Source organism: Myxocyprinus asiaticus, chromosome 9 (genome assembly GCF_019703515.2).
Source record: "Myxocyprinus asiaticus isolate MX2 ecotype Aquarium Trade chromosome 9, UBuf_Myxa_2, whole genome shotgun sequence".
NCBI lineage: Eukaryota > Metazoa > Chordata > Actinopteri > Cypriniformes > Catostomidae > Myxocyprinus > Myxocyprinus asiaticus.
Genome location: NC_059352.1, coordinates 26,980,859 through 27,269,216, shown reverse-complemented (window position 1 = coordinate 27,269,216; position 288,358 = coordinate 26,980,859). Strand labels below are relative to the sequence as shown.

The following is a 288,358-nucleotide window of genomic DNA, read 5'->3' as shown; positions in this document are numbered from 1 at the left end:
CGTTTATTAGAAACAATAGTATTATCTTAGATTTTTGGGGTGGAATTTATTTCATGAGCTATTTCTTAACAATGTAAAAAAGTGGTTATATGTAGTTAAATGAACAATCTTCATACAAATTGTACAAATGATTTCAATGAAAGCAAAAACACTTGAATTCAGTGAAAGTAGGTTGAAAGTTCTTCAGCTGTAATCAGTATTTGCTCATCAAAATTTAAAAATATTGCCCTCATTGGCCAAAGCTGGAAGTGTTGTTCAGTGTATGGGCACTTGTGAGCTCCATTATCTGGGTGAAATGTCCACATAGTGGCAGCAAAAGTTGACAATGATGTAATACACTCAACAGGAAAGCGTACTTTATTAACCATACACCCTATCCCCAACCCTAAATCTAACCATCGGTATAGTAAAAATATAATCTTTGGGAGGGAAAATGTGACCTTCAAATGCCGAAAAGATAAACACATTTGAATTGATGCAAAAACGGTTGATGGGAGATTGTCAGTAGCTCAGCAGAACAGGGTCTATTTCAGCGTACCAGAACATTCGGGAGCAACATGACGATTTACCATCTGATTACTGTACATATTGGTAAAATGTGCCCGTATTGTTGATATACAAGCACAATTATATTTAAAGTAATATCTTGAAAGGTGTTGTTTTTTGTTGTTGTTTTGTTTTGTTATTGTGGAGGTTACTTACCAAACTCTTTTCTCTCTTTCTAAAGTATTCCACAGATCTGAAGAAGCTGTACTGTCAGATTGCCAAAACCTGTCCCATTCAAATCAAGGTTCTTACCAACCCACCTCAGGGTGCAGTCATACGGGCCATGCCTGTCTATAAGAAAGCCGAGCATGTTACCGAGGTGGTCAAACGATGCCCGAACCATGAACTGAGCAGAGAGTTCAATGACGGTTTGTCAACCTTCTAAATTTGAATTTGATGCAATTGAGCAAGATTTATAGTATTATAATAAATGTGTTTTTAATATTTAGCTTGTTACATTTTGATATTTTGATGATATAATTGACTGACCTTTGTGTTCAATAGGCCAAATAGCCCCACCCAGTCACCTGATTAGGGTTGAGGGGAACAGTCATGCCCAGTACGTGGAGGATTCCATTACTGGGCGGCAAAGCGTGCTGGTGCCTTACGAACCGCCTCAGGTGAGCCTCACATATACACACAAACACACACATTCATGCTGTAACAAAGGAACTCTAGTGAACCTAGCTGGCCCTACATACCCTTCACACCTAAAGTCATCCTCAACAGATGTTACTTGGTCTTCAAAACAACAACACAGCTCTACGGAAACATATGACTTTAAGTAGTGTTTGACACCAGTTGTTTTCTATTTACAGGTGGGCACAGAGTTCACAACCATCCTGTACAATTTCATGTGCAACTCCAGCTGTGTCGGTGGAATGAACAGGCGGCCAATCCTCATCATTGTCACCTTGGAAACCAGAGAGTAAGACAATTATGAGAAAACATATGGGGTTGTATATAAATTATCTACCATTCACAGAAAAGGAAATATGCAGCAGGTGCGTTAACATCTATCTCTCTCCAGTGGTCAGGTTTTGGGCCGACGGTGTTTTGAGGCTCGTATCTGCGCATGCCCGGGACGTGACCGCAAAGCGGACGAGGACAGCATCCGCAAACAACATGTCAGCGATGGCACAAAGAGCAGTGAGGGTACGAAACGCCGTAAGTAATGCTGGGGGCTGGTGACTGGGCTTTCTCTAACACACAAACCCACAAAGACACACATTTGCACTGCATGCTTCTTGTACTTATAGAGTCCTATCACTTAAATACATGCATGATGTTTATATTGTTCTACTGACTTTTATACACACAGAAAGACACTGCATACAACCTTCACCTGAACTTTTCCTCCTGTTCTGTGCTTTAGCTCTGGGTCTTGTGCTTTTCAGATCTTGTCTCTCGGAGGTGTTTCACATGCTTTGTCTCTCTTCCACAGCTTTCCGTCAGTCCTCTCACCTCTCTCAGCTGCCCTGCATCAAGAAGAGAAGATCCACCGACGAGGAAGTGTTCTGTCTGCCTGTAAGTATATCTACTTCGTTTGCAGAATTCTAGCACCAAACAAGTTTAGTTTTTAATTTCAAATAAAATACCTGTTAATTACATAGATTTACTTGATAAGAAAGTATTTGTAAGACTTTTTAGGAAGCCTAAAAATACCTTTAAATTATAATGTTAATATTAAGATGCTATAAATGCATTATAAAGCATTAATAATACCTTTATATTGTATAAAGGTATTATAATGCACATACAGATACAATAATATATTGTGCATTCAATATTAGTGCTGTTAGTCAGTTAAAATTTTTAATTGCAATTAATTGCAGTTAATCGCGATTAATCACAGATTTTGAAAGTGATGAAATTTGACATCATATACTTCTTTTCTTGTCAAAATGTAGTTATTTCCATCTTATAAAAGAAAACAGAACAATATGTAGCAATATAATGCTTTATTAACATTTTGCAAACAAAGCCTTCCACAGTTTTAAAACCAGCTCTTCTGAACTGGGCCAGGAAAGCATAGTTTTTGCTTTTAAACTGTTATTTTTATTTTTTTTTTTTTCTGTATAAATAAAATAAATTCAACTCAAACTCAATATAAAAATGGAAATGCACTAAAATATATCCAACTGAAATAACATTAAACATTTCTCAATGTCAGAATGGGAGTTTTACTAATTGAAAGAACTAGTCTCCACATAGGTTGCATTTTCAATGTAATGGGCATTAAATCTCTGTCTGCTTTCCTACAGCAATTGTGAAGCTGCGTTCATGGTTCACGTCAGAGTGTCAAACTCGCCATGCACCTTACATAGGCTGAAAAATACTTGATTTCTATCACAAGTCCCATATGGGCTTGTTTTGTACATCAAATAATGCTAAGAGCTCCTTTCTCCATCATTTTATCATTGACAGGGAAGCGCTGTCAGAGATTATTTTATTTACTGAGATAACAACCTCCACCACTCTATCATAGGAGAGAGTACAGTGATGCAAATAGAATGTCTATGGGACCACCGCGTTATGCTTTTTATGTTAAAGATTCTGTAAGCGATTTCAGCCGTTCTACTTCCATGAGACTGAGCTGCTGGATTAGCCATGCCTCCTCTTTCCAAAACCCCGAACTCCATAGATAGCAAAATGAGCTTTAAAAACCATAAAAACAACAGCAGCAAAATAGCACCCTCAACTGAAAACTGTTATGGACAACGTGGCATAAAAACGCATTATGTCTCAATAATTCGCTGCAACTACAATACTACGAAAACGCACAAAATAATTGACAGGCAGAAAGCATCATTGTCCGTGGTTCACAGACACATTTTGTTTGCTGTTTACAGAGTCTAGAGCTGTCACAGAGACAGGTGAGATATCTCAACACACTTATTTCATTAATATCTTTCAGGGAGTAGGAAAAATTTTTGCATACCTTTCCATGAAAAAACATTACAGCACCTTTAAGCTCGTAGGTTCCCTTGGCGCTGTAGTGTGCGCAACAGTGTAATGACTCAGAGCGGACACATTACAAAGGTTCCGCCCTTCACACCACTGTTAATGCTGTAGTAACGGTAAATGCATTAATTGCAATTCAGAAAAATTTATGTGTAAAACGTTTTTAATGAATTGCATTCATTAATGCGTTAATTCTGACAGCCCTACTTATACTTTAGGTATTAATAATGCTTTATAATACATGTATAACATCTTAATACTGAAAAACACTGTTTAATCAGTTGTATGCCCTCATAAATTATTGTATTATCATAATAATTATAATGCTTAATTCGTGGTTATACCATGAAATTGTATAATGCATTAAAACACATGAACAACACCAGATTTCATACATTATATCATGTGTTATCAAGTGTTATAATGCACTATACTCTGTAAATGTGAATAACCATGAAATGTCTTCAAAGTGGTTTTAAGACATTATTCATATAACAATCATTATTATACATTATAAGACATAATACATTATTATAAATTATACATTCAAACTATAATTATTCATGAAAGATAAAGCATAAGCAATGTCAATAATGAGGCATTATGAATAAATTAATATTTATTTATTTATATTGCATTTGGTACACTATATATACAGGCTTCATAGAAAGTGTTACAGAAATATTTGATACTTAAAAGAAAAGAAGACTTCAGACAGACATTAGAGTTGGTATTCTAAGTTAAGAACTCAGTTTAACATAATGTAAGACTTACCCCTCCTCTCTCCCTTTCCAGATTAAAGGCCGTGAAATCTATGAGATTTTGGTGAAAATCAAAGAGTCTTTGGAACTCATGCAGTTCCTCCCTCAGCACACTATTGAGTCATACAGACAGCAGCAGCAGAACCTACTGCAGAAACAGTGAGTACCTCACACATGCAGAAAGATTCTCCCATTTAAAAAAAAATGAAAAATAAAAATAAAAAAAAACTTGCAAAAAGGGCTTATACTTCCTAATTTGAGAAGTTTTTCCCAGTTCTTCCTTTCTTTTGCAAGTTTACTATTGTGACTAGCCACTGTTAACCCAGCCAAACTGTAGGTACATACTACACTATGCTAGCAATGTCCACCCACAGCTTGTTATTTGTGCTTCACTGTTTAAAGAACTTGTTTGAATTTTCTTGCTTGTGCTTAACGCTCATGGATTTGGTTGTGATTGCTCATTGACTGATTGTGAGTTGACTTTGTCATTTACATTTTTCAAATTATTTGATCAGGCATGAAATGCAGCCCCACCTTAGGGTAAAAAAACACACATTTTCTCTGGAGTGCAAATACTGGAACGTAGCATGGCGGTTTGAATTGAAATTTCTTTCACGCCGATGATATAATCTTGGCTAAAGCATGAATATGTGTCAGTAGAGTTTGGATTGCATCTTGCATGAGATTTGTGTTGTGGATCATTGATGTGTTTAAGAGATAAAGCCTTAATCAAACATTAGCTGTTCTGGTCAGCATCAATTCACACAATATTAACAATGTTTTGCATTATGCTCTGCTTCTCATAAAAAGGGGTGTACCTTGCTGAGATGGTGCTTTGATTTATCTCATTTTAAATCCATCAGACTTCACAATTTATGCTGCTCAGATTACCACAGAACTACATTTTAGCTAAACACGTTGAAATGCCACAGATAAATAGTTTTTGGTCCTCATGGTACATGCAAAGTTTGTCTGTCTCCAAATCCTTTACTTTAACCTCAGAAACATAGACTCTGTATCTGCTGTGAAGATGCTCAACAGATGGGGTGGGAGAGACCTGTAAATTATATCTTCAAATTAAACAGCCTTGTGGTCCTTTTGGAATAAATGCTTTTGTCAGTTTCTTTCATTAAAGAATCAGTGCTTGGATGGGTATATGCTGTGTGTAACTCTAGTATTTAAATGTTAATGCTTTTTTTCTGTATTTATTTTCTGTATTTACCGTTAACCATCCCCATCCGACATAGTGTTAGAGACTGATAATTTAAGGGTTCCCAGCATGGTTCAGTTTTGAAGTAGTCCACAGTTTATGACCTGGTCTTGGCTAAATGGCTAGGTAGGAAATGACCAGGTAGCCACAATCTTTAAAACTGTCCATTTGTAGGACAAGAGCACACAAGTCTGTGAAATGTGCATCCTATGACTTCCTCTCAAAGGCCATCAATTTAGTTACTCCAGTACACATTAAAGGCATCCTTATCCTTATTCTGATATATTGGTAGATTTTAAAAAGCTTAATATAAAGCCATACTGTAGGTTATTTCTTTCATATTTCCAGTCACAAGTAGAGACTATAGACAATTAATGGTTTGATTATTTTCTGCTTTGTCTGCATGCTGTTACTTCCCTTTTCCTTCAAATATCTGTTTTCTAACTGTTTTCTTTTTTCTCCTTTTAAATAAAGTTCCTACTGTCATACTGTGGGTCAGACCTTTTTTTTTTTTTTTTTTTCAGTTTTTTCTTACTCTTACATTTCTTCGAACTATACACTGATATTCAGCCATTTCCATAGTTGAAATGTATTGCCACCTTGTGGAGAGATTGTGCACTTACATGTACAATAATATACTGTGCATTCAAATTAGTTGAATTTAAAGGAATATTCCGGGTTCAATACAAGTTGCGCTCAATCGACAGCATTTGAGGCATAATGTTGATTACCACAAAAAAAAAATATTTCGTAAAAATAGAGGTTACAGTGAGGAACTGTCAATTGAACAGTCAAACCACTAATGCAGTCGACTGAGCGTGACTTGTACTGAACCCGGAATATTCCTTTAAGGGTATTTCATCATAGCTTGATGACACATGAAAAGGTGATGGGGTTTTTTATGGTTCATTTAACAAACATTGCAACACTCTTAAATATGAAAATAAATTAAGCTTGAAAGATTTGTGGATAGATAATTTCAAAATATGAGAAAAAAGTTTGCTCTTTCATTATTTATACCCAGTTCCTTTTGGGGAAATATGACCACTTACTCTTTAACCGTCTTTTTAGGAAATAATCTACAATTACAGTATTTTTTTTATTTTATTTTTTACTGATTTATTTTTGCACTGTTGTCATTTACTTAAGAAACAAAATGATATAAGAGAACTATTATAATTTTAGTGAAGTTTATGCTTAAAAAAAAAAAAAAAAAAAAAAAAACATTTTGCCAGTGGGGTAAGAAAAATAAACTTGTTTTACCTTTGAACGCAGTACACTTTTAATTTTTTTTTTTTTTTTTTTCTTAAGTTTTAAGTAAATCTTAATGGTATGAAATGAAGTAAAAATCTACTTAACTTAATCTACTTAAAGTGAGTACATTTTAGGAAATTCAGTAACTTTCACTTACAAATATGGTATAACCGGTACTTAAACTTTCTCAAATTGAAATATACATCTTATTAAAACATGTTATATTTTGAATTTTCCTTACAAACATATGTTTAATCATGATCTACATGACATACAGAAGCCTCCCACATGTAAACAATTGGTGCACAAAACACAATGACTTTGACAATCAACAGATAAAGTTTTTGATCATGAATGGGTTATTTTGAGTAGAAAATGAACTTACTTCTGCACAAAATAAGAAGTTACCAAACGTTACAACAAAATTAACAATAAAAAACGGTGCAAATAAACTTGCAAACAGTGAAACCATGCAAGCTCATTAATTATTTAAGCCCAGTGCATGCTGGGAACACCATCTTCAAAAAGTTCAGTCAAATGTACTCATTTTATTTACCAGCAAAATGTACTCAAATTAGCAAATAAATATGACAAGGTTTTCTACTTTAGGACTATATGATGAAACATTGTAAAAATAGCAAACAATCATAAATAATATTTACCTATAAGCTAGCATTAGCATTCATTTTGACATGTTTGAATGTAATATAGCTCTTAATATTTTCAAGTTCATGCTTCAAATAACATATTCAATGTAGAAAGTATTTAATCCTTTCTGCTATTTTTACTTCACCACAAAATAATGTTTTTCAGTGTATATTAGAGTTGTTTTACACATAAATCACACTAACTTTGGTAGACTTAATATCTTATGCCATTTCGTTTCTTAATTAAATGTACTTTATTTGAAGGATGTTTCGATATTTTTACTGGAAAACCAGACAATTCTCTCATTCTCTTATTCAATTTGTAATATGCCTCATATTTCCATTCTTCCTTATTATCTGTCTTTACTCCATATTTATTGTTCCTTCACCTCTGTTTCTTTATCCACTCCTGACATCTGCCTGCATGTTTTGGTCTTTCTTTTTCTCACTCTCTATCTTTGGCTCTCTTCTACAGTCTGTTAAGGGCCCGTTTGCGCTCTGAGCTTCTGGACCCATTAGGTGAGCAGAAGAGGCGCTTCAGTGCTTCCTGAAAGCAGGAATCACATTCCTCCTCCTCCTTCAGAGCATCCCTTGCTCATCTCTCGCCATCCCTTCCTAATCTCATCTTCTACCCCTCAAGGGGCTCCTTATGCTTCTCCCACGTGTCACCTGTGGTAACTCCTTGACTGTACATGCCACAAACAGGTTGAACACAGGATTTTGTTTGGTACCACCTGAACACCTCATTTAACATATATGTGAGCTGTCAAGTGAAGTCATTTTAGATTTTAGGAAAGTTCTTTGCATGATTTATCCCTCCAAAGTGTATTATCTATTCTAGACAATGACTCTCATTTATCCAATTGAAATGATCCATTTGTGTGCTAAATTTGCTTACACTCACCCTGCACTCGGACTAGTTGCATTCGAAGGCTTGTTAAGTAATCTAAATGATGTAGGCCTCTTGTGTGTCAAACGTTTCTTAAAACATTTCAATGTGTCCAGACTTTTTCAGTGTTTGATGTTTCTTAAAGGGCCCTTGTAACTGAGGCGGCTTGTTGTCTCAGCATTTATTTTATGTTCCCTGACTGATCTGCTGGTATTGCACAGAAACACATTGCACAGAAACATAATAGCAACCTCTCAGCTGACCACCTCATTTCTCTCTCTCTCTCTCTCTCTCTCTCTCTCTCTCTCTCTCTCTCTCTCTCTAATCCTGAATGTCTACACTGAACAGGAACCAAGCACACATTTTTTTATGGGACTCATAGTTTTTCTTTAAGAAATAGCTTTTCTCTTCATTTTAATATTGGAGCTGGACTCATTGAGTTGTCTATAAATGTGGGGGGATAGATTATATTGATGACTGAATTTTGATAATGCTGGTCATGTTTTGTACAGTGCACTGCTGGGCAGTTTTGTGTGTGTGTGTGTGTGTGTGTGTGTGTGTGTGTGTGTGTGTGTGTGTTTTGTCTTGATTATATGCGCATTTCTTAAAGAAAGGTGTATTTTCTGTCATGTATATTGGAGTAAGAGTGAACAGGAAATGAATGCTATAGTTTTGACAGATTCTTTTGTTGTTTCATATCAAATGTAATGGTTGTTGTATTCTCAGTGTCTCTTGCACTTTTGTCAGTTACTACTATACAATAAATTACTTCTCTGCTTTTGTGTTCCTACATCCCTACTCTTCCTCTTTATTCTCTTTTCTTCTCTTTTACTTTTCTTTTTTTTTTTCTTGAATTGTCAGGGCCTTTAGTGTTTCAAAAAAAATAAATTAAACTGAAACAGCTGGTATTTTTGGCAACACAACTTTTAAAATTGTATTTGTTAACATTTGTACATGCATAGGGTATTATGATCTAGCAATGAACAACATTCCTTTACAACATTTATTAAAATATTGGTAACACTTTACAATAAGGTCCCATTAGATTACATTAGTTATTGAATTAGGTGTCATGAACAGGGACTAAAAATGAAATGTTTTTCATTTCGGTTCGTTCTGAGCAAAAACCGTATCTTTTCATTCCGGTTCAGAAGTTCTGCAGCCTTCTTTCCAAAAAGGTTACCGGTTAGAACAAAATAAAAGAATGGTTAATAACATTCTTTTTAAAAAAGTACTCTGCACTAAAGGGATGGGTGAAATTCCAGTTGCAGTGTTGTCAGATCTCGCAAGAGAAATAAGCAACATGGTCTGGAAAAACAAGCCCAAAATAAGCCACTTGCCTCACCAAAATAAGCCAAAATAAGCAATTTTAGTTTTTTCCTGTGTGATGGATTTATCAGCACAGAAATCATAACAAGCTGTTAATTAACAGTTAAGTATAATTTTATTTACAGATCTGCTTCTGAGTCAAACCCGACAGCATCAAATCTGTATTAATGCATCATATCTAAGAATAATTCAGTGAAGACTTGGAAACAACTGAGAAATGTACTAATCAAGTTTTCCTTGTACCTGGATTAGCTGTACATGTATATGTAGTGTTTATACATAGTTGTTAAAAAGGTCTTTATTCAGAGAATGCAACATCCACAATCAAAGCACATGTTTCATTTTTTCAGGCAACATGAAATGGTGTAGATCCAAACATTTACTGAGATAAACCCTTTGGCCTTTAGTTTCATGAAAACATTATCAGAACAAAATTAACCGGTACCGGTTACCAACATTTAAAAATACCGTTTCACTTAGGAACAATTGAAAATCATTTTGTTATGGTTTTCGGTTATGTTCTGCTTAAAATTTCATTCGTTTTCGGTTTTCGTTCCTTGAACTGTTTTTAGTCTCTGGTCATGAACAAACAATGAACAATATATTTTATTAATCTTAATTAATGTTAGTTAATAAAAATGCCATTGTTCATTGTTAGTTCATGTTAGTTCATAGTGCATTAACTAATGTTAACAAACAACATTTGATTTTAAAAATGTATTACAATAGTTTGAAATTAACATTAACTAAGATTAATGAATGCTGTAAAAGTATTGTTCATTGTTAGTTCACCTCAACTAATGTTGTTAACTAATGTTAACAAATGGAACCTTATTGTAGTGTTACCAAAATGTTTTTTTTTTTTTTACCTCCTGAGATCCGAGTGTGACTGCTGTGTGCATTTTCCATTCCCCTTTTTTATTTTTAACTAGTAGCCCCTAAGAAACATGCAAATAATAATAATAATAATAATAATAATAATAATAATAATAATTAAGACCAAGTAGTTTTCCTAAAAGTGTATGTCCACATATGTGGACAGCAGAACTAAGTTGTGAAACTGTAAATAATACCAAGCTATAGAGAGTCAGATTTGTTTTTATCAGATTGTTTATCATGTTTCTAGGAGTGTTGGTTATTCATGTTTTTGAGACGTTACAGACATTACATCAGAAATTAGCATCAATAATTCTGATTTAACCTCCTGAGACCCCCGCGTGACTGCTGTGATTTGTAACTAGTAGCTCCTAATAAACAAGCAAAAAAACTAAAACTTTTTAGAGTAAATGGTTTTCCTAAAAATGTATGTCCACATATGTGGATAGTGAGACTACATTGTGAAATTTTAAATAACACTAAGCTATAGAAAGTCAAACTGTTTATGTTTCCAGGAGTGTTGGTTATTCATGTTTTTAAGACGATACAGACATTACAGCTGATTTTCTGTAAAGCTGAATAAATAATTCTTATTCAAAGTATTGTCAAGCATCATCCAATCACTGCCAACCATGTTAAAATAAAATGTTGCATTATAACATTCTGAATCTATGTACTGATTACCACTGTCCCATATCTGGCAAACATTTTGAGTGGTCCAAACATCATCTGCAGCCTGAAACTGAACTTTTGACCGGATGTCAGGAGTGAATGCACTTAGATGCATAGGAAAGTTATAGGATGCTCCCTTGCTCTCTTGCTCCATATTTAGAGAATGACTTAACCTCCAGTGTGCTGTCTGTCTTCACTGATCTCAGAACAGTTTGAAATGCACCTTATTTTCATCCTAACTCCATATAAAGCCTCTGAAAGGAACATTTTTCAGCTTTTGGATGAACCCATTTATTCTCAATGTGATAATGCTCAGTATATATAGGATATTTTGAGGACAGTGAGCCTTAAGTCCACGTATGTGGTCATTGTGTTTAATATCATGCCGTTTTGCTATAAATATATGACATTTTTTTAAATGGCAAATCAGATGAAACTAGACTCTACTCTTTTGACTCAAACAGGTTTTTAATGTAAAAACTTAGAGGTTTCTTACCAGATTAAGTTTTGTTGGTGCTTCCCCCAAAGACAAACATAGCTGAGATCGGCGCCATGCTGTTTTGTCACATGACTCCGTACGTTGAAAGTTTAACCCTAAAATGACAGCCTAGAGTCTCTTGAATTGAGATAAGTCTGTTTAAATTAAGTTAAATTATGCATAGCCTACAGCAAAGCCAATACATAATGTCCACGCATGTGGATGTGGGATCTCAGGAGGTTAAATATACAATTGTTCATTGTTAGTTCATGTTAGTTCATAATGCTTTAATGTTAACATATACAACTTTTAATGTTAAAAAAGAATTAGTGTGTTGAAATCAACATGTCATGTTAATGAGTTAATGAGTAATCAGATAATATGTAAAGGATATACAAAGTATATTGTTACCATATTTTTTATTACACTTGAACAAAGAAAGCGACATATGCAAGTTCAGAAGGCTACACACACACACACACACACACACACACACACACACACACACACAAATGTTATTGTAAATTAATAATAAATCCACTAATTTGTAATTTGTTGATTACCTTATTCCAAAATGTTGTTAGACCTTCCACAAAGTGTCCAAAACATTTACAGTGCTTCTTTGTATAAAATGATCATTACGAAGTAGCTAAGTCCTATGCCAAAAAAAAAAAAAAAAAAAAAAAAAAAAAACATTTGTCCTTTAAGTTTGTCTGAGGTCTTTACCACTATAAGATTGGATATATCCAGCAATCCGTATCATAACCTGTATCTTCATCTCTATTCCTCAGGAGCTCTCTGCCACCCCAGCCTACCTTCGGTTCTAGCTCGCCCACTCTGGGCAAGAACAAGCTGCCATCAGTTAGTCAGCTCATCAACCCTCAACAACGCAACACACTCACCCCATCCAGCATGGCTGGAGGACTGACTGACAGTAAGTCCTCTATTTCATCATTAATAATTCAGTAACACTTTCCAATACGGATCCATTTGTTAACATCAGTTAACAACAATTAGTTAACTTGAACTAATAATGAACAATACTTTTTACAGCATTTATTAATCTTGGTAATGTTAATTTCAGCATATAGTAATACATTTCTAAAAATAAAAGTTGTATGTGTAAACATTAGTTAATGCACTATGAATTAACATGAACTAACAATTGTATTTTTATTAACTAACATCAACAAAGCTTAATAAATGCTGTAAAAAATATAAAAAATATATTGTTCATTGTTTGTTCATGATACCTTATGCAGTTACTAATGTTAACGAATGGAACCTTACTGTAAAGTGTTACCAATAATTCAGTTAATAGATTTTCACCATCTACAAATGCATTGACAATTACAATTAGAATGTGTAAGGATTTGGATTAAATAAAAAATGGTGGCTTATTGGATTGTAAAGCTCATAAAAACCATATAACTGATTAGCAATATGTTGTGATAATTATACATAAAAAAGTGTCTGGTCTCAGAGTCCCTTTCTCCCCACTAAAGGGGAGCCTGTCTGGGCTTGAGAAATTCTCAGTTCTCAATGTCACTCTGACAGACAGCTTCCTTCTAAAATTGAACAAGATATTTGTGAGACAATCTGTCTACCCTTCGGCACACTAGCTCTGTCAAAATGCACTTATACATGACAGATTCTCATTTGGCCTACTGTGTGAAATGTGCCTTAGGTTTCTTGTGTTTTGAAATTACCTAATCCATAGTTATGACGCTAAGGTGTTTATTATGTTTTATTTCAGTCAATGGCATGATGGTAATTTATGATGTGGTATATAATATATGTATGCTGTAATAAGCATGGACAGGTTTGAGATAAAGAAATACTGCATGCTTTTATTTTATTTCCCCCTTTTGAGGTTTATTACACTCCTCAACCCTCTCCCCTTCCTTCAGTGAACCCTCCTATGATGGGTGGCCCTGTTCCTATGAATACAGACATGAGTGCCCTGAGCCCCACCAACCCCCTGCAGCCACAGTTACAAATGGTGCCCTCCTCTCACTGCACACCTCCGCCACCATACCCAATGGACAACAGCATTTCCAGGTACACAATGTCTCTGAAAGGGAGTACTTTATCAAAGTTAAAATATGGTGGAAAACAGCATTATTTTAACAACATCAAATCTATTTAATGCAGCTTCCTATTGAGGCTGGGCTGCTCAGCCTGTTTGGACTATTTCACTGCCCAGGGTCTGACCAATATCTACCAGATTGAGAACTACAACTTGGAGGTGAGGAATTTGCCTTTTTCCTTAGTATCTTTGTATGTTTTCACATACGCATTCTGTAGTGGTGTTTTCATTATGGTTTTTCCAGTTCAGACTACCAAAAACTATTTGGCTAGTTAGTTTTAGTTAGGTAAACACTGTAAAAATTCAGATACTTAAAATTTAGGCATCATTTGTGGTTTTTCAGCTGCCACACCGACAGGAAACTTCTAGAGATCCTCCAGACTCTTTTTAAACCTCAGGGACCCAGCGTAGAACAATTGCAATGTTTGCTTAAAGTAATTAAATAATACTATTCATTAAATATGGGTAAAAACTACATACAACTACCTTCAGAAAGTATTCAGGCCCCTTCATTTTTTTCACATTTTGTTATGTTGCAGACTTTGTTGCTTTAAATGATTATTTTCACATAAATTTACACTCCATACCCCATTATGACAAAGCAAAAACCAGATTTTTAATAACTTTGGAAATTTATTAAAAAGAAAAAACTTAAATATCACATTGACATAAGTATTCAGACCCTTTGCTCTGACACTTGAAATTTAGCTCCGGTGACTTCTCTTGATCATCTTTGTGATGTTTCAACACTTTGGTTGGAGTCCACCTGTGGCAAGTTCAATTGATTGGACATGATTTGGAAAGGCACACACTTGTGTATATAAGGTCTCACAGCTGAAAATTCATATCAGAGCAAAAACCAAGCCATGAGGTCAAAGGAACTGCCTGCAGAGCTCAGAGACCAGATTGTGTCAAGGCACAGATCTGGGAAAGGCTACAAAAACTTTCGGCTGCATTGAAGGTTCCCAAGAGCACAGCGACCTCCATAATTCTTAAATGGAAGAAGTTTGGAACAACGAGGACTCTTCCTAGAGCTGGCCGCCTGGCCAAACTGAGCAATCAGGGGAGAAGGGCCTTGATAAGAGTGGTGACCAAGGACAACCATCACTGCAACACTCCACCGATCTGGGCTTTATGGCAGAGTGGCCAGACAGAAACCTCTCCTCAGTGCAAGACATATGAAAGCCTGCTTGGAATTTGCAAAAAAGCACCTAAAGGACTCACAGACTGTGAGAAACAAGATTCTCTGGTCTGATTAAATGAAGATTGAACTGTTTGGCCTCAATTCCAAGCGTCAAATCTGGAGGAAACCAGGCACTGCTCATCACCTGCGCAATACAATCCCAACGGTGAAGCATGGTGGTGGTAGCATCATGCTGTGGGGGGGTTTTCAGTTGCAGGGACTAGGGGACTGGTCAGGGTTGAAGGAAAGCTGAATGTCACAAAATACAGAGATATCCTTAATGAAAACCTGGTCCAAAGTGCTCAGGACCTCAGACTGGGCCAAAGATTCACCTTCCAACAGGACAATTACCCTAAGCACATAGCCAAGACAATGCAAGAGTGGCTTAGGGACAACTCTGTGAAAGTCCTTGAGTGGCCCAGGCAGAGCACAGAGGTAAACCCAATCAAACATCTCTGGAGAGACCTGAAAATGGCTGTCCACCAATGGTCCCCATCCAACCTGACAGTGCTTGAGAGGATCTGCACAGAAGAATGGCAGAAAATCCCCAAATCCAGGTGTGCAAAGCTTGTCGCATCATACCGAAAAATACTTGAGGCTGTAATCGCTGCTAATCGTTGCCAAACTCAACTAAGTAATGAGTTAAGGGTTTGAATACTTATGTCAATGTGAAATTTCAGTTTTTTCTTTTTAATACATTTGCAAAGTTATCACAAATGGACATTTTTACAAATGGAAATTCTCTCATCATTTACTCACCCTCATGTCATCCCAGATGCACGTCTTTCTTTATTCTGCAGAACACAAACAAAAGACTTTTAGAAGAATATCTCAGCTCTGTAGGTCCATTCAATGAAATTGAATGGTGACCAAAACTTTTAAGCTTCAAAAAACTCATAAAGGCAGCATAAAAGTAATCCATAAGATACCATATCTTCAGAAGCGATCTAATCGATTTTGGATGAGAACAGAGCAGAATGTAACTCATTTTTTACTGTACATCTCTAGGCAGGATCAAAATTTCAAGCTTGATTACACGACGCATGCGCAGAATGCAAGATGGTGCTAGAAACTGTAATCGAGCTTTAAATCATGGTAACCTAGGACACTGCTGATGTCAAGATTTATTGTGGAAAAAAAAGTTAAATTTTGGTCTGTTCTTACCCAAAACCATTTGGATCACTTCAGAAGACATGGATTAAACCACTGGAGTCATATGGATTACTTTTATGCTACCTTTATTTGGTTTTTGAGGCTTCAAAATTTTGGTCACCATTCACTTGCATTGTATGGACCTACAGAGCTGAGATATTCTTCTAAAAATCTTTGTTTGTGTTTAGCAGAAGAAAGCCATACACATCTGGGATGGCATGAGGGTAAATAAATGATGAGAGAACTTTCATTTTTGGGTGAACTATTCCTTTAAGAGATCTTCAGAGTTCTCAAAGAACTGAAAGGTGTCTAGAGGATCTCCAAAGGTTTCCACCGGTGTGGCATCTGAGGAACCCCAAACGGTGCCTCGAGTATCTTAATGTTTACAGTGAAAATTTAAGAGAACTTTACCTTAATTTGATTAATATAAAAACTTACAGTAAATGTTCTGGTGTGTCTGAGGTGATGGAGAGATCAGAGCAGTGGCTGCTGTGTTCATGAGCTCTGTGGTATATCTATCCACAGGACTTGTCCAGGCTGAAGATTCCTACAGAATTCCAGCACATCATCTGGAAAGGAATCATGGAATACCGACAGACCATGGAGTTCTCTCCACCTCCCCACATCTTGCGCTCCTCTAGCGGGACATCCACTGTCAGCGTGGGCTCCACCGAGGCACGAGGCGAGCGCGTGATCGATGCTGTGCGTTTCACTTTGCGCCAGACCATTTCCTTCCCTCCACGAGATGACTGGACTGATTTCTCCTTTGACCTGGCCCCTGATTCACGCCGCAACAAGCAACAGCGCATCAAAGAGGAGGGGGAATGAATGTGATGCATAGCCACAATACAATACAATATATTCATGTAAACAGTGCACATTTACTGTACTCTCACTTTCATGTTAACACATTGGTGTTGGTCCGAATCGTTTCACAGTTTTCCTCTGCAAGTGATAATAAAAGAGAAACTGTGAGCTTCATAGTTCTCTTGGTTCCTTAAAACTAAACAGGCAGATAAAATGCACTTAAAGTCCTTTTTCCTCTGGTGGATTTAGCTCTGGTTGTCATTTCAAGTCCCTTTATTAAATGCAAACAGCTGTGGCTAAGGGGAAATGGTGCTTTGCTAAATTGTTTTGTCATTTTTACTGTTTCTTGAGACAAAGCACTTAAGAAATGCTGAAATGTTTTTACTACGCGCAAAAATTAAACACTGAACTTTGGGGGTTCTTTTAGTTTGCTTTTACATGGCCAAATGTACTGTATACTTTTATATGTTCATCACTATTGTCATTCTTTTTTTTTTTTTGTACAAAACTTTCCCTCCCTGTAGGAGCTTTAGTGTTAATAGTTTGTAATCTTTGTGATCATTCCTTGCAGTTGAACAGTATGCTTTTTTGAAACGCTGACATTTTGTCAGTTTTGATTGTATGCATTTCAAATCGCACATGGTTCTTTTCTTTATTCTAACAAAAAGTGTTATTCATTTTCATTTGTGGTGTAAGACTGATATTATGTAGCCTTTATGTAATACTGTAAACCGTTTATTGTATCTTTTATTTGTGAGTCGTAATCACACTAATACTGTTGAATTGCAGTATGTAAGTATTGAATTGCTCCTAGGGTTTGTGAAAATGCATATGGAGACATGCTCTGTTTACTGCCCAGTCTAAAAGTGATTTACATTGGCCATTCCTTCAGTATTTGTTCCTTTTTCTACCTTTTTTTTTTTTTTTTTTTTTTACAAATTTTCAATTCACTTGATGCTCGTTATAAGCCTCACGTGGCAATATTGTACAGTTTAATTTTACTTTCATTTGACAACTGTGTAAACAATTCTTTATCAAACTATAAAAAAGGAATTATTGTAAATATGTTGCAATGTACTTATTTTGATACAAACCAAAAATAAAAAAAATATCATTTTACATTGTTACATGCTGTTATGTGCAACAACAAATGAACCAAATTTACTCAGTGTTGAGACATAGTGGACCTCATTTTAATTTATTAAAACAGATTTTATCAATAGTATTCTGTAGCTTAGACAATAAATGAAAAGTTTTTGAGCATTGGGGACAAGGTCCTTAGTACTTTTTAATGCAAAGAACGCTTATAAGCTTTTTAATTCATTTTTCGGAACTTGCATAGTGTGACAAACTGGCAGGACTTTTTCCTCACATAGAGGGAACAAAAATGTATGTATAGCTCTCCCCAAGTTTTAAAGGTGCACTCAATAATTTTTTCCTCATTTAAAAATGTTTACTTCTAAAGAAATGAGTAGTTATTTTGAAACATATGTATAATATCATGATCACTCATGTGAGATGAAGAGTTCAGTCATTTTAGTTATAACCTTATAAAAGCTCTTTTATTCTACATGGGAAGGGGCGCCTCATGGGTGCAGCCATGTTGGCATCACATCACCAGCTAAATCCTACTCGCTATATCTCAGTATTTGCCCTTTTATTGGACACTTTCATTCATGGATTAAATTAATCCTGGCTTACTGTGCATAGTGAATTTCTACAATGGCATTGGTAATTGAAAACTTCTGTTTGAATGAAGCATCCAGGCCACTAGGTGTCAGTGTAAGCCATACTTCGACATAGTGCATCTTTATTGTCACCTTAAGTGTTCCTTCCATTCATTTTATCACCGTTAAGATATGTTATAATTGATACTGGTAAACGGCTTATGTATGCCTTTATTTGATTTTGATGAAAACTGGCTTATGAATCCAGTCTTTCTTCAGTGCGTCAGCATCACTACATAATACAACACTTGTATTACTGAATTTTACCCTCAATAGAATCTAGTCCACTTAATGCACTCAATTATTGGCAGCTAAAAACATATTTTTCTCAATACATTCTCTGGTAAACTTGGCCATGATTTACAGAGAGAAGTCTAGTTTTACTCTAAGTGAATAATTACTTTCTCTTGACCTGTTCCCTTTAATCTTTAAGGCTGCAATCACAAAATAATTCAATGGAATCAGAATTTGACAGGTGACTTAACAAAAGGTTATAATTTTTTCTGGTTTGAAAAAGTCATTCTAGTGAATTTGTACAAAGAGCAGCAGAGTTGTGTGGAAGGATGTGTGTATCACATGTGTGCAGCCTCAAGCAACATTATATACTATAGGGAAGCGTTCTTTCCCCAATATGAAAATGAAGCACATATTCACATCGTCAATGCCAGTGATCTGGCTCCAAATATTTTCGCTGTAAAAACACTGCTCTGATAAATATGCATCAAACTATTCTCAGTTATACAAGTGTGCAGCAATATATGATGTTTAAATTTTCAAATGGCTAAAGAACTATTGACCTCATACATTAAAGTAAATAAAGAGCAATGAGTTGTCTTTGATTGAGGTTCCCGTTTTCTCATCCAGAGGGCCTGTTTGAGTCTCTCATACAAAAAGCAATAGCTTGTCATTAAGGCTAGAGACAGATAAAGGAGAGATAATAAATCAAACTTGCCTAATTAAGTCAGTTTCTCAAAACAGAAATGATAACAAAAGCAAAATGAACAAAATAACCATTTCTAACGCAGGCTCATATTCACATCTCCTTGCCTGAAGTTTTAGAATTCCTGTCAATCATGATAGCAACGCGCCCAAAGAGTCATGAAAGTGCTCAAGTTCTTTACGTCAGTGTTGCCCAGGGAGGAGGTGGGGGGACAATGTCGAAGAAACAGAGTGTGGGAATGCTTTGCTCCCTCCTTTCCCTTCAGGCTGACTTCAGGCTGGAGCTGTGGTCGTCCCTGGATGACTAGAGTGAAGCCTCTCTGATGTCTCTGTCACTAAGAGCTCTCTATAGCATCCAGAACTTTCATGATTTGCTGTTTGATGACTTTAGTGGCATCACCCGCATTCGGTATTAAATACCTTGAGAAGGAAGATGAGAAGTGTCGAAGTGTCAAAACACAGACAAACAACAAAATAAGGAAATGAGTGCAAGCGCTAATAAATTTGGTGGTTTTATGCTGTGGTTTTTCCCCTCAGTGCAAGCCAGAATAGATGAGCAAAGCTTTGTTAATGGCTTTGCTTACCAAAAAGAGTAAGTACATGACTTATTTTGTTAAGCCTGAGCAGAATATAGAAGACAACTTGAACTCTGCTAAAAAGGTGGAATACATTTAAATAGGACAGTCTTGTGTCTGGTTACAGTGACAGTACCTCTCCACAGCCACTATCTCCACTCCTGCAGCATTGTTGTTGCCAAACTTAAAAGTGATGAGCTCTGGATGCTTCTTCTTAGAGGTGATCTTCACCACAGAGTTAAGTGCCTGCCTGGACTGGATGTAAGCAAAACCTTTACGGGCAGCGACCTCTCTCAAACAGTACATGTGTGTTGCAGAGATCAGGAGATGGCTGCAGAAATAAATAAATAAATGAAAAACAGAATTATACATCCACAATCCACTGAAGTTAGGTACAGATTCAGTCTGATTGGCTGAAATACACTATATGGACAAAAGTATTGGGCCACACCTCTTAATCATTGAATTCAGGTGTTTCATTCAGTCCCATTGCCACAGATGTATAAAATCAAGCACCTAGCCATGCAGTCTGCCTTTACAAACATTTGTGAAAGAATGGGTCGTTCTAAAGAGCTCACTGAATTTGAGCGTGGTACTGTAATAGGATGCCACCGTTGCAACAAGTCAGTTCGTGAAATTTCTTCCCTCCTAGATATTCCACGATCAACTGTAAGTGGTATTATTGCAAAGTGGAAGCGTTTAGGAACCACAGCAACTCAGCCACGAAGTGGCAGACCACGTAAAGTTACAGAGCGGGGTCGCTGAGTGCTGAGGCGCATAGTACGTAAAAGTCGCCAACGCTCTGCTGACTCAATAACTGCAGAGTTCCAAACCTCCTCTGGCATTAACATCAGCACAAAAACTGTGCACCCGGAGCTTCATGGCATGGGTTTCCATGGTCGAGCAGCTGTATGCAAGCTTTACATCACCAAGCACAATGCCAAGCGTCGGATGGAGTGGTGTAAAGCACGCCGCCACAAGACTCTGGAGCAGTGGAAACGTGTTCTGTGGAGTGACGAATCACGCTTCTCTATCTGACAGTCTGATGGATGAGTCTGGGTTTGGCGAATGCCAAGAGAACATTTCCTGCCTGACTGCATTGTGCCAACTGTAAAGTTTGGTGGAGGAGGGATAATGCTATGGGGTTGTTTTTCTGGGGTTGGCCTAGGCCCCTTAGTTCCACTGAAGGGAAATGTTAATGCCTCAGCTTACCAAGACATTTTGGAAAATTCTATGCTTCCAACTTGTGGAAACAGTTTGGGGAAGGCCCTTTTCTGTTCCAGCATGGCTGTGCCCCAGTGCACAAAGCAAGGTCCATAAAGGCATGGTTGGATGTGTTTGGTGTGGAAGAACTTGACTGGCCCGCACAGAGCCCCTGACCTCAACCCTAACGAACACCTTTGGGATGAACTAGAACAGAGATTGCAAGCCAGGCCCTCTCGTCCAACATCAGTGTCTGACCTCACAAATGCTCTTCTGGAAGAATGGGCAAAACTTCCAACAGACACACTCCAAAATCTTGTAGAAAGCCTTCCCAGAAGAGTGGAAGCTGTTATAGCTGCAAAGGGGGGGACCAACTGGATATTAATGCCTATGGATTTAGAATGGGATATCATAAAAGCTCCTGTAGGTGTAATGTGTAGGTGTCCCAATACTTTTGTCCATATAGTGTATATCATAAACAGGTTTATAATTCTGACAACTTGGGTCACTTGATCAAAACCATAATTCATTAATACAATGGCAGTATACCAATGTTAAAGGAATAGTTCACCCAAAAATGAAAATTCTTTCATCATTTACTCACCCTCATGTCATCCCAGATGTGTATGACTTTGTTCTGCAGAACACAGACAAATATTTTTAGAAGAATATTTCAGCTTTGTAGGTCCTCACAATGTAAGTGAATGGTGGCCAGACCTTTGAAGTTCCAAAAAGCACATAAAGGCAGCATAAAAGTAATCCCTAAGTCTCCAGTGGTTAAATATATATCTTCAGAAGCGATTTGATAGATGTGGGTGAGAAACATATCAATATTTAAGTCATTTTTTATTATAAATTCTCCTCCCTGCCCAGTAGGTGGCGATATGCGCGAAAAATGCCAATCGCCAAAAACAAAAGAAATATGTGAAAGTAAAGGTGAAATTAAGAGATTGATAGTAAAATAAAGAACTTAAATATTGATCTGTTTCTCACCCACATCTATCGTATCGCTTCTGAAAATATGGATTTAACCACTGGAGTGATTTAACTTATGGATTACTTTTATACTGCCTTTGTGCTTTTTGGAGCTTCACATTTTTGCTATTTATTCACTTGTATTGTATAGACCTGCAGAGCTAAATTATTCTTCTAAAAATCTTTGTTTGTGTTCTGGAGAAGACCTGAAGTCTTACACATTAGGGATGGCTTGAAGGCGAGTAAAAAAAATAATAATAATAATTTTTGGGTGAAATATTCCTTTAAGTCTATACCGTGACTTCAACCTTGCAGCACCAGCCTCATGTCTTCAGACAGGTAGCCTCACCTTGGGAACATGTGTCCGGTCTCCTTAACTTCATTGCATGGAATATGGTGCTTCACATCTGGTTTGTTTATCCAAGTCTGAATATTGACAATCTCTTTCCTGTCATCATCTGATATTGATGAACTGTCAATCTCGTCTAAAAGAAGAGAAAAAAATAAGATGTAGACAGAGATTTGAGATCACAAGTATCTCAAATGTTGAACTGAATTGTATATTCTGTCTCTTTTCTAAAGACTGCGCTTTTCTTAATAAAGGGACTTAATGCATTAAAACTGGATGCACTGACCTTTGAAAGGAAATAAATATTTTTATTGGACAGTCCAAGCAATATGAGAAACTATTACAAACTACATGTTAACTACAAAAATGTGAGATTAATCATAATTGCTCATGTTAGGGCTTTCAAATGATTACATTTTTTAATCAGATAAATAACATGATATACCTATTAATTAATAGTGTATATAAATATCTGATATAGTTATTTATATACTTAGAAATATTATATAATATATATTATAAATATAATAATTCAGATTATGAAAATGCATTACATTATTGTGGCAGACGAGTAAAGCTTTATTTAGACAATACAAAAAGTGGCTTTAGAAGGCAATATATTGTTTATATCCATATTATTGAACATAAGCCTATCAATGGCCTACAGTCCACAGAAATCAACTTTGCAACTGAATTCGCCAATCTGTCTGAGATAGAAAATCCCTTATAATAAATCAAAAAGGAAGCGTCAACGTCAATTTGGTTATGTCGCATCATAATCACAGCATTCTTTGTTCTCTGTGTCAAGTTAAACGTGGTTTGAAACTGAGAAAATCAAGTTTCGAGACCCCTGCATTCGAAATTGTGCTCTATCCAGCTGTGATTAAACGCAAGAACGCATTCTCATCTTGTGCTGTTGATAGGTGTCAAGCAAGCCTCAGTGTGGTTTGTTGTCTGTACAGCTGTGTGTTGCCCATACAGCTGGAGTTTCAAAACAGGTGGTACTTCAAGCTTGAATTGCTCCAATGGTAGGCATATTCCTTATTACGGTCTGGGGACATGATTAATTGCGTTCATTTATTTTTTTTACATGTTATTATTTATATAACTAAAATCACACTAAATGAATGCATTAAATAGCATTAATGTACATCTATTGACAGCCCAACTAGAATGGCATTGATTTGATCATTTACAGGTACTCAACCCTGCTTCTGCAGACCCTTCAACCCTGCTCTTACAAACCTGAAATTTACCTGTGTCATACTCTTCCTCATCACCAATGCTGAAGACAGGCTTCACACCCCTGTACGGCTTCCCCACCCGATCACTGCTGCTCACATGCCTGAAAGAGGAAAGGCATCATTTACAAGAACACTGGAGGAATATAGGCTTTTCCTTCACACCACCATTGTCTTCCTTATCCTAATACAGACATACTAAGAGCATGGCAGTGCTATGGGTCCTCTTGGATTAGAAAAAGTGAGTACTGTTAGTTGGAAGAAAGAGGGGGAGGTTAAAATGTTTGCCACTGTGGGATGAGAATCAAAGTGTTGAAGGCCAGGCGCTTGTAAAGTGATAATGAGCAAATGTTTATAATTTAATCACAATTGCCACATCCTTATACAGCAGTGAGTATCATTTCTGTATAATAACAATGAAGGCCTGCAGTCTCCCTCCACACAAGTTAAGGGAATCAACGAGGAGTCAGACAGCAGTAATGAGACTTCAGGCTGAGATGCAGACTGCTGGCATAAACCAAGGAAAGACAGAGTGGCAAGCGCAGTGTTTGTGTCAACATGGAAACAACGGGCAACACCGTAGCAGAGTGACAAAAAGACCTATGAGTTACTGCTTCCACCATTCTGAGTGTTATTTTTGACCTCGGTTGTACTACACATGCGTGTGAAGGTCTGGTGGTGCATTTCAAAATCCCTAATTCTAAAATGTTATAATATTTCTAACCCAATGGAGAATTGAATCAGGAAACCGGAAATTCAAAAGTGAATGCACACTACAGATGCATGTAATGCAGATGCATGTGATGTTAGAGCATACATTAGAGTGCTATTCAATATGGGTTTTAATAACCCCTACAATAAGCTAAAGCTGACAGCGCCACCTTGAAAGGGCACGTTGTGGGTACCGGATGCAAGCTGGTGGAGGCTCAAACAAACATTAATGAAGTCTTACCGCTCCAGTATCCCCTTGTCTGGCCAGGGCAGATTGAAAGATATTCTAGTGTGAAATAACAGGGCATAGGTCGGGAGGATGATTAAAACACAAAGACTTCAGGAAATCAAAACCTTTAAATGAAAGCCTCGAACAAAAATATTTTAAAATATATATATTTTTGGAGACATTAATGTGATTACCTTTCATTATATCCATATCAAGTTTATATACAGTAAGTGGGGGTGGTAGAAAAAAATAATCACACATTTGAAGAGATCTGGTGATCAGATGTCCCTCAAAGGAAATAAATAGAAAGACATAAATACAGAAGAAGATGCTCACCGTTCCACAGGCGTGGAAGTGTTCTCAATGAAGTTGATCACCTTTTCTTTTACATTTACTGACTTTGACTTAAGTGCAAAGGTCATTTTGTTGACAAGTGATTTAACTCCTTTGCCATCGGTGCTCAAGTCCCCCTGTATTAAGAGAGAGACTGAATTAAATTAAATACTGGAGGTATTTTATTAGTTACCACAATAGAATTCAAGGAATACTGATAAGACAACAACTAGGGATGCACCGTTATGAACATTTTTGGCCGATATCGATTTTAACAAAAAAAACAAAAAAAATAGGTCGTTAACGAAACCAATATTTTCAACTTACCTTATTTTGTCATCAGACCACCGTTTTACTTAAGAATGCTTAAACAATTTACAGAAGCTTTTCACTGTTCTAACAATAAATAATTTCCATTGATCACTGTATCATATAATAAAAAAAGCTACATACATAAAGAAAAGTGAAAAACATACAAAAAAAATGACTAAATATGATAACATGATTATTAATATGAAGAAAAGGGTTATTTTGTACTTCTAAAAATAGTTTGTTAAAAGTTCTGCACTTCTTTTTTTCTAAATTAAAAACCAGCCTTTTAAGGTTTAGTAACTGCACAAAGCCATATTGCAATTTCAATCTTAATTCAATCAATCATGCAGCATTAAAATATATCATACCGATATCTCAGAAGTCAAGTATGATGGTCTCAAAGCATTTTGGATGGTTTCGCTCATCATGCAGCCTATCCGTAAGTGACGCTTTCACAACTGTCACGTCCATTTATGCCGTTTTTTTCGTGCATTAACGTGAGAACGAGACAGAATAAAAATTAAATATTAAATTTTTTTAGGAGTGCCAACCCTTCTAGATATTGTGGCTATTATTATTTCTGGATTGTGCATTTGAATTCACAGAGTTTTTACTAAGTGCTTAACTGATTAATTATAAAGCAACCATCGGTATTTCATTTTGCCGTTTTCATGCTTATTACCGATATGCCGATACATCGGCACATCCCTAACAACAACAGTAGCTTTTTTTCTTAAAAGAATATTCCGGGTTCAATACAAGTTAAGCTCAATCAACAGCATTTGTGGCATAATGGTGATTACCACAAAAATGTATTTCAGCTTGTCCCTTCTTTTCTTTAAAAAAATTAATTGTATAAAACTTACAATGGAAGCGAATGGGGCCAATCAATAGTCATTAAAATACTCACTATTTTAAAAGTATAGCAAAAAGACACAAACGATGTGCATGTTAACATGATTTTAGTGTAATAAAATTGCTTCCTAACCTTTTATGTGTGAAGTTATACAATTTTACATCTTCTTTGCCATAACGATATTACTCCCTGTAATCCCGGTAATTTAGCAGTCTGCCAAAAGCAATGATTAAAACAACTTTAAATAAGAGTATTAATCGAAGAATTAATGTAAGTGCTTTTATAACATTATAAGCTTCACATGTCTGCCTTTAAACCCTCCAAAAATTGGCCCCATTCACTTCCATTGTAACTCACTGTAACGCAGAATTGTATTTTATTTTTTTATTTTTTAAGTAATTTTTGTGGTAATCAAAATTATGCCACGCATGATGTCAAATGAGCTTAACTTGTATTGAACCCGGAATATTCCATTTAGTGTAAAAAAAATCCTTGTTTTACTTGCAATGCCCACAAGATGGCAGCAAATGCCATCGAGAAAATGAAAGCATGTGTAAATAAAATGAATGTGTTTACCTCCACTTCATCACATTAATACACAGAAAGTGTATTACACACACACACACACACACAACTCACATCTACTGAGCTGAGGCTGCAGTGGGATCCTGAGGTGCTCACAATCCAGTGAACATAAACATTATCCGGTCCCTCAACATTAATATCTGCCAGGTGCTGCTGCAATGCTGTGAAAAAAATAAATCCATCAGCACAATATCGGTCAACATGATCTGATTTCATTTATTCATTATTAATAATTTTGTTCCAAAGTTAGTCAGAAGGTATAAGACGCAACTATGCATCACATTAAATGTACAGTTAAAAATGTTACTCATTTGGCTGCTGGAAATAGAACTTACCCATGAAGCCGCCTTTTGCTATGCTCACATACTCTTTGTTTTTCTACAAACAAATAAAAAAGTAAAAATGTGTGCTTAGATTTACCACTTCTAAACAGCTGTAAAACACTACCAGTAAAGCATTAGCAATCACGGTTTCATACAGTAAATTCAGTAGGCTGCAGTAGAAGCAGAACTGACCTGTAAAAAGTGGGCGAGCACCATGTTCATGTACATGTCCTCCTCTTCACGTCCACTGCCCATGAAGCACAGATGCTCTCCGCTGGCCACAGAGCCTGACTCCAGAGACTGCTTCTGTGCCTCCAGAAGAGACTTCACTGACAGGGCAAACTCAGAAGGGTTGTGGAGCATCTGTGAACCACAGTAAAACACCACTGCATTACAGACATTTCAAGATACGAGAATGGTCAACATATACAGAGCAGTACAAAGCTGTGTGCAAGTTCCTGTGTAAGGTAGTTAAAACAGTGATAACACTTTTATTCAGTTTGATATTATTTTATTACACTGGCTGTATACAGAGCCTAGGGCTATCAGAGACCTGTGATTTCTCAGGACAACTATTTCCCTGATATTTGTCAGGTTCTAGGGATGTTTTCATGCATGGAATTCCAAACAATAAGGAGTCATTCACACGGCTGGCGCAACGGAATGAACAAAATGCAGGCGTCTCGAGATGCGATTTGAACCTTGTGAGTGGATGTTGTATTTTGGCATTGCTATACGGAACGCATTATTTAAATTAATTAAAACCGACTGAATACTGTTCACAAGACTCTAGACTGTCATTTAAGGGTTAAACTTCTGACGCACCGAGTCACGTGACAACAGCATGGCGCCACTTTCCTTGAAGCGCTTCTACTGGTGCAGAGCCAACAAAAGTGCCTCTGGTAAGAAACCTCTATGTATTTTCATTGAAACCTGTTTAAAGGTAAAGAGTAGTGTCTCTAGTTTCGTTTAATATGCCGCTTTAAATAGTTCATGTATTTTTCATTATGTCCACATTCGTGGATTTTGGGACATTATTCCCTCAAAAGCTGAACAAAATGTTGCTTTCAGAGGCTTTATATGGAGTTAGGAAGAAAATAAGGTGCATTTTGAACTGTTCCGAGACCAGTGCAGACAGACAGTACACTGGACGTTAAGTCATTAAATACGAAGCAAGGGAGCATCCTATAGATCTCCAAGCAGCCAAGTGCATTCAATCCAAACTTCCTATAAAAAATTCAGTTTTAGGCTGCAGATGATGTTTGGACCACTCTACATGTTTGGCAGGCATGGGACAATCGTAATCAGTATGTAGATTCAGAATGTATAATGTATTATTTTAACATGGTTGGCAGTGATTGGAAGATGCTGGTCATTACTTTGAATCAGGATTAATTATGATGTAATATCTGTAACGTCTCAAAAACATGAATAACTAACACCTCCTGGAAACAAATAATTTAATTAAAAAAATCTGACTTTCTATAGCTTAGTATTATTTAAAATGTCAAAACTTAAGTCATGCTGTCCACATACGTGGACATACATTTTTAGGAAAACTATTTGCTCTAGAAAAATTAAATTTTTTTGGGCTTGTTTATTAGGTGCTACTAGTTACAAATCATAAAGGCAAATGGAAAATGCACACAGCAGTCATGCTCTCATCTCAGGTTAAAAGTTGAATTGGTTTTAACTTGAACTATTTTTACTATTTTTAGCTCAAAGAAAATGAAGCAATTCATATTAGGCTTATTATTACACAAATACAATACTATCTATAAATCATGAGCCACAGTAAAAACCCTTCAGCCCAACTCGCCTCATTCTTACCAAGTCAGAGTCCAAGTGAAAGGCAGTGGAGAGGTGACCAGCATTGTACTGCTCTGCAGGACGACAGTCAACAACAAAAAACCTCACACCCTCCTAAACAGCACAAGAGCACAGGAAGGAACACTAAGAATCCATAATACTATGTACATTAATTATGAAACAAAGATGATGCAAAAGATGAAAGTTTTCAATATCAGAGGCAGAACATTTGGAGTTGTGACTCACAGGTTGTAGCTGGTTGGCTTGAAGGATCTCAGGGACAGATACAGGCATACAGAGCGCCTGACTCAGGTCCATGTCCTCTTCCTTTAGAGCCACCAGACTACTGCCAAACAGATTATGGTTCTCCTACAGACACATACAACAAATACTTTTAAGCATGTCTTGCTGCAATCCTTTGCATAGGAAAGGTAAAGTCTTATCAGAACAATGTAACTGCTGCAGTCACCAAGTAAAACTGCTGATCAGGTTTATTTTCTTATACCCAATTACATTTATTCATTATTATTAGAGATGTCCAGATACTTCCTTTTCGGTACAGCCCATACCGATAATGTTTTTTTTTTTTTGCTTTATTTTTCTGAATTCCATATCAAAAGTTTATTTACATTTTTTTCATCAATATGCTGTCTAAACAAAGGAATTCATTAACACTTTAATCAAATGAAAATAGAACAATTAATTTTCAACATTCTATTGTATTATTTTTATTAAATGAAGTGTTTTTATACAGAACTTTACAGCACAATCCAAAATACACAATTTTTGGAGTTGGGAGTTATTTTTGTTAAAAAAAAGTGCTGCATAACAATGCATCACAGATGTGTGATATTGCTTAACTATTATACAATTACTATTGATTTATTATTTTTATTAGTAGTAGTAGTATTACAGTGAATATTACATAACTATACAGTAGTGACATATTTCTGTCATTCTTTTTTCCATTTAAATTGAGATTTATTTTGGCAGAAGCTTTTATTTTGGAGTGTGAAGCCCTTTCCGTTTCTGTGTGTTTTTGACTGGAGTTTCTCACCTCCGGATAAGCAGGTCGCTGCATGACCCAATGCAATTAGTAAACTGCAAAAGGCTGCTTTTTAATTAAATAAATATGCAGTCTGTATGTGTCTCGTGCTACAAAGTGAATTAGCGCTCTGCTCGCTGTCATCTGCTGCAAACAGAGCGTGCAATGCTCATGATGGTGTTTTCCATGTATGAACCAAGGAGCTCTAAATGATATGACCAGCTGGTGTCGGCACAAAACCGGCTCCACACATTCATTTTAAAGCGTGCAGCACATGCAAATAATATATTTATCTCATTAAATCACAGCTTTGGCGGTTTAATAATCATGCTAGGACATAGACTCAGCCTAAGACAGCACGGACCGCCCACAATCCGTGCTCTAACCATCTGATGCACAAAGCACACAAAATTGGAAAAAGCTTTCTCGGACTACTCATTGCAAGTTTGATGGAACTTCAACGAGTAGTAGCACACATGACTTTACATCAGTCCACCTGGAAACAAAGGTTCCACGTTAATACAATGAGCGAGTTTGAGGACAAAATAATCACCAGAGTTTTCAAAGTTTGCCAGGTTAGTGACATCAAATCTTTTAAAAGATATTCAGAATTTAATTTGAGGAACAAAAGAAAAGCGAAAATCCACGAGAATACATGCATATTCTGCTTTGTTTACTTTATGTGAAATACTCTGTGATAAGTTTTTACGTGCTGTACATTTTCAGCTATTTTCCCATGTGATTTCTGCGCAATCGCTCGAGGAGACTGCTGTGCCATTAAATAAATTATTTCTTTCCCCATGCCAGTCTTTTATTATGCTATGATGTATCTCGAATAACCCCGCCCCTAAACGGCATGTAATGACAAAACCGACTGTGATTGATCGCTTTGCATGTCAGTTAGAGGGATTTTCCTGTCTAACTGGGCGGTTCTTGGCCAATTGAAGCTGCTATAGATCCCTGACCTTTGTCGTTTTAGACAAAAGTCTGGATATGCGAGACTTGCTAGGACCTAACTTGATTTTAATTTGTAAGCTAAATGTTCCATGACATCCATACTTCAGATGGTATCAGTTTTTGGTATCTGAGCTTTTTTATCAGCATGAGTACAAGTACATGAGCACGGTATTGGACAGATTCCAACACAATTATCGGTACATCCCTAATTATTATATCTTTATACATTATTATGATATAATAAAGGGATCTGATTTGATTATTATTCATATTATTATTATTACAATCATGGGCCAATTATGATATTGTGATCATGAAACTGTGAGCAAGATCCATCAAATTACAAAGTATTTACTGTGATGTATATCATATTTTGAGGTAGTTGGCAATATCTGGCCCTAAGAACACAGATTTACCATAATGATTACCTTTCTAAGAGAAAGAGGAGTTTTGCTATTGTAATATTGTGCCAAAGAGAACAAGTCTTCAATGTCCTCTGCCTCTAGTAATGACGGCGACTGCTCCAGCATTTCTGAAAACAAAACATTTTACAGCTGTACACTTTTGTGACAGATCAATGCAACTGATATTTGGATTGTATTGTTTAACCAGAAAATGTGTGGGAAAACTTACTGATTATCTCCTCTTTACTGTCTGCTTCTTGAGTGAGAATGTTGTCTCTGGAGATTTAAAAAAAATATATATTTTTTTTTACTTTAACTCCTAAACACAGTGTGAAGCACTGAATACAATTCCACAGTCTGGTCTGTTGTCACATACTTGGCATTGACGAGGATGATGAGCATCAAATAGAAGATGAGAAAAGGGTCGGCCTGTTGGAGGTAAATGTCCCACAAGGCCTGTGTGACCTCAGGGAGACAGTGGCTAGAAAAGAGACTGCCCAGCTACAGGAGGCAAATAATGCAAACAAGAACATTAGTATAGAGTTCTTTAGTATAGATCAAAATAATAAATGGACATTTGGGTCACTGTATGGAATACTGTATAACCCTAACTCTGAGCCTTGATCTGTAGGTTAGAAGAAATAATTGAAGGCTATGCATAAAAAAAAAAGTGTAGACTTTTTAGTGTAGAGAGCCAAACACAATGTAACATTTTCAATAAGGTCAGATAAAAGACTTACCCAGTTGATGGCATAGGAATCAGGAGTGATCTTTTTTGTGTCCAGGAATGAGCAGAGTTCAGGCTCATGGTACTGCAGCAGGAGTCTGAACAGGTGAAATGGCCGTCCTTTTACCACACAGTCTCTGCAAAGGGAAATAACATGACACTAAATCAGGGAAACTTTCAATAAAATAAACCTTAGACATGGTGCATGGATTACAAATTGCTGTCATATTAGAAGGCCATATCAGTAACATAATTCAAACAAAAGGAATACATTTTTTGTTGATGTATATACTTAGTGGGCACTCTGTCAAAATAATTAGCCATCTGAAGTGATATATACATTAGGCAACCATCAGCCAGCAAGAACGTGTATCAGCCATAATTTGTGCCAAGAGCAATCAGAATAATGAATGCATAGCTATACTTGATTGCATTTTTATTATACTTATTGTTAACAATTATTTTCTCTTTATATTATATTTATTTATATTTTTACATGTTTTTGAATACTTTTTCATACTCTAATGTTTTCTTACAAGTTCATACTAGGGCTGGGAAATTAAATGCTTTAATTTTAGCAATTAATAGTTAACTTTTTAATATGTAAAAAAAAAAAAAAAATATTCCTGAAAATTCACTAATGTTTTTCCTCACTTCCTGTGGCTAAAATTGCCATTATAAATTTCCAGGAGGTACAAGCTTGACTCGACTGCACATCCTAGCACAGAAATTGTATTATTGCGTGGAGCAGTGCACGCTTAATCATTACGTGCAACGCATGTCCCGGGCATAATAAACACGGGAGTGGATTTAATGTACGGAGAATGATAAACTCAATGTATATTTAAGTTTAACTTGCCAATATGAATTGAATCTACCTGATCATATTATTAAAAAAGTCCACTGGAAAACGCAATTTTTGCCCAACTTATAATTACCGCATGTCCACTAATTTTATGGCATGTTTAGGCTGCATATACTTGTATTAAAGATTTATACCTGTAAAAATGTCTAATTAACTATCCGCAAAAAAACTGAACATTTTAACATACACATATTTAAATAATTAAAATAAATGATGACTAACCAATTTTAATATTTATGTATACTGTATATTTATAATTGTATATGAATGTTTGTTTTAATGAACAGTGCACCACAATTAATCGCAATTAATCACAGAAAGCTGTGCGATTAATTAGTTGTGGAAAATAAAGTTTCTAAACTGAACTGATACATTTCACAGTGGTGAAGAAATGCAGACAGACACACACAAACACGCCTACCGTGGGATGTATTTATTCATGACTGCGTAGAAGCAGTTGTAGAGGTCTCTGCGGGGCAGCTGTAAGCCCAGGAGTGGTTTGAGAAGGTGTGGCCAGCTAAGATCTGGAGAGAAGGTGACATTTCTGGACTTGCTGTAGAAGGTCATAACTGACTCCACATCTGATACCAGGTCCCGCCCTTCCTCTACTGGTACCCCCAGCTGATCTATATGTAGAAGTTTCAACATTAGCACCATATTATTAAAAATGTAATCCCACATATATTAAAGAATAGAATGAATACAATAGACAATACATAAAATACAATCAAAAAATAAAATCTTCATCTTATATCGAGTGCACATTGATTTTCTGATGAATCGCAATCTTCATCTGAACAATATTGATTCTTTTTTTTTCTCCCCAATTTGGAATGCCTAATTCCAAATGTGCTCTATGTAGTGACTCGCCTCAATCTGGGTGGCGGAGGATGAATCTCAGTTGCCTCCGCATCCGAGACTGTCAATCCGCACGTCTTATCACATGGCTTGTTGAGCGCGTTACCGCGGAGACATAGCGCATGTAGAGGCTTCATGCTATTCTCCGTGGCATCCACGAACAACTCACCACACGCCCCACCGAGAGCAAACCACATTATAGTGACAATGATGAGGTTATCCCATGTGACTCTACCCTCCCTAGCAACCGGGCCAATTTGGTTGCTTAGGAGACCTGGCTGGAGTCACTCAGCACACCCTGGATTCAAACTTGCGACTCCACAGGTGGTAGTCAGCATCAATACTCGCTGAACTACCCAGGCCCCCAACAATATTGATTCTTAAATCCCAAGATCGATCTTTTACTCAATGCAAAACCCTCTACAATGCGAGTAAATTACTTGCAAATATGACCAATTTTAATGCTATGTAGCTAAAATGTCTGTGATTAGCCACTGGCTGGTAAATTATCGATTTCACTCACCAGTGATTGAGTAGTACAGTGGCGGAGAAGTTCAGCACCAAGATCCTTTCACTGTGTGTTTAGAGTAAACGTTTGGTTTGACTCGTTCTGTGTAATGTACACTCACTGAGCACTTTATTAGGAACATCTGTACACCTGCTTATTTATGCGATTATCTAATCAGCCAATCGTGTGGCAGCATTCATAAAATCATGTAGATACCGGCAAAAGACCATGTTGGGAACTTTATTAGGGCCACATTGTTCCACATAAAGTGCTCAGTGAGTGTATATCCAAAGACAAGATCCATGCAATCCATTTGTCTTTGAATAATGTGTCTTTAAATAATATCTTTTAATGTTCTTTACAGTCAGTTGTTGACCAAAAACAACAAAACTAGAAACATTCTAATCATACATAGCAGGGATGCAGTAAAGAAACTGCGCGACTCCACTGTCGTTAACAGCCCCCAACCAAAACACTTCCGCGAGACGGCTTGCTGAAATGCCGGTATTCTTAAAGAGATAGTACCGGGTAACAGCACATGATCAAAAAAACAATGTAAATACTTGCAAACAGTCTAAAGTATGCATGTAAACAATAAACATGTAACAAATAAAGATAGATTGATAGATAGATAGACAGACAGACAGACAGACAGACAGACAGACAGACAGGGTTGGGAGGGTTACTTTTGAAATGTATTCCACTACAGATTACAGAATACATGCTGTAAAATGTCATTTGTAACGTATTCCGTTGATTACTCAAGGTCAGTAACGTATTCTCAATACTTTGGATTACTTCTTCAGCACTGGTAGATTTTGTCACTTGTTTTGATTATAAAAACTCTGCCAGTACAGTAAGACAAAATACACATGTTAAAAATACATTCTCTGAAAAACCAAAATATCTTATGCAGTGTTGTTTCTAAAACAAGGTAAATCAAACTGATCTTGTTTTAAGGATTTTTAGATATTTTTACAGGAAAACAATACAAAAATTATCATCAAGAATATGATTTTTGCCCTAATATCAAAGGTCTTACTAGAAAAACAAAGAAATTATGATCCAACGTGAATTTTCTTGCTAAAAAAATATGATCATGCCTGGTAACATGTGCATGTAATATGGCTAGAAATAGCATTTTTGCATATCGTAAAGCTGACAATTTACACAAGGTTTATTTCTATTTCTTCTGCTCCAAACTTATTTCAAACTTCTCTGTCGCTCGTATGAATGTAACACATCATAAGAAAGTGTTTCACCGCTGTTCAAATGCTCTTTGGATCGCATCATTTATATGTATAAATGTTTTCCATCTGAAAGGACTAAATATTAAATGAAACAAATGACAATAAAATGCAAAGTAATCTCTTCAGTAATCAAAATACTTTTGAATGTAACTGTATTCTAAATACCAATGATTTAAATTGTAACTGTAGTGGAATACAGTTACTAATATTTTGTATTTTAAATACGTATTCCCGTTACATGTATTACGACACTCCCCAACCCTGTATGTATGTGTGTGTGTGTGTGTGTGTGTGTGTGTGTGTGTGTATATATATATATATATATACACACACACACACACACACACATATACATCACACACACACACACAGAGACAATGTATAGTCAGGACATTAATAACGTGAAAAATTACTATTACAATTAAAAAAAAAACAAAATTTCAGTACTTCTTAAACTACTTCAAAGAGTTCTCATCAAAAAATCCTCCACGTGCAGCAATGACAGCTTTGCAGATCCTTGGCATTCTAGCGGTCAGTTTGTCCAGATACTCAGGTGAGATTTCACCCCACACTTCTTGTAGCACTTGCCACAGATGTGGCTGTCTTGTCGGGCACTTCTCACGCACCTTACAGTCTAGCTTATCCCACAAAAGCTCAATGGGGTTAAGATCCATAACACTCTTTTCCAATTATCTGTCCAATGTCTCTGTTTCTTTGCCCACTCTAACCTATTATTTTTGTTTTTCTGTTTCAAAAGTGGCTTTTTCTTTGCAATTCTTCCCATAAGGCCTGCACCCCTGAGTCTTCTCTTTACTGTTGTACATGAAACTGGTGTTGAGCGGGTAGAATTCAATGAAGCTGTCAGCTGAGGACACGTGAGGCATCTATTTCTCAAACTAGAGACTCTGTTGTACTTATCCTCTTGTTTAGTTGTATATCTGGGCCTTCCACATCTCTTTCTGTCCTTGTTAGAGCCAGTTGTCCTTTGTCTTTGAAGACTGTAGTGTACACCTTTGTATGAAATCTTCAGTTTTTTGGCAATTTCAAGCAATGTATAGCCTTGACTGACGAGTTTCTAGAGAAAGCTGTTTTTAATTTTTTGCCATTTTTGACCTAATATTGACCTTAAGACATGCCAGTCTAATGCGTACTGTGGCAACTCAAAAACAAACACAAAGACAATGTAAAGCATCATTTAACGTACCAAATAGCTTTCAACTGTGTTTGATATAATGGCAAGTGATTTTCTAGTATCAAATTAGCAATTTAGCATGATTACTCAAGGATAAGGTGGAGTGATGGCTGCTGGAAATGGGGCCTGTCTAGATTTGATCAAAAATGACTTTTTTCAAATAGTAATGGTGCTGTTTTTTACATCAGTAATGTCCTGACTATACTTTGTGATCAGTTGAATGCCACTTTGGTGAATTAAAGTACCAATTTCCTTCTGAAACAGCAAAATCTGTACATTATTCCAAACTTTTGGCCACCAGTGTATATTTATATACAGGTGCATCTCAATAAATTAGAATGTCGTGGAAAAGTTCATTTATTTCAGTAATTCAACTCAAATTGTGAAACTCGTGTATTAAATAAGTTCAGTGCACACAGACTGAAGTAGTTTAAGTCTTTGGTTCTTTTAATTGTGATGATTTTGGCTCACATTTAACAAAAACCAACCAATTCACTATCTCAAAATTAGAATACATCATAAGACCAATAAAAAAAACATTTTTAGTGAATTGTTGGCCTTCTGGAAAGTATGTTCATTTACTGTATATGTACTCAGTACTTGGTAGGGGCTCCTTTTGCTTTAATTACTGCCTCAATTCAGCATGGCATGGAGGTGATCAGTTTGTGGCACTGCTGAGGTGGTATGGAAGCCCAGGTGTCTTTGACAGTGGCCTTCAGCTCATCTGCATTTTTTGGTCTCTTGTTTCTCATTTTCCTCTTGACAATACCCCATAGATTCTCTATGGGGTTCAGGTCTGGTGAGTTTGCTGGCCAGTCAAGCACACCAACACCATGGTCATTTAACCAACTTTTGGTGCTTTTGGCAGTGTGGGCAGGCGCCAAATCCTGCTGGAAAATGAAATCAGCATCCTTAAAAAGCTGGTCAGCAGAAGGAAGCCTGAAGTGCTCCAAAATTTCTTGGTAAACGGGTGCAGTGACTTTGGTTTTCAAAAAACACAATGGACCAACACCAGCAGATGACACTGCACCCCAAATCATCACAGACTGTGGAAACTTAACACTGGACTTCAAGCAACCTGGGCTATGAGCTTCTCCACCCTTCCTCCAGACGCTAGGACCTTGGTTTCCAAATGAAATACAAAACTTGCTCTCATCTGAAAAGAGGACTTTGGACCACTGGACAACAGTCCAGTTCTTCTTCTCCTTAGCCCAGGTAAGACACCTCTGACGTTGTCTGTGGTTCAGGAGTGGCTTAACAAGAGGAATACGACAACTGTAGCCAAATTCCTTGACATGTCTGTGTGTGGTGGCTCTTGATGCCTTGAACCCAGCCTCAGTCCATTCCTTGTGAAGTTCACCCAAATTCTTGAATCGATTTTGCTTGACAATCATAAGGCTGCGGTTCTCTCGGTTGGTTGTGCATCTTTTTCTTCCACACTTTTTCCTTCCACTCAATTTTCTGTTAACATGCTTGGATACAGCACTCTGTGAACAGCCAGCTTCTTTGGCAATGAATGTTTGTGGCTTACCCTCCTTGTGAAGGGTGTCAATGATTGTCTTCTGGACAACTGTCAGATCAGCAGTCTTCCCCATGATTGTGTAGCCTAGTGAACCAAACTGAGAGACCATTTTGAAGGCTCAGGAAACCTTTGCAGGTGTTTTGAGTTGATTAGCTGATTGGCATGTCACCATATTCTAATTTTTTTAGATTGGTGAATTGGTGGGTTTTTGTTAAATGTGAGCCAAAATCATCACAATTAAAAGAACCAAAGACTTAAACTACTTCAGTCTGTGTGCACTGAATTTAATACACGAGTTTCACAATTTGAGTTGAATTACTGAAATAAATGAACTTTTCCACAACATTCTAATTTATTGAGATGCACCTGTATATGCAGCATAATGCAATTTCAAAACATCCTATTTATTGATGGAATACATGGATTTGTAAAGCTAAAATGTGATAAAAATGTTGAACTAATGATAAAATAAAATTTGTAAAAAGAATATTTTCATAATGTTCCAAGTTAGAAGGTCCCCTGTATAATTAACAATATTAGGCTAGCTGAGAGAGAATTTCTTTCATTGTAAGGAAAATCAGATTGAAATCGAATAGGGAAATCTGAATCAGTACCCAGCCCTAAAAATTACAGCTTACAGCTTGAGCTCTGATTTTGATTTTAAGGGCTGTTCTGAAGCTCACAACCTTACATATTTTGTAAAAAAAATAAAATAAAAAAAAATGCTGGTTTAGTTTCAAGACATTCTTTACAATTATAGTCATCACTGAAGTACAAATCATTTGACAAGTCTATCTTAAAACTGCAGAACACAAACAAACAGAACTTGCGGGCAGACAATTGTTTGTACAATGCATGGTATGTCATACATGGTGTTCTGAACAACCAGCATAATGTAGAGTACCTGACTCCACATTCATAGACCACGTATGCTGTAAAAATGTAGCATGTAACGCTGATGGCACAATGAAAATGCAGCGAGATGTGGAAAGGTTATTCACCAATGATCTGCTGACTGCGACTGTGAATGAGTGTCTGTTCTGGTAGGTCCAGAGCCCCATCCCATGAGGAAAGACTGTCTCCTTTACCAGACACGTTCAAAGCAATCTGTCAACGCACACACATTTAACATCAGAGCCAGAAACACAAACAACAAATAGACAAAAGTATAGGAGAGTGAACAAAGAGAATGATATTAAGGAAAATAAAGGCTATGGGACTGCAGTTCAACATGGCTCCTGCACGTGATATAATCCCATGAGGGGTGTCTGTTTAAAGGGGTTGGCTACAGTTTCCTTAATGGCCTATCTGATCGATATGGAGGCTCTCTAAAGCCCTTTGGGACCCATTGACTCTGCTTGAAAACCCTTTAAAACAAAGCTTTGCATGGATCTTTTATGTATCCTGTCATATGCGCAAACACTTTTTCGGTCTCTCTCTTCTCAACACAGCTTGTATGATCTTTCTAAAGATAGATCAAGGTAGTCAAGCCACTGTGTCTTTAGACACACACACACACACACACACACACACACACACACACTTACCATCCATAGCTTTGCCCGTTGTGGTGGGGGCAGGTTTCGGACCTGGATGGCACCATCCTGGTCAGCGTCCAGATCACAGCCTGCTGAGTCAAGAGCAACAGCCAGATCTTCATCCCTTCAGAACACACACACACACAGATCCCAGTAAGATCATGGATAGATGTGTCACCATGCTAACCAGATCTGGTCAAAACAACTGTGGATGAGGACATGCCAGTCAAGACTTCTGTTATGAAATTTTATTTTTAAAAAAGCCACCTTTACAGCCTTGTTTTCATTCACAAATAAATGAAATACTGCCCGGCATCTACCCCCATTTAGACCTGGTATTAAGATGCATTTCTGGTGATCCGATCACAAGTGGTCTGCGCTAAATACAGGTGTAAACAGTCTTAAAAAAAACGTTTTGTGATCGGATCAGAAGGTACTCAAAAGCACGTGACCACATCGCATTTTAAGTGTGAAATGCTGTCTGTCCAGAATACGCATCCTAGACAGAAGCAAAGCACAATCCTTCACCTGTCAATCAACCACTGTACTAAAACAAGAGTTTAAACTTTGCCGGTTATGAGCGGATTTCAAAGAAAATAACCGCCCCAAATTTGAAAAAGCGAATACATACACAAGCACGAGAACTTTACTGACCTTCTTTAGGGTGTCTGATATCTACATGCAGGGACACAGACGAGAAGCAAACACATCTGAAGCTCATCTAAAACAGGTACTCCACTAAAATAACTGAGAATACTGGTAACCCAATTCTAACAAAAGGTAATAACAGGTTTAAAAGGGACCTAAGTGTCTTTTTGGAGCTTCAAAATTTTGGTCACCATTCCCTTGCATTGTATTGCCTTAAGCTGCACTCTCACTAAACGGTTTTTGCTTGGATTTTGCTGGCGCAGACAGATTACAAAACATCGGATCGCCGCCAAAACAGTGCTCGCTACAGTCGGTGATGCTAGTTAAGTATGAGCAGGTCAGCATGGTGATCTGAGCCAGTCTTGAGCAGTAGCAGACACTGGGATATTTTCACACAATGCTTGATATCATCTCCACATAATCTTGGAGTGTGAGCGGTGCAACGACAAGGGCAAACTGCTCCAGTCAATCACATCTTGTCATGCATCTTTATGCACAAGGATGGAAAGCCACAATTTGATCATAATTAAGTTTTACTGTAATAAATTAACAAGTAAGAATTTTTAACAAATAAATATGATCTACACACTCTACTTGACATTGGGCCGTTTTATTTACCTGCAACTTTTTTTCCCCAAAACAGACACAGACATTGTTGCTGCCATATTATTATTTTTTTCGTCTCTTTTGTTTTTCAGACAAAATCAGTTAGCAGACAATGTTTGGACAGTGAATTGATCGCAACCATTTATTTCTGGTAAAATCTCATGGTCACTCATTTCTTGCGTGATTTGTTTGAGAAAACGTTTTTAATCACTGTTGGTCGGGGATGCCTCTTGGTCACAGATCTTGTAGTTTGTACACCTCGTCTGCATTCTATTGTGAAGTATGAATGCTGCTAAGACAAGACGACGACAGATGACAAGAAAACTTGTCAAGTAATGCGAGCATAACAGCGATTAAGGTAGTCTGACAGTTGTGTAGTGAGAGCGTGGCTTTACAGAGATACATATCTGGGATGTCATGAGGGTGAGTAAATGATGAGAAAAGTCCTGGCATACTTGAAGGGAAGGCAGCTGACATTAAAGTGGTCTAACAACAAGACATGGCAATCATTCCAAACTGAGGTGAGAAAACGCAAGTTCTTTCTTCTATTCATACTTTAACAAGAGCACTGGGGAAAATCGATGTAAAGCTCTGTCTGCGGTTAACATTTAAGTTCACAGTCACAAGCTGACACATGTGCCTCTCTCACCCTCACACACACTTTGTTTGTTTATCTCCCTATGGAGTCCATTTTCTTCCTGGTCATTGTCAGGAAAAACAGGAAGACCCATATTCAGATACAGAGGAAGAGGACATAAAAATCTAGCCTACAGAGGCTTGTTTCTGTGCAACACCCCAGTGTGCGTATTTTCTTTCAGTCTACTGCTATATACAAATAACTTCAAATCTAACAGATTAAAACTATCAAGAAAGCTAACTAATTGTGCCAACTGTCCCATTATAACAAAATTCCTCTATAGGAGCGAAAATATATTTTTCAGAATTCCTTTCAGAATAATCATCTTCGAATTACTGCTCAAAACAATAGACAATTGATAGACAATAAGGCAAAAGAATGTTGATGTCATGAAGCTGTCAGAGTTAACAATACCACACGTGTTTACAAGCAGGGAGGAGTATGTGATGCTCATCAGATTCACAGACACTGCTGGTGTCATCAAAGCACCCAGTCCTGCTCAGAAGGAACTACAACAGAAAGACAATTATTGAGACCAAATTTCTGATGCATACATGGTTACCAAGCCCTCAGATTCACCTCTTTTTAAAACTGCTTTTTTTTTTTTTTTTTTTTTTTGTCATACGAATAGATGTTAATCGTGACCTATGTTATTGTTTTGAACTACACAGAAGACACGAGTCACATAGGCCTGATTATACGTTTCAGTTTAATTAATCCGTAATAGCTTTTTTCCTGAAACATCTTTGGGACCAGAGTTTACAAACCCACCATTTGAGCTGAGAGAGATGTTTTACAGCTGAGCAGAGATAATTCACAGTAGACACTCCCCCACTTTTCAGACTAGCCGAGCAACTTTGGTGACCATTTAAATGGAGAAACTTGAAATGCCAACTAAACAGCGTCCGTGGAGTTGGCCACGGTAACGTCATAACCCTAACCCTTACCATGAAATGGTAAATAAAACTTATTATGATCGCCACACCATCATAAATATCATAGCTCTGTTATTTGCAAAACTACGCAAACACAAAGCAAAAGCTGATCTAACACAACCAAGTCCTGAGAAAACAATGACGAGATTTACTAGCATGACAAAACAATACTGAATCGTTTAGGATAATAGCATAAAAATATGAACAGACTACGACAAACAGCTGGAGTCTCCTCACATACTGCTTTGATTAGCCAGACTAGCTGCTTAGCATCGCTGTCTTCATGTTAGTCAAACGGCTGACGTGTATCATCTGCGGTTTTAATGGCCCTTCTCAACGGGTTTCACGTTTTACAATATTTGACAATATCAAATTCGGATCGGTGAACAGTTCTCTGGTTAAATTAAACATCAGTGTTTTCTTACCAACTGCCTTGAAGCACTTCCCCTAAAGCATCCGCCATTGCTGTGGTGACGGTCCACGTCAAACTGTGTCGTAAATACCACGCGCTCGCACCGGACACCCGTTTATTGCCAATGTACCAAGCGACAAGAAACCATCTACCATCAGATAGATTCGTCGAATTTAACTAAACATCTCTGATGATAATAGCAATAATGTTAAGAAAATATTTTCAGTAATTTCAATAATCGAACTTCATTTTTTCAAACATGAAAATCATCTACACACGCCTACTGTATCATCCCACTACTCTGGTCAGTCAAAGCAAGATTTCAGCTCAGCAGGACTACATGCTCTCCCAGCTATTACTGACATGCCACATACTTGTCACACTTTGTGAATACTTCTCATCGTTGGCCTACTTTAAAGGGACAGTTCACACAAAAATGAATATTCTCTAAGTTACTCTCATTTACCCTCATGCCATCCCAGATGTGTATGAATTTCTTCTGCAAAACACAAAGATTTTCGAAGTATATCACAGCTCTGTGGGTCCATCCAATGCAAGTGAATGGTGATCAGACCTTTGTAGCTCCAAAAAGTACATAAACACAGCATAAGAGTAATCCATAGGACTCCAGTGGTTAAATCCATATCTTCAGAAGCAATAGAATAGGTGTGGGTGAGAAACAGATCAAAATTTAAGTTCCTTTTTTATTATTATTATTACTATTTACTTTAAATCTCCATTTTCTCTTTCACTTTCAGAATCAGATGTGAAAGTGAAACTAAATTTTGACCTGTTTCTCCCCCACATCTATCATACCGCTTCTGAAGATATGGATTTAACCATTGGAGTCATATGGATTACTTTTATGGGATTTTTGGAGCTACAAAGAACTGATCACCATTCACTCCCATTGTATGGACCTACAGAGCTGAAATATTCTTCTAAAAAACTTCCTTTGTTTTCTGCAGAAGAAATTTAAGTCATACACATCTGGGATGGCATGACAGTGAGTAAATGATAAGAGAATTTTCATTTTTGGGTGAAATATTCCTTTAATTTTTGAAAGTTTCCCTTATTAATGTAAAGTCATCCCTTATGAAAATTAAACATGGTTATACTGCATCGCTTGCAGTGTAGACACAGTGACACATGTTGCCACAAGGGTCTCTGGTCATCCAATTTTTTATACCTTGAATAGTAAATAATTTGACGCTTAAATAATGACACAAAATAAAAACCACACATAAAACTGATCAGTATTAAAACATGAAACAAAGTTAGCTTTATGAGTAATTGACAACAATTCTCTTTATTTAAGGTTATAATACATTATCACACAGTAAACATTACCAACGTCACATTACATCTCTCGTTTTTGTTTTTTTAACTCTAAGCATCTTTTTGCACAGTTACTTTCAGTAACAGATCAAGCACAACAAATTCATTTATAACCTCTAGATGATGGTGCCAATTCGCCTGCAGTGTAAAGTTAATTTTAAAACAGTCATTCTAATTAAGGGTTACTAGGCAGATCATAAAACATGCAGCAGTCTGGAATGACTTTTATTTACGTGATAAAATAAACGTATTTAAAGCACGTGAATAATAGATAGAAATGATTTTGTTTTTGTGTTTGGAAGATGTCTGTATGAATAATGTTAGGGAAGAAGTCTTGCTATGATGAGCAAATGGTTTACTTATTTTAAATTTTTTTTTTTTTTTAATTATCAAGAAAAAACACCATTTTTGCAAACTGATTAACCAAACAAAGTGTTTCTTAAATATTAACAGCCAAGTTTTCACAGTAAATTTGGATTCTGTGTGCTATATTTAAGGTCAAGCCACTTCTTTACAACTAGCTCACGTTCTCAAGACAAGGCTTTATAAATGAATGTAGTTTCTGAAAGAAGAAAAAAAAAGTCTAGAAGAGTTGAAGACAGAGTTGCACTTTGTTGTTCGATGTAAAATGTATGATCTATTCTTTCCAAGAATGTAGCCAAAAATATCCCTCCATATCATTTTTATTCCACAGAGCAAATAAGCAAATAAAATCAGATATGCGCAGGTTGAAAAACTAGAGGAATGTAATTTTTGTGAAACAATGCTTTAGGTTAATGGTTCATTATTTTTATTTTTATTTTTATTTTGCACAAACATGCAACATTACGTTGACACAGCTAAGCTTTCCTTTTCATTTTAGTGCCTCAGTATGAAAAGGTAAGGTTCTTTCACTTGGAATAAAAATTATTGTACATGGCTTAAAGTAGGGCTAAATTACTTTGATTATAGTTTCCCTTATGCTAAAAAATAATTAGCAAACTCTGTCACCAAAATTAGAATTTTTCTACATTGAGCAGGCTTAATAACATCTGTGTTATTATTGTATAACTTGTGTTGATTTATTTTTTTTAAAGAAAAATCTCACTGGTGTTGCGCAGAACAAACCCCCACCCGGTAAACTCCATGTAAACTAACACTAAAAGGAATCACTGTGTGGTCCGTTTTCTTAAACTTTAGATTGATATAACTCAATTCTTATAAACAGTGTCGTCAACAGCAGTGAAACATTAAGAACTGAATGATTTATTACACAAACACATGTCAACTAAAATTTTAATCCTGCATTTCCCATACAACAATAACGAAAATAGATTGCTAGCATATGACAGTGAAGGACAAAACTTCTGCACATTACAGCATTAAACCATGAATCCATAATGCAGTCCCTGCTGACGGTGTTCATTGACTTAACTTATGGAATCTGGCATCTTGGAGCAAAATAATAATAATTAAAAAAAATAAAGTAAAATTACTGAATGTAGACTGTCCATTGCTGATAGTAAATTAAATCAAAGATTCACATTTGTCACACCACATGGCAAGGGAGACTGAAAATAAGCAAATGAGTGCTGCTCGTAAGTTGTAAGATAGTCTGGACCATATTTGATAAAGATGTGGACTAATCCACTTACGATTTGACATCCAAAAGAGCAGCCATCATTCTCTTTCACTCACTCACTTTTCTTTCTCTCTCAATCTTTTTTCATTTTGCTGTTCCATACTCCACTCCCCCATGCTTTTCTGTGCCACTTTCCAGTCCTCCAATCAAAACTGGTGTAAACATATGGCAGCAGATCCTGTTTGGCCTTCCTTTTCATTGATAATCAAGTTAAAAAAAACAAAAACTCATGTTTGGGTAATGGGATGTGTACTCTGGCCCGGCAGTAGAATGTAATGGAAGGAACCAAGAGTTATAGTGTGGGAGGCTTGAGCCCATACTTCTTTGCTACCTCAGTCTGGGCATAAGCAGCATCACACAGAGAGTAGAGATGGGCCATCTCCATCTCTGACTTAGCCAAGTTGATGGCCTTGTTGAACATGTCTATAGCTTTGTCCAGGTTGCCTCTGTGGGAGACAATTCAAATAGCAGTTTTGTCAAAAGCGCACTTCCAAAAACATTTTTCCCAAGCAAACACAATCTGGTTTTAAATAACCACCACATGAAACATTTTAACTTAACGCTTTACACAGCAGGAATGAAGCAAACAGTGCAATTATTCAGTACTCAAAAAAAATATTATTTTAGGGAAGTGTGGACATTTTGACTGTCACAAACCTTTGGACTTCAATGGTTCCCATAGTTTCATAAGCAAAGTCGCATTTGTTGTCAATTTCAATGGCTTTGCTAATGAGTTCGAGGCCCATTTCAAGATCCTGTTTCCACTGGAGCTGCAATAGACTTTATAGACAAACAAACAGAACTGATTAAAAATGTATTTTTCTAAATCTACTAATGGATTAAGATACGATTCTATAAATATTCAAAGGACTAACCCTTTGTGGACATATGTTGTGGCGTTATCAGGCTCTAGTTCAATACACTTGTCATACATATCATCCGCCTTACCAAACTGTTGCTGGTCAGTTAGTGCCTACAAAAGATCAAATAAAAAAAATAAAAATAAAAAAGGAAGATATATGATGCAAAGATGATTCAAACATTAAACATTTCATAGACGATTTTCATCTAAATTCCAACAAGGTGAGCAATACCTGTGCATACAAAGCAAAGCCCTCTGCACACTTTGGAAACCTCCTAATGACATCCTCAAAGCCATCCATAGCTTTCTGAACCTGGGATGGGTTGTTTCCAGTGTAGGCCTGTCGGTACTACAAGAAACCAGTGACAACGGAGGTCACATCCATGTTTACAATAAATACAATTCAGAATTGCTCACATTAAGTTGTCAATAAGGTAGACCAAGGAACATCTCTGGAGCAACATGTAAAAAGTTGAACAGTGCCAATGTTAATGTGCACACAGAACCCTCTGTTGTTACTCACCAGTGCAAAGCACTTCTGGGCCTGAGCAAGTGCAGAGTCTGGTCGAAGCTTTATACACTCATCAAAATCTCCCACAGCTTCCTCTACCTGATCCAGCAGAATTTTCAACTGAGGAATGAATATATTCAGTTATCAAGACACTCAAAGTAGGACTTTCTTGTAACTTTCATAGTTGAGGAATGTTGAAGGAAGAACAGGTTTATTTGGTGGTAAGTGTTGCATGACTGTACTGAACTCCATAGAAAGTAATGTTACAATCCAATTAATGGATCAAAGATTGTCCAGAAACATGTAGAATTCTTAGACGTAAAAAGGGTATCATAACACCTCAATATCATGAACATTCTAAAGAGATTTACTTTGACCAATTTCTTTAGGTGAAAATGTGAACGTGTGTGAAGCTTTCATGGTACCTGTCCCCTGTGGTGGTAGACGTCTGCATTACGGAGGTCGATCTCTGCAGCCATATTGAAGTCCTGTGTGGAGAGCTGGGGTTGCTGCTGCTGCATGTACATGCTTCCACGTTTAATGAGAGCATTAGCACGCAGCTGAAACATATCAAGAAAGATGCATATTAGGGCTGAGCGATATGTCGATATATATCATGGTGACTATGTAGTGTCAACTGATAAAGATTTGACCATATCATGTATATCGCGATATGTAAATATACAGTACATGAGTACGGCGTGTGTATTTATCAGTAGGCAGGGCTTCACCTGAAGAATTTGAGACATGGACAGGGTTTTCCTGCCATTAAAAATTTCAATGAAATTCAGCAAATTCAATGACATTCATCTTGCGTTCAATGCTTCATAAGCTTTAAATATGCTTCTCATCTGACAAGCGCATCTGTGTTTCACTGTAGTGTCATGCATGCCATCTCTGGAGCACGCAAGTGCGTGCGAGTCCAGGTTTACCGATATTTATGCTCCAGAGACAGGGCAGCGCAGAGTGGGGTCACAAATTCAAAATTGTGTCGCAGACCACAAAACTTACATTTGAAACTTGATTTTTTTTTTTTTTTTTTGTGTACCTTAAAGTGCTATGGAGGTCAGACATCTCAAACGGCTAGACAGTCCAGCTTTCTAACCAACAGCTACAATGCCAAAATAGAGTTTTTAAACGAAACATCGTTGCCCTTAATAAAATTATGTTTGAATAATGTTGGATGTTAGGAAAGAAACTGTCCATGCTTGCCTTCAGATATTCATATTCATATACTACATACAGTATATATATATATATATATATATATATATATATATATATATATATATATATATATATATATATATATATATACACACACACACACACACACACACACACACACACACACACACACACACACACACACACACACACAGGTGGCCAAAAGTTTGGAATAATTTACAGATTTTGCTGTTTTGAAAGGAAATTGGTACTTTAATTCACCAAAGTGGCATTCAACTGATCACAAAGTATAGCCAGGACATTACTGATGTAAAAAAACAGCACAATCACTATTTGAAAAAAGTCATTTTTGATCAAATCTAGACAGGCCACATTTCCAGCAGCCATCACTCCAACATCTTATCCTTGAGTAATCATGCTTAATTGCTATTTTGGTTCTAGAAAATCACTTGCCATTATATCTAACACAGTTGAAAGCTATTTGGTCAATTAAATGAAGCTTAACATTGTCTTTGTGTTTGTTTTTGAGTTGCCACAGTATGCAATAGACTGGCATGTCTTAAGGTCAACATTAGTTCAAAAATGGCAAAAAAGAAACAGCTTTCTCTAGAAACTTGTCAGTCAATCATTGTTTTGAGGCTATACAATGCTATAAAATGCTTGAGATTGCCAAAAAACTGAAGATTTCAGAAAGAGATGTGGAAGGCCAGATGTACAACTAAACAAGAGAATAAGTACATCAGAGTCTCTAGTTTGAGAAATAGACACCTCACATGTTCTCAGCTGACAGCTTCATTGAATTCTACCCGCTCAACACAAGTTTTGAAGAATTGCAAAGAAAAAGCCACTTTTGAAACAGAAAAACAAAAAGAAAAGGTTAGAGTGGTCAAAGAAACACAGACATTGGACAGATAATTGGAAAAGAGTGTTATGGATCTTAACCCCATTCAGCTTTTGTGGGATCAGCTGGACTGTAAGGTGCGTGAGAAGTGCCCGACAAGACAGCCACATCTATGAAAAGTGCTACAGGAAGCGTGGGGTGAAATGTTACCTGAGTATCTGGACAAACTGACAGCTAGAATGCCAAGAATCTGCAATGAGAACTCTTTGATAGTTTAAGAAATTCTGAACATTTTTTTCAAATTGTAATAGTAATTTTCCACGTTGTTAATGTCCTGACTATACATTGTGATCAGCTGAATGCCACTTTGGTGAATAAAAGTACCAATTTCTTTCCATAAAGAGCAAAATCTGTACATTATTTCAAACATTTGGCCGCCAGTGTGTGTATATAAGGGATGTTAAAAACCGAACCGTATGGTTCACCACCCACGGTTCAGTAAGCATTTGCACCACGGTTCATCTCAAGTTTAATGATGTATCTGGACCATACAGTTTGGCGAACAAAATAAAGCGCCAATTAGACATGCGCAGTTATAACCTTCTCTAATGCACCCGTATCGCTCTGTAGACAAGCTCTGCCTGTTTCACATGGGTCAACTTTCCACATAGAGAAGCTGTACTATTAACTAAGCATGTTAAATCAGTTGATGACATCACAGTTCTGCACGCGTTAGTGTGAAGCTGAAAATGGCAAGATGAGAAAACAAGCCGCAAGATAGAGAAGCCCCTAAGTCATTCAAGTCTCCTGTCTGGGAACTTTTTCTTTTTGCAGTCAATCACAACAGCGATGGTCATAAAACCTTTACAATACAGGCACTGTTTGCAGACACTGCTTGATGCGAGTGCCGTATACTGGTAATACATCGATGTTTGATTATTTATTTACGCTGACATTACCCGAGGATTGATAGCGCGCAGCACACACAGAGCCGCAGTTGAGCCCGAAACTGCACACAGACACACTCCCTTCTGTCTTTAAGGAACTCAGCGCTAGTTCGGACAGACATATAACAATAACTAAAGCACTTGGAGTGTTCATTGCCAAAGTTATGTTGCCCTACTCCGTTGATGAAGATGTGGGAATTCCGCATATGATTAAAACACTCAAGTTGCGTTACGACATCCCTTCTAGCATCCATTTTAACAGCAAGATTATTCCTTCTATAGTGATGTACAACTTCTGAATGTTGAATATATGTTGAGTTGAGTATGAAATGCACTTTATGTTGTTGGATATAGCCAGTAGTGGTTTTAACCACCATGCAAACCACACAATTGTGTAGGGCCCCGGATGTAGCGGGGGGCCCCCACCCCGGTAGGAAAGCTCCGCAAAAAAATGCTTGGGAGATGTCATGTCGTTCTAGGTACATGCGCGAATACACTGTTGTCAGCGCTCTTGGAGCGGTTCACGTTAGAAGCCGCTGGGGTCGGACAGCTGAGTTTTTTTTTTTAAGTAGGGTTCAGGTTTGTAATTTATGAAAAAATATATAGGCCGTCCGAAATTGTTTCGCGCACACGCTCTCACTCACAGATACACACAAACGGATGAGTTAGGGGCCTTTCACACCGAACTTATTTTTGCCTGTCTGCTCTGTTTTGCCATGGTTTTCCTGTGTAAACACACACTGGACGAATAGCCATACCTGCTGCAGCATGTCTCGCTGTTTCTTCAGTGTCTCACGGAGGACTGGCACATTTTCAGACACTGTGTCAAGTTAATAAGAGCTTCAGGTTTCAAAAATGCATGCCAAGACACCTGCGTTCTGTATCAGTCGTTGAACTGTGTCTAGATTGTTGTTTTTTTTAGCACAGGTGTCACAAAGATTTAACGTTCTGAACAAGTTCAGGTTGCAAAGAGGTGACTATTACAATTATTCCAGACTGTTCTGCAACAAGCAAATTTCAGCACTTGATAAACGGCAATGTTTTTTTTTCCTTCTGCTCTAGTGTGCTGAGGGGCCGCCGTGCTTTGTATGTTTATTGTTAGTTACGAATGTTGCCTACAATGCTTACATAAAATACAACCTCAGCATCAGAATATACACTCCAGGTGAATGTAAAGTAAATAAGACAGGAATATATTACTATTGTATACAACAAATCCTCAAAGTAATAAAAATACTGTATCATTTTATAATGGCAATCTGGACAACAATAAATAATTGCTGGGTTATAAAATTAATAAATAACAACTGAATTCCAAAATGTTACTGTGTGAAGTAGGTTTTGCACACCCTGTTCAAAATAATTTGCTGTTTTTATTACTGTATTGTGGAAAACATGCATTAATTATCTTTTACTAGATTTTTATTTCATTAAACATTTTGAATGTACTTTGCTACAATCGTTGATAGGATGAATTTAAAATTATGATATAAAATAAATTTCATGTAATTTTTTAAGCAAAAATTTCAAAATGGGGCCCCAGCTTGGTCGGTTGCTTGGGGCCTCAGAAATCGTAAACCCACCCCTGCATATAGCATAAATGCAGGTATTAAGTTAAATGCTGAGTTAGTAATTAGGGGGGAAAAATTGTTAAGAACATTAACGAAAGTTAACCATGGTTTTATTCAGAAATACTATAGTAGCCATACAGTAACCATGGTTTTACTATAGTAATATTGTAGTAGCCATGAATGAAGTGACAATGACTGCTGTCACCATTGATTTCTTGGCAGACATCATAGTTCTGTTACAATTAACCATTGTTTTACAACAGTAATACTGTAGATTCCATATAGTAACCACGATTTTACTATAGTATTGTAACCATGTTAATTTTGTGGTTACTGTGATTTTACTACAAATACCATGGTTAAACTATGGTTACTGAAGGCAAATCTCTTTAAGTGTGTTACCAAATAGAATATTTTTACTTTGGATTTGGCAGTAATATTTTTTTTTTCCTGAACAAAACAAATAACAAACCGTACCGAAACCATGCCCCTAAAACCGTGATACAAACCGAACCGTGACAAATTTGTTAAACCGTTACACCCTTATATATATATATATATATATATATATATAAATAAATCATTAAGAGCCTATAAGTGTTTATTTTCACTGGATTTTTTTTTATGTATTACTTTGTTGCATTGCTTTAAGATGATGTTGAGTTTCTTGAGGAAAGTTTATGGCCAACAACATAGACTGAAATGTGGCATAATGTGAAATTTAGCATTATGGTAAGGCTTATTTCAAACTAAGTTGTTTTTTGTTTTACTTTATGTTTGTCAAGTTACAAATAAAAAATTAAAAAATATTAAATAGGAAGTCATTTTCATTTAATAAAGTATTTAATTCACTGACTGGATTATCCAAAACCAGACATTACAATATGTTTATTTAGCATAAAAACCCATTTTTATTGATTTTCCAGAAAGTTTTACTATATCCTGATATCATTATCATGTTGTTAAATTATTCATATCATGATATAATGTTCTGGTCATATCGCCCATCCCTAAAATGCATTAACACCAAGGGACATACTATTCAGTACATGACTCTGTTATTTCTGAAATGGCTTAGTCAAAATGTATGAGCCATGACTCGTTCTTAATTCATTCTTGGCACACAGTGAAATATGCTATAGTGATGACTTAAATGAGTGTAATACTGTTTTTTTTGTTGTATTTTTTAACTCTTCATCCCAAATCTGTTACCTTGACACTGGCATCATTCATGTTGATGACATGGTCGAGGTCAGGCTGTGCAGCTGTAGCGTTGCCAATCAGCAGGTAGAAGGTGGCTCTCAGCAGAAGAGCTTCAGCTGTGTACCTGCCTCCAGACTCAATCTCCTTTGTGCACTCGCTGATGATCTTATCGTAGTTCTCCTCCTCCATATACTGCTTAGCCTTAAGGTAGCCTGAGCTGAGGAAACAGTGGTTCAATACTTCAGTTATTGAAAATTAACTTAAATAATTGTACTTGCATGTATTCATTTCGGAACTGCTTTTGATCCAAAGAAATGTATTAATTGAAATTAACACGTTAACGCATGCACATAATTTAAAATGTTTTATGCGATTATTGCATTTACCAATTTTCACATTAGATTCAGACATTTTATTCAGTTCCATGTGAGTTCTGAACAGTGGTTTGAATAGGCCGGAAACTTTGCGATGTGTCCGGGGAAATTACACTGACGTTCACGCCACAAAAACACAAACAAGAGTGATTCCGTGTCAATGATCAAGTGATGTTGAAAGGATTACAGAACAAACCCAGATGGGACTTGTGATAAGCTGCATTCACATGTACCACTGGAGTGAAGCATCAGCATTTTCCTGGCATAACATTGCGCCTTTGTCTTACTGGACAATTCGGATCAAGTATCATTACATGGACAGTGCCAGCGCTAAAAGCAAAACAAGACGTTCTCTACAAGCGCTTTTCAATTTTTTTTTTTAAATTCCGGCTTCACGATTGCTGTAGCAAAGTGGATAGCCACAATTAATATTATGGAGGATGAGTTTAAGAGATTTAATGCACATTGCAATGATTTAGCAAATTATGGGGACTAGTTCTTTCAATTAGTCAAACTCCAATTTAGACTTTGGGAAACATTTAACGTTACTTGCACTGATGCCATTTTAGTACATTCCTGTCTTTAGACTGTGGAATATATATATATATATAGAATCTCCTTTTTCTCCCCAATTTGGAATACCCAATTCCCACTACTCAGTAGGTCCTCGTGGTGGCATGGTTACTCACCTCAATCCAGGTGGCGAAAGACAAGTCCCAGTTGCCTCCATTTCTGAGACAGTCAATCCGCGCAGCTTATCACGTGGCTCGTTGTGCCTGACACCGCGGAGACTCACAGTATGTGGAGGCTCATGCTACCCTCCACGATCCACGCACAACTTGCCACGCACCCCACTGAGAGCGAGAACCACTAATTGTGACCACGAGGAGGTTACCCCATGTGACTCTACCCTCCCAAGCAACCGGGCCAATTTGGTTGCTTAGGAGACCTGGCTGGAGTCACTCAGCACGCCCTGGATTCAAACTCAAGACTCCAGGGGTGGTAGTCAGCGTCAATACTTGCTGAGCTACCCAGGCCCCCAGGACGCCCTGTATAATTGAATAATGATTCGATTAGTTTATTTGGGGAGGTAGGGGTTACTTAAAACACTTTTTTGCATTCAAAAACAGCTAGAGGGAGGACAATGGAATGGAACCGAACAGGTTTCAAGATATATTTTAAAAAGTTGACATAAATGTCACGCTCATGGTGGGACACTCCAAAAACGAATGCATGCACTTTAAAAATAAATAACTTGTACACCTGCTGAGCCATGGTTCTGATAATTGCAGTACTGTTTAAATATGTTGTTGCCTGCCAGTCTATTATTGTGGTTGCATCAGTATCAGATTTACCTGCCTCTAAATGGCATGTAGCCGACTGGGGTGAATCAGAGTAGTCCATTCACATCTGAGGATTTGAGAATGAGGAACTCCAGACTTCATGCTATCAAAAGTCTGGTTTGCAACACTAATCTGCCAATGCCAATAATTTAAAAATAGACAGAGGCTATATGCATTAAGTGCAAATAATGTTAGATGTTATTTACACCCGCTGCAAATAGTGGCTGATACTATTTGCAACCCTAATTAAATACTAGCATACAGTATTGTGGCATCACTTCAGCATACTTATTGGGTTTACTGAGAGTCCCACGGATACCCTACATGAACCCCTACCCCTAACTTTCCCTTACAAAAATTAACCATGGTTTTAATACAGTAACCATAATATCACCATGGTATTATTGTAGTTAAAATCATAGTAACCCAAAATTAAACATGGTTACTATATTAACATCATATTACTTTTGTAACACCATGGTTAATTGCATTGAAACTATGGCTTCTGCCAAAAAACATGGTTACTACAATATTACTATAGTAAATCCATGATTAATTTTACCCGAATCAAAGCTTTCATCTCCCCAACCTTCACCGTGACCAAATCACTGGGGAAATCAACCTTCATATTATTTTTATTAATTATTATAAGTAGAATTAAAAGAAAATATTAAGAGTGGGACAAAAGGCGGATTAGAACCCGGGTCGTCCGCATGAAAAAAGCACATCCAACTACACCACTGCAGCAACACTAGTAGGCACAGTTTGTCTTCAATTTCTGTGTTTCAATACTAGACTTTTGGAGTGCAAATAGCTGCGCTGTGTGGCAGGTGCTTTTTACACCTAGTGCAAATAGTCACTCCGTTATAAATATCTGCAAATGTATCAATATATTTTTTGTCGATATATTGGTTGACCACTATTCACATGGTTAGAACTTGGTTACACTTAACAGGAAACACTACCAACAAAAGCACAAACACATACAAATCTCATTGTGTTTATGGGCAAAATATAATTCCCTCGTCTTTCACCTTTCTGCGACCTCTGCGGCCTCGCCCTCTTTGTCTTTATCCTCATCCTTCTTTTCCCCCTTCTGTAGGGGCTGTGAGACGATGTCATCAGTGAAGGAGCTAAAGTATGACTTGATGAACTGAGGAGATGGCATAAGGGGCTCCCGGTTCTGAGAAAAGCAAGTGAGAGAAAGCATAAAAGAAAGAGGAAGAAAAAAATAAAGATGCAATAAATATTTGACATCGTTTACAATGACATCCGACACTTGCTCTCTCTGTTGAATTCTCACCTTGTATTTCTCTTTGGCCTTCTCTTTTCCCAGCTGTTTCAGCACCTTGTCTGCCAGTAGCATGCTATGCTGGTTCTGGAAAGCCTCCAGAATACATACTGCCGTCACATCTAGAAAAAGCAAAAACATTATTTGAGACTGAAACCCCTGTTACCTCTCCAACAGAGCTTAGCATGTTAATGTCAGAGGAAAGCCTTATTTACATTTATTTTAATTAAACTATTTATGGCAATAAATGACAACTTGAATAAATTGCTGATTTCAGCCATTATAACAGCAGGTTGTTAATAGAAAATCAGAGTCCTTAAAAAAAAATATATAAAGTCTTCTTTGGGCATCAACATATTGTGAACATGTTCAAATTCAAATATGCAAATGATCTGTGAGAGGTCGTAATGCTTCATACATGAATTTGTTAAAAAAAATAAATAAAAAAAAAACATCTTCAACCTAAGTTTAAAATTCAAAATATAAAAATTCAAATACAAAAAAAATTAAGAAAACACTAAAGAATAGCAGCTAGGAACAAGGACAATTCAAATCAAACCAGCTATAACATTCACCTTCAAGGCACTCCTTCCTGTTATCCAGTTTTTCCAGTGCTTTGGCACGTCTAAAAAGGGCTTTCACATAGCGAGGATTCAGTTCCACTGCCTGAGAACAGTCCTGTATCACCTCTGTCCATTTCATCTAAATCACAAAAGAAAACAATAAAAAAAACAATCATTCAGACATGTAATATTGTGTAGGTACGAATTGACACTCTATGAATGATCATGTGACTGAAACAAACCTGTTGCTCAAAGGCTGCAGCTCTGTTCTGATAGAAGGTGGATAGATCCCCCTTCTGTTCTTTGGGGCACAGGCCGATGGCTTCTGTGTAGCACTGGATCGCCTGCTCATATTTGCCAGCCTTGAAGTATTTGTTGCCCTTATTCTTAGCAGACTGTGCTCTGTCAAGGGGACTCTGGATGGACAGACACAGAATTATTTTAAATACAAGTAAGACTGCATGAGATGAACAAAATTCAATGCTTTGGCTGTTTTTCTAGGCTACACTAATACATAATCTAAAACTAAATTTAACATCTCTTATTAAATGCTGCATATTGAAAGGGGTTTACTCTGATCAAACAGAAAAACTGTTAAAAAAAATGCTGCCTTTTAGGAAATCTGGAAATTGCTTACATTGGCAAAACAAGTGCAATGTGAATGCAATCCAATTTGCATAAGACAGGCTATTAAATTCAGGTTGCTCACAAATCAATGCAACGTTCCGCAACTGAATAAAAACGACATATAAACATTGATGCATCTGTGTGTAAGTGTGTGGCAGACAAAAATATACAGATTTACTTTGTCAAGTTCTCTGTCTGCTGCAAGCTCAGTAAATGTTCACCCAACATGAGGCCACTGATTAACACATGGTTACTGTGTCTAATGCATGTATTTTCTAAAACAAGGTTAAGACATTAAGACATACGAAGAAGAGAAAAACCTAATAATGTAATTATGTAAAGCTAAAAGATCAAAATTGACTTTTGTCTGCCACAAAAACCAATTTGGCCTGGCAAGGTGTAAGATTTTGCTACAGATGAAAAGACATTGTTTCTTTATTTCTGTAGATGTTTCTCGTGAGACTTTCACATAAGCAAGCACCAAAATCTAAAATGAAGCTATTCTCTTAAAGTCTAACTTCAAAACTATCCTCCCAATAAAAAAAAAGTACCTTAAAGGGATAGTTCACCAAAATATGATAAAATTCTCTCATCGTTTACTCACCCTCATGTCATCCCAGACTTTCATTTTTAGAAAAATATTTCAGCTCTGTAGGTCCACACAATGAAAGTGAATGGGAACCAACATTTTGAAGCTCCAAACAGCACATAAAGGTAGTGTAAACATTGATCCATAAGACTCCAGTGTTTTAATCCATGTCTTCAGAAGCGATATGATAGGTGTGGGTATTAAACAGACCAATGTTTAAGTACTTTTTTACTATAAATTCAACTCCCTGCCCAGTAGGTGGTGATATGCACGAAGAATGTGAATACCCAAAAACAAAAGAAGAATGTGGAAGTTAAAGTGAAAGTGGAGATTTATAGTAAAAAAAGGACTTAACTATTGATCTGTTTCTTACCCACACCCATCTTATCACTTCTGAAGACATGGTTTTAACGACTGGAGTTCCTTTTATGCTGCATATATGTGCTTTTTCGTAGATTCAAAGTTTTGGCCACCATTTACTTGCATTGTGAGGACCTACAGAACGGAGATATTTTCTAAAAATCTTCATTCGTGTTCAGCAGAAGAAAGAAAGTCATATACATCTGAGATGGCATAAGGGTGAGTAAATGATGAGAGATGATGGGTGAACTATCCCTTTAATACTATCCGTTAAACAATCAAAATCTCTGATTAAGACTCCTCCCCTCCTCTAGCCTTGTAGAAACCCCTCTTACAGTGAGCTGTCCGACTAATCCCCAAAGCTTACAAACTAATAGGTGAGCCGAGTACTGAGAATGAAGTCTCAACTACATTAAATGGTGCAAAAGGAGTATAACTTTCCACATTGCGAAGTATATACTGACAGATGGAAGTACACTAATTCACTGAAGAAGAAGAAAAAAAGAAAAAAAAAATCAGCTATTATTCTGAGAAACATTGTACTAATTTAAATTGAATTCATTAACCATCTCTGAACTTTGGACATGATCCCCACCATAATTTAGATTTTACATTTTTATTTAAATGTTAAATATGGTAATTGTTTTAAAGTGTGTGAAAAGTTGCACATTGTTTACATATACTGAATTTATACCATTCAAGTAATTGTCACAAGTATGTTCTACAGCTTTACCTTCATCAATTGCCAGAATATTTCTTTGGACTATAATGAGGTCCCTTCAAACAGTATACTGTCCCGGATCTTACCATCACATTGGAAACCCCATCGGTATGGACCCAACTAACGCACACATCAGGTGTAAAAGTGGCCAGATGCATCTTACTGTATGCACTTCATGTTTGATTGATTAGCGGCGAACTGAAACAATACTATACACATGCACTATATATGTACATGTACTATATTACGCGCTGCGGTTTGCATATTCACAAATTCACATTCAAAAAACGTTGTTTAGAGACACGCTGCCGTTAAACTAGACGCGACACTGTAGCCAAAGTGAGCACTAAGCATGCTATGAATGTAAGAGATAAAAGGCTAAAGGATAAGCAACACGGAGTAGTATAACATGTGCATTTGCCTCTCGACCTGACTGCAATGACTGACTCCACCCCCGTGTCTACAGAAGATTCGGGAGCATAAGGCAAATAATCAAAATATACACTGCATTAGAACGAGTTATAAAACAGAAATTACTTTAAATTCCTGATAGCCAGAACAGATTTATGATTGCAGATGTGGAATTGCAGCTCATATTTGAAAGCTAACAGGCTAATGCACTTTCGCTAACACCCCAAGGCTAGTTTGACAACTCGTGCCCTTGACTGGGTGTGCTGTCATTTCACGGTGTCAAGGAAACATTTACGTATAAAAATGATAGGTCCAAATTAATAAATGTTAAGGCAATAGAAGGAATGGGTAGTATGGCTTTATAAATTGGATCATTACCATGTTTTCCAGCTCTGGGTTGGTCGCACCAAGCTGGCCCTGAACGGGGCTAGCGCTTCCTTCGGGAGTTTTCCTCTCTCCATTCCGTTTCCCTTGCTTGTCCTTGCCACGGCTTCGGTTCCAGAGGTACACAGCTCCGACGCCGAGGACGATAGGAGTCCCTACGAGAAGTGCCAGCTGCCAGCGGGGTAGCCCACTCCCGGACTGTGGCTCTACGGGCTTCGACGCAGCCATAATCCAGCACCACGCAGCAGCAGCGCCCAGCTCACGCGCAAACTCACACACGAGCGTGCGCACGCAACCAAGAGAGAGGTCACCGCTCTGAAGAGTAATTTTTTTCCCCCACCCGTATTCTGGTAGGTCCCGCCTAATGCGTTCGGATTGGCTACTAAGAGCTACTTTCAAGCGGTCTGCGATCGGGCATCTGAGAAGTCGTTCATATAGCCTTGGTACGTCTCGGTTAGGTACCAAACATCGGTTCTCTGTGAGGAAGGGGACGAGACATTGCGTTTACTAATGCATGTGGGGAGTGTCCTTCCACACGACCTAGTTGAAACCTCTCTAAAATAAGCCAGTATTCTAAAATTGGCTATGGAGTTTGAGTCCCGCCCTTTTAGGCGCGAAGCTGTTCGCTATAAAAGCAGGCGTGCAAACACCATTCCTCAGAATTGTCTGACTGAGGGACAAGGAGCGCATCGCTCGCACCTCAAAATAACTCTGAGTCTTGTAGTACGGCCAGCATTTGCAATGTATCATTCCCTTTGTCTCAGGGAACAGAGGTTACGTATGTAACTGAGACGTCCACTTACGACTCAGTACACTTGACATTGCGTTTGCATGTGGGGAACAGAATCCCATCATGCCGCACTACACGACATAACCTTCCAGAGAGGAAACATGACGCCGCAGTCCCGTGGGACGGCGACCGACATGAGTATGCCGCGAGAGAGTGGCCCTCATGTTGGGCCGGGAGGGGAGCACTCAGAATGCATTTATGAACTATTGTCATGTAGGCTATGTTCAGACTGCAGGCAAATCAGATTTTTTCTCAAATCAAATCTTTTCAGGCAGACTGTCCGCACTATTAATTGCAAGTTATCAAATCAGATTTGCGCATTCAGACATAACCACCTATCTGCATGGGTTGCTTTGGTAACGATGAAAGCGTACCCACGTGACGATGCTTTCAAAACAGATGGGGAAAAATGGAGGTGCATCATCTCGCTCTCCAAATAAGCGCCCTGTCCAGTCGTGGTGCAGAACTCCTCTGTCGCACAAGAAAAACTCAGAGACGGAGGAGACTTTTGTGATGTTCCGTGCTGCAGTCTCCGATTTTTGACGTCATCGTTGTGTGTCGCGTTAAGAGTGACGCAAAAGACCATTTGAAATCCGATTTCAGCGGCCAGAGCATCCGGACTGAGACGCATCTGAAAAAATCTGATTTCAATCGCATTTGAAACCACCTCCCGATGTGGTTTGAATCAGATTCGGAAGAATCAGTTTTTTTTGCTGTCAGACTATCAAAAACTCGTCTGGATACAATCTGGATATGCAAAAAATTTGATTTTTAGTGGCAGTCTGAACAAGGCCATAGTATGAATTAATCCCTTCACGAACCCAGTCGGGAAGGGAGTTTATATATAATAAAAGTGCTTGTGACTTTATGGTAAATGACAATGGCCTGAATGCAGGCGGTTGTGTAAAATGATGGGGAACCCGTACTTAAAGGGAGGGGCATAAGTATATATTTGGCAAATGAAACAGCAAGTGCTCTAAACAGAGAGGACTTGTGAAGAGAGAGACATTACGTCTAGGTTGTAAAACCTTGCAATATGTTTTGAGAATACCATCCTGCTGCAAAACATATGTCTTGTAAAGACACACCTTTCGTCCATGCCCATGAGGTGGCCACGCCTCTAGTTGAGCGTGCTTTAACACCAACTGGGCAAATCTTACCCTGTGACTTGTAAGCCAAGGCAATCACATCAACTATCCAGTGAGAAATTCTTTACTTTCATGAGTCCTCCATAGCACACAAAGAGCTGATCAGACAGTCTGATCTGGCGGGTGCGCTCAACGTACGTGTATAGCGCCCACACAGGGCATAAGAAATGCAAGGATTGTTCCTCATCCGCATTAAATGGAGGAGAAGGTGAACCACTTGCGCTCTGAAAGGCATGGTTAGAACCTTAGGCACATAGCCTTTTCTGGGTTTGACAGTGGCTTTAAGAAGAAGAAGAAGAATGAGCTTTATTGCCAAGTGTGCTTACACATACAAGGAATTTGTCTTGGTGACAGAAGCTTCCAGTACACAACAATACAAAAACAGCAACAAGACTTTTAAAAAAGAATTAAAATTGAATAAAAAAATAGATAAATATTGAAAGAAAAAAGTATATATAGAATACACAATAGACAATATATATATATATATATATATATACGGTATATACATATATACACACACATACATACATACACATACATATATACATATATATACATCAAATCAATCAAATCACTTTTATTGTCACACAGCCATATACACAAGTGCAATGGTGTGTGAAATTCTTGGGTGCAGTTCCGATCAACATAGCAGTCGTGACAGTGATGAGACATATACCAATTTACAATAACATCAAATGAACACAACACAATTTAAAGTCTAATATACACATAATTACACACAACACAATATACAAATAATAACATACACTGTACAGTACAATACACACAATATAGATACACATTATTCAATACAAAAAGTACATATAGTATATATAGAATGTACAGTAGGTTGTGTTGTACTGTATTGACATTCAGGCTGTCGGTTGATAGTAAGTTGTTAAGAGAGAATATAATATAATAATAATATAATTTATGACAGTCCGGTGTGAGATATAAGAGTAAGAGTAATAAAGCGCTGTGCTGATGTATTTTGATCGTGGGAGATCAAGAGTTCAAAAGTCTGACTGCTTGGGGGAAGAAGCTATCATGGAGTCGGCTGGTGCGGGTCCTGATGCTGCGATACCGCCTGCCTGATGGTAGCAGTGAGAACAGCCCATGGCTCGGGTGGCTGGAGTCTCTGATGATCCTCCGAGCTTTTTTCACACACCACCTGGTATATATGTCCTGGAGGGAGGGAAGCTCACCTCCGATGATGTGTCTGGCAGTTCGCACCACCCTTTACAGTGCTTTGTGGTTGTGGGCTGTGTTATGCAGCCAGTCAGGATGCTCTCTACAGTGCAGGTGTAGAACCGTGTGAGGATGTGGCGGTTCATTCTATACTTCCTCAGTCGTCTCAGGAAGAAGAGGCGCTGATGAGCCTTCTTCACAACGATTTCAGTGTGGATGGACCATGTAAGTTCCTCAGTGATGTGGACACCCAGGAACTTGAAGTTGCTGACTCTCTCCACTGGTGCTCCATTGATGGTGATGGGACTGTGTTCTCTGTCTTTTCTTCTGAAGTCCACCAAAAGCTCCTTTGTCTTACTGACGTTGAGGGAGAGGTTGTGCTCCTGACACCAGTGTGTCAGAGTGTGCACCTCTTCTCTGTAGGCTGTTTCATCATTGTCAGTGATCAGACCTACCACCATCGTGTCATCAGCAAACTTAATGATGACATTGGAGCTATGTGTTGCCACACAGTCATGTGTGTACAAGGAATACAAGAGTGGGCTGAGAACACCGCCCTGTGGGGCTCCAGTGTTGAGGGTCAGTGATGAGGAGATGTTGCTGCCTATTCTAACCACCTGGCGTCTGCTTGACAGGAAGTCCAGGATCCAGCTGCGCAGCGAGCTGTTTAAGCCCAGAGCCCGGAGTTTCTAGCTTGGAGGGCACTATGGTGTTGAATGCTGAGCTGTAGTCTACAAACAACATTCTCACATAAGTGTTCTTTTTTTCCAGGTGGGAGAGAGCAGTGTGTATTGTAGATGCAATGGCATCATCAGTGGAGCGGTTGTTGCGGTAAGCAAACTGCAATGGGTCTAGAGAGAGAGGCAGCACAGAGCAGATGTAATCTCTGATTAGTCTCTTAAAGCATTTGCTGATGATGGGGGTCAGAGCAACAGGACGCCAGTCATTTAAGCAAGTGATTTTTGATTGCTTTGGAACAGGCACAATGGTGGATGTTTTAAAGCATGTGGGGACTACAGACAAAGAGAGGGAAAGGTTGAAAATGTCCGTAAAAACACCAGCCAGCTGGTTCACGCACGCTCTGATGACGCGGCCCGTAATGCCATCTGGGCCCGCGGCTTTGCAGATATTCACCCGTCGGAAGGATCGGGTTACATCCGCTACAGAGACGGAGAATGAACTAACCTCTGTATCTTCGGCCGCGAGAGCTCTCTCTGCGAGGGCGTGTTATTTCCCTCAAAACGAGCATAAAAAGTACTTAGTACTTAGCTTTTTATTCCCTTTAAAGTCCGTGATGATGTTAATTCCCTGACACATGCTTCCTGTACTGGCGTTTTGCTGTTCTGATTGGCTTGTTTATGCTCCTCCACATTCCCAGAATTAAAAGCGGAGGTCTGCACATTAAGTGCCGCGCGAACATCGCTATTAATCCATGGCTTCTGGTTCGGATAGATCCGTGTTGTTCTGGTCGGAACGATGTCCTCTACGCACTTTCTGATGAAACACATTACGCTATCAGCGTAAAGCTCGATGTCGTCACCAGAGGCGGACCGGAACATCTCCCAGTCCGTGTGATCAAAACAGTCCTGTAGCGTAGAGTCTGATTGGTCTGACCAGCACTGGATCGTTCTGAGATTGGGTGCTTCCTGTTTCAGTTTCTGCCTGTAAGCGGGCAGAAGAAGAATGGAATAGTGGTCCGATTTGCCAAATGGTGGGTGGGGGAGGGATTTGTAGCCATCCCGGAAGGGAGAGTAGCAATGGTCCAAAACCCGGTCCCCTCGTGTGTTGAAACTAATGTGCTGGTGGTATTTTGGTGCGACTGATTTGAAACTGGCTTTATTAAATCCCCGGTCACAATGAACACAGCCTCAGGGTGTGCGGTTTCCTGCTTGCTTATATTGTCATACAGTTCCTTGAGTGCCCGGTCTGTGTCGGCTTGTGGCAGGATGTACACAGCAGTGATAATGACCGCTGTGAATTCCCTCTGTAGCCAGAATGGTCGACACAGAAGCATGAGAAATTCCAGATCAGGAGAGCAGAAAGACTTGATAGAATGTACGTTCCTCTGATCACACCACGATTTGTTGATAATAAAACATACACCACCACCTCTGCTTTTACCTGAGAGGTCTTTCGCTCTGTCCGCTCGGTGCACGGAGAACCCCGCGGGTTCAGTGGCTGAGTCTGGAATCTCCGCAGATATCCAAGTTTCTGTAAGGCAGATAATGCAGCAATCCCTCGTCTCTCGTTGGAATGAGATCCGCGCTTTCAGTTCGCAGAGCTTGTTATCCAGAGACTGAACATTTGCCAGTAGAATACTGGGTAGCGGGGGTCGATTTGCGCGACGTCTTACTCTGATGAGAACGCCGGCTCCGTTTCCCCTTTTCCTCCTGCGTTTCCGCGGCCATGCAGCACAGACAAAAGGGTCCGCTTGCGTGTTTGTGAACAGCGGGTCGGCATTGAGGAATCTGAAGTCCGGTTTACAGTGTGTAATTGCTGAACCAATGACCAAAAGTGTTTGTCTGCCGTATACAATAAGGCAGACAACATCCAAGACAAAAAACATAAGAACTGTAAACAAAACAAACAAAACACTACCATGTTGTGTCGGAGCTCGCAACGCAGCAGCCATACTCGGCGCCATCTTGAGTCCGACCACTATATATACATATATATATATATATATATATATATATATATATATATATATATATATATACATACATATACACACACATACATACACACACATATATACACACATATACACACACATACATACATACACACACAGACACACACATACATACATATACACATACACATATGTAGTGCAAATCTAAATACAAATCGGGATATACAGTGCAAGGGAATGTAAAGAAGAGGTAGGATGTGTTGGATAATATAAAAAAAAGACTAAGCTGTGTATTGCACATTAATTATTGCTCAAATGGGCAGTTTTAACTGTTCATGAGATGGATAGCCTGAGGGAAAAAACTGTTCCTGTGCCTGACAGTTCTGGTGCTCAGAGCTCTGAAGTGTTAGCCAGAAGGCAACAGTTCAAAAAGGCAGTGGGCAAGGTGAGTGGGGTCCAGAGTGATTTTTCCAGCCTTTTTCCTCACTCTGGAAGTGTATAGTTCTTGAAAGGAGGGCAGGGGGCAACCAGTAATCCTGAATTGTCCTTTGTAGTCTTCTGATATCCGATTTCGCAGCTGAACCAAACCAGACAGTTATAGAAGTGCAGAGGACTGAATGAATTCTGAGTAGAACTGTATCAGCAGCGCCTGTGGCATGTTGAACTTCCTCAACTGGTGAAGGAAGTACAACCTCTCCTGGGTCTTTTTCGCAATGGAGTCAATGTGGGTCTCCCACTTCAGGTCCTGTGAGATGGTAATGACCAGGAACCTGAATGACTCCACTGCTGCCACAGTGCTGTTTAGAATGGTGAGGGGGGACAGTTTTGGGGGGGTTCCTCCTAAAGTCCACAATCATCTCCACTATTTTGAGCATGTTCAGCTCAAGGTTGTTTTGACTGCACCAGACAGCCAGCTGTTTAACCTTCCTTCTGTATGCAGACTCATCATCATCTCGGATGAGGCTGATGACAGTGGTGTGCTCTGCAAACTTCAGGAGCTTGACAGAGGGGTCCTTGGCGATGAAGTCGTTGGTGTAGAGGGAGATGAGTAGTGGGGAGAGCACACATCCCTGGGGGGCACCAGTGCTGATTGTACAGGTGCTGGAAGTGAATTTCCCCATCTCACAAGCTGCTGCCTGTCTGTCAGAAAGCTGGTAATCCACTGAAAGATAGACGTGGGAACAGAGAGTTGGTGTAATTTAGTCCAGAGAATAGCTGGGATGATGGTGTTGAAAGCCGAACTGAAGTACACAAAAAGGATCCTTGCATATGTCCCTGGTCTGTCCAGATGTTGCAGGATATGATGCAATCCCATGTTGACTGCATCATCCACAGACCTGTTTGCTCGATAAGCAAATTGAAGAGGATCTAGAAAGGGTCCAGTGATGTCCTTCAGGTGGGCCAACACCAGTCTCTCATATGACTTCATGACCACAGACGTCAGGGCGACAGGTCTGTAGTCATTAAGTCCTGTGATTTTTGGTTTCTTTGGGATGGGGATGATAGTGGAACGTTTGAAGCAGCATGGGACTTCACACTGCTCCAGTGATCTATTGAAGATCTGTATGAAGATGGGGGCCAGCTGGTTAGTACAGGATCTAAGACATGCAGGTGAAAACTTGTTTTTCAGCTTCTCAGAGTATCTTCTTTTAGCCACTCTGATTTCCTTATTCAGTGTGTTCCTGGCCTGATTGTACAAGACTTTATCCCAACTCTCTTTTGCATCCTCTTTGGCCTGACGAAGCTGCCTGAGTTCTGCTGTAAACCATGGTTTGTCGTTGTTAAATGTTAAAAAAGTCCTAGTAGGAATGCACATATCCTCACAGAAACTGATATATGATGTTACAGTATCTGTGAGCTCGTCCAGATTGGTTTTTGCAGCTTCAAAAACACTCCAATCAGTGCAGTCAAAGCAGGCTTGTAGTTCCAGCTCTGCTTCGTTGGTCCAACTCTTTACAGTCCTTACTACAGGCTTAGCAGATTTTAATTTCTGTCTGTAGGTTGGAAGAAGATGAACCAGACAGTGATCAGATAGTCCCAAAGCGGCTCTAGGGACAGAGCGATATGCATCCTTTATTGTTGTGTAGCAGTGATACAGTATATTTCTGTCTCTGGTTGGGCATGTAATATGCTGTTTGTATTTGGGCAGTTCACGTGTGAGGTTTGCTTTAAAAGACCGGGGCCAAATTTCAGACATGAATTGTCATTTTATAGTGCATGTAAGTCACCGACCGATGTTACTGAGGCCAGAGCCAGCAGTAGTGCGGTCTTAATGGAGAGCATGCACAAATCAACAGAGTGCAAATGCTCAAAGGGGGGCCCTGCGAGCGTTTTTAGGACCAAAGTTAGGTCCCATGTCGGGACTGTAGCCGGCCGAGGTGGATTTAATTGTCTTGCTCCTCTAAGGAACTTTATGATTAAATCATGTTTGCCTGTAGTGGTGCCGGCTTCAGGTGCGTGATACGCAGATATAGTCGCCACATAAACTTTGAGTGTTGACGGAGTGAGTCCTGCGTCTAATCGCTCTTGAAGAAATATGAGAATTTCATGTATGGGGCAGTTTACTGGGACTTTGCCATGTGAAAATCACCTATCAGTGAACACATTAAATTTTAGCGCATAGAGGCGTCTCGTGGATGGCGTTCTGGTCAGTAAAATGGTGTTCATGACTGAATGCGTCAGTTCTGGTGCATTTAGCACTCTCTGTTCAAAGGCCACATGTGTAGGCTTCACAACTCTGGATGGGGATGCCAAACCATGCCTTGTGTTTGAGAAAGAAGATCTTTCATCAGCGGTATTTCCCATGGAGGCCCGTCCAGTATTTCTACCATCCCCAGAAACCAGAACTGAATGGTCCATTTCAGCGCAATTAACAGAACTGTTTCCATGACCACTCAGACTTTGCTGATGACAGAATGAAGGAGGCGCACTGGGGGAAGTGCATACTTGCGTTTTGCCAGCCATACGTGGGCCAGCGTGACATGGTGACATATATACGGCACTACTGTTGAGCTGTCAGAATGAATCAGAATGTGGTAATTCACAATATCGGAATGAAAAGCTCTCCAAGCTAGAAAGACAGCCAGTAGCTCTAGGCAGTTGACACGTCACCTGTCACCTGTTTCCAGGTGTCGAAAGTCGGGGTCCATTACGCACTGCTCCCCAACCTGTGTTGGATGTATTTGTGGTCAGCACTTTCTTTCTGAAACTTGACCCTGCATAACACCCGGTTGGTATAAGGCTGGCGCTGTCCATGGTGCTAGAGCAGCCAGACAGTGGCGAGTTACCACAATGCACATGAAAATTAAATGACTTCGGTGGTAATGTTTTGAGAATGGTCTGTACATGCTCATTAATGAGGTGCGCACACATGAATGCCTAAAAAGGAGATTTACTGGCTGGGGAAAAGTATGCAGTTGAAATTAGACCAGATTTTCCATATGGCAAAGCAGCAAGTCTATGTGTTCTCTCAGTAGTGCCTCTGATTGGCTAGTAATAACCAATCGCTGAGGTAATTCCAAACATACAGACACCGTTCATTTTCAATGGGGCAAGCGCTGCATCAATATATTTCGTGAACGTGCGGGAGCCAGAGACAGACTGAAATGAAGGACTTTAAATTGATACACAGTTCCCTCAAACGCGAATCTAAAAAGCCACCTGTAACTCGGTGCAATTGGTACATGAAGTACATCTGTTTCTGAGTTAGCATTTTGAATGGGCGCATCGCAAGCACGCGATTCAAGTGTCTCAGAACTAGAATGGGCCGAAGCCCACCGTCCTTCTCCAAAATGAGGAAATAACGGCTGTGTGTCACAGTCTGTGCACACAGATTGTGCTCGACCATTGTAAACACCAGCTCTGACATGCCCGTAAGGACTTGACACGCATTCGCATGGCTTATTAAGCAGGCTTATTAATTCATATGAAACAACCTCTATCGTGTTCTTTGCGAGAAGATTGTATATTTCGGCTCGTAACACCGGCACGTCTTCAGACGGAACCGTGGAAGACAGAACACTGTTGAAATGGGGCAGTCGATGTGCAAATTGAATCGTATAATCATGTTCGATAACTTTTTAGCACCCAGTCAGAATGCAAGTAAGAGCTCGCCAGGCATCCACGTAACGGGACAGAGGGCAATTTGGTATGTTCATAACATTATATAATGCGCCGCTCTGGGAAGCGTTTGTGCATAATGTATGGACTTTAGAGTGGGAAAGCCCTTATTGAAAAAGTGTGAATGTCTGGTGTGAGCACTGTACTCTTTTTACAATCTGTATGTTCATACATGATATAATGCGCCACTCACCATTGAAATTGGAGAAATTGGACTCAAGATGGCGCAGAGTATGGCTGCTACGTTGCGAGCTCCGAAACAACATTGTAGTTTTTTGTTTGTTTTGTTTACAATTCTTATGTTTTTTGTCTTGGATGTTGTCTGCCTGTCTATGACAGACAAACACTTTTGGACATTGGTTCTGCAATTACACACCGTAAACTGGACTTCAAATTCCTCAATGCCGACCCGCTGTTTACAAACACGCCAGCGAAGCCCTTTGTCTGGGCTGCCCGGCCACGGAAACGCAGAAGGAAAAGGGGAAACAGAGCCAGCGTTCTCATCAGAGTAAGACGTCGTGCAAATCGACCCCCGCTACCCAGTATTCTACTGGCAAATGTTCAGTCTCTGGACAACAAGCTCTGCAAGCTGAGAGCACGGACCTCTTTCCAATGAGAGACGAGGGACTGCTGCATTATCTGCCTTACAGAAACTTGGATGTCTGTGGAGATTCCAGATTCAGCCATGGAACCTATGGGGTTCTCCGTGCACTGAGCGGACAGAGTGAAAGACCTCTCAGGTAAAAGCAGAGGTGGTGGTGTATGTTTTATGATCAACAAATCGTGGTGTGATCAGAGGTTCTATCAAGTCTTTCTGCTCTCCTGATCAGGAATATCTCATGCTTCTGTGTCGACCATTCTGGCTACCGAGGGAATTCACAGCGGTCATTATCACAGCTGTGTACATCCCGCCACAAGCCGACACAGACCGGGCACTCAAGGAACTGTTTGGGATTATAAGCAATCAGGAAACCGCACACCCTGAGGCCACGTTCATTGTGACCGGGGACTTTAACAAAGCCAATCTCAAATCAATCGCACCAAAATACCACCAGCACATCAGTTTCAACACACGGGGGGAGCGGGTTTTGGACCATTGCTACTCTCCCTTCCGGGATGGCTACAAATCCCTCCCCCGCCCACCATTTGGCAAATCGGACCACTATTCCATTCTTCTTCTGCCCGCTTACAGGCAGAAACTGAAACAGGAAGCACCCACCCTCAGAACGATCCAGTGCTGGTCGGACCAATCAGACTCTATGCTACAAGACTGTTTTGATCACGCGGACTGGGAGATGTAACGGTCCGCCTCTGATGACGACATCGAGGTTTACACTGATAGCATAACATGTTTCATAAGAAAGTACGTAGAGGATGTTGTTCCGTCCAAAACAATATGGATCTATCCAAACCAGAAACCATGGATTAATAGCGGTGTTCGTGCGGCACTTAATGCGCGGACCTCCGCTTTTAATTCCGGGAACGTGGAGGAGCATAAACAAGCCAGTTATGCCCTCCGAAAAACTATCAGAGCAGCAAAACGCCAGTACAGGAACAAGATTGAAGGACAGTTTAACACCACTAACTCTAGAAGCATGTGGCAGGGAATTAATATCATCACAGACTTTAAAGGGAATAAAAACTCTGCTGTGAACACCGCTGCCCCTCTCCCGGATGAGCTAAATACTTTTTATGCACAGTTTGAGGGAAATAAAACCACCCTTGCAGAGAGAGCTCTCGCGGCCAACGCTACAGAGGTTAGTTCACTCTCCGTCTCTGTAGCAGATGTAACCCGATCCTTCTGACGGGTGAATATCCGTAAAGCCGCGGGCCCAGACGGCATTCCGGGCGGCGTCATCAGAGCGTGCGCAAACCAACTGGCTGGTGTTTTTACGGACATTTTGAACCTTTCCCTCTCCTTGTCTGTAGTTCCCACATGCTTTAAAACATCCACCATTGTGCCTGTACCAAAGCAATCCAAAATCACTTGCTTAAATGTCTGGCATCCTGTTGCTCTGACCCCCATCATCAGCAAATGCTTTGAGAGACTAATCAGAGATTACATCTGCTCTGTGCTGCCTCCATCACTGGACCCATTGCAGTTTGCTTACCGCAACAACCGCTCCACTGATGATGCCATTGCAATTACAATACACACTGCTCTCTCCCACCTGGAAAAAAGGAACACTTATGTGAGAATGCTGTTTGTAGACTACAGCTCAGCATTCAAAACCATAGTGCCCTCCAAGCTTGATGAGAAACTCCGGGCTCTGGGCTTAAACAGCTCACTGTGCAGCTGGATCCTGGACTTCCTGTCAAGCAGACGCCAGGTGGTTAGAATGGGCAGTAACATCTCCTCATCACTGACCCTCAACACTGGAGCCCCACAGGGCTGTGTTCTCAGTCCACTTGTGTACTCCCTGTACACACATGACTCTGTGGCAACACACAGCTCCAATGCCATCATTAAGTTTGCTGATGATACGACGGTGGTAGGTCTGATCACTGACAATGATGAAACAGTCTACAGAGAGGAGGTGCTCACTCTGACACGCTGGTGTCAGGAGCACAACCTCTCCCTCAACGTCAGTAAGACAAAGGAGCTTGTGGTGGACTTCAACATTTTGAACAACAATATTCCTTTCCCGACAAACAGCAATGGGAAAGAGGGGAACAGTAATGTATGTCAGGAGTGCTTTGCTGCGCAGAGGGGGGTTTTTCCCGTCAGTGCAGAGCTTGTGCTGAGGCGGCTGCCTTCATTTGGGCCACGGCTTGCGTGGCTTTACCAGCGGCTCGGCAGCGACATTTGACAACACTGAGGCAGCTGGTGTGGGGTTTTTAGCAAGGCGCTGGACCGAGACAGAGCGGGAGTGAGCGGTTGTGATGAAGTACTGCTCTGTTTTGGCATAAAATGTCTCATAGCCTGTGAGTGTTGCTGAGTCGTGACGTAGCACTCAGCAATTCTATTCACAGAGCCTCCGAAAAGGCCGGCTGGAGACACCAGAGCATCAAATAGAGCGGCATAAATGTGCTACATGGAGATTGAGGGGCTCGCGGGACATGTGACGGCATGAGGACCACCTCAAATTCAACCTGCTCGAACTCGCGGCCCCGCCATGCCTCCTCGTTTGATCCCTCGGGTATCACAGAAGAGGCGGGTGGGAGGGCGCGGGAGGTTGAATCGTCCCTCAGAATGTGAGATTCGTGAGCGAAGCATCTTGAGACTCATACCCTCACAATGAGGGCAGTCTGTCTTCATGAGAACTGACTCTGCGTATTTACGGCCCAGACAGTGAATGCAGCTCTCATGCTGATCTGGTGGCAGGATGTGCCTCTCACTCAAGGAACACTTACGGAACGACATCTTTAAAAAGACGCAATCACGTAAGCGACTCTTTTAGATATATATACAGTATATAATATATATATAGCATCAAGCGGCGAGGTGGAGTGATGTTCGCCGGAGCACTGCAGGGGAGCGGAGAGTCTTCCTGTTGCCGTAAAGATCCCACCCTCTGACTCATGTAGTTGATGGCGAAGTAGTAGAGGGCTTTTAGACGAGAGATGAATCGCTGTCTTGAAGGAAGAAAATTCTGAAGAATGGTGTTTGCGCATCTGCTTTTATAGCGAACAGCTTTGCACCTAAAAGGGCGGGACTCAAACACCATAGCCAACATTAGAATATTGTCGTTACTGTAGAGAGGTTTCAACCAGATTGTGTGGAAGGACACTCCCCACATGCATTAGCAAATGCAATGTCAAGTGTACTGAGTCGTAAGGGAACAGAGAGACATCATATCGTATAAGTTGCAGAAAAACAAACAGTTACTAAGTTCGAAGTTCAGTGCAAATTTTAAATGGTTAACATTAGACAAGACAAAACTAACACATGCATTTAAATAAGTTGTTTACAGCTTGGTCGAGTAATATTATAATGGGGGTGATGTAACTTCCAGTGTATGAAGGTATATTTTTACTCTTTTCTGTCCTATACAACTGATAGACCTATTTACTATAAATTATATTCCATACAGCTCAATATATGATATGCAACATAATGTCACTTATTATCATTAATTAATTCAGCAATTTGTTTTTAATAATTTAGAACATTTAACTATAGGTAGTGTTTAAACTTATATTATCAAGATGTCTGGCAAATGATCAAGATGTGTGTTTGTGTAGCAAACTTAATATCAAGACATTAAAAGTCATGTAAATTACATGTTTAAATTAACAATTAGAACAAAGGAATGGTTTACCCAAAAATGAAAACTCTCTCATTTCCTCACCCTCATGCCATCCCAGGTGTATGTCTTCTTCTGCAGCACACAAATGAAGATTACGTAGAAGAACACCTCAGCTCTGTAGGTTCATACAGTGCAAATGAATGGTGACTAAATGGTGACTCAGAAGGTCCAAAAAGCACATAAAGGCAGCATAAAATTAATCCACAAGACTCCAGCGGTTTAATCCATGTCCTCAGAAGTGATATGATAGATGTGGGTGAGAAACAGATCAATGTATAAAGCTACACTATGTAACTTTTTTGTTAAAAAATAACAAAATGTTATTAATGAGAGAGTGCAACAAAAATCCATCTTCCCAAACCATGACTTTACCCAAATACACAAAAACTATAATATATTTTAGAGCTGTCAGGACGGATTTCACGGGAAATTGCATACATGCGTCATTCACCCGTGCGTGTTCACGTCATATCTGTACACAGAGAAAATAAGCTCCGGCTACTGTAGCACATGTATGGTGTGGGAGTAGCTTGAAGCTGAAAGTTGATGGTAGAGTTGACATGTGAGTCTTGAAATTATTTCGACCACTGGTTGGTAACAATGGCAATCTACAAAATAGTTACTACCGTGTTCTATTTGGCCAGAATATCCTGCGGTTATAAAAACGTTACAATGTTTGACCTTATTAGACTAGCAATCATTGTGTCTAATGTTAAAAAACATTGCCTAACTTTTGTAGCATCATTTATTTCAAAACATCAATGTTTCCAATAAGTCAAAACAACAGAATAAGATATGGCACTTACCTGCTCAGATGACATGTTTTCAGATATCCGACTCTTCCTTTCTTTTGTTTTTTATTTGTCCATTCGCTCTGATAAGATGTCCTGTATCCATGTGTACACCGTTGCCTCGAACCACATTCATCCACGCAGAGCAGCAGAGCCGAAGCACAGCTAAAATAACGTTCTTCCGCAAGACACATGCAGTTTTATTTTTTAACTGCTAGAGGGCCAAAAGTTACATAGTGTAGCTTTAAGTCTTTTTTTTCCACTAAAGTGAAAGTGAACGTGTAGATTTACGGTAGAAAAAAGGACATTCTCTTTTTCTAGGAATATAGTAAGAAATAATTGACGTTTTTATATGTCTTAGCTTACAGAAAAGTAAGAAATACACTGTCAACTGTGAATTACAAATGTTATTTTCCAACCTTGCTGTCTTAAAGTTATAATAATGCATCTATCTCCGTATATTATTCAGTCAGTTCAAGTACTACTTTAACTTGAATAAAATGAGCTTGAAATATTTTCACTTCCAAGGGTGGCTATGTGCAGTCATCAATTGACTGTACTTAGCAATATTGCATTCAGGGCTTTGACAAAAACATATCTACATTACTGCTGCCTGTTTTCAAATGTAAGCTTCCTCCCCTAATTTCACCTTTACAAATCCTTTTTTTTTTTTTTTTTTTTCGGATAAATGGGTGATTCTGTAACTTATAGGCACTGATTTTTTGTTTTGTTTTTTTGTTTTGTTTTTTCAGTATAAAATAAACTTTACCATTAAAAAAAAAAAAAAAAAAAAATTATATGTTAAAGGAATATTCCAGGTTCATTACAAGTTAAGCTCAACTGACAGCATTTGTTGCATAATGTTGATTACCACAAAATAAATAAATAAATAAATAAATAAATAAATAAATAAATAATAAAATAAATAAATAAATAATAATAATAAAATAAATAAATAAATAAATAAATAAATAAAATAAAAAAATCGTCTCGTCCATCCTTTTCTTAAAAAACAAAAAAACAAAACAAAAAGCAAAAATCGAGGTAACAGTGAGTCACTTACAATGGGAAATAATGGGGCCAATTTTTGGAGAGTTTCAAGGGAGAAAATGTGAAACTTATAATTTTATAAAAACACTTGCATTAATTATTCTGTTAAAACTTGCGTATGAATTTAGTGGTAACGTTGTTTAAATCGTCGTTTTTACAGTCGTTTTAGAGTTTACGTTGTTAAGTCGTCATGGCAACGAAGGTGTAAAATTGGAAATAACTTTACACAGATATAGTTAGTATTTTAACGTTTAAGGATTGTCCCCATTCACGTTTCATATCATAAGTGCCTTAATGTAAACCACATTTTTGCTTCTTTTTTAAAGAACGAAAAGGCCCCCTGGGGGCTTATAGTGATATTGTGTAAATAAAGGGACAACAGTTATAGTTCCAAATTTGCTGACTAATGCAGATACTTTAGAGACATTATAATGCTTTTTTGAATAAATATTGAGATAATACTTATTCAAAAGAGCCTACTTTGTACATTCTTCATTAAAAATCTATTCGCCCCACTTAAGAAAAAAATGTTTTATGGGGCCTACAGCCCCTGCAACAGAGGGGCGTTTTACCACAAATACTATCCTTTCACTTACTAGACAGTTATTAAAAAACTTTTGATTTAATCACCTTGAACAAAACTGAAAATGACAAATAAGTATTTTGTCTTAAAATAAATGTGATCATTTCAGGAATTCTTATTAGCTACATACATTTGCAACATTTTAAAAACGATTAAATATTAGATCGAATGACCACAAATTGAAACTTTAGACATGACAATGATCTCATGGATCAGGAATATTTTGCAATGTGACAAACAGTTGTTAATGGCAGGTTCCATTGTGACAACATACCCCATGTAGTGTGGACAACAGGCATGTGAAATGAAAAGGTCAAAATGTGTTCGATGAACATTGCTATCTTGTTTAAATAAAGGTGCAAACTTAAAATAGATGTTTTTCTCCCCTCCAAGTTCATCTTTCTAAAATAAAATATCAGACTCTGAAAAACATTCACTGGAGCAAAAAGGTTGCCCTGGTCTCCCCTATATCTTTTTGTACTTCTTTTTACATGTTCTGTTTTTATATACATTAAATGTATAAATTGATGTCCTATTACAAGCGTTTGTATTATATTCTATAAAACTCTTTAGCACATTGAAATGGTATATTGAAACGTTCATTATTATTGTGAAAATAACGACAGTCAACGAACCCTAATAAATTGACGCAATTCTACCACCTAGTGGTATTTAATTGGTATGACAGCTAGTGTTTTTTTCTCCCGCCTGCTCTAACCGTTGGCGTCAGTTGACCGACCTATCTGGTTAAAAAAAAGTTTATACTCTGTAGACTGTGGCATTACAGAATATCAAGTAATCTAGCTGTAAATGGCAAGCGATACGAGCACTTCTTGGAAAACAACTATTATTATCAGCTCTTCACCTCAGGTAGTTGGTTTTCCGTGTTGTAGTTCATGTCGGCTGAATAAAGCTCGCTGTGGAAGTTCATTGATTGGGCTGAAGTTGTTAGTAACCCTGAAAAATATTGATTTATCGTGTTGTAGGTACAACTAACAATTGTCTTCTCAATGATAATCCTGACTGATTGAACAACTGTTTGTATCCACGGCTGTCATGATATATCAGTAAACATTTTTTGTCCGGATCTTCAAAAAACACATTAAAAATGCAATTCACACGAAACAATTTGATCTACTTGATTAACTTGGATACACCTCCTCTACTATGATGAGCATGCTTTTTTTAACCCATTGACCTCGATTGTAAATGCCTCACTGTAACCTCGATTTTTGCTTTATTTCAGAAAAAGATGTCGAAATTATTTTTTGAAGTAATCATAATTATAACTTGACTTGTATTGAACCCAGAATACTTCTTTAATTTGTGTACACTCGCGTGAATTAAAGGTGCAAGGAAATAATTTTAAAACCAAACTTGACACAAAGATTACATTTAGGCCTATATGAACTTCACACCTGTGTTTTAAACTAGATTCTTAAAAGATGAAAAAAATGTATTACAACCTTTTTTGTCAGTGACCCATGTGCTTATTTGCAGTGTGATGAACCCTCACAGATTCTATTAGCACAGCAGCACAAAATTCGCCGCTCGGACAGCATCCTACCCTCTACTTTTGTTTTCCCACTATCAGGTAGATACGTTTGTTATTTGTTCCAACTGAATTCTTGTTTTTCATTGTTTGAACCCTTAATGAATGAAAACCCATAGACATATGCATTCATAACCAGTAATGTTTGACAAGTAGTTTCCCAATAGGATACTTTCGTATCCATTGTATGAATGCCTGATGGTGGCCGATTAGTGTGCTTTGCTTGGAGGTGGATGTACATGGTGAATGTACAGTACTGTGCAAAATCTTAGGCACATAAGATGTTTCACAAAAACATTTGTCTTAAGATGGTTATTTATATCTGCTACTTTAGTGTGTCAATAGGAAATATACATTTTATATTCCCAAACATTCCTTTTGCAAATAGAATAGAATAGAATAGAAGAACAGGGAGCCTTGCAACAGATGGCATGGTCCTCACAGACATCAGGTCAGTCTGGGATTACACAAAGAGAGAGAAGTAATTGAGACAGCCTAAATAAATAAAAGAACTGTGGCAAATTCTCCAAGAAGCTTGGTACATCCTGTCTGCCAACAACCAAGAAAAACGGTGTCCAGGTGTAAGTAGGAGAATTGATGCTGTTTTGAAGGCAAAAGTGTTCACACCAAATATTGATTTAGCTCTTTTTCTGTTTACTGGACTTTATATGACATTAATTGATTAATGAAAACTATTTCTGTCATTATTTTTTTAAGAAATCCTCACTTTGAAAGTTTTTCACAAGTGCCTAAAACTTTTGCACAGTGCTGTAGAAGAGTGCCTCGCCTTCACTTTTCTGTTGCACAGGTACAGCATTCTTGCTTGTCACGCCGGAGGAGTTTCCAGCAAAGCATGAGAATGCCGAACTTTTTGAGAGAATTGAGAAGTTTATGCAGGTCCACAGAAACAGTTTTCTTCTGCTTAAAGCCCCAGTCTATGGAAAAAGGGAGTGGGAGATTTTATCATCGGTGCAGAACAGGTGCATGATTCATCGCAAACCATGAGTTCTGTTTTTGTACATTGGGATGCATTTGAAGATGAAACTCTGTGAATAAATATTTCCAAAATACAACTAATAATTAATAACCAATGAATACACTTTCTGGGAGAGCTTGGTTCTGGTCTCTTTTCAAACTCATACACTCTATAAAGTTGGACCCAATCAAATGTTATGAAATGAAAAGGTAAATAACTAGTTTTTACAACAGATTTTCATTTTTGCTATAGATTTCTTGGCTGCAACCTCAAAGCCTTACCTGTGCATAGTACTGCTAATGTAATAGATGGAATGCTGCTCATCGCTAAAGTAAGTTTTGATGTTGCACTTTAGTTTGATTTCGATTCTTTGTTGATTGAAATTATTTACCAGTAATTTTTTTATTTGAAATTGAATGCTGTCTTTGGGTGAATTATGGACTTTCAATTATAATTTTAATTTTATATTAAGGATTGTGCTTGATATAGCAGCATGTATACTAAATAAAAATGTTGATAAAGTTTATTAGGTGGCACCTGCAAGAGTTTGATTGGTCTTTTTTCCCACAGGCCACAAGTAAACCCCATGTTGAGAAAATGAGAGATCGGATGTCTTTGGCTTGTGCTCACATCATTGATCGTAGCCCAGTTTGGGGGATGCTTCAAGAGATGCGGCTCTAATGAGATTACCCCAAAAATGACAATACTTTCATCTTATTCTAAACCCTTATAATTTCTATCTTCTCTAAAACACAAAAAAGTGGTTAGGCAGGATGTTAGCTTCAGTCACCGTTCTCTTTCGTTGGAAAAAGATGCAATGAAACTGAATGGTGACTGAAGCTAACATTCATGCCTAACCTTACTCCTTTAGTATTCCACCAAAGAAAGAAAGTCAAGTGGGTTTGGAACAACATGAGGGTGAGTAAATGATGACAACATTTTCATTTTTATGTATTTTTTTAAAGGAAATGTTTTATTTTCCGTTGAAGTTTTTTATTGCTTGCTATTCTTGTTTTTAACAGCAGGTGTCAGTGTCATCTCAAAGTAGGTTGTGTTGCTCAGCAGCTCAAAACTGTTAATTGCCCTTCATATTTGTTCATAGCCTTTTAAAACATTCTCTTCCAGTTCATTAACTACAAGAAATAAGTATAAACATTGTCAGCGAAAAAAATGCAACCTTTTAGGATTTGTATCGAATATGTGTATTGATATTATTTCATAGTATTTGTATTACAGCTTTGATGTTACAATTGCAAACTACAGCATAGATAGATCATAAACTAGAGCTTAAATAAATATATGCAGTATTCAGTCCCAGCAGCAGTAATTGTGCCTCCTTGTTTATTTTGGACTCACCTCTATGATCTCCTCTACACGGCCCACAAGGCTCTTGTATTGTATCATATGTAATCAGGGCACACTGCAAGACCTGCAATTGATGTAATATAATGTTACATATGACTTACTGACACAATTCTTTTTTTTATATCTGAATTCTGATGATTAGCAACAATAATCTAACCATATCCTGTGCCTCACATGGCATGCTGCCAAGCATCTCCGTTTTCACAATCATGCTGTGGACTGATCTCTTCCCAGAGGCCTACTTAAATTCTATGGGAAACAAAGATATAATACTAATGTACAAGCAAAGGCAATTTTGACATGAAGGTTAAAAAAGAAAGGGGTCACCAATATTGGATGGATAAGTACCTGTTACCTTTCACCTTGATCTTTTTGTTCTCTCTTAAGTTTTTTAAACTCTGTCTTGTAGTATGATTTTGACATGATTAGACACACTCGTAATAATTCTGTGTAACTGTCGACAGTGTGGAACAAGTCTGTCCATATTCCGTCTGAAAATAACAAGGTGGGGCATATTAATAGAACATGATGAGGATACAAATATAATAATATTATATATGTTATGGTGACAACAATTCAATGCGAAAGTCTTACCGAACTCTTTGTTTCCCGTATTAATAAATACTGCAGAAGATTTAAAGACTGCATGACCTTTAAAAGCAATAAATAAGAAATATTTATATGAAAATGAATCATTTTAAATTGCTTGCTCACAGATTGAGTCCAGATATTTGGCACAGAGAAAGTTATGTACAACAGGTGCACATTGTGGTAAAAGTTGACATGTTTATCATTTGCACATCAGTAAGCTGAAGCAAGGCCTAAGTAATTTATCAGGGACAGATTATCCAAATGAGGTATGTCAGTCACTCAGGTTTAGGATCATTTTAGGAATGACACAAGATCTGCCTCAAAATATTGGACTGCTCACCATCTGCTCTGCATTGTGGGATTGTGGCAGTAAACCTGGACTATACTCATACATAAATGATGGTTAGGGATGGATTGTATCTATTTAGTAGGAGATCTAACATTTAAAATAGAGACAGCTGCCATATGTGGAGTCTGTACTTGGGTTACGACTCATGCCAATGATTTGTTGATACAAAATATAATTAGATCCATCAAGATGCATTATGCCAACTGTGTACTTGTTTTTACAGCAGTACTGCACATTTAGTAGTTCACCCAAAGATGAAAATTCATTTACTCAACCTCATGCTATCCTATATGTGTATGACTTTCTTTCTTCTCCAGAAGACAAATGAAGATTTTTAGAAGAATATTTCAGCTCTATATGTCCATACAATGCAAGTGAATGGTGGCTAGAACTATAAATCTAAAAAAAATAACATAAATCAGCTTAAAAGTAATCCATAAGACTCCAGTGGTTACATTTATGTCTTCAGAAGCGATATGATTGGTGTGGGTGAAATATTTATGTCCTTTTTTAATACAATCTCCACTTTCACTTTTACATTCTTCTTCTGTTTTTTGGCAATTCACATTCTTCGTACATATCGCCACCTACTGGTTGGGGCTGGTCAAAGGTGGAGATTTAAAGAAAAAAAGGACTTAAATATTGATGTTTCTCACCCACACCTATCATAGCACTTCAGATTATATTTATTTAACCACTGGAATTTTATGGATTACTTTTATTCTGCAATTATGTGATTTTGGATGATTAAAAGTTCTGGCTACCATTCACTTGCATTGTATGAACATATAGAGCTAAGATATTCTTCTAAAAATCTTCCTTTGTGTTCTGCAGAAGAAGGAAAGTCATACACATCTGGGATGGGATGAGGTGAGTAAATGATGAGAGAATTTTCATTTTTGGGTGAACTATTCCTTTAAGAGCTCTTTGTAAAATAAAAAGTATTTTTCACGTGTCCATCCCACGTAGCAAGTCAGTTTCATGGTCCTGTGGGAGAATGATAGTGTCTTTCAGCAGTGAGACTAGCCGCATCCTGTCAAACCAGTCGTCCTTGTTACCTGGCTTTAAAAGCAAAGAAACAAGAACTATTTCCTCACATCATTGATTCAGTATTGATTAACATCCTCTTAAATGTCACTTGGGCAAGTAGACAGTTGAGCATGTGGTTTATTTGCAGTAAGGTATCTGAGTATCTTGTGTCTTACCTTTCTGCCCAGTTCCACTTGATTCTTGATGTTTTTGATGATGATACTCTCTACACCTGCATGATGGGAAGTTTTCATGATATGTCTTAAAGCATACAAAATAGAACATATAAGTGATTTTTAGTGACTTTTTTATATTAACACAATTTGGAATGCCCAATTCCCAATACTTAGTAGGTCCTCGTGGTGGCGCGGTTACTCACCTCAATCCGGGTGGCGGAGGACAAGTCTCAGCTGCCTCTGCTTCTGAGACTGTCAATCCACGCATCTTATCACGTGCCTCATTGTGCATGACACCGCGGAGACTCTGCATGTGGAGGCTCATTCTACTCTCCGCGATCCATGCACAACTTGCCACACGCCCCACTGAGAGCAAGAACCACTAATTACGACCACAAGGAGGTTACCCCATGTGACTCTACCCTCCCTAGCAACCTGGCCAATTTGGTTAATAAGAAGAGCTGGCTGGAGTCACTAAGCACACCCTGGATTCAAACTCGGGACTCCAGGGGTGGTAGTCAGCCTCAATACTCACTGAGCTACCCAGACCCCCACATTTAGAACTTTTAATAAAACATGTTACAAACTTCAAAGAAGCATAAACTTTTCAACCTCTTAAATACTGTAAATCAAAATTTTTTTGTCAAGATTTCAGAATACCATACCTGAAAAATGTGTGCTTCACCTCACCATTAAGCTTCCCTGTAAAGAGCTGGAAAACCACAAGTCTCCTTTCTCTCTGGATGGAAGAGTGGAAATGACCACAACTTTTCAAACTGACTTGTATTCACGTGGATCAGTTACTTACCAAATGCTGGATAGGACAGTCAGGCATGATTTTAACTAAGTTCTGTGAACAAATAACAAAAGGTGGCTGTCATTAAAGTGTTAGTTCACCCAAAAATGAAATTTCTCTCATTATTTACTTAACCTCATGCCATCCCAGATGTGTATGACTTCCTTTCTTCTGCTGAACACAAATGAAGACTTTTAGAAGAAAATCTCAGCTCTGTAGTTCCATACAATGCAAGTTAATGGTGACAAGAACTCCAACAGCACCAAAATAGAGATGAAATCAGCATAAAAGTAATCCAGTGGTTTAATCAATGTTTTCAGAAGCGGTCCAGTTGGTTTTGACCAAAATATAGCTCCTTTTTTCACTGTACATCTTGACAGCAGTCTCCTTGGCGCTCATGATTTCAAGCTCGATTACAATTCCATCTAGCACTCTACGCATGTGTCAAGCGCTAGGAAGTGTAATCAAGCCTGAAATTATGATCATGCCTATAGAGATTGCAATGCCAAGATGTACAGTGAAAAAGAGTTATATTTTGGTCTGTTCTCACCCAAAACCAACTGGATCACTTCAGAAGACATTGATTAAACCACTGGAGTCATATGGATTACTTTTATGCTGACTTTATTTCCTTTTTGGAGCTTTTGGAGTTTTGGTCATCATTCATTTGCATTGTATGGACCTACAGTGCTGAGATATTCTTCTAAAAATCTTAATTTGTGTTCAGCAGAAGAAAGAAAGTAATACACATCTAGGATGGCATAAGTGTGAGTAAATGATGAGAGACTTTTTTGGATGAACTGTCCCTTTAACTGAAACTCATTAATATGTGTGTGTGTATATATATATATATATATATATATATATATATATATATATATATCACACACACACACACACACACACACACACACACACACACATACACACACACTACCGGTCAAAAGTTTTGAAACACTTACTCATTTATCATAATTTTTTCTTTTTCACATTTTAGAATAATAGTAAAGTCATCAAAACTATGGAATAACATAAATGGAACTATGGGAATTATGTTGTGACTAAACAAGATCCAAAATAAATCAAAACTGTGTTATATTTTAGCATCTTCAAAGTAATCACCCTTTGCCTAGAATTTGCAGACATGTACTCTTGACATTTTCTCAACCAACTTCTTGCTTTTCTTTATTATTTGGTCCAAGTCATCTATTTCAAAAACTTTTTTTTGTTTAATTACATTTTAGTTTTATAATGAAATAAATTAATATGGTGGCACAATTATATTTTTGTCTACAAACTAATTTCAAACATTTAAGCATATGCCTTCAGATCAAAAGATTTTTAAAATCATGAGAAACATTTCAGTCAAGTGTTTAAAAACTTTTGACCGGTAGTGTATATATATATATATGTATACGTATGTAAACTTCTGACTTCAACTGTATATATATACAGTTGAAGTCAGAAGTTTACATACACTTAGGCTGAAGTCATTAAAACTCATTTTTTAACCACTCCACAGATTTGATATTAGCAAACTTTAGTTTTGGCAAGTCGTTTAGGACATCTACGACTACAATCCAGCCGTTTCTTGTAGTTCTTGAGCAGTGTTGTCTGTGGAAGAGAATAACTCCCTATATGACTTTGTTTCTTTGGTAGGACATGAAAGGAGATGTAAGGTAAAGTGTTAAGGCCCGGGTATACTTCGTTTTTCCGTGTTCCGGATCGGATCACGCCTGGCCGACTGCGTTGCCTTTCAAAATATACTTTTTTGAGTGTGAGAAAATATGAACTCATTCGATGCATGCGCACTACGACTACTTTGTGATACTCTTTTTGTACAGTTACAATTTAGTACAGCTGTGCGCGTGTTGAGAAAATCTGGGCCGAATGATGACAGTCAGATTGTTCTGATGATGAAATTTGCGTCAAGAATACTGTGTGCAGAGCGATCAGCAATGCTAACAACCGAAGTATACTTTGGACTTTATGGACTGACAGCCTCAGTCAGCATTCATTTTCATATAGGTTTGGAACAAGCAAGGCTGTCATACCAGTTTGGAACAACATAAGTGTGAATAAATGACAACAGAATTTTCCTTTTTTGTTGAACCATCCCTTTAAAAGGCACACAGTATAACACTTTCAAAAATACATTTTCTAACTCATAAATAATTATTTTATCTAATACGATACATAGTGTTGCATACCTGTGGAACCTCATGAAACAGTTTCAGTTCAAAGAGCTCCACTGGGAGGTTATTGTCTGTTACTCTCTCCAAACATTTTACATTCAAGTCCTTAGAAAAATGTATTATTCTTTTTTTTTTTTTTTTTTTTTTTTTTTAAATTGCTACTCAATAATGAAATTATTTCTTTACTTTACTTTTCTTTTCTTTTGGTACAATTTCACTTCTTACCAAGCCTTTCAAAATCCATGATTCATCTTTTCTGCAGGAGTAAAAAGCAGGAGGTAAAATAGGAAGCATCTACCTTCGATTAACAACCTCGGAGCTCACGGTAGATCTGCTTTAAAGGTTTAGAAGTTACAGTTTATAATCAATTCCCCTATGAAAATAAATGAATGGGATTTTTATCTCTGCACCCTGACTGTTAAGCTCTTTACCATTTGTCAATAACAGTCTTTGTAAAAGTTAATATCCTCATAAATGTAACTTGTTGGAGGGCTTTAAATCCTTCTTGTACAAAATGTATCTTAAAGTCTTTAAACAAAAATAATATTTTTAACTCTGCAAGTGTTGGGGATTTTAACTGCTTTTAAAGGCCCAAGAGATTTGTGGCCTCAACAGTTCATTCTGTCTTTGAGTCTGGTAAACATGTGGTGAGAAGCTTTTTTTTTTATTTTTTTTTTTTGAAGATTTGAGGTCTAACTGCAACTTACCCTAAACTGCAGGAAACACTTCCATTGCAATAAGCTGGACAAAAAGCAAGTATGCCAGAACAATGGTATCTTCTTTCCCCCTCAAACAATGGTAAAATAAGACTTTAGGCAGGTTCTCTTGGATCACTGCTAGGATTGCCTAGTATTAGAAGCATAGAAGAACTTAGAAACCAGGTCATCAATTTCCCAAAAGTACAATACCTAAGCATAATAATCACAATGAAGTGAGTGGTATTAGTACCATTTTTTCTGTAGCAAAATTCAGGAGGGGTGAATTTTCCATTGTGTTCACCTCTTTGTCCAGTTGAGCTTGGAGAAGAGGTTCCCTTAAGCTCTCCATGCAACTGAGCCATTAGAGAAAGAAAGGGAATTGATCAAGATTACATACTTACTGTATAATCTACAATGGGTTAAATAAGGCATGACAGGAGCCCCGCATACCTGGTCCAAAATAGTATTTATTCATTGACCTTTTAAACATTACATTAAGTATCTTATACTTTGCTTATTACTATTGCATTGGTTGAAACTGGTTTAAATACACACAACTTGAGAAGAGCAGCTCTTAGTTTTATGTGTTGGTTGTTGGACTTCAGTTCTTGATTCTTGACTTTCTGTACAAAGGGTTGTACAAAGGTCAGTATTGCAGTGTAGCATCGGCAGAGCCCATACTCATCTTCCTGTTCCTGTTTGTGTGAGTAAGTACAGGCAGCTTTTAAATCTGTTTCTGTAGGAATCCAGGGCCAAAGCCAATCCAGGGACCTTCGACACTCTCATTCTCAACAGCACTAAATGGGAACAAACAGATAACGAAAAGCTGTTATTACTTGCAGATGCATACTTTGTCCTCGGCTTGTTAACTGGAATTTTAAGTTGACTGGAGTTCATGTTTTTTTATTTTTTTATTAATGGGGTTCTTACCCACATCAGCTGTTAAATTACCTGACTGAATAAGAGGCATGAGAACAATGAGTCTCAATGACATCTGGATCAGTGTACTCCACTTGCAAGAGTAAAATATCGAGGAGTTCTATTACATCGCAGATCAGTAATACAAGTTTATGTTTATGTTCTTTAACAGTAGTATTTAATAACACTATTTAATTAAGCACAATCTATTTTACCTGTACGAGTTGATTGAGGATAGCCTGACAGTGGGCAGGACTCTGGTCCTTTCTCAAAACTACATTCACTAGTGGAGGCTTTAGGCCACTGCCCATAGACTTTACTAAGTGCTGGGAATTTATTAAAGACATTTAATTTTTTTTTTTTTTTACGTGTACATATTTGTAAACAATGTGTGTTGTAATAGCATTAAAGGAATGTTCCGGGTTCAATACAAGTTAAGCTCAGTTGACAGCATTTGTGGTATGTGTTGAATACCACAAAAATCGCAGTCACATTAAGTCACTTTCAATGGAAGTGAATGGGGCCAGTCCATAAACATTAAAATACACACTGTTTCAAAAGTTTAACCACAAAATGCAAACATTATTCATGTTAGCATGATTTTAGTATGATAAAATCAGGGATTTACCACATTACAGCATGCATTGCTACATTTATGAACTGGCCCCATTAACTTCCACTGTAGGTGAATTACTGTAACCACAATTTTTGCTTTTTTTAAATAAATGAGGGACGAGTATAATTATTTTTGTAGTAACCAACTTCATTCCACAAATGCCACTGATTGAGCTTTACTTCTATTGAACACTGATCATTCATTTAATTTAATTAACACCTGTATACAGTATTCTGCAAAAAGCTGAAATGAAGTGATTCACAATCATGATCGTGGCAGCGTTGTGTTTGATGGACACTGATTCCGTATTTTAAAATCGGTCATTTGAAAATAAGGTGTATTGGTGCACTTTTAAGCTCTGCTTTAAAACAACTAAGACCTTCCTTACTGTGTACATGTATGAAAAAGTGGAGCAGTGTAAGAAATGGGTAAATCAACAGCACTTAAAGGAGTGCTCCTACTAAGAGGGCTTCCAGCGGAGCAAGAAATCTGACTGCCTCTCCACTAAACTGCATTCACACACCCAAGGGTCAAGGAGCCAGGCAGCTGGGAAGAATGACAAAATGGCGGTTTAGCAGGCATATAGCAGCCCATCAGGTTCTGCCAATCCCAGTGGAGTCATACCTTAATAATTAGCTAGATATGTAACTATGTTGTGGCACCTTCCCGTCTCTCGGGGACTGGAAATTTAAAAGGCACCCCCTTGTTTTCATTCATTTTGTATGTGTGTATATATATATATATATATATATATACATATATATATATATATATATATATATATATATACGTATATATATGTATATACATATATATGTATATATATGTATATATATATATATATATATATATATATATATATATATATATGTATATATATATATACATATATATACACTATATTGCCAAAAGTATTCACTCATCTGCCTTTAGACGCATATGAACTTAAGTGACATCCCATTCTTAATCCATAGGGTTTAATATGACGTCGGCCCACCCTTTGCAGCTATAACAGCTTCAACTCTTCTGGGAAGGCTTTCCACAAGGTTTAGGAGTGTGTTTATGGGAATTTTTGACCATTCTTCCAGAAGCGCATTTGTGAGGTCAGACACTGATGTTGGACGAGAAGGCCTGGCTCGCAGTCTTCGCTCTAATTCATCCCAAAGGTGCTCTGTCGGGTTGAGGTCAGGACTCTGTGCAGGCCAGTCAAGTTCTTCCACACCAAACTCGCTCATCCATGTCTTTATGTGCCTTGCTTTGTGCACTGGTGCGCAGTCATGTTGGAACAGGAAGTGGCCATCCACAAACTGTTCCCACAAAGTTGGGAGCATGGAATTGTCCAAAATCTCTTGGTATGCTGAAGCATTCAGAGTTCCTTTCACTGGAACTAAGGGGCCAAGCCCAGATCCTGAAAAACAACCCCACACCATAATCCCCCTCCACCAAACTTCACAGCTGGCACAATGCAGTCAGACAAGTACCGTTCTCCTGGCAACCACCAAACCCAGACTCGTCCATCAGATTGCCAGATGGAGAAGCGTGATTCGTCACTCCAGAAAACGCGTCTCCACTGCTCTAGAGTCCAGTGGCGGCGTGCTTTACACCACTGCATCCGACACTTTGCATTGCACTTGGTGATGTATGGCTTGGATGCAGCTGCTCGGCCATGGAAACCCATTCCATGAAGCTCTCTACGCACTGTTCTTGAGCTAATCTGAAGGCCACATGAACTTTGGAGGTCTGTAGCGATTGACTCTGCAGAATGTTGGCGACCTCTGCGCACTATTTTTTTTCAATAATTCAACAGGCTGGAGTCAATTATTCCGCTTATACCACAGTCACCACACATTAAGACATCGTTCAGGGTTTTATCTCAAAACATTTTCTGGTTTTCGTCCCTAAAATGCTCTTATGAAAGGAACTATTTTCTTTCACCACGGATTCAGCGGCTTGCTTTAATACAGTCAGAGCCTTCGTTGCTAGTTCGAAAACGTCACTTTGGAACTAACGACGGAGGATTGCGGGGCTTGCGTTGCTTTACTGGAGCACTTCCTGGCGTTATAAGGTAGTGCATTTGTGCGTGTGTTTGTATTTGAGGGATCGAAAGAGAGAAACTCAGAAACTGAGAGAGATCGCTTCTGGGATGACCTTTTTTCTTGCAGCTCTCGTCAGTAGTAACATCGCTTCAGAATCGGCAAGATGAAAGTTTAAGCACTTCTCAGCAGCAGCGAGTGTCACCATTTTTGTATATAGCTTCTCCAGTGTAAATCTTAACAACTTTTTTCAACCCTACTGTGATGCAGGTGTGTGCTGACATGACGGCTCTGTTTTTCGCTCACAAGTAAATGTGTGTGCGTAATGTATATAATGTATGTGTGTCCACGTGTGTGGGAGTGTGAGAGGGGGAAGGGGCAGGAGGGTTTTTCCTACAGATATTTCAGATAATATAGAAACTGTTGTATTGATCAAGTGTATCTAGCTTTGATACAGCTCAAGCCTTCGTTGCTAGTTCGAAAACGTCACTTTAGAATTTAGAGGATGTGCTGCTTTTCGGCATTGAAGTAAAAAGGTAGTGTGTGTGTGTGTGTGTGTGTGTGTGTGTGTGAGCGAGCGAGAGATCACGTGTGGAATTACCTGTGTTTAAAGTGGCTCTCGTCAGGAATAACATCGCTTCAAATTGCCAAGATGTAAGTTTAAGTTTACTTCTCAGCAGCAGCGAGTGTTGCCATTCTTGTACAGCTTTTCCATTGCTAAACAACTGTTTATAATCCCAGTGAGTCCCAGGGGTGTGCTGACTTTGCTCCAGAGAGTTTGTGGGAGTCTCAATGTCTTATATCAAAATATATAAATAAATATATCAATATATATATATATATATATATATATATATATATATATATATATACACACACACAGAGCTGAGCCAAAATATTATGACCACCTGCCTAATATGCTGTTGGTGTTCCGCGTGCTGTCAAAACAGCGCCAACCCACCGAGGCATGGACTCTACAAGACCCCTGAAGGTGTCTTGTGGGATCTGCCACCAAGACATTAGCAGCAAATCCTTCAAGTCCTGTAAGTTGCGAGGTGAAGCCGTCGTGGATCGGACTTGTTGGTCCAGCACATCCCACAGATGCTCAATCGGATTGTGATCTGGGGAATTTGGAGGCCAAGTCAACACCTTGGACTCTTTGTCATGTTCCTCAAATCATTCCCAAACAATGTGTGCAGTGTGGCAGGGCGCATTATCCTGCTGGTAGAGGGCACTGCCATCAGGGAATACCATTGCAATGAAGGGGTGTACCTGGTCTGCAACGATGTCAAATTGACATCTACATGAATGGCCGGACCCAGGGTTTCCCAGCAGATCATTGCCCAGAGCATCACTCTCCCTCCACCGGCTTGTTGCCTTCCCACAGTGCATCCTGGTGCCATCCCTTTCCCAGGTAAACATATATATATAAACATAAATATGTATATATATATATATATATTTAAACCAAAGGTACCTGTCTTGTTGCCTCGCTGCCCTATCAGTTAATGACTCAACAGACAGCATTTGCGTATGAAGGTACCTCCAGGAACTGGTTTTGGACAGGCTACTGAGGCAGCAAGGTCACATCGTTGCTAGGATACCAGCAACTGATTAACGCCATCTGGTGTCCACTAAAGGTAACGCATCTGCTTCAGTCATCCAAACGAACCGCAATGCTGTAATAACCTAGAAGAAAATCAAGTGAGTTTTGGCGATAACCAAGTGTATATTTAATAACTACAATTCTACCTTCTCGTTAGAAATGGAATTAAAAGTTGGAAAAAGTGAATAAAAACGTACATTTATACACAAATTGGCCATCAACTGCCACTTCAGCTGCAATTTTTTTTCTTCAGCTCAACCGCCATGGATTCGGGAGCACAGGATTGTGGGATTTCATAAGCAGCGAAGGATACATCTATGATGCCTTCAAAAATCGATCAGATGAAGGTATCACAGTAGACAGGATGTGACGCACACATTGGATTTGGACATGCCTTGATCCCTTCTTACCTCCGTATACAACCTCCGGAGGCAGCATTTTCCTGGTTTCGGATGCTGCCTCTATCTCTCTCTCTCTTTCTCTCTATATATATCTACCTATTTCCTGGGGGTCTTACTGTGGAAACGAATGAGGATGGGACTTCCGCCGAAAGATGTTGTACAGCATTCCCTAGCTCTGGCTGCAGTCATTGCAGACCCTGTTTACAGCTGGTAATATGACGGATGATCCGATCGCAAAGTTCAGCACTAAATATAGTTGTAATCAGGGTGCAAAATGTTTTGTGATTGGATCACAAAAAAACATACAGAGGTAGTCAAAAACCACATCACATCTGAGGTTTAAAACATTGTCTCGGACAGCAGCAAAGCACCACCTCTCACCAGTCAATACTGAACAAATGTTTAAACTTACATGCGGATTTAAATGTAAATAACCGTCCGATCGGAAAACTTGAAAAAACGATTACATAGCCAAAGATGAGAACTTCACAGCTCTTCCTCAGTGTGTCTGTCTGATTTGAATATGCAGGGTGACAAGATGACAAGCACACACATCTGAAGCTGAACTACCACAGATATTCCACTAAAACAACCAATAATTTAGCTCGAAATGTTGTGTTTGTGCTTAGATTAAATCTCAGCTGCATCTGGGAGAAACAGCAGGCCGGTTTTGCTCGCGCTTTCTTTGTCTTTATGATTTATTTGCAGTTTATTATCGTTAAGTAACACAGTGATATAGTGATTGATGTATGTCCATACAAAATCATACACGCTCTCCTCAAAATCCCAACACCACAACGAAAGAATGAATGGACGTATGCCACAACAACAGCTGTGTTAACTTGACAACGGAAGTAACGCCAATATTTCTCGCTAAGCCTCACAGGACGTAGGAAAATGGTGGATAATACCCTTAACATTTCAAACCAGAATTTTTTTAAGAATGCTTCCCAATGCAATAAAATCTAAATTGAATTTTGAATTATTTTTTATTTATGTTTACCTGATTATTCTCCTCTTTTATGAAGTCCAATAGTTGAGCACTGTCACCCTGGGCAACGCAGGTACGACCACCATTTAGAAAGAGTTCTCGATTCTCTGGTTTAAAGTCTTTTTCATCAGTTGTTCTCTGAAAACATGGAAAGAGTCATTCACAATTCATATTACTGAATCAAAAACAATAGAACAAATAATCATACTGTAAATCTTAGAAAATATTTGTGGGTTTAAATTAATCAGTAGTTACTTACAACTGCAAACCAATTTGAACATATTTCAAATAGCATGTTACCTTGCTGTTATGCTAACATTGAAATGTTACCATGTGCAAAGGATTACATTATATCATTTTATAAATGTTTTTATGCCAGGTCTAACTTGAATACGTTATTGAAATTCACGTATGGATTTATTCCGGATTCAATACAAGTAAAGCTCAGTCGACAGCATTTGTGGCATAATGTTGATGACTAAAAAATAATCATTTCCACTTGTCCATCCTTTTCTTTAAAAAAAGCAAAAATCTGGGATACAGTGAGGCACTTACAATGGAAGTGAATGGAGGCAATTCGTAAATGTTAAAATAATCACTATTTCAAAAGTATAGCCACAAGATGTAAACAAGCGTGTTAACACAATTTATATGTTATATAAATTCACTAACCTTTTCTGTGAAAAGTTATAGCCAATTCTACAACTTTGTTGCCATGACGATTTAATGTCAACAAACCCTAAAACCCTAAACTGACTGTAAAAATGACGATTTAAACTAATTTACACCTCAAATAATACTTGAGTTTTACAGAAGAAACAGATGAATTCATGTAAGAGCTTTTATAAAATTAAAAGGTTCACATTTCTGCCTTTAAACCCTCCAAAATTTGGCCCCATTCACTTCCATTGTAAGTGTCTCAGTAACCTCGATTTTTGCTCTTTTGTTGTTTGTTTTTTTTAAAGAAAAAATGGACGAATCAAAATAATTTTTGGTGGTAATCAATATTATGCCACAAATACTGTCAACTGAGCTTAACTTGTATTGAATCCGGAATATACCTTTAAACATTTAATTTTCTAATGAGCCAAATAAAAGTTACACGTCAAGTAGTATAAAAGGCAAATACAGTAGTAAAATATTTTGCTACAAAAAAATTACACTTTTTTCATACAATTCTCTGTTTCCTCACCCATCTTTGAATTACGTTCTCTAGTTGATTCACTGCCATTTTCAGCGCAAGACCTTTTAAAAATAATCCATACACCTGACACTTCAAGGTCAGGATTATAACCGAGTCTTTTCTGTTCAAGATCTGAGAGACATCTGCAATAAAATTGGGCACAAAAGAGTCGGGTAGTTGTTTATAATGGAGGTCAGGATGTATGAAAAGAATGAAGCAAGAGGCAATCTGACAGGGGGTAAACCTCTAAGTATGCACTGAGTGTCTGCTAATAAGATTAAGACAGAGCTATCTGTCATAGATGAGGCAAGACAGAAATCTCTCGAATAACCTGGAAAACAACCATGAGAGTACAGTCATTTAATAGTAACACATTCAAATTCTGTTAGTACAATTTGGCTTTTGAGATCCAGTCTTACTTTAATTAAAAGCTCTGCTGTTACTGGAAGAGATTGTGTAGAATCATTCAGAAGGAATGAATGAATTAATGAACGTTACATTTATATAGCGCTTTACTGACACTACACTCAAAGCGCTTTACACAGTGAACAAGGGACTCTCCTCATCCACCACCAGTGTGTACCATCCACCTGGATGATGCAACGGCAGCCATAGTGCGCCAGTACGCTCACCACACACCAGCTATTGGTGGAGAGGAGAGAGATGAGTGTTAGATAAAAAATTAGGATTATTAGGAGGCCATGATTGAGAAGGTCCAATGGGGGAATTTGGCCAAGACCACAATGACTCACAATAATTCTCTCAGACTGCTCTCAAATGACCCCTGACATTATTTAAACTTGTTATGCTATGTTCTCTTAGGAAAGTCGACGTCGAAAGAACATCAACATTCAAAAGAACAACAATGAAGGCTTGAATCTGAGCACTGACATCCCCTGCCAGCCCTTGTCACAGGTGCATGCAGAAACGTACCAAAACACTTCTCTTTACTGCTATATATATATAACAAATATATATAGTATAACAAAGTTTATTGATGTAGTAATATCAATTAATAATCAATACAATGCAGTCAATAAACTTCCGACTTCCAAATGAGTAGATATGGTAACAAATAAGCCTACAATACATGAGAGGAGGGTAGATGTGTGTGTGTGTGTGTGTGTGTGTGTGTGTGTGTGTGTGTGTGTGTGTGTGTGTGTGTGTGTGTGAGTGAATGGGTGTATGCAGGTATTTTTCACTTTGTGGGGACCAAATGTTCCCATAAGGATAGTAAAACCCGAAATGTTTGATGTTGTGGGGACATTTTGTCGGTCCCCATGAGGAAAACAGCTTATAAATCACACTAAACTATGTTTTTTTGAAAATGTACAAATGTAGAAAGTTTTCTGTGAGGGTTAGGTTTAGGGGTAGGGTTAGGGGATAGAATCTATAGTTTGTACAGTATAAAAACAATGATGTCTATGAAAAGTCCCCATAAAACATGGAAACCAGTGTGTGTATGTGTGTGTGTAAGGAGAGAAGGAATGCACAAAATGGTGGGCGTGGCTCTCGTGGAGAGTGCGTAACGTGAGGTTTCCAGCCAGAGAATGTAGCCGTGAATGTGGGCGGAGAGACTGCTTAATGGCGTCTGCCCGTTTAACATGTGTCTCCGCTGGTACGATAACCTAGGGACAAAGCTGGGCTCTATTGCCAAGTTATCTGTTCGCCAAATGTGCGTGCGGGTATGTTTGTGAGGGGTCGTGTGTGTGCGGTTAGTAAGAGAGAGAGAACAGGGTGACAGCACCGAAGACAGATTAGCGATCTTTGGAGAGATGGCAACCATTAGTTTTATCACTCTGAGACGCGGTGAATGACTCGTAATCCATCCACCGTGGTCGTTGGTTCTTTAATGGATAAACTCAGTGTGTCGGTCTTACCCGCGATGGTGGAAATACACAAACAGCCATGGCTGTATGACAACTCAGCAAATCTCATTTGTGGTAACAGTAAGTTACAGTAATACCTTGAGTATTATTAGCAGCAATGAGCGGACTCAGCGGTCCGTAAACACACTATAATAATCTATCTCTGCCCAGACGTAAACTTCTTACTTGAGTTGCGTGAGGACGCAGGTAGAATGTCTGTTCATTCCTCGTTTGACTCCGACTCAGTTCCTCGAAGCTCAGGTGATGACGGGAGGCAGTTTCCACGCTCTGTCAGCAGGCAGTACGGTGGCTGATTCTCGGCGGATTGGCGGAGAAATCAGCGAAGTCGACTCGGTTGAAGAAGGAAGAGAAATCTTCTTTCTTCACTTCTGCAGGCAAAAGGGTGAGACGCGGATTGCTCGCCGGTCTCCTTCGGATCCGTTAGTGTGCTTGGTGGAACACGGAGAATCTCGGCTCATCCAGCGAGATGGAGATCATATGGCCAAAGTTCAGGTACGTACGTTACTTCCTTGGGCAGCAAGGCTACACCTGGGAGCAGCAGGGCTGCAACTAGATGCGGCGAATACTGTTGCTGGAAGCAAGACTTAAGAGGAATCTCTGGGGTTTTATACTCTCGTTGACATCATGGTTGAGGGACGCATTCTGTCGTGCGTTTCATCCAATAGGAGTTGAGAGTTCGATCCTTCAGAATTTCACACCTAGGTGTAAAGTGAGCCAGGCTTGATGGGATCTGTAGTCTGTTTGGACTCCCTTTGTTTGATTTTGGCACTGTTTTTTGTGTTATCAGGCTTTGAGTGTTCTTACAGGCCTCAGTCAGACTTTATGACTGTGTGTAGGCCTGCCTTTGTCTCCTATCTGAGCACATGAGGCCCAACAACATGTAACCTGATATATGCTATGTCTTTGACTTCCTGTATAATAACTACTGTAGACCCTGATTTCAGGTGTATAGAGACAAACCAGGTTTGAGCAATAGGATTTAAACAGCAGCTGTGATGTTTGCTCTGTCTATTACATTGTGGTGAAAGGCTATAACAATTGGCACAATGTAAATATAACAGGAAAAGGCAGGCTGGTTGCATGTCAGCTTCAGATTTGCCTGTGGCTAATTGAAGACTGCTGATTTAGTGTTTTGACAGAGACTATGTATAATGAAAGTCAAGAGATGGAAAATCTCTCACAGTATGTTGACAGACCAACAGGTTTTGTTGTTTTTAAGTGGTCAACCCATGTCTTTTGCACTCAGTGTTTAAAAGGTGTTGCTCTGGAAATTTGTATGAGATAAGTTAACTTGTTTGTTGATTTCCATTTTAATAAAGCAACAGATTCTTATAAATCAACCCCACTGGAACCAACAATAAGTTTTTACTTATTGTGTAATGTGTATTGTTAATGTGTAAATGTCATGAACAAACATACCACAATAAGCCTTCAGAATAGTGAATAAAAGTCTGTGATTAACTACTACTTTTGGCAGGGATTCAGAAGAATATACCTGTAACAAAAAATAATAAATGAAAGATGGTTTTTGCAGCGATGCAAAAGAAGAACCATTTTTGGTTCCCCAAAGAACCTTTCATTCCAAGGATGTTAAATGTTCTTCATGGAACAATGCATGCTGTTATACCACGGTTCTGTTAAATGCTTGATTCTGATTGGTTCATGGACGTTTTAAGGTGTGCAATTATTTTTCAAGGAAATGCACGGCTATGAAGTAGTTCCAGGTCTTGACCGCTTAATGGTACCATATCACTTCACCAAATTATTTAAAATATTTCAAAGAGCCCTACAGGCTACCACAACAAAATAACCAGTTAAAACAAAGACATTGGTTAGAGTAAATTGGTTAAGAATGTCAAACAATGTCTTAAATATCCTAAATTTATTTCAATTTCGGTTAAAAAGAGCCCTCGCGCTCCCTCGTCGTCTCCCCCACACTTACACACACACACACATTGAGACTCGAGTCGCGACCAACAAATAGAGCCGCACCCCCACGACTTGATCAATACAACAATTTCTATTTTCCAAAATAACTTTTAATGTTTCAATGTATTGGGCCTGGGTAGCTCAGTGAGTATTGACGCTGACTACCACCCCTGGAGTCACGAGTTCAAATCCAGGGTGTGCTGAGTGACTCTCAATGGGGCACATGGTAAGTTGCGGAGCCTCCACATGCGGAGTCTTCATGGTGTCATGCACAACGAGCCACGTGATAAGATGCGTGGATTGACATCTCAGAAGCGGAGGCAACTGAGACTTGTCCTCCGCCACCCGAATTGAGGTGTGTAACCATGCCACCACGAGGACCTACTAAGTAGTGGGAATTGGGCATTCCAAATTGGGAGAAAAGGGGATAAAAAAAATTATGTTTCAGTGTGTTTTGCCCTAATCAGCCTCACATAGCTATAGTGCTCCGCTGCGTGTCATAACCGCATTACCACCTCGAGTGTGCATTGTTTTTCAACAATTCAACTGTCTGCCGTCAATTATTCCTTACATAAAGAGCCTTTATTTTTAAGTGTTTTCCAAAATGATCACACAGGAAATTGGCAACAGGAGGTTGAATGTTTTGTCTGCTAAAATCGGCATGTGCTTTTAAAATTTCCGAAATGCCCCCAGTGGCCGAAGCTGGGATTACAGTTGTGCACATGTGCATCTTAATGCGACGCACTACGCAGTTGCATGAACTTACCTCTTTAAATGGATGTGACGTGAAAGGCACAGCACATCACATTTTTAGAAACATTTGAGCGATAATTACATTAATATACTCCTAACCCAAATCCTAAACCCAACCCTAACAGTACTGAGACCAAAATAGCATTTTTTTACACTCTTTCTTCTTTGCAAATGTAGCCATGGTATCACTGTAGCCAGAGATAAAGGAATGTGAAGTCAAAGGCACAGCACAGGCTTTTTTCAGAGCATGAACCTTCACTGCAGGGTGCCACTTGTCCAGAATTTTGCACATTGAGTCCAAAATTGGTTGGAAAGACTGGTTCTGGTGACTTTCTTAGTTTTCAGTCCATATATGCATAGACTATATACTCAAACACATGCCTACATTTGCATTTGTTAAATGAGGTCTCTTATTTAACAGCATTTCTCTGTGTGTTTGTGCCTAATAGGCCCATCCTAGCTCACTACTATCACATATCCATGTATTTTTAATAGGTAGCAGCAACAAGACAACAAAAGTGTAACCTAACTATCTGACTGACACGTCAGCTTTTCAGGCTTAGACTTCTCAGTGGAATTTAGCACAGAGGCGCAAAATATTATCTTTATTAAAAGATATTATCTTTATTAAAAGATATTTGGATGATGGTTTTGCTTAGTGGTCACTAACTGTTGTGCAAGGAAAACATAAAAGGTGAAAAAATTAGGCATTCACACTATGTCTGAATTTAATTCTTCCTCCCACCACAAACACACATACTCTAAAACATGATGGTTCAAATGGTTTAGCTTTTTTGCACTCAGTATTCTGTAAAATGGCATGCTGACAGCACTGTTTACTCTGCCACTCTCTTGCCTATTTCTTGGCAATAGAGTGGCCCTGAAGGCCCCTAGAGGCCATGTCTGGAGCTGATGCTGTCTGCCAAACTCCCTCCTCAAACCCCAGCGAGCATGTCAAGAAAAACTGTCCTGTTTAGAGGTCACTCCCCAGAGTCTATGCCGTAGCTTTCACTGCCTTTCCTGCAGATGGACTTTTGCATTTGATTTCAAATGGTGTGCTTTATATGGCTCAGATTTTTCCTACACCATGATTTGGGAGCAGTAAAGAAGCAGGAACATTACAAAACTAGGGTTTTCATAAAAACCCTAATGCCAGTGTGAACCTCTACCATAGAGGCAGTAGTGCAGAATCTGCTTTTGTTGTGGAAAAGCAACTAGGCTTGATGCACCATATCATAGATAACAGTCTACTGTTTTACCTGTTTTAAGTTAAAGGGATAGTTCACCCTAAAATTAAAATGTTATCATAATTTACTCACCCTCATGTTGTTCCAAACCATATAAATTTCTTTTTCAATGGAACATAAAAGTAGATGTTAGCAGTATGTTAGTCTCAATCACCATTCACTTTTCATTGCATCTATTTGCCATACAATGTAAGTGAATGGTAACCTAACATCTCCATTTTTTGTTTCTCCCACGGAAGAAAGAAAGGCAGTTTGGGACAGCATGAGGGTGAGTGAATGATGACAGAATTTTAATTTTGGGTGAACTATCCCTTTTACTTCCATATTTAACAACAGCACAGGAATAGAGTGCAAAACATGCAGAATATGTATTAATACACATAATGTGTCCAAGTGAAGGAGGCAGCAATGCAAAAATGGCAGATCAGAGCATTGCAAGAGCATTGAGTCTGACTCGAGACTGGGACCATGGGGAGAAGGAAACGATAAATCCATACAACTATACTAGTGCTTCTATTGCTAAAGCCTGCTTGCCCTTTTGTAAATCAGCATTTTGATGGCAATTACTTCTGTTGAGTTGCTCTCAATCAATACATACAGTGTGGGAACCTTAATTGACAAGCATAACACTAGTCCTTTTCCTGACAGGGAGACACCCTGACTGGCTGTGATCAATACCAAAATATGTACAGAGGACTCTGCTTGTGTACTTGGGCTCCCTGTACCTCCATCTCTGTGGGTAACCCCCAATGGTAGAAGAGGCTGGGATGTTACAAGTGAGCAGGCTGTCAAAGCAATTTTGTCAGTCTGCTCATTCTCTGGTGTTTAGAGATGCTGACACACTGTGCAATGGTTCCCATGATTTTATTGAGGTGATGGAAGCTTTTAGGCTGTTTTCTCTCTCCCCTCCCTCTCCCCCTTTATCTGCGAGTACAAGTGTTTTAATGTTTATTCCCCCTGTAAATAATGCCTCTCTGAGGCATCATGGTGGTCAGTCATTTAGGTCAACAGATCATCCATTTTATTATTTTTTAATAAAACTTCACAGTGTAAACCCAGGTGAGTATTTTGTCTTTGACTCTGAGCTATTTATGTTCTGGATTTTGGAAAGCTGTGTAATTACGGTTGCATACTCTGATTTTTTTTTTTTTTTTTTACCAAAATGTGTTGATTACAACAGACCATGAAAGGTTCCATGTTTTTTACAACAAAATGTGAAAAGAAAACAGAAGAAAAATAAGAGAGTGGATGTGATTAATAGGTCCGTAGCTATAAACACCAATGCCTGTTTGGAAAGCAGGTTGGAAAAACGAGTTGATTTGAGCAGATCAGGTACTGGTTGTGATCATTAATGATTTAGCATACACCAGCAGGGAAATGAGCAAGGCTAGTCTCATCTAGCCATGCAACCCAGATCTTTGTCCTTATAATGAAGCTTTCTCAGATCTCTGTAGTGTATTAAGGTGACCAGAGAATCAAAAGCAATCTCTGTTTTGAACCTTAAAGGGATAGTTCACCCAAAAATGAAAATTCTCTCATTTACTCACTTTCATACCATTCCAGATGTGTTTGACTTTCTTTCTTCTGCTGAACACAAACGAAGATTTTTTTGAAGAATATCTCAGCTCTGTAGGTCCTTTCAATGAAAGTGAATGGTGACCAGACCTTTGAAACTCCAAAAATCATATAAAGGCAGCATAAAAGTTACCCATATGACTCCAGTGGTTTAATATATGTCTTCTGAAGCGATGCAATCACTTTGGGTAAGAAACAGATCAATATTTCAATCCTTTTTTACTATAAATCTCCACTTTCACTTTAAGATTGTGGAAAGAATATGAAAGTAAATGTAGAGATTTATAGTAAAAAAATGACTTAAATCTTACCTACACCTATCATATTGCTTCTGAAGACATGGATTTAACCACAGAAGTCATATGGATTACTTTTATGCTGCCTTTAGGGGTGCAAAAATGGGGTATGCAACACATGCAACGCATAGGGGCTCCACACGAGGGTCCAAAATCATACTTTTTAAATCTCATATAATACCTTACAAATTACCAAAAGCACAGTTTTAAACAATAATGAAAGGATGTATTTTATTTACATTTTATTTATTTTTAAGTATTTTTTTATTAACATTTTAAATGGGTTCAAATATGCATTTTTGGTTTTTTTGCTTTTTTATCAAGAAGTACCTTCATAGCTACTGCTCACCCTCTTTCAACCAACGTTTCTCTGACTGTCACATGACAAAAATGGTCAGAGGGGGACTGCGTTCTGGCCTGGGGCACAGAACAGAAAAAGGAAGATGGAAAAATGGAAAAACAGTGCATTAAATTTAAGAAAACAATCCCTGGTTGACAAAGAGATTGGTAGGTGTACCTTACCGCTTTAACACTGAAAGTCTTGAAGAAAGGATTGGAGTTAACCAACATTTAATGCTGCCTATGCACAAAGGTGGCAGCTAATATAAATAAGTATTCTTTTCCAAGTATCTTTTCTGTCACGATTATGCAAAAAGTCGCTGTAAGTTTGGGAATGGGCGTTCAACTGCTTTACATTCAGAGAGAAAAGCTTGTTAAAAAACGTGTTAATTAAACCTCCCTCCGCCATGTCCAACCTATACTTGGGCTCCTCTTACTAACCATAACTAATGTTAGTTGCACTTTCCTACCTTCGACTGTTGTTGTCTCAAACACGATGTGGTGTGAGTAAATTACCTCAGGAATGAATAAACAACACCTGGATTAATTATTGACTAAATAAAAATACATTAATTAATACAAATGGGCATAGAAATGTGTGATGGAGAGACTTGCTTCAGAATCAATCATGTTGAACAATTAAGCCTCTTCATTATTTTCTTTCTTTTTCTGTTTGGATAAAAAATAACGATACAGATAAAATAGAATTAACAATTTGTTTTAAATAACTAAATGGTTTATTTCTGTGTACATGACTGTTCGTATAAAAATTCTAAATATTAAAGTTCGAATGAATTAATTGGCATCACATTAAGTTGTAACTTTTTCATTGAATTCTTTATTTAAAAAATGTTTTATTCATTTATTATTATTATTTTATTTGTTTATTTATTTAGTGTTCGGAGTTGTAATATTTGTTCAATTTTAAAGTAGTTTGAAAAGTGTTGAGTTATAAATGGTTCCATTTTAGGTGTCAAATTTTGTGTCACCTTCATATGACTATTTAATATAAAATTAAAAGGGCTCCAAAGGCCACGTAATTTGCCTATATATGGGTTTTTGGCTTTTTATCTGTGTTGTAGTGTGTGTGTGTGTGTGTGTGTGTGTGTGTGTGTGTGTGTGTGTGTGTGTGTGTGTGTGTGTGTGGACTTGCAGAGCTGAGATATTCTTCTAAAAATCTTTGTTTGTGTTCTGCAGAAGAAAGAAAGTCACACACATCTGGGATAGCATGAGGGTGAGTAAATGATGAGAGAATTTTATTTTGGGATTAACTATCCCTTTAAGATTACATTTTCCCTTGGAAAATATCCAACATAGTCTCATGACAACTCATAATTTCTATAAGAAATTGTAAAATATTCTACGACTTGGCTTGTACAATAAATATATAAAATATATATATATATATAAGAGATACTTCATCCAATAATAAAAATCTGTCTCACTTACCCACCCACATGTTGTTCCAACCCCATATGACTTTCTTTCTTTCGTGAAACACAAGAGGAGAAATTTTGAAGAATGTTGAAGCTGCTCTTTTTCCATGCAGTAAAAGTGAATGGTGACTAAAGCAGTCTGTCCCTTACATTCTGCCTAACATCTCCTTTTGTATTCCATGAAAGAAAGAACGTCACACAGGTTTGCAACAACATGAGGGTGAGTAAATGAATATAGAATTTTCTTTTTTTCTTTTTTGGTAAATTATCCCTTTGATGATTACTAACTATACTAATTCCTTAATAACTATATTAATTCCCAGTGGTCTTGGCAAAAACATTTTAAACACCTTTTTTTTTTTTTTTTTAGTATAATAAGGGTTAGTCATGGGAGTATTATGATTATACGTATTAGATCGAGTAGGATTTATCCACCGAACAGCATGTTTGACAATGAGAGACACTATAACTTTAAATCAAGTGGATGGTACACAATGCATGTTGTGTTAGTTTTGATGAAGTTCACTGTTTTGTTCCTTTTACACTTCACTGCCCATTAGAGAGTCAACAACAAGCACAATCACACATGTTCCCACTACATAAAACAGCCTTTTTTATCTGAAGTACTATAAACAGTTAGGAACAAATCAATGTGTCTGAGAGTTAGTGAACAAATGTGTGTGTTGAGTATCAGAATTTGTCTATGGAGGAGACTGTGTAAGTGTGTGTGTGTGTGTGTGTGTGTGTGTGTGTGTGTGTGTGTGTGTGTGTGTGTGTGTGTGGGTGGGATGGACCTCAGGGACAGTGGAAGTACTTACCAGCTCACTGCAGATGGGTTGATCTGTTGAGAAGCAGTGCAGTGGCTTGATGGTGCTGCAGAGTGACAAACGCCTACACAGACCCCTGAACAGACATTAGCACAGGCTTCAACAAACCTACATCTGAGCCTCAAATCATTCATTAAATCAGAACATCAAAAAGAACTTTACTTGAATGCCTCAGCATGAATTTTTTATTATTACTGAGAATAAATCTTTTGTCATTTTTCTCACCACCACATTCTATTGTCTATTTTTGCGCTGTTCTCTCCCTTCCTCTCTCTCACAGTATATCAGCTTGCCTGTATCCACCTCTCCTTTCTCTTCTTTTTTTCTCCCAATTTGGAATGCCCAATTCCAACTACTTAATAGGTCCTCGTGGTGGCGCGGTTACTCAACTCAATCCGGGTGGCGGAGGACAAGTCTCAGTTGTCTCCGCTTCTGAGACTGCCAATCTGTGCATCTTATCACGTGGCTCGTTGTGCATGACACAGTGGAGACTCACAGCATGTGGAGGCTCATTCTACTCTCCGCGATCCACGCACAACTTACCACGTGCCCCACTGAGAGCGAGAACCACTAATCGCGAACACGAGGAGGTTACCCCATGTGACTCTACCCTCACTAGCAACAGCGGCCAATTTGGTTGCTTAGGAGACCTGGCAGGGGTATTAGTCAGCGTCAATACTCGCTGAGCTACCCAGGCCCCTTCTCCTTTCTCTTCTAGTTTAATACATCCTTATGCCTGGTTTGGTATTTTGTGAAATGGATCTTATGAATTTTTCAGAAAGGATCATTGCTTTAGTCAGGCCTCGTTAAGTGGATGATCGTATCACTTAGCAAGCTTTTTGGTTGCAGCTGCACTCTTTCAGATATATTACCATATATTTAAGCAGACAGATATATAATCATTCCATTGTTGGAGGGCTGTTTATAATAATATTCCAATGTTTTCATCTGAAAATTAAACATTAACATTCCCCTGCAAAACTCACTTTCACTTTATTTTGCTCTTTTTTTTTTTTTTATATTTGAAGAAGTCAGGGGCAAGGGCATCGCTATTAGAGAAAAATGTACTGACTCTTTCATAGAAGATTTTAGAGCTACTGTTACTATGCTGTCTGGGCCCGTCTGTCACATTGTATTTGTTTCTGACCAGAGAGCTTCTTTTTGTTCAACCTTTTACCGACATGAATCCTTATAGTGCTTTTGTCAGGATTAATATGCTATTAGATTACTCTTTAAATGTGCATGAAACAGAGGTATACTGATGCACTCTGGCTAAAGAAATTACTCATGAACAGTATGAATTAGATATCATTTCATGGAAATTTTACTTATTAATTACATTGGGGCTAGATTTAAAGGTCTCTGGTAAATGTCCAATGTCAAATTATTTTCATCCAATTTTTTTGTTTTTAATGATTTTAGCTTATGGTTTCGTTTTCTATTCGTTTTTAATGCAATATCAATAACTTCTCAAAGGAAACACTTTCTATGAAGACCATATTTATAATGCTTTGTAAAGGCATTATAAATGCATTATAAAGCATTCATAATGTCTTATTATACAACTTATAATCAGTTATAACTTATAATAGTTGTCACTAAAATTATAATACATTATAATGCTTAATATACTCATAGTTCTGGGTTCAATACAAGTTAAGCTCATTCAACAGAATTTGTGGCATATATTAATTACCACAAAAAATTATTTTGACTTGTCCCTCCTTTTCTTTAAAAAATGCAAAAATCGAGGTGACAGTAAGGCACTTACAATGGAAGTAAATGGGAGACATTTTTTAAACGTTAAAATACTCACTGTTTCAAAAGTATAGCCAGAAGATACAGTATAAACAATATGCATGTTAACATGATTTTAGTGAGATAAAATTGCTTACTAACCTTTTCTGTGTAATGTATAATGTAAAGTTATAGCCAATTTTACAACTTTGTTGCCATGACGATGTAATGTCATCAAACCCTAAAACCCTAAAATGACTGTTAAATGAGGATTTAAGCAACTTAAATTATTAATGTAATTAATAAAAAATTTATGTAAGTGCTTTTATAAAATTATAAGCTTCATATTTCTGCCTTTAAACTCTCCAAAAAATTGGCCCCATTCACTTCCATTGTAAGTGCCTCACTGTAACCTTGATTTTTGCTTTTTTAAAAGAAATTTTTTTGGTGATTAACATTATGCCACAAATGCTGTCAATTGACTTTAACTTGTTTTGAACACAGAATATTCCTTTAAAGAGTACAATGTATTATTACACAATCAACATCCAATTTTAGCAGAAGGTGTAATGATATAAATATATTAGGTCGAATAAGTGCTATCATGTGAAAGCAGCATAGTGTAAACAGTCATGAGGCTTTATGACGTGATCATAGACTGTACCATTATAAGTGGTCTTGGCCTGCTTTAAGTAAAGTTACAAAAGCAATGTCTTTCTATAAACAGCCATAACATAAACGTAACATAACATAAAGTAAAGCCATAACATAAATTTTCAGACATTTGGAAATTCCCCATGTAATTCTGTCCAACAGGGTGTAACGTAATCAAAACAAAGTCCCTAGGCCTAATGAAAATGTATAATAAAACATAAAATGTATCATAAATCAAGAGGAGTGTTGAGGCTTAACAAGTTTTCCCTGTTTAATTTCCCTCAAAATGTTTCGTCACTTAATGAAAATGATTTCGTACTCTATATGTCTTTGTTAATGTCTTAATTGGACTGTACAATACCATTTTTTTTTTTTTAAATAGTGTATTTAAATGCATTTGTGCATATCAGGACATCAGCAGTTCAGTTTGGCTACATGTGTGGTCAACATGAATACTTTTTTCTCAAATGAGAGCTACTGATTTTTTTAACCCTGTAGCTTTACCTGTGTTTTTCTTAATATCTCATCATTTACATTGAATGCGTGCTTCTTTGTATTCTTTGCATTTGTATATCATTTCCATTATACCAGCTTGACTTGTAATATCTTAGAACCACTTAAACATATTTTATGGATGTTTATATGAAGATTGCTTTTGTCACTTTACTTAAAGTATATATAATAAATATAATACAAATAGGAATAATCCATTAAAACTTCAGCAGATACAAGTTGAGTTTGGTCATATTTTAATGCATTATAATCTAAGGTATATCTGTGAATACGTCGGCATTATAATGTATTATAATTGTGGTTACAAGTATTTATGAAGAGTTATACCTTATTATAAGGACTTTTAATGAGACATTACTATTACATTATAATGCATTTATAATGTCTTTACAATGCATTATAAACATGGGCTTCACAGAAAATGTTACCAATATTTTAATTAATCAGTAATACTTAAGTGAAACTTTCTGATTTGAAAACTGATTTCTTAAATTACACTGTCAAATCAAATGCATTTTAGAAAAAAATTAGCTACATATTATATTTATAAATTATGAACATACTGTGTATATTATGAATATACAGTATGTATACAGAATATATACACATATTTTTAGATGCACAGTGAAAGCTGCAACAAATATAGGACATCCCCTTGCGTCTCTTTTGAGCGACAGCTAGCATCCAAATAGTGGTAGTGATATGTAATGCTAAATGAAGCAGATAAACATGTCTTTAAATGAGCAGCGACCTACTGCACTCACCCTTCAGCAGCTGATGGGGGCTGTCTAGGCTGGCTGCGTGCTGTGCAGGGGTTGGTGGGCCCCTCTGCGAGGTAACTAATGGAAAAGCTTTCAAGCCTTTAACCTGAAGGACAACGTCAGCTCACATTTATTTGCTCACCCAGGTTTAATGTCTCTCAATTGTGGCCATCACCATTGGTCTTACCCATTCTTACAAAGACCCCCTCCCCCAACCCCCCCAAATCCACATATTCCCTCCCCAGTGAGCTCTTCAGTGTGACTGACTTCACAGCATGCCAGGACTCTGGAGACTTAACTTGTTAAACAATCCTGAAAACAACAAGGGCTTCAGAACAAAAGTGTGTGTCGTGTGTCCAGTAAAAGCGTGGTACTCAGGCTCGGCTGGGACGTCCCGGAGCAGACTGGAAAAATTTTCTCTGTTCCCCTGAGTCTGTGCTTAGGTGTCATGTCAAGCTGGGATGGGATGCAAAGGAGCAGACAAACACTGTACACTGACAGCCTGCCAACCTAACCTGTTTCATGAAAAACTCCCAAGGGCCTATCAAAACTGCAAAGGGCCTATCAATAAAACACCAAACAAGTAGATATTTCATTATTTGTGACATAAAATGAAATTTCTTCTAGGTTGGTGTTTTATTGATAGGCCCTTTGCAGTTTATAGATTATTCATGTACATGCAAGTTATTGCTTAGCTTTGCATGGCAATTGTACTGTCCCTGAGCAGTGTTGGGGAGTAACTAACTAAAAGCAGCGATACTGCTAGCTTAACTGCATTTTTCAGTAGCGTGACAGTAGCTAAGCTATTTTCACAATAGTCTAGCTTTTCCAGTAATGAGCTATATTTTCCAACGAAAACTGAACCAAACAAAAATCGAGGTTACAGTAAGGCACTTACAATGGAAGTCAGTGGGGCCAATTTTCTGAGGGTTTAAAGAAAGAAATGTGAAGCTTATAATTTTATAAAAGCATTCAAATTAATTCTAACTCATATATTATTTGAGCTGTAAAGTTATTTATATCATCATTTTTACAGTCAGTTTAGGGTTTTAGGGTTTACAATATAGAAAATGTTAGTTAGCGATATTATCACATTAAAATCATGTTAACATGCATTTTGTTTATTTTGGGTGATGGAGCGGTCATTTAATTTAGGGGATAATCACATTAAAAATTGGGTTCTGACCAGTCTCATGATTGGCAAGCAAGTAATTTTAAGGGGTTGGAAGTCAAGTGGAGCACCCTCTTTTTCGGAGTGGTGTGTGGAAATGGGGAGGGTAGCTGCATTTGAGGAAGTGGTAAGTAGAAGGCTGGGGTTTAGGGACTTATTTGTTAAAAAATGGGGCAAATATTTAGTTTTTTGGGGGGACTCTCGGGGAGGGGATGTGGAGAGTGTAGTTTAGTTTAATCATGTATGCTTATTATTATTTTATTTTATTTTATTTTTTGGGGGGGATTGTGTGTTATGTGGGACCACAGGGATGTTCATTAGGGGTCAGGGTGGGATTGTATTAGTGGGGTTTAAATGTAAAATGTTGATTCTTTATATATGTGTTGAGTTTTTCACTGTTGTGTATATGAATCAATAAAAAGTTTAATTACAAAAAAAAAAAAACATGCAGTTTGTTTATGTCTTTTGGCTGTACTTTTGAGTATTTTAACGTTTAAAAGAATATTCCGGGTTCAATACAAGTTAAGCTCAATCGAAAGCATTTGTGGCATAATATTGATTACCACAAAAATTGATTTAGACTTTCCCCTCCTTTTCTTTAAAAAAAGCAACAATCTGGGTTACAGTGATTCACTTACAATGGAAGCGAATGGGGACCAACCAGTAAACGTTAAAATACTCACTGTTTCAAAAGTATAGCCACAAGATGTAAACAATATGCATATTAGCATGGTTTTAGTTTGATAAAATCGCTTACCAATCTTTTCTGTGTGAAGTTATAGCCACTTTTACAACTAAGTTGCCATGAAGATATAATGTCAACAAAGCCTAAAACCCTAAAATGACTGTAAAAATGATGATTTAAACATAAGTCCATGACTTTAACAGAATAATTAATGTAAGTGCTTTTATAAAATTATAAGCTGCACATTTCTGCCTTTAAACCCTCCAAAAATTGGCCCCATTCACTTCCATTGTAATGTGCCTCACTGTAACCTTGATTTTTGCTTGTTTTAATGAAAAGAACGGATGAGTCAAACAAATTTTCTCTAGTAATCAACACTGTGCCACAAATGCTGTCGATTGAGCTCAACTTGTTTTAAATCTGGAATATTCCTCTGACACGTTTAACGGATTAGCCCCATTCCCTTCTATTATAAGTGCCTCAGTGTATCACAGATTTCTTTTTTTTTCTTTTCTTTTTTTTTTTTTTTTTTTTTAAGAAAAGGAAGGATAAGTCAATATTATTTTTTGGGGTAATCAATATTATGCCACAAATGCTGTACAATGAGCTTGACTTGAATTGAACCGTGAATATTAATTTTATGTTGTCACCCTGTTTAATGTCACCCTAATGAAATATTTAACCATCAGATGTTATTAAAATCTGCAATCAGAGCTTCTGATTAAATAACATCATTTGATTGTTATATATTTACAACATATTCTTCTTCAAATAGCTTCAATTAAGTTTTTATAAGCCTTGACTCTAGTGAAGCTGTAAGTTAAAAGTAGCTTGTACCTCAGGAAACTACAGTTTCAAAGTAGCTTCCTCAACACTGTCATTGAATTTCAGGTCAAATATCTCGATTAAGTAGTCTAATCCATGTAACCCTTTGCAAATGGTTCTTAGACAGATAGTGTGAGCATCTGTCATCTGTGCTAACAAAATTCTCTGTTATATTTTTTTCCTCTTTTATATTCTATCTACCTTTCCAAAATCATAAATAATTTGTATCTCCGCTCTGTTGCCTGATGACAGCTGTGCAGTTGTCTTGCAGTCTATTTTTCAGATCAAGTAAATAATGAATAAAGCGCCACAACAAAAGAACACTCTATCTGAGCCCTTTCTCAGTGAGACCTTCTACTGCTACTCCATCACAGAGGTGCAAACAGCCAGCGTTTCTTTTGTCACCTCTGTTCAGCTGGGTGATTTGGCTGGGAGACTGCTGACTAATTCATCTTTGATAGTTAAAAACACCAGAGTATCTTTCACTTTTTGACGTTGGATTGCTTGTATGATACTTTTGCTTTAGATGTTGAAATGACACACACAACCATGTTATAAAAACCCTTACATCTCTCTCTCTTTTTAATTCAGAGTTTCTGCAGTTTGATATGTGTTTTTACATAGATGCGTAATGTAACATTCAGATCAGCCTATGATGTCATGTTGATTTAGAGGATTCCTAGGATTTATTCCTGTAATTCCAAGCTGTTTTTACATCTGATTTGCTGTGAATTAGCCAAATAAATCAGGGGAGCTATTTATAATATCCTACTCTCTGAAAGTTTTTAATGTATTCTCAATTTTCTATTTTACATTTAACCAGATGGTAGCACAATAGCAAGAGTTATTGTTTAACACTGCAACTGCGTTGGTGCTGTGGATGCTGATTCTTAAATTGTTCTGGTTATTTAGTTTATGAAAATATTAAGATCTGGAATAAGCTTTTGAATGTTGATCAGAAATTACAAACTGGGTCCCTTGTCTTAAATCATCATAATAATAATAATAATAATAATAAAAACATATTCTGGATATCTTTCATATTTTGTTTTGTTAGTGTACATGTGTCTGTGTTTATCTCTGTGTGTTTGTATGAAGCCAAAGAATGAAGTGCTCTGATTACTCACCCACTGAAATTGATTGGGCTCTTTCCTATTCATATTTGATATGCCTGGTGGCTATGGGGCAACGGTTTTAAAACCCTCATCGAAATCTGGCCTGGCCTAATGGTGCTCTTGAAGCTTGTAGTTTCCCTCTGAGTGAACTGCAGAGGATTGAAACATCTGTGGCTATTCTGACCTACGTAAAGGCATTGCAATCCCTGCAGCACTCTGGATTTACACTGTCTTCCCTCAAACACACCTTCTGTGGTGTTCTGTTAATGTGGAGTTCTGTAACATATGATTTATATCTGGCCTATATTATGAACATAGGCCATTGCAAATGACACCTATCAATTAACATAATTTAAGAACTATATATGTAGACATTAATTAAAATACTTAGAGATAATGCCGCAATAGACAAAAAGTTTTATGAAAAAAAATCTTTGAATATAACTAAAATATTTCTGTTAGCTAGTTGGCAGCCATGGCTATTATCAGCAGCTGGCACTAGTGGATAAAAAGAGTATAAAAATACCAGTGGTCAAAAGAGAGGAACAACCTATACTGTCCTGACTCCTCAGGCCTGTATGATTCTCCCCATAGCAGCAGGACACTGGAGCAATAAGTAAACCCCACAGCTGTGTGGTTACCTCTCTTTTCTCTAGAATAAATATGCATTTTCATGTTCCTCTCAGTCAAATCTTCTGGGTTTTAAAATATTCAGCATTTTTGCAGGCCTAAATGCAGTAAGATTTGAGGCATAAATAATTCTTGTGAGTCAGTGATTTCAATCAATGTAGCAAAGGGCGGTGTTCCTTGATTGCATCTTTCCATGGCAAAAACCAGCATTATCACTCACAAAAATAGCTCTTTGGCTGAACTTGATTCAATCGTGGACAGTGGTTCCATGTATTTGAAAAGAGTTTTCTTCATTTAAAATTAGACTGACTAATAATTACACTTGTTTGGCATTATAAAGTATTTACTAAGCCTTAATTGCCTGATTTCTTATTCTTGCTTTATAGCTCCTGCACATTTGCTTTTGTCATAACAATTAATTTATTAGCTAAAAATAAAACATTTATAGGTTCTCAGTATTCTGTGTGAATGTTTGGCTTATAAATATAAATTACATGTAGAATGCATATAGTATTTCAACAAAGCAGGGGAGGTTAGGGTTAGGTTTAGGGTTAGGGGTTGGTGTAGTGTGTCTCTGGGTCTCTAAATAAACACAATAAACATGTTGATGTCCCTATACAGTATGGTAGTATTTAATTAGACGTGCAAATAATATCTAACACTATTTGTACTTAGTGCAAAGAAGATGCTTTTTGTTTCTATTTATTTACACTAAGCAACAAAAGTCTCTGCCTTCTATATTTACAGTATTTTATTCTTATAAGCTGCACATTCACACAGTGTAATAAGAACCTATAAAGGATGTATTTTACCTTACTAGCTATTGGTATCTTATGTTTTTACCTAATAAGTTCAAAAAAGAAATGTAAAGAGGTTATTAGGCAAGGGTTAAAAATCAGAGAACAAAGGCTTAACAAATACCTTATAATTCTAAAGTCCAATTATTAATCATTAATTACTGTCTAATTTCGGATCCCTAAAATAAAGTGTTACCAGTAAAACCATCGAAATTAGACATCTCAAAGTAACTTATTTAAACTTAAAAGGTATTAACTAGTGAAAGTGAACGTTAGTATGCTAAATACATGCTGTTTAAAAGCACAATAGATGGAAGAGTAGTAACTATGTTATTGTTAGTACAGCATTTGTTTAAAACCAAGCAATGGTATTTTGTGTGACAACTACCTATTCTCATAGTTGGCTCAAGCTCCACTCTTCACCATTATGGTAACCCCCAAAACACCAACATAACAGACACTCTTTTAAATCTCAACATAACAAAACATTAAACACTAATAAGTATCCCCCTTTATATTCATCTTACACAAAAACATAAAATAACATTTAATATTAACATTTACTCTCCCAATCGAATCCAATGCAAAGCATGCTGGGTAATGGAAATCCCCTGCCCAGTTTCATCAATACTAAATCACCACAAAAAGTATTCATGTAGTCCCAACTCAAATGGATCAAGTAAACTTTTATAAATTTAAATGGATAGAACGCAATGAAGTCAAGTTGTTATATTCTATATTCTAAAATTGTGTTGCTTTTGTTTATTTTAATTAAGTAAATTGTACAAGCAGCAAAAATCCTTTTTTTTTTTTTAGTACTAATATCCATATAATTCGATCTCGAGGGTTTAAAAAAAAATTGGATAGTTTTGGAGAGAACAAAATGAAGTGAAAACTGATTTTAAATCAGACTTTATTTACCTTTACTGTGTCAGATCGCTAGATAAGTTGACGTTCTGTCCCCGGGCCTTTTTAGACGGCAGGGTTGAAGAATGCACTGACCTGCCTTATTTTTCCGTGGGTAGAGAGCACTTTCTTCTTTATTTACACTCGGTTTTGTTAACGAGGGAGATCCTAGAGTGTTTAGAGTGTAAATAAAAGGAGATAACTGCCTGTTTTCGTTGTCCGAAAAGTTAGGAGCCAACTAGCCGCTGGATTTGACATCATCTGCGTCAGTATCATTTCTAAAAACAATGTGTTGACGCAACGATTTCAATTAAACAATTAGAATTTGGTTATTTTAGGTTTATGTAGGCTACGATAAGTAATAGTTTATATAACGATATTAACTATTAGAAACTAACAGATGAAAACAGTAATGTTTCCTGCAATTAATCCTATCATTTATTAACAAAATCGTACAACGTTGCGTTGCTGTAAACGTGAAATGTGTTTTATAAGGTTGTAGGTCTACAATAAATTGCATCTTAAACCAAATTGACAAATGGTACAGGTTACTCTGGTTCAGATTAAAGGGAATGTTTATGTTGAGTAGATTATGTTTTATACAATGGCCATAAAACCTTTTCTGGCCTTCTCTCAGATGTCCAGTGAAATGGCCAACTTTAGAGATCTATTAAATTCACTAAAAGAACTGCGACTTCATTTGGTTGTCTTTTTGTTTTTGATTGACGTCCTTTTAAATTCGTTTTAAATTTCCTATTAAATTCAGTGAATGAGCATATAGCACTGCGACTTGTTTTTGTCGTCATTAAAGACATAAAGGCCACTTCTTTAATGCTGACGTTTTATGCTTAAGGAAGGCAAAAAATATAAATCTGACATTTTGTTTGGTCTTTTAACGAATGAGAAAAATCAAACTACAATTTTTGCTATTTTTTTCTGCCGTTTTTTTTTTTTTTTTCAATGCAATAATTCAATACTATTAACTATTTTTACGTTCGCTTAAACTTAGCTTGTTCACAAAGAGTTTTACACAATTTATGAGGTTAATTATGCTTTTAGGTGTTCAACCTTAAGATATAGCCTAACAAAATAACGTGAGATAAAATGTCTTGATAGCGAAACATATTTGGAATTTCCTGCTTATTTTGTGTGGGTAGTTTTTCCGAGTAAATATTTTAAGGTAATGGGGGAAAAAATGTGAATAATGAAATAGTTCTGAGATGAAAGTGCAGCATCAAAACAAGTGATGTATATTTGTGATTTAGACTATTCGAGGTGCGCACCACGTGCAGAGATTTTGTCCAGTGTGAGCTTTTGAAAAACTGTACGGAACAATGTGGAAACTTTGAGTAATACACAAAAGAAAGAATTTTACACAAGATGCATATTTTTCATTGATTTTTTTTATTTTAATAAATAGTGTAATATAAAACAAACATTTAACTATTTAAAATATTTGAAAGGATCTCAATGGAGTAGAATGTTTATATATATATATATATATATATATATATATATATATATATATATATATATATATATATATATATATATATATATGTTTCATTATTCTAAAAAAAAAAAATGATAATGAATGGAAAAGGCCTAACAAGTTGCCAAATCAATAAGTCTATAGTACACAAACAATCCTTTAACAGAGCAAATCACGCAGTCTGTTGTAGTGCTTGTTTTGCCACCATTCCCTTTGGAGCATTGAAAACAAAGTGACATTCTTTTGAGATGCGGTGATTTTTCTCTCCTTCAGCTGATATTCTGGGTGATAACCTACAGTGTCCTTTCTCGCGGCGCTTATATTTCTTCCTTGATTATTTTGGTGATAATATTTAGGGTTCAGACACGATGCCTGGCAAGTTTTTGCAGCGGGCTATTGATTTGGGTCGAGATATCCTGTGATAGGCTGTACAACATCGTCATGAAAGCTGCCAGACCTGCTGGCCTGCTGCTGACTCGTAGGCAACTCTCACAAAGCATAAACAGCCCTCTACAACTAATGTAAACTATTAGTCACCTACTTTCAAACACTGATTTAAAGTTTAATGAATAGCATTTGTAGCCTGTTAAAATGAAAAAGCTTATGAATGTTCCAGTGGGTTGTATAATAGTGTTTGGTAAAGTCATGGGTCCATAAAGGCATGTTTCCTCACTTCAGTCCGTGTTGTGTTTCCTTGTGTCTTCTTAAATCGACCTTGCGCTGGAAGCCTTTTTCACAGAGGTCACATCCAAACGGTTTGAATCCAGTGTGTTTTCGACTGTGCGTTATCAGATTGGAACTCTGACTGAAAGCTTTCCCACACACTTGACATTTGTGTGGCTTTTCCCCTGTGAGACAAAATTTATATATCAACTTTTGATCTATATATCAAGACACATCCAACTTAATTTTTTTTTTCTTTCTTTTTTTTTCTTTTTTTTTTTTTTTTGCAGTCCTCCACACATCTGACTACAGAAAACTGAAAATGAAAAAATGGTATGGTGTAACACGTCATCATGCACTCCAATCAATGATTTTGTTTACCTGTGTGGATGAATGTGTGTTTCTTCATATCTGATTTCTGATGAAACCTTTTTCCACAGTACTGGCACGGGTAGGGTCGTGTATCAGAGTGTATAAGAAGATGAGTGGACAGAGTGGATGATCTTTTAAAACTTTTCCCGCAGATTTTACAATCAAAGCTTCTTTCCTATGGAAGAAAGACGTGTTTTTATTATTACTAATCTTTACATTCATCACATTAATTGGGTTTCAATCAGCATATTTACACATAGTGAACGGTTTCCTTAAAAATAACAACTAAATTCAATCACATTATACCTGTGAGTGAACAGCTCTGTGTTGCTCCAGACTGACCACATGGCCGAAAGTTTTCCCACAGATGTCACAAGCAAAAGGTCTTGTTCCACTATGAGACCTCCGGACGTGAACTTCCAAGCCATGTGGTGTAGAAAACACCTGTGGAGCAGACAAGACAAAGTTTAACTAATAAAATCCTAATTAATGTGATTTTGAAAAATCAGAGCAACCTATTTATGATAGTTAGATTACATTACCTTGCTGCATTTTACACATTTGTAGGTGCCATTTAGCAGGAGACTACTACACATCACATTAGAGATGGCCTTCACCTCGGCTCCTTTTCCAAGTAGGCTTCTGTCATCATAAAGTCCAGAGGAAGTTGCATGCTCGAATAGTGTGTCAGTGGAGCCATAACTGCTGTAAATACCCTCTCCAGATCCTCGTTCAGTGAAAAGTGAGGGCTCGACCATGCGGTTATTGTAATAGGTTGGTGGAGAAGGCCGCTCCAGATCCAGAGATTGGTGATGGTTCAGGGTGTGCTGAACCAGCTGTCTGATTTCACATCCCGAGTACCTGCTCCATGCGTAAGGCCTGAGGGGGATGGTAAATGGCTGTGTTTCTTCAACAGAGGGTGAAAAGGATTTTTCAGACTCTCCTGAAGAAATATACAGGAAAAACTTAACATTAATGTTCCCTTTGTTAAGGGTTTACAAATGGGTTCATTAATGGCAAATACATAATATTGAGATGCATTATAAATCATTGATATGCAGTTAACAACTTTCATCCAATATTTGCCAAATAGTAAACATTTTAACATGTTATAAATGCTTAATAAATATACTTATTCATACTTACATTAATTAAAAACATGATTTATGTTTTATGTCACAATGCAGCAAAAATAGACTATTATAGTGAGATTAAAAGGAGGGATTATGTAATTTTGCTACAGTCCATTTTGTGTTTATTTTAATTACTGTAATGTCTTGACTAACTTGTGTTGTCACTTTCCCTGTCACCTTGATGTCAAAAGAATGGTGCTACTCTGAGTGGTCCCAACTTATCTAGTCCTTGTTACCTAAAGGCCTCTGCAAAAACACTTTTCAGGTCTTCATGCTCTTTTACCGCATAGGCCTTCATCATATACCATAATAAAGCCTGATGACCATTAAACCATACTGAAATTTATATAGCCTACATAGGTGTCTAATGCTTGCAACTCCTTAATAAATTCTTCACAAGTGCCCACTTTACATTAAGGTAAATTTTCATAGGTTACTAATGTTGATTAAGTGTTATTAAGCATTTATAACATGTGTGGTAAAATGGCTTACAATTTGGCAAGCATTGCATGAAAGTCTCAATTTTTATTCAAGTTCTTATAACCGCATGTCAATGATTTATAATACATTTGTAAATGACTCATTTGTCTTTAACCCTAAAAAGGTTTTTGTATCCTGGGGGATACAAACATTTAAGAGCAATAAGTGAGTCGTCAAATTTTAGAGAAGAATATTGAAAAGGAGGTCCCTGCAATTACTGAGGACATGCAACTTCGCAAATAAAGTCTGGCATCAATTCACAATCTTTATCTAAAAGTAAAAAAAATTAAATTAAAATAAAAACTCGAGGCAAACGCTCCTATCTTTTCAATGTTATTTTCATGGTTTCTACAAGCTATAACATTGAAAATAAAAGCCATATTTTAGAAAACACATGAAAATGTACTATGTGGGCCCTAATGTGTTGGAAAATAGCAATTCATTAATTTTCAAAGATACGTTTATATGCTTACCCTTTTTTAGGGTTAATGAACCCCTTTATAAACCCTTCACAAAGATAATATTAATGTAAAGTGTTAACGACATACATTCGAGGTCACAAAACAAATAAAAACAGTGGAAAAAATGACTATAAGATAGGCTATGTCTACAATAAATATTACAAATTAAGTACACTCGTACCCAGTGATGCTGATGGTGATGGAGGTCGCCAAAAGTCGTCGTAATCCGAGGAGGTGTCGCACAAGCTTCCTCCGCAGCTGAGAGGAGATTTGGAAGAAAGATCAGCGGGGTCCACCAGGTGAGAATCCGGTGAACAAGCACCAGTCGTGTCGCTTGTCAAGGCATCCGTACAGCACTCCCGCTCATCTGAAGTTTTGCTTTCTGTTATGAGTTCATGTGCGTGAGCAAATTTGTCAAATTCATTTCCCCTCACACAACGCTCGCTATTTGCCTCCACTTCTACTCATAAATAAGTAAATAATGAACTAATTATGTTTTTTATTATTTATTTATTTATTTGTCTATTATTCTGGGCAAAACAACGGGTTTAAAGATAATTTCTTACACTTTAAAAAATGGGTTGTCAGGTAAACGAAAAATCAAAAATCAAATGTGCTTATTGTGTTATCATTTATAAATGAACTGCTGCCCTTTAAGGAAAAGACCGGACAGTTGCACTTTTTAAAGGTAAAATTAAACGTGTAAAAATGAGCAAATATCATTTCTTTTTGAATAAATAATTTCTTAAAGACATATCATTTTTTTAGCAGTTGCAAGGCATTTTGATTTTAGACCTACTATTCACAAAAAATATTGTCATTTTCACATACCTGCACATATATGAGCTAAAATAGTATCAAGTCTGTTGTAGTCATCCTCCAAAGACCGTGGCTGGTGGTAGCTGTGTGCTTTTTTGCTTTTCACCAAGAAAGACCTAGGCATTGTGTCTCAACTGGTTCCTTCTTCCTACGTCCTCAAACATTAGTGATGATCAGGCAATCTGTCAGATCCACGGATGCGGCGGCTGTTTTTATCTCTGAAAAGATTTGAAGAACAGCGCGTCTGTATAGGGGATACGGCAGAGTGGGAGCATGCGTAGAGCACTTCTCTCGTCTGCCAGGTGTTATGAAGCCAGGTGCTTTAAAGGGACAACTAGCCTATTACCCAGCCTTGGGCCTGTGATTGGTCCGCCCCTCTGAGAGTACAGACAGGTCCGGGGGGACCGTGGCTATCAGGATAAGTGATACACTGCTTCATCAAAGTGTTACTCAATCCCTAGCTGCAGGGGGAGAGGAAACGCGGAGACAAGGCAACCGATGCTCAATGGGAAATCCGCGTTTGGGAAATGTGCTTTTTCGCTCAATATAAGGACTGCATATTTAACTGTAACATCTTATTTTTTTTAATAAATCAGTAGGCCTGTGGATATCATATATAGGCTATATAAAGTCTACTAGTAGCCTAAATCAGACAGGAACATACTGCGTCTTAAAATGCAGCTGTGAAGTTCTGAAGTGACTGTATAGGCTCATGAATGGGCATTATCATATTGATATTGTGAGACGTCATGTAGCCTAAATAAAGCTGTAAAATAAACGGAAATAAAATAAAGCTTCGAAACAAAAATGTTCAGTTCATGAAATAAAGCTGTCCACACGCCAGCGGGGTCACGGTGTTCTCGAGTTTCGCGGTCGCTCAGTGAACAGAGCCGCCTTGTTCAGAATGGACGCCGGTGATCTGTCGTGGACACAACAGGGACACGCATCACCTGCCTTTGACTAGTGACAGCCGCCACTTACATTGAACCGTTTTACTCCTCAAAAGACTGTTATAATACAGTATGATAAAAACGTAATGTAAGTTACCGTGTGTAACTGTAAAATAGATAGGCCTATTACTTTAGACCTGTTTAGTCACTGAGACTAGTTTGAATTTATGACACCGGTACAGTACAGGATCCTCAGAAGAATCAGCACTGGTCAACCATGAAGCAATCAAAGCGCAATGTGCTACTCATTGATTAGATGTGCCACCTCAAGACATCCGGGCTTCGTTAGATAGGACACCGATAATGCAAGTACACTCCACAATCTCGGCGGATTTTCGAATAGGCCTGTTATCTCACATTTACTATGTCCTCCATCACGAGAATCATATTGTGCTAGGCTATAGCCTATTCCTTTGTAGAAGAGTGACATATAGCCTACTCGTTACTATATTGTACTGCTTAAGTGTTGACATTTCCGTTTAATTAATAATTATTAATTATCAACACTGTGATACCAGGGGGGAATACTTAACGGAATGGTAGTGGGATACTTCTATGTTGCTCCAGAATCGGGTTAACAAGGTGTAACTCAGAATTCAACTAAATAAATGCAAACGAAAATAGAAGCGACAATAAAAGTCTTGACCTTCGTTTAACTCCCGTTGTCATTTTGAATACACGAATTAGCCGTTGTTTTATTATTATTAGTAGCCAAATAACCATTAGTTATTATTATTATTATTAAACCCCATTAATATTATTATATACAGTTCCGTTATAGAGACTGAGCAACCAAAATGGAAACGTTATGCCAAAACAATGTGCTCTTTACACCTTCTCTAATATTCATTCATATTTATTGGTTTTAAATGTTTAATTACATTTCATCATTGAAATGCCTCCTACGAGTTGGCGGTTTGACATTATATCATTAATATTTTGCATGAATATTTTGAGGCAAACCACTGAGTAGGCTAGATATAATGAAACTTCATGCGTGACTCGAGACGAGCGAACTGTGATTTGCTCGAAGCAAAACTCTGATTTAAGTAAGTCAACATGAATCAATTTCATTGATTTTAAAGTTCATTTGCAGACAGTATTTGCACAGCTTACCTGATCACGCAGTTCTTTGTAATATGATTACAGTCGCGCGGTTTTATTTTGAGCCCAAGAGCGCACAGCCCATCTCAGGGGGTTTTAAGCGTATGAGCAGAAGAAGAAGAAGAACAAAAAAATATGCTTCCTGAAGAACGTTATTTGCGAAACATCTTAATAGTGTGATGCTAGGAGGGCTGTGCCTTCAACAGCTGTTTATTTTAGCATACTGGATCCGTTATTTGATTCATGTAGGAGAGCGTTACACATCTAAACACTTATCTTAAAAATGTGGCTGTAAGAAAACAATGATCGCCCAATGCACATTGAAAAATGAAACAATATATTATAGGCTACTACTTAAATAGTTTATAAATGTTTCATTAGATCATTTCATTTAAAACGTCTTCAAGACCTTTCAATAATTAAGGACAGTAGGGCACTGTAAACCCTAAAGTTGTTATTACTGGAAATGTCAGGTTTTGGGCTCATAACTCAAATATTTAAGTTCATTGAACTTAAACTTTGAACTGGTCAAAGGGAAGTTATGGGGGCATTTAAATCAGGGGCGATTCTAGGATTTTAATCTTAGGGGGGCTCAGCCCCCAACAACAATATTAGATGTGCATATTTAATGTATTCCACTCTTTAGCATAGATAGTGTTTTTTATACTGTTTACATCATTCAAGATAGCCAGCTAATATTCATTCAGAACATTGCCATTTTCCATAATAAACACTTATAAAGTTATAAAAAAAATATATAAATAAAAAAAACTGAAACCGTTTCAAATAATATATATATATATATATATATATATATATATATATATATATATATATATATTCATTTTACATTTATTAACAACAAAAAAGCTGCAGCTGTTTAAAACACTTGCGTGCTGATTGCAAAGTCAAATGTTTTTAGGGGGGCTGAAGCCCTCCTAAAAAGGGTCTAGTAACGTCTATGATTTAAATAGTTGGGATTAAGTATTTATTGAGATTTTAGCTCTTATTACTGATGTTGTTTTGTTGCGAAATGTTTTTTCATGCGATGTCACTAATTCTGTGTATGTGCAATTAAAAATGCACAGATAATTAAAGATCAGTTATGATCTTTATTTGAGCTGTGCTATTGTTTGATCTAAAATTGAACCACTTCAATTAAAATGATTAACAACAGTAGAAACAACAATATTTAAATAGCAAATCCGAGTTAAGTCTACTTGCATCTTGTTAGCTTAACCTAAATAGTAAAGTTCACTCTATATGAACACCAAGTTAACTGAACTTAATTACATACTGTAAGTTTTGTAGACACCAATACTCAGTTCAACTGAGGGAACGAGTTTTCGCAATCAAATTAAGTCAACTTATTAGGGTTTTCAGCGCATGCCTATAAAAGTTTTGATTAATTAAACGACCCAATGTTTTAACAGTGACATTACATGTTCATTTTATTCATTTTGTTGCATGAAGAATGGTGAACAATGCACGTAAATTGTACACATACTGTATAAAATGATATTTTTATTGCGATTTAAATCAACGTCATTTTCAATACACTCATCTCTGCATGGTCAACTGTCTGTAAAGCCTCCTTAATGACAGGAACATCCAGTTTCCACTGGAATTCAATGTAAAACACTCCAGAACCAGTTTCCAAAGATTTGACTGTATATTAAATAATGTTTATTTCTTGTTTACATCACATTAGTGTTTTGTTCTTTGCAAACAGAAGTTTGTTCAATTCACAATGTCTTTATTTTGTAGGTGGACTGGCCTTTTTAAAAGGTGGGCAAATAGTGTACCAACTTTACATTTATCAGGGTAGTTTTTAAGGCTTGAACTGAACATCAATATACAGCAGACTTCTGTGATACTGATATAAAATTCTTCATTCTTTTTCTTTGAAGATGACTTTGCCTTCCAGCCACATCTTCAAACGCAGCATCAGGACACATATCCTAAAACTTACTGGAGGTGATCAACAAACAATAGAAAGTAAAGCTAAATGAAATCTAGCTATTGCCATAAACTGAGGGAAAAGTAGTATTTTTCGTTGCCGTGAAGTCTTATGCATGTCGTCTGTGCAAAAATACAAACCGATTCTGAAGCTATTTAATAAGTTGTTTTCAAATACCAATGTATAAAGAAAAGGAGGGACAGCAATTTGACTTGTATTTTCATTGCATGTAATGGCATAGAGTGCCTAGCTTGAGTAAGGCCACAGAAATAAAAATAACATTGAGATAGCCTCTCTCTCTGTGCCTCCAATTCCACCTGTTTGCAAGAATTCATAAATCATAACATGCTCAAAAATATTATAAATAAAAAAAAATTTCATAGAGCTTTCCAGGCACCAAAAACAACTGTGTGAACACAAAACTCCATCCTCTGAAATGGAAAACCGACAACATCAAACCTACAGTACATAAAAGAATTAATGAAGAGCAGTGTGCCAGGGAATTTTGTTGCCTCCAAACACCTCCCAAAATCAGGAGTACATCCCTCTCAACTAAACTGTACAATACATTACAATTTAGACATGATGATATCAATTGAATACATATTTTCAAGTAATAATGGATATGAAAAAGTCAAAACATGTACATATTTACAAAGATGTTGGATCCTTTACAGACACTGCATAATGTACATTCAAAAACCCAATCGTATAATTCATGCCAGGAGAAAAGGCTATGCAGTTGATGACTTTTGATATGACACTGCTGAATTGATATGGGAAAGTTAAATGTCGATTTAAAGGAATATTCCAGGTTCAATAAAAGCTAAGCTCAATCGACAGCATTTGTGGCATAACGTTGATTAACATAAAAATAATTTATACATAATATATTTTTCTAAAATAAAATTTTAGGTTACAGTGAGGCACTTAAAGTACAATGGAAATGAATGGAGACAATTTTTTGAGGGTTTAAAAGGCAGAAATGTGAAGCCTATAATTTTATAAAAGCACTTACATTAATTATTTTGTTAAAACGTTATTTGCACTGTAAAGTTGTTTAAATCATCGTTTTTACAGTCGTATTAGGGTTTACAGCGTTACATTGTCTTGGCACTGAAGTTGTAAAATTGGATATAACTTCACACAGAAAATATTAATTAGTGATTTTTTTCACACTAAAATCATGTTAACACACATATTGTTTACGTCTTGTGGCTATACGTTTGAACAGACAGTATTCAAACGTTTACGGTATGGATGCCATTCACTTCCATTCTAAATGCCTCACTATAACCCAGTTTTTTTTTTTTTTTATAGAAAGGAAGGGAAATGTCTAAATTACATTTTTGTGGTTATCACAAATGCTGTGCGTTGAGCTTAACTTGTATTGAACCCTGAAAATTCCTTTAAAGATGATAGTGTTCCCTCAAAGTTATGAACACCAGCAAATGCACTCACTGGTTTCTCATGGTGTTAAAAAATGGATGAATAAAAAAATAAAAGCTATGACAATGAAATTGTATCACAATACATAAAAAACTACACTATACAAAGTCGCTTCTCATAATGTGAAAAAATCACGGGGTATCAGAAACACCCTCTCTTAAGGTCTGTGGATCTCCTACCACTTTATGACGATCTTTAAAACTAGGGTCTCAAAGAGTCTAGAGAGGCACATTAAGCCTCTTACTGAGCCTGGTCATCTGACACATTTTGGCAAAAACAAAACAAATGCAGATGTAAACCATGACCTTATGAGATATGACTGCAAAGTCCATTTGTAAAGATGAGCGAAGACTTTTCAAGTTCTCAAGTTCGAATCCCATGCTCAATGCTATGTAGGCAGTTTTAAATGTCCCCTCTCACATGAGGTTTTAAGGATGAGCTTACAGACATACTCTCCCTCTCAGGCTTTAGATGCTGGTCTGTATGACCAATGCAGATGATCACACTGTAGTTGTCTTACAGCTGACATTTGAGGACAAAGTAAGTCGTAGGGCATCTCCTTCATCATCACCCTCACTTTCTGAATCCTCAAGGTTTGGATGTAGTGTGATCCGGCCTCTAACCTGATGACCAGTCAGATGGGGTGACAGCTTCACTCCATCTTCATCAGAGGACTGGTAGGATTCATTATCCCCTCTATAATGATTTACAATATGAATCCCATCAAAATTGGGTTGGTCGGGTATGCCCTTTTGCCCTCTTAAACATCGGACCTATGAGCAGAGCAAAGAGACAAGTCAGAAAAACAACCTTTACCAATAAACCAGCCTAATCTCATCATTATTCAAAGGTATTCGTACGTAACATTTACATGCACATTTGGATAGACACTGAGACATAAAATTCGATATTTAAGGTTAATGCTCTATTGAGTTTTAAATTGCAGAGTTTTAAACTGATGTCCCTAAACCTAACTGATAGTGTCATAAAGCAAATGTGAGGTGAAAAAACGTCATTGCTGAAGTGACCACTTAAATTTGTGGTTCTTTTATGATACTTTTGACTCATGTATGAACTCGCATGCTCAGGACTCATACCCTGGTCCTTTGCATCGCAAATGCAACACTCAGTTGCTACCGTGCAACTTGATTGCATTTGAATAAGCAAACATTAAAATGTAACTGCCTTACAAGTCATGCGCTATAATAAAAATGTTTTGATCGTAAAAATCATTGTTGTAGTGCCTCTAATGTTTATTTAACTAGGAAACTGCCAAGATACATACAACAGCCACGTAAAACGTTTTTTTTTGCTAAAATTTTGAATAGTAATGTGATTCTATGGGACCAGTTTGGATATTTTAGGTCAGTTTACCCTACCCCTAAACCTAACTACTTGATTAAAGAATTAAAGGAATATTCCGGGTTCAAAACAAGTTAAGCTCAATCGACAGCATATGTTGCATAATGCTGATTACCACAAAAATTTATTTTGACTTGTCCTTCCTTTTCTTAAAAAAATAAATAAATAAATATATAATAATAATTTAAAATAAAAAGCCAAAATCTGGGTTACAGTGAGGGACTTGAAATGGAAGTGAATTTCTTCTGTTAAAAGTGAGTTTTAATAGAAGAATTAGTGTAAGTGCTTTTATAAAATTATAAGCTTCACATTTCTGCCTTTAAACCCTCCAAAAATTGGCCCCATTCACTTCCAAGGAGGGGCAAGTCAAAATTAATTTTTGTGGTAATCAGCATTATGCCACAAATGCTGTTGATTGAGCTTAACTTGTATTGAACCCGGAGTTGCCGTAACCACCACAGACATTGAGGGGGACATGTCCCCCCAATATTCATAATAGTGGTCTACTGATATGTTTTTTTCCCATGGTTGATTATTATTACATTTGGTCCCCCCAATCCTGAATATGAGGTTTCATCCTTGTCTAAAGGTGCTTATACGTGAAATGATTGAAGTTTTAGATGCAGTCAATAAGTCAACACTGTTCGTTTCAGAGTATATGCAATCGTAAGTAAATGTGTGCTAGAACCACACATTTGTAGGAGTACCTATAAAATTGTCAAGAGATCACATTAAATTAACCTAATACTAGAAAACTTTCCTCACAATGATGAAAGGAAGGGTAAAATTTGCAAAACACACCAACAGACATTCTTTGAAATGCAATACAAATTTAAACATGCACGTACAGTGGGATAATGGGGCCAGACATCAAAAGATGAAGACGTGCTCATCTCTAAAATGTAATTTTTACACAAACAAAACACAAAACAAAACAAAACTATGAGGAAAACGGTAATCAAGCAATAAGTCAGCAGGTTATTTGGATAAGAGGTCTATCATGTACCAAATACTATAATTTAATTTTCCAAGTACATCAAATTGCAATAAAAGTCCATGCTCAAAACAAAAAAAAAAGTATTTGTGTGAAAACCTGCACTGAAGTATAAAAAACAGTTGATGGAGATGCATACACACTTACCTGAAACATTCTGCCTCAGAAAGACAGACATGTGGGGAGAAACGTATGTATGGGTATTTGAGTGTAACCACAATCAGTATCCATCATGTTTTATTTGAATTACAAAAAAAGCCAACAGTTTTTAAATGAAAACGTAAGTTAAATTGGGATGGAAATGCAGTGCACACATAAGATGGGTGATGTGGGGGTTGTTGAGGCAACAGAAAGAAAAAAGCAAACAAGCCAGAAGCCAGCACCAAAATGGCAATGAGGCCACAAGTCAGTCATGACTGTGATGTTGAGAGATTACCTCGAGCATGGTTTTGCTTGGTGCATATGTGGCTGATTAGAAACCTCTCACAGTTTAGCAACTACGTGATTTAAATAGCAACCAGATATGAGACATCCATCCTTTTGCTTTAAGGTTATGACAAAGCCAACTTTTTGAAACTTAAGCATGGGTGATCTTTGAAGCAAAACTTTAGAATGTTACAACAACTTCATTTAACAAATCTCTAGTAAACATCTTTAGATTCATCATCAGTCCTAAGATAATTCTTAAGGTGACTAGGGACTCACACTGATCAAAAACATTTCAATTACTTAATAAATAATTACATTTAAAATTAAATGTCCTCATAACATTCCATAATTCCACAAAAAAAGAATGTCGGCCCACTCTCTAACTCCACAACCACAAACATCTAAATCAGTCTTGTTCGTAATGGGTTTGTGGCTACAGACAGGATTCATGCTGCTGCATGATTGTGTATGAAGAGGAACCTGGCAGGTTTTAAAAGGTAAAGCTGTCTGGCTGCACTCTGTTGATAGAGATTGAGATGGTCTAGAATGAACGATTTAGTGGAAAGTTGTTTGACCACAAACCACGAGCCTATTGTTGGCAGTATTTGGGAGAAGGTGAGAATCAGACTACATCCCCCCCATCTGTGTAAATCCATTAAATGTTTTAAATCTTTATTTAAATTAAAATCTTTTCTGTTTCATCATTTTCAGATAAGATCTCTATGTATCCAACTAATGAAGGGTAAATGTTTCAGTGACACTTGGCTATCCTTGATTGCTCAAACATCACATATTGGGGATGTTTAAACTGGTTGCTGCAAAACTACATTAAAGGAATAATAGTCATCAGTCAGTACATTTACATGCACTTTTAAAAAGTTTGATTTCAGTTGGACAATATTTTGTTTTTTTAAAATGTCATGTAAACTTCAATCAGACTGAAATCGTACCAATCCGATGTCTGTGAAGTCAGACAATAACAGACCTAGATGATGCAACTGCAGCTAAGCTATCAGGAAGAGAAACCAGGGAGGATAAGAAAGTTATAAATTTATCAATGACACTGTAATCAAAGGAGAAAAACCATTATAAGCATTTTCTCTCCCAGGTCATACTTTTGCACATGACATTATTTTGTAAGCAAGTTTTCAAATGCAAAACTTTACATTTCTTACAACTGCCAATTATGAACTGGGATGCAAAGGTGGCTAATAGAATGCCTAATAAAGACAATTCCATTTCCTTTTTACTGTAATTCTGCTCAATATACTATAAATTTACATCCTTATTTTTGGGATTATTTCTGAATGTGAAACAACTACACTCACTAAGCACTTTATTAGGAACACCTGTACACCTACTTATTCAAGCAATTATCTATTTAGCCAATCGTGTGGCAGCAGTACAATGCATAAAATCACGCATATACGGGTCAGGAGCCTCAGTTAATGTTCACATCAACCATCAGAATGGGCAAAAAATGTGATCTCAGTGATTTCAACCGTGGCATGATTGTTGGTGCCAGACGGGCTGATTTGAGTATTTCTGTAACTGCTGATCTCCTGGGATTTTCACTCACAACAGTCTCTAGAGTTTTCTCAGAATGGTGTCAAAAACAAATAACATCCAGTGAGCGACAGTTCTGTGGACGGAAACACCTTGTTGATGAGAGAGGTCAACGGAGAATGGCCAGACTGGTTCGAGCTGACAGAAAGGCTATGGTAACTCAGATAACCACTCTGTACAATTGTAGTGAGCAGAATAGCATCTCAGAATGCACAACATGTCAAACCTTGAGGCGGATGGGCTACAACAGCAGAAGACCACATCATGCACTTTATTAGGTTCCTACATAGTGTTCATAATAAAGTGCTAAGTGAGTGTACATCTACTTGTTGATTTCAGTCAATTTACTGACACATCAGATTTTCAAGATCACAAGCCATCTACTCAATACTTGCAGCTATTTAACACAATTGCAGGGTTTGAAGTGTGTCACTACTACATAAATAGCAAAAACACAACTTTTAAAGCAATCCCCTAGAAGTGGTCAACAACTCAAACACCACATCAGCCACAAAAACTGCACCACCCACAGACAACGAAGAGTTGAAACAGGAGCCCACAAGAGGTAACACACAACTGAGGGCCAATCCATGCAAATCACTTAAGCCCTGATGGCATCCATGATTGTGAATTAATGACTGGACTTCTTGATTTGGGACCCTGGACATCACTGTCCTGCAGGGCTGTGTTCTCAGAGAAAAGGTGTCACATCTTGAGACCAAGTGAAGGCACTTCAGGGAATCTTGCATGGAACATGTTACACTGCATATCAGTTTACATAGAGATGGCAATATTTAACAGCTTAAAAATCCTCATGGTATCTCATTAGACTTGAACACCTCTTCATTAGTGAAAATGTTTCTGCAATGCTTTCACTCCCTGAAGAGACTTAACATGAGCAACCAAATATTCGCTAGCTTCTACAGTTGTGTTGTTGAGAACGCCCTAATCCGCACCATCACTGTCTGGTACAAAAATTTTTTTGTGTAACAAAGGAAAGCCCTAAAAGTTTAGATGGTGGAAAATCTATTCAGAACATTATTAGATCCCATTTTCAAAAGCACAAGGACAAGTCTCACCCTTCCAAAGGACATCTTTGCCCCAATGGCCTAATAGAGAAGTCTATGGAGACTTCAAGCTAGATCAACCAGATGTAACACCAGTTATTATTATTTTAGATTTTGAATTTTTTAGATTTGTCTGTTCTACTGTTACTATTGTTTGCCATCTCCTTTGACTGTCGAGCTGAGGTAAAATATTGTTATTGCTATACCGAATGGTGACCTGAGCAAATTTGATGAGGCTGATCTTCTGACATAGGTCAAGCTGCCTAACTGAACTTATCGTATGCCTTCAGAAGACTTGGAATATGATGTATGAGTCTCATGGATAACTTCTATAATAAATTTGCATTCTTTAAGTGAGTCACTATCCACTACCATTGTAATGAAAAGAGGGGTTGGGACATTCTACAAAAGTTCTCCTTTTCTGTTCTGATGAAGAAATAAAGTTATATGGGTTTGGAATGACATGATGGCGAGTAAATTATAACAGAACTTATTTTTCAGTGTACTATTCCTTTAAAACATTGGGTCAACAATACAGATTTTTTGGGTGGTTATGACACCACCTGCAAGAGGATTGATATAGTGCTAAAGAGTGTGACGGGGCGTGTGCGGGCAAACAGAAGTGCAGGAAGAGGCTTTGTGCAGGGCGTAGTTAACACGTTAAAAAAGCCTGTGAAATAAACTAACAAATCAGTTAAAAGTGCTCACAAAGCTTGAGAAAAATAAGAAGCTAACCACACAACAAATAGTAAAGAACAAAAACATACATCAGGCAGGAAAAGGAGCACCTCATGGGTTGGTAAAACAAAAGACGCCAAGGTGACTTTGATACAAAGATAAAAAATTCTTTAGAGTGAGTGCAAAATACATATGATGATTGTCAACATGTTAATGTTGTTAAAGGTGCACCAAGTTATTTTTCCACTTCAATAAAGTCTTATACCTAATGAAAAAAATTATGCTTTTGACAAATGTGTATAAAATGAAGCCAGTCATATAAGTGGCCTAGAAAAAGCTGTTTTGTTCAACATAAGATTGGTCCCCCAAATCACATGAAAAGCTGAATACTACTCACTTTATTTCAGTAAAACCCCTGTTATCAGTTATTTTTGGTTGAAGAATAAATTAATCATGGGTGACAAACATGCATCGGTCACAAAAAACAAACAAAAAAAACAACAAAAAAACATTTGCAAGATATTGCATCCATGCCAACAGGTATCAGCTTATAATCCAATACAACTTTCATATTTAGTTAAGAAGAAGAATAAGACCCAGCGATTACATAGTGCAGTGGTTCTCAACCAGGGGTATGGTGCCCACTGGGGGGCCTCAGCAAACTTCCAAGGGGGGCCACGGGATGACTTAAAATTATATACAAATTAGAGCTCTCAGAATTAATGACTTAACGCATGCGATTAATTAAAAAAGATAAATGCATTTAATTTTTATCAGTCGTGCTTAACGCATTTACTGTTAATACAGCATAAACCAGCATAAACACTAGTTTGAAGGGCGGAATCTTTGCGATGTGTCCGCCCGGAGTCATTACACTGATGCACACTTCACAACACAACTGTTGTGTAATACGCTTCCCTGTCAGTAATAAAATAATGAATAAAGTAACTCTTAATGCGATTTGATATACAAAACAAGCTCAGATGGGACTTGTGATATAAATCAAGCATTTTTCAGCCAATGTAAAATGAATTTTAATCACCACAGAAACACATCAAGTCAACTATCACCAAAACGCAGAATGAGACATTTTTGTCTGCAAGCGTTTCTCATGTGGTTTAAATTGGTGCTTGATGCTGGAGGTCTTATGCAAATAATGAACGCGGCTTAACGACTGCTGTAGGAAAGCAGATAGCCACAGTCTACCAGAAGTTTTATATTTAGGAGGATGAGAGTTCAAGAGATTTAATGCCCATCGCAATTAAAATGCAGCCTATGGGGAGACTAGTTCTTTCAATTAGTCCCAATCAGACTTTGGGAAATGTTTAATGTTACTTGAATTGGTGCTATTTTAGTGCATTTCTATCTTTGTACTGTGGAAGGCTTTGTATAGAAAATGTTAATAAATCATTATATTTTTACATATTATTTTGTTTTCTTTCCTAATATGGAAATAAACGCATTTTGTCAGGAAAAGGAGTATATATAGTCAAATTTTTTGCACTTCCAAAATCTGCAATTAATCGCGATTAACTACAAAAAAAAAAATGCAATTAATCACGATTAAAAAAAAAATCATCAACTGATACTAACAGAAATTGGTTAAATAAATAATAAAAAAAACTATTAAAATGCTAAAAACAGCTAAAAATTTAGATGTATAAAATAAGGCCTACAACAAACTGATAGTTGCTGAAACTTTTTTAATCATGACATTAATCATGATTAATTGTTTTAATCTACTGACACTCATAGTCTCTGGGGATGGGGGCCTTCAAATATTGCCTTGGACAATGGGGAGGCCTTGGAGTCAAAAAGGTTGAGAACAACTGACTTAGTGCATCTTTAAACATGCCTTATTAAGGCATTGAGATACTGTAGTAGTACATAAAAAGAATAGAGTTGAATACAATGCTTTGAAGTAATACTGAAAAATTCTGTCCTGCATAAACTCATGGACCTTACCTCATGTTTGAGATCAGCTATCTGGTCTTTCAGGTCTCTAATGTACTGACTGGAGTCTGTGTTGTTTAGCTGGCCTTGGACCTTTCCTTCCTCTTTCTGAGAGAGAAAAAAAAAAAAAAGGAAAATACATTCATGAGATTTTTATCTTATAGATATATTCAATTATTAAGAATATGCAAGCCACCTAAAAGGATTAGCAGTCACTTAAATGTGAGTAGAAAACAGTGGTGTGTTGGAACAGCCATATTGGTTTAGTTGCATGTGAACATGGATATTATGCTACAGATTGTGAGACTATTAATGCTTTTGTGTTTTTGTGTTTTTCACTACTGCTAAATGCCTTGGGGGAGCAGACATGTGGTACTGAACAGACGTTGTGTGCATGGCACGCTTGTTTACCCTCCACATTTACACCTGTTAAAGAGGGAATCAAAAGACATGCACTACAAACATGGGAACATAGCCGTTTCCATTTGTAGTAGTACAGTTATGGCAAGCCACACAGGACAGAGTGATGAGTAAAAAAGGGGAAAAGGTGCAGAGAGGGGTGTGTTATATAAGTATAACAAAGTGAAATCAACAAATGTACACACACCCTACAAACAGTGAAGGGTGTTTTCTATTCCTGTGGTCTGTGTTGGGCTGTGCATGCAGCCTTCTGATAGGCTGAGGATGGGGATGGTGAGGGATCTAAAATGCATTCTTCCAAGAATCTGTGTTTTTCTTGAGGTTTCTCCCCCACCCTTACAGTGGTGCGATAAGGGAAAGGCAGTTAGCTGACTTCCTTACACTCAGCTGCATGAAATCAGCAGGTGGCAGGCTGCAGCTTGGGACGTCAAACATCTGAGTAATAGCTTCCTCACTTCAGTACCCCCAGTAAAACTTAATGGGGTTGTTGATTAGAACACACAAAGAAGGAAAACATGTTTGCCCCAAATTTGTTACAAATTAGACCAGTCTTCTAGTTGTGTCACTATATTGGTGTACATCAAATGTATGCCGTTATCCTCTGATTGGTGAAGAATAGTTTAGCTGCCTTCATGTGATTGTCATTTGATTTGTAAGGGAAATTATTCAAGCAAAAAAAGTATTCAAGCAGCCTCTGCAATGTCAAGTAAGCAAGAGTTTGGGATATTTACTTAAAATATGAACCCTTACAAAAATCGAGAACTCATGGCAAATTTGCCGCAAACTTACCGCAAATTCACCACTGATTACTTTCACATGCAAATGAGCTTTGCAGCAAACTTGCAACAAATTGTCTACTGTTGCCAAAGGTTTGCTGCAGGTTCACCACTACCTGTGAAGAGCTGCAAACTTCTGACAAACATTTGCATAAGAAAATAATGAGAGGCAAATTTCGGTTTGCAAGTTTACGGCTAGTTTGCCAGAACTCTAGAATTTTTGTAAGGGAAGATTTAAGTTTAACATAACCACTGTTTTTTCAGTCCAAAGATTTCAGTTAACAAAATGTTTTTGTTTCACAAAAATTTTTTTCTTCTTCAGGTAAACAGCATAACCGTTTTACACAAAAAGCAGAACAGAACTGAGCCACAATGACTCGATCAAATGTTGATGCTAATGTATTAAGAGTTTAACTGTTGGCCTGATTCTGAGGAAGATTCAGCTTCGTAAAATTGAGCAATTCTTATCTGATCGAACTAACGTTATTGTGACATTACTTCTGTTTATCATTTAAATACAATGTGTAAAATTTAAAAACTATTTTGTGTACTTTACAGCTCAGATACAGACAAGAAAAGCATTCCGACATATTCAAATGGGGTAAAATGTTATGGGCATCTTTGTTCTACATCTGGTTGGCATGGCAACAAACATTGTGGAGTTGCTTGCATTTGTGATTTAAAATGCTTACACTAAATGTCACAGTTCTCCACCACTGCATGGATTACATTAGTACTGAGATTTTACTTCTGCACTTTATTTGTTCCCTTTTATGCATCTAACAAACACATGCAAAACCAAATCTCTCTGTTACAATCGATCATATGAATGCAGCGCAGTTAAGCAAAATGCGAGCTTTGATTACAGCTCAGTGTGTTTCTCAGCCTGATAGGAAGTGGTTTCTCATCTGGTAATGAAGATAGCTAAGCTGCGGTTCCATGGGCCATGCAAGCAGCCGTTTTAACCTTGAGCTCAGCTTGGTGTTAAAACAAAAAACAAAAAAAACCCACTTCACTGCACTCTGTCTTAGTTAGGCAAGAGATCATAACAATAAGGAGCAACACTGAGGCTCTGCATTTCTTTTTAAAGACTGTCTCAAAACTTGATTCAGTCTTACCTGCATGTCAGTCACAAATCTATTAAAAGACTGACACGTTGTGTGGGTGTTTCCGAAAGGTGTGTACATCTCCTGTACACTGGGGACTGGAGTCGGGTTAGTGTGTTGGTGTTTGGTGTCAGACAGACCTTTAGGTTCACTTTATAGTGGATCTTTCCAGTGAAAATAAAACCACGCTCAGGTGACTCATTGAGAGTCCAGAGAAATAAAGTTGTGTTGACATCATAATGTTATATTTTCCAGCGATGGGTTATGTCATGTTATGAGTGTGTGAAAGGTGATCGAATAAATAATAAATGAAGAAGATAGGGGCACAAATTCTACGTGTTGGTGTTTCATAATACATTAAAATATACGTATGTCCCCACTTTATATTATGTGTCTTTAACTACTACATACTTTCATTTAAAGAAAATAAGCAGTTGATAGTGTACTCACTGTGCACATTTTGTACTCATTCAACGAAAGTTGCGAGATTCGCACTTGCTGCAACCAAGGTTGGGGTGCAGCAAAGGTTAGGGGTAGGGACAACAGTGTAATTACAGATGTAATTACAGATGTTAATATATGTAAAGTGTGTCCAACTATATTTTAATAATAAAAAAAACAAGCTTTCTTTAGGTGGATGAAGTATTTGAAGTATTCATAGTCTACAGAAGAAGAGCAGAGAACAATGGTCTGTTTCTCTCTGCTAATCACTCTCTCTTCACTATATTGTGTCTAATAGTGAATTCAAGTTTGGTGAGCCAGACCTGTTGCCCACAGCCCTCAGGGTAAAAACCATGTAGGTAGACAAAACCACAGAACCACAGCTAAGAGCTGCAAATGCCTGGGAGGAGCTTGCACATCTAATCAGTATATAGCAAATTGATGCAATTTCAGTACACAAAGACTCTCAAATTTGCACAAGCTTATATCGAACTACCAAATTCTCTGGTAAAATGTCAGAGGACGCAGCAGGGCACCAGAGAGGACACAGACTGTCCAATGTCATTACATTTCAGAGACATGTAAAAGTTTGCTCTGAAGAGAAAGGCTTGAGACAGAAATGAATATACTCTCATAAAAGGTGAGATTTAGTTTCGAATGCAAAACCCCCAGCTTATTTCTGTCTCAGGAAGGAAAGCCACACATTTTTATGCACTGATATGAAACGCCACTAATGACATACTAAGCTAATTTTTAAAATAATTCTTCCTGCATGGGAAACACAGCATTCATTTTCAGACAGCAGCATTTCCTCCAAACAGATCACACACATATTTCACTTCTCTCTTCCATCCAGTAAATCTTACTAATATAATCATTCCCTCAAATCAGACCAAACACACAGCATTTCAAATCACATCTAACACATTTTTGGCCATATTTACTGTAATGTTTAAGCTGCAGGAATTTCATGTCAATCAGTCGAAACTCACTGTAAATATGATGAAAAAACACACACACACAAAAACACTATTTGTTGAAAAGTTTATAGATAAGAAAGGATTTTTTTAGTGCAGCTGCTTCGTTCTTCTAACCCTTACACCCTGTCTACACCGGACATGAGTGGTGAGTCGCGTCACAAACAATAAAACCCCATTATAATCAATGATGCTGTCTACACTGGAGGCATCCGTTGTGGCGCATCCGTCACTCTGATAGTAAACGGGTGTCTAGTTCCATTGTTAGAATGTCGATGCGTGGCGTCAACAGACGCGCACGGTATAGACAGGGTGTTAAATGGACACCTCGGGTCTTTAGTGACCCGGGACCTAATTTTACCCCTGTACTTCATCCATTTTTTGGAGTTGCACTTTCATAAATTATATTTTTTATGATTATACTATCACAGGATATCTATTTCTTTATTACAAGACAAATGAGTACTATATTTATAAAAAAATTAATAAAAAAAAAATATATATCAAGTTGATTATCTGTGCAACAATGAATTATCAACAATGATGAATTATCAGTATCTCATATGCGTGTACACATGCATATTATACAGTACATGCTATTTCTTACTCAAGGTGGCACTGTTGTTTCAGTGATTGACTTCATTTACCTTTGACATTGCTATTGGAAGTAAAATATAGCAAGTACAACAAATGAAGAGTATGATTTGACTATTGTCATTTGGGTGTTCTACTGAAATGACGTAAGCTGTGCATCTATTTAGACTCAATAAGTGCCTGAGAAAATACATGTGTAACTTATGTGTAGCTTATGTGTTATGTGCAGCTCAATATGTGCTTGACAGCCAGTTGCCTCTCAGTTGCGTCTTATTGAACATAAGCCAATCATTGGCCTACAGTTCACAGCAATCCATTTTGCAATTGAATTTATCAGTCAGTCCGAGATTTATTATGAGGGCTTGTCTAAGGAGCCGCCAATGTACACCTGCGTCAGACGGATGTTTTTGGAGCGTCTCACTTTGGTTGCGTCACGTCATAAACATACCATTTTTAGGTCACTGTGTCAAGTTAAACATAGTTTAATACTTAAAAAAACACGTCTTGAGATCCCCAGTTCGGATTTACACTCCATCAAGCTGTGTTTTGAATGCAAGAATGCGTCCTTGTGTTGTGCTTGTGCTGTTTGCTGAAGGGTTGGTTTGTTCACTAAGTAAGCTGTGCGTTGCCTATAGAGCTGAAGTTTCGCTTACTGCCCACTGGAGGAAACAGGGGGTACTTCAAGCTTGAACTGCTCAGGAATATAATTAAATCGCACTGAATATAATGCGTTAAATTAACAGCCCTAATAAAAATATTGTTTATTCTATATTTTCTAATTGTCTTGAAAATATGTAAAAAACTAAGTCACTATCTATTTTGTAGATCCATTTGTGATAGATATAAGTGCCCGAATATGTAAGAGTGTTTGGTGTAATTCTCATGCATTTAAGGGTTAAACACGCTGCTTGGGTCCATCAACTCCAAAATTATTTGCTGACAACTTTTAAAATAAATTTCTAAGTCCTTGCCACAACTTTAATCACACCATACCAAAGAAAGCTTTTAATTATTAAGTGCATCCTCTGCAGTAAGTGCCTTTTTGCTATCCATCAAGTCAGTTCACTGATAGAATGTAAGATCACATGAGATCACAGCAAAATGTAAACGGCATACATACAATGGATAATCGGGGAGCAGTATAAAAAGATTTGTGTTGGAGTGGCTGCACTGTGCTCTGCTGTATTGGAATGAACATGGACTGTGCTGTGTTGTGCTATAGAGAGAATTTGCTTGGTTGGATTGGAATCTAAATAGATTATGCTGTGTTGTGCTGGGCTGTGGAGAGACTGCTGAGCTGGATTGGACTGATAGGATGTAATGTGTTGTGCTGGGCTTGAGTGTTTTTTGTGCTTATTTGTACCTGAATCTCAAGCTCAGAGATCTGCTGCTGAAGCTCAGCCATGGCAGCTATATTGTCAGCTTCTCTCAGTCTCACTGCCATTACCTCTTCCTTATTCTGTTTGAGAGATAGAAAAAGAGAAGTACTGTGAACAGGAACATATTTGGGGGAAAAAAATGGCCGGCTTTTATTAAATAGCTTCTTTTGAAAGTTTAGCTGACAACTATGAGAGTACAAACACACTCAGCATTAATGTCCCTCTCTTGAAAATAGGAACTTCTGGACACTATTTAAAGGTAAGTAATTAAAAAGAAAATTCAACTAAATCATAGAGAGTTTGAAAAATGTTTTATTACAAAGGTTTTAATTGAGTGATTGATAATGAATATCTAAAAGCATTTTACTATAAATATGCATTTGAAAAATAAATGTTTTTTTTTTTTTGCCCCAGGCTACAGGGTAGACAGTGACTACTTAGTTGATTTTATGGAAATCACCTTCACCTTGCACTCTATTTCAGCCTGTTTCCGTTTCGTCTCCTGCAGCTCAGCATGCAGCGTCTTATTCTGATGGGTCAAAACCTGCAGTCGCTCATGTAGATTCCGTGCCTCCTGTTCTGCACGTCGCAGCTGATTATTATGTATGTGATTCTGTATTTGGGTGAAAGAAATAGTATGCTCAGGACTCAACCTGTATCTTAGTGTTACTAAGAAAGAGCGCAGTCTAAACCCTGAATAGTGAAGGACATGAAGTCACATCATATGGGCCAGGCATTTAACAACTGAAATCTGCAGCCATAAAGCAGTGCTTCAGTACAAACACAGCCCATCATGTGCGAGTACATCAACTTCAGTCACTCTGTCTCCCTCTACTGGCCATAAAACAAGCCCTCGATACAAAAAAATATATAGAAATGAGCGGTGTACCTACTCAGAATAATTTTCTCTCTAAGGTCAGTGGTCGGCAGCACTTATTTTTAAGTTTAAATAATGTCAATTTCAAGGTGCACTCAGTAATATTTGTAGACACCTAGCAATACAAAAACAGAAGTTCTCAGTTACCGATTGCATTACCGAAAATTCTCTTTTCACATTCTGCCATGATTATTTCATGGAAAGCTCCTAATTACAGGGTTTTTTTTTTTAGATAAAATGAGTAATATGCGGATTCTTCTAAAAATCTTCGTTTGTGTTTTTCAGAAGAAAGTCATACACATCTGGGATGGCATGAGGGTGAGTAAATAATGAGAAAATTTTCATTTTTGGGTGAACGATCCCATTAATGTTGATCTTGAATCTGACAAGACTGTTTCTTAAGTTCCCCTCCAATAATCTTGAGTTTTGGGCAAATGATGACTACTGTATATGTACTATAATAACGTTCTCATGAACGTCTGACACTCGTTACCGTTTGTTCCATTTTCTTTTCTGTGCTGCATCTGTGAGTGAGAAGTGAGTGTAAGCATATCTGAGGGACGTGCAAGAGAGAAAAAGTGAACTGTGTGTCAAGACCTGGGTCTCCAGTTCCAGCATCCTCTGTCTGGTCTCTCTGAGCTCGGCCTGAGCCTCTGCCTCCCTGAGCCTCACACTCATCAGCTCATCCTGCAGTTCACTTACTGCATTCTTCCGAGGGCCATCTTTCCAGCGACCCGCCGTGCGTGCCAGATGCCTCTGTACACAACATAAAAATAAAAGTCTTACAGTCAGCATGTAATCAAAATTGACCCTACTTATTTTCTTAATGCATGTTATTGGTCTTATTGTGAACGATTCATCCATGCATATTTGTATTTTTATTAAAACAATTTGTCCTCAATATTTTTAATTAAACTGTAATAACTTGCTGATATGACTTCTCTACTAACATATGCAAGGCTGCACGGCAGTAAAACCAATGGTCAACATTTTTTAGTTATATTAAACCCCTCCCCTTCAACAAACTGTCATGTAGTAGAGCAGACAAACATGGTGTTGACTCGGAGCAAACGCAGAGATGGTAAAGAGGTGTATATTCAGCTGTTTCCCTCCCAAAACCATGTTCTCTACCCAAACTACCTTGGGTTAAAGGCCTGCTGGCTTTAATTTTAACTTGGAAGTTCCAAAAATCACTTTAAGGCCACATACAAGTAATCTATACAACTCTTGTGGTTTAATCATATCTTCAGAAGTGATATGATAGGTGTGGGTAAGAAACAGATACATTTTTAAGTAATTTTTTACCATAACTCTCTACTTTCACATTTTGAAAGTGAAAGTGGAGATTTATGGTAAAAAGGGACTTAAATATTGATCTGTTTCTCAACCACACCTATCATATCGCTTCTGAAGATAACCAATGGAGTCTTATGGATTACTTTTATGTGGCCTTTATTTGGTTTTTGGAGCTTCAAAAGACTGTTCACCATTCACTTGCATTGTAAGGACCAACAGTGCTAAGATATTCTTCTAAAAATCTTTGTTTGTGTTCTGCAGAAAAAAGAAAGTAATACACATCTGGGATGGCATGAGGATAAGTAAATGATGAGAGAATTTTTATTTTTGGGTGAACTTTCCCTTTAATACAAGTTTTTTTAAATGCAAACGGGTTAGGTTTAGGGTTATGGGGAAAAATATTATTATTTATGTTTAAAAACAACAGAACTCGATGAAAAAGTCCCCACCATGGCAGAGAAAACAAATGTGAGTGTGATTTACCTGCCAGTGCTCCTCCAGTGTTCTGACCTGCTGTCTAAGCTCTTTAAAGCCTGTCATAGCCTCTGCCTCCCTCAGTTTTACACCAATTAGCTCCTCTTGTAGACGTACCACATTATTCTCATCTGGCAGGGATGCATTTCTCTGTAATAGAGGCAAACGTACCCAAAAGTCATTATAGACAATGTAAGTAGTGAGCGCTTTAATAAAAGAATAAAAAGAGAAAATCAGATCATGAGGTAGTAAGGATTTTGGTCTAATAAAAACTTCTACGCTTTGTGTATATGTGCGTATGTGGGTCTGAGAACGATAATGAGGTGTCACAACCTTTTCCATGTCAAGGATTTTGTCCTGCATCTCTTTTAGTGCGCACTGGGACTCAGCCTCCAGCAGTCGGGCCTGCACCAGTTCTCTCTCCAACTGCAGGATGAACTCCTCAGAGTAGCGTGGGTTCCTCTCCTAAATTGGGAAAAGTGTGACAATCAAAAAGCTGTTCAAACTGAACCAGTCAGTGGGTGATTTTAATGACATCAACATCTGAACAGCCCTTATGATTAAATTCTACCCATGTGTCTCTTCATGGCTGTACTCTCACTGAGCACTTTATTAGGTACACCTGTACACCTACTTATTCATGTGATTATACGGACACGGGTCAGAAGCTTCAGTTAATGTTCACCTCAACCATGGGGGAAAAAATGCAATCTCAGTGATTTCGACCATGGCATGATTGTTGGAGCCAGAAGGGCAGATTTGAGTATTTCTGTCACTGCTGATCTCCTGGGATTTTCACTCACAACAGTCTCTAGAGTTTACTCAGAGTGGCCCCAAAAACTAAAAACAGCCAGTGAGCGACAGCTCTGCGGATGGAAACACCATGTTGATGAGAGAGGTCAACGGCCAGACTGGTTCGAGCTGATAGGAAGGCTACAGTAACTCAGATAACCACTCTGTACAATTATAGTGAGAAGAATAGCATCTCAGAATGCACAACACGTCGAACCTTGAGGCGGCTGGGCTACAACAGCAAAAGACCACATAGTATTCTTAATAAAGTTTTCAGTGTGTGTAATTACCAATGATTAAAACACACATTTGATTCCAGCCAATCTTCAGATTGTGTCAGATAGAAAAACACAGCTCTCTCCATTCAAATGTTCATAATAATAATAATAATTCCTTACATTTATATAGCGCTTTTCTAGGCACTCAAAATGCTTTACATAGTATAGGGGGACTCTCCTCAACCACCACCATGGTTGTACCAACAGCCACATTAAAGCATAATGAGATCTTAACCCAACATTATGTAAAGCAGCACTTTCCTCAAAGCATATGACACATTATCTGCTTTTTTCTGTGTTGTGCATGTATGCATTTATAATTGATGAGCCATTTTGTGCCCTTCTGTTGAGAGTGTAGATTTTATTAAACAGAGTGGCTACTCTCAAGACTACCTACAAAGAGCAAGTTATACTCATTCCTGACAACTCATGTACATGTTTCCCTTTAGCACAGTTGTGCATGCAAATGACCTCTGCTCTGCTGTTCTGATTTGCAGTCATGCATGTAAAGAGCATCATTACAAGAGCTGCCAATCTCAGCTCTGTAGTCGGTGAGATTTTGTTGCTAAGCAACACCAAGAGAATTATGTACAGCTGCCACTGCAAACTGTTGACATAAGGGACCACAAAAAAATTTCTTTTTCAGTGTTCGAAGAGCACACTCTGAGGAGGCCTGTTGTCCAAAAGGAGGTTCTGTCTATGAACTGCCCTTACCGCATATGGCTGCTGTTGCTGGAGCTGTCGGATGGTGCTTTGTGCCTGCTCCAGCTGTGCACCGGCCTCTTCATTCTGTTGTTTGACCGTGGCCAGCTCCCGCTTGACCAGGTAGTTCTCCTCCGCCTCTTGGGCTCGTGTCACCTGACCCTGACATGACCAATTATGGATGAGGGGTGAGCGCAGAGGAGGAATGGGCAGAAACGGACGCATGGATGGAGGGGAAATTAATGCTGGATCTCAAGCTCTGTTGTGGCAACATGCTGTTAGCACTTTTAGGCTTTTAATTTAACATTTAAGATTTCTTCGCCATGTACTATAAAAAGGGGGGATTATTGCAGTACACCACCAAAAATCAGGATTGCAGCCCAAAGATAATAAGCACAGTGATGCCTCTTCCCTGAAGTCAGAATTTTTCTTGTTTAAATCTTTATTGCGAGTCCCTTAGGTGTGAGATTTTTAAAGTAAATAAGGAAAATGAAGTAAAGCTAAGGACAGAACTTTAAGGGAACTTTAAAAGAAAGGACAGAGCAAAGGGAGAACAAAAGAGTGAAAATTGTACCTGAATCAATCTATCTGCCAAAGAAGCACTTTCCTAAAAACAGAGTAAATCCACAAAGGAAAGCAAACACAAGAGAGAGACCAGAGAATATTACAACATAGAACAAAACAATAAGATTGATTTGACAGAAAACGCTGTTCTTTTTCATACCCCTACATTAAAATATATTGCACAGTTGGTGTTCTAGATGAACATCTACAAATGCAACTTTCCAACAGTCACAGTGGGGTGGGGTAGAAAAAAAAACATTTGGAGCATGGTGGTTTTGATGTGGCAATGGAAACAATGACAGATGTAATAAAGCAAGATTGTGACACCACAAGGTGAAAAGTTTAAAAGGAGGCCAAGCAGAGGACAGATTAAGCACAAGTAGTGTAAGAATTAACGGAATTAATGTAAACAGAATCTACCGTATGTTAAACCCAGTGCGTCCGATGTGTTAGTGTGAAAGGTTTTTATGATAAATGCAGAGCGGCCCAGGGTTATGTATAAGGAACTATTTTAGGTGTTTCAACTAATGCTTCATTTGAGTACAAAAGTTCCATGCTGAGAGGTGATGGAGGTGGTTTACGGCAATGTATTGTGGTTTTTTCTTTCTTTTAATGGACAGAACCAAGGGCTTTCTGTCTTTTTCATGCATGACACAAACATGCTGTAACAAGCAGAGAATAATCCAACATGCACCACTGCAGGTTCTGGTTTTCAGCATGCTGCGTTCGGTCAGCCAACCACTTTGGCCTTAAATTAGTCCATGTAGTGAAGGAGCATTTCAAACCCATGTGCACAGCCGAAAGACTGGGCGATTATTCTTTTTGTACTCTTGGTGTTTACTTACCTTCATAGCACATAATAAGCAAGTAATAAATCTCCAACAACTTTTCCAATGCCATACACAAGAGACAGCCAGATATTATACACCCTATCAGGTGCACACACATTTGTTATTGGTGATACCAAAGCATAGTGATGACGGACAGCAAGGAGATGAGTCATGGACTAGTTCAAGATCAGCAAATATGGGAAAAGATGGTGGAGTATTGATGTGTTTGTTTGGTTTATGATTTGTTAGACAGAACTAGGCTTCACCCCTTATTTAAGCTCCATACTGTGATCACTCACTTTCTCCAGAGTGTCTATTCGCTGCTTCAGGAGTCTGTTCTCTGTGCGTAGTCTCTGTAATAGAATGATGGCATAAACAGTTTCAGGCGGCAAGACATCAACCAATAAGTATGATCAGAATAACTAAAGTAATTAGAATGTACAAGACGGTGAACAACTTGTTAACCATAAAGTACTAGTGCTTAGTTTTGTTTCAGTTAAATTCATGTGAATGTCGAAGCATGTACTATGTCGTTAAAATGTTTGGAGAAAATGATGATTCATTAAAATGATGAAATGATGATTGAAATGAAAAATGAATAAGACAAGAATTTTAAACTTTTATTTAGAGAAGCATCATGCAAGCATGCGAGTTAAAGGCGGGGAAAACTCACCTTAATTTCTACCTGTTCCTCCATCTCCTTGGATTTGATTGTAGTGTATTCCTTCTCCAATCTGAAAATAAAGGGATAAAGCAAACCTCCATGTTTAAAAACATACTAAGAAAGAAAAGATTCATTCATGTTTAACCTTATTGCACACAGACTCACTTTTTCATTTTCTTGGCATTGTACCTAACTTGATATGCAGCCTGAATAACTTTGTCGGGTCCACTGTCCAGCTGGGGAGGGATGGCCTTCTGAAAGTACTGCAGGAGAGAGTGTGAATATCAAAAATGAGAATTATTCTGTTCACCATGTTTTAATAAGTGAAAAAGAGGGACAAAAATGGCTGCATTATTTGCAAACCAATCATTTACTCAGTGAAACTCAATTTACTTTCTTCAAACTTGTATTTTGCTTGTCAAATTACTTTATTGCAAATTTATACACCTAAATAAATATTTAAAAATTATGTAATAGTGGAGAAGCTCTTATATAAACAAGCATAACCTAGCATAAGTAGATAGAATTAAGCAGAAAATAATCAAATAGAACCAAGCAGAGAGGAAAATTTAATTATAGATATCACACCTGCAACATCCCCTCCATGTCCAACTGCATGAGCTCTGCCTGATTCATCTGAAGGATGGCCATCCCCACACGAAACACTATCTCTAAACCCTGTAATGACACCTACTGGTGAGAACTCAAGTCTAAAAATGAATTGCACTAGTACTGTAAATCCAACAGAGGGCAATCACAGACAACTAAAATACACAGGCATGCTACATCTTCGATTAGCTTAGGGTCACATACAAAACGCATTATTACATTGTGTTAAAATAGGCAGAGGCTATTTGCATAGATGTTATCTGTACTAAGAGGAAATGGAAATAGATGCTATTTGCACACCTAACAGTATAGGGGCATCACTGCAGCATGTTTATTGTGTTTATTTAGTGTCCCACAGACACCCTACACCTAACACCTTACCTTAAAAAAAAAAATTACCTTGTTTTTACTATAGTAACCATAGTATCACCATGTTATTTTGTAGTAACTTCATAGTAACCACAAAATTAAACATGGTAACTATATTAACAAAATATTACTGTAGTACCACTATGGTTAATTGCATTAAAACGGTGGCTTCTGCCAAAAAACAGTTACTACAATATTACTACAATAAAACCATGGTTAAATTTACCCGAATCAAACCTTTCTCTCAACTACCATCCTTCACCGTGACCAGATCATTGCAAGGAAATCAACCTTTATATTTTTTTTAATATTTATTATTATAAGTAGTATTAAAGGAAATATTAAGAGTGGAGACAGGAAACAGGATGGGAAAAAGGGGGACAAAGGCGGAATCGAACCCAGGTCGTCCGCACGAGCTAGTCCCATCCACACCATTGTTGGGCAGTGGTAGCTCAGCGGTTAAGGCTCTGGGTTACTGATCAGAAGGTCGGGGGTTCAAGCCCCAGCACCGCCAAGATGCCACTGTTGGGCCCTTGAGCAAGGCCCTTGACCCTATCTGCTCCAGGGGCGCTGTATCATGGCTGACCCTGCACTCTGACCCCAGTCTAGCTGGGATATGTGAAAAAGAAGAATTTCACTGTATATGTGCAAATGTATATGTGTGATAAATAAAGAAAATTATTATTATTAATTATTATTATTATTATTGTTACACCTAACACAGCCTCGCATAGCCAGACCTATGACTGTGGCATAGGTCTGGGGTCTATAGCCACTTTAATTGGTCAAGAATTGCCCATTTAGACAGGTAAAGCCATCTAACAGACATGTAAAGTAACCAATCACAGTCGATTTTGTCATTAAGGGGATTTAGGGGCAGGGATATCAGAGATTTATCCAACCATAAGAAAAGACCCGACATGGAGAAAAAATTATTTATATAATGCCGCGCGAGTCTCCGCGAGCAATTGCATAAAAACCACACGAGAGGATAGCAGAAAATGTACAGCACAGAAAACCTCATTATAGTGAATTTCACAGATTTAAACAAAGCAGAAAATGCATCTCTGCTCGTGGATATTCACTTTTCTTTCTGCTACTTGCCTCAAACGAAACTCTGAATATCTTTTTTTTTCTCTCCCCTTTTCTCCCCAATTTGGAATGCCCAATTCCTACTGCGCTCTAAGTCCTCGTGGTGGCGTAGTGACTCGCCTCAATCCGGGTGGCGGAGGATGAATCTCAGTTGCCTCCACGTCTGAGTCTGTAAATCCTTGCATCTTATCACGTGGCTTGTTGAGCACGTTACCGCGGAGACACAGTGCGTGTGGAGGCTTCACGCTATTCTCCGCGGCATCCACGCACATCTCACCACGCGCCCCACTGAGAGCGAGAACCACTTTATAGCGACCACGAGGAGGTTACCCAATGTGACTCTACCCTCCCTAGCAACCGGGCCAATTTGGTTGCTTAGGAGACCTGGCTGGAGTCACTCAGCACGCCCTGGATTCGAACTCGGGACTCCAGGTGTGGTAGTCAGCATCTTTACTCGCTGAGCTACCCAGTCCCCCTTAACTCTTTGAACTCAAAGATCTGATGTCACTAACCTGGCAAACTTCTGCAAATTATGTGATTATGAGAGAGATGGTTACCTCACACATGAATATGTCAAATATCCTAGTGGCAACAGGAAGGGGAAAGGAGGTGAGGAAGATAGTGAGGAACCAGGAGGAAGCATACATAGAGGTGTGAAAACTCTGGGCCTGGAAGTGCACATGGAGCTCTGGGAGCTGCTCCTAAAGGGAAAGGAGAACCAAAATAGACCATTAACCCCAGAATTATTTGCGATTCATTATATACAGTAATTTTATTCTACAGATTTAAAGACAAGAGATCTGACAGCATAATGTTTCTAAACACATTTATGATGGGCCAACCAAATGTCAAAGTTTGGTGGATAGTCACAGACCTGAATCATACATTCAAACTGATACATGCAGAGGCCCAATTCAGCCATACTGGGTTTAAAGAGTTCTCTCAACCGGTAGTCCTGCATCAGTTTCACAAACACACAGAAAGCCTCCTCTTCTGGCATCTGCGAAAAGACATTTATACATCACAATCACAGAATGGCAATACACTGCTAAATGAATGTAGAACAATTTCACATTACACGTTCTGAAATAAATGATTATTAAAAAAATTTGATTCACAGAATGTCATAAAAAAAAAAAAATAAAAAAAAAAAACGATTACTGCATTTAAAAAATCATAATAAAATTCTGTATAAAAGTATAACCCATTCTGACAGTGTTAATACCTGCATAAGAAGAAGGCCGACAATAAAAGCACTCCCCTGACAGTAGCCCACCTCTCTATCAACCAGAGAGTAAGCCTTTGAACACAAAAGAGAACAGAAAATATTTCACCAATAAAAGAGAACTAAAGATATTTATGCTTACTATAATTTAAAACCTTTAACAACAGTCAAAAAGACAATACTGAAACCTTGGAATATATACATTCTAGAGTTTCCGCTGAGAAATCTTGGCCAACGTGTCTGGGTATGATAAAATTTGCCTGGCAATTTGGAAAAAACCTTGTCATCAAATTTTGGTGTTTACTTTGCGCTGCGATGGACTATGCATAATAATGCAATAGGCTATAATAATGAAACAATCAAGTTAAATGAATGATAAAAGTTTGTTCATTATAGCTGTCATGGTATTAGCGTCTAATTTAAATAAAAACAAAACATTCAACAAGGGGCAAAGCAAAAAAACTAACCTGCACTTTGCCATTTCTTTTCATTTACAAATAAATATTAAAATAACAAATAATTAGGTTATGTCATATAATTTCTCGTCTTGGCTAATTTCCTTGGATCTTTATTTTTATAACTAAATTCCTCCAATTTTTCATGGCACAGAAGCGTTTTGCTGCCAAAGTGAAGTTAAATGTGTCCAGTGTTTCAATACAACTTGACAGCCTGGTGTTCTTCTCCACCAAAAGATGGCAACACAAGGCTGTTTTAATGTAGGCTAATTCTAAAGCGAGAAGCTTCTCACTGCGGGCACGAAGCATGGGAATAACGGCTGCATTTGCATGTGTGGGATACAACGCGCTTTAGTTGCAGATTAGGACTTTGCAAGTTCCAGGAATGTTTAAACATCCATGGCAGCGTAGCGTTCTTATCATCGGAAGTCGGCACACTGTGCACTTGTGGCATCAAGGGGCTGCTGATATATCGTGTTAATATTTTTACCGGATATTGTGTCCAAAAATGTTTGAATTTGTCGGACATTAGGACATTTTAACAGTAAAAATATGGTAATTACTGGCTAACGGAAATCCTGATACACTCACTGAGCACTTTATTAGAAACACCTGTACATGATAATGTGATTATCTAATCAGCCAATCGTGTGCCAGCAGTGCAATACATACAATCATTCAGATACGGGTCAGGAGCTTCAGTTAATTCAGTTGTTGGTGCCAGATGGGCTGGTCTGAGTATTTCTGTCACTGCTGATCTCCTGGGATTTTCACACACAACATTCTGTAAAGTTTACTCAGAATGGTGCCAAAAACAAATATAGCAAGCAATCATCGGGTCCAAGCACGTATGGCCAGGACATGGCCAAAATAAACACAGCTGTTTTTGTATAAAATTTCTTCCAAAATATTTCACAATAATATCACAGTTGCAAAATTAGAATTTTATTAGAATGAAAACAGAATGACGATAGTAGTAGTAGAAGAAGATGAAAAGATTTTGGACTGCTGGACATCAGCACATTACAAGAGCAAAAAGCTAAATCAAAGAGGATTTAAGGATTTTTAGTCTTGGCACTCCATCTAGTGGACAAAATCGGTAATACATTCTTCAGATTAACGTTTTTATTGGTTTCTCCACAAGCATGACACATAACAAAACAAAACATTCATGTACAGAGTCAACCATTATCCCCCTTAAACCCATTATTTCCCTTCCCCCATCCCAATCCCCAACCCCACCCCCAACTATCATCACATGCAAAAAAAGTTATATATATATATATAAAAATAAAAAAAGAACAAATAATAATAATAAACACATTTAAAACTATAAGTCCCTCTCCACTGCCCCTCCCCGAGAGCCCTCCAAAAAGTCCATATAGCTGCCCCACTTTTTATTGAACAACTCCCAGTTGCCTAGCTTTCTATGCGACACCTCCTCAAATGCCGCCACCCTGCCCATCTCTGTGCACCACTCCAGAAATGAGGGCACTCCATCCCCTAAGGATGACCTGTCTGCTGATCATAACACTGGCTAGGACCCAATTTTTTATGTACATATCCCCTATATTAATGACCGCACCATCGGCTAAAATACCCCCTGTCTAGTCTGGGGCAAAATAAAATTTGAGTGCCCAATACGTCACACATAAAACTCTGAACCCTCAACCAAAAATCTTGGATCTTAACACACCACCAAAAAACATGGGTTGTGTCCCCAACTTCTGATTGGCATCGCCAGCAGGTGGGTGTGTCTTTAAGACCAAGCTTATACAATCTAGAGGGGGTCCAACAGAATCAATGTAAAATCTTAAATTGCATCTCTAGATTTAGAATCCTAGCCCACACTCCCTCCTCCAATACCAAGTTTAAATCTTTCTCATATAATCTCTTGAGAGAAGTTGAAGCTTCGTCCCCCAGACTATGAATTAGCAGGGAGTAATACACTGATAACTCATGACCTTTTCCAAAAGCAGTAATCACCACTCCCAGACTATCTGCCGCTTTAGGGAGGCATATGCTACATCCAAAAATAGTACAAAGCAGGTGGCGCAGCTGTAAATGCATAAAGAATTGAGACCTGGGAATCCCAAAATGTTGAACCATATTTTCAAAGGATCTCAACATTCCACTCTCATACAGGTCACCAAGCATATTAACCTCCCTCACAATCCACTCTGTCCAACAGAAAGGGGACTTATTAATACATAAATTTGGGGTCAGCCATATGCTCAAAGCAACATTTAATTAAATGTCCGAATTAAACACTCTGGACACTTGTCCATACCACGTGCAAATGTGAGATAACAGGGTGTAACTTATCCGATTAGCTTGATAGAAAGGCTCTGCAATGGCGAAACAGGGGCAAGAACTTCCTGTTCAATACAAAACCAGGGAGGGGCTCTTTCAGGTGGAAGCGACCAATGAGCCAAATGTCTGAGACCGAATGCATAATAATAAAACAAAACCTTGGGTAGGCCTAGCCCACCTTTGTCAATCGGCCCATGCAATTTAATGAAATGTAATCTGGGACGTTTACCATTCCAAATGAAGGACTTTGCTATGCTATCAAATTGCTTGAAATAAGAGAGGGGGACATCTACAGGGAGAGATTGTAGCAGGTAGTTGAATTTTGGAATACAATTCAATTTTAATAACATTAACCTTCCCAATCACAGATATTGTAATGAAGCCCACCTGCCCACATCGCTCAAAAACCTTTTTATTAAAGGGTCAAAATTAACTTAACTAAATCACACAAATTTGCTGGGAATAAAATACCCAAATACTAAATGCCCTGTTTGGGCCACTGGAAGGCGCCCGGCTGAAAAGCCATTACCGGGCAGTACGCTGTCAGAGCCAAAGCTTCAGATTTAGACCAATTAACTCTGTATCCTGAGAACTTAGAAAAGGAATTAATAATACTGTGGAGGCAAGGCATAGATCTAGTAGGTTCAGAGACAAATAATAAAATATAATCTGCGTAAGGCAAAAGCTTATGCACCACACCTCCCGCCACCACCCCTGGAAAATCATCCTCCTTTCTTATTGCAGCTACTAATGGTTCCAGGGCAAGACAGAACAATAATGGGGAAAGAGGGCAACCCTGCTGGGTGCCCCTATCCAGAGTAAAATAATCTGAAATTAATCCATTTGTTTGTACCGCCACTACCGGGTGTCTATAAAGTAACTTAATCCATCCAATAAAAGTATTCCCGAACCCGTACATTTCCAAAATCTTAAAAAGATAATCCGATTCTACCATATCAAATGCCTTTTAGGCGTCAAGTGAGATGGCAGTGACCGGAGTCTGATCATTCACCACTGACCACATGACACTGATGAAACGCCTAATGTTTTTAGAAAAGCTATGGCCCCGAATAAACCCCACCTTCAGGATTTTGCTAAAGGGATTTATTAAAGCGGCAACTATATGATTTGACAACACCTCTAAACACACCAGGGTGTGATCTGAGACTAAAATGTTTCCAATTGAGCAAATCAACAACAGATGAAATGAGGGATTTGGATATAAAAAAAATATAATATTCTAGAGTAAATCTTATGGACTGATGAAAAATATGTATAGTCCCTACCAGATGGGTTCAAAAGTTTCCAAATATCTGTAAGACCAAGATTTTTACACATCCTGTGAAGCATCAATGTTGCTCTAGGGGGCTTGCACACTTTTGCTTCACTATGATCAAGGACTGAGTCAAACAAAAAAAATGTAAGTCTCCTCCCAATATTATATCATGAGGGGTGCCAGCGGCTTGCAACATCCCTTCAAGATCTATAAAAAAGCCCTGATCATCAACATTAGGTGCATAAATATTAGCCAAAATAAGACTTTGTCCTTGAATTTCAAAACAATAATGGCTTTTCCTAATTTATCTTTACTCTGTTTGAGACATTTGAGTTGTAGATGTTTACTTATCAGCATAATGACTCCCCTGCTCTTCCTCGAGCCAGCACTATAAAAAAAAATGCCCACCCCATATCTTCCCAAATTTTTCAGCTTCCTGTGGAGAAATGTGCATTTCTTGAAGAAACACCATATCATATTTCTTATGCTTAAAACAAATAACCTTCCTTCTTTTTATGGGGTGCCCCAACCCATTTACATTCCACGTGGAGAGAGACAATCCACTCATATTAACATTTGACATTTTGACATATAAGAAAAAATGGATTGTGTGTCAAAAACAAGATTATAAAGACCACATTCTAACATTAGTGCAACCATCAAAACCCGAACATCCCCTGGAACAAAACAAACAGATAAAAGAAAAACATGCGCATTAACCCCGCGCACGACAGCGCAAACTGGCATCCATCCCTCCAAACTCAAACAGTCCATACAAGCCTACGAGAACCCCCGCGACAGCCTTGCCTTCAGACTGGTCAAGTCCGGTGTTTCTATAAAAATTTTGTGACAGAATTACACAGCAAAAGATAATCTATAAAACAAACTCCAGCCAATAGGCAGAATAAACACAAAGAGCATGTAGATTCATCCATAAATCTGTCCTGAAGGTGTTACACTCTACAAAATATACTCCAGCCACTAGGTGGAACCAGCACAAAAAAAAAAACAAAACAAAAAAAAAAGCGTGCAGATTTCTTAAACAGTCAAGTGAATGTTCAGTGAGCTGGTCCACTCGGCTGCAACATGAGTGCAAGCAAATGACTTACTCCAATGACTTTGCAAGAAATACTCCACAAAACAAACTCCAGACAATAGATGGAATAAGCACAAAGAGTGTGTATATATTCATCCATAAAAATAAAACTGTCCTAAAGGTGTGTTGCTCTACAAAATAAACTCCAGCCGCTAGGTAGAACCAGCACAACAGTCAAGCGAATGTTCAGTGAGCCAGTCCACTCGGCTGCAACGTGAGTACAACAAGATGACTTACTCCACTGACTTTATGAAGGACATCACTTGCATGTGAATGTTTTACAGCCATCCTTAGCATCTATTCTCAATTTGGCCAGGAATATCAGTGCAAAAGCGACCTTCCGTTGATGTAAAAGTTTCTTGCATTCCTTGAATCGATAACGTTTCTCTTGTCGAATTTGCAAAGTCTGGGAACAAGAAAATGGTGTGGTTCTTCCAAGAAAGCCTTCCTTTACTCCTCGCATTGCATAACACAAGATCTTTATCGGATGATCTCAGAAATTTGGCCAGAATTGATCGGGGCCTGTCTCCCTCCGTGGATCGTCGAGCAGATTCAGAAAGAGCCCTCTTCACCCTCAGGAATTCCGTTGATTTGGACGTTATTCCGCCGGTTACGGTTCTCCATGTCCTCCAACTTCTCCCAGATACGCTTCAAATTCACCTTGGTCGCTAGCAGATTAGCAGATAATTCCCTCTCCAATGACTCCAGGTAATCGATCCGTTTCTCAACATCCCCCACTCTTGTAACCACATCAGTGAACTTTGCCTCCATGGTAGTGATCAATCGACGCATCACAGCAAGATCCTCCAAGTCAGCAACGACCTTCGTCAGCATTGCCGACATGTTCAGCATCTCTCGCCGCATTTCTCTGACTAAATTGACTCCCAGGCTCGTGGCCTGCTTGGGGGCGTCAGCTTGAGCACGTAAGTGTCTTTTAATGACTACAGAGCACGAGGATTTTGAATACTTTGACATATTGTCCTCCTAGAACAGTTATGGAACAGAGTGTATCGAATCTCACTGGTTTATGTCATTAAAAGTGTTAAAACTAGCAAAGTGCGCAGAGCTCACCATTCTCACGTCCGATCCTCGCATGGCGTCATGTGACTCCGGTAATACATCCTTGATATACTATGCATAAATGAGATTTTGCATTGCTGGACAATTAAATCAGGAAAAACTGAACTTGAGGACAAACTTAAATAGATTTCATAGGGCTCTTAATTTGTTGGATAGCTGTTCCTATTACAAGAGCAATAACTCAAAGTCAGAGGATTTAATGGAATTTTTTAACTTGCTGCTCCATCTAGTGGACAAAACTGGTTGTACATCCTTTATCTGTCAGTTATAGTTGAAATAAATAATACTTAGGGGTTTAAGCCCGAAGGGCTGACACCCTATTGTATTTGTCAGGATTTTTAGGGCCCAAGCACTGAAAGTGTGGAGTTGTCAACCATTAGGGCTGGGCAAAAGTTGTGTGGGGGGGGGGGGCTCTGTAGCACCCCCATTTTCACCTACAGTCACCAACATTGGTACATATATAGTTCTCATCAAGCTGGACAATTTTCATACAGTCATTAGCTCTGCCCAACAGGAAGTCACCATTTTGGATTTTTTTTTTTAATTGCAGGCTCCAAACTTTTAAATACTCCTAGTGGATAAATGTGACTGTCACCAAATTTAGGCAATATTATGCCAAGATATTGAAGATGCTAAATTGCAAACGGATTTTTGATATACTGAATGGTGTTGCCATGCGAGGCAATAAATTAATGGCAAAAAATGGGAAACGGGAAGTGTCTCATTTCTTCTGCATGCAAAATTTAGCTGTATGTTTGGTCTTGGGGGCATATCACATGAATGTGGCTTTTGTGGGTCCTGGTCATAATGCCACTACCTGGCAGCAGATAGTGTGGCACTTAAAAAAAACTTTGAAATAGTCCTCTTAAATTTACCCAAATCGCTTAAAAATGGTTTAGAATAATGTTAGGACACTGCTGATGTAAAATTGTGAAGGGACTCTTGATATTTTAAATCGTGTTGCCATGGCAAAGCATTAAATGTTCTTATTCTTTTCTTTGTATAATCACATGTTTTTGAGGCACTTGTCTTGCTTAACTCTTGACATTTTGCACACACATCCGAGTTTATCAGCCATTAGGCCTGGGCAAAATTTGCAGGGGGGTGGGCTCTGTAGCCAACAGGAAGTCAGCCATTTTGGATTTTTTGAATTGTGTGATTTAGATCAAAACTTAGCTGTATGTTTGGTAATGGGGGCTGATCACATAGATGTGGCTATTGTGGGTCACGGTCATAGTGCCAAAAACTGGCAGCAGGAAGTGTGGTATTTACAACAGACTTCGAATTAGTCCTGTTATTTTTATCTGAAATGCTTCTTGATATCTTACATGATATCATCATAGCCACAAGTCAAATTACAATATTCTTTTTTGGATTGTTCAAGGGTATTTCAACACTTGCCATAATTACACATTTATTACAATGGTTGTTAACCATTATGTCTGAGCAGAAGACATTATGTCTTACTTGTTTACTCGACCGAATGCATGTTTCCATCATGCATTGTTTTCTGAAAGCCACCGGGTGGAAATGGACCCATGGTGCTTGGTCCCGTCATCGCTGCTTGCAGCTATATTTATTATTATTATTATTATTATTATTTGGGCCGTAAGGCCTAGAGACATGAAAATCTGGGGAATGGTAGTCTCACACAATAAATTCATACACATGTTCTCACCCCAATCGGCCTATAGGTGGCACTATAACAAAGGCAAATGTGTTTTAGGCCATACCTCCTGAACTGTAAGGGCTATAATTAAAAAATGTTTCCTCTGATTCCTTGAGTCAAGCCCAACAAAACGTATATATCTCCGATTTCATTTCCATCTATAATTTTTTTCTGACATTTTTAATGTTTTTAAAAACCTACTTTTTCTAACTCTTAGACCGTTAGTCTGATCAGCACAAAATTTGGTATACATCATCTACAGACCCTCCTGACAAAAATATATCAAAAGAATTTTGATACATAAAATCGTTCTAAAGATATTAATGATACAATTCCTTTGGTTTAACACAATTTGAGTAATTGATCAATATCTACTCAAAGCAAACTCCAAACGTAACCAAACCTGGTATACAAAGTCAACAGGACGTTTAGAAGATGTCAGCAAAGTTTCATACAATTCCGCCCCTAGGGGGCGCTACAACTAAAAAACTGTCATAACTTCGCAGCCATTTGAGCGACAAAGTTCAAATTAAAAATGCATCTTCTTTGGTTCAAATGCCAATATATTTTTAAAAAATCAATTCGACAAATTAACAAAAATGTCTGCCAGCGGCCAATCAAATTTCAGCACCTTATGACTCATATTGGGAAATGACTACACACAAGCAGGGTGTCAACTCGAGGCTGCATATCAAATTTTGTGACAATCGGCAACACAGTGGTGCTATAATTAGCTAATTAGCATTTTTGCTAATAACTCCAGAACCACATAGGCTACAATAAAATTACCACCAGTGCCCCCAAATCATATGGTCAAATGAATTTCTATTTCCACAATAAACATTTTCTATGGTTTCGATTTATTAGAAAAACCTACTTTTCCAAACTCGTCCTAGGCCGTTTGCCAGATTCGCACTCAAGTTGGTATACATCATCTACAGACCCTCCTGACAAAAATGCATCAAAAGAATTTTGATATGTCGAATCGTTCGAAGATATAAGCAAATATGTTTTGGGGAGTGGTCTATATTGACTAATTAGCCTGTATATTGTAAGCGCAATTTTCAAACTTAACAAAACTTTGTACACATAGACAAGAGAACACTCTGAGGTAACAGGCCAAGTTTTGTTACATTTTAATGCTAGGCATCTTGCCACAGCCATTTATTGTAAACAAGATGAATAAAATACTACTAATAAAATATTTATTACTGTTTTATATATTCAGAGTGTGCTGATGTTTAAATAATTAGATTTTTACCTCAGAAATATTTCCATGTTCATAACTGAGTAACAGTCTTTTACACACTCAACCAATTTCCCATTTATCATCAAAGGTGTTTCCTTGTCTTCAAGTTTATTATTTGTTAAGATCTGCATACGAAAAGGTTCATTAGTGTTTGACAAAGAAGCGCTTGGTGCAGATGTAACCTGACACCAGTACTTGCTCGCACTGCAAAGCTTACTGCACAGATCCTATCTGATCATATCCAGATTTTTTTGTCCCGACTGTTTTCACTTAAGACATATTTGACTGACTGTGTTTACAGACTTTTTACAGAGTGTGCATTCCCATGCTGGTAACAAAAATGCAGTGTGTTTTATCTACTTACTATAAACCACCCTGTAATAATTAACCTATTAATCGCCTTCTAACTGACACATTGGTAAAAAGCCCGTAAAAGCAGCACCTGTCAGTGATGTTGGTCAACAAAAGACACCAGAAAATGTAGCTTTGTAACATCAGATAAAGCTGACTGTTTTATGCTGCTAAGTTCACTCCACGAACCATGGATAAATACGAACGGATGCTGCTGAGTTCAGCTTTGTGTCATTCAAAACTGTTAGCATCCATCTGACCAAAGTATGTTCATTGTTGTTACTTCTCCCCCGATTACAATTTATTATGTTAATGCTGCTTTTGTATACCCATAAAATGTGTTATTTCTACATAAAACAACTGAATCATGAACAGAACATAGCCAATGACACACGCAAACATATAAAACATTTTAAACTTCTGCAGTGTGTTCCGCAATAGATGCAAAATAGTTCTCTTGAACGAGCATGACTAGCAGAGGTGCCTCTGTATACCGTGTATAACCGCCTTTACACACTACTAAAAGATTGTTTGTCATTCTATGACCCTGCTCTATTTAGACGTGGATCTTTTAGCCTGCACATGATTTTTTATCTATCGGTGCAATAAATATTAACTCTATTTGAGATAATCTGTTACCTTTACTTTTTATTTATTTGACATCCATGACTATTTATTAAAAAAGACACTTTAAAATATTTTTGCTGTGCGACTGTTGAGCACAGAAATGATGCGCTGCTTTTTTCATGCTTTTATTTTGTTATAATACTTTTTGCTTGCGCTTTAAGCAACACATTAATCATGCAGTAACACACTAATGCAATGACTGATGTATAAAGTAAAAAAATCAGAGACCCTCTCCTTTAAATCTAAACACAATTGGTCAAAAGAGACCTTATGTTCATAGTATTGGTGTCTTTTAATAGTCATGCCTATATTTCTGCAAATGCTGTCTTAAGATTCCTTGGGTCATGCTGAGTACACTGATACTCAATTTGCCACTAGTCATACTTCCTGTATGCCATTTTGAATTTCATTGAAAAACTCCTCCTAGTCCGAAAGTCCAATTCGCTCGAAATTTGTCACTGTCATCTAGGGACATTCATAACAAAAAGTTATCAAAAGCTTTTTGATAGACTAAACGGTTCTTGAATAGCACTTCAACTAATTAGATGGTAAGATGCCAAAATGCATCAGAGGCTGTATCTCAGTGATGCTTTGCTGTACTGACATGGAATTTTGTGTGTCTCATTGGCATCAAACCCTGACAGCACCACACAAATTCAGTGACAATGCGAACTATTGGTCAAAAGTTCTCATAAAATGTTTTGTTTCATAACCATTAATATTTAATTAATTTTTTATAGCTTTTCTTAAAATCATAATAAGAAATGTCCAATCATATTTCCTTACATGATGATAGTTTGCTTAGCCCTGTAACTGGTGCTTGTTATTTTTAATCATGCAGACCAAACCATCATAAATATCATAATAAATTAAATTAAAAATAAACTAATAGAATTATATTGATTTAGCTCTATTTTAGATGCTTACAAGCTATCTGAATAATGCTTTAACAACGTGACACATGCATTTAAAAGACCCTATGCTGCTTGAACCCCCATAATTGCTGATTGCAGCTATATTTTTACTTGCTGTTGACAAGGAAATTGGATAAATTTAGCACATGTCCTCAGACTATCCTGGTGTGTATATGTTTTAAGTTTTGTCATGTTTGAACCTTGTGCACACAAATAAAGGCATAGTAGTAGTTACAGTTCAAACCCAAATAATTAATTGGCTTATATCTTCTAAACGATTTGATACATACAAAAAAATCTGATTTTTTTCTTTTGTCAGGACAGTCTCTAGATGATACGCACAACTTTTCAAGCCAATCGGACAAACGGCCTAGGAGGAGTTCGAAAAAGTATTTTTTTCAGAAAATTCTAAATGACGGAACATTTTTCAGGGCAGAAATAAAATCGGATATATACGTTTTGTTCGTCTTGTCTCAAGGAATCAGAGGTAATACGAATTTTGACTAACACTTATAGATAAGTTATTGACAAAAATAGTTTATTATAGTGCCACCTTATGAATGATTTTAACCAAATTTGGTGAAATTTTGGTGACCAGAAAGTGCACCATAAATTTTGTAACGATCGGCCATTCGCAACGCAAGTTATTAGCTGCTGAAATTTGATTGGCTGCTGGCAGCCATTTTTGTTGATTTTATGAATCGTTTTTGTAAGGATATGTTAGCACATGACCCAAAGATGATGCATGCCAATTTTCAAACTTTTACTCAAACGGTTGCGGAGTTTAAAAGGAATTTTTAGCTGTAGCGCCCCCTATTAGCGAAATTGGACAAAACTTTGCATGCATCCTCAAAATGTTCTGATATCAAAGTATTCAAAGTTTTGTAAAGTTTGGACATTGAGTTCAGAAGATATAGGCCATTAAGTAAATTTGGGCCACACCCAAAGAATTAATTAGCTTATACCTTCAAAATTATTATTATTTATTTTTTTGTCAGGATGGTCCCTAGATGATGCATGCAAAATTTTTAGCAAATCGGACAAACGGCATAGGAGTTCGCAAAAGTAGATTTTTCAGAAAATTCAAAATGATGGAAAATGTTTCAGGTGGAAATGAAATTGGAGATAAACTTTTTTTTTGTCTTGACCCAAGGAATCAGAGCAAAAAATAATTTTGATTCTAGCCCTTATGGTTGTGAAGATTTGAGCCAAAATGTAAAGGTGCTTATTATAGCACCACCTAGAGTTGGATGGGTGTGTGTGTATCTGCCTAATTATTGGGGGGGATTTTTTGGTGTTTGGTGTCTCTAGGACTTAAAGTTTTTGCTGCCCATATGCTTTTAGGGCGGAAAAAGAATAATAATAAATATAGCTGCAAGCAGCAATTTTCGGGGTTCAACGATTAAGGTCCTTTAAGTACATATGCAACCAATATTAAGTATTAATTAGACAGGCCATTAGCACATAAAACAATGATAAAGTGCCATAATTTTTCAGAACCATCATGTTAGGTAGCACAGACATATGACATTTTTTACATTCATGACTGTTATAGTATCACCAAGAGGCAGAGGTGCGAAAACATCTTCATGTGTCCTCAGATTGACGTCCTACACTGGGTGATATCTCATTCTGTTCAAAAGTTATAACCATTTAAGTTAGAGGCCACGCCCACTTCGAAGGTTTTGGCATTACGTTGCGAAAATGAATTGAAAGTTCAAACATTTTTTTGATAATTATTGATATTGGGTCTCCAGAGAATCTCTTCACTGGTTTGGTTCTGATCGGGCAAATGGCCTAGGACTATTTTGAAAAAGTAGTTTTTTTAAATAATCTTTAATATTGAACAAATGATTTAAATCACACCAATGCTTCTTGAGGCAAAGTTGTTCAGAATGAGTAAATCTATCATATGGTATGAATAACGTGTGTCTGAGTGAAATACAACAGTATATACAACGATTTACATGCATGAAAAACATGATAACGCCTCCCGGTGGACAACTGTTTTCATATTTTGCACAGACCTCTTGGGCCAAGAGACAAATCGGCCTACTACGTTTCATTCTGACCTGCCTTTTCTAACCCTATTTAATAGCTGCTAAAATTTGATTAGTTGATGGCAGCCGTGTTTTTCAAGGTATGAGACTGTCCTCATAGACCTTGATGGCACCTTGGACAAAGACACTGCATGCAAAATTTCGGAAGTTGATCGGACCAACGGTTCCATAGTTGGAGGAATTTTTTTATTTTTTATTATTATATCACCACTAAGAGGCAGGGGCGCGCAATATTTTGTGTATCCTCAGAATGACCCTATACATGTATACCAAATTTGGTGATATTACCTCATTCCATTCATGAGTTATAACCGTTTTAGTAAAAGTGGCCATGCCCACTAAGTTCGTTTTGGCTTACCGTTTGACGATGAATTGAAAGTTAAAAATTCCTTTGATAATTTTTCATATTGGGACTCTGCTGAATCTTTCTGCACTAGTTTGGTTCCGACTGGGCAAACAGCCTAGGACTAGTTTGTTTTTATGTATTTTTTTAAATAATCCAAAATAGCGGAAAAACGAAAGGGTGGAGCAAAAATGTTATGGTCTTCAAAAAGATTTGCCATGATGCAAGGAATCACAGGAAAACGTTTTGTTCCTAGGCCTTATGGCCCAAGAGTTATGGCCCAAAGTGTTCTTTTGTTTTTTGTTTTTTTTCACTGTAGTGCCCCCTTTTGGCGATTGTGGCGAGTCCATGCGTATGAGCCAGAGTACTACTATTCCACAAAGTTTCAAGTCTCTAGGCCTTATGGTTTGGTCTGCACGATCAGTTTTATGGCAGAATAATAATAATCCTTACAAATACAAGTAAGGTGCTTGGACCCCTAATAATGAGAAAATCAGTACGGATACAATAGGATTCCAGCACCTTCGGTGCTTGGACCCCTAAATATCAGTCCAAATATGATAGGGTTCCAGCACCTTCGGTGCTTGGAGCCCTAAAAAACATCCAGTGAGCGGCAGTACTGTTGACAGAAGACAAGACAGAAACGCCTTGTTGATGAGAGAGGTCAACGGAGCCAGACTGGTTCGAGCTGACAGAAAGGCTACGGTAACTCAGATAACCACTCTGTACAATTATAGTGTACAGAATAGCATTTCAGAATGTGCAACACAACGAACCTTGAAGTAGATGCGCTACAACAGCAGAAGACCACGTTGGGCACTTTATTAGGACCATAGTGTTTCTAATAAAGTGCTCAGTGACTGTATAGCCTAAATAACAAATTCATGAGTACAACTTTACATGTGTTCAAAATACGGTGTGCTGATAAACATTTCAGGTGTGCAATCTTCATTTAAGCTTTAAGGTGATCAGGTTTTCCAGGTTTCACAAAATTCAATAAGCTACAAATAAGAATAAAGCAGATAAGGTGTAAAGACTGGTACGAGGTTTAACTACGAATTAACCTTCAATGACCTAAAACAAATTTTGGAAAGAATTACCAATCATCAGGTGTGTCAGGATGTGTGCAATGTTTTAGAGAAATTACTGCGATACTGCCTCTCTTCCTTACAAAATATTGTCCATTTAACATCATTACTCTAAATGGTCAGCATGGAGGAGACCTACCTTCATAACATTAAAGAGCACCTCCTGCCCCAGACTGTCCTTCTCCTTAAAAAACTCATGTTCGGGGTAGGTCCGGGCAATGTCTCTGCGGATGAGTTTTTCACAGGGCGAGGTCATCTTCAGCAGCTCAGAGTACTGTTCCTTTATGGGCAAATTCTGGGCACTGCACAACAGCTGCCATACTATTGCCCGGAAGTGATGCGGAATGCCCTTCCTAACCAAGTCCTAAAAAAAAAAACAGAACAAATTACTTTATCAACACTGACACAAGTAATTTGAGTAATTTGACCATGGGATTTCACTGTATGCAATACGCCATTCTGACACAGCAGTCATAGAAACCAAGTGACTGAAAAATGCCCCATTGCTCTTCGCAGTCATGGCTGGTTGACAAAAACTCTGATTTATATGGAAAAGACTTTGATCGTTTGCTACTTTATCGCATCACATCTTGCTAGAACCTCAAGAGCAACTACTCAAATTTCCACTGCTAGTAGAGTTTAAACAAAATTGGTTTATTTTAAGGATTACACCTTAAATTACAGAAATGTCCAAGTTTGTCAGCTTTCTGGTGTTTTTCCCCCAAAACCTTAGATAGGGTAACCACTTTTATGCTCCTAAATGTAACCTTGCCAGAGATTTCAACAGCACAGCTTCATTTTTTTTAAGCAAATTATGTTTGATATGATTAAGCTGTTTTATGCTCAGCAGAAGACTGATTTAGGCTGCTGATTTCTACAGCTGGTCATTCCACTGTGTAGCTGAGATGAGAATCCACCTACACGCTATCAGCTCAAAGACTCTTCAAAAGCACTCTAGGGGGTGCTAGAGATAGGCCTTTGTTCAAACACCAGACTTGACAAAAGCCTTATGTTGCTGCTTGGCTAGAACAAGACATCCAATCGCTCTTAAGGGGCCATACAGTATGCACACACTATACACATTACACACACATTTTGCTCACCTATTTGTCTTACTGAACTCGGTATGTTCTGTGGGAAAGTGACATGTCGTGAGGACAGCACTGTGAAATTTGCATAAGTACGTGGTGGTTTTGTGATAATACAACAGAGGTTTTTATTATCTTTTTTCATCGTTTCCTTGGCAATGTTTTAAAAGTTAGAGTGAAATATGCAAAACACACTGCAGAAAAATGAATTTAGAGGAGAAAATGGAGAATACAGTGGCAAGAAAAAGTATGTGAACCCTTTGGAATAAATAAATGTGATCTTATCTTCATCAAAGTCACAAGTACAAACAAACACAATATACTTAAGCTAACAACACACAATTATAACAATTATAATACACAACAATTACAATCTTTCCCGTCTTTATTAAACATCCCATTAAACATTTATAGTGCTGTGGAAAAAGTAAGTTAACCCTTGGATTATATAACTGGTTGATCCTCCTTTGGAAGCAATAATTTCAATCAAGTGTTTACAGCAGCAGTGGATTAGACCTGCACAAGTTCAAAAGGAATTTTGGACCATTTTTCCTTACAGAACTGCTTCAGCTCAGCCATATTCTTAGGATGACTGGTGTGAACGGCTCGAGGTCATTCCACAGCATCTCTTTTGGCACACAGCCACCCTGACATTATCCTGTAGGATATCTTACGGATAAACTTGGGAATTCATTTTTCCCTCTGTGATGGCAAGCGGTCTAGGCCCCTAAGCAACGAAGCAGCCCAAAATCATGATGCTCCTCCATGGTACTTCACCATTGGGATGAGTGCTCTTTATAAGTCAGAGTAGCTCTAACCTTCTCATTTCATTAACTGGATGCCAGGTTGGCCAACTCCTGACTCTAATTAGCTTTTGTTGACGTCATTAGCCTAAGGGTTCACATACTTTTTCCAACCTACACTTTGAATGTTTGAATGATGTATTCAATATGTACAAGAACTTTACAATAATTTGTGTGCTTTTAGATAAAACAGACTGTGTTTGTTCATTACTGTAACTTCGATGAAGTTCAAACCAGATTTTAAGACATATTTATACATGAATGCAGGTAATTACAAAGGGTTCACATACTATTTCTTGCCACTGTATTTGAGAAAGCCTGAGCCTACATGTGAGAGGAGGAATGGTTTGGAAATGGCTAAAGTCAGAGCTGATAATTGTGTTATATTGAGAAATTGAATTTTAAATTAAAATATTTAAATTTTTAACATTTTTAAAATTCTCAAAAAATTAATATAATCAATTATATTTTATCTGCTCATTGTCCTTTCTGAAAGAGGCAGTTCTGAATGTTGACTGCTGGAGTTTCTTGCCTTATTCAAAACACAATGCCGAAGCTGTTGCTATAACTCTTCATCTGTTCAAGAAAAAATAAAAATGTATACAGTTTAATATATATCATTATTCAAATATTGGAGCCCATTTAGTAAATGACTTAGAGCGTTGCTCAAGAAACACTGCTGGTGATCATTTCTGCTGGCTGTTATCATAAAATACTCCCAAATGTCATGTTGCTTCTGGCTGTTACTCCAGTCAGGAGCAATGGCACTGAACATTTACAGTTTTTCTTCTTTATTAATGGACCCAGTTGCATTACCAGTAAATGCACTAATATATGTACATTTTATGTCTTATGACCCTCTTTGTAATGTATTGCACTACTGTTTACCGGCACTAAATCTTTTTAGCTGTGTACTTGTGACTTATTTTTGATGTTGCTGTTGCGCTGCTCTAAAATGTACCCATAAGGATCGATAAAATGTTGATTCGTTCTCTACTGTTCTGATTAAATAAGTAAATGATAGCTGGAGCTCCATTAGTTCAATAATAAATGGCATAAATCTAATTTGCACACAGAGCTTACTGTATCTACAATCTATCTGCTTACCTTCAGTTGTTTTTCCTTCTTCTTCCGCACATCTTCCCACTCGTTGACGATGCGTCCCCACAGGATCCATGAATCCTCCTCCAAGTGTGATAAGTTGGAAGAGGCTGATGAACTGGACACAAGTGAGGAGCCACTGTTCCTCCTAGAGCCATTTACAGACCGTAAAGACTTGCTGTCAGTCTCCAACAACCTGAAAGGAAACATATGAACATATTTGTGTGTGCTTTTAAAGGTGCACTCAGTAATATTTTGCACTGGCATGTAGGGCAGTCGTCATGTACTTAAAAGGTTTTCTCTAGTCTTGTCCAAGCTTAATATTCAAAGTAGGGATACTCCGATCAATCGGCCACTGATCGGTATCGGACGATATTCACGTCCTATGACTCAATTGGAGATGGGTAATTTGGCTGATCGCATAAACCGATTGCTCATGTCGCAAAAGACACGCGGCTCCATTAAGACATCAGCAGCACTGTCATGGCATCACGGAGTGTGTGGAATACTAGCATAGTGTTGTAAGACAACAAACTTGATTCAGCATTTAAAAACGATGCAGTGGGAGAGGTATGGCGAATATGAAAAGTTTGTGTATTGTACAATTAATGTGGCGTTTCACATGCGACAAGGCAAAGAGAAAATAGCGAGAGCTGTGAAACAGTCCTTATTATCATCATTCATGGTGGCAGCTTCTCAGTTTCCGCTGGGCATAGGCATCTCAGAACAATGCAAGTTACAAGATGTGGTGCAATTCCAACATCTACATTAAATATCTTTAAATGGCATTAACAATAGAGCACGTGAGTCCAGAAACATGCGCTTTCTCCGCTTCCTTTCATCTCTTGTCCTCATGAGAGAGCGTGTTCCCCTCATTAAACCTCAAGCAGCAACAAGTGAAAAATGAACTATTAATACAATCATCCAACTAAATGAAAAGGCAGAGAAGGAATTTATAAACGTAATAATTCTTTATACAATATTAAGATACCACAATATAATGTATTAAATATAATGCAAAAATAAAATGTAAATAAAATGAGGAATAATAATAATAATATTAAATAATGGCAATGAATCAATAACCAAAAATGTCACATTAAGTTTAATTGCACCTATGGGTTGTCAGTTTGTCTTCAGTTTGACACTAAGCTTCCCTGTTTTAAAGCTTTTATAATAAGCCATTTAAACTAACTTTTTTGTCAGCAAAAACTAGGCAAAGTGATATTACTGGGAAGAGGAAAATTCGATTAATAGTGACAGTGTGCAGAGAGCTTACATGTAGACAGTTATGACAGAGATCCTGATAAAAAGGTGAAACGATCGATATCGGCCGATCAGGTGACAAGAAGATCGGTGATCATTATCGGCTGTAAAAATCCTGATCGGAGCATCCCTAATTCAAAGACAACAATAAGCAAACCATTTGGTCTATTTCCTCGAAAACTTTGTCTCTGTGGCACTATTTATTTATTATTAATTCCTGTTTGAGCGGCCAGTCTAGTTCGACACAGCAAAATTGGCTCATCCAATGGTGTGTGTTTTGGGTGGGACGGTCTGTTTGGGGAAAACTGTTTGAAAACAATGTTTATTTTTGCAATTCCCTTTGGTGGTGCAAAAATTACATCCTCAGCTTTGAAAGAAGCATAACAGAAATTGAAAAAGTGACGTATGACTTCAAAGTTAATCTCCATCAAGTGAACATTAATACAGTGGCAAAGCAAAAGTTATTCTTTCTGGAAGGAAATCACATGAATGTGAAGCTTGGTGTATAAATAGACTTGTGATACAAGAGACATTCACATCAAGTAACAAAGTAACAGTCACACAACCAGATGTCAGCTTTCAAAAAAATCCATCTGTATCAGTGAACTGAATGACAAACAGGTTTTCTGGCATATAATGAGGGCATGTTGGAAAAAAAAAAAAAAAAGAGATTTCAGTCCTTTCTATGGAGCAACTATGGTGATGTCATTGCTAAATGTCATGCAAAAGATCTGGCAGCCTGCAAAACTTTATCTCCAAAAGCTTTGTGTAACTGTATAATTTATCTCCAAAACGTTCTGTTCCAGATATTAATACAGTCTAAACAACCTACAACAGTTGACCTCAGATCACAGAGAAATACTTCTTGGGTGTTGGTGTTAACTGTACCGTTAGAGTGAAGTTATTTCAGACTTAAAAGTATTTTGAATAAGCAACTGAATATTGTTATGAAAAGGGGCTGCTTGCCAAATGAGTGCTCTAGCTTTGGAACATTGTGGCAGAAAGCTATAAATGGAATAGCCAATTTAAGACTGCCCAGCATTTATAATGCAAAATGCAGAGGTTGAAGAATAGTGAAAACACTTTTATATAACAGTTAAAATGAAGAAACTGTTCCTCTCTGACTGGGAAAAATAGTGGGGAGGCGCTCTCATTGTGAAACTGGCCCAGGATCAGCTGAAATAAAAGCACACAATGCTCTAAAGTAACCTCAACATTTAAGTGCGGACAGCACAGACATAAAGCCATGGAAACCTGATCTCGGAAAAAGAGTGGGGCCTGGGCCTCTAAAGGCAGCACTAGGTGACGTCATGCCCAAGGCTCTGAGGCCGGATCCGGTTACAGCTGCATTTGGGTCACACAAGGGGGGCCACGGTTGTTAGTGGTGAAAAGCAGTAAAAGGGAGCCGTGGGGTTCACATCTGAGGGGTTGTTACTATAATACATGCTGAATGTGGTATGAGAAGTAGGTGGAGGGGGTGCTGTCAGTCTCTGATCTTTTTCTCCTACGGGAACCAAATCCTCCTCCAAAACGTAACTTTTAAACACAAAATTTGCAAGCACATGGCAGCATTCTAAACAAATTAAAGGTTACTTTAAATTCCAGTAATGAGTCGCAATCAGATACATGGGAATGTTATCCAATTGGTTGTGGTCACCTTAGTCACCACTTAACTCTTGAAGTGACCACATGAAATCCCACCACATCAGTCCCAAATCAATCAGCAAAAACATCAAAAAACGTATCAAACGGTGACTTTTTCTTGACCTTAATATTGTAACCCACTGCAGTCCCATTTGCGACCGAGATTTAACTTTATGGCTGATGTCTTGAGATGTTGCTTCAATATATCCACATAATTTTCCTTCCTCATGATGCCATCTATTTTGTGAAGTGCACCAGTCCCTCCTGCAGCAAAGCACCCCCACAACATGATGCTTCCACCCCTTCACGGTTGGGATGGTGCTCATCGGCTTGCAAGCCTCACCCTTTTTCCTCCAAACATAACGATGGTAATTATGGCCAGACAGTTTGATTTTTGTTTCATTAGACCAGAGGACATTTCTCCAAAAAGTAAGATCCCATGTGCACTTGCAAACTGTAATCTGTCTTTTTTATGGCGGTTTTGGAGCAGTGGCTTCTTCCTTGCTAAGCAGCCTTTCAGGTTATGTCGATATAGTTTTACTGTGGATACAGATATTTGTCTACCTGTTTCCTCCATCATCTTCACAAACTACATCTCTAGGAGACAGAATGAGTCTCCTTCCTGAGCGGTATGATGGATGCGTGGTCCCATGTTGTTTATACTTGCGTACTATTGTTTGTACAGATGAACGTGGTACCTTCAGGCATTCGGAAATTGCTCCTAAGGATGAACCAGACTTGTGGAGGTCAACAATTTTTTTTCTGAGGTCTTGGCTGATTTCTTTTGATTTTCCCATGATGTCAAGCAAAGAGGCACTGAGTTTGAAGGTAGGCCTTAAAATACATCCACAGGTACACCTCCAATTCAGTACATCTCCTATCAGAAGCTAATTGGCTAATTGTCTAAAGGCTTGACATCATTTTCTGGAATTTTCCAAGCTGCTTAAAGGCACAGTTAACTTAGTGTATGTAAACTTCTGACCCACTGGAATTGTGATATAGTTAAATAAAAGTGAAACAATCTGTCTGTAAACAATTGTTGGAAAAATTACTCGTGTTATGCACAAAGTAGATGTCCTAAACGAATTGCCAAAACTATAGTTTGCTAATATTAAATATGTGGCGTGGTTACAAAATGAGTTTTAATGACTTCAATCTAAGTGTAAACTTCTGACTTCAACTGTATAATATAGCAAATGTATAATAAGATGCTGACATCATTTACATATAATACAATTTAATGGTATGGCAAGATATGCACAAAATTCCTAATAATAAAATTGATGCTTATTTCACAATATTTTTATCAAAAACTACTTACAAAACAATTGAAACCAGAAATATCTATTATCAAAGCGGTTCTTAGATTTTCGATCTAGCACAAGGGAGAGCTACCACTTCTGTTAATCGGCCACGATGTACAACAAGAGGCCAAGTTATTTTACAATGCTGATAATCTCAAAATGGCCAAACATGGTCTGATTAATCAAATATCAATACATCGAGATACTTTTTCTCATTATATTGTTTCGATACTTGAGATCTATGTATTGATATTTATATGAAACTCTTTGTGTATTTATACTGTATCACAGGACAAAGTTGGCACACTATTACTTTCAAATCAATTTAATGAGCTTAGCAAGAGAAAACAATTTGATGTTTCGAGCTACATTCTCTTCTTTAGACATCAGTATATAACTGAAATATACCCAAATTAATTGGAATTAAAACTGGAATCTGCTTATGCCTTTTTAGAGGAGAAGTACAGTGAAGAAGGGACAGGAAATTATTGGGAGGAGAACAGAGATTTTGAGATTAGGACAGGTCGCTGGCTGGACTTGAACTTAAATCATCGACTGGTGCACCACAGCTCCAATGTCAAGTGTATGTGCTGTGCACTACCACTGCACCACGGCCAAGACGCAAACTTCTGTCATGATAGTATTTAGTCAATTAGAGAAACCAGGAAATCCAAAGTTCAATAATTTTACACTGGGAAAACCCAGCAAAGTTAAAAGCACAATTATATCCATCACTCGCAATCAATTATACGTGTTAAAAAATCCATTAAAGATTAAAGACTCTCAAAAAATAATCTTACATTAAAGGTTAATGTTAAATAAAGTAAGCTTATGTAGGCTTGACCAATTTTATGAGTTCAGTAAGCATTTAAAGCAATATGCATTTGCATTGCAGTTGTTGCTTCCGTGTTAATGATTAACTGCTGGTTAAAGTACCACATGGAATCTTGTATAGGACACAAACACTGCACATTCCTTCCACACAGATAATTTCACATTTTAAAAGCAGGCCAAAAGCAAAATATTTGTTCAACACATTAATTAAAAGCAACCAGAAACTTTTGCGAAAAAGACTGTATTAATAGAAATCTGCGATTGGCTATAGATCTCAGCTCTGCTACATCTGCTGCATTGTGCGATATAAAATGTATCAAAGGTATTACAGCGAAGCTGCTACAGTGCTCACCACAGGAAACTCATTGTGCAGTCCACATGTCTTCCCCTGGATTCCGCCAAGTAATCCTAAATGGCAATGTGTTTGTCTGTGAGAATTGAGACAACCTCCTTCTCTCTCACCCACTCTGACTATATCTCACTTTATTCTCTCTCTTGAACCCGCATACACACACACACAAACACATCTTATCTGTAAAGTACAAAGGCCTTCGACCTGTGCAGCTGCAGAGCAAAATCACAGTCAGTGAAGAGTTCAAATCTGTGTGAGTGGGTATTACATGCAGTGCTGGATCATGTACATTTTTATAAGTGATACTCTGGGCCCTGTTTCTGAAGTGGTAAGACAAGCCCATATGGCAACATAGGGAGAATCACAGCTCCAAACACTCCACAGATCCTCCAAGCGCCTGCCCTACTTTTAATGCTGCAAAGAGAACTCTGTGTGGGTGTTGCAATCGCCTAAGCAAACTCACTCCGATTCCGTTCTAATACTGAAACCAGCCTGTGATACCAAAAACAGTGAGGTGATAGCAAGCAAGGACTCAAGAGTTGTACAGTAAATGGAGCTGCACGCAATAGCTATTCAATAATTCATGAGAAAAGGGGAGGGGCTTTGATCTCCCAACACTAGTCTAATACAAACAAATGCTCACAAAAACGTTAAAATGTCCATATACACTTATACAAAACAGCCAGTTAATCTGTTGCAGATGCTGATATTGTCAGTGTTTCTTCACACCTCCTTAAAATAAAATTAATGTATGTTTCTTCCCAGTTAAATGGCAAATGGCAAAATCTTTTCACAGGAACAAAGATTTATGAGACAAGGAAGTAGGGCTGCACGATATGGAGGAAAGCTGTGATATGCGATAAGCTGTTTGAAAATGCGATACGATAATCTTATGATGACGTCATCAGAGCACGTGGAACATCGGAACCCCCACTGCCCAAATAAACTGTTTAAAGTTTATTGGCATAAAAAAAAACACCATCCATCCCTAAGCTCACAAACATAGTGGTCTTTTTTCAAAACTGCATATGGACTGCATATAATATGTACATTTTTACCATGAGCTATGTAGCAGATATTAAAATTATTCTTCAATTTTATTTTTTTATTTTTGTAAAAAGCATATGAATACAGTTAACTTTACCATATTCTGGGATATCCTAAAATAATCTGTGTTGTAAAATGTTTTATTTTATTTTTACACTAATTCATGTTCAAAATTAGTTAATTCATTGTGGGACTTTTATATTGAAAATTATGTCCAGAAGTGATTGCCTTTGAAATTCGAATTCTGCTTTGGTTTAACGTGCTTGTTGCAGAAACTTAGCAGAGATGGGCCACTTCTACTAAAATGAATGGGAGAAATTGGAACGCCAAACTGTCATAGTATGTGAAAAGAAAGTCCTGCCTTACAGACAAAAAAGCCAATCACCTTTTAGATACAGACAGTGCCTGTCAATCAACTCGAGAAGGCACATCAACATTAGCTATACAAGCCGGGAAAAATGCCTCGTAATCTGAGGTAAAGAAGCACAATTTGCGATTCCAGTGTTGTCAGATTTTACTGCTGATTTGAAATATGTTTTTTGATCATAATCTTGAGCAACTGTTTTGGAGATTTCAGTCTTTCCCCATTCAAGTAGATAGGAGCTGCTCTTGTATGCCACTTGTTTACACAGAAAAATAGCTGTTCGAGAGTGTTCCAAAGATGGCTTCCCCTAGGGGGGAATCCCTGCCGCCATTTTGGAAGTCCGCTACAATTCGTTAAATGAGCGAGGGAAGTTTCTGTTGACAGACCCTCAACCCCTCGATTTTGACCGAGGGAGCGAGCCTATGCTGATGTACACTATCCCACAATGCAACCTGACTGTGACATGACAGCAGATTGCACTTCATAACCTCTTGTTTAGTTGTATATCTGGGCCTTCCACATCTCTTTCTGTCCTTGTTAGAGCCAGTTGTCCTTTGTCTTTGAAGACTGTAGTGTACACATTTGTATGAAATCTTCAGTTTTTTTGGCAATTTCAAGCATTGTATAACCTTCATTCCCCAAAACAATGATTGACTGATGAGTTTCTAGAGAAAGCTGTTTCTTTTTTGCCATTTTTGACCTAATATTGACCTTAAGACATGCCAGTCTATTGCATACTATGGCAACTCAAAAACAAACATAAAGACAATGTTAGGCTTCATTTAACAAACCAAATAGCTTTCAGCAGTGTTTGATATAATGGCAAGTGATTTTCTAGTACCAAATTAGCAATTTAGCATGAATACTCAAGGATAAGGTGTTGGAGTGATGGCTGCTGGAAATGGGGCCTGTCTAGATTTGATCAAAAATAACTTTTCAAATAGTGATGTTTTTACATCAGTAATGTCCTGATCAGTTGAATGTCACTTTGATGAATTAAAGTACCAATTTCCTTCCGAAACAGCAAAATCTGTACATTATTCCAAACTTTTGGCCACCATTGTTCCTTATCACACGGTTATAGCCTGTGTTCATTGTTATGTTAACATTTTCATTTGTGTAAATCTTGATTAATCCTAACAATTCATTCTAATGAAAAAAAAATTAAACATATAATATTTATATATACGCCTCTGAAATCAATCTCCGAAAACATTGTTTTCTCAGGTGCAAAAATCACTAAATAATTCCACAAACTGACATCAGTCTTCAACATGCTCCAAGTGATCAAGGGTTAAGGGTGTTCCAGTTAAAACCACTGCACGTCTTCTGCCAGTAGTGGACACTCGTGCAACGCAAGCAGTGACGTACATCCGAGTCCATGAGATGGAGTGAAGTTTACGAGGGAATGGTATAAAAATTTGAAATGGAACGCAGCCCAAGAAAGACTGCTAGTTGTCAGTCCGCGCTGAACAAAGAAGGACCACGGAAAACTGGTGTAATGACATGCCCTTTAGGAAACTAAATGGCTAAATAAAAAGTGCACTGTGATATTCACAATGTTGCTTATTTGTATGTAACAGACAAAATCATTGCGAATATATTGCCAATATTAGATATCTCGTCCATCCCTAATGGTCTGTTATTTTGTCTATGAAAAACAAAACAACCTGCTACTGTACCAATTTGTTTCTGGCTATTGAGCAGTGACAGCTAATAAGTTAATTTCAGTTTAATGGAAAAAAGGCATACAAAGAAGTCAAGGTTTCAATGTCTTGACTGTCAGACCCCTCTGTTTTACCCTGCCTTACCATCAATATCTAATTTTAGAGTTTATACTACTGTTTATACTACAGTTATGCAAACCAGCAGTGTTTAAAATGCATGAAAACACATACACTCTGACATGTGCCAAGCAGCATTACTTTAATAGCACAGTATTGTGGGAGACATCGGCTGATAGGGCATTGTTATTCGGCTCTAGGACCAGCTGTGGCCTCCAGCTGTCCTGATGAATTGTAGGGTCAGAGATTAGCTGCCATAAGCACCACACCCACTCTGCAATTTATTAATGGTCACAGGTCAAACTGAATCAAAACAGTGACTAAATCTGATCTGAAAAAAGATGGAAAAAAGCACAACTGCACATCCATATAGATTTCATCCTTTTTTCCTTTGGTTTGCAGTGCAAAGCCACAAAAATACAGTGCTTAAAATAAAATAAATGCTTTCCAAGCCCAAACAATAGTCTTGATTTGAAACAATGTGAAATATGCAGAACATCATGACAAATGTTTCAGTAAATACAGTAAATACTTTTGAGTAACTCTGGTTAAAAATAATGTCTGGTTTTAAAAAAGACTGCTATTACCGCAAGTAATGTTAGCGTTTTGATCATTAACATTGACATTTTATTTTACCGCTTTTGTGCTAACCGAAAGGGACAGAAAACTGATATAGCATGACACAATAGCTTGTCTTCTGTGTAACAACATCTGACATGACAGCAGCCTGTACTCAGTCAAGACACTGCAATAGAAGTGATATAAAACAATTTTAAGACACCAAGTATGAGTAGCCTACATGTACTAAGTGTGCAAACTAACATTACTAATGCACCCTAAGCAGCAGAGAGCAGTTATAGTTGACTCTGAACCATTACTAACAATAATTATTAGTAATTTGTACCAACATATACATGACTTTTACTGTACATATTAAATAAAACTGCATTTGTGTTTCATAGTACTTGCAATGTTTTCAAATTCTCCAACTGCCTTTTTTACTTTTGAATGAGTTTTAATTATGTTTTAATACATTGAGGGCTGAATAAAGCTAAAAAAATAAAAAAAAAATATGAAACATCACTCTTCTGATCAACTTAGAAGGATATACAATGTTCATTTGCAATTTTCAATAAAGTTGTAATTAAAAGAAGTAAAATTACATTTTAAATGTCCCCAATCAAATACCTTAAGTAATCATATGAATTATTTGTAGCGTACTCAGTTACCAAAATTATAATTAATTACTGCCCTAGCACTAACAGATTTTACGTTCATGCAGAATTCCTGCAATGTGTGAGCAAGTCTCACAATTGTTAGCATGTCAACATGAAGATATTGTAGATTAGAGAAGAATGGAAGCTAGAGGAAGATAGTGAGAGTGACAAACAGCTCCACAGACCTTTATCTCTCATAGGTTCTATATTTGGAAAGGTACTGTGCTATCACTTGTCTGAGAACACAACACGCCAACCCCAGCGAAGGCCTCACTTTGTTATCATCATGTCAATGCTCTTGTCATAACACTTAATTGTACTGAAAAGCAGTCCAAAATTTGGACTTAACCAGCAGAGAACCTGGACAAGACCCAAGCTCCTCAACACAAGGGTGGACATACTTTAAAAGGAAATTGCAAACTAGCATTGTGCGGCATACCGGTACTAATGAATTTTCACAATATCAAAAAATTTAAAACGGTATGATAAAGTATGCTGCCATTTGCAAAATGTAATGTAATGTGAGAGTTTTGAGATGAAATCAAAGACTATTCGGAAATAATAATAAAAAGTCTCCATATGGCCAAGTGTGATCATTAAACAGCAGAGGGATGTCATTTCATTAAAAAGCACCTATTATGGTTTTTCAAATATTACCTTTCATGTAGTGTGTTATATAGCAGTTTGTGAATGTAAAAAAAGTCTGCAAAGTTTCAAAAATCAAAGTGCACGATAAATGGAGTTATTGACTCCCAAAAGAAAGAACCGATTCTGAACACCTGAAACGAGTCATTAGTAATTCCAGACTTACCTCCTGTTCTAATCTATGTAATTTGGTAACAAAAAACCAGCCTCTGGTCTTCATTGGCTGCTCGTGAACAGCTTTGACCCGCCCTCAAACACTACACTAAGCAGTAGACCAATCACAACACACTGGGACATCTGACCAATCAGAGCAGAGTACGCTCTCTGAAAGGAGGAGTTTAGAATGAATCCTTTAGAACGGATCATTAAATGAGTCGTTTTTGACACTGGGAAAAAAAGGTAATGCTGCAATTTAAATTATGAGCAAATTAAAGTGTTTTTTGACCTTGGATGCTTGTAAATCTATTGTATGAGACCTTTAAAACAAAATTAAGCACGTTTAAAAACCATAATAGGTGCTCTTTAAATAATATAGACAAATGCGCTGCAGGACACAGAATGAATGAGAGGCTCCGCTCTGCTCTGTCATCTCCACACAAACACACACACAACTACTGCTTGATTTTCATGCAGTGTGTCCAATAGTTTCCATCTGCAAAGCTGAGAAACAGTGTGTTTAGTGTATAAACGGCTGTGAACTCTCAAATGACCTTTTTCACCGGAGATTTCAGCTCGCGAGTCGCTGGAAGTTTGATATAACGAACCCTTAAAAAACAGGAAGAACTTCAAATGTCTTTCAAAATAAAAGTCCAGCTGAAATGAGAGCTTTATTTAACTGGATGCATGAAATCGAAACATTATGACAGAAAAATATTACTACTGTATAAAAGTGTAATATTCAAAGTAGTAGCAATAATACTATAACAATAACAATAATATAATATTAAATGGTTATATTATTAGTATTATAATCTGTAAGCAATATCACAGAAGCAAGTGTACTGAATATCAGCATGTTGTGATTCAGCCATGTCAGCCTTTTGCCTCAGGTAAACAGATTTTCTTTTAATGTTTTCATTAATACTGTAAAGCTCTGTTGTGCATCTTTTTTGTTTTTTACAAAAAATAATTCATTATAAATTATTATATTTTCATTTGATTAAACACAATTTGATCATAATATTGAATTAAAACATTTAACATGGAATCCAGAAAAATTAAAACAGAAAATGCATAATTTTTATCTATTGGACTATATGCAGTTCTTTTTGTCAATAATTTTCTGTGTAATTTCATCACAAATCTGAGGATTAGTATCGATACTGTGGTACCAGGGCTGGTATTGTCCCAAAGCCAAAATTTTGGTATCGGAGAAACCCAACTGCAAGCCTGAAGCCAACAACAAAAGCATTTCCTTTATAATAGTCTGCAGACCTTTACAACTTCCTGCTTTTCAAAATTAAAGAATGCTCAAAGATATAAATGCAATAAAGTCCTTTCAGGTAGCAGACATCTCTGCATATGTGAATCTCAGCAAACTTTTCTCCACCAGTGCCAATGTATTCCACAACAAATCATTTGACCAAATGATGCTCCCGAAATGCTTGAAGCTGTTTATCTCAGACGCTTTGGGTACAAATTGGAACCACTAGAGTGAAAATTGTGCAACATAGTTGATGACTGGAATCAAGCTTTATTTAAAGTATCGTTACCTGTTCTGCTCCTCTAGTTTGGCCAATAGCTCCACATCATCTGGGCTGAGCTGGGTCGGGGAGGCTGAAGAGGGCGAGGACAGTGAGGCAGTGGACGAGGCCGCAGTGGTGTGCAGCGAGGAAGGCGTGGCCACCTGACTAGCCATCTGACTCACCGTATGCGACACTGAGTTCTTCACCCATGAAAGAGTCGAACTCAGCTTGCCTGCAACCTTGTCTGTCGCCACCTGGAAAAAAAATGCAAAAGCTCTTTAGGTGAAAAGAAATAGTGAAACTGAACCCAGAAGACAATAAAACAACAACATCATACAAAAAAGTTTTTTTATTTGAAATTTCCTTGGTTAAAATTTTAAGAGAGATTAATAAAGTTTAAGGCTCAATTTAAGTAAACTAATGATGGGAAATAAGTACACTTTTTTTTTTTTTTAAATAGTGCTGGGTAAAATATTGATTTTGCGATGCATCGCAATCTTTATTTAAATGATCTCTATATAGATCTTAAATCCCAATATCGATCTATGTGTCAACCCTGTAAAATGTGACTAAATTTCACGCAATGTGACTAAAAATGTGTGATCTGCCACTGGCTGGTAAATGTTCACATTTCACTCACCAGTGATTGCATAGTATATTGGTAAGAAGTTATAAGATAATTTCACTGTGGTTTGACTCGTTCCATGTAATGTATGTCCAATGACGAGATCCATGCAATGCATTTGTCATTGAATAGTGTCTCTTTTAATATCCTTTTCCGTTCTTTACAGTCAGTTGTGGATAAAAATAAATAATAAAATATTTAATTAGTATTAGAAGTACACATGGCACAGAATCAGCAAAAAAGTATTCAACCAAAACACATCAACACTAGTTACACGATGAACTGCTGCTATGTACCATTTTAGAACTTGTTCTACAAATTAATGAAAATACTTAGAAACAGCACAAATTATACATGTACACCTACATGTTCCTATATAGTAGGGATGCACGACATATCAGCGGCTGATATATTATTGGCCTATAACCGGGAAAATCGAAATATTATCACGCTGATATTGGAATTACCACCGATATATTCAGCGATAATTTGCTACAGATTTTTTGCTTAGGGCTGAGACTCTCTGACTGCCTGCAGCCTCTCTACTTCAAGCAGGAACTCAAGCAGCCTGAGGCTACATTATTACAACTGTTAGAAGTTCATTATTCTCTCTCTGTTAGCAATTCATCAGGATTACCGTAAAAACTTATATAAATAGGCATTCATGTGTATTGCCATTTATTTCTCAGTAAAATCAGCATACGTCTGCAATATAGGCACATTTCTGGTTCATGTTACATCAAAGTCAATGATACATACAAAGTGAAGCTCGATCTGTATCCTCAGCTGACGTCCTTCCTTCAAATATTTAATTACACTGGTTCATGTATACTTAAACAGATAAAGACTGTGACTAGACTATGCAAAAACCTGCTTTAGCTTGATCACAAATGCACATGTAAATGTACTGATGTTACTGTTATGTTACTCTTTGCAACAACAATGCAATACATTCTAACCAAGGACAGTCTGAGATGCTCTAGGCCAGGGGTGTCAAACTCATTTTGGATTGCAGGCCTGACTGGACCAAGCAGCATTGCTTGGAGGCTGAAGTTTATATTTATAAATTATATATACTGTGTGTGTATATATATATTTGTTATATATATGTTATTTAAACAAAGAATATAAGTTATTTAAACAAAGAATATATATATATATATATTCTTTAACTTTGTTTAAATAACTAATTATCTTAATTTTATCATCATATTTTTCCAACTTTGTACACAAACAAATTTCGACATGACTGAGAGCACCTTGCAGAAAATCACATATTCATTCAGCTCCTCAGAGTAATTCAGTAAGTGCATTCACTGAAGGATTCATCAAACTGATTCATAACGAGAACCCGTGAGCTGGTGAATCAATGTTTTAAAAGTACCGGCTCAAAATCGGAGTCATTTAGTCATGAATCAGACAAAACCAGTCACTGTGTTTGTTGTTGAGTACATCCAGCGAGCACAATAGAAAGGCGCACTGTTTTGGTGTTATTTCACGGTGCACGCTTTTTGTATGTCGCCACATTCAATTCAGACTGCAGTCTCATAACTTGGGTAAATTAAAATTTCTTTAGTGATGCTGGTAGTTCAGTGGTGGACCAAAGGAAAATTGGAGCCGGAAAATCGAAAGATGCTGTTTTCATAGCTAACACTGGGGTAATATTATTATTTTTTTGCCACCAGCCACAGTGGCTGTAAATGCCCAATTTCGCCAGCCACTTTGATTTTTTAACCAGTTCCTTTGGTTATTCATAAAGGTATATAAAACACCACTTCTGAAGCTGTAGTGAATTATGATGACACCCGACAATTCATTAATGTCGCTGCATGTCATTTGCTAAGTTTGTATGGTTATTTATTCAGCCACAAATGTTTGGAATTAAGCAATGTCGCATTCACAATACATGTAAATGCGAACTGTTCCGTGAAAATCAAGCAAACTAATCTTAGAGCACCTCCTGAGATGGTCTGAGATCATTTGCAGTGTTGTCATGGACGACACAATTCTTGCAGTTGCAAACTACTGTATTTTCAGATGACTGAAACAGCAGAAACAGTAAGCATTCTGCATGCACGTTCCATGAGAAGTGCTGCGCTTATGGGCTGCAGAGCAATCTGACACTGCAAATAAGATACGCGCATCAATGGCTTTTCTTTCGTCTGTTCTTCAAAATATAATCATGTGTTTCTTCAAACGCACGTCTTTGTTTCTGACAGCATTTCTTGTCACATGTAATTCCAAGACTTTTTATAATTGTCCGCCACAGAAATAACCCACTACTGCGCATTAAATATCCACATTTGGCGGGTTGGTGGGTGCTAATTTTAAATTCTGAACAAAAAGTAAAAACACGGAATTTACTAATTTCATTAACCAGAGGTTACAACACAAATATACACACACAATTGGTTGAAGGGAATCAAGCAATAATATTTACAAAAAAAGAAAGAACTACTCACTCTTTGGTTGGAGCTTTAGCCCCAATAAACCATCTGAAACCAAACATAAATGCCAAGAAACTGAAACCTGCTTAAAATTAGTAATAGTTCAATGGGATGGAAACAATGCAACAGTTATTACATCTAATATTTATCCTTGGACCTGTCCATGTTGTCATTATTTCCGTGAGATAAACTTCACTGTGGGAATGTGCAGCCATGGAACTTGCATCACCCTCACACGTGACGTTCGCTGATACGCGTGACTCTTCAAGCGCTGAATGTCCCGCGTAATTATAAGAAGTTCCACTGATCATGCAAGCTATAACATAGCTACATGCAACACCACAAATTTAAATTTTATCTGTTCTGCTATTGCTAATAATAGTATGAATACATCTTACCCAAGTTACAGGCTAAATCAACGTGAATATTTTGTTTATTGTAAGAGTATCAAACCATGAATCAAACCAAATTGTTACAATCTTAATCATTTAAATTTTCTAATAAATACATTTTAATAAAATACAAATACAATAGCTTTTTATCGGATGATTTGAAGAAATAAAAGATTAACCTTTTGTTAATTGCAGCCCTAAAATCACATATTTAAAGACATTCTCATGTATGAAAAAATTCAGGTCAGTGAAAACAGCCTTGTACTGTCCAAATAATTAGCATGCACACTATAAGGATCTGAATGTGGCAAAATGTACATTACCGCAAACAAACAAACAAACTTGTTTTTATTCTTGGTTTGGAACATTTTCCCTTCAAAGCTTTAATTTATTTTGTTCTGTACTGCAAGTAAAGCAGTTATAATTGCACTGCTAAAATTCTGAAGTACTGATGAACAAGCTTTGTGGTAATACAAGACCTCCTATTCTGTACTTTTAAACAATAACCAGATTACAGCTTTTACGAAATATTCACATGACCATCCTCTCCATTACTTCCCATATAGGTCAGTGAAATCCTGGCCTCAGCACATTTCTGCCATAGGAGTGAATATGGCAAAAGAAGTGCTGGATTAAAAATCACTATTTATCTGTCATAAAACTGAATAATGAAAAATAAAAATGAATGAATCTCTGTAAACATCAGACTATTAAAGACAACCTATACAAACAGACAGAAAAGAAACTGCTCAATGAAATTAGATGCCATTTATGTTTGGCTTCCTCTTTGGAAGTAGGTCTTTAAACTGCTGTGCAAGTGTTTTATGAAACACTTATTCCTACAAGAGCAAAATGGTTTACTAGGTCATGCAAACCTATGAATTGGAAACTGATGCAATATGTCACTCTATATTATCAAAGACAACCTCTCCAAAGCTTGGGCTAGGGGAATGTTTGAAGAAGTTGTGTGCTTTCCAGTGAAAAGATAAGAGCACAATATTGACTCACTCAAACTGAATCACAGAGGAACTCTCAAGGTAAGTAGCATTTGTAGGCACTAATCAGAAACTCATGTCAAAAGAAAAAGCTACTGAGAAAGCTACCGAGAACAATACGGACAAATGGCAACACCAGGACAGAACATAGTAACATTAGAAAGGCATGAATCCTCCCCCAAATACTATGGATCATCCCTGAAATCCCTTTCCTATTTCTAAAAGCTCAACATTCTTTAATTAGTGAAATGGTAAAGATTTTGTTAATATAAAAATGGAAGGATTTCCTTGGAATACTTTGTTCTTACCTGAAGAAAGATGTCACCTTAATAAAGCTCCTCTTTTTCACAAAATCCATAAACAAAGTCAAAGGAAAAATACGTTATATTAGTCATCAAAAACCATCTCAGAAGTCTTTTGAGCAGGTTTGTCGATTCCAAAGTCACACTGCTGGCTTGGTGTCACCTGGGGTCAAAGTGCTCATGCGGAGACATTGATATAGACAGCTGTAAAGCAGTCAGATGCAGTGGTATGAACTACAGTCTTCTCTTTCACAGCTGACGTAACACTAATTCATGCCTTGGAATTCACCAAGAGAAAAAAAAAATCCCTTTACCTGCGAACTGTCGGGTGACGTCTGCATTCACCGTGCTGCGCTTCATGACATTAGTGAGCAGTAATGATAAAACCAGGGGAAGTCTACCGCTGCACATCAAAGCAGGTTTCTCATTTGCATTAGGCACTTCTCTGAATCCTCTGTAAGACAGCTCACGTTTCCTCTTTAGATCTCCATTTCTGACTAATTAAAACCATGCCTGCCTGTGCATGGGCTTTGTGGTGTGTTTTACAAACCACCAAAAAAACAAATGTTATAGTAGTTCACAGCAAAATCCCTAGAAATGTCTAAAAAACCTGTCAGAGTTGGAAACACCCTTTATTAGATAGTGCTACAGACAGAAAGAGGCTAGGCATAGACAGGAACAACAGAGCAAAGTGCAAATATAGTAATGAAGGAACAGCCAAGGATTTATTACAGTTTTAAATATCTGTACACCTACTTATTCACGTGATTATCTAATCAGCCAGTCGTGTGGCAGCAGTGCATAAAATCATTCAGATACGGGTCAGGAGCTTCAGACTTGTTGATGAGAGAGGTCAAAGGAGAATGGCCAGACTGGTTCGAGCTGACAGAAATGCTACGGTATCTCAGATAATCACTCTGTACAACTGTTGTGAGCAGAACAGCATCTCAGAATGCACAACATGTCGAACCTTGAGGTGGATGGGCTACAATAGCAGAATATTTCTTTTTTTGTAAATATTATTGCTTGATTCCCTTCAACCAATTGTGTGTGTATATTTGTGTTGTAACCTCTGGTTAATGAAATTAGTAAATTCCGTGTTTTTACTTTTTGTTCAGAATTTAAAATTAGCACCCACCAACCCGCCAAATGTGGATTGTTCCCAATAAAGTGCTCAGTGAGTGTGTGTGTGTGTGTATATATATTGTCTTCAAGACAAAGGACAACTGGTTCTAACAAGGACAGAAAGAGATGCGGAAGGCCAAATATACAACTAAACAAGAGGATAAGTAAATCAGAGTCTCTAGTTTGAGAAATGGACGTCAAACATGTCCTCAGCTGACAGCTTCATTGAATTCTACCTGCTCAACACCAGTTTCATATACAACAGTAAAGAGAAGACTCAGAGGTGCAGGCCTTATGGGAAGAATTGCAAAGAAAAAGCCACTTTTGAAACAGAAAAAGAGAGAAGGTTAGAGTGGTCAAAGAAACAGAGACATTGTATAACAGATAAGTGGAAAAGAGTGTTGTGGATCTTAACCCCATTGTGGGATCAGCTAGACTGTAAGGTGCATGAGAAGTGCCCGACAAGATAGCCACATCTATGGCAAGTGCTACAGGAAGCGTGGAGTGAAACGTCACCCGAGTATCTGGACAAACTGACAGCTAGAATGCCAAGGACATTATTCCAAACTTTTGGCCGCCAGTGTGTGTGTGTGTGTGTGTGTGTGTGTGTATATATACACATATATATATATATACATATACATATACATATATATATATATATATATATATATATATATATATGTATATGTATATATATATATATATATATATGTGCATATACACACACACACACACACACACACACACACACACAGGGTTGGGGAGTAACGGAATACATGTAACAGGATTACATATTTAAAATATTATTAACTGTATTCCACTACAGTTACAATTTAAATCATTGGTATTTAGAATACAGTTACATTCAAAAAGTATTTTGATTACTGAAGAGATTACTTTGCATTTTATTGTCATTTGTTTCATTTAATATTCAGTGCTTTCAGATGTAAAACATTTATACATATGATGCGATCCAAAGTGCATTTGAACAGCTATGAAACACTTTCTTATGATGTGTTACATTCATACGAGCAGACAGAGTAGTCTGAAGTAAGTTTGGAGCAGAAGAAATAGAAATAAACCTTGTGTAAATTGTCAGCTTTACGATAAGCTAAAATGCTATTTCTAGCCATTTTACATGCACGTTACCAGACACGATCATATTTTTTTTTATCAAGAAAATTCACATTGGATCATAATTTATTTTTTTCTAGTAAGACCTTTGATATTAGGGCAAAAATCATATTTTTGTATTGTTTTCCTGTAAACATATCTAAAAATCCTTAAAACAAGATCAATTTGATTTATCTCGTTTTAGAAACAACACTGCATAAATTATTTAGGGTTTTCGGAGAATGTATTTTTAACGTGTATTTTGTCTTACTGAATTTTTATAGTCAAAACATGTGAAAAAATCTACCAGTGCTGAAGAAGTAATCCAAAGTATTTAGAATACGTTACTGACCTTGAATAATCTAACAGAATACATTACAAATTACATTTTACAGCATGTATTCTATAATCTGTAGTGGAATACATTTCAACAGCACCTTGTGTGTGTGTGTGTATATATATATATATATATATATCAGTGTTTCCTGCATTGCTTTTAAGTGAAAGTGATGAATGAGATAAAACAAAAGAGAGCATGCACTTCAAAATAAAAAAAAATAAAAATAAAAAAACAACACGTCTTTATATTGCAGTGTGTGGCGCTGAACAATCTAAATAAAATCAAAATCAAGAGATGACCTTGTGCGATTATTAAACCGCAAAGGGCTGTGATTTAATCAAGTTTGCATGCGTTGCTTGTGTGCAGCTCTGTTCTGATCACACGAGGCGGTCCTGTGCTCGCTCCACGAATCTGGTTCGGTTTGGTAACATTCGCGGAGCGTGTTATATTCAAAATCACTTTAACAGGCCCCTACAAGTTACTAGGGATTGGCATTTTGGTCATTTTGTCTACTCGTGTACTTGAACTAAGTACTCGTGAGGCAGTGACATGTACATAACTGTATATCTAATAACATGTCTGAGAAACGTCTTTGGCTGCTGCATCGCATCTTTTTGTTCCAGTGTATCATCTATTCATTATTATAGGCAGTTATAAAATAATCTGTTACAAAATGTACAAAAGACTACACAATTAAAATATAATGCATCATATTTTGTCATTATGTGAAGATTCGCTACCCAACCCAATGAAAGAATGTGCACAATGCGTGTCTGTCTGTTGTTCCATCAGGTTACCCTAGGTTCAGGGGTTTAACCAGACCCCATAGAAAATTAAATTATTACAGAAATATTCCTTGTATAACAATATTAATAATAATTGTTATTATAATACATTTTGTAATATATTTTTGTAATTAAAGGGGTCATGTCATGAGGAATAAAATTTTCCTTCATATTTTGACATTTAAGAGGTCTTTCTACTATAAAAACATACTGTAAATTTCAGAACTCAAAAGTTAATCCCCAATGCAATAAAATAATTTGAGACCAAACTGCTAAACGACTCGTTCTCTACATCCGTATATTAGTGATGTCACAAAGTGTATATTAGTGATGACCACCTCTACAGTGACAACATCAACACCTACTTTAAAATCATCGCACCCATGACCCTGCCCACTGGTGCTCACTTCTTAAACAAAGAGACAGAGAGGACAAAAGACCTATTGTGGCCTCACTACTCCTGAACGCCAAATGGGACCCATCTGGACTATTTTGAATATTTTTTGTATATAAGCATGCCCTACACAGACGTCTTTGACTGTTGTCATGTCTCTGGCATGCTTTTAAAAGATGCAAGGTCAAGTTTCAACTATGAAGAGAAGTCGAGGTTTCATCAGCTGCTGCCACTTGATTGTTTTGTTGCTTAAACTGCTCAACAAACTGTTCTTTCTGTCACCATCAGTGCTATTTTTAATTCTTAGATAGATAGACATCTTTGACCATTTTGATTTGTTTCCGGCTATGTGCACCTCAGTGCAGGATGATACTGGAAACTGGATGTGTGCGTCTTGTGAAGCAGTCATAAAACAAGTTAAGCTTTGCCAAGGAATTGTCACTGAAGGATACGGGGCAGTTAAAAACACTATTGGACCCAAACAAAACTTAAGTAAACAGTTCCATTTGTTAATATTTCAACTGTCATGGTTGTTAAATAGTTTATGACGCTGGCGCGCTGTCTACACCAGGCGCGTCCGTTGACGCGGCGCAACAGATCGAGACTGTACACTGGGCACATCGACACGAACTTTCTAAAATGTTTGTTTGTGTTGTTGGCAACAGCAGTAGTAGTGCCAGAGCAAAATGGAACAGGACACCTGTTTACTGTTGCAGTGACTCACAGCAACGTACGCTTTCATGGTAGACAGAATCATTGATTATAATGGGTTCTTCCATTGCTTTTGACGCGACACACCTCTCACATCCGGTGTAGACAGGGTGTGAGTGTTAACAGTTGTGCTAGAGATGGACAGTTTAATATATTCGGATGCAATGTGTTGGATGTGCTATATATGTAAACCATGAAATGTATAATGTTTTGGTGCTTGTTCATTCTCTTCCGATTGACAGTGTGCGAGTTTATAACAACTGTACTTACTAAATAGCATTCACACTTCTCAATTATAAATGGTTTTGACACTTTCTTAGAGTCGAAGCAAAATGACGTCGACCCATGCTCAGAAGCCAATATACTGCATAAAAATAAGCTCTAAACTTATGAGATCTAGTAAAATATTAAGCTAGTAGTGCAAGAAAGACCTGTTCATTCTTTCATGCAAATCTAGGTTTTGCATGTTCTCACATTTGGTCAAATACAACTATATGGCTTAAACTGCTGGCATACATATTTCTTGTTTACAGCAGTGAGATTCTAAAACTGGGGATGGGAATCGAAGAGTTTAACAAGTCCGGTTCCGATTCCTCTTAATGACTCCTTAACAGTTCCATTAAAGATTCATACTTTTTTAAAATAATTATTTGGAAATAAATGTTATTTTTATTGCATTTACTGCCCTCAGCAGTCTGCTGACAAATTATTTCAGATTTCAACAGCACAGATATAACAAATCGGAGATATTTCAATGACTTAAAAGTATTTTAGAAGCAATAATGTAATCCAATAATTGGTCCTACTGAAACTACATACAGTATATAAAATAAAATTCTAGACATAACAAAATATGTGCAAATATATTTCATTCACTTAAAAAAAAAAAATCCACTGATTATGTTTAAGTAGATAAGGTCCAGTCCATTATAACTGAGCTGGACTAATACACAAAGAGCTAGATAAGTTAGGCAATTTTAGTTTCAGTGTGTTTCTGTCTTTCAATTAGTTCCTCATTTACTCGCCAAAACCCTTTACACAGCTGTACCTGGATTCTGCTGTACAACATTCACACAGCTGTTTGTATGCATGAAGAGCTTCACACACACGCAAATTCAAGCTGCCTGGTTTCAAAAATCAAAAACACATTTCAGACCCTTGCCTATAGACCCACCCATGAGCTCAGTCCTTTTAAGATCATGCAGCATTAAAAACAAAAGAACTAAACTCCACCACTGCACCACAGACTGAGAGTCTTACACGATTATGCTTAAGTCAACAATTTTTAAGGTTATGATTTTTGCCCATGCATTACCCAGTGTATGCTCTGTCTGTAAACACCTTTACCGACTTATCCAGTGTGTTGTGCACATGCCTGTTTAAAATTTGACATAAAAAGCTGAGAACAACCAGATGATTTCAAGTCTTATTTAAACACGGTTTTCTTGCATTATGAGATCGTTTTAATAATCGGATTCATTTTTGGTAGTTATCAGCATTTTGGTGTGCATGTAAACATACTCAATGTGTCACTCTATCGGCTGGAGTAAATCACTATCAGGGAGGTAAGTCAATAATGAATAGCAACTAATGAACACATCATTTGGCTAACCCCACCTCAGCCTGTCAGGGGAATCACTTTTTATACACTACGAGAAGTTGAGTGTCTACAAGGAAACAGAACAATATCAATTCCTGTAGCCTGGCCTTATGACCTTATGCATTCGCATTGTGTTTAATGACGAGTGTCTCCCTCTCGAGAGATTTCCCTCTTCATATAGTGGAACTATCCACTGATTAATGACAAATAGAGAAATAGGTAAATGAAAGGCCACCCTGCCATCTATTTTCTGATCAGTGTGCCATTAGTCACAATGAAAATGTGTGTAATTAATGTGTGTAAAATGTCAAACAGTAGTAGACTTGTATGACTTTCTTCTTCTGTGGAACTTAGAGATGTTAGGCATGAAAGGAGCTCTAAGGCAGTCACCATTCACTTTTATTGTATGGAAAAAGATATAAATAATGACACAAATTTCTCTGAAATCTCTTATATACTTTCACCTATCATGTGTAGGTTGATTTTCCCCAAAAAGTGTAAACACTGTGAATGATTAAACATCAGCTCTGACCTTCCCAACACAGCAACATTGGCTCAACCAATGGTGTGAATTTGGGAAGGGACTATTTGTTTGTTAGGGAAAGGTATATTTGGAAAGTGTTCAAGAAATGCATTTGAAAACAAATATGGTTGCAAGACAGTTTGGTGATGATAGTGCTGCAGCAATTACACACTTCAGCTGTAAAAGAAAAAAGCGGTCTCTCTGAAAAGACATTGTGAAAAACAGAACTTGAAACCTGTGCAGCAGCCTTGCACAATCCAGATACTGTAACAACCATTAGAAACAACAATTTCAATACATTATATTAGACATTAAAGAATCATTAACTGAAAGTAACACATTATTTAAAATCAGGGGAAGATTAAAAATGTATACATTTTCTGTACAGTTAGAAATATAAAAAACCCTGTGATAGTGAGAAATATTGGGCCACTATGGGCCCATTTCCACGATGCTTAAAACACGAACAGAATCGTGGAATCCAGTCACAAAAATGGAATTAAAGGAATAGCTCACCCAAAAATGAAAATTCTCTCATTATTCACTTACCCTGATGCCATTCCAGATGTGTATGACTGTCTTTCTTCAGCAGAACACAAATGAAGATTTTTAAAAGAAGAGCTCTGTCCTTATAATAGAAGTACACGGATGCGAGCACTTTGACGATCCAAAAGTCATATTTAGGCAGCAATAAAGTAATCAATTAAATAATTAGACCAGGTGGATGCTGCACACTGGTGGAGGTTGAGGAGAGTCCCCTGTTCGATGTGTAAAGCGCTTTGAGTGTAGTGTCCGAAATAGCGCTATATAAATGCAACATTCATTCAATTTTTGAATGAACTTAATGAGTTAACTTTAAATCGGGGCTTCCATCCAGGGCTCTGATGCAGTTTGAAATGGCCGAACTCTCGTGTGACGTTCGTTCTTCTGTTGTAAATAAGAACCGATTATGAATTCTCATGTGAACTCGCAGACGCACTTACATCATGCTTCGCGTCAGCTGCTGGCAGGAAGCACTTTCTAAAAGTTAATAACGCTTTAATTATTGATTTATTTTTTACACAAATGTATCGATTTGCTTCATAAGACATTCATTGATTGACTGGAGTCATGTGGATTACTTTATTGCTACCTAAATATGACCTTTGGACCGTCAAAGTGCTGGCACCCATGTACTTCTATTATAAGGACCTGACAGAGCTCTATCTTCTGACTGCCTCCTCCTCCACGTGACGCGTGACCTTTCCAACGAGTTTACGTCATCCCTCTCATGAGCGCATGTCACAGAGATGTACGGAAGTGAACATTTGTAGTTAAAACGTATATAGGTATTGTTTTGTTTCTAAAAATAATCAATTGTTTATTTGTCAACTGGAGTCGTGTGGATTATTTTGATGCACCCTAAATAAGCATTTCGAACCGTCAAAAAATGGAGTACATCCACTTGCATTGTTTAAAGGAGGAGGCCTGAAATGAAATGTTTTGATGAAGAAAGAAACTCAGATACATCTTGGATGGCCTGAGGGTGAGTAAATTCAGCAAATTTTCATTTTTGAAAATGGAAGAACTGCAACAGACATATACTACTACTGTATAGTTAAATGTAATATTCAATGTAGTAGTAGTAATAATAATAATAATTACATAAAATTACATTATATTCAAACAATATCTCATAAGCAAGAATGCTGTTGTACTGAATAAAAGTTTTCCTAAACGCCTTAATACTGTGATGCTCTGCTATGCAGCACTGTATTTGACAAAGAAAAAGAAAAATAACTCCAATATTGTGTTTTGGATTGTGCTGTGAGGATCTGTATAAGAAGCACTTCATTTGATTAAAATTATGTATTGGTTTGTTGAAAAATTATTTTGCTTTTCATTTGATTAAAATTCTATACATTTATTTTAATTTGACAATTTTTATAATAAAATTGTATTAAACTTTATTACACGGAATTCAGAAAAATAAAAACAGAAAACACGGAATTTGGGATACAGATTTCATACGGCCCTATTTATTGAACCGAGGCGAGCTACTTCATCAACATGATTCATGGCACTTAAGACTCTGTCATGACCCTAGTTTAATCTCCAGCTGACTTGACATGCCAGATTAATGTCAATAACAGCCAGACCTCGGCTCATCCTGGAAGGAGAAAAAGACAGTACGCTTTTCCTTTTTTTTTTTTTTTTCAATCCGCACTGCTGAATGTTCAGAAAAACCAGACCTTAAAAACGCTGACCATTGAACATGCTGAAGTCAACACAATGTTTTCCAGCAAGTCATTAAATGGCCAGTGAACAGAACCAGTGAGAGAGCAAGTGAAGAGAGTATTCATTAAAGACAGGGAGCCTGCAAATAACAATAGCAGAGTCTGTCATTATGTCAAGTCATTTGCAAACCTGCAGTGCCCCAAACATGCATGCTGGGACAGATCCTGTGTTGCCAAGAAAAACAGGAAACAGAGGCTAGTGATGACCACTGCTTTTGGTGCTACGCCCCCAGGCTGACCCTGCTAATGTAGCACACTGCACAGAGTGATTCTCTCTAGCTCTGCAGAAAACCTTCTGATTGCACAATTCAGCTCTAATGGAAACAATGAGCTGTCTGATAAACCCTAATAACCTAATGGAGAAGGAGAGACTTTGAGTGAGACATGCGGTCTAGACCAACATGCTCAGAGTTAGAAATTACATTTAGTAATTTAGCAGACGCTTTTATGCAAAGCGACTCACAAATGAGGAACATAAGTAATTTGTCATACAAAAGTCAACAATAGCCCCTTTCACACATACAACCTGGTAAATTGCAGTAAAACTGTTCGATTACATTTACTGGTAAACGTACCACATCTACTATTCACAAATGCAACACTTTCTGTATTTTTCCATTTTGCAACCATTCACACATCAGCTACAAAATGACATTAAACTCTAAGATGTAGTTAGTTATTTTATCAGTCGACAAATTTCAGAGGAGCGCTTTTAGGCTGAATTACACTATCACTTCTCAAATGAACAGAATCTAAAAATACTAGGTATCACACACTTACTATGTAAATTGATACAGCAGGGTTTCTGTTAGCCAGTAATTACCATTAAGGACACCAGACTTATATGAATCTCCCACATTTGACTTCAAATTGGAAGCAAAACGCTTCTGTGCTATGAGGTAAATATTCATAAAAACAAAGAGAAAGTGATTATCCATAGTGAGAAATTATATTACATAATATCCTAAAGGTTTTTGTTATTTTAATATTTTCTTTGTAAACAAAAATATTTGTGGCAAATTGCAGCTTAGCTTTTTGCTTTTCCCTGTTTTTTCTTTCAAATATTTTTTTCATTAGATGACAATTCCATGAATGATATAGCATATTATGCAAAGCCCATCACGTTACAGCGCAAAATTAACACAGAAATGAGATGACCAGATTTTTTTCAATTTATCCAGTAAACGTTATAATTCCCAGACACACTGGTCAGCACTAGGGCTGAAACTGAAATTTTTGTCTACAAAAATTGTCAACGAACATTTTCAATGTCGAATAGTCGTTTGATGTAATTTAAGGTAACACGAGATCACATTAAACTCTAATGATGACGTGCGAGAGCAGCACTGCAGCTCGCGCCTGACTGAGGAGAGGAAGAATTACACAGCTCACAGTCCAGATGCACTCTAAACCTTCCAACAGCTTCAGGTGATGTAGATTGCAAAGTATGAGGGAATTATAATGCAAAAAGACAAAATAATAAATACAGAAGCACTCTCGTTGTGGAGTCAGAGCTGCCGCTCCGCTGAAGCAAAACTTGCACGTCGAATGTCTTTAAAAGAAACACCCCGGCGTTACATCTTAAATGCAGTTATATTGAATGCGTTATTGCTTTATTAAAGTTCAAATAATAAGGAAGCAGATCATGTAAATAACTACAAACTCTGAAACTGGCATTTCTCTGTGCGGTCCGCACCTCTTCTATGAGTTGCGCGAATGTCCCGATCTAAGGGGGAAGAGATTGAAACTGCACCCAGCTGAGAAACACTCCGTCACGGGGACGTTCGTTGCTTGCTGCAGCTAAATTATAACATAATGGCTCGCGACTTATTGAATCATAATTTATCATAATTTATGTGTCACTGTGTATTACTTATGAAGAAAATTGGCAATACCCAGCTTTATTAACAAGAGAGAGTTTTTTTTTTTTTTTTGTGAGTTAAAGATGGATTGAAGTGAACAGAATGGCGAGAGAGGGTAGTCTCATGTTATGACCTCTACACTGAAAATTTTAGTTAATTTATTGGTAAAGGCTGTATGTGTGAAAGCGAATAATATCTGCAGTATCTCTTTGTGATGGGACCAACAGGTTGTTGTTGTGTCGAGTTCCACAGACACAACAACAACATAGGGTGAATTTTTCATTTTGGTTGAACGATTTCCTTAAAGCAATAAAAACTTAAATAAACATAAAAAAACATCACAGTGCGAGCCCAAACCTCATACTGTGAGCAAACAGAATGGGGTACAAGGCTGACTCAGTGTTAATTCTTTAAATTAAACGAACAGGCCTGTCTCCAGCAAAAGTGCTGTTGCCCCACTGTTTGTTATGGATTCTGCTTCAGCTGTCCAAATAGTCGACAGGAGAGACAGCCTGCTGCCCTACAACTCACATTTACATAAAGAAAGCTTAAAGACAATAGCTGACAAGTGCTACATGAGGTTGTTTTGGAAAACAGTGATTTATCATTTACAACCACTGGTACAGGTGTTGTACAAGGAAAATAAATATGTTAAGAGATAAGGTAAATGCAGTGGGCAAATTCAATCAATATGCTTGGCTTATGTTACAACAAACTAGCTGGCTGCTAAGAGGTACTCAGGGCTTAGTGCTTTAATTAGCAAGGCCAGAAACATACATTGATTGTGCCTGTTTTTCAGAGAACCTTTTAATCGATTCAACTATAGATTAAACTTTTTCAAGTTCTTATGGGGCATTGTGGGTAAAAGAAATGGAATGAGACATGTCTTTAACTATGCACTGCGAAAGTGTCATGTTGAGATGTTCATCTTAAAAGGGGCAAAAATATGACCTAGTATTTTAAAGCTGAGAACTACAATGTGTTGCAGGATTTGAAGATTAACAGGGAAGTAAGCTGAAAAGGACATGTACCGTGACACTGTCAAGGAAAAGACAGTATAAGATGAGACGGGTCTCTGGTATACTTATGAATGGGAAAACAATCAGAATGCTGAATACGGCAGCTGCAGGAATGGAAGTTTTAGGTGAAGCATGTTACTTTTTTGATGTCAAAATACATTCTACTATCCCAGTTTTTTGTTCATTGACAACTATAAGTAAAGCCATTCGTGGGTTTACCTTCCCCAGAAGTATAAACACTGAGCCTCCCAGGCACCATCAAAGCATTTATGTTTACATTTTGAGTGGCCTGCTCAGCTCTACCCATCCATTTCTAGCTCAACCTATAGTGTGAGTCTGAGGCATGGCTACTTAGCTGTTCAGCTGGGAGAATATGAACTTACAAGGCAGAAGTTTACAGAAGAAAATAAATTTTGCTTCACCAGCAGATGTTAAAACCAAAATTCGAAGACTTGCTAAAAGACACAGAGAACGGATTAAGACCAGAGTGAACATTGGCATCGCATTTACAAGGTGGAGGATACACACACACACCCCCCACCAAAGCTGAGACCGCTCTGGCAAACGGGAGCGCCAATAATGAGAACGCTGCCCAAGTCGCTAATATACCACCGCCTCCCCCCGTCAACAACAGCAATCTCACCTAGAGCGTCAAAATGGTCAGAAACAGCACTGTCATCATGCTTACTAGTTACCAGAAGAACCATCCTACCTCGTGTGCTGGATCCCCCACAGACCCAGCTGCTGTTCAATCTCGCGATGTTATCAGACGACACGATTCCTCTGTCACGCTTTCCAGAATGGTGAGGGGGGGTCAGTGTTGGGGTGTTCCTCCTAAAGTCCACAATCATCTCCACCGTTATGAACGTGTTCAGCTCCAGGATGTTTTGACTGCACCAGACAGCCAGCTGTTCAACCTACCTTCTGTATGCAGACTCATCGTCATCTTGGATGACGCCAATGACAGTGGTATCGTCTGGAAACTTCAGGAGTCCAGGTATTTTTGTTCCGTGTCTGTGATTTGATCAGCCAGCTGTTGCAGCGCGGCTCTCCCGCACGCGTGTGGTGGGATATAAACACTCACCAGAATAAACGAGGAAAACTCCCACAGCGAGTAGAAAGGCTTACAGTTAATAAAGAGTGCTTCCAAATTAGGACAGCACATCTTCTTTAATGCTGTTACATCTGTACACCAACCTTCATTAATGTAAAAGTATGTTCCACCGCCTCTCATTTTCCCTGTTAAATCCACGACGCTATCCGCTCTGAATAGCTGGAAACCCGGCAGATGTAATGCGCTGTCCGGAATGGCTCCACTCAATCAGGTTTCTGTGAAGAACAAGGCAGCAGAGGTTGAAAAGTCCCTGTTTGTACGGGTGAGGAGATGTAGTTCTTCCATTTTGTTAGCTGCTCGAAAGCCGCGCCGATGGAGCATGACCAGTGCACCAGCTCGTCTCCCTCGTCTGCGTCTCTTGAACAGCACTGCTGCACCTCCGACTATAATGTCCAGCAAAGCGTCCGAATAGTCAAAAACCAGGAAAAGATTGTCTGGTATATGCTGCCAAATGTTCAGCAGTTCATCCCTGGTAAAACTGATTGGAAAAAAATTACTAAACACAGGACAAACAAACAAAAACAACAAAAGAATAGGAGCGCTCCACACCAAAGCGGCCATCCGTGGCACCATCTTGATGATATTTTCTAATCTTGATGCTAACTTTCTAAACTCCAAGTAGGACAAATGGACAAACTGAATTTCCTGAGTGATATAACGTTTCTTTGAGCATTTATAGAGACATAAATAGGAAAACAGCCTCATGGAAAGATGCGAGTAGACAAGTCAGTGTACCAGGTGAAAACAGATTAAGGAAACATGCAAAGCTTTTGTTTGGACCATCTACTTTAATTTTCTCTTCTGCAATAGGTATCTGAGACAACTTTAGATAAACAGAAAATACAATAACCCACCTGTGTATTGTGTAAAACCACCTTTATTGTAATGGAATGTTTAAGGTCTACAGAAGCCATACGAACTTTAATAATGTTCTCATAGGAGTCCTGTCTCACAGGTGGTGTCTTTTGCAGCAGTCTACTCTGCAACAGCCTACTCTGCAACAGCCTGCATAAATCAAGGCTGCAGTTCAAGTTTTCCTTATGGTTTGTCGAAGGGGCTGATAGTTACAGGGAGACAACGACTCTTCTGAGTACTGAATGAAGTGAATGAACAAAGGTCTTTGCCAATGGAAGGCATGGCATAACACAACAACAGTGGAATAAGTTTTAGACCAACTAAGGAACATTCTTTGTGCGAGAAAGGCAGGAACACAACCAACAGACCTACCCAATCAGCGATCCAGTACACCTTGGATACTAAGCAGATTTATTTCTGTTGCAATATATCTCTCTTTCACCACTCGGCACTTTGCAATGAGGGAAGCAGCTGTTTTGCTAAATGCCAAGCTTGTGTTTTCAACCAGTGGGGATGCTGCCTGACTCAAATGTTACAGTTTAGAAATTCTCTCCGTCATGCAGTCTGAGATGGCAAGATAGTCTGCTCTGCAATAAGGGAACTACAATAAGACAGTCTGCTTGCAAAGCAAACGCTAGTTCCATTAGGCCAAATGGAGGCAAGATTGTAAGAGCAAATTAGTGGTTGACCAATATATTGCAGAGGCCGATAAATCGGCAACTAGATAAATCGGCAACTGTGACGGCAACTAGAAACACCTAATTGCATGTGAACAATCTGTCTGAGACAAGTAAATGAACAATCAAAGTTTGTTTTGTTGTTACGTGCCATTGCATTACCACAATAATAGACCAGTGTGAGATATCAGAGCCACAACAAACACGTATGATCTCATGATGCTTAAAGTGCTCTGGTGTTTTATGCACTCCCACTCTCTCTCTCCTCAACAGTTCCCTGTAACTGTTAACTGTTTTATCTAATGATATAAAGGCAAATAGCAATAAAGCCTCTATCATAAATCATCAGCAAATATGCTGATATCTAATTTAAACAGATTTATTTCACAAATCTCACAAAACTTGTGCAAATCCGTTTTCTTCATGTGGAGCGCTCATATATATTCCTCTTAAAAGGTGCACGTGCAAGAACCACCCCCTGTTGCTGATTGGCTGGAGCACTGTTGTGTGGATCGGTCCGATCCACTTTGTTTTTTTCCCCATTGCAGAGCCAGGGCTGTGTACAAATACTAGATTTTTTTTCAGGTCACCCACAGAACGGACAGCTAGCAAACTGTGAGGAGATATTTGCAGAATTTGACAAAAAGTGTATTGGATTACAATTACTAAGTGCACCTTTAAGTGCATTTTCTAATAGCTTGGATCAAAACTATGTCCCTCTGATTCAAGAGTGTTGCACGACAGTTAGTCCATGACAATACAAGCAGGTAATCCAGGCCGAGTAAACTGGATGTGGTCAGTAGATTGCAGCTTTCGCTGGATCTGCCATAGAGTAACTTTACAGTAAAAGTGCTTCATGTGAACCATAAATAAATTTCATATTCACTGTGCACTGTATGAACTGCATGTAAATTAGTTTGATTCTGTCTTCTTGTGAGAAAATCGATTGCTAATGCACACTAGGGCTCGGCGATAAGTAAGAAATATGCTCACGATATTTTTAAAAAAAAAATACACAGTCAACCCCCCGGCCGAAGGATCAGTGAATATTCTCGATCTATTGAGTTTGCTTGAAAATGTTAATTTACTGAAACACAAAAAACTTAAACCAAACAAAAGATATTTCTAAACTGCACTTCAAACGAAAAAGCAATTAAAATAAAATGGTCAAAAACATTGTATATAACCACCCTTCCATTTGCCGTCATGCAAGTATCCATCTAAAACAGGTGGAAAATTACTAATGCAAATTAAGATCAAAAGACAATTATAAATGTAAACATAACAATACTAATAATAATGATGATAATAATAATAATAATCATTGAAATATAAATACATTTTAGGTTCAAGGTGAACTTCTTTAGGTTGTATACACATGTACAGTATATGCTATAATGTGAACCTGCAGATTTGCGTTCACAATGCGTGAACTGTTCCATAGAAATAACGTGAACTTAATTCACGTGACCTCCTGAGATGGTCTTAGGACAGAGGTCAGCAACCTTTTTGACATGGAGTGCCATTTTTTATTTTCCTGGTCAATGGCTGTGCCAGAATTGTGTGGAATCTTAAATATTTCTTATATTATGTCATTGTAATCATGTAATCACTAGCACACAAGCAAGCGACAGTGAGAGAGGAGCAGGCTTTTTTATTTATATGATGTTTTTCATACCTGCATTCCAATCTACATCTTGATGTAATCCTTCCTCATGATCACACTGCGTGTTTTCATCAGATGAATGGGAGACTAAACACTATTAAAGTGTGACGAGACTTGCGATGCGCGTGCAAGCCATTCGTGCATCACAAGCCGATCAACTATTTAGCCCTTTTCTGTGAATCGCACCTGCAGAATCCTACAAATATATTTCCAGGGAGTACATTTATTGGTTGGATTAAGTTACTTTATAAACTCCCTGTAGCAGCGGTACAAAGAAATGGATTAATTTCAGATTATTTTACTCTAGATAGGGGCACTCGACAGGGTTGCCCTCTTTCCCCGTTATTGTTCTGTCTTGCCCTGGAACCATTAGCAGCTGCGATAAGAAAGGAGGATGATTTTCCGGGGGTGACAGCGGGAGGTACGGCGCATAAGCTTCTGCTTTACGCAGATGATATTTTATTATTTGTCTCTGAACCTACTAGATCTATGCCTTGCCTCCACAGAATTATTAATTCCTTTTCCAAGTTCTCAGGATACAAAGTCAATTGGTCTAAATCCGAAGCTTTGGCGCTGACAGCGTACTGTCCAGTAACGGCTTTCCAGCCGGGTGCCTTCCAGTGGCCCAAACAGGGCATTAAGTATTTGGGGATTTTATTCCCAGCAAATTTGTCTGATTTAGTTAGAGTTAATTTTGACTCTTTAATAAAATGGTTTTCGAGCGATGTCAGCAGGTGGGCTTCATTCATTTATCGATGATTGGGAAGGTTAATGTTATTAAAATGAATTGTATTCCAAAATTCAACTACCTGCTTCAGTCTCTCCCTGTAGATGTCCCCCTCTCTTATTTCCAGCAATTTGATAGCATAGCGAAGTCCTTTATTTGGAATGGTAAGCGCCCCAGGTTAAATTTCAATAAGTTACATAGGCCAATTGACAGAGGAGGGCTAGGCCCACCCAAGATTTTGTTTTATTATTATGCGTTCGGTCTTAGACATTTGGCTCATTGGTCACTTCCACCTGAGAGGGCCTCTCCCTGGTTTTGTATTGAAAAGGAAGTTCTTGCCCCTATCTCGCCACTGCATAGCCTTTCGATTTAACTAGCCGGAGAGGTTAAGTCGGATCCCGTTATTTTGCATTTGCACTCAATATGGACAAAAGTGTCCAGAGTGTTTAATTCTGATATTTATTTAAATGTTGCCTCGAGCATATGGCAGAACCCTAAACTATGTATTAATAAGTCCCCTTTTTGTTGGTCAGATTGGATTGTGAGGGGGGTTAATGCACTTGGTGACCTATATGAGGGTGGAGTATTGAGATCTTTTGAAAATTTGGTTCAACATTTTGGCAATCCCAGATCTCAGTTTTATAAGTATTTACAGCTTCACCACCTACTCTGCACTATTTTTGGGAGTGGCACGCACCCCTCTAAGGCGGCAGGTGCTTTGGGAGAGGTGATTGCTGCTTTTGGAAAAGGCCATGAAGCATCAGTGTATTACTCCCTACTAATTCAGAGTCTGGGGGATGGAGCCTTGACTTCTCTCAAGAGAGTATGGGAAAAAGATTTGAATTTGGTATTGGAGGATGGAGTGTGGATTAAGATTCTTAAAAATGTCAAGTCTGTATTTAGAGATGCAAGGGTTTGCCTTATGCAATTTAACATTTTACATAGATTTTATTGGACCCCTTCTAGATTATATAGGCTTGGTCTTAAAGACACACCCACTTGCTGGCGATGCCAGTCAGAAGTTGGAGACACTACCCATGACTTTTGGGGGTGTGTTAAGATCCAGGAGTTTTGGTTGAGGGTTCAGAGGTATTTGTGCGACGTTTTGAACACTCAGGTTTTGCTTTGTCCCAGACTCTGTATTTTGGGTGACGGAGCGGTCATGCATTTAGGGGACAATCATATAAAAAACTGGGTTATGACCAGTCTCATGATCAGCAGGCAAGTAATTTTAAGGGGTTGGAAGTCAAATGGAGCACCCTATTATTTCGGAGTGGTGTGTGGAAATGGGATTGGGTAGCTGCATTTGAAGAGGCGGTAAGTAGAAGGCTGGGGTTGAGGGACTTATTTGCTAAAAAATGGGGCAAATATTTAGTTTTTTTGGGGGAATCTCGGGGAGGGGATGTGGAGAGTGTAGTTTAATCATGTATGTTTTATATATATATATATATATATATATTTTATTTTATGTAAGTGTATGTATATGTATCTGTGTATGTATGTATATGTATGTGTGTGTATATATGTGTATATATATATATATTTATTTAATTTTTTTGGATTGTGTGTGTGTTATGTGGGACCACAGGGGTGTTCGTCAGGGGTCAGGGTGGGATTGTATTAGTAGGGTTTAAAGGTAAAATGTTGATTCATTATATATGTGTTGAGTTTTTTTCACTGTCATAGCACATGAATCAATAAAATGTTAATTACAAATATATTTCCAGGTTTAATTTATATTTTGAATAGACTTGAAAAGATTTCTGAACCCTTACGATGTGGGTTTATGTTTTCTCTTTTAATCATTTAATGTAATTTTGAGTGTGACCATGGTTTAAGGAGTGTGTACCTGTATGCTGGGTTGGAAATCTCAAGGATTAATAGTGGTGTTTTCCTTATTACATCACGTGTTGTTCTGAAAGCAAAAAGAAACAAATGAAACAGAATGTAGGCTATCATCGCCGCAGTCTGACCAAAGCAAAGCAGGTGTGTTGACTCGCACGATTAACCGAAAGTGAAGCGCTGCCGGCTCGTGATGCACGAATGGCTTGCACGCGCTGTACGAGTCTGTTGGATATACTGCAGTCTCGTCACATTTTAACTTTTTGTTTAGCCTCCCATTCAGCTCATGAAAACACACTGCGTGATCATGATGAAGGATTACATCAAGATGTAAATTGGAATGCAGGTGCGGAATTTATATAAATAAAATAGCCTACTCCTCTCTCGCCATTGCTGGTGTGCCAGTGATTTGCCCTCCGCGTGCCAGTACTGGCACGCATATTATAGGCTGCCGACGCCTGTCTTAGGACATTTCCAGCATTCTTATAGATGACCCTATTCTTGCAAACAGTTTTCAGATGACTGAAACAGAAAAGAAAGAGTGAGAACTCTTTATATGCGTGTTCCAAATCGCATTATAAAACAAACAGCACATCAGAGACGCGCATTGATGGCTTTTCTTTCGTCAGTTCTTTAAAATATAATAAAGTGTGTTTCTTCAACACCGATACTAAATGTGACGTCAAAACCCTGCAGATCACTGATTGGTCAGAGAGAATCGTCACTACCAGTGTCACTGGATTTGCGACACAGGACATCAACCCACTAGTTTTAAGTTAGCAACAGTGACAGCAGTATCATTTGTTCACACGACTTTCGAATTGTAAAAAGAAATGGCTGTGTGCAAAACCATGCCGAAGAGGCGGTGCAATTATGACGATCAGCCTATAATCCCACCCACGTTGAGGCTGCACTAAACTGCAGTAGAAAAGCAAGCTCAGAAAAGTAAAGCGAGCAGAGTCGAGTTGAGTCGAACCGTAACATGCAGTTGAAAAGTGCCATAAGACATCTGGTCCAAATATCACACCCTTGAGTCTGAGAATAACATGAAAGAACCATAACACTAACATGAACTATAAGCTTCCAAGCATAAAACACACAAGATCTATGTTAGGAATTATGCTTATTAAGATGTCTGCAGCATGACATTCACTTGAAACATTACCAGTTATCAAAAATCTTATCATATGACTGACACACTTACCTCAGGTCACTCTACAGTCCACATCCTGAATGTGCTAAAACAAAACACTGTAGCTTGGTGCAGTAAGAGTGAGAAGGATGTGCTCGCAACTAAAGTACATCAGCAGTGATCAGAGGGGATCAGCTGTAATCACTGGTTCACGTTTCACTCGTGGTTCTAACGACCTTTAGAAGGTAAAAGAATGCAGGTGAATGGTAAGTATCTGAACTGGAGAAATTTGCTTTTCAGGACAGCTAGACTAGTAATCACTTGCCACACTGTGTCAAAGGTATCATGCTAAATAGAGGGGAGAAAAATATCAAAGTAGTTGGTAGTATTCCTAAAGTCACTATCCACTTAGCTGTACCACCTTGCATTAATTTCATTATGTGACATCTAATGTCAAAAAATGGTCTTTGGTGATGATCAACTACATCATAAATGTACACATGCCATCTAAAAGTTCTAAGATATTGAAAAATAAAAATCCAAAATGTCTTAGGCAACCGTATGACACAACTGGTTTTAAAATTGGGATTAGAAGACCTACCTAGAAAAGACCCTTGTAAAGGCTTAAATTAAATATTCAGCAAAATGGCACAGTAATCAGGGAGTTTGGTTTCGCTTCAGGCTCTCTGCTTCCAAATATCTCTGAACATTATGTTTTAGTCCTGCAGTTTATGACACAATCCAGCTGATGTTCTGGCACTCTCATCCGTCTAAACACTGGTTACCTACTCAACATCCCCAAAACCTTCCAAAAAAAGGCAACATATTAAAGTGGATGCATACAATATAAAAAAACACTCATCCTACATTGTAGCACTGTAATTCAGTTAATGAGGATTCGTGATGCTTGATCTGTGAAATACTACAAAACTCAATGGATGCATGTGTTTGTTGCTGTTTGATGCGATCACACTTCTCGTTTCCTCTGATCAATAGTGAGTTACCCCACCCAAGACATCTAAACGTGGCACTGTGATGACAATGTTGTGGTCACATACACGTGCATTAACCTCTGATGACCTGGGACTGTCTTGGATGAGTACACGTGTGACCCCATTTGTAAACACGCAAACAAATAACATTAAAAAGAACAAATCAAGTCATCTGCTGGTGATTAAATACATGCTAAACAATCCACTGAGCAGCTCATGAGATCGGTGGTGCATTATGTATGCACGACTGAGTAAATCGCATTATAAAAAGAAACACTGCAGACATATGGCAGCTTAAATTAGCATGCATAACACAGGCCAATGTTAAACATTGTTTCCTATTGAGATGTCTGAGGCTAAAGGGGTTAGCAGTAGTGGCTAACGGACAGTAGACACCCTAACATGTAATGCTGGAACTGTTTTAAAAGCCCCCAAACTGACAATTGTTACACTGTATTTAAGTATTTAGACGGTATATTTGTGGCTGACAAGAAGTGAGATGAAATGAGAATAAATAACTACACGGGCAACTACAAAAACAACAAGCATTGGACGTTGGTCGGCATTCAGCCCCTACTGCAACAGGCACAGAGATACACACACTAGACAAAAAAAAAAAAACGTGTCGAAGAGTTTACCTTGAAGCCTTTTTCAATCCCAGGTTTTTTTTAGCTAAATATTAACTTTCCATGGAGCGAGGTAAAGTTGCATAACACTGATAGTACACATACACTGAGGGTTCAAACCCGACGTCAGCGGTCAGTTTTGACACTGGGGCAGGATTTCAACAGTCCAGTCCATAGAGGGGCTGAATAAACCGGTGTGTATGCGCAGACAGCAGGGCAGATACTGCAGCTCCTTCAGCAGTAACTCGTGCCACCAGCAGACGAACTATGCGCTGCTATAGCGAAACTGCGCAGTACGCATGCGTGCACCTGCGCTGCCTGCATTGATTACTGACTCTATAGCACCCTCTGTTGTACACAGTTGGTTACACATAAACACAAGCTCTTGGCAGACAGTACTGATAGAATTATAAAAGGCTTTAAAAATAACACAAAAAGGCGACATTTAACTATTTCATTGTCTTTCACACAATTTAATTGTGCATCTTCCTTGAGTCGATGTACATTAGGAAGTCATAAACAGAAAGGTTTGAATTTGAGATATCATAATGTATTATAGTCTAGTCCATGTATGTCATTGTCACTGATAATACAATTAGCCCCATCTATTTTTCTTCACAATACACCAGAATAAGCAAGAGATATGACATCTGAGAAGATTATATACACGTAGTTACAACATAGAACAGAAATCAAAGCTTTTCAACCTTCAGGATAGTTTTCAATTACTGTAAAGTAATAGGTCAAAGTCAGAATTTGACAGTTGTGAGGTTTTGTGAATAATCCCCTAAATGGGTTTTATCAGTTATAATTAGTCTAATATAATTAGACTCTTTCACTATTGCCATTTACATGCTGCATAGAGATTGTCTACCAGTCACCCAATTTCAAATTCTAAATACTGTAGGCTACTACCCTTGTAAAAAAAAAAAAAAAAAAAAAAAAAAGAAGAAACTAGACCTGAAAATGAAATAAACAACTTACCATCAGATGGCTAGTTCATTTGCATAATGTAGATCTCTCTCAGATTTTCAAATTAAGTTACTGACTAGACAGACAGTTGTGTTGGTGGCAGAAGACGTCTCACAGTCAACTAACTTTTCTGGTTTTCCCTGGCTGTGCTGACGTGAATCTAATTTCTTTCTGCTGTAGGACACACCTTTTTTTCTCCAACAATGCATCAATGACGCAGCAATCTGGCCAATAAGAGTCACTTTACGTGGAACATATTTTAAGACACAAAGAAAAATAATTACTTTCTCCAAGTAATGGGATTTAGCTCTTTCCTTTTGAAGGTGTGTCTTTAACCCTTTAGTGCATACCTCGGGTCTTTGGTGAGCTGGGACCTCATTCAACCCCCTGTACCTTATTAATTTTTTGGACTTATGCCCACATCGCTTAGTATTCTTCAATCTTTCTCTTCTGAATAGTGTAAGAAAAAAAAAAAAAAAGATCTTCTCTGATCTCTGTCATTAACAAGCTGTTTTTGCCCACAGAACTGCCGCTTGCTCGATGTTTTTTGTTTATCGCACCATCCTCTTTACATTCTAGTCTAGAGACTGTTGTGTGTGAAAATCCCAGGAGATCAGCAGTTACAGAAATACTCAAACCAGCCCATCTGGCACCAATAATCATGCCACGGTCTAAATCACTGCGATAACATTTTTTCCCCATTCTGATGGTTGATGTGAACATTAGCTGAAGCTCCTGACCAATATCTGCATGATTTTATACATTACTCTGCTGCCATTATTAGGTATTTTCAGAATTTAATATGTGTGTACACATAGATATTATACATGCTATTTCTTACTCAAGGAGGCACTGATGTGTCAGTGATTGACTTGATTTACATTTGACATTGCTATTTGACGAAGAAGCAACGTGGAAGTAAACTATAGCAAGTGAACAAGAACAGTATGGCCAAGTTCGGAATGGTATACTACCATACTACTCTTACAATAGACATGAATGGCAGAAGTAGTAAGAGTAGTATGGGTAGTATGCAATCTCCGAACTCAGCCTTCAGGTGTACTAATGAAATTTTGTAAGTTGTGCTACTATTTAGCCACAAAAAGTGCTTGAGAAAATACAAATCAAAATCACTTTTTATTGTTACACAACCATATACACAAGTGCAATAGTGGGTGAAAGTCTTGGGTGCAGTTCCGAGCAACATAGCAGTCATGACAGTGATGAGGCATATACCAATTTACAATAAACATCAGATTTACACAACACAAATTACATATCTAATATACACATAATTACACATAACACAATATACAAATAATAATATACAATGTACAGTATACAATGAACAAAATATAGAAAATACATACACACAATATAGAATACACATTATACAATAAAAATAGTATATAAAGTATATATCAAATATACAGTAGTTGTATTGTACTGTATTGACATTCAGGCTGTTGGTTGATAGTCAGGTGCCAGTGTGTTGTTGAGAAAGAATATAATTTATAATTAACAGTCCAGTGTGAGATAATAAGATTAATAAAGTGCAGTGCTGATGTATATTGATTGTGAGAGATCAAGAGTTCAAAAGTCTGATTGCTTGGGGGAAGAAGCTGTCATGGAGTCGGCTGGTGCGGGTCCTGATGCTGCGATACCACCTGCCTGATGGTAGCAGTGAGATCAGCTCATGGCTCGGGTGGCTGGAGTCTCTGATGATCCTCTGAGCTTTTTTCACACACTGCCTGGTATATTTGTCCTGGAGGGAGGGAAGCTCAGCTACGATGATGTGTCTGGCAGTTCGCACCACCCTCTGCAGGGCTTTGCGATTGTGGGCGGTGCTATTTCCGTACCAGGCAGTGATGCAGCCAGTCAGAATGCTCTCTACAGTGCAGGTGTAGAACCGTGTGAGGATGTGGCGGTTCATTCCAAACTTCCTCAGCCGTCTCAGGAAGGAAGTGTGGACGGACCATGTGAGTTCCTCAGTGATGTGGACACCAAGGAACTTGAAGCTGCTGACTCTCTCCACTGGTGCTCCATTGATGGTGATGGGACTGTGTTCTCTGTCTTTTCTCCTGAAGTCCACCACAAGCTCCTTTGTCTTGCTGACGTTGAGGGAGAGGTTGTGCTCCTGACACCAGCGTGTCAGAGTGTGCACCTCCTCTCTGTAGGCTGTTTCATCATTGTCAGTGATCAGACCTACCACCGTCGTATCATCAGCAAACTTAATGATGGCATTGGAGCTATGTGTTGCCACACAGTCATGTGTGTACAGGGAATACAGGAGTGGGCTGAGAACACAGCCCTGCGGGGCTCCAGTTTTGAGGGTCAGTGATGAGGAGATGTTGCTGCCCATTCTAACCACCTGGTGTCTGCTTGACAGGAAGTCAAGGATCCAGCTGCACAGCGAGCTGTTTAAGCCCAAAGCCCGGAGTTTCACATCAAGCTTGGAGGGCACTATGGTGTTGAATGCTGAGCTGTAGTCTACAAACAGCATTCTCACATAAGTGTTCCTTTTTTTCCAGGTGGGAGAGAGCAGTGTGTAGTGTAGATGCAATGGCATCATCAGTGGAGCGGTTGTTGCGGTAAGCAAACTGCAATGGGTCCAGTGAGGGAAGCACCACAGAGCAGATGTAATCTCTGATTAGTCTGTCAAAGCATTTGCTGATGATGGGGGTCAGAGCAACAGGACGCCAGAATGCCGTCTGGACCCGTGGCTTTACGGATATTCACCCGTCGGAAGGATCGGGTTACATCCGCTACAGAGATGGAGAGTGAACTAACCTCTGTAGCTTCGGCCGCGAGAGCTCTCTCCGCGAGGGCGGTGTTATTTCCCTCAAAATGAGCATTAAAAGTGTTTAGCTCATCCGGGAGAGAGGCAGTGGTGTTCACGGCGGAGTTTTTAATCCCTTTAAAGTCGGTGATGATATTAATTCCCTGCCACATGCTTCTAGAGTTGGTGGTGTTAAACTTTCCTTCAATCTTGTCCCTGTACTGGCGTTTGGCTGCTCTGATAGTTTTGCGGAGGGCATAACTGGCTTGTTTATGCTCTTCCGCATTCCCGGCATCAAGTGTCTCGCGAACATCGCTATTTATCCATGGCTTCTGGTTGGGGTAGATCTGTATAGTCTTGGTCGGAACAACATCCTCTACGCACTTTCTGATGAAACACGTTATGCTATCAGCGTAAACCTCGATGTCGTCATCAGAGGCGGACCGGAACATCTCCCAGTCCGCGTGATCAAAACAGTCTTGTAGCGTAGAATCTGATTAGTCCGACCAGCAAATGTGTAGCTTATGTGTAATTTATGTGTAGATTATGTGTCATGTATAGCTCAGTATGTGTTTGGCAGCTAGTTGTTTCTCTTGAAATTTCAGTGTGAAAGTAATGAATCCTATTCTATATTTGTTGCAAAATCTCTTTGATATATAAAAATAAAACCTCAAAATATATCACAACATATTAAATTCTATTATTTTCTAATTGTCTTGAAAATATTTTTATATATATATATATATATATATATATATATATATATATATATATATATATATATATATATATAAACACATTGGCAGGTTCTTTTCAGCTTGGCTATCACTGGTCTTGAGATCAGAGAATAAATCTGCTAAACAGTCCTTGCATTTGTTTACATATTTTTAATGAAAAATTTACATCGTGATTTTTATTGCATTTTATAGCATTTTTTTCTTACTGCAGCTATATTGTCCCTTTCACCATTTTACTCGATGACTTTCTTGGCTCAAAGCGTTTTGAGCAGAACCTAGAACATTTCTTGAAATATTTTCAGTCTGTTCATGCACAAGAAATTATTTTCACCAGATCATATTCGTAGTTATACATCCAAAGCAGCAGGAGTCGCCGTGTTTTTCTCCTGACAGTGTTGTTTTGCCCCGCTGTGTATTTACCGCGCATGCGCACGTCGATCTTTCTTTTCCCAGTGCAGCGGAGTAAAAACTCCCCAGTTTGGCTCCAGGCTCCGACTCTGGAGACTAAAAAGTCTACAAAATGGTCAGTACAGCGCCGCAATACTTATTTTATTATGTTCCCTAAAGGTTAATTATCTGTTTAGCGCCCTTACCTTATCATGTTATGGCATATAATAAAAAGATGGCTTAAGATTTTGTCGGAGAGTCCGAGTCCGGTATGAGTTTAAACGTGGCCTTACCGCTGATTTCTAGCCATTCCCACATGAGTGTCAGATAGAGATGCATAATATTGTGAACGTCTGCAACGTTATCGATGGTTTTCGGAAAATGATACGTTCCCAAGAATGCACAAGACATTGTTAAACACTTGATTCGGCACTCACATGACGAGCTAGACATGTTTAATGCTAACCTGCTATGCTTGCAGACCTCAGCATCAGATTGGAGGCCTTTCAACGCTTACAGTCAGTGTTGCAGCAGAAATGTTAATGTTTTCCTTTTGTATAGAGGTGGAAGCTGGAATAAGTTTTTAAACTTCTGTGTTGTCTTTTAGGGATTTGTTAAAGTAGTGAAGAACAAGGCCTACTTCAAGAGGTACCAGGTGAAGTTCAGGAGAAGGAGAGGTAAGTGCAAAACTGTAAAAGTAAATAATTGGTTAAAGCCATTCAAACAGGCCTGACTTTAATTGTCTTTTTTGCATTTTGCTTTCCAGAGGGAAAAACTGATTACTTTGCCCGTAAGCGACTGGTCATCCAAGACAAGAACAAGTACAACACACCCAAGTACAGGATGATTGTCCGCTTCTCCAACAGGGACATCATCTGCCAGGTGGGTGTTAACCTGCTGACCAAAATGCTCATTAAGTGAAATGCCAAAGATCAGTACATATATGTTGCAAAAAACATGTCCCTTATCTAACAAATTGCTACATTTGTGTTTACACACTGATGCTTGTTGAGAGCAGTACATATGTATTTAACAATGCACTATTATTGTATGGCTGTTATGCATGTGCTCATTTTTGTGCATAGTTATGCATCATAACAAAAGTTTGTTAGTGTGTCAGTTCCGAGTCCATGACCTGTTTTCTTCAGTTAATTAGACCAATAGGTTAAAGTCTTAGTTTGCATGTGTACAGTCAAATTTTATTGGGATGTTTTTGTTTTTAAGATCGCCTATGCCAAGATCGAGGGTGACATGATTGTGTGCGCCGCCTATTCCCATGAGCTGCCCAAGTATGGCATCAGTGTGGGTTTGACAAACTATGCAGCAGCCTACTGCACTGGGCTGCTGCTCGCCCGCAGGGTGAGTCTCACTCCCACCACTTATCATTTGACTTGTTTCCTCTTGAAACACATTTATAAAACTTTACCTTGCAGGTCAAGAATTGTCAGTGTTTGTATCTCAAAGAAATAACCTCCTTTCTCTAGTCATTTATCACATTTTCTGTGGTCCACTACACATACTCCAAGCATGATTGTGTGACCAATCAGGGGACTCTTTCTGTTGACAGTGGAATGAGGGTAAAAATATTGGGGCGTAACGTATTGATTGCCAGTTTGTAGTTTTATAGACCTTATTGAACGTGCAAACTGCTGTGAGAGCTACTTCCGTTAAGCAATTTTTGATTTATTGTAGCAAGTTTAGATATTTAAAAATACGTTTCTGTAATTTTGTTTTTTCCCTTTTTGTGCTTTTACCCTCTGTTTGATCTCAGTGTTCCAATTTTTATTTTTTATTTTTTTTGTGGAACACTTACTGCGGGAGGAATTCAGCTGTGCATTTAGAAAGTTGTCCTGCAAGGCATGACACCTGTAACTGGGGTTTGGCTTGTTGGAGGAGTAATTGTATCTAAACACCGTACAAAAGTGCATTTAGCCTTTGTCTTTTTTTTTGTTTTTTTGGGGACTACATTTACTATGTATTTGAGCTGGGTATCTGTATCTACTTCAACATATTATACACATTGTGATACATGTCATAATTCAGTATAGTTAAAAATGCAGCAAATGTCTGCAAGAAACTGGAATTGTGTGGTTTACTTTTGTCTGGTACAGCAAACTCATTGAAGTGCTTTTGACCGCACTGCACTTCAGATGACCTGTGTAATTAAACTGTAGAAAATGTCAAATGCGCATAAATAAACAGGGATGCAAGTTCCTCGGCTTTCGGCAAAATTCGCCATTTTGAAACCAAAATTGGTCACTTTTGCGATACGTTCAGTTGTTTGATTACAGCTACGGCCAGTTGCATGCTTTGCTACAGTGATTCTGCGTCTGACAGAAATGCAGCGTGAAGGGCTCTGAAGAAGCAGCACTCGTTAAACTTCTCATTCATAAACAAACTGAATGACCTGATGCATGTATCGACAGACTGAATGAGAGGGGCAAGTTGTTTGTTCACTTCGGCATCGGCATGCAAGTCTACCTTGTTCATCAAGGAGAAAAATGACGGAAGAGCTATTGTGTAAAAGTGACTGTTTATAAACGTTAAGGGGGTTTCACATGACGCCACTTACACAAGTGTTTCACACTCGCTTTTGAATGTCTCTTAATTTCTTTTAATTAAATATTACCTTACGGTTCAGAGTATGCAGAGACCCTAGTTATTGAACTACAGTAATTACATTCACACAAAAAAATAAAATAACATAAAGGAGGCCTCTTTACTCTCTGTAATCAAAGCAATTGGCACTTTTTTCTCTATTCCAAATACATGATTTCTGTGCACATCTCCTGCTTTCTCGCATGGCATACTTGTAAAATTGCCCCTCCATGATCTTTTCTGCATCGCATTTGGAGGGCAAAGTGGTGCTTGATGCTGGTGTTGAGCGGAGCGTTGTCACCTTGACACATCTCATTTATAATGCCCTGGAAAGACATTATTGAAACATTATTATTAGACTATTGTTCTTTTCTGATAGAAGGCATGCACAGCAGTTTAAATACTGAAGGAAAAATGATAGGTCTACTTTGTTCTTATAATAATTTTATTTTTTTCAACAAAAAAAAATTTGATTCATAGACATAACAGAAAAACACAACATATATACATTGAATCACATTTAACCCCACTGTTACCCCTTTGTTCTTATAATTCTTAAACATTATACTGAAATCAGTAGATTTATAGACATGCAAATTTTAAAAGAAGGTTAGGATGGTTCACTCATTATTAGACTATTGTTGTCTTTTTGTATAAAGTCATGCTCAGCCATTTAAAAACTGAAGGAAAATTATAGATCTCCTTTGTTCTTATAATGCTAAACAGTATAAAGTCTCTTGGTAGATTTCGATTGTGAACAACTCAATGTTTCAGTGACTCACTCATATTACACAAGACACTCATTTGTCGCACCTAGTGGCATCTCCAGAAGGGGTCACTGAACAAATCATTTAATAAAACTGAACAAATTTGTTAGGGCTGCCCACTGATAGTCGACCAAATCTTAGTCGATGAGAAGGATCTTGATCGACCAAGTTTTGATTGCGACCAACCAGAAAAAACCCCACAGGAAACTGACGAACACCGGTATTAGCGCTGGTTGGATGCTAGGTGGTACTATGTGGTAATTTTGTTAAGCCGGGTTAGTGTTAAGCCTACACAATAAAGCAAGACACCTTGATTTCAAACTTTGAACTTTATTTTTTATTTAGCTCAAAATTCAAATGAAACTGGAAAAAAAATAAGTGCAATTAAAATGTGTGTTGTTCAACTTTTTGAAAGATGGTTTTACAACAGTTGTCAACATCTCTCTGGCAAAGAACCTACTTCATTTGTGCATTCTCTACCAGACGGGTATTTCGTTATCTAGGAAAATACATCATGTGTGTGAATACAGTTTTGTTCCCTCCTTCACGAGATATATATATATATATATATATATATATATATATATATATATATATATATATATATATACACTATATTGCCAAAAGTATTCGCTCATCTGCCTTTAGACGCATATGAACTCAGGTGACATCCCATTCTTAATCCATAGGGTTTAATATGACGTCGGCCCACCCTTTGCAGCTATAACAGCTTCAACTCTTCTGGAAGGCTTTCCACAAGGTTTAGGAGTGTGTTTATGGGAATTTTTGACCATTCTTCCAGAAACGCATTTGTGAGGTCAGACACTGATGTTGGACGAGAAGGCCTGGCTCGCAGTCTTCGCTCTAATTCATCCCAAAGGTGCTCTATCGGGTTGAGGTCAGGACTCTGTGCAGGCCAGTCAAGTTCTTCTACACCAAACTTGCTCATCCATGTCTTTATGGACCTTGCTTTGTGCACTGGTGCACAGTCATGTTGGAACAAGAAGGGGCCATCCCTAAACTGTTCCCACAAAGTTGGGAGCATGGAATTGTCCAAAATCTCTTGGTATGCTGAAGCATTCAGAGTTCCTTTCACTGGAACTAAGGGGCCAAGCCCAGCTCCTGAAAAACAACCCCACACCATAATCCCCCCTCCACCAAACTTCACAGTTGGCACAATGCAGTCAGACAAGTACCGTTCTCCTGGCAACCGCCAAACCCAGACTCATCCATCAGATTGCCAGATGGAGAAGCGTGATTCGTCACTCCAGAGAATGCGTCTCCACTGCTCTAGAGTCCAGTGGCGGCGTGCTTTACACCACTGCATCCGACGCTTTGCATTGCACTTGGTGATGTATGGCTTGATGCAGCTGCTCGGCCATGGAAACCCATTCCATGAAGCTCTCTACGCACTGTTCTTGAGCTAATCTGAAGGCCACATGAACTTTGGAGGTCTGTTGTGATTGACTCTGCAGAAAGTTGGCGACCTCTGCGCACTATGCACCTCAGCATCCGCTGACCCCACTCTGTCATTTTACGTGGCCTACCACTTCGTGGCTGAGTTGCTGTCATTCCCAATCGCTTCCACATTGTTATAATACCACTGACAGTTGACTGTGGAATATTTAGTAGCGAGGAAATTTCACGACTGGACTTGTTGCACAGGTGGCATCCTATCACAGTACCATGCTGGAATTCACTGAGCTCCTGAGAGCGGCCCATTTTTTCACAAATGTTTGTAGAAGCAGTCTGCATGCCTAGGTGCTTCATTTTATACACCTGTGGCCATGGAAGTGATTGGAACACCTGAATTCAATTATTTGGATGGGTGAGCGAATACTTTTGGCAATATAGTGTGTGTGTGTGTGTGTGTGTGTGTGTATGTATGTATATATATATATATATATATATATATATATATATATATATATATACACACACACACACACACAGTTGTGCTCAAAAGTTTGCATACCCTGGCAGAAATTGTGAAATTTTGGCATTGATTTTGAAAATATGACTGATCATGCAAAAAAACTGTCTTTTAAGGATAGTGATCATATGTAGCCATTTATTATCACATAATTGTTTGGCTCCTTTTTAAATCATAATGATAACAGAAATCACCCAAATGGCCCTGATCAAAAGTTTACATACCCTTGAATGTTTGGCCTTGTTACAGACACACAAGGTGACACACACAGGTTTAAATGGCAATTAAAGGTTAATTTCCCACACTTGTGGCTTTTAAAACTGCAATTAGTGTCTGTGTATAAATAGTCAATGAGTTTGTTAGCTCTCACGTGGATGCACTGAGCAGGGTAGATACTGAGCCATGGGGAGCATAAAATAACTGTCAAAAGATCTGCGTAACAAGGTAATGGAACTTTATAAAGATGGAAAAGGATATAAAAAGATATCCAAAGTCTTGAAAATGCCAGTCAGTACTGTTCAATCTCTTGTTAAGAAGTGGAAAATTTGGGGGTCTCTTGATACCAAGCCAAGGTCAGGTAGACCAAGAAAGATTTCAGCCACAACTGCCAGAAGAATTGTTCGGGATACAAAGAAAAACCCACAGGTAACCTCAGGAGAAATACAGGCTACTCTGGAAAAAGACAGTGTGGTTGTTTCAAGGAGTACAATATGACGATACTTGAACAAAAATGAGCTGCATGGTCGAGTTGAAAGAAAGAAGCCTTTACTGCCCCAATGCCTCAAAAAAGCCCAGTTATAATATGCCCGAAAACACCTCGACACGCCTTACAGCCTCTGGCACACTGTAATTTGGAGTGATGAGACCAAAATAGAGCTTTATGGTCACAATCATAAGCGCTATGTTTGGAGAGGGGTTAACAAGGCCTATAGTGAAAAGAATATCATCCCCACTGTGAAGCATGGTGGTGGCTCACTGATGTTTTGGGGGTTTGTGTGCTCTAAAAGCACGGGGAATCTTGTGAAAATTGATGGCAAGATGAATGCAGCATGTTATCAGAAAATACTGGCAGACAATTTGCATTCTTCTGCACGAAAGCTGCACATGGGACGCTCTTGGACTTTCCAGCATGACAATGACCCTAAGCACAAGGCCAAGTTGACCCTCCAGTGGTTACAGCTGTAAAAGGTGAAGGTTCTGGAGTGGCCATCACAGTCTCCTGACCTTAATATCATCGAGCCACTCTGGGGAGATCGCAAACATGCGGTTCATGCAAGACGACCAAAGACTTTGCATGACCTGGAGGCATTTTGCCAAGACGAATGGGCAGCTATTCAACCTGCAAGAATTTGGGGCCTCATAGACAACTATTACAAAAGACTGCACACTCTCACTGATGCTAAAGGGGGCAATACACAGTATTAAGAACTAAGGGTATGCAGACTTTTGAACAGGGATCATTTCATTTTTTTCTTTGTTGCCATGTTTTGTTTTTAAGATTGTGCCATTCTTTTATAACCTACAATTGAATATGAATCCCATAAGAAATAAAAGAAATGTGTTTTGCCTGCTCACTCATGTTTTCTTTCAAAATGGTACATATATTACCAATTCTCCAAGGGTATGCAAACTTTTAAGCACAACTGTGTGTAATATATATATATATATATATATTGCAATATCCAATTACATCGGCAACACCTGGGTTGAGGGATCGGTGAATATTCTTACTTTAGTGATTTTGCATTGAAAATTAATTTATTTAAAAAACGAAGAACTTAAATCAAATACATTTCTAAATTAAAATTGCACTCCAAACAAAACGAAAAAGCAATTAAAATAATGAAGTGGTAAAAGAATAATAAATATATACACCTTTCCATTTACTGTCAGGCAAGAATCCGTCTAAACGTGCAGGTGGAAAGTTACTTAAATGAAGACATAAAAACAATTATAAATGTAAAAATAATCATTATAATGATGATAATAATCACTGAAATATAAATCATTGTTTGAGGTGTTTTTGTATTATTTTATGTTTTAATCACAGATATACAGGTTGCAGAGTTGGTCACAATAAACTGCTCTGTGGAAATAAAGCGAACTGAACTCAAAACACCTCCTGAGATGAGATGTCTGAGGTCATGTGCATGTTCCACGAGATGCACGCCTCCGTATCAGCGCGTCATATATGCGCATAGACGGCTGTCATCTGTTCTCAATAATATAATAATATTTCTTCAAGCGCGTGTCTTTGTCTACGGGCAAATTATTTGTAATATTAATTTGATAATAATAATAATAATAATAGCCTAATAATAATTATTTAATACATGGGAAAACGAGCCAAATATCGTCTTGACATGGTCAAAGGCATCAGCTATTGGCGATCACTCTGACCATCGGCCATTCCCGAGATCATCGTCTGTCGGCAGAACCCTAATGTGCATTTCTCTCTATTAATTAACAAAATGTCTCCTTGCTGGTTTTCCGACACATTCAGAATCATTATCGCTTTTGCCGGTGTCGCTGCGGCTCGCTTTGTGCGCGCTTGTAAAATTTATATTTGAAAGGCTCATTATTATGGTTTAGTATTTCTCTGTAATGTTGAACAGTGTTAGCAATGTTACTTATTCTTTCTCAGCCCTGGAACTCTAACCCTTTTCTGATGCCCCGCAAAAAATATATTTAAGTAATTAAATTAATATCATAAACGTGTGACTAGTCAACTAATGGCTTAAATTAACACCTACTAGTCGACTAGGAAAATCTTTGGCCGGGGGGAGCCTTAAAATTTGTGAAACAGAAGCAAGCCACAACAATATACCCTTTATTTTTGCAGCTAATTCTGCACAGTTGTGCAGTTAATTTGCTATACTTGAATCATTAAAATAGTGGGAATTGGTGCTTTTAGCTTATTCTTTTTTTATTTGATTTTTTATAGATTTTCTCCCCTTTTTCTCCCCAATTTGGAATTCCCAATGTGCTCTAAGTCCTTATGGTGGCATAGTAACTCGCCTCAATCTGGGTGACGGAGGACGAATCTCAGTAGCTTCCGCGTCTGAGACTGTCAATCCGCGCTGCTTGAGCGCGTTACCACACAGGGTTTTTCCTGGCTCAAAATGAGGCAGAGGTGGTACCATCCTGATCATGTGCACACATACACTTGTACCATGCCTTCCATTGGCTGAAGCAAACACAAGCAACATATTTTAGGTGTTGTAATAATTGGATGATTGAAGAAAATGACAATTATCAACTTATAGCATATTTAATTAAAAAAGCTAACCTGTTCAACATTAAAATAAATGCAACATAATGGCTAATGTGTTTATTTATAGTTAAACAGCAAACTTGATTAACCTCTTAAACTGATAATAAGATCATCTCTGATCTCAGGTATGTGGGTGGGAATGGTGGGAATGGACGATGTGTAAAGACCAATCGGCCACTGTTTTACAGCTTGGATAGGACAGATCGCTTAGATTGACAGGTCTTGATTTACTATGCGCACAACTGAAACAGTGCTGGATCTTTCCCTTTTTTCTCCCAATTTGGAATGCCCAATTCCCAATGTGCTTTTTTAAGTCCTCGTGGTCGCGTAGTGATTCGCCTCAGTCCAGGTGGCGGAGGACGAATCCCAGTTGCCTCCGTGTCTGAGACCGTCAACCCGCACATCTTATCACGTGGCTTGTTGAGCGTGTTGCCACAGAGACATTGCACATGTGGAAGCTTCACGCCATCCACCACGGCAACCATGCTCAACTCGCCACGTGCCCCACCAAGAGCGAACCACATTATAGCGACCACGAGGAGGTTACCCCATGTGACTCTACCCTCCCTAGCAACCGGGCCAATTTGGTTGCTTAGGAGACCTGGCTGGAGTCACTCAGCACGCCCTGGGATTCGAACTAGTGAACTCCAGGGGTGTAGCCAGCATATGTTACCACTGAGTTACCCAGGCCCCTGGATCTTATTACTTGTTACTTATTCTATGTAATTGTTTCTGGTTTATTGTGGCATTTAAAAATGTCAGATCACTTGTTTGGAGAGTTTTTTTTGACTTTTTATAAAGGCTACCTTGGTTCCAAATGCCATAACTTGCTTTGAGATAATACAAAATTTTGCCCAGATACAGTTGACATGATTGTAGTCATCATGTCAAGGATGAGTAATTAACTAAATGAATGAATAAACTGCATCACTTTCTCAGCAGTGTTGTAACATAAATAATTTAAGTCACTTAAATAAGGCCATGAAACACAATAGATTTTGTAGACTCCAGTTTTCGCTCACAAAATTAACTTATGTGAGACACTTTGTGTTAGGCTGTATCGGATCACTCTCTTCTTCTGAGGTAAATTCACAGCATGTCTTCCAAAAACGATAATGAGCTCAAACAGGAAAGACTGTACATTTTCGTTGGGTTCATACGGATTACACAGAGAATATTTGTATTCGATTTAAATTGGTTCATTTAAAAGTAGACAATTCAAGCTTTCTATAGACATATTTCTCATGTCTGCGAGGCAAGTATACACTGAGTTTCGGTTCATTTTCGTGACGGACTCCAGACAGTTCACAGAGACCGAGACGGCAGAAAGCGCATCCTGTATGATTTCTTTATTTTACAAAACCACAATGTTTTGCTGTTATTGTGAGTGTACACAAATAAAAGTAAACCCTTTGTAGTTTCGAATGATGTCTTACTCTTATCTGTATGACCAAAAATGGAGTATTTCTTTCTGCTTTTATCGGGGAAAAAGTCAGGTGATCGCGCGGCACCTCCGGTGACCACAGAGGATTGACTTAAGTTATCAATAGAAAAAAACAACTTGAACAGGAGCAATTCAAATATTGAATTTTGGGGGCTTTTCCGACCCTGCACAATGCTATTTTGAGCCAATGCCTGATCAGCTTGCTTGTTGTTAAGCTTAATGGAGGGCTATTGCCTAAGTTCTGCTGGCGCTATGGAGATTTTTTTTTATAGTGGTTTAATTTCACAGCAGTGTCAATCAATGTCGGAGTTTAGGACAAACATTATCCTTACCTGGCTGTCACAAATGAAGGCTGGTCAGGTAGACTTCGATGTTGCTCCTCAGGGTGCTCGTTCTGTGTGCGTTAACTGTGGAGGCTGTGACAAAGAATGTCAAAGAGGGGGAGGGGCAGGGGCTCATGTGGTCTCGCAGAATTACAACTTAAATGCAGATGTCGGGCACATGTTTAATTGAGAATTGATGCCAAGGGCCAAATTTAAATAAAAACTAAAATATGCATTAAAAAATAAGAAATGACTTGCAGAAACGGCACTGATCTATTGAAAGAGGGCAGGTGCTTGAGCACCACTTGGGGTCTATCTGTGCACGTGACTGCCTGCCTGAGTTTCGTCGACAGTCGGAGGCGACACGAAATTTAACGGAGGCGGCTGTCTCATAATTCTGTATGCAGGAAAAACCCTGGACATAGCATGTGTGGAGGCTCACGCTATTTTCCGCGGCATCCACGCACAACTCTCCACGCGCCCCACCGAGAGTGAACCACGTTATAGCGACCACAAGGAGGTTACCCCATGTGACTCTACCCTCCCTAGCAACCGGGCCAATTTGGTTGCTTAGGAGACCTGACTGGAGTCACTCAGCATGCCTTGGATTCGAACTTGCGACTCCAGGGGTGGTAGTCAGCGTCAATACTCTCTGAGCTACCCAGGCCCCTTTTAGCTTATTCTTGAAAAAAAATTATCCCCGGAAAACATGTCCGTGGATCAGTGATTGTCTCACCTTTTTCCCCCTTCATGAGTTTGCATCCCTGAAAAAAAGGATCAAAATTATCAGTGCAGTTTTGCGAGAAAAAGTATTGCTATGTCAGTATCATTGTATCAAAAGCCCTATTATGTCAGTGCCTCACTCTGTGTTGATTACACAGTTATAAACATGTTTCGAATTAATGTGTTTGGATGACAATGTTTTGGACATGTTACACCTCTATTTAGTACAATCCCCTTGTGATCCAATCCCCTGAAATGGATGTTAATACTTATAGTACACAGGGCTTTTGGCAATTCTGGAATTCCATGTGATAGCAGTTGTTGTAATTGGACCCCTATTTGCAATCTTCCAGCTGCTGAACAAATTTGGCCTTGACAAGGTATACGAAGGTCAGGTGGAGGTCACCGGGGATGAGTTTAATGTGGAGAGCATTGATGGACAGCCAGGAGCTTTCACCTGCTACCTGGATGCAGGCCTGGCCAGAACCACCACTGGCAACAAGGTGTTCGGAGCCCTAAAGGGAGCTGTGGATGGAGGTCTCTCCATTCCTCACAGGTAAATCTTTCCTCTTACTGATCATCTCTGAATGTGCCTGAAATATTAGATTGATGTTCTGGGGTATGTTGCATGTATTTGCTTGATAATGACACCTAGAGACTGAGTAACTTGTAGTTGGTCTTTCAGTTTCTCAATCGATTATTTTATTAATCGACTAATCAGACAAAGCCACATTTAATTTCCAGGCCTGTTCGTTTCCTGATATCAATCATTAAAACAGAACAACTTTTACACACTTTGCTCTTTACATTATTATAACTCTCCTAAAATTGACCTCATACATTCCCTTCTAAAGGGACTTTGTTCCCTTCTCACTCAAAGCGCTTGTTAAAGAGTGGCGTGCTGTCATAGCAATCATGTTCCGTTTCCGTTTGTCCTACGAAGGCAGTCTCATTTAAACAAGGCTTGTTTAAAGGAGGGCACTCGGTATACTGTAGCCTTCAAAGGACGTGTCCTACCTAGCATGCAGCCTTCCAAACAAGACACAGTTATAGAGAGCATGCATGTTTGATTGACACTGCCAGTGAGCATGTTGAGGGGAGTGAAGCTGAAAGTGCTCATGATCGCTCAAACAGCCTCTGTCACTCAACATGTCTGATTGTCACAACTCTGGTTACATAATGTACACTCAGATTTGAATATGCATGTTTATTTGTTTTTTCATTCTGTTTTATATCTGTTTGCAGTCTCTTTATCCTTTCCGTACTCACAGTGCAGTGAGTCAGAATTACTACCGTAATGACTCACCTGTAATTCTTACACATTTTTTAAAACAAACCTGCATATTCATCTGAATAACAGCATGTGTGAAAGTTTAAATTCATGAATAGTTAGAATTACCAACAATTCACCATCCAGAGGCCACACTAGCTGCATTTACATAGACTCTGGTAATCTGTTTGTGATTGGTCTAGAAGCTCAATCCAAATAAAGTCTCATGTAACCATGTCGGCCGGATTAAATTGGCCACATCCGATTTAAATTTCATTTGGATTGTAAGGGGTGGTGTAAACCTTTTCTAATCTGTTTTTAGAGAATTTTTGCAATGTAAACCCATGATCGGATTGCTTTGTGAAACTGGGATGATCTGTGCATGTTCAGTACTGACGCAGTAATGGCATCTTGACGTTTCACGCACAACGACACTTCATCTCAGTGGGCATATTTGTGACCATCAGCGTAATGAAGCAACAGCTGTGAATGGAGAAACATCTGGGAAATGATGTCAGTAAAAGCATCCAAAAGTTGCTTTTGATCTATGTCAAGTGCCAGGAAAAGTGTGTACATGTCTGAAGTCAGCAGAAATGTTGCCACATTTGTCTTTCACGGACATTTAAATATATTTTATTCATGATTTATCTCCGTATATGAAAGATCTGCTTTTAGCTCAAAGAGAACACCGAAATCAACCGAGGCAAACAAACCTATGCAAATTATTAATTACTATCATGTTTTATGTTGTCATGCATGTTCTCTTTTGTAGCATAGTTAATGTAGATTTCCAGCATTTTCCATATCAACGTGCTGTGTAAAAATGACTATTTTTACATTGTAATCTGGTGGCGTGAATAAATTCTGTGCTTCAAAATCTTATGCGTTTAATGACTAACAATAGTATACTGTATAGCCTACAATTAATATATACTGTATAGTGACGTTATAGTGCTTTTTATACAATGTTAAAATCGTCATGCATCTTACATGGCCGTGGTATTATAAATTGAAGTGTTTAATCGCTGCTCTCGCCCTTCATCACTGGTTGACTTAGATTTTGGCTGTGGTATGTAAACAGAAGTATCACTTAAGATTTATAAACAGAAACAAAAGTTTTGCTGACTTTTGTTGCATCCCACAGTGCAGCATACAGAAGGTACGTGGAGTGTTGGTCATATACTGTACGGTATATGGCAGCGAGGTCATATAATAGCACATGAAATGGGTAAATAGGACTGACCTCATGGCTCAATTCAAAGGCTGTATTTTTCAAAGCTGGATGTTTTTATTGTTGCTGGAAAATGAGTAGATGGTATATTTGAAAAATGTTTAATGTAATATTTTTTATTTATAATGTATTGATTAAAACTACAAGCTGTTGCGCATAACATCATATCCTCATTTCTAGATAAGTCTGAAATATTTTTGTGTGCTCAAAGTCAAGTGTGAACACCCCTTCAAACGGCGAGGGAATGCTGTATAATCATGCCGTGTGCACACGCCACAATAGCAGTTCCGATCTGATGCTTGATGCATATAAACGCTCACATAAATCCGATTACTTTATGTAGCGTTCATGTAAACAGTGTTCGGAATCACCAATCGGAATGATTTCATTCCGATTAAAACAAAGTGTCCATGTAAATGGAGCTACTGTCATGCATCAAGGGCTGAGAACACACTCATTCATTAGAGTAGCAGTGTATGTGTGATTCCCTGCGTGCTGCAAAAAAGATCGGCCCTGATTCAAGGCACAATCAGCAGATCGCAGTTCACAGACTTAATTAGTATTATAGAATTTATGAATAAACACATTTAGAAACTTTACCATGGTTGTAATAAAAATCCAATACATTCCTCCTGAGATATTAATTAATATGAAACTATTAAAAAAAACAAAAACGTTTCTGGAATAGTTTACAGTGATAGATTTTTATAGCCCAAGTGTGGTAATTTATTTTGGTGCACGCAACAGTGTTGTCACTTTTCCTCATCAGTATTGTATAGATGTTTAAATGTCTGACTGCCTCCATAGTGCTTTAAATTAGAAAATTCTCAGACAAATTCATAGGTTGCATAAGTTTTATGGTGCTCCAGAGACAGAACAGTGCAGAGCTGATCACTTGTGCATATGTTTCTGCGGAGAATCGTGCGACATGCACGTGAAACCAGGCTTTAATCGCCACCCATGCATGGATGCGTGTTTCAGATGAGAAACCTATTTAGTGCTTAAAGTGCCGAATGCAAAAAGAATATCATTAATTTGCCGTCAAGACATTTTGCATGGGCGGGCACCGCAAAATTTAAATGCAGGAAAAAAACATCCTTATTAAACTTAACAGTTCAATCAAAATGATTGTTCACCCTTTCTCTGTTGCAATCGGTTTGATTTGCTAGCTAATTGAAGTTTAATGGTGGCTCGCTTGTGGTGAAGACCAACAGTTTTGCGAAATGGAAACACGTACCTGATATTGAATTCATAACATTTATACATTATAAAACATGGAAAATAGCTTTAAAATGTATTTTATGCTCTGAAGAGAAACGACTCAAGTGGATCAAACGGCATGGGCACTGTCAACACACCTGATGCTGCATTGCAACCGGTCCACATTACACTGTGCTTATGATCTTTGAAGTGCTCACAAGGTGCTCCCATGCGCTGGACAACTAGTCATGTTTTTCAACTTGACTCCACCATTTTTCAAACGAGTTTCATCATATAAACGCATTTTTCACTACTGTAAAGTAACATCACTGACGGAGCTTCTGTGCTCGCCGCACATATCCAAATAATCTCTAATGAAATTCGTCGTTGTTGATTATATTCATTATCGATTTTGATTAGTTGGTGCAGCACTGCGTTTCAACACTGGGCTGAGAGCAACTTTAGCTTTTAAAGCAAATGAAATAGTGCATGAACTCTGTTCATCAATAGTGAGTCTTTTAGAACAAATGTGAAGTTGTAAATCTGGTTAATGTTTTGACAAATGTTGCAATGCCTGATTCTCTCTCTGGTCTTGTCAGTGACTATGACCCCGTTCACACCTTGTATTGAAGGGCATTTCGGTTGATCCAATCACAAGTGGTCAGTGCCAAACACAGGTGTAAATGTGGTCATAAATATTTTGTGATCGGTTCACAAAAACCACATATGGAGGTAGTCAAAGAGGCAAGTGACCACATCGCATTTGAGGTGTAAATTCTAATCCATCCATTTTTTTTCTCCAAAACCAGCCATGTTTAAAATGCTTTTAATTTTACATTTAGAATGTCCAGCATAAAGTTTCTGATCTTCAACTTTTAGCACCAAGCGTTTCCCTGGATATGACTCTGAGAGCAAAGAGTTCAACGCAGAGGTCCACCGCAAACACATCCTGGGCATTAACGTCTCGGAATACATGAGCTACTTGATGGAGGAGGACGAGGATGCCTACAAGAAACAATTCTCTCGCTTCATCAAGAACGGCGTTACCCCTGATTCAGTATGTTCTCTTGAGATAATGATACTTTTTTTATAGGTGTACAGATTTATCATCTTGATGCATGATCAATAACTCCATTAGTGTTTCCATCTCCCCAATTACTTGGGGAAAGTTCAGTCTTTTAGTAATATTGGCTATTTCAATAAAAATGGTTGTTATAAACATTAGTATAATGGTCCATAATGTTTATTAATTTTGTGAAGTATTTCATGTATTAATGTGTGTCTCCCTCAGATGGAGGAAATGTACAAAAAGGCCCATGCAGCCATCCGGGAGAACCCAGTGCACGAAAAGAAGGCCAAGCGGGAAGTCAAGAAGAAGAGGTACAGTTGTTTTTGTTCATCATGTGTCTACTTCCTCTGTGTCTTGAGCTCTCTGATTATATTTATCATAGGGATGCGCCGATACTGGTATCAGAATCGAGTCCGATACCGCGCTTATGTTCTTGTACTCGTAAAAATGCTCCGATACCAAATACCGGTACCATCTGACGAATGAATGTCATTACGTAAACATTCAGCGGGCAGATTAAAATCACGTCATGTCCTAGTGAGATTATTTAACAGCAAAAGCTGCGATTTAACAAGATAGATCATTTGCATGTGCAGTGTTTTAAATGTGAGTGCTTGTGAATGTGTGCAGCCGGTGTTGTGCTGACATAGAGACACAAATTGCTCATATCTTTAGAGATCCTTGGCTCAAACATGGATAACACTATTATGAGCATTGCATGTTCTGTTTATACAGATGACAGCAGGCAGAGTGCTCTTTCACTTTTTAGCATGAGTCATATACGGACTTTATATTTTATTTATTTATATAGTAGCCTTTTGCGGTTTAATAATTACTGTGATTCACGTAGCGACCGGCTTTTCCGGATTGGGAATCTGCCGTCAATACGTCAGAGCTCCTTGGTCTAACAACACAAACACTTTAAAGCTCAATTTAAATGAAAAAAGTATGACAGAAATGGATCACTACTGTATAGTTATATAATATTTACTGTTATACTACTACTACTAATGATGATAATAATAAATAGTAACTGTAATATTTAAGCAATATCTCACATTTGTGATTCTCTGTTATGCAGCACTTTATTTGACAAAAATAACTCCAATGTGGTATTTTGGATTATGCTGTGAGGTTCTGTATAAAATCACTTCATTTGATAAAAATAATACAATTTCATGTTGAAAATGTATTGTTATACTTTCATTTGCTTAAAGGTTTAATTTATTTAAACAATTTTGATGATAATATTGAAATAAACTGCTGATATTGAGTTCAGTAAAAAAAGGTTTCGGCGAGTACTAAAAAAAGTATTGGTACTCGCACTCGTTCTCAAAAAAATGGTCTCGGAACATTCCTAATTTATTACCACACTACACAATGCTGTTGTGCTCATGTTTAGGCCTTTTAGACTGTTCAGATATCTATATTTGATATTATGCTGCTTGATGATGATACCCTTTCAGACTGAGCATATTGAAGTTGGTCCTTCATTGCACAGTTGATGCAAGCACATTTCAAGACGGGGCTGAGAGCAGCTTTGGTTAATTATTGGGCATTCAGTGTCTGACTAATTGGAGATTGTTTAAACAAATTCACAAATCATCTTATGCTGGTGTTTTTTTGTTTTTTTTTCTGAACTGGCCTAAATTTGACCTCAGTAAAAGGGCAAAGAATGTTCATGATTTACGCATGGAACCCAGTAAATGTTCTGTAGTTTAGTCTGAACAACTTAAAGCTTAAGTATGTAACTTTTTTCAGTGTTAAAGTGCTCTTCAATCCCAGCTTAATATGCAGAAGACAACATTGAGTAAGCCATTCATAGGTTAATTTCCTCAAACTGTAAAAAAAAATTCCTGTTTGTTTTGAGAGACCCGCTTATACCCACCCAACAACAATACTCAACCAATGGTGTGAGCTGGAGGTGGGACTGTCTGACTGTTTGAACAACAACAGACGAGGGGTGTATTTAAAACACCGTTTTGAAAACATTGTTTATTTTTGCAATTCCATTTGGTGGTAAGTGTCCTGAAATGACAAGCTTAAAACCTCTGCAACTAAATGGTTGGTTGGTTACCTCTATGGACACACTGAAATGGAATTTCAGGGCTGATACTGACTGAGAAAGAACAGTTTGTGTCTGATACAGAATTTTACCATTTGTGTTTTAACCTTCACTTGGCGTGGCTAACAAATTCAATAACTTTTTGACATAATAGTGTAGGTCTAGTTTTAAAGCTTAGAAGTTAAACTTTGCAATGCATATAGGCAATGTGACCAACTTTTAACAACTGCTTATAAATTTGCTGGTAAATTAGCCATTTCATAATTTATGACATCGTAATGGGACTGGGTATTGACATTATACAGATTGGGTAGTAATATCATGTTTGGAGTAGTCTCAACTAGTAGAATAAACGGTGTATACACCTACACAGCACGTAAGAATGTCAAAATGGTGCAAGAAAATATACCATAAAATATTGGTTATGTGCATGTCTACAGCTATAATTCCACTTAGCAATATAATTTACATTTCCCAGTTAGCAGTCCGTAATTTCAACCTCTGCCTGCTTCATTTTAGTCAAATTTCCTCCAAACTTAGTGCTTTTTCCTGGAAGAGACTGTTTGCTTTTTGCACTTGCTGAAATTGACTGACTGGCTCTATTGACAGGTGGAACCGTGCCAAGCTCACACTGGCTCAGAGAAAAGACCGTGTTGCCCAAAAGAAAGCCAGCTTTCTTCGGGCTCAAGCTGCAGAGGAGGACTAGAGCTCAATCCCGCTTTCCTCGTGTTTGTGCAGAAATACTTTGTTCTAATAAATATATCAGAAAAGACTCTTGTCTGTGTCTGTTTTAGTCTTTAAGTGTTCATTGTTTGCAAACATCAAGTATATTTCATTTAACAAGTAGCCCAAGATTTGTGAATATTTCTTTTGAGTAACCTGATTTTTGACTAGGGTAAACCATTAACATTGACAGAATTTGAAGTGCTGAGATAAATGTTTCAGCACTATATGTTTTAGTCAAAACTAATCTGATTGAAACTGAAAGGATGCAGTCCAAGTTTGTTAAAATGTACTTAATTTTGAAAAAGATTTCAGTTGCTCTAAGTCCTGTTTTAAAACAAAACAAAGGTAAAATGTGAAAGCCAAGAGCTTGTGTGACATACTATAATATATAATTGAGCTCTCAGGTCAACAGTGACAAGCATTTTTAGGCCTCTTAAAACAACTATTCAAAATGCACTTTGGCAGTATAACAGTTTCGGTAACACGAAGATATTTAACATTAGTTATTAATCATGGTTAAAAAATTCATTTAGAAGTTGGATATATTAACATTGCATTATGACCTAATTTAAACTAACAATGAAAAATTATATTATAAATTAACATCCAAGATTAATAAATGCTGTTAAAAATAGTTAGTTGTTTGATACCTATTGCATTAACTAATGTTAAAAAATAGAAAAATACTGTAGTGTTACCACAATGTCAAAATTCAGTGTTGGCTGTATTGTTAACGTGTTCATTTTCAAACATGATTAAGCCTGAACATTTTGGTGAATCCAGCAAATCATCTCTATATCCTTTTTATAGTTAAAATTGAAAGAATGGAACTGTCTAAAATTTTAAATATATCTTTCCAACTGCAGACTAGACACAGTTTGATTGTCTGTTTTTTGAACAGGGATCCACAGGATGAATAGCAATTTGGCATTTTCTCTCTGCAGTGGAGGACATGCATTAGCAGAGGCAGTATTTCTCTGCAGCCTTAGCTGTTACAACTTGGGGTCGAGTCAAGACTGAGTAATGCAAGGAACGTGGCGTCATAAAGTCTATATTGGTATATGCTGCAACAACAAAAAATAATTGGGTTCCAGGATTCTTGGTTGTCTAAATTCAATCAGACAGCCCCAGTCTATTGTTTATATAACCTGTGTTCTGTATAGAATTAATATAGAGTAATAACTTAGTTCTGTTTTATTAGGAGTCTTTTGTGTGTGATATCTTCTTCCAAAGCAAAGTTTTGAGGTTATTGAGAATTAATGAGTGCTCCATTTCCATCTGTTCGGTGGCACCCTTGAGAGCGATGCAGGCATACAACTGTTTCTCCAGTTCATCTTTTATGTCTGATGGTGCACCATAGAGAAGATAGTCCTTCATTGTAATACATACTTTGGCCAGATTTGGCTGTGTCGCCTCTGTGGTGCAGCGGTGTTTTGTGAGGTCACAGGAAGTGAGGCAGTCCCTACCATACACGCAGTCACTGTCCTCTTCACACCGCCTTTCTCGCATTACTTCCTGAAAAGCAGCTTCAGGGACGATGTGTCTTGCATCTACCACCTTTATATCATAGCGCTCTGTGTAACCAAACCCTGCAGCATAAACATCACACATAAGGAAACTTCCAAATGTTCCATGGAAGACATCCTCAGCAAGCTCAAACAGACCAATGGCTATCTTTGCTTTGCGTGGCCACGAGGGGGCAAACCACTGGTCAATGCTGCGTCGCAGACTGGCTGGAATCCACAGCTCTACTATCCATGGTAGGTTGACGCCATAGAGTGGTACATAAGGCACCTTCTCCATCACATACAAGTCTCCACAGAAGCCCAGCAGTCTGGGAGTGTGCCCTCGATCCTGCAGCACGATGGATAGCAGAAATTCATTGAGCTGCAGTAAAGCCCAAGCTGAATGTGCTTCTGACAGGGAGATCTGACCATCCTTGTTGCTGTCAGTGACTCCAAACACAAGGGTCACCAAATCCTGTAGGTTGGCTTGGTCTCCTACTTTTACCTGCAATGGATAAAATGTAATTGTAATATGTTGTTCGGAAGAGATGCAGTTATTCTCAGTGTGCAAAAAGATGTTAGGTTTAATTAGGTCTTGCAGGGTATAAATATATATATATTTTTTATTCAACAGACAGCACAGACAAATGCATGCGGATTAACATGCATAATTTACATACATTTTAAAATGGTCAAGGGTGGTTAAAAATATAAAATGTAGTGACAAAATAATGAATTACAACAACTTAGGACCTAAAGCCTTCAGTGTACATATAGTATACATATTAACACACTAACACATTCCTTAAGCATTAATAAAAATTTACTAAGTAAAATGACTACAGGTATAAGTAATATGTACAGTGAAATATTAGATAAAGAATACTTTTGAAAGACTACAAACATAAGGTCAATTTGACGTTTTAGATGTTTCTTTAAAATTAACAGAGCTTTCAATGTACTTGCAAATGAATGAGTGCACATTACAATATGGTATTGGATTTGAGACCTTTAGATGGCTGAAGACCATCTCTTTGAATTTCTCCATAGATGTCCCTTTGGTTGGCCTGTTAAAGAAGACTGACTCTTTATGGGGCTCTAATTCTACACCCAGATCATAATGAGGAACCTCCTGCATGGGACACTTTATGATCCCTTCCATATCTCCCCAACTGCCAGAATATACCTGTAGAAAGATGACAGTGTGAGAACAGTTTGACAGTTATTTAACAAGTGAAAAATCTGAAAGCATCTACTTATTATTTCTATGCATTTAACCTCGTGCAACCCAGCGTACACATGCGTGGACGTTGTATTTTGGCTTCGCTAAACGCAAAGCATAATTTAAATTCATTTAAACTGACTGATCTCATTTAAGGAGACTGAAATAAAGTAAAGGGTTAAACTTTTGACCCATGGAGTCATGTGACCAAACAACATGGCGCCGACCACAGCACAGTTTGTCTTTGGGAGAAATGTCAACAAAATTACATCTGGTAAGAAACCTAATTAAGTTTTTACAATTAAACCTGTTTGAGTAAAAAAAAAAAAATTGAGTCTCTAGTTTCATCCGATATGCCATTTTATTTTAAATTTGAGCAAGTTAGCACAAAGCGCTACGCTGCTAAACACAATGTACACTGTGTACTTTAGCACATTTTCTCTTTAAAAATCCTACATTTACTGTGCATTATTAAATTGAGAATCAATGGGTTCATCCGAAAGCTGAAAAATCTTGCTTTCAGAGGCTTTATATGGAGTTAGAATGAAAATAAGGTGCGTTTCGAACTGTTCTGAGACCAGTGCAAACAGACAGCACACTGGAGGTTAAGTAATTCACTAAGTAGGGAGCAAGGGAGCATCCTATAGCTCTCTATGCAGCTAAGTGCTTTCAATTCAAACCTATCAAAAGTTCAGTTTCAGGCTGCAGATGATGTTTGGACCACTCATGATAACAATGATAATCAGTACATACTGTAGATTCAGAATTCATAATGTATACTTTTATTTTAACATGGTTAGCAGTGATTGGATGATGCTGGCCATTACTTTGAATCAGAATTAATTCTGCTAATTTCTGATGTAATGTCTGTAACGTCTCAAAAACATGAATAACCAACACTCCTGGAAATATGATAAACAATTTGATAACAAATGGTTTTATTTCACATTTCACAACTTAATCCACATATGTTGCCATAATTTTTTTTTAGCATGTTTATTAGGTTACAAATAAAAATGGAAAATGCACACAGTAGTTACACTCGGGTCTGAGGAGGTTAATGCATGAATCAGATTAAATTGCCGCAGGACGTTTTTCATAGGTGCATGTAATATTTGTTCATTAGCCAGTTCTTAAAACACAATGGGTCTCATTCACTACTAATTGCATGGATTTTGCATGCTCCTACGGTTAGGAAAAGTTCTCACAAAAAATTTCCGGCTGATTCTCAACACGTCTGTATGTACATGAATGTGCTCTTACCCTTGTTCTAATATTGATCAATCCAGATCATTCTAAATGAAGGGGCTTGTGCATCTGCGTAAAACATGTCTAAACCATCTCCATATAATGGCTTTCAGTACCACCGCACCTGAACAGTTGCAAATGTTTCGAGAAAGATGCTGCCGAAGCCAAAAGCCTAAAGAACATCACAATATAAAACTTATATGGTACAGAATTACAACTAACAATGATTTTATAATATGCCACTGTAGACATTGGATTAACTGAAGGCGTGCTTGAAGCGCTGTTTGTGCAGGAGCATTTGTTTGTGCCTCATCGTCCACAGGTTCAGACTGAGCTTGTGGTCCATTAGGCAGTGCTCGAAGTCGAGCCTAATCATTTCGCGAACAGAACATCGTACCGGCTTCTTTTAAAGAGATTTTTTTTTTTTTTACATAAAAATTATCATTATTAATAAATGTTAACATAAGCATGATTGCATATTTAATAAGAGAGGCTTACAAACAAATGTAAGTTTGAATAGCTCTTAAAATAGCTTAATGCATTTAATCAACATACATATTAGAATGCTTGATTATGTCATTTAATTGAGTTGGGACTGTGCTTCTAATGGAAATGTTGTCTTTTTATGTTTTTAAATGTTGATTTAAGTCATCTCTTGGAATATCTAAAGGCAAACAAAACCAGGCACAACCATTTGTGGACTGTGCCGTGCTTTTTAGCAGAATCCGCTCCACACGTTCCATTCAAGCTTAGTATCACTAGGTCATCTTTTATTATTACGTGAGATTATTACGTAATAATTATTACGATTATTACGCAGTCTTTATTTTACCTTACCAAAGTGAAGTGGCCATTTATCACAAAATTATGCAGGAAAATAGTCGAGAGTTCTGCTGGGCTCCCCTGTCTGTCCAGGGCTCTTAATATCTACATCTGGTCCAGCAGAGAAAGCTTCACCAATCAGAGAACTGCGGCCAACAAAGCCTGTGAAATGAGCCTAGGAGCGACCGCCCACTCCAATGACATACTGTGATAGCAGTTATGCAATCGAGTCAGTCTCCCTTCACCCTTAAACTTCTTATATTTTTGTACATATCTGAATATTATGCAATGAACAAATATAAGAAGCCAAATGGAAGACTGCTGCCTTGGCTTAAAAAAGATATCCAAAAGGATTGGGGCTGCTATCAAAATCAAAATTAAGTAGAGAATGAGAAAGGCACACAATCTCCAATAGTATACAAAATTATTCTGTTGGGCAAGAAACATTAAAAAGCCAGCACATATCGGTAGACGGTCTGCTTTCATCAGGGCATGCAATAAACATAAAATATATTGTTTCAATACTTATAATCAACAACCTAAAATCAACAGTTCTATATATTCCCATTGTTTTTTATTCAATGACAACATACGCAATGCTTCATGGGATTATAATTAGTGCCCCTGTGAAAGACGGTAAGTACTCAGTCTTGTACCATTTACTTTTTGTCTGATTTTTAAATAATTTTTTGCCTCAAACCAAATTTTGTAATGTTGTGATTCACCTCAGAGCTGGTTGGTTCTGTTTATGGTTTACAACTCTTTTATGGAGGATTTTATGAAAAGCCTATGCAAAAAAATTTATGGGAAAAATCCGGATGGCTGAAAATGTGTGAGGGCACTGTTGCCCTCTATTCCACAAGCTGCATCTAAGCACATCCCAGGGCATTGAGTTGGCTACCTACAATGTTTGTGCGTTCTCATAACTGAGCGCGCACAGGCAGATCCAGAACACAGCTCGAGCTATATATCGTATATCGTACAAGCGGTTTCAGTTGGTACAACATTTTTTCATAAATTTAGAAACAATTGTAGTGCCAACTTATTGATGAATCATGATTTCTGCGTGAAAACGTCTGTATGCAGATTTGATGCACAAATACAAATAGTTATTATAATAATAACTTTATTTATATTGCACTTTTCAGCAATTTAGTACAAAGTGCTTCACAAAACATAAAATCAAAACACACTCAGTAAAACACAAGGTAAACACAAAAATTCTCAAAATAGTAAAAGCAAGTCTATACAAATGAGTTTTTAAACCAGACTTAAAAACACACAGATTCAGCAGATCTAATATCCCAGGGCAAGCTGTTCCATAATCGAGGGGCCTTCACTACAAAAGCTCTATCACCTTTAGTTTTGTATCTGGATCTTGGAACAGCCAACAGTTCATGACAAGAAGATCTAAGAGGTCTAACTGTTTCGTAAGTTCTTAAAAGTTCTGCTAAATAATCTGGCACCAACTCATGCAATGCTTTATATGTAATGAATTAAACCTTAAAATCAACCCTAAAATGAATTGGTAACCAATGCAAAGAAGCTTAAACTGGAGTAATATGTTTAAAAGAACTAGTTCGTGTCAAAAGTCTAGCTGCAGCATTTTTGCACTGATTGCAGCCGTGCTAAAGTGAGTTGATTTAAAGTTGAAAACAGGACATTACAATAATCAAGGCAAGATAAAATAAAAGCATGAATAAGCTTCTCTGTATCCCTAAAACTCAAAAGCTGTCTCACCTGGGAAATGTTCCTTAAAGACTGAACTAATGTCCTGACATGATATTCAAAATTGAAATTTGTGCCAAAATAGACTGACAAATTTCTCACCACCTGCTGAATATTCGGGACCACCTGATTAAGTGCCGACTCAATCTGACTTTTTTTTAAAACCATGACCGATAATCACAACCTCTGTTTCATCAGTATTTAACGGGAAGAAATTACATGCTATCCAGAGTTTTATAACAGCTATACATGCTTGAAGAGCATTTAAATTAGATCATTGGGATTCAATGACAAATATAACTGTAGGTCATCTGCATAGCAATGAAAATGTATTACAGAACAAGAGAAAACATATATAGAGAAAACAATATTGGCCCTAACAGGGTTCTTTGCGGAACACCACAATTAACTGAACAATCTCATCTCTTACAGACACTACAAATTTCCTATTCGACAAATAGGAAACATACCAATCGAAAAATCCTCAAATATTCCCACCAATCTCTTCAATATATCAATTAAAACTGAATGATCAACTGAATCAAACGCTGCAGTTAAATCAAGCAACACTAAAATGGAGCACTCTCCAGCGTCCTCCGCCATCAATAAGTCATTGGTCACACAAAGAAGGGCAGTTTCTCTACTATGGTTTTCTCTAAAACCTGACTGAAAATTCTCAAAAATATTGTTATCCTTCACTACCTCCAACAGTTGCTTTGCAACTGCCTTCTATGTTATTTTTTAGATGAATGGTAATTTAGAGATTGATCTATAGTTATTAGCAATCGAAGAATCTAATGAGGACTTCTTCAGAAGCGGTTGAACTATTGCAGTCTTTAACTCCTCTGGGACACATCCTGACACAAGCAAGCTATTTACTGTAGACAACAAAGTACGCACGGTTCATGAATGAGACCCAATGTTATGTTAGCTATGTAAGTAATTTTATTGTAGACAAACTACAGAAAGTATCATTACTTACTATGCTTAGCTTACTATGATGAGCACTTACTTGGGAAGAAAACAATACTGAACACAACTGGAACAATTTTGAACAGACAAAGCATCATTAAGCATCACAAATTGGAAAAGCATAAATAATGACCATTTCCCTGTCCAAGTCATTTTTATTTGTATAGAACAGGGTTTCTCAACCACTAGGTCGCGACCCAAAAGTGGGTCTGGTTTTCAAAAGGTTAAGACACCCTGGTATAGAATACTTTTCACAATGGACCCTTTGTACATATGCGGGTTGGAGAGCTGTTGGAGAGCAGAAGTAGATGGATAGTAGGGTAAACTTGAATGGCACTGAATAGGAGACCACAACTAATGTAATTTTTGCCAACTTGTTTGCTCCAACAGCAAAAGAAAAATTCAATGATTATGCTTTCACAGCTTTCTAAAAGAAGATAAAAATATAGAGAGCTGGATAACAGCAGTAAGAAGAGAGAAATAGGCAAAATGTTCTGTCTCCCTCAGCAGCTGTGTTAGAAGTCTCATCGCAGCTGGGGTAACTGATTTTTTAATAACATAAAATTGGAAATATAAAAAGGTTTGCTACATTTCCGTTGTTAAGAAGGCGGAAATGCGTCATAACAGGTCTGTGAAAAGGGTCCATACAAATCATTTTAAAGAAATTCTTTACAGAAAAAACTACTGTAATGTCTTAACTATCCGGAAGCCCCTAGTGTACAGCTTCATTGAAAAAATAGAAAATCATTCCTTAATGTTTTAGTCTTTAAGCCCCTAGGGAGCAAGCCAAAAGACTTTGGCAAGGAACAAAAACTCCATAGGATTGGTTTGGTTAGTGTGATTTAAAAAAAAAAACCTTGGGAGAAACCAGACTAAGCTGGGAGATCCAGTTCTCCTCTAGCTTTACAGCATGAACATAATGCCAATATTAGTTAGCTATGTGTAATATTCATCATCCAACATCAATGTTGAAAGCGCCACAGAGCCACAGTGAATCAACCTGTTAAGCTGGGCTAGGAAAGAGTATTTCAACATTAAAAAAAAAAACTAACATCACCTTTAAGGAGCAACTACAGTCTAGTGTCTCTGACCTGATTGCTGGGTTTGGCAGAGAGACACTTCCCCAAGTAAAGACTGCCCTTCTCGCACAAGCTGTTGCAGGCGGAGCCTTCAATCATCCCCTTCTGGAATTTTTCGCACTGGAGTAAAGACATGTAGATACACATACATCAACCTTTACACTGCATTATTCATTTTTATTCTATGACATGTAACTCCCACAAGATTGCCTGACCCATTTAATTTTTAATTTTTTTAAATGGACATTCAAGCCTGACCCATTTCTTTAGTCAATGTGTTCTACAATGATTCTCCTCTAGATGACTCCCTTTTCTAAATGATGTTTAGGCTTTTCAATCTAGTTAAGCATTACAACTAAAAACTCACAATAGAGTTCTTGCACTCATGTCCACGACAGAGTTCTGTGTAAGATGAGTATTCCACATACACCACCCAGCTTCCCACGAAAACAGCAAGCCAGGAAAAGAACAGGTACTTCATGTGTAGGTAGGAGAACCGGGCCTGCGCATAAACAGAGAGGAACAAAGAAAAAAATGGTGCCTGTAAAGTATATTTAATTTTCTCTCAAACAAAAAATATCCCCAAAAGTTATTTGAAAAACACACAAGGGTGATTGATGATAAAACTATAGTAATAACTATGTAATAATAGATAATAATAATAATATGGTGGTAACACTACAATAAGGTTGTATTTGTAAACAATGAACAATACTTTTACTGAACTTATTAATCTTGTTTAATGTTAAACTCAACATATACCAATACATTTTTAACATAATTTTTTTTATACGTTAACATAAGTTAATGCATTATGGTGTAACTAACAGTCATCAATTGTATACTGATAAATGAACATTTACCAAGATTAATAAGTGCAGTAAAAAATCATTGTTAGTTCATAATACTTAATGCATTTACTAATGTTAACAAATAGAACCTTACTGTAAATTGTACAATAATTTAGGTAATAATAATTTTCTCATTCTGATGGTCTTAGTATTGTCCTTAAAAAAGCTGTCCATTCAAAATTAGTCAAAACAATTTTGTTTTTTACTAAAGCTGTATAGGCAAAACCCAATATTATTAGAATATTCAAATTCTGCATTTAATACAAGTTAATAATATTTATTTTTCTACATGTGCTACAGCACTTTGATTCTTTTGGACTGTGTAGTGAAGGTCAAATTTTAGCACCAGGCAATTTTGGAAATGCTAGTATGCTGATGTGATGTTATTATGAGCCAGTACAATTTGCTGGAGGTTGCACTGCAATGATAGAGATAAGAGCTAGATAAAAAGAATAGCTTAATCTCCACCCCTAAAGAAATAAGAAAGATTTCAGTTCTCAAACAGAGAGTAATGAGTTATCTCAAAGAGATGGATTAGAAAGTGACAGTACACTTAGACCCCGTTTCCACCTGGTATTAAGATGCATTTTGGGTGATCCGATCACATGTGGTCAGCCCTTAATACAGGTCTAAACAGGGTCTAAAACATTTTGTGATCAGATCACAAAAAACACATACAAATGTGGTCAAAAATACATGTGACAACATCACATTTGAGGTGTAAATGCTAATCCGTCCTGTATGCGTCCCGGCAGCAGTGAAGCTCCACCCCTCCCATGCCAATCAACCGCTGCGCTAAAACAGGTTTAAACTTTGCCCAATACTAGTGGGTTTAAAAAGCAGATAAATATGGGGCATGGCTACCACCCCTGGAATTCAGTAGTTTGAATCCCAGGGCGTGCTGAGTGACTCCAGCCAGGTTTCCTAAGCAACCAAACTGGCCCAGTTGCTAGGGAGGGTAGAGTCACATGGGTAACCTCCTCGTGATCGCCATAATGTGGTTAGTTCTCGGTGGGGCGCATGGTGAGTTGAGCGTGGTTGCCACGGTGGTTGGCATGAAGCCTCCACACGTGCTATGTCTCTGTGGCAAAGCGCTCAACAAGCCATACAAGTGATAAGATGCGCGGGTTGACGTCTCCTCCGCCACCCTGACTGAGGCGAATCACTATGCGACCACGAGGACTTAAAAAGCACATTGGGAATAGGGCATTCCAAATTGGGAGAAAAAGATGCGAAAAAAAAAATGCGGATACATACACAATCATGAGAGCTTCACTGGTCTTCTTTTGTGTCTGACTATTTGTCTTTTCTGACTTTGTTGCAATTTATTATCATGCAGTAACACACTGACATAGTGACTGATGTATGTCGTCATAAAGTAGAGACCCCCTCCTCCAAATCCAAACAAAAGTGGTCACAGGAGACGCATTTAAGCGACCAGGTGTAAATAGCGATGTGTCTTCCGAGATGCATCTTAATACCAGGCGGAAATGGGGTCTTAAAGGGTTCATGTCATGAGGAATCAAATTTTCCATGATGTTTTGACATACAGGATGTCATTGTACTATAAAAACATACTGTAAGTTACAGAACTCAAAACTTCCTCTCCAGTCTGAAAAGCTAATTTATTGTTTCTACTCTGCAAAAACGACTCATTTTGAAAATGGCTACATTGTAACATCACAGTGCATTATTTTTGAATAGCCCCGCCTCCACAACATACCTAATTGTTGCAGTGAACTGATAGAGTGACTGAGGTACTTCAACTCTGAAGGTGGTACTATTAGTACTGTAGTTTGCTTTTAACCAAGATGTCAAGTATGGTCACCCAGGGCCTTATTAACTACAGGGGGGCCCTGAACTCCCAGGGAGACGACGTGTTTGTAAACACGTTCAGTAGGAGATGCTGATGTAAACACAGAGATGGTGCACATCGGCAAAAGCTGTCCATGTAGCGCATGGTCTAAGGGCGTACTCACACTAGGCCCGGTAGCCTTATACTGTGCCCAAGCACGATTGTACCCCCTACCCACTGCCCCACTGGCCTGCACTCACATAACTCACTTAACGTTCCGGGCACAATGGATTAATGTTACTTACTTTGAGGCTTATTTTGAGTCGTTTGGGGCATGGTGACACACAGCCCTCTCACATACCTAATTGTCGACAACATCATACCACTGGAATTTATCCTTTTCGTCCGACGAGCTGCCAGATTTAAGGAGTGCATTCCGTACCTTCAGATACTGAACTCGCAGTTTTTTCAGCTTGTCACATCATTGCGCAATGGTTCTCTGGTATCCACGAGCACGAAGATAGTCGCAAATTTTACCAAATATCTTAGAGTTCTTGTGTGTTCTTGTGTGTTGTATCCAGTTGTTCCTGTATAATCTAGTCTGCCCAAATTTCCAGTAAACACTGCACCTATGCCGTAGACCAAAGTGATCCCTTTGCACAGTCACATCATTGACGTCATGTTTCAAGTTCCGTGCTCGGTCATGGTTAGCGTTCACGCTAGATGCGTACCATGCCTGAGCCAACTGAACCGTGTCCAAACCCACCTCTTCAAGCGGGTCAAGGCACTGTTCAATGTACCGTGCCCGCGCACAGTACAGAGCGATCACACTAGTCAAACGAACTGGACTTTGGGGGTCAAATGTGCTCAGGCACAGTACAGATTGCCTAGTGTGAGTACACCCTTAGAGAAACAACGTTCCCCCCACCCCCCTTCTGACGACTGTCAGGGCCCAGCGAAACGAGGTCACCAGACATTGTTTTCCTGGTTGTGGAAAAACTGCATCTCTTCATGGCCTTGTAAAAGAACCCAACGTTAGATATAAGTGGCTTATTTAAACGAAGTTCCTGAACACGTCAGTGTGGGATTATATGTTTTGTTCAGCACATTTCTCTAAGGATTCTTTTGAGAACTATTATAAGTCAGACTTTAAAAGAAACAGACTAAGATTTTTCACAAAAACATTTGTCTTTACATGGTTATTTTTATCTTCTGCTTTAGTGTGTTAATAGAAAATATAGATTTTAGATTCCCAAAGATTTCTTTTGCAAACAGAATAGAATAGAGGAACAGGGAACCCTGCAGCAGATGGCATGGGCCCCCCACAGAGCCCCCCACTGAACATCGAGTCAGTCTGGGATTACATGAAGAGACAGAAGCAATTGAGACAGCCTAAACACATAGAAGATCTGTGGTGAATTATCCAAGGTGCTTGAAACATCCTATCTGCCAAGAACCTTAAAAAACTGTGTCCAGGTGTGCCCAGGAGAATTGGTGCTGTTCTGATGACAAGGGTGGTCACACAAAATAGATTTTTTTATGTTTACTGCACTTTGTATGACATTAATTGATCAATCAAAACTATTTATGCCATTACTTTTGAAAATATTTTCAATATACAACATTTTTCACAAGTGCCTAAAACTTTTGCACAGTACTGTATATTGAAAGATGGAGCAGTGCTAACTACTGCATATTGGACATGACAGTAATGCCTGTGAGTAACAAATTTAATACAATAGTTTCTGTCTGTGTTTGTTTGATATATAAGGAATAGTCAGTATTGTGAAAAGAAACATGAGCAGGACTCCAGCGCAGAGCAGATCTTCCATATTACACAGTTACTTACCAAAGAAACACAGAGCAGTGGGAAACTATCATCTTAAGAGCCAGAGAGAATGTGTGATCCTCTATAAATAGCCCCCTTACCACTAAGGGCACTTCAGGAAATATAACATTTTCACCTGGATTTCTAAAAGCAATAGTGTAAGACTATTTCACAAATGCATTTATGAAACAACAAGATGATGCAAATACTTTAAAATCCATTAGACAAGGCACCAGGTTTCTCTGACAGAGTGCTTTGCTTATAAAGTCAGTTTTCCTCTGGGCAGAAATGTAAGTTGCTTAGAAAATGTAGAAAAAAACATTCAATTTACTTATAAAAACACTGTTCCTTGGTACGTGAGAAGTGAAGCACTAATGTTACAAATCACAGGTACAACTGCCTCAGTGTTGGAATATTCCACACTCTGCCATTGGGGTACACAGCATATAATGCAAATAAGGTGTAGCACATAAAATATTTGCAACTGTTTGAGAGAGAGCCATTGTCGGAAAGGAAGAAAAGATTTAAAACAAGGAGCTGGAGTCAAAACTCCCTTGAAGCTACAAGCAAATATTTGAGTGAGTAGGGTAGCACATGGGCAGCTAATTTCAGCACCATCACAGCCCTCTGTGGCCTGACATTTGCTTATCTGAAAAATCTGAGCTGACAGAACCTCTCCTCCAGCATGAAGAGAAGGAAATGGGGCCTTGTAGCCACGTGTGATAGCCTGCAGTAGGGGAATGAGAGAGCATGGTTCTGGTATCTACTGTTTTGTGTTGTGTGAGGCACTCAGTGTGGTAGCATTTTGTGGAGTGCTTGGAAGGAATCAGGTTCTAGCTTCAAACTCTTATGTCATTTTCTACACTAAGCCACCTGTATGCAGAATTTGTTTAAGCTGCTCTTAAAGCAAACACACTCACCCAAAGTAACATTAGCAAAAACAAACAACTACGCATATCACCCTGCTGCTCTCACCTGGTTACCCACTGAAGCTAAACTGGTTTGAGCCTTGCTAGTACCTGGATAGGAGATTTTCTGCAGAAAACTACGTTTGCTGCTGGAAAAGGTATTAGAGAGGCCAGCAGTTGGTGCTCACCCTGTAGTCTGTGGGGGTCATAATGCCCCAGTATATTGACTGGGACACTATACTGTAAAAGACACTGTCTTTTGGTGAGACGTTAAACCGAGGTCCTGACTCTCTGTGGTCATTAAAACAATCCCAAGGCATTTCTCGAAAAAGAGTAGGGGTGTAACCCCGGTGTCCTTGCCAAAGTTGCCAATTGACCTCATCCTGGCTTTCTAATAATCCCCTATATATATGAATTGGCTACATCACTGTACTCCACTTTCCTTAAATAGCTGGTGTGTGATGTGTGGTTGCCATTCGGGGCACTATGGCTGCCGTTGCATTATCCAGGTGGTTGAGTAGATTCTCCCGCTATGTAGTGCTCTGAGTGCCTAAAAAAGCGCTTTGTAAATGTAAGGAATTAATTAAGGAAAGAAGAATGGGTGTATGTCATTTGCGATTGTGATAATGTGACAGATGATAAACAATGGCTGTGTCTCTGCTAACAGGAAAGTAGCATGGACATGATAACATAGTAATACTTGTGTTTTTGTGCACGTGTACCATGGCAATACCACAGTATTGTGTAAAGAGTGGTATTCTGCAATAGAGCGCAAAAGTGCCCACCCACTTTTTCAGCCTTCTGTGTTCCGGAAGTATTTTCCCCATTCATTTCTCCATTAACTTCATAAAAGAGTTGTAAACCATGAACCAAACCAAACAGCTACGAGGAGAATCACAACATCATGAACTTTGTTTTGAGGCAAATAATTATTTGAAAATCGGACATAAAGACAAGAGTACAAGACTGTGTACTTACCGTCTTTCATGAAGGCACGAACTACAATCCCATGAAGCATTGCAAATGAAGTAATTGAATAAAAAACAATGGGAATACTATTGATTTTAGGTTGTTGATTCTAAGTAAAGAAACAATATATTTTATGTTTATTGCAAAATATTCCAATATGTACAAATATATAAGTAGTTTAATGGTGAAGGGAGACCGACTTGATAACGTCATTCACAGTGCGTCAGGGGAGTGCACGTTCGCTCATAGTCACGTTTTGCGGGTTTCGCTGGCCGCGGTTCTCTGATTGGTGGATATTTCTCTACTGTACCATGGGTAATGTAGTTGTTTACCATGAATTCCACTATCAAACAAGATTTTTAAACAATGAAGTTGAAATAACGCAGATGGATGGCTTAGACAGAAGCATATATCATCGGTGAACAACCTTGTAGCTCACAGCAGGTCTGTCTTTAAAGGTTTATAAGTTATCATTGAGAATCAATTTGTCTATGGGATAAATTAATGGGAATTTTACTTCCGGAACCAGACTGTTGTGCTATAGATCCCTTAAAGGGATAGTTCACCCAAAAATTAAAATTGTCTCATCATTTTGTCACCTTCATGCCATCCCAGATGTGTATGACTTTCTTTCTTCAGCAGAACACAAACAAAGATTTTTAGAAGAATATTTTAGCTCTGTAGGTCCATACAAGTGATTGGTGACCAGACCTTTCAAGCTCCAAAAAGCACATAAAAGTAATCCAAATGAATCCAGTGGATAAATGTATGACTTCAGAAGCTATATAATAGGTGAGGGTGAGAAACCCAATATTTAAGTATTTTTTACAGTAGTAAAAAAGATTTACAGTAGTAAAAAAGTATTAAAATATTGGTCTGTTTCAGACTCCATACTGGAGTCTTATGGATTACTTTTATGCTGCCTTTATGTGATTTTTGGAGCTTTAAAGTTCTGGTCACCATTCACTTGCATTGAAAGGACCTACAGAGCTGAGATATTCTTCTAAAAATCTTTGTTTGTGTTCAGCAGAAGAAGTAAAGTCATACACATCTGGGATGGCATGAAAGTAAGTAAATGATGAGAGAATTTACATTTTTGGGTGAACTATACCTTTAAGGAGCTCTTTCTATCTGCATCATCTAACCCATAAAATGAGTTTGGTTTGTGTAATATAATGTATTCAGGTTGATTCAATTATGTGTGCCTTGGAGTACCATGTAAATACCATTGTATTTGAATATTGTATTAAACAGTACTATGTGTTGTGTATCCAAGTACTGTACAAATGTGCCTGTGATGGCCAATTTTAGTTAGGCAGCAAACTAGGTTTGGATACCCAATCAATGAGACATAGTATAGTGAAGGCTGTGGATTGACATAATATGATGTAAAGGTGATAACATCTGGATCTTATCTGACTGGCATTGGAAAACACACGTTCCCTGTCTGTCACTCACTCGACATTGTGTCGATGTAGTGACACTAGGGGTTCGCTCTTGAGAGCCCCAATCACCCTTGCTTTATTCAGAAAAGGCCAATGAAAATTGGCGAGTGTGCATGCCGCTCTCCGCCCCGGACATACGGATGTAAAAGGAGATGGCATGCACCACTCATTCAGACTTATTCTTCGGAGCCGAGGGCACATGTGTGTTCCTCCCGTCACCCTGCTATTTGCCGCTGGAATTACGGCACATATCAGCGGTCACCCTCGCACGGTCGAGTGTTGTGCTTCCCCTGGATGAGTCCACAGGTGTAAAAGAGTATATTCAAAAAGAGTATATTTTCTCTAAAAGAGCTCGCACAAACGATTGGCATCTTTTTAAAGATGTCCTTTCGCCTTTGTGCTACTGGGTGTGGCTGTTATCTCTCCCCACTGGATGGCCATGAAATCTGTCTCAAGTGCTTGGGTCACCAGCACGCCAAGGCAGCTTTTGTGGATGGGTCATGTTCTCACTCATGGTATGCCCCTTTTTAGGTGAGCCCGTGTACTTGGGCTCAGTGCTCCATACGTGGTGATTCCCCCCTCGGTAATCCCATATGATGCGTTTCCACTGTTCGGTTTCCCCTCAAGTGAACCCTGTGTTTCCCCTCAACAGAGCTTCGCTCTGCCTCGGCCACAGTTGCTGTGTACCCTCTCCGTAGATAGGGTCCTCCCCAGTGGCATCATTCCATATGTGAAGTTCCCCATCAGTAAGTCCATGTGAGGTATTCTCCACATGTTAACCTCCCTCCGGTAGGATGTGGTCTCCGTAGTGGTCTCCCTCCTGGAGAGGGAAGAACACTTCCCCAGCACAATTCTAGCAGGTGCTCAGCGGGTAATTGCTTAATACAAAAATCAGGAAAGGCCACTGCCTGTAGCCTCCTCGGGTAAGTGCCTCCTCCCATCTTTAACAGGACCAGGGAGATGCCTTACCTAACTTGCTGGTAAGCATGCAGCAGCTTGCCCATGTCTGCTCCTCCGTACCTCGTGACATGGTTCAGCGCCTGCGGTGTTTCGTATAGTAACGAGATGTTGTGTCCCTCCTGCCGCGGCGCTGAACCGACCGCTGACATGGCCAGGACTTTCTCTCGGCTCCCCAGCACAAATCTGAATGAGTGGTGCACGCCATCTCCTTTTATACCCGTTATGTCCTGGGTGGAGAGCGGCATGCAAATTCCACTCGCCAATTTTCATTGGCCTTTTCTGAAGAAAGCAAAGGTGATCGGGGCTCTCAAGAGCGAACCCCCAGTGTCACTACATCGTTACATCAGTAACCAAGACGTTCTCAGTGAAAACCAAACCTTAGAAAAAATTTGAGTACTTTTTAGATAAATTAATCAGTAAAGTTATCTGATTACATTTCTAGAGATGTAATTCGAAATTTGTAGCAGATTACGTATTTTGAGTTACCCAACACTGATTGCTTGCTATATATACTGTATATACTGTATATAAGAAATGCTAAATTATTAATCACAACTGTTGCAACCATGTATCTCTGTATCAATGTATCTAGTGTTTATCCATTGTGTACGGAAACCCTGGCCTGCACAATAAAATTATAAAGATGTATGGGGTAGCCGTTAGGTTCAATCCCAAGTAGAGGCATTCATATGACATTCATATCAACTGATAAATCACTGTGGCAAATAATTTGGCATATTTTGAGATCAGTGACATACGTGTTAGAACCCCTTGTGTAAGTCTACCTTAACACTTGCCAATGAGGAATGCAAATTTTTCTGTTTTCAAATAGTGAACTTTGAGTAAATATTGTTTAAAATAAGTGTTTAAAGTCAAAAGCTGCATCCCAAATCGCACTACTTTATTTTGAAGTATAAGTAGTGTGAACAGTGTGTTCACACTGAAAGAGCAAAGAAAAGAAGTGTACTAAGAACGCACGATGTGCCACTTCAACTGAAAAAATGAAGCGCAGAACGCTGGACACGTCATGCACTCAGTGGTCACAGCTTGCCCTATATAGCAGAAGGGGCAAAGTTACTTGGATGAGATGCTGGTCTGACAAAACAATTGTAATTAATGGTTAAATGTGCATTTTTTTTTTTTAGATAGCAGCAAGACAGTGTGTGCGTTGTAAAAGGCACTTCCTTGAGCAGAGATACAGTAAATGCTTCTGTGCAGTAAAAAACGTTAGTGTTCCATTTGAGATGATTCTACCCTTTGAAAATTCATAAACTAGATGACCAAGTGCACAGTATATAGTTCATCAATTGAGACACAGCTAAAGTCTTTTATTCATCACATACACATATACGAAGTGCATAAATAAATCTCCAGCTTAACTGTGCATACAAAAAAACTGTACATACAGCATAGATTGATGTTTGTGATGAGACAAGATTGTTAAATGTCCATTGCAGATGCATTGTCAGTGTTGTATAGTGCAGTAATGTAACATACTGTGTTGTGGTTTAGGCAATGTTTTGTGCATATAATTTGCCATCATTAATTCTAATATATGTTAGGGCTGGGCGATTAATCGAATTTTATTTTCAATTACGATTTTGGCTTCTAACGATTATGAAAACAAGATAATCGAGATAAAACGATTATTGTGCCGCATTCCGTTTCGCAATGAAACACCCCAGCGATATATCTTTAAAGCATCCTTTATTAAAGTTCAAATAATAAGGAAGCAGGTTATGAAAATAAACTTCGAAACTGGCATTTTTCTGTGCGGTCAGCGCTGCGTCTATGAGTAGCGTGAAGTGACTTGGGAAGAGATTGAATCTTCTCCCGGCTGATGCACACTCTGGTGCAGGGATGCACGTCACTTGGGCGCATTTGCTGCAGCTAGATTATAACGTGATGGCTCGCGACGTAGTGAATCATAATATATGTATTATGAAGAAAATCAGCAATACGCAGCTCTATTAAGAAGAGAAAGTTTTTTTGTGAGTTAAAGATGGATCGAAGTGAACATAAAGGTGAGAGTGTAGTCTTATCCTATTATACACTGGAACAAAATATGTTTTTGATTAGTCTTTGGCTTTTTTTTCCAAAATAATATCTAAAACTCCTTTGAAACAATGTACATTTACTTTAGGAGCTATACTGCAGAAGAAAAAAAGGTTATCCGAGAATGTTGAATACAATATTTAATCAAGGTTCGACATTTGTCTGGGACAAGTGGATTTTTTTAAGGGGAAAGTGAAAGAATTTTACTTGCCCGACTGGACAAGCAGACTGATTAAAACATCAATAATGAAAAAATAACCGGCTGTATTTGTGATAGCCTAGGCCTGTGTCACTTATTAGAAAGTTCATATTCTTATTCTGCTGTTGAAAATAATTCAGAGCATGTAATTTTATAATTCGCTAGCGATCTAGTAACAGCTGCTCCTTGTTTGATTGACAGCCGCCGTATGTGTGTGCTGAACATGCGCATGTGTTCCGAAAATGCTCACGCTAATGCGCACCTGAACTGTCAAATACATTTCAAAATTCCACCAAAATGCCCGTCTTGGTGAGGTATTCATGTAAACACAGAGAGTGATGTCTAAAGTGAACGTAAACAGTGGAGAAAAAAGCAGATTTGTTTTAATGTCGGACTTGTATAAATGTATATATGTAAGCTAATAGACCTGCTGCTATCTAGTGTGTCATAATAATCAAACAACCATAACAAGAAAATGAGAAAACACTCACTGCTCTTGACTGGGTAACTTTAGTAGCTTTAAAAAGTATTATAGTCATACAGTAAATACATACTTACAGCACTAAATTTTCTTAATTAGTATTTTTTTGTTCTATTGTTTATAATCTATTTCTATTCATTGCTGTTTTTTATTGTTATTTTATTACTGACTGTTTACTAGTCTTTAATAATTACTTAAGAACTTGAAACCATTGTTCCATAATTAACATATTAGTTAGTGTTATTATTTGTTGTGGTTTTGAAACTGGTATTGAGAATCATAAAATTTCACTATCGACTACCGAAATTTTGGTATTGTGATAATGTATAGCCTTTACTGTACATGGTAGAACTTGCTGCAATAACATGATGAAGAAATATATCTCATTCCATAGAAGTGTGAGCACCCCTACTACAGGTGCATCTCAATAAATTAGAATGTCATGGAAAAGTTCATTTATTTCAGTAATTCAACTCAAATTGTGAAACTCGTGTATTAAATAAATTCAATGCACACAGACTGAAGTAGTTTAAGTCTTTGGTTCTTTTAATTGTGATGATTTTGGCTCACATTTAACAAAAACCCACCAATTCACTATCTCAAAAAATTAGAATACATCATAAGACCAATAAAAAAACATTTTTAGTGAATTGTTGGCCTTCTGGAAAGTATGTTCATTTACTATATATGTACTCAATACATGGTAGGGGCTCCTTTTGCTTTAATTACTGCCTCAATTCGGCGTGGCATGGAGGTGATCAGTTTGTGGCACTGCTGAGGTGGTATGGAAGCCCAGGTTTCTTTGACAGTGGCCTTCAGCTCATCTGCATTTTTTGGTCTCTTGTTTCTCATTTTCCCTCTTGACAATACCCCATAGATTCTCTAAGGGGTTCAGGTCTGGTGAGTTTGCTGGCCAGTCAAGCACACCAACACCATGGTCATTTAACCAACTTTTGGTGCTTTTGGCAGTGTGGGCAGGTGCCAAATCCTGCTGGAAAATGAAATCAGCATCTTTAAAAAGCTGGTCAGCAGAAGGAAGCATGAAGTGCTCCAAAATTTCTTGGTAAACGGGTGCAGTGACTTTAGTTTTCAAAAAACACAATGGACCAACACCAGCAGATGACACTGCACCCCAAATCATCACAGACTGTGGAAACTTAACACTGGACTTAAAGCAACTTGGGCTATGAGCTTCTCCACCCTTCCTCCAGACTCTAGGAACTTGGTTTCCAAATGAAATACAAAACTTGCTCTCATCTGAAAAGAGGACTTTGGACCACTGGGCAACAGTCCAGTTCTTCTTCTCCTTAGCCCAGGTAAGACACCTCTGACGTTGTCTGTGGTTCAGGAGTGGCTTAACAAGAGGAATACGACAACTGTAGCCAAATTCCTTGACACGTCTGTGTGTGGTGGCTCTTGATGCCTTGACCCCAGCCTCAGTCCATTCCTTGTGAAGTTCACCCAAATTCTTGAATCGATTTTGCTTGACAATCCTCATAAGGCTGTGGTTCTCTCGGTTGGTTGTGCATCTTTTTCTTCCACACTTTTTCCTTCCACTCAACTTTCTGTTAACATGCTTGGATACAGCACTCTGTGAACAGCCAGCTTCTTTGGCAATGAATGTTTGTGGCTTACCCTCCTTGTGAAGGGTGTCAATGATTGTCTTCTGGACAACTGTCAGATCAGCAGTCTTCCCCATGATTGTGTAGCCTAGTGAACCAAACTGAGAGACCATTTTGAAGGCTCAGGAAACCTTTACAGGTGTTTTGAGTTGATTAGCTGATTGGCATGTCACCATATTCTAATTTTTTGAGATAGTGAATTGGTGGGTTTTTGTTAAATGTGAGCCAAAATCATCACAATTAAAATAACCAAAGACTTAAACTACTTCAGTCTGTGTGCATTGAATTTATTTAATACACGAGTTTCACAATTTGAGTTGAATTACCGAAATAAATGAACTTTTCCACGACATTCTAATTTATTGAGATGCACCTGTATATGCCTCCATCACATCATCATGATGGTGATGGAGGCTTTTCTTTATTTGACTACCATATGTAACATAAAATAATTATCAGTTTACATTTCAAGTTCAAGGAAATCCACTGTTAAAAAGAATAATAAAAAAAAAAGTTCAACAAATCATAAAAGTCAATGATAATCGTGTTAAATAATCATGATCTCAATATTGACCAAATTAATCATGATTATGATTTTTACCATAATCGAACAGCCCTACTATGTCATATTATATCAAGTCATCAACCACCCTTCTCTCTATATGTAGCTGCATTGGCCGTTGTTAAACCCATATTGGTGGACTACTACTTATGTTGCAAAAATGACTGCTTCATATGCTGCCATTCACCCCGCTACTTTTTAATGTTCTAAAATGAATGATCTCATAGCATATCACTGATGGTTGCCAATTATTCATACTGCAGGAGATTAGCAGTCAAATAACAGACCTGATGGAGCCTCTTCTATTAATAATGATGAGACGTGAGTTTGACAGTGATGGACTTCTCTCTGCCTCAGTCTATTACACAGTGTGCTTATGGCAGTGTCAGCTCTCCAGTTTCTCTCTTGCACTGACATTTTATCACAGAGAACATTTTTTTTAAAATGTAAATTTCTAATTGACAGTAAGCCTCTTTTAATCAGCCTCCAATTTCATGGTACAAGACTAACAAAAATTTAATCTGTAGCCTACTCTATTTTGATAAAGAAAATCCAGTTATTTTCAGAGCATGGAGATATACAAACACCATTATCCCACCCCAAGCTGCTCTAAAGATACAACACTAAGCAAAATACCAATAATGTAAAGTAGATTGATTTTGAGTCCCAAATGAATAGAATAAACCTGACAATCTAAACTGTCCCTCCACTCTCAGTTTGAAAGTTTGGTCAGGTCTAGATTGACCAATAACTGGTTTGACTGATATTATTTCTAACATTATTAACACTTTTCGACATATTATTGGTTCTTTAATAGCCTGATAAATTGCACCATTTGGTGGGCCTTTATAGGATTGGCATAATAACAATGCCACTACAACACACAGGAAACAGTGGGGTTCTCAGGTAAGTAACTTGCTTATTTAAAGGGATAGTACACCCCAAAATGAAAATTCTCTCACCTGTATGACTTTCTTTCTTCTGCTGAACACAAACAAAGCTTTTTATAAGAATATCTCAGCTCTGCTGGTCCATACAATGCAAGTGAATGGTGGCCAGAACTTTGAAGCTCTAAAAAGGACATAAAGGCAGCATAAAATTAACCCTATCCATACGACTCCAGTGGTTTAATCCATGTCTTCTGAAGCGATATGATACACTATATTGCCAAAAGTATTCGCTCATCTGCCTTTAGACACATATGAACTTAAGTGACATCCCATTCTTAATCCATAGGGTTTAATATGACGTTGGCCCACCCTTTGCAGCTATAACAGCTTCAACTCTTCTGGGAAGGCTTTCCACAAGGTTTAGGAGTGTGTTTATGGGAATTTTTGACCATTCTTCCAGAAGCGCATTTGTGAGGTCAGACACTGATCTTGGACGAGAAGGCCTGGCTCGCAGTCTTCGCTCTAATTCATCCCAAAGGTGCTCTATCGGGTTGAGGTCAGGACTCTGTGCAGGCCAGTCAAGTCCTTCCACACCAAACTCGCTCATCCATGTCTTTATGGACCTTGCTTTGTGCACTGGTGCGCAGTCATGTTGGAACAGGAAGGGGCCATCCCCAGACTGTTCCCACAAAGTTGGGAGCATGGAATTGTCCAAAATCTCTTGGTATGCTGAAGCATTCAGAGTTCCTTTCACTGGAACTAAGGGGCCAAGCCCAGCTCCTGAAAAACAACCCCACACCATAATCCCCCCTCCACCAAACTTCACAGTTGGCACAATGCAATCAGACAAGTACCGTTCTCCTGGCAACCGCCAAACCCAGACTCATCCATCAGATTGCCAGACGGAGAAGCGTGATTCGTCACTCCAGTAAACGCGTCTTCACTGCTCTAGAGTCCAGTGGCGGCATGCTTTACACCACTGCATCCGACGCTTTGCATTGCACTTTGTGATGTATGGCTTGGATGCAGCTGCTCGGCCATGGAAACCCATTCCATGAAGCTCTCTACGCACTGTTCTTGAGCTAATCTGAAGGCCACATGAACTTTGGAGGTCTGTAGCGATTGACTCTGCAGAAAGTTGGCGACCTCTGCGCACTATGCGCCTCAGCATCCGCTGACCCCGCTCTGTCATTTTACGTGGCCTACCACTTCGTGGCTGAGCTGCTGTCATTCCCAATCGCTTCCACTTTGTTATAATACCACTGACAGTTGACTGTGGAATATTTAGTAGCGAGGAAATTTCACGACTGGACTTGTTGCACAGGTGGCATCCTATCACAGTACCATGCTGGAATTCACTGAGCTCCTGAGAGCGGCCCATTCTTTCACAAATGTTTGTAGAAGCAGTCTGCATGCCTAGGTGCATTTTATACACCTGTGGCCATGGAAGTGATTGGAACACCTGAATTCAATTATTTGGATGGGTGAGCGAATACTTTTGGCAATATAGTGTAGGTGTGGGTGAGAAACAGATCAATATTTAAGTTCTTTTTTACTATAATCTCCACTTTCACATTATTATTATTATTTTTTTTTATTATTGATTTGCATTTGTGCATATTACCAACCTACTGAGCAGGAAGGAGAATTCATGATAAAAAAAGGACTTAAATATTGATTTGTTTCTCACCCACATCTACTATTTTTATGCTGCCTTTATGTCCTTTTTAGAGTTTCAAAGTTCTGGCCACCATTCACTTGCATTGAATGCACCTACAGAGCTGAGATATTCTTCTAAAAATCTTTGTTTGTGTTCAGCAGAAGGAACACATCTGGGATGGCATGAGGGTGCAAAACAACTTTCCATAAATATAATTGCATTAATAATAATAATAATTTTTATTATTAATTACTATTATTAGTCAAATATTTATGATAAATATTATGTTTTATTTTTATTTTTGTAGTCTATATTTGAGTTGTTAATGGGTCAAAACGCAGAAATAAAACAATAATTACTATTTGGTTCTGCATATCGGTTATTAGAATACTTCAATATAAAAATATGTTTCCGTATGTCATAAAAAAACAATATCATTAAATTTGAGGTCCAAAGAGTTTGGTGTTGTTGATGTTTACAGTCAGCAGAACTGAGATAAATTATATGTGTTCTATTTTTTCCTATAGATTTTGAAAGTCAGCCTCTCATTGGTCTCATCATTTAGTCTGTCTCTAATCTAATCTGATCTCTCTCACTGTCTTTTTCTTCACGGCTCCCCTAATGACAAGCCATCACTCCCTGCCTGCTACGGGCACTCAGTGAGATGTTATTCTGTCATTTCCATCTGAGAATCCATTTTCCTCTCTACTCTTTAAATCTCATGCCTTTCAGGGTCCTCTCTTCCCCCACCATCTTAAACTCACCGCCTCACTAAACCAGGATGACAGGCATTGGAGAGTTGCAGTAGGCCAGTGTCTTGCACAGCCTTTCATACCTCACAAGGCCCAGAGGGGCTGTCGCCATGACAATGGGCTGACAGAATGCTCAGTTTAGTAGGCAGGCTTCTCCCTGAGCCTGGAGTTAAGGTTTGGGAGAAGAGGTTCATTCATCAAACTTAAATCAGTTTTCTGCTTTCACAATCTCTTATCAGTAAATTCCTCCCACTGTCATCCTCTCTGTGCTATTTGCCTTATGTCTGTGGCCATAAAAGTTCAGAATGCTTATAAAATTTTACAATTCTAAACACAAAACCTAAACCATATCTGGGTCATTCAGGAAACGGTTCCATTTGTGTGCTACTAAAGTCTTTCTAGCAAGTCACTCTACTGGTGACCATCTTTGGAATGCTCCAGGAAGCTGTTTCCAGTCATGAAAGTGCACCCCTATCTACTTGAATGGGGAAAGACTGAAATCTCCAAAATGGTTGATCAAGATTACAATCAAAAAAACATATTTCATATCAGTAGTCAAATCTGACAACACTGGAATCATAAATTGTGCTTCTTTACCTCAGATTACGGTAAAAAACAAAATTTTCCCAGCTTGTATAGCTAATGCGCATGCACGTTCTCGAGTAGATTTACAGGCGATGTCTGTATCTTAAAGGTGATTGGCTCTTTTACCTGTGAGGCGGGACTTCCTTTCTACATCCGTTAACCATTGGGCATTCCAATTTCTTCCATTCATTTTCACAGAAGTGGCCCATCTCTGCTACATTGTCTCTGGTGCTACATGCTTCCCTATGAATTACTATTGATATTTAACAGACTTATACTGATAATAAACAGCATATTAAACATAGTCACATTATCTTATAGTTCTGACTCTTTTTAGTGTTTTACTTTGTGTTTAATCTTGTTGAAGGGGTGGGTTTACGATCCACACCCTTTTATTTTATAATGCCTTCCCCTATAATTTACCAATTAGTTGAATAAATGTACTAATGATTGTTATTATTATATAATCAATAGTTTATCAGTCTTAATTTATTTCTCATATGTTTTGTTAGTTTTACAAACAATGTATGTATTTGGCATCTATTGTAGAAGTAGATTTGGTGCTACTTTACCCACTCACAAGGTGCATAGAAAGAAACAACAGGAATGGCACAGAGGAATCCAGCAACACTTGCTGTGAAAACCTTTATTAGACTTAAAATGAATAACATTAACCAACCTATATATGTATTTGTTATCTGAAAGGTGAATGAGGGTCTGGCCCATGCCAGTGTTTAATCAGTAAGTCTGGCTAGAAAGTAGATATGCACTTGTGTTGCACTTCATTTATTTATTTTTCTATAATCTAATTAATCAATAATAATTTAATTTAAAGGGAGCAAGTTTTAAGGTTGAGTTTGTTCTTATTAATTTTATTAGTAACACTTTACAATAAGGTTCCATTTGTTAACATTAGTTAACATCATTAGTTAACATAAGCTAACAATGAACAATACTTTTACAACATTTACTAATCTTGGTTAATGTTAGTTTCAACATATACTAATATGTTTTTAAAATCAAAAGTTTCATTAGTTAACTTTAGTTAATGCACTATGAACTAACATGAACTAACAATGAACAATGGCATTTTTATTTACTAACATTAAGATTAATAAATGCTGTAATAAAATATATTGTTCATTGTTTGTTCATTATACCTAATACATAAACTAATGTTAACAAATGGAATTTTAATTGTAGGTGTATATAAACATGCACTAGATGGACGTCTTTGACCGTATTGATGTGTTTCCAGCGACGTGATACTGTATGTGGTACTGTGCGTCTATTCACCGTGCTTTGGACTATGTATGTGCAGCCGTTCGGCTCATATCAGAGTGGATTGTATGTTTTTTAGGCTCATATCAGCATGGATTGTATGTTTTTTCAGCTCATATCAGCGTGGATTGCTTAAGAACCAGTCATAATATGATTCAAGCTTTGCAAAGGAATGTTATTGAAGGATGGGGCAGTTAGACTGTTTATTAAGAAGCCACAGCTTGATCCTAGAGAACTGGCTAATTACAGACCGATTTCAAAAATACCATTTATGTCGAAAATACTAGAAAAGGTAGTGTCCTCCCAACTATGTTCATTTCTACAGAGAAATGGAATATATTAACAATTTCAGTCAGGGTGGTCACGTGACGCCATGCAAGCAGCAGACGTGTGAGTGACGAGCTCTGCGCACTTTGCTAATTTTTAATTATTCTCATGTTATAATCTGGTGAAATTCGATACACCCAGTTACACATTTGCTCTTTGAGGTAAAACATGTCAAAATCCTCAGGCTCTGGAGATGTTAAAAACACTTAGGTGTTCAGGATGAAAGCCCTGACAGGCCTACAGACCAGGGACTCGATTTAGATGGCGCGGCGGGAGAGGAGATCCAGCGTCAACTGTCCAACATGTCAGTGATGCTGACGAAGGTTGTTGCAAACTTGGAGGATCTCACTGTAATACGTCGATCGATTACGGCGATGGAAATAAAATTCTCTGAGATAGTTACAAGAGTGACTGATGTTGAGAGATGAATCGATTATTTGGAGTCTTCGGAGAGGGAATCATCCGCTAATCCGCCCACGACCAAAGTTGATTTGGAACGGGTTCTTGAAAAGCTTGAAGATCTTGAGAATAGAAGCCGCAGGAATAACGTTCGAATAGTTGGAATTCCTGAGCATGAGGAAGGCAGAGATATGGTGAAATTCCTGGATGAGCTCTTCCCGACATAACAGGCCACAAGCTGGAAATCGAGTGAGCTCACAGAGTCCCTGCTCGCAGATCTGCTGAGGGAGATAGGCCCTGATCAATTCTGGCCAGATTTCTGAGATCATCCGATAAAGATCTTGTGTTGGCCAAGCGAGGAGCAAAGGAAAGCTTTCTTGGTGGAATCATAATATTTTCTTGTTCCCAGACTTTGCGAGTTCGACAAGAGAGAAACGCGATCGGTTCAGGGAATGCAAGAAACTCTTGCATCAGTGTAAGATCACTTTTGCATTGATGTTTCCGGCCAAGCTGAGAATAGAAGTGAAGGACGGTTGCAAAGTATTTACATGTCCCAATCAGGCAATGTCTTTTATAGAATCAATGGGTGAGTAAACCATCAGATGTTTCTCATGTTAGTGGGTCGACTCACTGTACTTACTCTGGTTTTTGAGGAAGCTGGGCGTCATTTTGGTTTCTTTCTGCATTGGCTCTGCCTAGCGGCTGGAGTTTGTTTTGTGAATAACACTTTTCCTTAAAGAAACTCTTGCATTGACGGAAGATCACTTTTACTTTTACATTGAAGTTCCCGGCCAGTTTGAGAGTGGACACTACGGATGACCACAAAATATCTACATGCTGCTCACACAAAGGATGTCTTTTATAAAGTTGACGGATTAAGTCATGGTATATACTTTTATGCGGCCTCCGAGTGAATTGACTTGATCATCCGGGAAACCGGGATGCCGGATTTGTTTCTTTTTGCGTTGGTTCTGCCTAGCGGCTGGAGTATGTTCTGTTGAATAACACTCCTTTGGAACAGCTGGGGATTAATCTTTCATTCTTCGTGCTTATGCCTCCTGCTGGCTGGAGTTTGTTTTGTTGAGTATTTTTACGGGACACTGGAATGATTACGTCATCTGCTGAACTCATAACAGCTGGCTCACTGAACATTCGTTTGTCTGTCCGAGGAACCTGAATGGTTTTATATCAGCTGAAATTTGTTTTGTGGATGATCACACCTTTGAGACAGTTCTGTGAATGAATCTACATGTACTTTGTGTTCTGCCTATTGACTGGGGTTTATTTTACAAAGTATTTTCTGTTATGTAATTTTGCCTCACAAATTTGTGAGGCAAAATTGTGCATTCCGATGGCAAAGTTGTCGTGGGGGCGCGTGGGCGCTCATGGACCTTTTGAGTTTAGAGGGATCGTCGCCGGTTGGCGCTTTCGTGCGCGGGGTTAATGTGCACTTGTTCGGGGGGAAGTTCGGGGTTTGATTGTTTCACTAATGGGGAATGTGGTCTGTATAATTTTGTTTTTGTCACACAATTTATTTTTTCTACTATATCAAAATGTCAATTGTTAAAATGAGTGTACTATCTCTCTCCACATGGAATGTGAATGGGTTGGGGCACCCCATTAAAAGAAGGAAGGTTATTCTTTTCTTAAACGTAAGAAATATGATATAGTGTTTCTTCAAGAAAGGCATCTTTCCCTGCAGGAAGCTGTAAAATTTGGGAAGATATGGGGTGGACATATTTTCTTTAGTGCTGGCTCAAGTAAGAGCAAGGGAGTCATTATATTGGTAAACAAACATTTACAATTCAAATGTCTCAAACAGATTAAAGATAAATTAGGGAGAGTAATTATTGTTTTAGCTGAAATTCGGGGCAAATGTTGAATTTGGCTAATATTTACGCACCTAATGCTGATGATCAGGGCTTTTTTTTAGATCTTGAAGGGATGTTGCAAGCCGCTGGCACCCCTCATGATATATTATTGGGAGGAGACTTTAATCTATTGATGGACTCAGTCCTTGATCATAGTGAAGCAAAAGTGTGCAAGCCCCCTAGAGCAACAACGACGCTTCTCAGGATGAGAACTTTATAAGTCTGCAAAGAACTTAGGTGTTAATCTAATTTCCAATGTTTGTAGAACAGCATAATTCCACATGCTCTCTATTGCTGGTGCCAAAAAATTAATTCATGCATTCATGACCTCAAGACTAGATTATTTTAATGCATTACTGGGAGGATGTCCAGAAAGTTCAATAAATAAACTTAAATTGGTTCAAAATGCAGCTGCCATTTTGCAGACTAGAACCAAGAAATATGATAATATTAGCCCAATTTTATCGTCATTACATTGGCTACCTGTTAAATTTAATATTAATTTTAAAAGTCTGTTAACTACATACAAAGATTTGAATGGTCTAGCTCCACAGTACTTAAGTGACCTTCTGACACGCTATATTCTGTCACGTTCATTATAATCACAAAATTCTGGCTTGTTAATAATTCCAAGAATATCAAAATCCACAAAAGGAGGTAGAGCCTTTTCATATTTGGCTCCTAAACTATGGAATAGTCTCCCTAACACTGTTCGGGATGCAGTTTAAGTTTAAGTCTAGACTAAAGTCTGATCTATTTAGCCAGGCATACACCTAATTTATCCTTCAACTCACAATTAGGCTGCTTTAGTTAGGTCTGCCTGAACCAGAAAAATCCATCATGATCCATAACTCTGCATAAAATTGAATGGCATCTACGCTAATATTATTCTATTTGTTTCCATGTCTCAACCTTGGAATTCATATCCCGAGGTTACCAGAGCCTGCAAGATCCAGCTCCATTCCTGCTTGGTGTTGGACTCCAATGCTACATGTCACTGAGAGATGACGACAAACTACAGCCGGTGCTAACCAGACATCACTTCAGTTTATTTACTTCAGAGGATGAACTGATGCCAATTCCAACTGTAAGACATCGGACACTTCATATGCCACTGCCTGAACCTTTGACTTAGGATGGACCCCAATGAACCTCACCAAAATGACCTGAGGGTTGAACTGCAATGCACCTCATCATTTATCTCTGCCTGCATCACCTTTGTCTATTGATGGACTACACTCTTGAAATGGAATACACAGACTATCATTTAATTGCCAACAAAAGCGTTCATCAGCCACCAAATAAAGGACAATGCATCTATGCGAACTTCTGCAGTTAATCAAGGATGGACTTCAAAGACATTAGTCATTAATCTTACAGATCATAAACAAATTTTTTTTTTTTTTTAAAACACTGGACCTTAACGCTTACTTAATTTACAAATTTAAAACCATGACTTGGACTGCATACAAATAAGTAATATTGGCATTATATTCATGTTGTTTGGCCAGAAGGGAACTGGCCCCCACAGTGAGCCTGGTTTCTCCCAAGGTTATTTTTCTCCATTAACCAACATCTTATGGAGTTTTGTGTTCCTTGCCACAGTCACCTTCAGCTGGCTCACAGGGGTTCTAAATACAATTATTATTTAATTATTTAATTTCTATACACATTTTAAAATTATATTTAATCAAACTACACAATGATCACTGTAAGACATTATAAATATTATAGTTTCATATTTTTAAAAAGATTTTTTCCATGCATGATTTCCAGCAAAGCTGCTTTGAAACGATGTGTTGTGAAAAGCGCTATACAAATAAAAATAACTTGACTTGACTTAAAAAAACTATAAGTATACTGTTTCATTTATGAATTTTTCAAACGTCATGACTGTTTGATGGTTTATGGTGCTGAGTGTTAACAGTTGTGCTTGAAATGAACAGTTTAATATATTCGGATACAATGTGTTGGATGTGCGTTATGTGTAAACCCTGAAATTTATTTATATAATGTTATAGAACTGGTACATTCTCTTCCAATTGAGCTTCAAATTTGGCTGTATTTGAGGGGCTGCACAATGTTCATAACAGTGGGTGTTTACTTTTAAGATTTAAGGAGGTGCTTAGTCCAAAACCGAGCGTTTCAGACACAGGACCAGAGACAGGGTGGAAAATGATCATATATTACTAAATTATGACTGTTTTGGTGCCAAAAAACTTTTATGATATTATCAGTAGACTTCAGGGAAGAAAAAATGAAAAGCCTATATTCAATGACCACTAATTTGAAATATGAGGGGGGGACACCCCCTGAGGGTGGGCCGCCAATGTCAATGTCTTTTAAATAATAATAATAATAATAAAAAAAGCTGACATGTTCAGGTAAAAATGGCACAATTTCATGAGAATGACAGCTGCACGAAAACAGTGTAATGTCTCCAAGGATAAGGGTATTACTAACACTCTTATGTGATCATTGCTTTTGCATAGATATTAATACATTTTGAATGCATGCTCATATCTTGTATAATGTGAGAGGAGCTGATGAAGACTTTCCAAAGATAACGAAAGCCGAGATGATCAAATCCGTTGGTCCGCAATAACATAATTAAAACAATTAATCCAATCAACTCTTTTTCGACCAGGAATCCATAACCTTATTGCAATGATAGACACACATTAGAGATAATGCCCTAAACACATGCAAACTGTCCTGAAAAGAAGTTACTCTTATTGTTGTAAACAAGACAACATGCAATGCACTGTTTCTTGTATATCAAGCAGTAGATCATTCATCAAACAGAGGGAGATTGGCATCAATAGCTTTATAGTTTGCTACTCTGGATGAGGGGTCTTCCCCCTTGTGACAGGAAGTGTTTCCACAGCACCACTTTGAATTAACAGAGGCTCACAGTGTCAGCAAGCTCTCATCATTTAGTATCTTGAGCTCATGCTGGTCAGTGGACACGTGTCTGTATGTGTCAAACAGCATTTGGCTCCTCCAGTGGTGGATTTAGGCAGCATCTTGGGGTGTGCTGAAGCGGGTTTCGCCCAGGGTGCCATACAAGCTAGAACCGCTACTGGGCTCCTCTAGTGCTGCGAACACACAAACTATGTGACAGAGAAAGTGAAAAATTCAGGAGTGTCCCTCAGCTGACTGAAGACTGTGTGGAATTTCAATCACAATGGCAGAGAAGTCAGAAAAGTCCACATAAGGCTCTGCACCATATGAGTCTGTGGCTGTCTTTTATGTGGGAGTAGATAAGGCAGGAAATCTGTGACAGGAGGTTGCATTTTTTATCTGTTAAAATCGGCCATTGCTTATTTTAAATTTCCAGCTGGAACTACAGTTGAACGCATGAACACCATAGCACAACACACTGTGCAATGTAAGACATGAGCAAATTATTAAAATTATCCAAATGAAACATTTGAGTACTAATTACATTATCCTCCTGAGACCCCCTCTTGACTGCTGTGTGCATTTTCTGTTTCCCTTTTTGATTTGTAACTAGTAGCACCTAATAAACAAGCAAAAAAAAATTTTTTCCCTAAAAATGTATGTCCACATATATGGACAGTGAGACTAAGTTGTGAAATTTTAAATAAAGCTAAGCTATAGAAAGTCAGATTTTTTTCATCAAATTGTTTATGTTTCCAGGAGTGTTAGTTATTCATGTTTTTAAGACGATACAGACATTACAGCTGATTTTCTGTAAAGCTGAATAAATAATTCTTATTCAAAGTATTGTCAAGCATCATCCAATCACTGCCAACCATGTTAAAATAAAATGTTGCATTATAACATTCTGAATCTATGTACTGATTACCACTGTCCCATATCTGGCAAACATTTTGAGTGGTCCAAACATCATCTGCAGCCTGAAACTGAACTTTTGACCAGATGTCAGGAGTGAATGCACTTAGATGCATAGGAAAGTTATAGGATGCTCCCTTGCTCTCTTGCTCCATATTTAGAGAATGACTTAACCTCCAGTGTGCTGTCTGTCTTCACTGATCTCAGAACAGTTTGAATTGCACCTTATTTTCATCCTAACTCCATATAAAGCCTCTGAAAGCAACATTTTTCAGCTTTTGGATGAACCCATTTATTCTCAATGTGAAAATGCTCAGTATATATAGGAATGCATTTAATGAAGTTCCTAAACGTAAGTTCGGGATGAGCGAGCCCATCTAATCTTTCAATTAACAGCCAGAGTATATAAGCAGCTGCTTACTTCTCTTTGGTCTCAGCTGTTTCCAGCATTTGGCCCCGCCCACCAGGTCAGATCCATGCGATGTCCTATTACTCTGAGTGAAGCATTCGTCGTCCTCATCAGATAAGCTATTTTATCAAAATCATTAAGTTATTCAATGAAAGCTGCCGCAGCAGCTCGCTATTTGCATACACCGTGATAATGGCGGCTGCCACTTTAACTGTGGTTTTCTAAGGAGTGAATGTCCACAAGTGAATAATGATTGCAAGTCCATTTTCTCCTGCATTTCTGTTTGCAGTGCAGAGCTAAAGCTCTTTTATTTCTCAGATAATTTTATGCTGTAGTTCACATTGGAAGCCCTCTTTGCAGCCCTCATTATTTTTAGATAATTGTATGCTGTTGGTCACATTATTGTTTCTAAATGTCACTAATATTCATTTTCTCTTCTCTCTAGACTTATGTCCCTGAAACGTCGACCACATGCTTTACCCTCAAATAAGCATTAGCAGAAGTTTTCCATCTACCGGCGCAAGTGCAGCCCACTCTCCAGTGGCCATGGATCTAACTAGTCACAGATTATTTCTTATTCACAGGGGTGTGAAATGTTTCCCTAGTATAAGTTTCACCTAAATATGACCATTTTGTCTTTTCTACAGCAACGCCTGAATTGTGGCTTCCGCAGGGGTTTCACCAATATTACTTCAATCAGGTCCCTGCAAGAGTCCATTTGCAGGTTTACCTATTGCTTTCTTTACCTAGGTGTCTTTCCAAGACTTCACCATTACCTACCGAGGAGCCAAAGATGGCAAGCATTTTAGTTGTTAAGAAAGCACAACTGTGGTGCCCCTGCCATTGGCTCAAAACATCCCTAAGCAGCACAAATGTGCTGTCCAGATGCCACAACTACGGCATCTTTCGGACCATGCGACACTCCCATGACACCACAAAGCAGCGCAAATGTGCTGTACAGGTGCCGCAACTGCAACGTCTTTCGGACCATGCGACAAACTCCCACGACATAAATATATACCCATCGCAAACGGCAATTCGGCAAGGTTCTTTACTCTGCGCCACCCATCATTCGAGTGGGCTCTCGCGTTCGGACCTAGTGTGAGCCTATGCAATTTGGCCACAGGTTCTCCTGTTTGAATCGCAGTGCGGGCCCTCACGTTTGAATGCTATGCAGGCTTTCCCATCGAATTGCAATGTGGGCTCTCCCGTTCAAATGCAGTGTGAGCCTCAGTGCACTGTTGCAGGCTCTCCCATTTGAATCGCAGTATGGGCCCTCCTGTTCGATCACAATGCAGGCTCTCCCGTTCGAATTGCAGTGTGGGCTCTCCCATTCGAATGCAGTGTGAAATTTCATGTCATTCACTTCGTGGGCTCTCCCGTCCAAAACGCAGTATGAGTTCTCCCGTTCGAGTGCAGTGGTGGTGCAGTAAACTTAAGAGCCTTTAGCATTTCCCGTTAGCCTTCGCATTGGCATTTCTTTCGCTCATGGTTACAATGAGCCCAACACATAATAAATAGAGCCTGATACACTTGGTACCACCGCGGCACTGCTCCATTTGATACTGTGCCACAGTGCCTGACCACGCTCGATACTGCCGCAGCAGCTCCTGCCTATGCTTGATATCACCACAGCAGTACTCCTTTTGCTTTCGATACTGCCGAATTAGTGCCCTGACATGACAAACATAATAAAGTTACGTATTCATAACTAACTTTTTCTTCCCTTACAGGTGTGTATAAAGTTATGTATTCCTAACCAAACATTTGCTTCCCCTACAGGCGCGTACAAACTTTTTGCTTGCCTTATAGGTACGTATACAGAGTTATTTTTATTTCTCTCCACAGGCGCTTTCAACGTCTAAGATCCATACTTTTATAGCAGTACATCTACAGCGATGGAAACACAGCAGCACTCCCGTAGGAGCGCCTTCACTATGCCCCCCTTTTTACTATTCCATCTCCTCTACTCCACTGCCACAGCACTGCCTTAACTCTGCTCCCGCAGGAGGCCCACTTTACTCTACTGCCGCAGCAGTGTTTTAACATGCTTCCGCTAAATCCCTTTGTCTTTGCTTCACAGCAGCTGTAACGAGCATTACAACTGTAGTCACCATCTCCTCCTGTTCATTTCAAGCACCATATTTCCCTGTCTCTGGGTAGACCTTTGAACGAGGCTACCGTCGTAAGCGAGTTGATCTGACAGTATACCTGTCCTTTAATCTAAACCTTCCTCCTGGATCGGGCCCTTACGTGAGGCTGCCTCCGTAAGCTGGCCGATTAGGTCAATATATCAATGGTACAGCCCCCTATAGCTGCATAAATGTCCTTCGTCTAAACCTTCCACCCGGATCGGGCCCTTACGTAAGGCTGCCTCCGTAAGCTGGCAGATTAGATGTAATATATCTATGGTACAGCCCCCTATAGCTGCATAAATGTCCTTCGTCTACACCTTTCACCCAGAGTTGGCCCTTACATGAAGCTGCCTCCATAAGCTGGCTGACTAGATGCAATATATCAATGGTACAGCCCCCTATAGCTGCATAAATGTCCTTCATCTAAACCTTCCTTCCGGATCGGGCCCTTACGTGAGGCTGCCTCCGTAAGATGGCTAATTAGATGCAATATATCAATGGTACAGCCCCCTATAGCTGCATAAATGTCCTTCATCTAAAACTTCCACCCAGAGCAGGCCCTTGTGTGAGGCTGCCTCCGCAAGCCGGCTGCTTCAATGCAGTTTACCAAAATCGAGCACTTCTGTTAGCCTATGATTTGGTGTTTCTTTCACCCATTTTGGGGGGGGGAGGGGGGTTAAACATCGCACATAATAAACGGTTCTACTACAGCATACACGTCTAAGGATACAATCATCTATAAAGCATTTACAATTTATCCATGTGCTCACTGTCCTTTATTGTAAGCATCTTTTTGGGGGGTAAATTTAGATCTTGAGTTGAAGCTGCTTCCTCGAGCCCCTCCACCGTGGACAGCAAGCCAAATAAGTTTAATCAAAAGATTATATGGGCAAACGAACTCGTGTTAGTTAGAGTTGAAATTTATTTAAAATACCTAACATGTTTTTTCTACTTTTGAGGAAATGCGGTACGAGTTTCCACATATGTGGACATCATGTTTATCAGAGCGCTGACGTGCAAAAAATTAACAATTTTTTTTAATGTGGCACATCAAACAAAACTAGAGACTCTCCTCTTTACAACAAACAGGTTTCAATGAAAAAAATTTCGAGATTTCTTACCAGAGGAACTTTTGTTGGCGCTGCCTCCGTATAAGCGCTTCAAGAAAATCGATGGCATGTTGTTGTGTCACGTGACTCGGTGCAGCAGAAGTTAACCCTTTAAATGACAGTCTAGAGTCTTGTGAACAGTATTCAGTTGGTTTTTATTCATTTAAATTAAGTTTTGCATATAGAAAATATGCAAAATACAACATCCACGTATGTGGCCGCAGGGTCGCACAAGGTTATACTCCTATCCCTAACTCTAACCCTTACAGTACCAAAACGTTCTTTTATCTACTTCTTTGCAAATGCCGTATCTCGCTAGCCCAAGATTTGGTGGGGGAAAACAATTATGACTAAAATGCCGATTTGCCATGAGATCATGTTGCAGAGGGGCTTTGTGGAATTTTTGCAGACTTTACACAGAGGACAAGATCTGCATTAGGGTTGTGTTGAGCCCATTATGGGCTTTAAGGACATTGCTCTGCCTGCAGGCACTTTTAGGTGCCTGCGACATCCAATTACTCCGCTTGAAGCATTCAACCTCCTCATCAGATAAGCCATTTTATCACAATCATTATGTTATTCAACGGAAGCTGCCGCAGCAGGCATTGTAATATGGCGGCTGCCACTTTAACGCAGTAGGTGGTTTTGGCATCGAGGCTGCCTCCGCAAGACCGGCCACTGCTTCACCGTATACCAGTGCTACCATTTCATATGGTCATGCTCAGTTCCTTTCATCGTAACTGTCCCCATTCAATCCCATGTGCCTGATTGTTTTATTCCCGTTCTAGCACACAGGTGGTTCCTCTTTATTTAATTGCAGCGCTCCAGCTGTTTCCCCTCTCACTCTCTCGCAACTTCTGAGAAAACGCCTCACACCCTGGAGCTTGAGGAGCCCAGTGTGAAAGCTGGAGGAGCTGAACATGTAATGCTAGCTGAAGCCTGGGCTCTGATTCTCCAGGGATCGAGCAAAGTAATTTGGGCCACAGCTTCTCCTGTTCGAATGCAGTATGAGCTCTCCCATTCGAGTGCAGTGGTGGTGCAGTAATCTTAAGAGCCTTTTAGCATTTCCCATTAACCTTCACATTGACATTTCCTTCATCCATGGTTGAAACGAGCCAAACACATAATAAGGCGTGCATAAATGTAATAAAACCATGTGTACCCTACATGATACTGCAGCTGCAGTGCCTCACCAGATTAAGTGCCGTAGCGCCCGCCCACGCTCGATACTGCCGCAGCATCACCCAGACACTCTCCAGTGCAGTTCCCCACGATCTAGCACTTCTGTCAGCCTCCGATTTGGCATTTCCTTCACCCAATTTGAGGGGTTATATATATATTGCGCTTAATAATGGTTCTACTACAGCATATAATCCATTTCACCATTCATTTAATTCCTAAACCAATTCAAAGGCATTTAACCAGATACCACCAAAGGCTAAGTGGCATCCTTTTTTCCATAAATCAATATTCATCAAGTCTGCCCCAGCAATCAATAACCCCAAAATTTCTCTGTTCATTAAACGCTCAGGCACCAGATTGCCTCCAATCATGGCAAAGAAGTCAAAATCCTCGGGCTCTGGAGACATTAAAAGACACTTACGTGTTCAGGATGAAAGCTCCAACAGGCCTACAGACCGGGGGCTCGTTTTGGATGGCGCGGCAGGAGAGGAGATCCAGCGTCAGTTGTCCAACATGTCGGTGATGTTGATGAAGGTTCTTGCTGACTTGCAGGATCTCACTGGAATACGTTGATCAATTACGGCAATGGAAATAAAATTCTCTGAGATAGTTACAAGAGTGACTGATGTTGAGAGACGAATCGATTTTCTGGAATCTTCGGAGAGGGAATTAAACGCTAATCCGCCCGCGACCAAAGTTGATTTGGAACATCTCCTTGAGAAGCTTGAAGATCTTGAGAATAGAAGCCGTAGGAATAATGTTAGAATTGTTGGAATTCCTGAGCATGAGGAGGGCAGAGATACGGTGAAATTCCTAGACGAGCTTTTCCCGAGTCTGCTCGACATAACAGGCCACAAGCTGGAAATCGAGCAAGCTCACAGTGTCCCAGCTCACAGATCTGCTGAGGGAGACAGGCCCCGATCGATTCTGGCCAAATTTCTGAGGTCATCCAATAAAGATCTCGTGTTGCGCCAGGCGAGGAGCAAAGGGAAGCTTTCTTGGAAGAACCATAATATTTTCTTGTTCCCGGACTTTGTGAGTTCGACAAGAGAGAAACGCGATCGGTTCAAGGAATGTAAGAAACTCTTGCATCGGCGAAAGATCTCGTTTGCTCTGATGTTTCTGGCCAAACTGAGAACAGAAACAAAGGTCTGTCGCGAAGTATTTACATGTCCCAATTAGGCAATGTCTTTTATTGAATCAATAAGCGAGTAAACTGCGTTGGCTCCGCCGAGCGGCTGGAGCTTGTTTTGTGAATAACATTTTTTCTTAAAGAAACTTTTGCATTGACGGAAGATTACTTTTTGCATTGAAATTCCCGGCCAGTTTGAGAGTGGACACTACGGATGACTGCAAAATATCTACATGCTCACACAAAGGATGTCTTTTATAAAGTTGATGGATTGTGTAAGTCATGGAATATATGTTTATGCGGCCTCCGAGTGAACTGACTCCACCATCCGGGGAACCGGGACGCCGGTTTTGTTTCTTTTTGTGTTGGTTCCGCCTAGCGGCTGGAGCTTGTTCTGTTGAATAACACTCCTTTGGAACAGCTGTGGCTTAATCTGTTCGTTCTTTGTGCTTATTCCTCCTGCTGGCTGTGGTTTGTTTTGTTGAGTATTTTTACAGGACATTGGAATGATTACATCATCCACTGAACTCATAACAGCTGGCTCACTGAACATTTGTTTGTTTGTCTGAGGAATCTGAACGGTTTTATATCAGCTGGAATTTGTTTTGTGGAAGATCACACATTTGAGACAGTTCTGTGAATGAAACTACACGTCCTTTGTGTTTATTCTTCCTATTTGCTGGGGTTTATTTTACAAAGTATTTTTTGTTATGTAATTTTGCCTCACAAATTTTGTTAATTTTGATCCCTTAATAAAAAGGTTTTCGAATGATGTGTACAGGTGGGCTTCATTACACTTATCGATGATTGGGAAGGTTAATGTAATTAAAATGAATTGTATTCCAAAATTCAACTACCTGTTACAATCTCTCCCAATAGATGTCCCCCTCTCTTATTTCAAGCAATTTGATTGCATAGCAAAGTCCTTCATTTGGAATGGTAAGCGTGCCAGGTTAAATTTCAATAAGTTACATAGGCCGATTGACAAAGGTGGGTTAGGCCTACCCAAGACTTTATTATTATGCATTCGGTCTCAGACATTTGGCTCATTGGTTGCTTCCACCTGAGAGAGCCCCTCCCTGGTTTTATATCGAAAAGGAAGCTCTTGCCCCTATCTCGCCTCTGCATAGCCTTTCGTTCAAATTAATCGGAGAAGTTAAGTAACACCCCGTTATTTTGCATTTACACTCGATATGGACAAAAGTGTCCAGAGTGTTTAATTCGGATATTTATTTAAACGTAGCCTCGAGCATATGGCAGAACCCTAAACTATGCATTAATAAGTCCCCTTTCTGTTGGTCAGATTGGATTGTGAGGGGGGTTAATACACTCGGTGACCTATATGAGAGTGGAGTATTGAGACCTTTTGAAAATTTGGTTCAAAATTTTGGGATTCCCAGATCTCAATTTTATAAGTATTTACAGCTGCGGCACCTACACTGCACTGTTTTTGGGAGTGGCACGCACCCCCCTAGTTCGGCAGATACTCTGGGAGTGGTGGTTACTGCTTTTGGAAAAGGTCATGAGGCATCAGTGTATTACTCCCTGCTAATTCAGAGTCTGGGGGACAGAGCTTTAAATTCCCTCAAAAGATTATGGGAGGAAGATTTAAATTTGCTTTTGGAGGAGGGAGTGTGGGCTAGGATTCTTGAAAACATCAAGTCTGCATCTAGAGATGCAAGGGTGCGCCTTATGCAATTTAAGATTCTACATAGATTTTATTGGACCCCTTCTAAATTGTATAGACTTGGTCTTAAGGACACACCCACCTGCTGGCGAGCCATTTATAAGATGGAGACACTGCCCATGTTTTTTGGGGGTGTCGTAAGATACAGGAGTTCTGGTTGAGGGTCCAGAATTTTATGGCCGATGTATTGGGTACTCGGATCTCCTTTTGCCCCAGGCTCTGTATTTTGGGTGACGGGGCGGTCACTGATGTAGGAGATAAGTACATGAAGAATTGGATCCTGGCCGGTGTTATGGTGGGCAGACAGGTTATCCTTAGAGGATGGAAGTCAGCTGGAGCCCCCTCGTTTTGTGAGTGGTGCGAGGAGATGGGCAGGGTGGCAGCTTGGGAAATGTTGTCATATAGAAGGCTAGGCAACATGGATATGTTCATAAGGAGGTGGGGCAGCTATTTGGCCTTTTTGGAGGGCTCTCGGGGAGAAACAGTGGAGGGAGACGTGTTGTTTTAAATGTGTATGTTGCAGCCTTTTTGTTTTTGCACAAATACTTTTTTTAAATGTATTTCTAAATATTTTCTTCTATTTTGTTGTTTGTTTGTGTGTCTTTGCCAATTGTATTTGACCACTGGGGTATCTGTTTGTGTTGGTTGGTGGGGTGGGGTGGTTAATGTTCGGGAGGAAGGGTTGTAAATAATATAATATGATTCCAAATATTCTGTTTTTATATATATATATATATATATATATATATATATATATATATATATATATATATATATATATTGTTTTTTTTTATATGGTATATGGAATCAATAAAACTTTTAATATCAAAAAAACAATATGCCTAACCACCTTCCACCTTGGTTACCATTCAGTAAACACAGCTTGCACACTCGACGCTATGTTTATCCTAGCCTTTTTCAGCTTTCTGCGTTGCTCAGAAACCACTGTCAATACACAATTCGATCCCAACATTCATCCCACCTTCTCAGATCAAAAGCACCTCAAATCAGTCCTCCTCCAATCTGGCATCCCGGCCAAATTTTATTCCAGTCATTCATTCCGTATCGGCGCAGCAACCACAGCTGCCCAAAAAGGTTTATCAGAACAACAAATTCAATCTCTTGGTTGTTGGTCCTCAGATGCATATCACAGCTACATCAGATGTAATCGCTTCCACATCAGGAAAGCTCACCAATCACTAATCAGCTAAACTCTTATCAGTACCACCTGTTTCTATCACTCATGTCAGCACCTGCCACTGTCTCGCTACATCCTACATGCACACATGCGTACGTGTACAAGTACATATGTGTATGTATTTCTTTGCGCGGGTGTGCGTGCAGATACGTCCATGCTTGTGTGTGTGTGCATGTGCGTTTATGCGTATGCATGTACAGGTGCATCTCAATAAATTAGAATGTCGTGGAAAAGTTCATTTATTTCAGTAATTCAACTCAAATTGTGAAACTCGTGTATTAAATAAATTCATTGCACACAGACTGAAGTAGTTTAAGTCTTTGGTTATTTTAATTGTGATGATTTTGGCTCACATTTAACAAAAACCCACCAATTCACTATCTCAAAAAATTAGAATATGGTGACATGCCAATCAGCTAATCAACTCAAAACACCTGTAAAGGTTTCCTGAGCCTTCAAAATGGTCTCTCAGTTTGGTTCACTAGGCTACACAATCATGGGGTAGACTGCTGATCTGACAGTTGTCCAGAAGACAATCATTGACACCCTTCACAAGGAGGGTAAGCCACAAACATTCATTGCCAAAGAAGCTGGCTGTTCACAGAGTGCTGTATCCAAGCATGTTAACAGAAAGTTGAGTGGAAGGAAAAAGTGTGGAAGAAAAAGATGCACAACCAACCGAGAGAACCGCAGCCTTATGAGGATTGTCAAGCAAAATCGATTCAAGAATTTGGGTGAACTTCACAAGGAATGGACTGAGGCTGGGGTCAAGGCATCAAGAGCCACCACACACAGACGTGTCAAGGAATTTGGCTACAGTTGTCGTATTCCTCTTGTTAAGCCACTCCTGAACCACAGACAACGTCAGAGGTGTCTTACCTGGGCTGAGGAGAAGAAGAACTGGACTGTTGCCCAGTGGTCCAAAGTCCTCTTTTCAGATGAGAGCAAGTTTTGTATTTCATTTGGAAACCAAGGTCCTAGAGTCTGGAGGAAGGGTGGAGAAGCTCATAGCCCAAGTTGCTTGAAGTCCAGTGTTAAGTTTCCACAGTCTGTGATGATTTGGGGTGCAATGTCATCTGCTGGTGTTGGTCCATTGTGTTTTTTGAAAACCAAAGTCACTGCACCCGTTTACCAAGTAATTTTGGAGCACTTCATGCTTCCTTCTGCTGACCAGCTTTTTAAAGATGCTGATTTCATTTTCCAGCAGGATTTGGCACCTGCCCACACTGCCAAAAGCACCAAAAGTTGGTTAAATGACCATGGTGTTGGTGTGCTTGACTGGCCAGCAAACTCACCAGACCTGAACCCCATAGAGAATCTATGGGGTATTGTCAAGAGGAAAATGAGAAACAAGAGACCAAAAAATGCAGATGAGCTGAAGGCCACTGTCAAAGAAACCTGGGCTTCCATACCACCTCAGCAGTGCCACAAACTGATCACCACCATGCCACGCCGAATTGAGGCAGTAATTAAAGCAAAAGGAGCCCCTACCAAGTATTGAGTACATATACAGTAAATGAACATAGTTTCCAGAAGGCCAACAATTCACTAAAAATGTTTTTTTTTATTGGTCTTATGATGTATTCTAATTTTTTGAGATAGTGAATTGGTGGGTTTTTGTTAAATGTGAGCCAAAATCATCACAATTAAAATAACCAAAGACTTAAACTACTTCAGTCTGCGTGCATTGAATTTATTTAATACACGAGTTTCACAATTTGAGTTGAATTACTGAAATAAATGAACTTTTCCATGACATTCTAATTTATTGAGATGCACCTGTATATATACACTGGCACTAAAGGTTTGGAATAATGTACAGATTTTGCTCTTATGGAAAGAAATTGGAACTTTTATTCACCAAAGTGGCATTCAACTGACCACAATGTATAGTCAGGACATTAATAATGTGAAAAATTACTCTTACAATTTGAAAAAAAAAAAAAAAAACTACTTCAAATAGTTCTCATTAAAAAATCCACCACATGCAGCAATGACAGCTTTGCAGATCCATGGCATTCTAGCTGTCAGTTTGTCCAGATACTCAGGTGACATTTCACCCCATTCCTCCTGTAGCACTCAGCCGTAGATGTGGCTGTCTTGTCGGGCACTTCTCACGCACCTTACAGTCTAGGTGATCCCACAAAAGCTCAATGGGGCTAAGATCCATAACACTCTTTTCCAATTATCTGTTGTCCAAGATAATTCTTGTTTCTTTGCCCACTCGAACCTTTTCTTTTTTATTTTCTGTTTCAAAAGTGTCCTTTTCTTTGCAATTCTTCCCATAAGGCCTGCACACCTGAGTCTTCTCTTAAATGTTGTACATGAAACTGGTGTTGAGCGGGTATAATTCAATGAAGCTGTCAGCTGAGGACATGTGAGGCATCTATTTCTCAAACTAGAGACTCTGATGTGCTTATCCTCTTGTTTAGTTGTATCTGGGCCTTTCACATCTCTTTCTGTCCTTGTTAGAGCCAGTTGTCCTTTGTCTTTGAAGACTGTAGTGTACACCTTTGTATGAAATCTTCAGTTTTTTGGCAATTTCAAGCATTGTATAGCCTTCATTCCCCAAAACAATGATTGCCTGACGAGTTTCTAGAGAAAGCTGTTTCTTTTTTGCCATTTTTGACCTAAATATTGAACATAAGACATGTCAGTCTATTGCATACTGTGGCAACTCAAAAACAAACACAAAGACAATGTAAAGCATCATTTAACGAACCAAATAGCTTTCAGCAGTGTTTGATATAATGGCAAGTGATTTTCTTGTACCAATTTAGTAATTTAGCATGATTACTCAAGGATAAGGTGTTGGAGTGATGGCTGCTGGAAATGCGGCCTGTCTAGACTTGATCAAAAATGACTTTTTTCAAATAGTGATGGTGCTGTTTTTTCCATCAGTAATGTTCTGACTGTACTTTGTGATCAGTTGAATGACACTTTGGTGAATTAAAGTAACAATTTCCTTCCAAAACAGCAAAATCTGTACATTATTCCAAACTTTTGGCTGCCAGTGTATATTTAAACCAGCGTCCTCCCATTCGAATCGCAGTAAGAGCCCTCCTATTCGAATGCGGCATTGAGCCCACCCAAATACACACAAATAGCAGGCTCCCCCTTTCGAAGTGTTGAGTGGGCTTTTCCGTTCAGATGCAGAATGGACCCGTGTTCGGATGCATGCTGGGCTTACCCGTTTGAATGCCGCAAGCTAAACCACTCTCTCTTTAGAGCAGTTTCTCGTTCGAATCACAATGTGAGCCCTCCCTTTCGAACGCAGCATGAGCCAACCCTCGTTTTCACCTTTCCCGTTTGATTGCATGCTGGGCTTACCCGTTCGAATGCTGCGAGCTAAACCACTCTTTCTTTAGAGCAGTCTCCCGTTCGAATCGCAGTGTGAGCCCTCCCTTTCGAACGCAGCATGAGCCAACTCTTGTTCTCACCTTCCCCATTTGATTGCATGTTGGGCTTAAACTAAACTACTCTCTCTTTAGAGCAGTCTCCTGTTCCAATCGCTGTATGAGCCCTCCCTGTTGAACACAGTGCAAGCCAATTCTCATTCTCACCTCCTCCATTCGATTGCTTGCTTGGCTTACCCGTTCGAATGCCGCAAGCTAAACCACTCTCTCTGTAGAGCAGTCTCCCATTCAAATCGTAGTGTCAGCCCTCTCTTTCAAACGCAGCATGAGCCAACTCTCGTTCTCACCTTCCCCATACGAATGCATGCTGGGCTTACCCATTCGAATGCCGTGAGCTAAACCATTCTCTCTGTAGAGCAGTCTCCCATTCAAATCATAGTGTGAGCCCTCCCTTTCAAACACAGCATGAGCCAACTCTCGTTCTCACCTTCCCTGTGCGAATGCATGCTGGGCTTACCCATTCGAATGCCGTGAGCTAAACCATTCTCTCTGTAGAGCAGTCTCCTGTTTGAATCGCAGCGTGAGCCCTCTCTTTCGAACGCAGCGCGAGCCAACTCTCATTTTCAGCTTCCCCGTTCGAATGCCGTGAGCCAATCCACTTCTATGACGAGTGGTGGTCTCCCGTTTGAATCGCAGTGTAGCCCCTCTCGACCAGCCATCGTACAAGAACGCACCTTCAAACAAATGCATAAAGTGCTCCCTCTATATAGATTTTTTGGGTGGAAGAACACATTTTCAGAAGAATCCGCTAAGCCAATTTACCATAAAGAATTGTTGCCAGCTTGCTGTCCTAAATATTTCCTGCCATTGTCATGGTACTGATTTTCCACCTTAACGCCTTTTATGGGGGTAATCAGGACTCGAGTCGAGTCTCGAGCTCCGAGCCCTCCAGTATAGGGACAGCAAGCCAAATAAGTTTACCTCTTCTATACAAGATTACATTAACATACGAACTACTGAAATGGAGTTAATTAATAGAGGTTTGGGAGGAGCATGTCAATTTTAATCTCCACTGGTTCTCTAGATTCATCATTTATCTACATAAGTAAAGTCCGGGGGGGTAATCAGGACTCGAGTCGAGTCTCGAGCTCCGAGCCCTCCAGTATACAGACAGCAAGCCAAATAAATTTACCTCTTCTATACAAAATTACATTAACATACGAACTACTGAACTTTCATTGGTTGAAATATCAGATAGTCCTGCGCCAATCTCAAATAAATGGTTGAATCGAATTAAATTGCAGTTGTCTTTGCATCTCTGTATATTAAACTGGGATAGGAACAAGTAAAATAAAAAAATTACACACCTAAAAATTACAACCATAGTTTGTCTGTAATGGATTTTCTTAGCCACTCTCCCATGGGGTGAAATTTGTCTCCACTTCTATATGCACTCCAGTCTAAATGCATACAAGTCTGTTTAAACCGATAAGCACTCCAGTTGCTTTGGCTCGTTGAGACATGCTGTAATGGTCTTTGTCTCCCAGATCGATCCTTGTGTACCCAATGTATCCATTACAAGTGCAGTAGTCCACAAACAAAACAATCCCATACCTGACCTTTTCAGTCAATGCACAGAGACATTAATTTCAACTCAGCTAATATGGCATATTCATCCACAGGACAACATCGGACACCACCAAAGGGAGTGGCGAACAGAAGTGGGAAATGAGAGGTTATTGATTGTGGCTTTGTGTTGGCTTTTTATTAATGGGTGAGTGAGTAAGGCCAGTGATTGTGGAAAGGGTGGGCAGAAACAATATATCAATGATCCTCCAAGGCTTTCATCAAACATTTTAATCAAAACTATTCTGGTAACATAAAGGAAAAAGGCAGTGAGTGTTAAGCGAGGTAATCTAAATCTTAAAAGACCCACTGCCATTCCCACAGCTACAGTACATTCAACCTGTTAGCTGACCAAGGCCTTGCCTACCAGTCTGACAAGAGGTACATTAAAGGGATCATATCATATATTTGTATCATTTTTATTTCTTCCTGTGACCCACTTATAACGTTAAACGTATAATGCCAAAATGACCATATCCACCCTCCCTCTGACCCTCAGAATAATGAGTTTAAAAAAAAAACAGGCTGTTTTTTTGCATGTTGCAGGTTTGCTGTTGGGTTGGCTCCAATATAGTTGGCTCTGCCCCTTAAATAACAGTCTCTTTGCAATGCCTGCATTACATTGTGACAGCATTACAAAACAATCTATGCTGAAATGTACCACACAAACTGTTAAAGCTGAACTGATATGATCAACAATCTTGTTAAATCAAATATATTTCAGCCACTTTTTCCAAAAGTTGGGGCCCTTTGGAATATGCAAAGCACAGATGCTAGCTACATCCAGCCAGATTGATGAACTTTTCCATTTTACTCTTATCATTAGATCTTCTGATATTTAGGAACTAAAGTATCTTTCCTGGTTCCTCACTGTGACTGGGCGAGTCAAGTTTCTGAATACCGAATAGGCGTTGTTGACCTTGGTGATCATGTGCTCATCCAATTTGATAAAAATGTGAATATTGACGAAAGTTCTGCTGCAGAAATTGGTCTTTCTTAACTGAAATTCTAACCACTTCCCCTATTGGCCATAGCAGGATGTGGTAGTGCTGTCGAGGTGAAATGTCAATAGGGTGACACCAAAAACTAGTTGTATTTTTCGTTGTAAATGACCAAAACCCCAACCCTAAACCTAATCGTCAGTAGAATAAAAATTTAATTTCAGAGCAAAAATGCAGCCTCCAAATCACACTCTGGGATTCCATCTAAATATTTAGCATTTTTTTAAGTGTATTTCTAAAAATTCAACTAAAGATAATATGAATTGTTGTGTGTTTCCATCCACAATGTAATGTGCGTTATCTTGAGGGAGCCCATCTCATCATGATGGAGCAGCTGAATGACCTCCTTGCTCCGTGGAGAGTTTTATTTGCATGATTGGAACAATTGTACATCGTTTTATTAAATGCTGTCGAGAGACACCGCAGAATAAATGTAATATCTGATATAACGAGGGCTGAAATGTGCTGTGATGTCCACACGCCGCTAGCCTCCACATATCTGGGAGCACCAGCACTCAGAACTGTTCTGTGGGATTGTGAGGACCCACTTTAACAGCCAGCTGTGGGTTAAACACTTCCGAATGTTAAAGGCTATGTTCGAAGAATTGTGCCAAGGTCTGACCTTTTGCTGGGCCCCTGGGCGTCACTTTGTTTTAAAAAGTGGTGAGGAAAGTTTGGGGGGCAGGGGGTGACATCACAAAGTGGCAAAACTCATGAATATTAATTAGGTTATGTGCAGATAATGTCAAATAAACTTTCTTGGGGTTGTTATAGATGACCAAAACAAACCCTGAAGTATTTCACAAAATTATTCTAACACTGTCTGTACTGGGATTTTATTTGTCAATGGATAAATAAATGGATTAGTAAGCTTTTTTTCAGAATGACTGATCTGGTGTCATGATAAAGTTTTTGCCTATAGTACAAGGACTTCCGGGTTCTAATCCACCCTCATATAACTTTTTAATTTATTAAACAAAGATTGCATCTGTACATCAGTATGCACGAGAGAACATTGCACCCAATGTCACTGATAACAGCCGCAACAAGCACTCATTATAATATTCAAAATAACAAACTCCAGCGCTGGATTGCCACTTATTATAACACACATGAATGTTGAGAATTTATTTGCATGCCAAGCATTTCCATTCAGGATTTCTAATGCATACTTTCAAAATGCGCATTAAAAATAGTTGGCTGGAAACCCAGCTACTGTTTATGAAGGAGCAATTTCTTCCTGGTTTCCATGGGACCAGAAACTTAGCAACACATTATCAGTAGCACCACAAGGAAAGGTGAACTTGTTTGAATTGATGCAAAAATGTCTGACTGCTTGTCAGTAATGTGGCAAATGGGGTCGATTTCAGAGTACATGAACACTTGCAAGCAACATGACGATTTCACATGTGATCATGTTGATTCATAACTGATGTGAAAAAAGCTGTGAAAGTTTAGAATGAGCTATTTTTTTTCTAGCATAATTTCAATAGAGGGTCTTTTTTGATAGTGGATATATTTGTCCTGAAAGTTACAGTTCTCATAGCACATCAAATTCTGTTAAAGACAATTAGATTTCTTATGATATTAACCCATTAAATGATTAACTGTATAAAGTTTCCAAGTGAAAAGTATCACAAAACTGACATAAATGGATCTACTATCTTGAAACCTCTGAAAAAACTATGAAAACATCAGCGTCTGGTGTGGGGCAGATTACTTTGGTTAACAATGGCTTTGACAGCTTGTTTGGTTTGACAGCAGCCTTTATATTCCCTGTGAGATTAGCTGTAGAGGGACCAACAACTTGATAGCCCCTCAGAGGCTTACTATAGACTGAGTATGTAATCAACCTCAGAGTGCCTACAGCTCCAAGTACAGGCATGACTCTTTGCTCTCTAAATTTCAGGTACTCTGCAAAAATGTGCCAGAGCCATACGTAAAAGGAATACTGAGCATGTCTGTTGTTTTTAATCCTCAAACCCCTCTGTGGCTCGGTAAGAGATGATAGGAAGGAAGAAGCAGATCAAGTGGGGGAAATTTTTTCACTGACACTTGTTTCCATAGCTTGCTCTCTTCTCATCCATAATTGATGATCATAAAGTGATTTCTTGCTGCCTTCTCCCTAATGCCCCCCCTCCCTTTCAGAACAATGAAGGAAAGATAGATGGACAAAGCAAAAAAGAGAAAGGGAAATTCACAAAGACAGACAGTGACAGAAAGATTCCTTTTATCACGTATGCACTCAAAAACAAAAGGATTTTTAGTTGTCAAACTGCAGAGGAAACATTTACAAGAATCATCTCAGTTTTTATTTCGCTTTCTCGCTCTCTTAAGTGAAATATAAGGCATGAAGAACAAGTGAAAGCTTCTCTGCTGCACTGTAAGTTTTATGGGAAATAGTGTTAGTTCCCACTCTCTCTCTCACTCTTTTTCTTTGCTCGCAAGCGAGGATGTTCTGCTGGAAGTAGACGTCACGGAGGCACTGCAGGTCTAATTTGACTCATCTCTGTTAGAACAGCCAGCAATCAGGCACCCCATCCCGCTTCTCTCACTCCTGTTGCCCCATGGGACACATCCATCTACACACTGACTCAACACAGCAACAGTCCAAAATGTTTACATCAACCTTTCAAATGGAGCTCAGGAAGGTTGTGATTCAGGGCAATGAGAGCAACCTAACAGAGCACATACACATAAACAGAGCATGATAGAATATATGATTAATCTGCAATGATGATCAGTTGCTCCTTGTTCTGTTACACAGTAATTTGTAACTTTAACAAATAACCTACACTGAAAATGTTAAGCTAAAAATGTGCCTCATGTGGTAACTTTTAAATTAACTGGTTAAAAATATTAACAGCCAAAAATATTAACATTAGCCAGCAAACCTGAATACATTAGGTTACACCAACAAAACTAATTTTAAGGGTTGGATCAGGTAGAAATAGCTTGTTGTTATAGGAATATAATCGACAACATTTGTGGCATAATGTTGATTACCACAAAAATTTATTTTCTTAAAGAAAAGCAAAAATTGAGTTACAGTGATGCACATTACAATGGAAGTGGATGGGGCCAATTTTTGGAGGGTATAAAGGCAGAAATGTGAAGCTTATAATTTTATAAAAGCACTTACATTAACTCTTCTGTTAAAACTCATGTATTATTTGAGCTGTAAAGTTGCTTAAATCGTCATTTTAGAGTTTTAGGGTTTATTGACATTATGTCGTCATGGCAACGAAGTTGTAAAATTGGCTATAACTTTACATAGAAAAGGTTAGTAAGCGATTTTAACACACTAAAATCATGTTATCATGCATATTGTCATCAGAGCTGTAGCCTAGCGGGCTGTGCTCATGACATGTGGCGCTGATGCATTGCAGGTGACCCGAGTTTGAGTCCCAGCATGTGAGGTCCTTTCCCGATCCCATTCCCACTCTTCTCCCTCTAATTTCCTGTCACCTCTCTACTTTCCCTATCCCATTAAAAAGAAAAAACATGCATACTGTTAATGTCTTGTGGCTATACTTTTGAAATAATTAGTATTTGAATGTTTATGGATTGGCCCCATTCACTTCTATTGTAAGTACCTCACTGTAACCCAGATTTTTGCGTTTTTTAAAGAAAAGGAGGGGGAAGTCAACACTGTGCCACAAATGCTGTCGACTGAACTTAATTTGTATTGAACCCGGAATATTCTTTTAAGGTAACAAATGCAGGTTACCACTTTTTACAGTAGACATATTCATGAAGCCTTACACTGCCGAGTAGCTCAAGGCTTTGAAGTCTTTGCAAGAGCTAAATGCTAAACACTGAAAGTTGAATCTTACCCTCCCCATGTTCATTGTATCACAAGCTGTCATTTCAAAGCAGCTGCTCTTTTATGAGGTGGAGAGACTTCCAATTAAATGCACAAATGTTTGTGTTGTTTTTTTCCACATAGGGTTTAATAATTTGTCAATCCAGACTACATAATTTTAGTCCTTCTAAATAATCAAGCCCAAAAAATTAAGACAGTAATTATCTAAAAATCACTTGACACTACTATTCAGAGAGACATCAAAGATATGGATTTGGTTTTAGAGGGACAATTTTCTTTTTACCTAGCTCATCTCTTCTAAAAAATGGATCATAAAAAAAAATATTTTGTATTATTTAAAATAGCTTAAATAAGTCACCATAACCATTTCCTGTGCACTCTTACTGTCTTCCCCATGTCCTCATAATATATACGTATATGATATATTTAAATTTGTACCATATAACCTCATTTAGCATGTGACACAGTTCCTCTGGGCTGCACTGGAATCTAAGAGGGCCAGCCTGACACTCATAGTAAATAGGAGACCTGGTTTTTTTTATTCCCACACGGATAAAATGGAGAATGGTAGTCTGACTGCAGTCAAAACCCTAAATGGCACGGAAATATGGCTGAAATGAGGACTTTCTTGTTTAAGAGAGAAAGGTGTATCTAATCCTAGATTATACTCCAAATACAGAGGACATTGGGTTAGCCACAAAAGAAACAAATAGGTAGGATGCCAAATTAATTAAAACAGTATAAAATTGTCTCAAATCTTAGTAGACACTCAGGAGGTCAAAAAGGATTATTTTCTAATACACTTAAAATCTTTAAGGCTACGGGGACCCTTTTCTTCTTCATTATTATTATTTTAAAGCATCCCAGGTGGATGCTAATAACATAAATATATATAAATAAATAAACATTTCCAACATTCTTTTGAATGTCCATGTACTAAAATAAAATATTTGATGCCATAAGTGTACCTTCATTTACTATTACTATTATTTTGAATGGCCATGGAAAATGAAGCAATGTGATAACAATTTTACCTGGTTAATTTACCTGATGAACTTTCACCTTTTGCTGACCCTTTATGCTTCGCAGAGCTAATGTATGCTTCTAAGGGTACGTTTACACGACAACGATGTACTAAAAATGGAAAAGTTTTTCCTTTGCGTTTTTGAAAAATTTTGCGTACAGATGACACCGTTGTCAAAACAATCCCCATTCACATGGATCCGCAAAAACAACTAAAAACGCTGTATTATGCATGCAAGGCCAGTAATTGGCAATGTCACTTTGTAAAGAAACACTACGTGTCTGCACACATAAGCATTCTTCATGCCACATCTATGGCAAGTGCTACAGGAAGTGTGAGGTGAAATGTCTCCTGAGTATCTCACAAACTGACAGCTAGAATGCCAAGGATCTGCAAAGCTGTCATTGCTGCACGTGGAGGATTTTTTTAATGAACTCTTTGAAGCAGTGAATATAACAATGAAGATGGGGAAAGCATCGAGCAATTTTGTCTGGACGGATAATGAGGTTGCTTTATTACTACAATTACTTTGCTGGAGAATAAACTCAAAATCTTGAGCAGCACAAACACAGTCCTGTAAGTCCGCTATTGTAGTTTTGAATGTCTCGCTTGTTGTTTTGAAGTACTCGCGCATGCCTATAGACTGAACATGTAATCGCGTGCGCATGATGTCATCGTTTTCACAAATTCGCGTTTATGTATGTTAACACGGAGATGATAACGGCATCGTTTTCAAAAACGTGCACTTTGAAACCCGTTTTGAAAAGTTTGCGTTTTCAGGCCCCAAAACGCCGTTGTCGTGTAAACGAACAGCCAAAACGCAATAAAAGTTTTCTGTTTTTAGTTGAAAACGTTGTCATGTAAACAGTCCCTAAATCACTTGCACCTTTATTAGCAACTGACACATAAGTGCCAGCTTTACATGTCATACATTCTGCTTCCAACGGATCTCGACCTGGACAAAAGCATTGGAATTTTTTGTATAAATTTGCACTTTCGTTTGGGCATTGTTTACCGCTAACATATGAGGTTTTTTAAGGTTAATACTCTATCGGGTTTTAAATAAACAAAACCTACCTCCTAAATCTCGAACATAAACTTAACCGACAGTGTCGTAAAAAGCAGATGTGACATGAAAAATGCAATTGCTGAAGCAACCATGTAATTTTGTGGTGCTTCTATGTCACTTACAGCTCACATGTTTACTCATGTGCCATTCAACACTTGTATCCCACTCCTTTGCATTGCAAGTGCAACACTATCAGTTGAACTACTGCGCAATTTGATTGTTTTTGAACAAGCTTCTAAATGTAGTTGGTTGTGTAATGCAAACATTAAAATGTATCACCTTACAAGTTATGCGCTATAGTGAAACTGTTTAGATGTCATAAGGTAGCATTCTGTGAGGAACAGGGCGAAAAGTAAATGTTCATGAACTGATAATCTGCCCTTTTACTCAAGATTCGTGTGAAAGGAAATAAAATTAATTGTTGTTGTAGCCTTTAGTGTTCATCATTTAGCAAGTATGTATAGTAACGTGTTTCTATGAGACTAGGTTAGCGTAAAGTTGTTATTTTTATAATAAATTCTTTAAGGGCATGTCCTCTGACCAGAATGCCTTATTTTGTATAAATTAAAGCATTCTATTTAGAGTTTATCCACTTAGAGAGGACAGTAGTTCCAGAGGTCAAACTACCAAAGCAGATACTTTGTGCATATAAACAGACTTAAAATTTAATATGACTCCCATTTTCTATAAAAATGAAACCTGCCCAGAGAGCATCCGGATTTAACAGCGAGGCGGAAATTTGAACTATATTAAAAAATATATATATGTAGGGCAATTTTTGAAAAACAATAAGTGAAGTCTTCCATCACCATTACTTCCAACAAAAAGTATGGAGGGACCAGTGCAAAGGACCAGTGCAAATATATGATGAATATCTGACTCTCAGATTCCTTTTGCTTATAAACAAGCACATAAACAACTGGCATTCACTCCCTAACTCACTCTTTCTCTCTGCACTCTCTTACTTGAGCAAGCAAACACCACACAGTAAGCCAAACTCAGGGTGAGAGGACAGTCAGAGCTGAAGAAGCCTCTGCTGAAGGAATGCAGGATTATGTTCCTCAGAAAATAAACAAATGCTGAAAGGAGGGCTGCCTTCCTAGTCTGAAACACTCATTCCTCACACCACAAACCTGATTTCCTTTATCTTCAGTTTGAAGGAATAAAAAGAACTACAATAACAAAATTTTCATAAAGAATTACCCTTCAACACAGGATTCACCTGTAATGTCTTCTGCTAAACAGATCCTTATTTCACATAAACAACATTCACTGCAATCTCTGAAGAAAAAAAAAACATTCATTGGTGTTATGCTCTTTGGAGTATACCACCAATGAAGTATATTCATTGGAGTCTAAGAATATAAGGGAAATGATTAACACTGACTGTGAAGTGATTTGACTCATATTCACAACAGTTATGATAGTGATGGGTTTTGTTTCTCCTGCTCTCATTAAGAGCACTGTAGCATAGAACATATTTCCTGACTTCACACAGTGAAGTGTGAGGTAAACAAGGAATGAGAAGGAAAAGTTCAATAAATATGTCTGAGGCTGTCTGGGTCTTACACAAATAGCAGATCTTTAAAGCAAAAGCAAAAACATAAGTGATAGGAATGGAATATTGGCTCAGTTTTAAGGAAGTGGTTATTTTCTATTTGTGTCTTTAAGCATAGCTTGCTCATAGTGCTGTGTATACAGAGATATGTGCTGTAGACCTACAGAGTAACTGCTTTGGCTAAATTCTTAATACTTTGTTGCCAATAGATAATACAGAGCATAAACAAGTTGGTTTTATGATTTAATGAAAATGAATGGTTGCAGTTGTAGAGAAAAATATTATGAAGTGAGCTGCCTGTGGGTTTGTCAGCTCAATTTATGTGCAATTAGTGCAGTCCAAGTTTCTCAAACTTTCCACATGTGTCAAGTGTGGAAAATGTAATAAAATCAATGAATAATCACTGCACAGGCACATGGACCCAACAGGAACAGCTAAATCTGCTAAAGTTGGGCAGTCATTGTATTTCTTCAACTTTTAGGCAATTTTATGTCCCAGGGTGTTGATTTTTATAGAACAGATTTCTAATTTCTTATATTTGCTATCAGGGACTAAAAACGAAATGTTTTTCATTTCAGTTTGCTCTGAGCAAAAACAGTATTTTTTCGCTCTGGTTTGGAAGTTCTGCTGCTTCCTTTCCATATGGTAACCGGTTAGAACAAAATAAAAGAATGGTTAATAATGTTCTTTTTGAAATGACAGTACTCTGAGCTAAGTGTGGGTGAAATACCAGTTGTGGGGTTGTCAGATCTAGCAAGAAAAACATGCAATGTGGTCTGGAAAAACAAGCACAAAATAAGTGAAAATAAGCCATTAATTTTTCTGATGTGGGGATGTCATCTGTATCGAAATCTTCACAAGCATACAGTTAATTCAAGTATAATTTTCATTACAGATCTGCTTCTCAGTCAAAACCCAGCAGCATCAAATCTGTACTGATGCATCATATCTAACAATAATTCAGTGAAGACTTAAAAACAAATGAGAAATGTACTTTTTACCTCTAATAATGATTTCCTTGTGTCTGGATTAACCATGCATGTATATTCATACATAGTTGTTAAAAAGGTCTTCATCCACAGAATGTGACATACACAATGGGCAATTAAATAAAGAAATGTGTGATGCAGCAGCTTCCTTCAGGACCACAGCACGTATTTCGGGTAACATGAAATGGTGTAGTTCCAAAAATTGACTGTGAAAAACCCTTTGGTTTCATGAAAATCTTATTGGAATGAAATTAATCGGTTATAATCGGTTACCAGCATTTAAAAATAACATTTTCACTCTGGAACAACTGAAAATCACTTTGTTCTGGTTTCTGCAAACTGTTACATTCTGCAAAAAATGTGTTCGTTTTCGGTTTTCGTTCCTTGAACCGCTTTCAGTCCTTGTTTGCTATATGAAGGTCACATTAAAACTGAACTGGAAGCTTTTTACAATGCCTTTATAATCAGTTTTTTGGAACTTTTCAAATGTCCTTTATGTACAGATTGTATTGTTTTACCTTCAATATTAAACAATGAAAATCCATAAAATATGTATTATTACATGTTTAAAACTATGATGATATAAACAAAGTTTGAAATAAACATAAAAGAATTTCAATATTTATTGTAGGAAAATTATTTAAAAGATACAACTGTCCCCTAGTTGTGACCTTTGGTTTCATGAAAGGTAAACAATTTTGCCCCAAATTATTATTATTTTTCCCCAAAGTTAGTGTACGTCTACTTGTTGTTTACCAAGTCAACAAAAGTCCCCGTGAAGAGAATGCTTGAGATAAAAATTGAGACGTTGATGTTTGGAGAAAACAAAGAAAAATCATGGTAATTATCACTATGAGCACAATATTTTTACTGGGCATAATTTCCAATCAAGTTGTATGCCTAATGTTGCCAAATTATGTACAAATTGTGAAAATATTATTTAATTGTGTGTGTGTGTGTGTGTGTGTGTGTATGTGTGTCTATAGGATAAATAAATGTTAGCTATTAAATTAGCCTTAGCAAGACAACGGCATGCTCCATTTTATATATATATATATATATATATATATATATATATATATATATATATATATATATATTTAATTAAAAAAGATACAAATGTAATTTCCATCACCATCATTTCAAGTGGTGGAAATGATACTGTGGTGGTAAGAATTTAATACATCTCAGGAAAAAAAAATTAACCAAAATGACATAAACTCTACTGGACTGATATTGTTAGCAGACAGATTAAATACACTACTGAGAGTGTGGAAAATGCTAAACTTTAAAGGAACCGTATTTAAAACTCCCTAACATGTAAATGCCCCCGAGAGAAAAACTGTTCAACTAGGTTTATTCTCTTGAGTTAAATATAAACTATGCACATGTATTGACGTTGCTGTGCTCAGTATTAATAGAAGTGTAAAATGAGGTCGTCAATCATTGACGCACATGAGCACAGCGCCCCGATCACTTTGATCACGTATGGTTTACATTTTCGATTACATTTTTGACATGTAAGATAATTTTTTTCAGGGAGGCTATAAAAGTGTTATACAACAGCACGGTTACTACAGCAACAACCGACCCGACGATGAAATCGCAGCAACATCATTTTAATCCATGAAATGAGAGAAAAAAGCAACGGACACACTTACGAAGAAATGGCATTTCTGTATTTTTGAGTAGCAAAATATTCAAATGAGGTTCATGCTTAAAGATCACGTGGTTGAAAAGTGTCGTCGACGTGCTTTACGATGCATTTACTAATTGTATAAAGCTTTTAGATGGAGTGAAGCTTTAGGAAAAGATGAAGCCATCAACTTCAGAGTCCAAACGGGATAACAGCGTCTCCGCCTCGTTCATTTCTATCTTACATAGCCTACAAATTATTCAAAGTGTAAAGATGCGCAGAGCCGAATCTTTTTACTTTATACAGCGAAACGCTCGATATGACATAAGAACAAGTTACATGCGATGCTTATTTCGTGTCTTACCTGGATATAGACGGGTCTCTTCAGCCAGATCCACGGTGTCAGACCCCGTGCCATGATTGAACCACCACATTTCACAACACTAACCTACCACAAATACACCATTAGTGCAAAATGACGGCCATTTACAAGATGTAAAACACATTAAATACAATAAAATGAAAGCGACTGATGTCCTTTAACAAGCCAAGGTCTTTCTCGCCATGGAGAGAGAGAGAGAGAGAGAGAGAGAGAGAGAGAGAGAGTGAGAGAGAGAGAGAGAGAGATGAAGAGTATGAGCACCTCACACGAGATAAGCAACATCTGCGCTCGCTCACATCCACTGGATGATCTCTCGAGACCAGCACGAGCGACCAGCCGAGTCAAGCTCACATATTAACACAATCAGTTGGAAGTCTGACGAAGTTTGTGCACATTTTATAGTTCTTCTTTCTAATCGCTGGTTTTCTCCACAAAAAGGATGAAATCAAGTGTGTTGATTAATCCTAAATATTTCACAATGCATAAACAGGAGTTGAAATAAATACAAGAAGAGAATTTGCACTGGATGTTCACTCTAAGAAACTGATATTAAAAATATGAAAATTAATCAAAGTACTTGCATAGTCACCATAGGTTAAAGGTATATTTGTTGTAAAACCATAGTTACTACATTTATTTATTTATTTATTGTGTGTGTGTGTGTGTGTGTGTGTGTGGAAGAATTATGGCAGACCTATTTGTTTTGGAAACCAACAGCCATAATAGCCAAAACACATTTTGGGGCCGTTCACACCGAACGCGTATTTTGCGTCGGTTCGCGCTGTTTTTCAATTGTTTTCTTATGAACAGCAAGTAGAAAATATTTCTTCATGGGGTTTGCACTAAAATGTTTATACACTCTATTTAGAAAGCAAAATTAAACACATGAAAATGGGAAATAGTTTGTTCATAGTGGCTGTTGCATGGTAGCATTTTAATAAAACCATAGTAACCACAATTAAAATAATGGTTGGCTTATTAGATTCTATACAACAACTATGGTATAGGCCTATGTGATGGAAAGTAGCCAAAACACATTAAAGGAATATTCTGGGTTCGATACAAGTTAAGCTCAATCGAAAGCGTTTGTGGCATAATACTGATTACCACAAAAATGTATTTTGACTCGTCTCTCCTTTTCTTTTTGTTATTAACAATTTTATTGATTCCAAAAATAAAACATACAAACACAACATAAAAAATGGAATCAATTATTAACATTATACACCCCCCCCCCCCCCACACACACATTCAAACAAAATCAATAAAACACATACCCAACTAAACTACAAATCCCTCTCCACAGCAATTCCCTGACAACCATCCAAAAAAGCCAAATAACCACCCCCCCCACCACCACTTCTTGACAAACAAATCCCATTTCCCCAGTCTTCTAAAAAACATCTCCTTAAACGCCGCCACCTCGCCCATCTCCCCGCACCATTCCCTAAACGAGGGTGCCCCAGCCGACTCGTCCCTCCTTTTCTTTAAAAAAGGCAAAAATCTGGATTACAGTGAGGC

General features: G+C 38.1%; 8 protein-coding genes, 1 long non-coding RNA gene and 1 pseudogene across 22 annotated transcripts in view; 4 read left to right on the top strand and 6 right to left on the bottom strand.

Moving 5' to 3' along the window:
• The window catches only part of LOC127446354 (tumor protein 63-like), a 66,069-nt gene extending 48,093 nt beyond the window's left edge, over positions 1-17,976 (top strand). For 2 of the 3 annotated variants that reach the window (XM_051707237.1, XM_051707239.1), the window contains 10 exons: positions 728-914; positions 1,051-1,166; positions 1,365-1,474; positions 1,577-1,701; positions 1,991-2,073; positions 4,306-4,430; positions 12,418-12,560; positions 13,537-13,687; positions 13,781-13,874; positions 16,576-17,976. In XM_051707237.1, coding sequence (XP_051563197.1) covers positions 728-914; positions 1,051-1,166; positions 1,365-1,474; positions 1,577-1,701; positions 1,991-2,073; positions 4,306-4,430; positions 12,418-12,560; positions 13,537-13,687; positions 13,781-13,874; positions 16,576-16,878 — 1,437 coding nt within the window. In that variant the 3' untranslated portion in view covers positions 16,879-17,976. Of the gene's footprint in view, positions 1-727; positions 915-1,050; positions 1,167-1,364; positions 1,475-1,576; positions 1,714-1,990; positions 2,074-4,305; positions 4,431-12,417; positions 12,561-13,536; positions 13,688-13,780; positions 13,875-16,575 lie in introns of all 3 variants that reach the window. The other variant, XM_051707238.1, reaches the window with a different exon arrangement.
• Positions 17,977-18,737: 761 nt separating this feature from the next.
• On the bottom strand, positions 18,738-43,245 carry LOC127446353 (TBC1 domain family member 23-like). Of its 5 annotated transcripts, none has more exons than XM_051707231.1 (19): positions 43,142-43,245; positions 39,900-40,014; positions 39,354-39,459; positions 33,444-33,648; positions 32,171-32,294; positions 31,807-31,931; positions 31,660-31,706; positions 31,455-31,558; positions 29,271-29,393; positions 29,046-29,138; positions 27,408-27,578; positions 27,228-27,270; positions 26,947-27,053; positions 25,143-25,276; positions 24,819-24,863; positions 23,882-23,970; positions 22,626-22,761; positions 20,235-20,429; positions 18,738-19,943 (listed from the first exon to the last, which is right to left on the bottom strand). In XM_051707231.1, the coding sequence occupies exons 1-19, from the start codon at positions 43,177-43,179 to the stop codon at positions 19,859-19,861; spliced, it is 2,085 nt and encodes a 694-aa protein (XP_051563191.1). In that variant the 5' UTR covers positions 43,180-43,245; the 3' UTR covers positions 18,738-19,858. The 5 variants fall into 5 exon arrangements, with proteins under 5 accessions (XP_051563191.1, XP_051563193.1, XP_051563192.1 ...); XM_051707233.1 differs by lacking the exon at positions 43,142-43,245 and adding an exon at positions 42,209-42,290; XM_051707232.1 differs by lacking the exon at positions 24,819-24,863.
• A 1,160-nt stretch (positions 43,246-44,405) lies between these two features.
• Positions 44,406-60,326, bottom strand: LOC127446355 (mitochondrial import receptor subunit TOM70-like). Its single transcript, XM_051707240.1, has 12 exons — positions 59,868-60,326; positions 57,024-57,197; positions 56,794-56,920; positions 56,231-56,340; positions 55,962-56,110; positions 53,220-53,427; positions 47,886-48,020; positions 47,473-47,580; positions 47,182-47,298; positions 46,963-47,060; positions 46,745-46,867; positions 44,406-46,533 (listed from the first exon to the last, which is right to left on the bottom strand). Exons 1-12 carry the CDS (start codon positions 60,099-60,101, stop codon positions 46,380-46,382), a joined length of 1,737 nt encoding a protein of 578 aa, XP_051563200.1. The 5' UTR covers positions 60,102-60,326; the 3' UTR covers positions 44,406-46,379.
• Positions 60,327-77,214: 16,888 nt separating this feature from the next.
• On the top strand, positions 77,215-80,612 carry LOC127446465 (protein SPO16 homolog). The gene is made up of 5 exons (XM_051707400.1): positions 77,215-77,300; positions 77,931-78,024; positions 78,791-78,962; positions 79,211-79,289; positions 79,529-80,612. Exons 1-5 carry the CDS (start codon positions 77,241-77,243, stop codon positions 79,637-79,639), a joined length of 516 nt encoding a protein of 171 aa, XP_051563360.1. The 5' UTR covers positions 77,215-77,240; the 3' UTR covers positions 79,640-80,612.
• On the bottom strand, positions 80,300-94,025 carry LOC127446358 (glomulin-like; annotated as a pseudogene).
• A 21,545-nt stretch (positions 94,026-115,570) lies between these two features.
• LOC127446361 (zinc finger protein Gfi-1-like) lies at positions 115,571-121,574 on the bottom strand. The gene is made up of 7 exons (XM_051707249.1): positions 121,477-121,574; positions 119,423-119,628; positions 118,773-118,973; positions 117,060-117,460; positions 116,824-116,961; positions 116,527-116,692; positions 115,571-116,330 (listed from the first exon to the last, which is right to left on the bottom strand). The coding sequence occupies exons 2-7, from the start codon at positions 119,532-119,534 to the stop codon at positions 116,152-116,154; spliced, it is 1,197 nt and encodes a 398-aa protein (XP_051563209.1). The 5' UTR covers positions 119,535-119,628; positions 121,477-121,574; the 3' UTR covers positions 115,571-116,151.
• A 1,326-nt stretch (positions 121,575-122,900) lies between these two features.
• Positions 122,901-205,301, bottom strand: LOC127446352 (ecotropic viral integration site 5 protein homolog). 7 transcript variants are annotated; one of them, XM_051707228.1, is made up of 21 exons: positions 204,198-204,416; positions 201,443-201,508; positions 178,070-178,296; positions 165,907-166,096; positions 163,048-163,272; positions 148,388-148,462; positions 148,037-148,162; positions 147,720-147,863; positions 145,681-145,770; positions 145,258-145,355; positions 145,102-145,162; positions 144,728-144,781; positions 143,609-143,641; positions 143,047-143,196; positions 141,596-141,727; positions 141,272-141,412; positions 140,090-140,248; positions 139,076-139,228; positions 138,600-138,695; positions 132,935-133,030; positions 122,901-125,646 (listed from the first exon to the last, which is right to left on the bottom strand). In XM_051707228.1, exons 3-21 carry the CDS (start codon positions 178,213-178,215, stop codon positions 125,374-125,376), a joined length of 2,442 nt encoding a protein of 813 aa, XP_051563188.1. In that variant the 5' UTR covers positions 178,216-178,296; positions 201,443-201,508; positions 204,198-204,416; the 3' UTR covers positions 122,901-125,373. The 7 variants fall into 7 exon arrangements, with proteins under 7 accessions (XP_051563188.1, XP_051563186.1, XP_051563187.1 ...); XM_051707226.1 differs by lacking the exons at positions 201,443-201,508; positions 204,198-204,416 and adding an exon at positions 205,170-205,301; XM_051707227.1 differs by lacking the exon at positions 201,443-201,508.
• On the top strand, positions 138,715-139,218 carry LOC127446373 (uncharacterized). Its single transcript, XR_007898206.1, has 2 exons — positions 138,715-138,874; positions 139,124-139,218. It is a non-coding gene; the product is annotated as an uncharacterized LOC127446373 (long non-coding RNA).
• A 3,781-nt stretch (positions 205,302-209,082) lies between the features above and the next one.
• LOC127446366 (60S ribosomal protein L5-like) lies at positions 209,083-227,729 on the top strand. The gene is made up of 8 exons (XM_051707259.1): positions 209,083-209,196; positions 209,668-209,737; positions 209,827-209,942; positions 210,285-210,419; positions 220,476-220,678; positions 224,703-224,880; positions 225,115-225,203; positions 227,567-227,729. Exons 1-8 carry the CDS (start codon positions 209,194-209,196, stop codon positions 227,661-227,663), a joined length of 891 nt encoding a protein of 296 aa, XP_051563219.1. The 5' UTR covers positions 209,083-209,193; the 3' UTR covers positions 227,664-227,729.
• Positions 227,730-227,875: 146 nt separating this feature from the next.
• LOC127446359 (divergent protein kinase domain 1A-like) lies at positions 227,876-287,218 on the bottom strand. 2 transcript variants are annotated; one of them, XM_051707246.1, is made up of 6 exons: positions 287,099-287,218; positions 286,820-286,903; positions 236,627-236,761; positions 236,272-236,379; positions 230,198-230,374; positions 227,876-229,693 (listed from the first exon to the last, which is right to left on the bottom strand). In XM_051707246.1, the coding sequence occupies exons 1-6, from the start codon at positions 287,117-287,119 to the stop codon at positions 228,881-228,883; spliced, it is 1,338 nt and encodes a 445-aa protein (XP_051563206.1). In that variant the 5' UTR covers positions 287,120-287,218; the 3' UTR covers positions 227,876-228,880. The 2 variants fall into 2 exon arrangements, with proteins under 2 accessions (XP_051563206.1, XP_051563207.1); XM_051707247.1 differs by having other exon boundaries at positions 286,820-286,898; positions 287,104-287,133.
• Between the last annotated feature and the right edge of the window lie 1,140 nt (positions 287,219-288,358).

What these genes read in the sequence shown, in the direction of transcription:
- LOC127446352 (XM_051707226.1), bottom strand. An exon ending in TTGACATATTCATGTGTGAG is followed by an intron (nt 145,771 to 147,719) that starts GTAACCATCTCT and finishes GTGTCATTACAG; the next exon opens with GGTTTAGAGATAGTGTTTCG. An exon ending in AGGAACAGGTAGAAATTAAG is followed by an intron (nt 144,782 to 145,101) that starts GTGAGTTTTCCC and finishes ATTCTATTACAG; the next exon opens with AGACTACGCACAGAGAACAG.
- LOC127446465 (XM_051707400.1), top strand. Translation starts at nt 77,241, where the DNA reads ATGGCAAGCGATACGAGCACTTCTTGGAAAACAACTATTATTATCAGC. An exon ending in TTTTGTTTTCCCACTATCAG is followed by an intron (nt 78,025 to 78,790) that starts GTAGATACGTTT and finishes TCTGTTGCACAG; the next exon opens with GTACAGCATTCTTGCTTGTC. An exon ending in GAATGCTGCTCATCGCTAAA is followed by an intron (nt 79,290 to 79,528) that starts GTAAGTTTTGAT and finishes TTTTTCCCACAG; the next exon opens with GCCACAAGTAAACCCCATGT.
- LOC127446366 (XM_051707259.1), top strand. An exon ending in GGTCTCTCCATTCCTCACAG is followed by an intron (nt 220,679 to 224,702) that starts GTAAATCTTTCC and finishes TTCAACTTTTAG; the next exon opens with CACCAAGCGTTTCCCTGGAT. An exon ending in ACGGCGTTACCCCTGATTCA is followed by an intron (nt 224,881 to 225,114) that starts GTATGTTCTCTT and finishes TGTCTCCCTCAG; the next exon opens with ATGGAGGAAATGTACAAAAA.
- LOC127446355 (XM_051707240.1), bottom strand. Translation starts at nt 60,101, where the DNA reads ATGGCTGCGTCGAAGCCCGTAGAGCCACAGTCCGGGAGTGGGCTACCC. An exon ending in GCCGCAGAGGTCGCAGAAAG is followed by an intron (nt 53,428 to 55,961) that starts GTGAAAGACGAG and finishes CTGTTTCCTCAG; the next exon opens with CTCAGGCTACCTTAAGGCTA. An exon ending in ACAACATATGTCCACAAAGG is followed by an intron (nt 46,868 to 46,962) that starts GTTAGTCCTTTG and finishes TTGTCTATAAAG; the next exon opens with TCTATTGCAGCTCCAGTGGA.
- LOC127446361 (XM_051707249.1), bottom strand. Translation starts at nt 119,534, where the DNA reads ATGCCTAGGTCTTTCTTGGTGAAAAGCAAAAAAGCACACAGCTACCAC. An exon ending in TTTAGCTCATATATGTGCAG is followed by an intron (nt 118,974 to 119,422) that starts GTATGTGAAAAT and finishes AACTCATAACAG; the next exon opens with AAAGCAAAACTTCAGATGAG. An exon ending in ACACACATTCATCCACACAG is followed by an intron (nt 116,331 to 116,526) that starts GTAAACAAAATC and finishes TTTGTCTCACAG; the next exon opens with GGGAAAAGCCACACAAATGT.
- LOC127446353 (XM_051707231.1), bottom strand. Translation starts at nt 43,179, where the DNA reads ATGGCGGATGCTTTAGGGGAAGTGCTTCAAGGCAGTTG. An exon ending in TCGCAGTCAGCAGATCATTG is followed by an intron (nt 33,649 to 39,353) that starts GTGAATAACCTT and finishes TTCTACATATAG; the next exon opens with ATCAGCTGGGGGTACCAGTA. An exon ending in CAGTAAAGAGGAGATAATCA is followed by an intron (nt 31,559 to 31,659) that starts GTAAGTTTTCCC and finishes TTTTGTTTTCAG; the next exon opens with AAATGCTGGAGCAGTCGCCG.
- LOC127446359 (XM_051707246.1), bottom strand. Translation starts at nt 287,119, where the DNA reads ATGTTGCTTATCTCGTGTGAG. An exon ending in TGTTGCTTATCTCGTGTGAG is followed by an intron (nt 286,904 to 287,098) that starts GTGCTCATACTC and finishes TATTTGTGGTAG; the next exon opens with GTTAGTGTTGTGAAATGTGG. An exon ending in AGAGACCCGTCTATATCCAG is followed by an intron (nt 236,762 to 286,819) that starts GTAAGACACGAA and finishes GTTTATGCGCAG; the next exon opens with GCCCGGTTCTCCTACCTACA.